Source organism: Cryptomeria japonica, chromosome 8 (genome assembly GCF_030272615.1).
Source record: "Cryptomeria japonica chromosome 8, Sugi_1.0, whole genome shotgun sequence".
NCBI lineage: Eukaryota > Viridiplantae > Streptophyta > Pinopsida > Cupressales > Cupressaceae > Cryptomeria > Cryptomeria japonica.
In genome coordinates, this window is record NC_081412.1 from 408,383,501 (window position 1) to 408,671,858 (window position 288,358).

Sequence of the window (288,358 nt, forward strand, 5' to 3'; positions counted from 1 at the left end):
AACATAGATAAATCAGGTAGAATTAGAGGAAGCTCAAATAAGCATTGAAATGTGTCCTCAGTATAAGAATATTGTCTATTATTTAAAACACATGAAATGTCCAGAGGATTTAAATGATAGTCAAAAAAGAACACTTAAGCTTCAGGCATCTAGATATATATTGCTTAAAGGTGATTTATATTGGAAAAATAGGGATGGTATCCTCTTATTTTGTTTGGATGTTCATCAAGCACAATCTGTCTTAAAGGAATTGCATGAAGGGGTATGTGGGGAACATTTTTTAGCAAAAACTACTGACCATAAAATACTCAATGTTGGTTATTATTGGCCACAAGTCTTTAGGGACTATCATGCCTATATTTGAAAATGTGAGGCTTCCCAAAAAATTTCAGGGAAGCTTAAATATGATGGAGCCCTTCCACTTAGACCCATGCAAACTGAAGAGCCTTTTCAGATGTGGGGTGTTGATTTCATAGGAGAAATTGCAAACAAATCCAATGGAGGACACAAATGGATTTTGGTAGCCACTGACTAATTTACCAAATGGGTAGAGACAATTCCTACAAGGCAACCTACAAGTAAGGTGGTAACGAAGTTTCTTTTGAAAAATATATTGACAAGATTTGGAGTACCCCATAAAATTGTTGTAGATAATGGGATGTGTTTCAGATCCAAAGAATTTGCTGACTTTTGTGAAAATTATGGAATTGCATTGTCATATTCATCACTTTATCATCCCCAGGGGAATGGACAAGTAGAATCTAGTCACAAAAACCTATTAAAAATCATTGAGAGGATGTTAGGTGACAACAAAAGGGCATGGGATTCAAAGCTAAATTTGGCAGTGTGGGCAGATAGAGTAACAATCAAGAAATCCACTGGGTTTCCTCCTTATCAGCTTGTTTATGGTAAAGAAGCAAGGTTGCCTTTGAACAACCTGCTCCCAGTGTATAAATTTGTCTCAGAGGAATATTTAGAAGATGTTGATTTCATGGAAGACAGCTTGGTCCAGTTGATTGAATTGGATGAGTACAGAAGAGAGGCTCGGGAACAAAATATACATAAGCAGAAGATGGTAAAAGCATTACATGATAAGAAAGATTCTATTAGGTCCTTTGAGGAAGGAGAGTGGGTGCTCAAGTGGAATTCAAAAGATCAGGACAAGGGCAAGCATGAAAAATTTGAAGCACTTTAGTTAGGATCATATGTCATCCTGGAAAAGAGGGGAAAATTCATACTTCTTGCAGAACGTTGATGGTGAAATTCAGGAATTTCTAGTACATGCTCAATACCTCAAGCATTTTTTCTCTTAAGGAGCAGGGAGTATTTCTTGTACTATAGTAGTATAGTTTTCCTTTGTTTTGTTTTTCTATTTATTGTTTGATCTTCTTTCCACAGATAGCTAAGATCTTGCTATGTCCTTAAAAAGAACATACATCCCCAGAAAGAGCCACTGTTAGCACATATTTTTGCAAAATATTTTGTGCTATTTCTTTGATGTTTTATATATACATTTTCATCATAAGAGCATTTATTGTTGGGTTGTATGTGTAGGAGGTATGCTGCAGTACCTGGAAAAATCCTTTTGTGACCTATTTTTCAGAATTGGACAAGTATCGCTAGGGCATGCTAAGGGTTGGCACTGAATAGGGACTACATGAAGAAATTTCATCATGACAGTATTGGGATCCTTATAAGGCATTCTTTGGGCCTATGTGATAGTCTTTGTCATTTATTAGCACATATAAAGTTTCCACAAAAGGTTGTAAGTGTAAATGATATATAGAGAGGAGCTTGATTAACATAATTATGAAATTTGAGATATCGATGTAACTTACCCCGACAAGACCGACTAGCATAAATAATGAAATAACCTATCGACATGAGCTAGACCGATCACTCCAAAGGAGAACCAAAAGAAATTTCAGAAGGAGGGTGTCATCGGCGTAACATTCACTATTGGGGGCATGAGAAAAATGTTTTGGCGATAGCTGATGAGGTTATCTGTATAACCTACACCGATGAAGGAGAATGCGAAGTAGAGATCGACAATGTCATCGGGTCATCGAAAAATGTCATTTTGTGCTACCCTGATGCTCGATGGGCTAGGTGGCAAAGGCGGTATCATCGACATGACTTACTCCAATGAGGCAATACTAAAAGGTAGAAATACTAAGTCATCGGGATAACTCAAACCATTAGTGAAAGGAGTTTTGGGTTACGCTGGTACCCGATAGAAGGACAAGTCGAGCAACGGAGAAGGAGACTTATTCGGGATGAGTTACATAGAGCGAAGACCTAGTCATCAGGATATCATCGTCTCATCAGAAGGGGACATTTTTTGCTATGCCAATACCCGATGAAAAAACCAAGATAGGTGTGAACGAGATCTCATCGAGGAAATATATGTCGATAGACCAGAGGAATAAAAAGACACATAAGTTTGAAGGCGATGGCATCGGGTCATTGGAGAAACATAAAGTAAGATGTCTCGATCCCCGATAAGATGACCCAATGTAACAAACAAGATGTGGAGCGCGAAGGAGGACTCATCAGGATATCTTAAACCATCAGAGTAGCGTCTTTAGAGTTATGTCGATACCCAATGGGAAGAATGCCATAGAGGAATAGACGGGGGGTACATCGGGGTGACCTATGCCGATGAGATATAAAGGTAAAGACAAAGCTTAGATAGAAGGCGGAGCCATCGGGGAAGTTATAACTAACGAAATTATAATAAATGAATTACATTGATACTTGATGGAGTGATCGGTATGACCCATGCCAATGAAAAGGATGGGTGGCGCCAAGTGATTGAATTATCGGGAGGAGTTATGACGACTAGCCGTTCCAAAATCTGATCTTAATCAATCCACCTGCCACTATTAAATACAGGCAATAGATAGGTCTGTGCTTACACGAGGCAAATTACAAAATCATTTCAATTGAGTAAATGCCCCTGAAACATTAAATCTATATATAGAAGCTGGTATAAGGAATTGGCTTAGCAAACTGAAGCAAACAGAGAGATTGGAGCGAAATTAAGCTACAAAATTTTGAATTTCAGTTAAGCCGGAGGAATCCAGATATGGAGGGCCCTAGTTCAAAAGGCAAAAGAAAGGTCACTAAGGTTTATGAGAGCGCCTAAAAGAAGTCTAAAGGTGGAGAGGGTGCACTGAGGCAGAAATTAAATCAAGACATAATTGATCAAATGAGCTCACCAGGAGCCAAATCCCGAAGATCTAAGGCTAACCTGCCTGTCTGTGACCAGTTAGAAGATGATTTCAAGGAAATTGGTGATATCTGGACCAGGATTAGAGGTCACGAGTTGTTCTTGTATCATTATTCAAGGAGGAGTAAGCCGACCCCAATCTCAAACCCATGGATAATTGGATTTGGTAAACTTGTGGTTCCTAACATCTTTGTGAATGTCCAGTTGATGAAAACATTGGCTAGGGCTTACAATGCCACAAAAAGATGTATTCAAATGCTGAATGGCGAAGCATTCATCCGCCTTTCAGTGGCCACCATTCAGGAGATTTTTGGTCTTGGTCTCAAATCTGACGTGCCTCTGTCTTTTGAAAAACTAGAAGAAGAGTATACAAAGATGGACACTGTGTACAATGGGTGGAATTTGGCCATACATAAGGCTAAGAAAGTAAATTTGATAGATGAAGACGGGCCTCCATTTGACATCAACATTTTCAGGCAATATTTGCAGTATACATATATGGCATGCAGTCAAGTGGGAGGAGTTGAAGTTCTGGATGTAGCTCGGGTAGGACCTTTGGTACTTGCTGCTGACACACAGATGCATGAGCCAAGACAATTTGACTATGCTACTTATATTGTTGGGAAGATGCATGAGGGTTTCTTAAGCCTTCATAATAACCCTGACAAATCTTTTAAGTTTTACTCTCTGTTAATGCATATTGTCTTGTTTTATGGACGACTTAGGGGGCTGTGGCCTGAGGAATTATAGCTAAATATTCATGGCAAGGATGGACAGGAGCAGCCTATTCAATTATGGGTGTCACTGTGGGATTCTCGGTTCATGAGATCTCACTATATCAAATTTGAAGAATTTTTTGTGCAACCTTTCTACAGAGCTTTTGGAGTCACTTTTGATGGGTCATTTTCAGAAGAAATCAAAAGATTCCTTATACCCCATGAGCATGGGGATACCAGGGTGAATCACAATTGGGGTGACTGGTATGTTTGCCAGGACTTCACATATGTTAGTGTTTTTGGATTCAAAGGAGCTCCTTATGTGCTACCGAAGCCTGCACCTGACAGAATTGCCTACCTAGAGATTGTAAGGCAGATGAATGTCTCAAATGCAATGCATTTTGGGGGTGCCCACAAGCAAGTTTTCTTGCCCGAGACTTTACATTTTGGTGATTTCACTATTGTATCTACAAAGGCATAGAAAATCATTGACAAGAGGTTAATAGAAGATTATAACCTCTATGAGCACACAGGCTGAAAGAATGATGACCCAAAGGGTTATATCCACTAGAGCACAAAAAGGAAAAATTTGGGCGATTGCTTTCATGAGCACGTTGAAGCCTGGGATATCTTCAGGAACAAGGAATCCAAGGAGGCTGCGTAGATCATTTAGGATCTGAACCAGAAACTGGAAGAAAAAAGACAAATATTGCAGGAGATGGGAGAAGAAGAAGAAGAAGCTGAGAGCGAGGCAAGTGAGAATGAGGTTGTTTCAAGATTTAGTAGGCCTGAGAGGGAGGAGGAGCCTGAAGCACAGGACATAACTATTGTGAGGATGAATGCAGACGTAGATGTTAGGTTAGAGGAGCATACCTCTTTTGTGTCTGATGATGAGTTCATAAAATCGAAGGAATTTAAGTACTTCCTATATCATTTCAAAGGAAAAAGGACAAGAGAAGCAATGCCTGATATAACACCAGAAAATGAGGTAGAGATGCTTAGGAAACTAAAGGTTGATATCGATGCAGAGGTAGAAGGTATGACTCCTCAAAGGGGAAGGAAGCTTCTTGTAGAGGTAGGAATTATCCTCTTTTCAGACTAGGATCTTAGTGCATCTTTAATTTTTGATAGCCTATTGCATTCAGAGAAGAAGGACTTCAAGTTAGACATTCAGGGCGTGAATGAAATCTTTATTGGATCAAGATATGATCTAGATGAGGAGGCTATGCGTTTGTGGGCCTTTTATCCCCCAAATAAGAGGCCGGAGATCATAGATGTGGACAAGGCTTTTGGACACATGATGAAGTTGAAGGTTAGTGAAGTTGATATTTCTAAACTAAACAAAGCACAGATGAAGATGTTGATGAAAGAAGCAGGAAAGTATAAAGCATTGTATGAGGAACTTTTGAGAAGTAGGGTCCAACCGGTACCCCAGATAGTAGATGAATCCAAACTGAGAAAGAAGTGCGAAGAGTTGCACAGGGAAAACAAAAAATTGAAGGAGAGAATGCAGAGCATAAGGACAGACACAACATGTGTCTTATTGTCTAAACGATTTGAAAATATGCAGAAGATACTTGAGGAATTCTGGACTGTTTATTAGAGAAACATGGATAACACGGTGTCTCACCAAAGGATCCTTGATAGGTTAAACATACTACTGCAGGATCAGACATTGAGTGACAAAAGGGTCAATAAGGTCAAAAAACTAATTGACACTCATCAAGGATTCACAACAGAGTTAAATATTGAATATGAGGAATGTAAAGGGATTGTTAATCATTGATTTCCAAGCGTGGTAGATGATATAGGGGTTATGAAGGATAAAAACTAGTGGATTACCGAATGCAGATCTCTACTCAGTTCAGCCCTTAGCATTGCCCGTGCGGATGCATTGGATATGAATGAAATAGGGGAACACATTGAAAGTTTTGTTACAATAGAGGTAGCGGTTAGAGACATTATCTTCAACGCATGCACATATAAAGATGAAGGATATCTTCGACATATCTAGAAATATGGTTAGCGGCTAGATGGAAAGAATTAGTCTTTGTCATTGTAATGTTTTCTAGTTGTAGCAGTTAAGAGGGGTAGTTAGGATTTTGTTAGTCTTAGTTTGTACTAATGAAAGGGTGTGTCCTTTCACTCATATCTTTTGAGTCATATATATATATATATATATATATATATATAGAGAGAGAGAGAGAGAGAGAGAGAGAGAGAGAGAGAGAGAGAGAGAGAGAGAGAGAGAGAGAGAGAGAGAGAGAGAGAGAGAGAGAGAGAGAGAGAGAGAGTCATTTTGTATCCTAAAGGAAGATTATGGGGAGATTGTTTGTTGGAACTAGTGATGTTATGTAAGCCAGGTCTGGAGAAATGAAAATCCATTTTGTGCAAGCAAGTGTATCATGAAGTATCCATGAGTCTGCATTTTTTGAACACCCATTGTTCCAAGAGATTAATATACAAGATTTGTTGTTTTCATCTTCAGATCGTTTCATGGCATATGATGTTGATGATTTAGAATCTTTTGGATAAATCTGAATAAGGTTTGTTGCAATGTTTTACAACATTTTGTTATAAAGATAATAGAATTGTTTTGTTGTTTTTATAGCATACATTGAGTTCATTGGAACGACAGTCTCATTTCTTCACATTGTCTCCAAAGATTACAAATATCTGTCCATTAAGTGACATGTAAATTGTCAGATAAGGCATTGGTCTGTTATTGATTTCTTGTGAGTAAATTAAGTGTGCACAAAGTCCTCACCAGAGAAATACATTACTAGTTTTTCCTTGCCTTGTTCTTTCATACTCTAAGTTCCAACAACATTCTGTTATAACTTTTATTCATATTCAATTGTACTGAAGTTTTCAGATTAAAATAAGTTAAAAGCATATCATAAAGCATAGTTGGAGGAAAATGTTTGCCATCCCTGTAAACAACTAGATTCAATAATTTAAATGCACTATAAAGAAATCTCTTTATATTTTGGAGATTGGGGTATACCCACCTAGGTCTAGTGGAGCCTAAAGTGCAGAGGAATTTGGTCTTTGACCATTCCTGTTCATTGGCCAAGGCTGATTGGATCAATTAGGGATTTGGCAAGTCCTTTTGATTTTCAATTTGTGGTTTTGGGAACCAACATTTCCTAATGAGAACCTTCCAAGGCTCATCTCCATTAAGTGACTTGAAGATCCACTTGGCTACCAGAGCTATTCCTTGCCATCTCAAATCTTTGAGACCAAGACCTCCTTTGCATTTTCTCATACAACACCACTGCCACTTAACTGCATGACTCTTTTTTCCTCCTTTACCATCTGACCATAAGAAATTTCTAACTTGTTTTTGTATATGACAAAATTGATAATTGCAAAAGAGCCATGTAGAAAATAAATATATGTTGTAGTCCAAGAGAGTATCTTTTGTCACACCTGGGATCTCCCTACTAGAAATAGATACCTTTTATCCCATTTTCTTAAATACCTATCAATCCTATCTTTAATCCAATCCCACATTGCTCTTAGATTAATATTGATAGCAAAAGGGATACCCAAATATCTGACTTGAAGGTTAGGTCCACCCCACTGTATAGAGTATTTATTAAACCAGTTAGGAGGTTTTTCATTCCATCCCAGCATGATGGATTTGGTGAGGGAAAGCTTGTTGCCTGAGGCATCACAAAAGAGTTGGAGTTTGGCCATTAGATTCTCTATGTATTCCTCATCAAGTTTTGCAATAATGGTCATGTCATCAGCAAACTGAATATTAGAGAGTTCATCGCCATTAGGGAGTTGTATCCCTTTAATTCTAGGAGAGGTACTTTGATCCCTCAAGAGATAATAGAGGGCATATGCTGCAATAACAAACAGGGCTGGAGCAAATGGGCACCCCTACCTGATAGATCTAGACAACTCAAAAGGTTCATATTTCTTGTCATTGACTTCCACACAGGCCCATGCCCCATTCATGAGAGTTCTCTCTATTTGACAAAACTAAGTAGGGAATCCCGGAGCTTCAAACATCATATGTACAAAAGACCATTCTATTTTGTCACAGGCCTTCTCAAAGTCCAACAACAACATGGAGATTGATTGTCCTAAGACTCTACCCCATTCCATAGCTTCCCAACATGACAAGAGGTTTTCCAAGATGTATATGCCTTTAACAAATCTGGTCTGTGACTGGTTAACGATTTTTGGAAGGATGTTTTCCACCCTTAGTGCCATAATCTTTGCTAAGATCTTAAAGGAGACATTGAGCAATGTAACAAGTCTCCCATTTTTTATCAAAGCTTTGTCTCCATCTTTGGAGATAAGTTTGATAAGGCCATGATTAATATCTTTCCCCAAGCAACCTTTCTCAATGGATTCACTGTATACTTGATTCAAATCCTCCCCAATCCATCCCAAACATTCTTTATAGAATTCCATTGTAAGGCCATTTGGACATGCGGCCTTGTCATTACTGAGTGATATAATGGCATTATTGGTCTCTTCTACCATGACTCTTTTGTTCAAGGTCCCAACATCTTCCTCTGAAATCTTCTTAGGAATAATATTTTTGATTCTAGAGTTGGCCCAAAGTTTACTTTGCAAATTATCTTCCGAAGTGAAGAGTTTCTCGTAAAATTGAGAGAAGGCATCAAGAATGTCCGATTGATCCTCAAGTGTAGTGCCATCCTCGCAGATGCTGCCAATGCTTTCTCTGGTTTCCTTGCTTTTGAGAATATGAAAGAAATATTTAGAACCTCTATCTCCTCCTTCCAACCAATTAAGCCTGGCCCTGATTTTGGCACCCTGAATTTTAGTGTTCTGAATCCTTCTAATTTAATCCTTGGCCTAACATAGTTCATCTAATGCACTTGGATTAAATGGGTTTCTTTGAATGGATTCCTCTACTCTAAGGAGCATTAGGTGTGCACCAGTTTCTCTATTCCTAGCTTTCTTAGCCCTTTTCTTGCCCACTGTTTGGAAAAGATTTCTCCAACTCTTAACACATTCATTCCACCCAAAGATAGAGTTGCAATGTTGAGCAATCCTACTATTAAAAACCCTGATGATGAATATTGCTTGCATCAGATCCTCATCCTGTAGGATCGGGGTGTTAAGAGTAAATGCTTTTAGGTCTCTACCTCCTCTCACAAGGGGGGTGTTGTGAACAACATTGGTTAAAATTGGGTGATGATCCAAGAGGGTGAATGGAGAGACTTTAATAGGGATGTTCCCTTCTCCTCCCAAGTTTTAAAAAAATTCCTGATTAAAGTAGAATATGTCCAATCTGCTATAAATTATTTTTCTATCCTACTGAAAGTTGCACCATGTGAACCAGATCTCTGTGAAGTCTCTCCTCTTGCCAGCCAATGGGTCCCATATTTTATGTTTGTGGATCATTCTATTCCAAAAGAATTTCTCATCACCTTTCCACTCAAATTTGGTACCACCACTTTTGTCCAATGGGTCTTCTATCATATTAAAGTCTCCTCCAATAATCCATGGGATCTCCTCCATCTGATACATCCATCTCCATAGTTCTATTCTCTCTTTGTGGTCATTGGGTGCATAAACATATCAGATTCCAAAGAGTTGGTCCTTATATTCTAAGATAACCCACACCACTCTATTATAGGGTGAGAAACCCCATCTAGGGACATATTTTCTCTATCTGTTACTGATCAAAACAACATCACCTCCTTTCCCTTTGGTATGATTAGTGGCATAATAATTTGCATCCTTCCAGATGCAATTCATACAGATATCAAGCTGAAAGCTAGTTGCTTTTACCTCCTGTATGAGTAGGGTATCTGTCTCTCTATGCATCCTCAAAAATCTTTTAACAACATATTTTCTATTTGGGGATTCTAACCCCCTAACATTCCATGAGCAAATTTTTAAATCCATATAAACTTAGGGGGCAATATCCATTGGGGCTCTAAAGCTCTTAAAGTAGTTGGGCAGAGGGCCTGAGGGGGCCTTATTAGGATGATTAATAATACCACCCCCACTAGGTCTCCCTCTCCTTCTCTTAAAATCAACAATCTGTTCAGACCCTAGTTTAGGGTTACTCATCTTTTTATCATTTTGTTTCTTAGCCTTACCTTTTCTCTTCCTCTTCTTGCCAGCCTTTCGTTGTCCCAACAATTCCATGGCCTCCTCCACTATGATCTCATTATGCTGAGCCTTATAAGGAACAATGGCATAGGATGTGGCCTTTTCTTCATCAAGAATAGCTTCTACTTCAGGACAAACCTCCATCCCCTCTGGTTCTTCACTAGTACAAGTTTGGCTAGGGACATCTTTAGTAGCTCCCATCACTTTGTTGGAGTCCAGACCAAGAGGGAAGGGGGGGTAGTAGAGGGCATACTAGACACAAAATCTTTAGTCCCCAATTTTGGGGTATTAGCAGCCCTTATAATATCAAAAGCGACCTCATCAGGCTCTACACTATCCAAGGGAGAGTCCTTGCAATAAGGGTTTGTTGACCCCTCAACTACCCTCAACTCCTCTGGTTGGTTAAGCACCCTAGCACAGTCATGAGGGTTATCCTCAAATGTTGTGCTCAAGCTTGCACTGGGGGAGATCAAAGTTATGGGATCCTCAACAATGTCTTTGACAGACTCAATAGAGAGATTAGCTTTAATAACTTTCTGGATTTTGTTTCTTGTTCCCACCATGTTCTTAAGTTTTTCCAGGATAATATGTTGTGCATTGAGGGTTCTATGAGGTGGGTGGCTCATATTACCCTTGGTGTTGGAAGATTTAGTATCCATAGGAGGGCTCATTGAAGGTTATTTAACAGAGCCTTTGGAAAGATCCCTAATCTTATCATTGATCCCATTCAACTTGTCTATCATAGAATTGCCTTCTTCGGAAACCCCTGTTCCAGAGGGGGTTTGGATTGCTCTTGGTTCGGAGAATCCGTCTCCTTGCTATGTTATTCATTATTTCCAAAGATGACTACCTCCTTGTTCAACTTTTTACCCTCATTGGGGACTTCCTTAACACTGGCCATTCCTTTATTGGACCGATTATCAGAATTAAAGCTTTTAGGGTTATTTTCTAGGTCAACAGTCTTTCTGGATTTTTTAACTAGGGGACAATTTTTCCTTATATGTCCCTCACGTTTTTAAAAAAACAAGCATTAATACCCCCGAGGATTTCCACAGGGCAACAAAATATTTCATCTTTGAATTCAATCTGAATATTCTACGAGAGGTCTTGCCAGGGCATAAAGCAATAAGCAGACACACATTCATATGTGGGAGAAGAGTATTGGTCTCATCAATTTTTATGACTTTGCCAATCAATTCTAGGGCTTTAGGAATAGCCGACCAAAGAAAGGGAGGTTGTAACCCATCTAGGGCTCGAAAGAGCAAGAATTTCTTCAACATTAACATCTGGGTCCCAGGGAATGGCTCTAAAGCACCCCATTCCAATATTCCAGTATTGTCTATCTACAACCTTATTTTGACTAGTATGATCTTTGAAGAAAATGATAAATAGACCTCTTTGAATCATTCAACATAATGTAAAAGAAAGCCCTAATTTTTTTGCCCAAATATCATGCAACCATGAATTTAGGTAATTTCTAGAGGGCATCCTATTAATATCAACAACAAAAAGAAAAATGGCAATGTGTCTTAGCCTAGATACCTCTTTATCAATCACAGTAATCATCTGATCATTAGGAACAAGAATAAGATTAGAAATTGGTCTAGGCTTACCTCGTCCTCTACCAGACCTGTCTTCCTCTTCTTCTGGTAGTGATTTGGGGGAAAAGATGACACCTATAGGAAGTTTGTTTGTCGCCTTGATAGCGTGCTTGAAGGTTTTCTTCGCTCCTGCAGTCTCAATCTCCATCTCTTCCACTTTCTCTATCATACAATCCATCTTTCCTACTCAATCTCTCTACATCTCTCTTTATCTCCCTCTCACTCATCTCTCTATCTGTTTCCCTATCCTTCTTATCGCTCCATATATATCTCTCTCTCTCTACCTATTCTCTACCCCTCTCTCTCTTTCTCTTCCCATATATGTCCATCTCTCTTTTTCTCTTCCCATATATCTCCATCTCTCCCTCTCTCCATCTCTCCCTAATTTTCTCTCTCTGTCTCTGTCTCTGTCTCTGTCTGTCTCTCTCTCTCTCTCTATATATATATATATATTCCTCTCTATCTCTCCCTTTCTATCTCGGTCTCTTTATCTCTACCTCTACCTCTACCTCTACCTCTTTCTTGTTGGCATTCTGATACTGTTTTGTATGACCGATAAATGATATGGTTGTCATTGTTGGCAACATCATCTCCTTAGTCTTCACAGTCCATCGGTAGTAAGTAGACTAGGATACTAAGGTCAATCGGTTAAGCAATAAGTAAACAAGATAAACAATGAGTAGACCGGAAAGCAATGAGTAGACCGACAAGTAGTGAGTATATTGGCAAGTAGTGAGTAGACCGGCAAGCAGTAAGTAGACCGGGTAGCGGTGAGTAGATCGGCACATAAGAGGTCCATAAACTAAGCAAAGAACAAACCGGTATACATGAGGAAACCGACTAGACATATTTTGATCGGTACACCGGAAGAGTTGGTAGCACACCGGAAGAATTGGTAACCGACAGACTAGTAACGTTCAGTTACATTCAGCTAAATCGAGAGTCCTCTCTAGTCAATCGACGGACTTATCGGCATGTTCGACTGTATTGACAAAGATTCCTGCAATGTTTTCAGAGACGTGATTTAAGGCATGATAACAAAATTTTGAAAGGAATGTTTTGGAGGGAAAGCTGGCGACATACTAAAGGGTCTATAAATACACATATCTCATTCTTGAGATGGTTGTTGTCAAGGTGAAATGAGATAATGTGAAAGTGGACACAGGGGGAGTTTAAGAGATTGCAGAGTCGAGTGACAGAGGACCCGTAGAGTGGAGTTTCACAGAGTGGTGACTCAAGTGACAGAGGACTGACAATATGGACTCCAAGGATCAACAAATCGACAGAAGATAGAGTTGAAAGTGCATTCAGGAAATCAGAGTTGTGTAGAACAGACACAACCGATGTAGACATAGTGTGATTCTTCAGTGTGATCTAATCAGGAAAATGAGTAGCAATTTTAGCAGATCATCCATATGTTGCTTTCTAACCATTGCAACATAAATCCCTTAACCAGGTGGACTTTAACAGGTCCCATTGTAAAAATCCCTTAACCGGGTGACATCTTAATTGATGTTCTAAGTCCTTTAACCATGCTACCTTTAATAGGGTAAAGGCACTAACTGGCCTTGAACAAAATCCCTTAACCGGGTGGCACCTAACAGTGTCTTTGTAATCTCCTAACAGGGATGGCTCTTCACCGGGCGTACTCCAGAAGAGTACAAATTTTGTGAGTTACAACTCACACTGTGGTTTTCTCCTATTTGGGTTTCCACGAGATAAATCTGTGTGTCATTGTGTATCTTTTCATGCATGCTTAATCTTCTGCAGTAAATGTTTATATTGATGAATGGTAAATTAGTGCAAACTTAAAGTACAAGTTTTAATTGGTTAAAACCGATAAATTGCTGATTCACCCCTCCCCTCTCAGCACCGGTTGGGACTAACATTTCTATCTTTTTATATATTTGTCTCTCTTTTCATCTCTTGCTCTATCTTCATCTTCACCTCTACCTTCCCCTCTCCCCCTCTATCTCTATACATGTCTCCCTCTCTTTATTCATCTCTCTCTCTCTCTAAACCTCTACATCCATATCTCTTTGTCTCTATATCTTTATCTATCCATATTTATTCTTCCATCTCGCTCTCTCTCTCTAGACCTCTACATCCATATCTCTTTGTCTTTGAATCTTTATCTCTCCATATTTATTCTCCTCTCTCTCTCTCTCTCTCTCTCTCTCTCTCTAACACAACATGAGCCTATTGATAATGGAGCTTGATCATCTTTCTCATTCATAAATTTTGTTGCAGTCGTGTTTAGATACCTTTAAGTGGATTCATAATTGATTTGAAGCAATCACTTTTTCATTGATACCTTTGTTGCACGAACAATGTCATTTGCTAAATGACCTACTAATTGAGCTCATGTACTACACAAATGTATGAAAAAAATAGACCCTTTTTTTTCCTAATTGACATTCCACCCCTCTTTTGAGGTACAATTGCTAGTAATTAAAATTATAGCAACATTTTAATAAATTTCTTTATTATGTAAATCTTAAACATTTAAAAAAAAACAAAAAACAAAAAACAATAGAATTAATTTGAATTAATCCTCAAATAGTGGAAGACTTAATTGCCATTGAATTTTTTCTAATTATTAAAAAATCCAACCGAATAGGCTATCATTTAACAATTTTACATATATTTTTTTACTAAATATTTAACGTTTAGGACCTTCATTAATTAAAAAACATTTCAGTGTTCAAACTTCGTGAGTGTCAACAGTAATTGATCCTAACGTGAAACAATTTAGCAGGAAAGGAAGCCATGGCCATGGCAATGACAGCAGCAGCATTTCCTACAACAATGTTGTCTGCTTCTTTCTTCAGCAGAAGAGCAGGAAGAGTGCTTTTCTCACTGCCCAAGAACTCGGCTCATGTCACATTCACAGTTGCTTCAGCAAAATTATCCTCTCCTTCAACTTCTTTCAAGGTCAAATTTGGAACAGGGAAGACAGGCGCAAATCCCCAGACAACCATTTATAAGGAGGCCCCGTCCACCAAGCCACAAGGCTTTGTGGTGCCATGGCTTGTGGAGGACGCCCAGGGAAATTTTAGCTTGCAAATGACCCACCCCGATTACAATGACCGTGATAATGGCGATTCCCACAGCATGGATTTATTGTCACATTCAACTACCCAAAGAAAAAAGTCCACAAAGGTGAAAACATCGAAGGTAACAGCTGAGTCCAAGTATTCCAAAGCCTCGAAGGTAACAGCTGAGTCCAAGTATTCCAAAGCCTCGAAGATAACAACCGAGCCCAAGTATTCCAAAGCTGCTCGCAGATTTTACAATGAAAATTTCAGAGCGCCTCAACGCCTCGGCAAGGTCTTGGCCGTGGCTGGAGGTAAATAGTTTTTTTTTCCCCCCCCCTTCATATTAAGATATATATTTTGGTGCGATCTTTTATTATGTGGAATACTTAATTTCAAGCCACTACTCTGTTAAGTTCGAATTAGTTAACAACAACTACACTTTTTGTATTCTGTCTCATTTCTGGGACTTCTAAAACTGAAACAAGATGATTTTTTGCATGTATCGCCTGTCTAACGAGTGCAGTTATTGAATTAACCCTCAAGATGCCGAAGTAACTGGCCCAAATGTCACTGTATGTAGATAATCCATTATGAGGTGCCATTCTATTTCTACCACCTAGAGAATGTAAAACAGATAATCTCTCTCTACTTCGTCTTCTGTTGGTGTCTTTGAGTGACTGGTTCCACACTCGAGTTTATGTGAACTTGTCCCCAATTGGGCTATGAATATCGTTCCCCTCTAGTTGATCTCCACCAATATGTAAGATTTTTAATGGAGCTTGGATGCGTGATGAATCCATTGAGTGTTGTTGTTGTTATCTTTCAATTTTCTTTGTCAACATAGTCAATCTAACCTTTTCTTGTACATATTTTTTGATTTCTCAATTAGTCATTTGGCATTCTTATAAATCAATCCATCTTCTTTTCATTCATTTGTTGTTTTGTTTAATACAAGCGCCCCTACCTGGCAATAAGAAATGTACAAAACTCGTCAGGGCCTGGTTTGCTCCTGATATACAGATGTGTGAAATTATCAATAAAAATTCTGTAGAACTACCTTTGCAACAGTTGTCAATAGAACTATCAAAAACATATGCCATAAGATAGTTTAAGTATCCACAATCTATAATAATAATTAAACTGCTCGTCAGGAAAAATGGGTAAGGATTACAAGATGATTCAATCTAGAACATGAGGTAGGAAATAACCAAATCACAATTAAGTGGTAGAAATTCAATTCACCTCAGCCTTATATTGTACATTAACGATAATTTAGTGTATAACATATTGGCATTGGATTTATTGCACTAAATATTTGCAATGCAATTGAATTTCAATTAACAATGCACTAAACTGAATCAGACTGCAGACAGCAGAACCTTTTGAAAAATATCTGCTTGTTTCTAAGCGGCCTGAGCATCATAAAGAAATCTTCACATTTGGTAGCCATATAATTGCTGCAACATAACCACTGGACAATAAACATTCTTTCTTCGAACTAAAACTAAATAGAAACTGAGATAAAATTGAAAATCAACAAAGGAATGAAACTGCAGCCAAAAACTGAAGCAGCTAAAATTGGGGTTATTGATGTTAAGTCTTTTAGGCTTCCATAGGTAAACAGCTTTTGATAAGGCCTATGTGTTTGCCGTTAAATTACACAAACATTTTTGAAATCTGCATAGTTACTGATATTTTCCAAGGAATCAATAACTAGACCACCAAAACAGTCTGTATTCTGGAGGCTATACATTATCTTGCTTTGTGGAAGGCTTATAAGTTACAAGTGATGCAGATCAAAGATGGGGGTTTTTATCAAACAATCCATCTAGGCAGTCCATACGACACATAATCTCACATACAATAACCTTGCAGGTAAATTTCAAATTAATTTTATTGAAAATATATTTAGAACAAAGATGTAAATATCTTAATCGGCAATAAATCTTTTGGCCGAAATTTTTAAAAAAATCAGGAATTGGCAAAAAATCGGGAAAAAATCGGCAAAATTATCGAACATTTGAAAATATCAAAACATGAATTATTTCTCACCCCTTTTCATTTCCAATTACTTTTTTTTATTCCTAGCCATCATATTCAATTATATGGGATAATTTCGATATTTCGTATTGTTTTAATAGTTTTAGTGTTAATTACATTATTAAGTGCATTGAGCACACAATATATGATATTGAACAAAAAAAGAAAAACTATTATTCTATCTGCAATGAGGACCGATTACTGTAGTTACATGTAGAATCAAACCCTGTCGAAATAGATGTTGCAAATCCTGTTGAAGCCAATCCCATCGATTTGAAATAGATGTTGCAGAAGAGTCGAAGCCACGAATCCCGTCGGGTGTGTACTGCATGCATTTTCTCCGACGTGTTTAGGGTTTCATTAAAAAACACGTTTTTTTGCCATTTTTCTCGCGATTTTTCCTCTTAAAATAGCGCGATTTTTACCCAATTTTGCAGATTAAATCGTTTCAACTTTTGACTCCCGATAAATCGCGATTCAGACGATTTATTGACGATTTTTTCATCCTTGATTTAGAATAATAAAACAATTCCAAAACAACAAATCCTGTAGGTAACTTCATTCACAACAAATTGATTTTGAAATTACAGAGTTTTTTCTTGTTGTAGAGGATGAAAAACGAACCACTATGAAGGATAATAAAACCCTTTGAGGATTCGGATCTCAACTCTCCACTCCGGACAAATCTTCAAGAAACTGCAACCCTTGAGTTTGTCCACGACTTAGCTAAATATCAGTTTTAACCAAGCATACAAATTAACTAAACCATTTGGATTCAAGAAACCGAAAACACAGACTTCAAAGGTCTCCCAGGCAGCTCAGTGAGCTCTCTGTCTTGGATGCATGTGCAGGTCAAGGACAAAAGTGTGACGCGCTAGCGTCCTGTATGGACAAAGAGTCAGATTTGCCTCAGAGAAACACATAACGTCCTGTGTATCCTCTGGGCACCAAGGACTATAAAACAGAAATACAACACAAAACTATTGAAGTACAATTATTAAACAGAATTGAAATGATTAAATGACAAGGAAGGGGTGAATAGTATTACCAAGAGATGCTATTGAAGCTCCGACAAAGTTGAAGATCCTCTCCATCTGTATCTACACACATAAGACCAAAGCTAAAAGGTTGGGCAGCTGTGTTAAGAGGTTTCACTCAGTCAAACCCTCTTTTTGGTGTTTCCACCTTCATGGATAGCCTTAGACAAGATGATGAATAAATAGATATAAACCAAAGGAGAACTATATGCTGATAATATTGAGACAGTATATGAAATATAAGATCCCAAGGAGTTACTTCCTTCAAAACCAGAAGCAAGATAGGTTGTTGGAGTGATGAAGAACAACAACGTATCCTTGAGATGACAGAGCTTTGCAAGATATCATGAGAATGGCAGAATAACGAGATGGTAAAAGGTGCTGTGAGTGGAAGAATGGAGTTCTGGAACGGAGAAGAGAGTGTTCAAGAGTGATAGCAAGTTAGAATTGAAGTTGAAGGATGGAAATGGAGGCAAAATGAGAGGTTTTAGCAACAGCCAGCGACTTCCGATGTTGGTGCAGGTTGGCAGGGGCATTACACTCTGAAATTCAGCAAGTGTAAAGTCCCAACGTCTAACACAGTCGCAGATATTCGCAGGGCATTAGCGTGGTGCACAAATGTCTCTTGGGTGTGCATACGTCTAGGAACAATCCGGACCTAACGGTCGAGGAATCAACTATGCAAGGTGGCAAGGGATGTTCCAAATTAGGATTAAGGTTTAGAATACATAATTGTCTTAATTGAAACTAAAGGGAAAACTTATGTAATGTGAAATTGCATAGGGTTCAATTTATGACATTACATTTTGCCCCCACTTTATTGAGCATACATGTTCATAAGAAAATGCAAGCTAAAGTAGAGAGAAAGAGTTGAGAGTATTATACTTAGGATACGAAAGGGGAAGTAGAGTCTTCTATCTGTGCTGAGTTGACCCCACGGAAGAGACTTAAGTTGATCTTGTGTGAAGATTGTTGAGCTGTATCACCATAAACATGTCAGCTGCAAACAAACACGTTAGGTGAAAAGCAAAAATTTAGACATAAAAAATTATATAGACACAAGATGACACTGATATGTATGTGTAGCAAGTTGTGTCATGCTAGGGGACATACGACAATCCAATTGACTTGTGGCTGCTACAAAGCGCATTGTAGGACAGCCACAAAAAATAGACATAGATGTGCATAAAGACGAAGTCCGATGGGTTGCTCCCACACTAGATGACGAATAAGACAATTGGATGCAGACATATTTTGAAAAGAATCATAAGATAAGAACAATATAATATGAATATGAATATGATAGGCCCCCCTTAGATGATATGTGGTACGAAGAGAGGAGCACAAGTCATTCTAAGGAGAAGGGATGTTGTGTGATGAAAACATAATGAGATGTATTCATGGAATGCTACCTTGCAATAGATAGCACATAGAACCCACAACTTCAACAAGAACATAGAGAGACAAGGGGATCCGATAATTTGGGATTAGTAGGATTCATATTGGTAGCATCTATATATATAACTACACATGAATTGTCATCATCTTCCTGAATTTTTCAGATCATGAAGAAAGAGCACATGAAAAAAAAGAAAAAAAAAAAATTCGGGTCAAAATGGAAGAAGGCCTAAATGCCTCCAACGCTTTGCATCGTCCTGAATGTCAAAAATCAATGTAAAACAAAAAGAACGATGAAACAAATAGAAGAAGTGCATGACAAATTTTATCCCTTGTATCCAAGTACCTACGAGGGCATCTTGGGTCCTCCAGGAGAGAGCACAAACATATACAGACAAGTATGGGAGAACGCAAACAAACAAACACACTCTAATCTAAAGACACGAAGAGGCACCACTCTTATTGATCACCTCTAACAAATCATCAACATCCTCCCAATCTTGATCATATGGGGAAGGAGGTTGAGCTTGCAAACGGACAACGACTAAGGTGGTGGTAGGTGTCTTGTTTGCAGCAAGAGTTGAGGATGAGGCTGGCTCAACATTCCCATTCAATAACTCTTGTGAGTCAAGAGTCAGTGATCTTGTAAAGGTAGTCGACAACGCGAAAATATCCTCTAGAGAATAAAAAATACACCTCTCCGAAGAGGAGTGAGGTGATTCAAATGAAAAACAGGAGCCACATTGCTGACCTTTGGGAGAGGGGCAGTGACATACTTTGAAGAAGAAAGAGAAGTCGAAGGAGTTGACTTCTTACGATGAAACTCAAGAACGGGGCCCTGCTCAAACTTGTGCTTAGGTGGTTAAAATGAAACCTTCATGTCAACCGTGGGAGGATGAAGGACCTTGTTGTGACATTTTTCACACATCGCTCCATTGCAAATGGGGACCCCCTAGTTTCTGCTTTTTTAGGGTTCTTAGCTGCCAATCTTTGAGAGTTTGGAGTTAGTTTTCAAGAGGTCAACAAGGTCAGACAGGGAAATCATGATCAAAACAGTGTTTAGACGCCATTAAAGTGCTTAGAAGGCCCGAAGGATGAAAAACGCAACTGCTTAGGGTCAATTTTGACAACTTCCAATTTTTGTGGGATTTTGCTTTTTGTTTTTTTTTGCCTTTTATTTTTTATTTTTGGCATTTTGGTAACAATTCGGGAAGTATCTTTTTCACCGACTTTTTTGTTTTTTGTTCTTTTGCTTTTTTCAGCTATTTTGAAAGTTGACCTAGGATTGGGTCACTCAGGTCATGGCAACAAGGTTCCTGTGTTCGAAATGAAAAGTTTGTATCTCCAAGTATGAAAAGAAGGGGAAAATCATCCAGGCCAGATGTTGATCCAAAAGTTCTAGACAAATATGGCGATGAGCAAGAAAATCCATTAATTGTCTATGCCACAGAGAAAAGTTTCTAAATGGAGATAGCAATGTCTCAAACTAGTACCAACTCTGCCAAGGAGGGAGATGGTAACGTCTTGGACAAGTGCAAAGTCCACCAAGGAGGGAGATGGTAATGTCTTGGACAAGTGCAAAGCCCACCAAGGAGGGAGCTGGCAACGTCTTGGACAAGTGTAAAGTCCGCCATGCATCATGAGAGGAATGTCCTAACAACACGCAAACTCTGCCCATCATGGAGAGAACAACGTCCTGAGACATGCTAAAGTATTGGCTTGAGACATCGCTATCTCCATTTAGAAACTTTTCTCTGTGGCATAGACATTTGATGGATTTTCTTGCTCATCACCATATTTGTCTGGAACTTTTGGATCAATGTCTGGCTTGGACGATTTTCCCCAGCTTTTCATACTTAATTGAGATTTGCTCATATAGGTCGAAGGAGTGAAATCACTATTTCCTAGGAGGATCAATTCTAACTTCCTACTTTTAGGAAATTTTTTTCTAAATTTAGAAAGTTTTGTTTTTGGCATTTTGGGGCCGATCCGGGAAATTGCTTTTTCAGTCTGCTATTTTCTAAAAATAGAAAGTTGTTTTTTTTTCTAAAAATAGGAAGTTGCTTTTTTCTTTTTTCGGGAACGTAGGTGGTTGTCAAGTTAGGAAAGATGTTAAGTTAGGAGAATTCATCCAGAACAAACTTTCGAATCCAGAGGATAATTTCTAAAAAGCTAGATGAAGATCATGAGAAAATTACTAAGTTTGGAGTCAAGATCAAGAAATTTCATTGTTCAAATCATCAAGATCACTCATCCATGAAAAGTTCCTTGAGCACATGCAAAGTCCACGTAGATGCAAAGTACGCCCAAGACACATGAAAAGTTCCTCAATCACTAGCAAAGTCTACCCTAGGAGTGAGTGAGAAAAGTGGTTTAAGTGTTGGTACTTTGAGAAGAGAAAAGTCAAATTTTTTTTTTTTTTTGGTCGGTAATTTTTATTATATATTGATTTCCAAGAAAAAGGGCTACAATAATCCGAGGCCATACAAATTTCAACATTGGCCCAAAAAACTAACAATCCTAGCTTGCTATGCAGGGCGTTTAAACTAAAAAGAAATAAAACCAGTACTGTGCTATTCTGCACTAGATATTATAGTCATCCATAAAATATTGTTTTGTTTTTTAAAAAAACCAGCAAATAGTAGAAAACAAAAAGGATTTTTAGCACCGTATCCACTCAGTCGGTGTCGCTTTGGTTCGTCTGCTTCTCCTCCTCATCTGCAATGTCTGCCAGCGCTTTTCCTTTGGCTGCTTTGGTCTTCATCTTCGGGATGCAATCCAAATTCCCAAAGTCTGGGTCTCCCTCTAGACTTGCTAAGAACTGGACCACTCGCCCTTCCTCAAACCGGTCTCGCAGTTCTCTCCCCACCTCCATGCGCGCCACCATCTTGAGGGCTTTCAGTACTTCATTTGTTCTTATTAATTTGACGCAGAGCTTCATGGCTTCCCAGCCTATGCGAGCTCGCTCTCTGCATTGCTCCTCTATTCAACTCTCCGGCCCTCGAACAAAGGGTAATATCTCCTCCTCGACATCTCCTTCCCGAATGCGGATTCCAGTCTGAGGGGTCACCCACTCCAAGATGGAGTCGAGGTTGATCAAATAGTCCCCATCGATGAGCTTTGTCAGTGTGAGTTTAATTTTTTCCACCTCAAGTTCAAATTCGCAAGCCCAGGCCATAATCAAGGAATAAATCTCCATATTCGTCCTGTTCCTGAAGTGAATGTGCACCAACTCCTCCCCCAGCATTAGACGCGCTGCACTCCACAATTTCTCTTCCTTGTATTTGAAGAGTCCTTGCATTCGTTTATCCGACACTGTTCGTAGAAAAGGAACCAGTTTTTTTCTCTATTCTTAGGGTAAAATTCGCCTCCATTGAACCTGCTCAAAAACTGTCAACTCCACACACTATGCTGCAAAAGACACAAAATTCCTCATTAATCCGATTCTTTGATGATACATTGCTCATAAACCAAAATAGTAATTCCTTCGCCGTCGTTTGCGATGGGTCATAAATGTGTAATCAATGATATAAATGGAAAAAGATTTCATGACAGATTTACTGTCCTCTGCCATTGTCTCGAACAGATGCATTGCGTTCGGTAACTGCCTCATTAATTGCAGTTCCTTTGAAGAGGCGTACTTGTCCTTATGGGCTGTCTTGCGTGCTTATTGATTTTTTCATGCTTCTAGGACTACATTAATTCCACTTCCACAAACTACCATCTCCCTTCCACTGCTTGGCCATTTGGCCTGTCATGTCACATCCAATGTTGGAGAGGAGGTCCGCCACTGCATTGGCACCTCGTCTGACATGGGAGACTCGAAAATCCTCAAAGGAGTTGAGTTTTTCTTGGATGATCTCCACCCAATGGGATAATTTTCATGAAGGGGTGTTACCCTTCGCTATTGCATTGATAATCACTTGGGAATCTCCTTCCAGGTGCAACTTTGGGATTTTCATATTTATAGCCAATTCAGTGGCCATTAGTGCCGCTTGTGCCTCTGCTTCGTTATTTGTTCCATCCTGCAATCGTCTTGCACCCTTGAAAAGGATGACCCCTTTATCGTTTCTTGCGACTACTCCCACTCCTGAGGTTCCCAGATTTCCCCTAGACGCCCCATCAAAGTTTATTTTTATCCACTCCTAGTTGGCGGTTCCCATTTAACCTCTTCTTTTTCTAAAGGGGGGCTAACCCTCAAAGACCCATTAACGGGTTGGCAATTCACAAATGGCCAATTGGTTTGAATCATTCTGTCCTCACTAGTATAGGGGTGTTTTGTCAGGTTATGGTTTCTGGTTGCCACTGAGACTGATTCAGCTATCGCTCGTTCCACTCTTAATAGCAAACTCTCCATTGACTCTTCTTTCTCTTGGAATAGTCTTCTGTTTCTTTCCTTCCAAATCTCCCATATTACTAGGGATGGCGCCACTATCCATAGACTGGAAAAGACTGATCTACGACTCGGTATATTCCAGCTAGAGAAAAGATCAAGGACTGTATTAGGTAGAGGAGCCATCCATCCTAGCTTCCCTAAAAGGAAGCTCCAGATCGTTTGCGCTTCCTCACATTGTAGAAGCAAGTGATCCAGGGATTCCTCTGCCTTCTTGCACATTATGCATCTGAATGGGCCCAAGAAGCCCAGTCTGCGCAGTCTTTCCCCTGTCAGGATGCGCTTTTTCAGAGTCAGCCATGTGAAGACTCCTGCCTTTGGTAGAATTGGGGAGCTCCACATAAGTTTTGTTGGCCATTCCTTTCTTTCTTCCATTTTGTCAAGAATGCTGTAACCAATCTTCACCGAGTACTGCCCCGATTTTGAACCACACCATCTCATAGTGTCTTCCTTTGCAGACAACATAGGGGTGTACTCTTGCAAGATCCCCTTTAACAACTCTTTTTGATTTGCTGGTAATGGTAGATTTTCTACATCTTTCCATTCGCACATATCTACCCCCTGGATCCTGCTTTTCAAGAGAAAATCTCCTACCTTTTCTCCCCAATGGATTCTGGTAACCTGTTTAATATTCTCAATATCTTGTCTATCTGAAAGAACTGGTCTTCCTTCCCATGAGTCTGTCTAGAAATTGGCCCTTGACCCATTACCTATTTCCCAAGTGATGTGTTCAGTGATGACATGTCTGCATGAGGTAATAAAATTCCATATGGCTGAGCCTTTTGGTAATGTGGTGATTGTGAATATTCGTTCCCTGCTCATCTGGTCTAGATACTTGTGTTTTAAAATTTGTACCCATTTCTGGTTCGGTTGGGCGTAGATCTGCCAAATCACTTTTGCCCCCATTGCTTCAAAAGTTTCCAGTTTCTCAGTCCTACTCCCCCTGCCAGTTTGTCTTGGCAGACTTTGTCCCACGCAACCAAAGGAATTTTGTCATTTGTTTCTTTGCCATTCCATAAAAATTTTCTCATCCCCCTGTTTATGCAATTTATCACCTTCTCCGAAATCTTTAGGGCTGTCATGGAAAATATAGGGAGTGCAGAGAGGACCGCTTTGAGTAGCATGATCCGCCCAGAGAGAGTAAGCCATTTACTCTTCCAACCTTCAAGGCAGTTTGCACAAGCATCAATAAGGTTGTTCCACAGGGTAGGGCCGTTCTTCCCACCAAATAAGGGGTACCCAGAAACTTTCCAGGAAGGGTACCCATTCTGACCCCTAGGATATTGGAAATTACTTGCTGTCTGTCAACCTCTGTGTTAAAGAAAATAGCTTCCGATTTGGTCCAGTTAACGTGCTGACCACTTGCTCTGTAGAAAACATCATAGTCTTTCTAATCACTCGGGCCTCTTGAAGTGAAGACTGTCCACACAGTAGGGTATCATCCGCAAATTGCTGATGAGTAACTGGCTCCATCCCTTCCGCAATTTTAATCCCCTTCCATCTTCCTCGTTGTTGCTGTGATCGAATTAGTCTTCCCAAGACTTCTGCTAATATAATGAATAGAAAAGGCGATAAAGGGTCTCCTTGTCTAAGACCCCGTGTGGTTTGAAAGAAGCCTTGTGGGCTACCATTTACCAATATAGAAGTCCAAACCCCCCCTATACAAGCCTGTATCCAGCTAATCCATTCTTTGGAGAAGCCAAACCTCTGCAAGACCTGGAGAAGAAATTCCCTATCTACCATGTCATAAGCTTTTCTAATATCTAATTTAATCATCATTCGATCCACTTTCGCTTGACGGATTGTGTGGATGGCCTCATGGGCAATTATTATTCCTTCCACGATCGACCTACCTGGAATAAAGCCGCTTTGTTCTTCTGAGATAATAAGACTCAGCAGAGGATTTATTCTATTTGAGATCACTTTAGTTATCACTTTGTAAATGGTGTTGCACAAAGAAATTGGCCTGAATTCATTAAAATTAGCAGGGTGCTCCACCTTGGGTATCAGGGCAATAAGTGCGCAGTTAAGCTCCTTTGCAACACTCACCTTGCCTCGAGATTCCTCCACTACTGCCCAAACCTCATTTCCTACAATCTCCCAGAAAGTTTGGTAGAAAAAGGCCGGGAAACCATCCGGCCCTGGTGCTTTATCACCTTCCATACTGAAAACCGCTCTTCGAACCTCCTCAAATTGAATGGGTTTCATCAATGCCTGATTTTGCGCCGTTGTTATCAGCTCCTAGATAACACTTAACCCATTTTGTTGGTGCTCCAGATTGTATCCGTTATCCTTGGATAGTAATGCCCGAAAGAATTCAACTGCCTCTTTATTAATATCTTCCCCATTGTCTAATAAGACATTCTCCCTGTTGTAGATGGTTGTGATTTTGTTCCTGGATCTTCTCGCCTTAACCGAGTTATGAAAAAACTTTGTATTTCTGTCCCCTTCCTGTAGCCAGCACTCTCTCGACTTTTGTCTCCAGTAAATCTCCTCTCTAGCTAGCACTTCACTATATTGTTCTTTGAGTTCTCGCTCCTGTCGGAACATCTCGGATGTCATCCCCTTTTGTATTATATCTTCTTGCAAGATTGCTAGCCTGTCCTCCAGATCTCTTTTATTAGCAAAGATATTGCCAAACTTGATTCGGTTCCACTCTTTAATTTTTGACTTAATAAACTGCAACTTCTTAACAAAAACGAAGGCCTTAGTTCCACACATCTCTGGAGCCCTTGACCACCATTCATTGATTAAATCCCTCAGACTTTTATCCCTCAACCACATTTTTTCAAATTTGAAAGGGCATCTGATGGGGGGGCCATCAAAGGCTATAGTGAGCTCAACTGGAAGGTGATCTGAAGCAGCCATTGGATGGATATTTGAGGCGAAAAGGAGGTTGGTTTTTGCCCAGGGCCCACCCAAGAAAAAACGGTCCAGCTTCTCTGCAACATGCTGTCCTAAGATCCTTCGATTAGACCATGTAAACTGTCCTTCCTTAGATTTGACTTCCCCGAGTCCATTGCCCGTCACAAAATTTTGAAAATTTACTTGGTTCGCAGAGAGTCCTCCCTTGCCCCCCGATTTATCACTCAGTTCCAATATAGCATTGAAATCACCCCCAATAATCAAAACGCTCCCATCCAGATCTCGAATGAGGGAGGACAGGGATCTCCAAAAATTTCTTTGAAAATTGGATTTTGATGGTCCATAGACATTGATTAATGTGAAATCAACATTTAGGGGGTAATAGTGAACCTTACATACCTGCCACATATTGGAGGCAAAAACTTCCTCCACCTTGTGATTATTTGCATTCCAGAGGATACCCAGTCCTCCTGAAGCTCCCTCCGAATTCTCAAAGACCCCCGTCCACTGCTTCCATGATCCCATGAGTGTCTTTGCTTCCACTTTGTTCATCTTTGTCTCTTGTAAGAAAACTACATCTGGCCTTAATTGATCCAACCCTCGTTTGATCAATCGGCGTTTGTCAGGGGCATTGCAACCCCTGACATTCCAGGTTATGATTTTCATTGTCCTTCAGGAAGGGTGGTGCCCTTCCCTACTGTCAATTTACATTGGCCTTTGGCACTACCAGCCATTGCAATCTTGAACTGATTTGACTTTCTACCTCTCGATCTCTTTTCCCCTATCCGTACCTTGGTACATACAGGCTCCGTTTGCTCTATTGTTCTGGTGTCCATAATGTCTTCCTCATCCATCCATCCATCCCCATTCATCTTCCTCATCAACTCCATCAGATTCTCTATTGTCTTTGGTTTCCTCCTTATCAGACCTCGATTCATTATCCTTTTCCGAGTGTTGTAGAGTCTCCAAACTGACTCCTGTTTCCGCAATAGGAAAGGCCCTGGTGTTAACCTCATCCAGGATATCAGTTGCTTTCTCAACTCTTGCAATGGCATCTTCTACCCAACCTGCGGCCTCTCTCTGTTTGTTGATAAGAGCAACTTCTGTTATAGTCTCTTCCACCTCCTGGGTGGTATTATTGAAAGCCGTCGAGACCTCCCCCTGCACGAAAGGGTTTTGCATAGCTTGGATCATATCCTCATTGGACCTCGTCTCCTTTCTTGTACTATCCTTGTTCGCATAGTAGTTCACCTCATCTTCTATTGTTGTCTCCACCGTTTTCCCTTTTGGGCCTATTAAGCAAGTTTCCTCCGAATGTCCTTTTTTACAATGCTTGCATATTTCGTTAGATTCTTCCACCTCGATTTTTTGGAGCCACTGTCCTGCATTTGTTATGATCTCTACTTGTTCTGGAAGTGGGTAATGGGGTTTCCATCCAATACATATTCGTGCATACATGCTAAAGTCTTTGGACTCAATAGCCTCATCCGCTTTGATGTAGAAACCCAGTTTGTTACCTAAAGTTTGGAAGAACTCTTCATTCCAGTATTCTCTGGGTAGGTTATATAATCTGAGCCAAATAGGTATCTCTTCAATTGGAGCCAGCACTGGGTTGAAGTTAGGCTCCCAATCCCTAACATACAAACCCCTCCCTCCCATGAAAAAGGGTCCATTATTTAAAATTCCTTGCTTATCCTTACTGTCTTTTGTGATTATCAAGAAAAACCCATTTGGAAGGGTTTTGAGTTCGATTTTGCATTTCCAATTTTCAGTACACCAACCTTTCATCTTTCCCACCGAAGGCCAATCCCCAAAACATTTTACAAATAAACCCCTCTCCCGGAAAAAGGTCACAGAGTCGTTCCAGCTTTTGTTATCTATCATCAACGACACTTTCTCCGTTCTCATACCCTCTTTTCGTTCCAGGGACTTCCTCGGCTTCTGAGCATTTCTTCTCGGTCGCCATTTTTTCTTTTGGCAATGCTGCCATATTGTTTTCGGGCCATACTCCTTATTGCGATGCCCTTGGGCTCTGGGATTCTCTTTTCTCAAATATTTAGAGTCTCGCGCTGATACTGCCTCCCCCCATTGCTTATGGGAATGAAAAAACCTATCCTGATCCTCCCAAGCCTTGTTCGGCTTTTGCCAAGGTCTTTTTCTAGGTCGTGGCTGTGCAAAGTTTTGTTGTGTTCCCCAATCTGCAAATCTTCGGCCCTGAAAGCCATCTTCTTGTGGTCGAAATCCTTGAAACTCCCTCGGTTGAAGCCCTAGTCTCCTCCTCCTCTGCTCCATTTCAATGTCCCCTGAAAAGTCAAAATTTTGGCTAAGTGTGGTAACAAGGTGAAAATTTTCAATCTAGGCTGAAGTCCACCCTTCTTCAAGCGTGAATTCCTCATTCCACATCCAATTCCACCTTGCCTTAGGAAGAATTTCCTTGTCTTCTTGCCAAGTCCGCCCATGTCATGATGGTATAATCCTTGTCAAAGCTGAAGTCCGCCTTGGAAGATAAGCAGATTTCCAAAGCACATAGCAAGTCCGCCCTTTGGAAGAGTAAAGTTTCCAAGAGCAATATCAAGTCCGCCTTGCCTCAAGCACAAAGTTCCTTGGCAAGACCCCAAGTCCGTTCAAGGCATTGAAGAATTCCTTACCCAAGGTGAAGTCCGCCCAATGAGAATGAAAGAAAATATGGCTAAGTGTTGGTGGATAGCAAGAAAGTATTGAGTCAAGATGAAGTTCACATGGAAATTTTCCTATCCATATGCTAAGTCAACCTTTTAAACCAAGAAAATCCCTTGGCCAAGTATGAGGATCACCCAAGCATGCTAGAGAAGTTCCTCAACCACACGTGAAGTCTGCCAAGGCATGTGAAAAGTTCCTCAACCATACATGAAGTCCGCTAAGGCATGAGAGAATCATCCTAAGGCATCATGAAGTCCACCCTTGGTGGATAAAGAAGAAGTTTGACTAAAGCAAGTGTGGAAAACAAGAAGTTCACCCAAGTTGAGAAGGAAAAATTTGGTTAAGCTGAGGTGGGTTAAAATAATTAAAGCAAAGGTCAAAGGCAAAGAGAAAATTCGCCCAAGGTGAAAGAAGAGAAATTCAATTTTTTTTTTTGGCTAAGTATGGTAACATAGGAAAATTTCCAATCGAGAGGAAAGTCCGCTGTGGATTGCTTGGTAAAAATCCTTGTTCAAACAGCAAGAACATCCAGTGCCTAAGGAAGAAATTCCTTGATTGCCTAGCAACAAGTCTGCCTAGGAACATGGAAAAATCCTCCAAGCAGCAAGGATTATCCACAAGACCATAGGAAGTCCGCCCAAGGGGGGGATAAGAAAAGAGGAAGAATTTGAAAATTTTGGCTAAGTGTTGAGGAATAAAGCAAAAAGAGGTTGAAATCAAGATGAAATTTGCTTAAGTGATTGAAAAGGTTCAAAACTCTAGAAAATTTGCCTTAGTGTTGAAAAAGTTCAAAATTGCAAATTTCCAAGACATCTTCCGGGAGAATTTCAAAGCCAATTTTCATGCTCGAGGACATATTTGAAAATAATTCCCTAGCAATTTAGGGAATTTTATGAAAATTCTCAGGTTTACTAAGGATCGAGCGGATTTTCATTCTAATTCCAAATTTCTTTCAGATTTTCAACCGGAATTTCTAATTTTCCAGAAGTGTATAAGAACTTTCATTTCGGATTCTTGAAATTTTATTCAAAACCATCTCGCTTTTTTATGCTTTTTTAGGGGCCAATGCTTAAATTTTAAAAATTTATTAAGTCTGATTCCTGGAATTTCACAAGTTAAATAAGAATTATCCTTCGAAAATTCCTTCAAACTTTGCGCTCTAGGTTGGGAACAAACATCCAACTCCCTTATTCTTTTTAACTTAGAAAATTTTCATGATTTTCAGGTGGTAAATATTAACTCAAGGAAGGATTTCAAGAAAGACACAAATGAAGTTCAATAACAAAGAACCAAAGTTGGAGTCCAAGATCGTGATGGAATGGAAGAGGGTTGGAGATACCGACCTTGGCCATGTGGACCTCGATGACTTCAAGAAAAGAGGAAGGCAAGGAAATATTTGTTAATCCATAAATATTCCTTGGAAAAGATGAAGATTGTTTGTGCCAAAATAGAAGAAACAATCAAAGCAATCCAAGACAAGGTCTTCGTCATAGTCTCCGATGTGCTTGGGCAGGAAACAGTTCGAGACAAGGACATGAATGTAGAGAACTTGAAGGCCAAAGTTCAAAGCAATTTTTTTACTTCCACAAATCCAATTTGGAAGCAACATTTTGGCAAGGCATCCTCATTTTTGTCCATTGAGGATGCTTTTCGAAAACTGATAAGATGGACCTGATGGAATACAAGGTCGACATTATGCCAAGTGTCCCAATGGAAGAGTTGGGCCCCATAGTGACCAGGTTCATCGAATTTGCTGCCAAGGAAAAGGATAAGGGACATCTGCTTCTGGAAGAAAGTTGGATCTCTTAGTTGTTTATTTCTCATCGGCCCACTTTGGATAACTATTGTAACAAACCCTAATTAGGGCTTTAATGTTTTAATCTTTGGCCGTTGATCTTGGATCAATCTGGGTTGTTGTTTTGTAATGGGGTGTTTATATAAACCCTCCTCTCATTTGTAAGGGGAGATTTTGAAGAAATCGTTGTAGTGATACTTTTTAAGTACTGGACATTATTCATTGTTCAATTGTTGCTGAATCTTTGTTCGCTTTTGCAAGTTAGCATGATTTCTCGGCTCCCAATAGAATAGATTTTATTTTCAAGTTGATAGATTGAATGAAGGATTTGATAGAATTGCTTAATGTGGAATGGATGCGTTCATACTTTTGATAATTGGATGATTTTCAATTATTGTGCAAAGTTAGCTTGAACCAATAAATGAGAACTTGACTTCTATTGCTATATTCATTGTTCAAAATGTTGGTGAATATCAGTGATATGAAAATCTTTTGAATTCCTTAGAAGATAGCACTGTTCTTGTGTAGTTGTTGAATTTGGCGAAATAAGAATTGGTTTTCAATTCCACTTTTGCAATCTCCGTCTCCAGAGTTCATAGGATTAGCTTAGTGTTAGAATTACCTTCCTAAACCCTCCCTTTTGCCCTTTTTTTCCAAGTCTTAGTAGAAGTAGGATTGAAAAGAACTTATTGCAAAATTATTTCAAAAAAAGAAAGTTACTAGTGTCAGCAATCAACAAAATCCTTTGATTGATTCACTCAAACAATTGTAAGTCCCTCTTGAGATTACCAACATATCACAACGAACCAACAGAGACTATCTGCATGAATCTAGAACCTTGGAGTCGTCTTTGTGATCACACAGTCCATCTATTTAGCACATAGAAGATTTTGATCAAGAGAGAATAGGATATCTCTGGGTATTTTATTCTGAGTTGCGCGTGCATGAAAAACACGCCAAATACCCTAGACCAGCACCTTGCAGGCAAATAAATCATCATGAATTAATAATTCTGACCTTCATACAACAGCTGATGAATATGTCTGCAAATCTGGAAATTATTTGGAAGTCTCCCAGCCTAGCACCCAAATGGCAGGCAAAGCCTTAGTCCTCACTGGAAATATCAAACACTGGATATGCTGAAGACAGGGTACAGCCTGGTTGATAGCAGCAGATCAGAACTGGAAATGGCAGGAAAATGCCCAAAGAGTTCTCCCTAAATCTGACGCCCCCCTGCAATAATGGTACAGCCCTAGAAAATGAAGGTATGGCTTCTTAAGATGTGGTACGGGTAGCCTTTAGGAGCAATTTAAAATCCTGATCTGCACTTTCAGAACTCTCCAATCTGCTGCAGCCATTTTCTTCAAACCTTGCTGATTGTTCTTCTAAATTTCTGAAATTTATGCACAACTGGAAACATCTGTATGAAGCTCCCTCCATTGCAACCGTTGGGTGGTCTTTCACACTTGTAGGCTATGAAAAAAATCAGAGTGAATCCACGTTCTCCCTGACTGGAAATGGTCTGAAACCCTTCTCTCAAAATTGCCGAAGCCAAAAAATAATGAATGTGCTGAATGAATCTTTTCTTCACACCTTTTCCTCTTATTTCCTCCAAAACCCACGATTTCCTTTGGAGGCAGTTACCTTTTAATAAAACATTAAAATGTTTCATTTTATTTAACTTTATTCCTCCAAGATGGGTGTCCTCTTTATTTGAATAAAATATTATGATTTTAAAAAAGTCACTTTATTTATTTTTTGATCGGTAATTTGATTAGATTTATTTAATATTTTTAAAGTCAGATACATATAAAGCTGCAAAATTAGGGATTAACCCCTGTATCCAGTCTCTGAGCTCAAACAACCACTCCTACATTTTCCTATCACTATATCAAAAAGTGCCTTACTGCACTAACTAAACAGTATACACACAAGCAAAATATTAACCCTATTTCAAAAAGTGCCTTACTGCACCAACTAAACAGTATACACACAAGAAAAATGTGGCAACCCTCCCACCCCTACTCTAGTCAAGATCCAGCAAAGAAACAAAAGCTTAACCTCTACCCCAACAGAACAACCAAAAACAAAACACAGAGACTACATTTTCTTCTTATTTTTACCCAGCCTATTAATCTTGAAGTCTTCTAGCTCAAACTTAATTCTCTTTGCCACATCCTTCTTCTTGACCTCCCTTGCCATCCTCTGCTCCACTTCCTTTCTTGAATGAATTCCTTCAATGATTCCCACCCCACGAGCGCCTTCTCCTTGTTAGCAGCTCGGTTTGCACCATCATTCCACAAAATGAAGGGTCTAAACTCCGAGTCTTCCCCATCTTGCACAATGCCCTCTCCAAACTGGCACCGCAACCCTCTACCAACTCCAGCTCTTGCAAGAAGTGGTGTCAATCCATACGTGTAGTACTCTGGAACACAAGCCCGCACCACCCACAATACTTCCTTCTTTGTGCTGAGATCCAACCCCCAAGCAACCAGCATTGAAATGATGTCCACATTTGTTTTGTAGCGAAATTTTGATTTCATGTAGTCTTCCTCAAACAACACATCTAGAATCTAAAGAAAAATGGGATCATTGAATTTAAATAACCTGACCAGCCCTTTCTCCGAAACTATGCCAAAAAAGGCAAGTTGCTGCCTTATCAAATGGAGTGAGAAGTTGGCCTCCATTCCAACTGTTTTCCTTCACCCTAGAAACCGCCTTTTGTCGTTGTCACTGCGCCATTGACCTAGAGAATGAAATCCACTGAACACACTTGTGACTAAATAACGCCAAATACACACCTTGTCAAATCATCATTAAGATTTCATTAAAGCTTCCCCCTTCCGCAGCGTATGATTCACCTGGTGTCCAACTCAACATCTTGGTATAACTCCCACACCACTTCACCACTCACGTCTTGCAATGATATAGTCACCTTGGAAAGTACATCGGCTACATTATTACCCTCCCTCAATACATGAGTAACTCGAAACGACTGGAAAGTTTCTAATTCAATTTTGACCATTTTATTAAACTTATTGATTTTCCAAGAAACATCCTCTCCTTTAATAATAGAATTAACTATTATTTGTGAATCACCTTCCAAATGCAAACAGGGAATTGAATAGTTGCGCCATTCTCACACCCCAAAATGCTGCTTGCGCCTCTGCTCTGTTGTTCATGCCATCCAATAACCTCTTGGCCCCAATGGCTTGAATATCTCCTCACCAATCTTGAGCAACAAATCCCGCACCTGATGGCCTCAGACTGCCCTTCGATGCCTCATCCAAATTCACTTTTATCCACCCTTCCTCAGGGCTTTGCCATGCAACTACTATAGCTTTTTCACCATACTCCTTTTTTGGATCAACCTTGGAAGGCCCATTAATGGGCCTAAAAAAGTGACTTTATTAACATTATAATAAAGTCACTTTATTCTTAATTAAAAAAGTGGCTTAACTTTATTTTAAAGTTACTTTATAAAGTAACTTAAATTCATTTAATTAAAATATTAAAGTCAACTATAGAATAATAAAGTCACTTTATAATTAATTAAAAAGTGGCTTAACTTTATTATAAAGTTACTTTATAAAGTAACTTAAATTTATTTAATTAAAATATTAAAGTCAACTATATAATAACTTCAATATTTTAATTTTTATTCTGAAACATCACCCGGTCACTGAAAATCGATGCTGCAATTGGTCCCAGGGTGATGTTTGAAAGAAGCAGGCCACTGTCAGTGTCCTCCTTAAAATAGGAAATTGTCTCTGATCACCTGAAAAGGCTCATAAAACCTCCTGCAAGGCTTCACAAGCTTCAGGAGGTCAACGGGTAATCTGCCAGTCTTTGAAAAAATAGGAGCACTTCCTAAAATATAGGAAAATAACTTGATCACCTGAGTGGGCTACCTATCCACTATATTAGCCTACGGGAACCTTGATGATAGGCTAACCTTGATAAGAACCATCTGCTCTTAGAAAGGGGACATTACACCCAAATTGTCTGGCAATAGATAATATATTATTTCCAGATAATATTTGTTGACCAACTACATGCAATAATCACAATTCTAGAAAATAATGATCAACCCTGGGTTTTCACATTTATATTGGTGAATTGCATACAATAAATTCAAACATCTGAGTTTGTGCATGTGGAAGCTAGAATGAGGGCGGCTGGCCCCAATGGCTTGAATATCTCCTCGCCAATCTTGAGCAACGAATCCCGCACTTGATGGCCTCATACTGCCCTTCGATGCCTCATCCAAATTCACTTTTATCCACCCTTCCTCAGGGCTTTGCCATGCAACGGGAGAAGATGAAATGTCCCTTTGCAGCTTTGTTTGGTCCAAAACATGCCCTAGGAAAGCCATGCACTTCCTCTTGAAACCCTCAAATTGGTACAGCTGAAAGTTGCAATGATATTCTTCTTGAAATGTGTGCAATAACTATTCAAATCTGCCCTTTAGAATGCTTTCAACCTGCAGATCACTAATCCTTGAATATATTCTTGAATCCTCTATCAAATTCTGTGAAATTAAGCTCAATTGAAGCCCCTAAATGAAGCCTCCTGAAAGCAATGCTCTTGGATGATGTTCCACACCTGCAAGAATTCAAACTCTTGGGAGTTTTCGTTCCCAGAAGCTTGGAATTCTTCAATTGCAGCAAACCCTTGCTCACAATTTCTCCAATTCTTCAAAAAACACTTAATAATGAATGAGGAATTGATTGCTTTTTAGCTTTTTATATCTCCCTCAAAGGGCATGGTTTACTATGTGCCTTTTTAATCATTAAAAAGCACATTAAATATTTGCTTTTTGATATAACTTATTATCTCCATGATGGACACCCGAGTTAGCTAAATACATTAGCTTTATTAAATTATTAAATGCCTTAGCATTTAATACCCTATTAATTTAATTTAATATTATTAAAGCATTTAACTTTAATAATAACTAAATTAATCCTCCACGCATTAATATAAGCGAAAATAATAATCTTCTGATATTTCTGCTAACTCGCAGAAGATCATTAAGGTATGCCAGATTATCTTGATGCCTTACTATAGATAGTAAGGTTGGACCCCATCATGCCAATGACTTAATAAAAAAATAACTGTTTGTCAACCCTCTGAAAGATCCCTAGAAGGTGATCCGTGTATCAACTAGATAATTGAAGCTGAGTCTGAGGCCAATTCCCCCAAAATAGCATTTACTATAAATAGTAATATGCGAAACATAGGCCCAACTGTTCAAGCTATGAAACTGAAGATGCTGCATGTTGAAGCTGAGAGGAGATTGAAGCCATGGCCAACTGCCAACAATGGAGGTTACTATAAATAGTAACTACTAAAAAAATAGTAAGTATCCCAACTGACCAATCGGTGTCAAAATTGACACTTACTAAAAATAGTAACTTACTATAAATAGTAAATCTTGGACAAGCTGTCCAAAATCACCCCAGAAAGTGTCATTCATCTCCACTAACTTGTCTGAACATACTTGCAGCATCAAAATACTCCCTTGACCATGTTGGCACCAACCTAGAGACCAGCACTAGCTGTACTACAAGAGGGCCTAAAAATGGGGACATTATGTTGGCATAAGACACTATTCCAGTGATGCTCCGGTGAAGATTGATGATATTTGGTGCATGAGATTTCTTACGAGTTGTCATTGATGGCAACTCAGCCTATTGCTCTTATCCAGTATGGAGTTTGGGACATCCGGATGTCTTGAGTAAGTTTTGATATAAGTCTATCGATGATACTTAGTGTACAGTCTCGGTGAGCATTTCTCATTTCCGGTGAAATGTTTTTTTGTTTTAGTAATCAGAGTTGTTGATTGAGTATGAGAAGCAGATTATCACACAATCCTATCCTTCGGTGTTGATTCTTATGCTTATTAGAAGGTCCGGTATCCGGTAGAGCAATATAACAGGGTTATCTTCATAATTGGTGGTGTAACGTGTGGACCGGATTCTTTGAGGTGATTCCAGTGGTTGTTGGTAAGTTCGAGGTAATTGGACCGACTTATGGGAAGTGTGTGATCATATGTTTTGGATTCAGAATATGGTCTTGTGCAGATCCGAGCCGTCTTGAAGCTACATGTTTCATATTTTGATATTTTGGGAAGCCGACTTGTGGGAGATCAATTTTGTTAGTGCGGATATATAAGATCGACTTGGTTAATGTTTTTGGGTAATGATAGGATATGGGAGATGATTTTGGGAGTGATTGAGCGCAGTTTCACGTGCGCACCTTAAGTTTTGTTGACCCAGTAATCAGTAGCAGAGCAGAGCAGTTTATCAGAACAGCACAGCGGGTCACTTTGTGCATAACCGAAACTGTTATTTGGCATAGTTAGATGCTTTTCTTCAGTTCATTACTCATTGTAATCATTTTGTACTAGCCTGTAAGCCAGTGAGCCTTCCTTCGGGTTGTAGCCCTTTTGTAATTGAGCAGTGAGCTCTATAGGCAGTGTGTCTGAATGCATGTGCATTCCAACTTTTGTAATATTGTTTTACTACTGGCCATACTATAATAATATTGTGGGTACTCAATCCCACCGTGGTTTTTCTCTTTCCGGGTTTCCACGTAAAAATATTGGTGTTATGGTTATGTGCTTGTTTGCTTTGTGTTTCTGCATTTCAGTTTCTTACTTGTGGATCCGGTGGATAAATAATCAGATTAACAAATTCGTAAATACCGGAACACTGATTCACCCCCCCCTTCTTGGTATTCATTGATTCCAACAATTGGTATTAGAGCCTAGTTCCTCTGAGGAAGCCTAACAACTTGAGGAAGATCCGGAAGATTGAATCAATGGACTCCGGCTTGCAGAGACAGCTTAGTGTGGCACTTGAAGATCTTGATGCAGCAATGAAGGAAAAGAGCAGCTTGAAAAGAAATCTGAATGCAGCTGAAGACTTCATTAAAACCTTGAAAGATCAATTGAACACTTGGGAAAAGAGAAAGGAGCCGATGGATAAGCTGAAGGAGAAAGAAGAACAAAGTGTTGACAATCAAATTCTACAAGATAAAACAGATGAATGTGAGAAGCTGGTTAGGGAGAATGCAATTTTGAAGAATGAGATGCAATCTATTGTCATGAAGCTGACTAAGGAAATTGAAGACCGGAAGAAGAATGAAGAAAGCTTGACTCAATCCTTGAAGGAAAGATCAGATGAATGTAGTAGACTAACCTATGAGAATGACAAGTTGAAGCTTGAGTTGATGCAAACAAAGAATGATGGGCAAAAACTTGAAAGACAAATCATAATTCTGACAGACGAGTTGACTATTGCTAATGAATACAAAGAGAAGTTCAAAGCTAGTTCAGCCTGGTTGGATGAGATGCTGGAAAGCCAGAGACATGGAAAAGACATGCGAGGACTTGGATATGAGAAAGGAGAATCCTCTAGTTCTGAACAGAGCAATGCAAAATCTAATCGTTAGCAGAACAAGAAACCTCCGGTAAGACAACCTAATGCCTATAAATTCAATGGTAAATGTTTTACTTGCAATAGATTTGATCATATGGCAAATCAATGCTGAAGTAGGATGAATACTGGGATGATGAATAATGCTGTGAATAATGGCCCTACCTTTACTGGTCAATGTTTCAAATGCAACAATTTTGGACATAAGTCAAATATGTGCAGAATGATAATCAATTTCCAGAATAAGAGATGTTTTGCATGTGGGATGTTTGGACATATATCTAACCAATGTAGGATGGGACAAAATCAAATGAATTTCAAGCCATTGCAGAGAAATGTTGTCTGCCATGCATGCAACAAACTAGGTCATATTGCAAAATATTGCAGAAATAGGAACAATGGTCCAGTGAACAAGAACAAATCTGATGAAAAAGGAAAAGCAAAGGTAGATGAAATCAAAGATCAACATAAGAAGACGTGGGTAAATAAAGAAGATCAAAATGTGCAGAATGGCTCCACACCTGAATCCGGTAACTAGGGCTTTTTGGCCTTAGGGGGAGTTTTTCATGCAGATCAATAGAACCCCCTCTTCGGAGATCTGTAACCGGTTTCGAAAGGTTGCAGAAGATCTAGATCAAGCATGCAGATAACATCCGAAAGATTTGTGACAGTTTGGTAATCCAATGAATGAAATAATGAAAAATAGTGCAACCGGAAGCCTTCAAAGTTGAGTATTTATTACAACACAAAATTAGGTTTTCAAAGGTTAAAAGGGCATTTCAAAAGTTTATTCTTCCCAATGCGTTCGAGAGAAAAGAGCAGAGAAATAGAGTGAAAGAGATTTGATAGCAAAAATCGAGCTTGAAGCGATCATTCAGTGATTCCTTGCACCCGGTTGTGAATCAAGAGGTATATATCAGTTCACGAGTTATCTTCTTAAACCCTAAATTCGTCATGGCATTTGCATCCGGTATTGCTACACCTCTGGTAGTTGAAATTTCTGATAGAGCAAGGTCGGTTTTCAAAAGACATCCTTTCAAATCTGTTGAAGATGATCCGGAATTAGCATTTTCCTCAGTTCCGTACGAAGTTCTTCACAATGAAGATATTAGGGCATACATTCATTGTGATATTGAACAACTTGGCAATGCAGACATGCTTACACTCTATAACAAGCATATGGTGGATAGTCTGAGAAATCTGAAGCCCGAATACAAGATTCTTCACGACAAGGGTTTCGCACAGTTTATCCATTTTCTAGTATTTGACGAAGCGGAATGGGTTCGGTACATTCTGAGTAGGGTTCATGATGAGTTCATATGGCTGGACAGACCACATAAGATTACAAAGCAAGCCATTCAGGAAGTCACATGCTTGAGTGCAACTGGTGAGATTCCGAGTCTGAGGAAAGTACAAAATACTACCGTGGCAGCTGTTACCGGTTCCCAATATGACAACCGGTCGATGACAATCAACGACATTGTTGAGCATGATGTAAGATTCGCCTCAATAGTGGTGAGCTACAAGGTATACCAATCAAGCAGGCATAACTTGGTCTCTGGTACTGCCATATTCACTGCATATTAGATGCTCAAGAAGGATAAAAGGTGTGATCTTTGTTCAGTACTTCTAAGTGAATTGTTGAGCAACTTGAAGAAAATAAAGCAAGACAAGAAACATATCTTCAAGTTTGGATCCTTAATTGTGTTCTTAGCTCTCTATTTTTTGAATGAGATCCCCGAAATTGGTAAAGTCCAATGGGCTTATGACAAACTAGTGGCTATGCAAATTAAAGAAGGATTGTTGGGTATTGGTGACAATGTGATGAGAATATCTGCCTTATGGGGCTATTTCGAGAATTTCCAAGCCACCATGAAAAGTAGAGAGAGAATTCCCAAAGAGATAGTGGAGAAGTATGAGAAGACTATCTGTTTCATGGTTGACAAGGATCAGTGTCACATGGAGGCAGTTGAGCCGAGAACTGCGTGGATCATGCCCATGGGGTATGAGGTAGATGCAGTCACGCTTGATGCACATGCTCAACACCTGTTAAGTCAATCGGTGGATCAGAAGGAAGAAAGGCTTGGAACTTTCCAAGAAAAGGACCTAGCTCTGCACCAGAAGTTCACTGGGCCTGCAAGTAAAAGGAAGGTGTGAAAAGAGGTTGAGGAACTTGCCGAGCAAATGGGCATTACCAAAAAAGCAATGTAGAAAGCAAGAGAGAAATACATTCTGAAGGAGGAAGATGTGGTGAAGCCACAAGCTAAACCGGCTCCTCGCAAGCAGTCCAAGGCAAAGCCCAACAAATCTGCACCTACCCCCGGTGTATAGAAGCTAGTACCTCCACCCAAGCCTAAACCAACAACATCTATCGGTGGAGCTAAGAAAAGGAAGGAGAAACCTTCAAGGCAATATGTTGCAGCAGAAGCGGAAACAGTCGGATGAAGATGTGAGGGAAGTAAAAAAGACTGCCACCTATGCAAAGGTAGTCCGAAAACCTACATCCAGTGATGCTCCTCTTGCCAAGAAAGCTAAGTCACAAGGAGAGACATCCGGAAGGATAAGGGTGGGCAAGGAGAAATCTGAGATAGATCAAGCTCTTAAGCTCGGTAAGCTTGAAGGCCCATATGAATTTGTGCCTCCTATGACTTTGCAACAGTTAATTGATGAGATTTTGAAGATAAAAATTTGAAAAATGTTTCTACATATTATGAGAATTTTAAGGATAAAGATCAGCGAGCTGTTGAAGAGGCAATTGTAGAATATATGAATAAATTTAGTAAGGTTTTGATAGAATTATCATTGATGATCCCCAAGAGCTTGTATGACATTTTGGATGCAAGGAGACATACAACTTTACTTGAGGATGGAGAGGATAAAAGAATATGTGCTAGTAAATCTATCTTTTGTTATTTCTAGAGATGAAGTCACTCGATTACTGAAACTTGCCAAGCATAGATTCCGAAGCAAGAGAAGGGTAAATAAACTTATGATAGGGAAGAAAGATGAGGTGATAAAGGAAACTGAAACAATTTTGAGACAACTTTTGATTGATTAGAGAGTTGATGTGAATCCGGAAGACTTTTTTCAAGAAAAAATTGTTCCGGAAGAACAAGTAGCAGTCTCTGAGCCTAAGGATACTCCATCTATCCTAGATGTGCCTGCAGATGTTCCCGGTGGACAGCAAGATCAGTCATCTGTAGATCCGGTTGGATAGGAAGCTCCAGTTGATGCCTCTGATAATCAAGCAGTGGATAACTCCGGTGAAGCTACTCAGGATCCTCCTGAGATTGAGATCTTAGCAGAGATGATAGCAAAGGACTTAGGTGAAGCTGGAAAGGGTGAGGGAGATGGTGAGAGAGGTAAAGAGAATGTAAATATTGAAGAAGTTGTGAAGGAGAAGGGTGAAGAGCAAAGAAACGGGACTCAGACTTGGCAAGGCCGACTCGAACTCGGACTCGGGACTCAGAGTCAGACTCGGCTGGACTCGGGAAAGTAAAAAACTCAAGAAATTTAGAGATTTTTAAAGATTTAAAACTTGTTTCATGCACCCTTTATTTAATACACCTTAAAGACACAATAACATCATCAAACTCGGCTCATTTGATTACATACACAAGTATACATCAATCACATAAGCATAAACACAAATTGTAGCTGAAGGAAATAACAAACATAGATTTATAAATATTGTCAAATGTATACAATATTACAAAACTCATGGAATAAAAAATCCATGTCATCATATGATCATCATCAAATGTTCCATACAAATACTAAAGGCAAATACAACTACAAGCCTATGGCTCAGAGGAGCGTGCACCCTCTGGCCTCGGCCCCCTGCAAAGGCATCTAAGGTAGGTCCTGGATGATTCGGCAGCCATAGCCGCTCCCCGTGACACCATGCTATGCTCACCAACATCAAGAACATCTGTGTCACTATCAGTATCTGCCTCTGAATCTCCTGTCTCTGCTCGTGCTCTTCGCTCCTCCTCTGCCATGGCTACAGCCTCAGCCTCTATATCTACCTGGTCGATCCAATCAGTGTCATCATCACTAAAGACAGCCGCATGATCTGTCTCAGTGGCCTACTCTGCATCAGGATCAACCTCATATAGAATGATAGGAGAGATGTCAGCTAATGCATTCTTTCTCATTCTCAGGCGGAGGTTGTAGTGAACAAAGACTAGATCATTCATCTTCTCCATGAATATTCTATTGCGCCTCTTGGAGTGTATGTGCTCAACATACTCCAATTGCGCTCACAACCAGATGCGCTGCATGGTTGGCTCAAGATGCAAATGGCCAACTTCTGAATATTTGATGTCATTGGGCCAAAAAAGCTCCACCAATTTTTTGAGTTTGAAATGAGAAAAATAAATAAAATCAATCTCACTCATAAACTCATTTAACAATATACAATAAAACTAAAATTAAGCCTTACAATTTATTTTTACCTGGCATCATAGTTGTCCTACTTTCTTTGGCGATAGGACGAGAGAAGGTCTCCCCTTGTGCATTTGAGAACAACTGTAGCTCTCGAATAAGCTTTGTTTGAGTAGTACCAGTAGGTGCCATCTTCTCCATGATTGAGTATAGCCCATTAAGGACCTCCACATCAGCCTTGAAAGTAGGGCTAAAATGGAATGCTGGATTCAGATAATAGGCTGCTGCATGGATGGGCCTATGAAGCTGATGATGCCATCTCCTATCAATGATCTCCCAAATGGGACCATACTTGCTCTCATCTCCTTCATAGACGGATCTGATGCCCTCTTTCGCCCTATCCATGCCCTCATATATGTAGCCCATTGCGGGCTTTTCTCCATCCGCAACTCGCAACAAAACCACCAAGGGCTTAACAAACTGCAAAATTGAAAATATTGTGTAATTTAGAAAAATGAACAAATAAGAGAATATGATGAATGAGTTTTAAAAAAAAAAGTTAAATTGTAGAATTTATAAAAAATTTACCTTCACTATCTCATCACAAGGGATCCAAAAGTCTGGCTCATAAAAAATGCAGTCTGCCATATCTTTCCCTGCAGGGGTGGCAGCATAGGATGAGGAAGACCACTCCTCACCAGCAATCATACGTCTCAAGGCCGACTTACAGCGAAGCATGGACTGCAATGTGATGAAGTTTGTGGCAAATCTTGTGATTCCTGGACGAGCTAACTCCTTCTGCTCTGTGTATTGTCTCATAAGAGCCAACACCCATGAATGATTATATACAAATTTGCACACATTTCTTGCCCTTTCTACACATCTCTTGACCCATGGGAGTTTTCCAATATCCTCCAACATGAGGTCAATGCAATGGGCGACACATGGAGTCCAAACTATAGATGGGTGCCTCTCCATCAATAGTCTACCTGCAACAACATAATTTGTTGCATTGTAATTAATGAAGTTACAAAATAGTAATTAATTTGCAAACAAAATTAGTTTGTATTTGTAATCAAAAGTAGCAACATAATTTGCTGCATTGTTGGTCACCACCTGTACCACATTCTCCTCACCCACCTCATCAATCACCTCCTCTATCTGCTCACATAGGTAGGTGGCATTCTTGCAATGGGCGGAGGCATCAATGGACTTGATGAAAACGGTGCCCCCTGAAATAAAAAAATAAAGCAAGATCAATGATCATTCAATAAATCATTAAATGAAAAATAAAAAATTAATGACTAAATGAAACTAAAATTAATCAATCACCTGCGTGTTGGCATGTTTTTTATGATAGCGTCAAACACAAAATAAAGTTGCCTAACGGTCACTTCACTCTCTCTTGATCAAAGTGCGATTGCATGCTAAGATTGCAAGAAGTTCAAACAATTGACTCCACGGTTCCTTTATGCTACGGACGTGACTCAGTTGGCTGATGTGATTGCTAGTAATCCAAGGGGCCTTACGTTTGCATCGTTCTTTCACTTCTTTGTTGTGGCGTGGAAATTTATCATCAGATATAGCACTTTGGTGATGCTTCTGCTTCAAATGAACTAAATTGAACTGAAAATAAAGGGGAAAGGGTTAAGAAGGATCTAAATCTATTCCTAAGGGCCATGATATCAATAGTTAATGCTTCGGTGGACAAATTCCAAATAAACCAAGCTTTGCTTCACCAAGATCAACTACAACTCCGCAAGAACCGGTGCAATCTTTTGAGGATGTTGAAGGATTTTCAAATCGAGAAAGTGCATTTGAATACCCAAAACGACGCAATCCAAACGACTGTCCACAACCGAACTTAGCGCAAGTTTAATGGCTCAGGCTAACTTTACACTGTAACTTACAATCAGCAAGATGCAAAAAGTATGAACCATGGAAATTCATCAGACACCATTACATTCTCCATTGAAATCAAAGCACTTTACTATTTCTAATCTAAGTGAGGAAGGTGAAACCATGCAAGCTTTGAAAAAAAAATTTAAGTGGACACCATCAGAGAACAATGTTTCACTGTTATTATCTCAAAACTTATCGCAACAATTTCATGCAAGGCTCCCTCCTGTTACAAATGAGGGGGGTCACCCCTTTATATAGGCCTCAGGCCATGATTAAATGCAAAGCCCTATTAGGGTTTTCCCTAAAAGATTCTCCACTCAAGATGCAACAAGGTGGGAATTAGCAATACATACCCCATAAAGCCCATATACAATTAATTACAATCCTGCCAAAAATGGCACCCATAAAGCATTAATTAACCATTACATTAAAAAAGTGCCCACCTTGCAATGAATGTGCCCTCATGCAAAAAATCGCCCATGATGCCATAAATGCACCATCATCTCCTGAACGTGACGGTTGCACGCTGAAGGAATCTGCCATGATGCCATAAATGTGATAGCTGCATGCAAAGAGATGCTTCATTAATTCAACGTTTGTTGACTCGGCTGCCACTTGGCAAGAAAAACCCTGGAGAGAGAAAACTTCAAGAGGGAGAATCTTTGACTCTGGAAATTTTTTTTTTTGTTGCCTTGGAGGAGATTTTCAACAATTTTCCACCATCTCCTATTTTTTAGGAATTTTCCTAAAATTTAGGACCCGGATCCACAAGAGAGTAATCTCTCACAAGTCCAAATCTACAAAAAAATTCGGATTCCGACAAGATCTGGTGTCTAAAAATAGATTTTTCAAAATTTCTATTGAGGGGATTTCTGCATTTCCATTCTTCCTTGACCCTCGAAATTTTCCCTTGCCTTGGAATTTTCCATCCTGGACTTTCAAACTTAGGCGTGGAACGTGGAATTCAGCTTTTCTCAACTTACTGACTGGGCTTGGAATTTTGACTTTGATAGAGGAAATTCATCCTTTCCATGCTCTTCCTTGATACCTTGACTTGGGCAGGTGCCTTTGGACTTGGGCAATGATTCTGCATTGGTAAGGAATTTTGTGATTTTGAAGCCTTCCATGACCATCAAGTTTTGGCGTCCTAGTACCTTCCTTAGGTACAAATCTCACTTGGTAATGGAATTTTGAACCTTCTTGGATTTTCCATGCCTGGGCCAATTTGGTGCCCTCTTGAGTAGTAGGGTGCAATTCTTCTCAAGGCGTGGAATTCACTCTGCCATGGAATTTCTTCGTTCCTTTGATTTTCTTTGACTTAGCTGTTTCATCATCTTTTCCTTGGCCAAGGCATTTTTTTTTTGGAGGAGGAATTTTATTAAGTGTTCATTTTCCATGCAACCCCCGCTTTGGCACCCTTCATCATCTTTAGGCGTTATTTCTTCATGAGGGAGGAATTCATCATTATTTGGCTTCTCCATGACTCCTCTTCCCTAGCGCTCTTCCATCCTGCCTAGGCGCAAATCTCCTTAAGGCAAGGATTTTTACTTTTTTGATGCTTTCCATGGACACCCTTGTTTGGTGCCATTCACCTGGCATGGGCACAATTTCTTTATGAGGGAGGAATTCACTATTTTCCATGAATTCCATGGCTCCTTCTATTTGGCGCCCTGTGTACTCCTTGGGCACTATTTTTACTAAGGCAAGGAAATCTTGATTTTCCACATTCTCCATGACCTCCCGACTTTGGCACCCTTCCCACTCCTAGGGCGGAATTTCATTGTGGAGGAGGAATTTCGTCAAATGTTGAATCCTCCATGACCCCTCCATTTTGGCGCCCTGCTGAGTGTTTAGGCGGAATTTCACTGTGGAGGAGGAATTTCATCAAATGCTGAATCCCCCATAACCCTTCCATTTTGGCGCCCTATTGAGTGTTTGGGCGGAATTTCATTGTGGAGGAGGAATTTCATCAAATGCTGAATCCTCCATGACCCCTCCATTTTGGTGCCCTGCTGAGTGTTTGGGCGGAATTTTACTATGGAGGAGGAATTTTATCAAATGTTGAATCCTCCATGACCCATCCAGTTTGGCGCCCTCCATAGTGCTAGGGCGCATTTTGCTCTTGGTCATGGAATTCATACTTTTTCCATTTCTCCATGCATACCCTACTTTGGCGCCATGCAAATGTCTTGGGCGGATTTTTGCTAGGAGGAAGGAATTTTGACCATGGAGGAATTTTCCTTTATCAGAATATATATGTGAAATATAACATTTAAGTATACTTTAAGTTATATTTCATATATATTGTCAGAATGTTTGAGAGTGGTTTCAGGTCCCTAGGAATCATAATGCAAATTCTGGATTTTGGAAGATCTTTCAAATTTTCAGGCAGTCAAATTTTAGGCCATTTTCGGATCAGGATGACATTGGTGGATTGATGTGAATTTCCAGACTTGGATGATTTTGCATGCTTTCCTCTTCTAGAATAGGAGTTCCATACTTAACCATTTTTTTTTATCCAACTTGTCTGCCTTTTGACTCTTCCGGATTTAGAAATGATCTTTAGGAACGTTCAGTCTTCAGCGTCTTCAGGGATGTTCAGTTTTTAGTGTTTTCCTGTGAAGAACCTGCCAAAAATAGATTTTCCCAAATAGTAAGTGTTTCAAAATGTTAGGGTTTGGATAAAATAGGCCAGGAAAGCACTTATTAAAAATAGTAAGTTTGATTTTTGGCCAAATGAAGACATTCCGGGATAGTAAAATCCCTAAAAAATAACTTTCTAAAAATAGAAAGTTGCTCCGATTTCGCAACTTACTTATTAAAAATAGTAAGTGTTTCAAAATGTTAGGGTTTGGATAAAATAGGCCAGGAAAGCACTTATTAAAAATAGTAAGTTTGATTTTTGGCCAAATGAAGACATTCCGGGATAGTAAAATCCCTAAAAAATAACTTTCTAAAAATAGAAAGTTGCTCCGATTTCGCTCAAATTTTACGGGGAGGCTCCTCGAAGGGTCTTGATTCTAGTTCCAAGTTTATTTTTTCTAAAACCCTAGCAGAAACCCCTAAAATCTAGGATTAAAGGCAAAAACCCCTAAAATCTAGGACTAAAGGCAGAAACCTTAAAATTGACGAAACAGGCCCTAGACTTCACCAAAATCACTCAAACGAAAAGCAGACTTAATCAATTTGACCCCCGAACACTCGCAAAGTAGAGAGACTGGAGAGACTGCTATGGAAAGACCCCAAAAACGAAAGCCAAAAGACCAGGAGGGCCTAAAAAGTAGGGGGTCCCCATTTGCAATTTGCAATGGGGCGATGTGTGAAAACGTCACAACACTGCGGAAGAAACAAGAAAATTAAGGAGAGTTCTATTTCTTCTATCCGTCCAACCATTAGTCATGATGGTGCATCCTTTAGTGCTCCATATTTGGCGTTGTTCACCTAATTCCTTCTTCACATCATTCACCAATTGAGTCAAAATTGGTCCCCTCGAATCAGACTCAGAAGGGGCTTTGAACCCCGCCCTGCATATGGTAAGGGCATCAACCATTTCTTGCCAATAAGGAGACCTGTCACAAATAAATTAAATGAGATAAGTTAAGTATGTACTATGTAGTATGTACGAGAAAAAATAAAATGAAGAATCAAAGTATAAAAATTAAAACAATCAAACATAAAACATTCACTTGGTTGTAAAGAATGGAACACTGCTGTAGACCCAAAACCTACCAACTGCCATTTTAGCGGCATCATGGACCTCCTTGTTCCAACTCATCTCTCAAGCGACTGTTGGGACCCAGGAGTAGTGCGAGGCACAAAGAAGGTATCCAACCTAGATTTACGAATTCTAGGTCCAATGCTAACACTCCCAGTCCCACTATCACTGGTAGTGCTAGGAAAATGAATAGTGGCACCTGCAGAAGAAGAAGCACTACCACCAGTAGTAGCATGGTGAGTGGGACGATGTGGAGGCATGGAAGAAGGCCCTCCAACACAACCTAAAGCTGTCCCACTTCCAATGGCCGTGCAATCCTCCTTTTGCTTCTTTTTGTTTTCAATTTCTTCAACCATTACATAGCACTCGCGTATGGCCTTAGTCGTTGCTTCAATGCATGGGTCGGCATCATGGCCACGCACACAAGCAATATGGTATTTCAATCTATAAATGCCTCCATGGAATATTGTTTTGCAAAACATACATTTTGTTTGCCCCTTTCTTTGCCCAAGAAAATCTTCGTGAAATTTCCAAGCGGGGTCCTTTCTAATTGGGGGTCTAGAAGATGAAGACATTGTATGATAGTTTTGTGAAACTTGAGGCAAATAAGAAAGTGAAGGTTGCTGCAATAAATTATAAGAGTCATAAGACATTACAAATACGAAAAAAAATTAGTACATTCATTCTTTGTTGTGAATTCATTCTCATTGTACATTTTTTTCAAAAAAAGTAAGGTAGGGTTTTTAAATTTTTTTTTAAAATGTAGGGTTTGATCAAAATTTCAAACCCTACTTTTTTAAATAAAAAAATTACAAACTCTACATACAAAAGATTTTGGAAAAAAATGTAAAACTTTCAAAAGAAATGAATAGTAAATGAAATTTTTGCATACAAGAAAAAACAAAAAAATCTCAAAAAAAAACAATCTTGCCTCTTACAACAAGCTTGAAATGAGCTGCAAACTCTTCCTATCCAACTCTTGATGCACCAAATCCAAACACAATGCAGCCCCAATGTGATAAATGGAAGAAATCTTGAGCTTTCTCCTTGCTGGTTTTTCTTCAATGCACCCTTGTTTTTCTTCACAACTCACTTTTCTCCTCCTATTTTGCCAAATGAATGAAATGAAGTTCACTTTTAGGGTTGGAGGATAAATAACATAAAAAAACTTTAGAAAATGTTTTTTTTTGGCTTTTTAAAAGCTCAGCTGGTCGACTGAGTCCCAGGCACGGGACTTGCCGAGTTTGGCGAATTTATGCCAAACCTGCCAACTCGGCGAGTCTGGCGAGTTCACCCCTTGGACTCGGCCGAGTCCAGGTCCGAGCTCGCCAAACTCGGGGGGCATGACTCGGACCCAGACTCGCCGAGTTTGGGTGAGTTCGGGCGAGTCCCGTTTCTTTGGTGAGAGCAAACTGTTGTGCCTTCGGTAACCATGACAAAAACCACTGTTCCTGATAAAGGAAAGCAGATTGCAGTCGAGGATGATCTTTCTCATGGTCCGGTAGACTTAAGTACCCTGTCCCCTCTTCAAGCACTAAAATTGGCCACCCTTGCGCAGATCGAGGCAAGTGAGGACTTACTCAAGTCCGCTTTAGAAGAGAAAGAGGTGATATTTTTGGCAATTGCAGTTTTGGAGAAAGTTTTGCCTAACCTTAAGCAGATTTCCAATGATTCACCCTCTGGTAAGCTTAAGGATATGTTAAATAAAGTTGAATCCGATTTTGTACATTAGAGAAAGCTGCAGATATAAAGGTTTTGAATAAGTTCAATGAGATGAGGCTTCAAACCTATTTGAAAACAATTGAAGCTGATAGTGAAGTTTTGAAGTCTGCGGTGAAAAGTGTAGAAGATGCGTTAGGTGAAGGCGGCAAAATATTCAAATCATGTCTCTTTTTGCCCAAGTTTACTGTAGATATTAATAAGCAAATAAGACATCTTGAAGGGAAACTAGCCAGTATTGGTCATTCATTTGCCCCTCATTCAGTTTTTCCAAGTTCCCTTGAAGCTCAAATAATGGATCTTATTGACAAAATAAAGGGCTTGAATAAAGAAAAAGAGCAAATGTTAAGTAGAGTGGGAGAACTGAGAAGTCTGGTCACTCCGTGGATGGACACCTTACTTGGAGACCAACAGGATGTAGTCAATGCTTTAGGTAAACCAGTGCCATCAGATCTCAAAGGCATTGAAGTCCATGCATACATGTTTAGTGCTTTGATTAATGTTTTAGATTGTTTCCTGAGAGGATGGAATGACTACTTGAAATCCTTGAAGGTCACTTATGCAGATATTTTTAAATTCATTTAAATTATTGCATTCATTTGTACATAAGTTTTGGCGGATTCCTACCCTTTGCTATTGATGTCAAAGGGGGAGAGAGCTGGGAGAGAGCAGTGAAAAATGATGCTTATTCTTAGGGGGAGTCAATTGAGTGTACAGATTTCAGATTGTCGGATTGCTTGCAGTTTTTGGAGTTTTGGAACACTCTCATTTTTCACAGTGTTGCCATCAATGCCAAAGGGGGAGATTGTTGGCATAAGACACTATTCCGGTGATGCTCCGGTGAAGATTGATGATATCTGGTGCATGACATTTCTTACGAGTTGTCATTGATGGCAACTCGGCCTATTGATCTTATCCGGTATGGAGTTTGGGATATCTGGATGTCTTGAGTAAGTTTTGGTATAAGTCTGTCGGTGATACTCAGTGTACAGTCTTGGTGAGCATTTCTCATTTCCGATGATATGTTTTTTTTGTTTTAGCAATCAAAGTTAAGTTGATTGAGTATGAGAAGTAGATTATCACGCAATCCTATCCTCCGGTGTTGATTCTTATGCTTATTAGAAGGTTTGGTATCCGGTAGAGCAGTATAACAGGGTTATCTTCATAATTGGTGGTGTAACATGTGGACCGGATTCTTTGAGGTGATTCTGGTGGTTGTTGGTAAGTTCGAGGTAATTGGATTGACTTATGGGAAGTGTGTGATCGTATGTTTTGGATCCGGAATATGGTCTTGTGAAGATTTGAGCCATCTTGAAGCTACACGTTACATATTTTGATATTTTGGGAAGCCAACTTGTGGGAGATCAATTTTGTTTGTGCGGATATATAAGATCGACTTGGTTAATGTTTTTGGGGATACGGGAGATGATTTTGGGAGCGATTGAGTACAGTTTCACGTGCGCACCTTAAGTTTTGTTGATTCGGTAATCAGTAGCAGAGCAGAACAGAGTAGTTTATCAGAATAGCACAGCGGATCACTTTGTGCATAATCGGAACTGTTATTTGGCATAGTCAGATACTTTTCTTTAGTTCATTACTCATGGTAATCATTTTGTATTGGCCCGTAAGGCAGTGAGGCTTCCTCTGGGTTGTAGCCCTTTTGTAATTGAGCAGTGAGCTCTAGGCAGTGTGCTTGAATGCATGTGCATTCCAACTTTTGTAATATTGTTCCACTACTGGCCATAGTATAATAATATTGTGGGTACTCAATCTCACCGTGGTTTTTCCTTTTCCGGGTTTCCACGTAAAAATATTGGTGTTATGGTTATGTGCTTGTTTGCTTTGTGTTTCTGCATTTTAGTTTATTACTTGTGCATCCGGTGGATAAAGAATCAGATTAACAAATTTGTAAATACCGGAACACTGATTCACCCCCTCCTTTTAGTGTTCATTGATTCCAACACATTACATACAGCTAGTCGGACTTAGCTTTTGTTTATTGACATTATCATTAACTTAACTAATTAACCTTTGATCGGTCTGATTGCTCTTCCTTAAGACAGCGATAATCTTAATTATAATGTTCTCACGTCCAGGGAAGGCCTATGTGCGATTTGTTTATCAATCAAATGGGGACATTACATGGGACCAGTACTTGGGGTAGTTTGGTATGGGATTGGGACCTTGGGGGGTGTACCCAACAACATAGATAAGACTTTTGCTGCTATCTCAATACCAATCCACTGAGAACTGTTACAGCACTTCGCTTCCCCAAATCCTTATTGTCTTTTGTCAAATCCTTAGAATTAGCGTATGAAACCGTAGGGAAAGGCAATAACACAATGTCCTTCTTAATTTTGAAACCCTAAATCATTTGTACGATTTGTATGTTGTCCTTTGATGTTTGCAACTCTGCCATAAACAGCTCAAATATCAGCCCAAAGCTATAACAAATGAAATCAACAATAGCTTGCTGTCATAAAACTTTCTACTTCTTGCTCAATGACAATTGAACTTTTCCCATCACATAGAGAGGTGCATGCTCGGACAATTTATGCAGCTTTTTGTTATGTTTTGAAATTGAAACTGAATGCCTCCTTGTATATGCATGCTCTTGGACAACTTCTGCACTCATTTCACTTTTTACACTTAAACTTTGTCCATTCCTTAAGACAAGTGTGTGCCTATTCAAACTTTGCTTGATTTGGACATTCCTTCATACAAACATGTGCTTGTCCATTACAGTTTCCCTTTGAAAATTCAAACTCCTGCTGCTCCTCGTACAGGCACACACCTCTGTTATTATTGATTCTTTTTCATGTCTTAAACAAGTTTGGTGCAGTCCCTTGGTCAGGTGCACACCTGAACATTATATGATCTCTTTTATGTTTTTGACTTGGTTTTTGGTGCATTCCTTCTTGGAGGTGCACTCTCATGCATTAGCTGCTCATTTTAACTTCTATCAAACTTGGTAAACCTGGTTATGAAGCTTGCACTTGCCCATTAGGTGGTCTCCTTTTGTGTTTCTGACTTGATTTGGTTAACCCTTTGAAGAAGCGTACATTTGATAATGGAGAGACACCTTTACAAACATTGTTTACTCCTCCCTTTGAAGTGGCACACTTTTGGACACTAAATGTACCTTTTTCAAATACAAACAAAATTTTGATACACTACTTTGGTAAGGTACGTGCCTCTACATCAGAGTGTACCATGTTTCATGCTTTAGTCAGTTTCTGCCTTTCCTCTCGTCTGAAATTTGATCTTTGCCTTGCCTATAATGCCTTGGAAAGCTTCATTCCTTGACCCTGCAAAGACATTGACTAGAATGAACAAATAGACATTCATGACCAAGGAAGACTTAGGTTTGGCAATGAACCACAAAACGAGGCATAAAACAAAAAAATTTGGCTCGAAAGATGACTCGATTTGAAATATTTTGCATGGGCACAACAAATTGATCTCCTAACCATTCTCTATAATATATACGTGTTAATATATTATAAAATATGTAATCCCATTTATAACTATAGTCATTTATTGTTTGAGAATATATATATTTATTCTCTTTTACTCTAATCTTATAATTACCTATAATAGTAATTCATTACTATTATAAATCCAAATCCTACTTAAATAATAGTGATTATTTTAAATTCACTATCTAAAAATTAATACATTATTCCAACTCACAAGTCATTGCTAAGAATAATTAACTTCGATTAAATTTACCATTTTTTGAATCCAAATATATGGTAGTCCTAATTTCATTAATATTAAATTCAAGGTAAAATTTGAGGGGAATGACAAACCACAAAGCTTGTTGGGGATGATTATGCACAATATTTATGGTGGCCAAAAGGAGTGTATGGTCAAGAGTTAAAGCAGTACATAACAAAAGTATTGACCGAGATGGATGTGTTGTACGCTAATTTTAATGTCCTGTAGTTACAAAATCAAACATAGATATTAACATTGTAGACAAATGAAAAGGCATGCAACTAGGAAAACAATTCTTAGTTTCAACTCTTGTTCCAATTGAGATTTCAATGCTTTCTTTTGTTGTGGGGACCAGCAAGCATCCTATCTTGATCACTTTTTTCAGTGGTATATGGGGATGCATCCCCAGGTCTTTTCCGGCGTCATTGTCCAAGTCACATTTTGGGGTTGCCTCGGGAACATCTCTGAGCCACTGGTCAGACCAGAAATGTTTTGAAAATGGTCACAAAGTAGGCTGGGATGCCCAAGGACATCTGGGGACTTCTCTGATGCCCCTTAACCATCTCTGGGACATCTTTGATGTTCCTTGACTGTTCCAGGGATAATCAGACAGGTTTTTAACCTAAAAAATAAATAGAAATAAAAGGGGTGGGCAGGCCCAACAAGGTCATTGAAAAAGTATCTGTTTATGTTCTCAGAAAATAGAAAATATCTGATTCTGTTTGTTCTTTTTTCTATTTTATTTGAAAATCTTTATGGTAACTCAAGTGGCCCTTGGTCTATTGGTGAACTTGAATGACTCACAGAGTCACAAAGAGTCCACTGGGGATCAGGTTTTGTAAAGTGGAAAGGCCCAGAGCTCTTTAAGGGATGAGACTGGGATTATGTCCTGGGTGAATATGGTGGAATGGATACCCCTCAATCCTTTGTATTTGGCTGAAGGAGGTTGATTTTGTGTACCCAGGGCACCTGATGCCAGTGGTGTGCATAAAGATTTGGGATGCTTTTTTCTCCCATTAAAAAAAATCTGTATGGTAGTGAGATTTTGTTTTTTCTCTTTTTCATTTTAGGGAATTGTTTTCCTTAACACCTGTAAACTGTAAAGAATTGAAATATTGTTACTCTTTGAAAGGTTTGATTCTAATAACAGATCAAGCTCTCAAACAAAGCACAGTCAGGGAAATATGTGTATAGAAGAATAGAAGGGATCTGATTTTGTCTATGACTCTATAGTGCAGTATTTTGTTTTAGATTGAACATAGGTAAATCTGTGCCTGTAGCTTGCCGTATTTCAATGAATGTCCAGAAATACAGCATGCGAAGAACAAGTCCAGAAGTTTGTCATGTGAAGAATCTGAACAACAATAAAAACCAGAGGCAATTTGAGGCCATTTTTGAAACATAACAGCAGGGTCAGAGCCATCATTGCCTATTTCCTTCCCTTTATCAGCACAAATTCTTCACTTATCGGCCGTTGAAGATTGCTGTTGAAGTTCTGATAAATTGATAATTTGTGTGTCGACTCTCATATGAATTCTCTATTTAACTCTATGTTATGTTATGTGGTTCTATAATGAATATAATGAATGCTTTATATATGAATAATTTAAGTTTCCTATGAAAAAATATCACAGTGCAATCCAGAAATGAATAACATTATGGGCTGTGGAAATTACATGACTTTAATTAAGTTTCCTTTGTTAAGAGACAATCTTTCCACAGTCCATGATAGTGCTTCTGGTTAATGTTTCTATTGATTTTTAATATTCTCCCTAGTTGTTTAATTGCTCCCCCCTCCTGCCCAACTTCCCACTTCCTCTCACCCAAAAACGAGGCCTCCCATACCTTGCTGTCCTGGAAACAAGTTCCTGTGTCTCTTACCATCCTGTCCCAGAAACACTGTGGAACATAGGTTTTTTCTGGGTTCACTTCCGCTAGCTACTCAGAATCTTTTTGTTGTTGTGCTTTTAGCTTCTAGTTTCTTCTTTCAAACATTGGAGTGTCATTTTTGATTCCCTCTTGCTAATCTTACTGGTTGTACTTTAGAGTCCCATTGAGCTAGTTTGGTTGGTTGTGGACATCAATGAAATTTCATTTGTTTTTTCAATATGCATCGAGCAGTGCTTATATCTTTCAGAAAAAGACAGACATTTTATAACAAATATTTTTGCCCATGTTCAACTTTTCCATTTTCGGAGTACCTTTTCCACATATATACTATTACTTACAATAAATATCTTCTCTCTAGTTTCAGGTAAAAGTTAATGATAATTGTCAAGATGGCAGTAGATTTTGTATTATTTTTATTTATTTATAATGAAAAATCTCATGCTGATTGAAACCATTGCATTGTGTCTTTGACAGTATAGACTTGTCTGGATGATATCTATAGGAAGCACAATCTACATATAAATATGCTATAAAAAATGTAGGCTAGTGGAAAGACTGCCTTGTCTTTCAGCTGATTACTGTGAACTTAGGATGCATTGGGTCGATAAAATAACATTGCAGGTTTTTTCTTAAGCTTTTCAGAGCTTGTCGTAATACGATCACTTCCTTGATGTTTATATTACTTTCTGGATTTCTTCAGTGGCTTCGAGGCGTGGGAGTGAAGAAATTATATTTGAAGGCAGAGTGGCAGTAAATGGAGCTATCTGTAAGACTCCTCAGGTTGTTAACTCTACCCTCTAAGGAATCTCAATTCCTATATATTCTTTTCAAAAGAAAACAATGAAGACAGAACTACCATAAGCTAAATTTCCTATGTTATTACTGAGGGATATTGTGTGCAGATGGTAAACCTATTTTTTCATTGGGTTGTTTGGGCCTATTTTGTACTTTTTAGACCTTCACAAGTATTGTTAATTTGAGTGGCTGCCTAATGCCACTTACCAACTTTTCTCCCAACTTGTATTCTCTTTCAGGTTCTGCTGTTTAACTTTATTGTCAGTATCTGTTCTCTAAAACTAAATAAATGCTATGTGATTTTTCATCGATTAAGTGTCACTGTGCTAACATTTATCTATATGGCTATTTAAGAAAATGGAAAAGGTTTATGAGCCACAGATGCTTTTTACAAGAATATGGAACCATTCTTGAATTGGAAAGAAATCTATGTTATCATGGGAAGTTCAAATGTTGAATAGTTTAGAGACTAAAAGGTGTATTCTTACCAATCATGTTGAGAACTTGCTTCAATTTTAAATTTTTAACGGATTGAATGTTAAATAAAAGATGGTCTGATAAGTTGGCCTATTTGACAAAAGGAAATGCAATGTTGAATGAAAAACTCAAGATGGATACAGAATGGGGAGTCAAGAAGTATTTGATGTTTATCTTTTGCAGCATACTGTCCTAAATGGAATTCAAGAGCATATTTCATTTAGTATCAAAATAACATTGATCATATAGATGATTATGTGCTAGGAGAAGTGTGCATTGATAATCTCAAGATAGTCTGACTGGCCTGAAAGCTTAAGCATCCACAAGAGCATAACTATATGGAAGAATGGTCAAAAGGTATTTTTGAAATGATCATATCCAAATAAGTAACTTGCTCCTTATAAAGTGATCTCAGTACTGGTCATAACCATAAAACTAACTTGTATGGCCACAAGTTAGTTTACGCTCATTCTAATAAATAAGCTCTTTAACTTTTGTTATTTCTTCCTTGCGTTATCCTCCTCTTTCCTTGTCTGAATGTGTATGCAGGATCCTCACCAAAGCCTGCTACCTTTGGAGCTTCCAACCTACTTGAACTGGTTTAGGATGATTTCCCATTTTTATTTCCACCCTAGGGATTTCTATTTGAAAGATTTTCAAAGATTTAATTTTCTTTCTTGAGATTGTCAACATCTTTTTGAGACCTGGGTATATCAATATTTCTATTTTTTGTAAAATTTGGTGATCAGATTAGGTAGACAATAATTCAACACAATTGCAGAGTGTATACCCTGGGAAAACCTTCCTCTTGAAGGTAAAAAAACCCAGCAACTAAAGTCTTGTATTATATTAGACAAAATAGTAATATGTCTTTACAAATAATGCTTCACACTTTGAAGCTAGAATATTAATAGATGCAGCCCAGACTTCCAAAGAATGATACAGGTTAGATCTGCCTTTATGTGAGATTCCAACTTGCTGATGAAGAACCCGATATGCAGAGGGTAGCACATGTTTTGCTGAAGAAGGATACATGATCTGCTGTAGATGATAATCAATGGACTGCTGAGAGAATAATGGGAACGGCTGAAGGTTATATCTACTTTGATCTGCTTGTTGTATATATCAATTAATTGCCAAGGAAGGGAGATATACTCTGCCTTTATACCCGCCAATGAAGCCCTTCTCCAAGGGTCGGATTTCTTCAAGAAAGAACACGTCTTCTCATTGTACATCGTATTCATTCATCAAGGATGGCGGAGATCTAAGTCGAATTAATGTGTTAATTATACTTAACAAATCATGTTGCTTGATTGACATTTTTAATTGTTTCTTTTGCATTTGTTTAATACCAATATTAAATCGGTATACATGTCCAAATATGGATCGATACCATAAAAATGTCTAAGGCCGAATAGGCCACTTAGACATTTGATTTGCTCTGTCAGCCCATAGAAGGATATCAACCGACGCTATACATCGACATTTTTAAGCTTTGATGAATTAGTTCTAGTTTTTTTCTCACATATATAGTTTGTCCTCGTGTGTGGGTAGGAAACACGCTAAGAGTTTTGGCTCTGGACACCTGTCTTTTTTTGGTCAGGAATTATTTCTGTACTTGGGGTTTTCTTTCAGTATACTTATGTTTGTGCAGAGGCATACGTAGTTAGAATTACTATGGAATCATCCTCATCCTTCCGTTTTATGTTCCTCAAATTCTGTCTTTTACTTTCCTCTTTTAAAGGATACTCTAGATGGCAAATAAATTAATTTACTTTTATGCAATTGTAAATACAATTTTTTCTTAGATTAGTCAATATTATAAAGTTTGTCAAATAAATATTGGGAACCACCCCATCTAGAATTGGAAGGGAAGTTTTCTTGGTCATTGTTCCAATGTCCAGTTTCATGGGTGAGAGTCTGGATTGATAACATATCTCCTGATGTTCATCACATCAAGGCATCACTTATTTGGGACTTCATTTAACTTCTTCTGCATCACTCAATATTTTTGAAAATTAAATTAAATTTTAATTTGATAGATTCCACCAAATAAAATTTTGTTGCTACCATTCCCGAGTAGATTTAATGTTGAGATCAATTTTGTGATCATTTTGTATGTGAGTATAGGGTAAAGCTGTCCACCACTGTCCTCCATATGTTTCAAGATAGTTGGCCTATGTTGGCCATCATTTCTTAAGGGATTGTTGGCCAATAATCTGCTAACATTCTTTATGAGACTATCAGAAAAGGATTTTAGCCATTTCAGACATAATCCTGTATGAGATTGTTGGCTAAACATTTATGTCATCATAATATATTGCTGGCTTATGTTCTGTCACCATTCCTGGCAAGTTTGGCGGCTAATACAGATTTCGCTACCATCCCTTACAAGATTGTTGAATTGAATGTTAGAAGAACAAATATTGTCTTTGATATTAGTTTTCCCTGCAGGTGCAACAATCAATTTATCATGTTTAATAGTTCAGTCATTAGAAAGTCATTATTGTGAGCATATGTTGAAAATTAAACTATGAATTGTCAATTATAAATTTAGCCAAGGCTTGCTCAAGTTTCAATTGTACTTCAGTCAAAAAAGATTGTCACACCTGCAAAAAGTCAATGCTGTCAAAAATTAGTATTTATAATTTGGCCATGCACCAACAATGGCTGAAATTTAGATGGTTAGCATTCAGAAGTCAATGTAGCAACCATTGTTGACATTGGTCAAATTTTGGTCAACTATAGTTTTGGTGTTAGTAAACTATTTTTTCTTTGTCATGCTTTTTCCTTAGGATTTGAAGGGGGCCTAACCAAAATTGTTAATTCAAGTGATGAATCATGAAGGTTAATTAGAGTCACTACTTGAGCTATAAATATGTATTTAAAATTTTAATACGATGACACGTAAGTTGTTTTATCCAAATCAATCTAGTTAGAATAATTTTATAAAGACCTGTAAAATAAAAAAAATTAATGTTGGCCAGGAAATAAAAAATAATTTTAATGTGCAGCAATGACCACAATAGGTTAATAGGACTCGAAAGTACAAGTTGTGCAAAGAACACAAAAGAGAAAATTGTGTTGGAAGAATGAATGCATGGAGCTTGAGAGAATTGGATGGCACATATTTCATGTTTGTATGCTTGTATTTATTGTTGAATGGGCTAGTTACATTGGCTGCTTTAACTAATTTTGTATGTTATTTTCTAGATATAATTGATGTTGTGTTTGTTATTGCACCATTGACATAAGCAATAAATGCATGTGTACTCTAATATTATATCATATCTAATAAATCTCTTAATCCAAATTTTTCAAAAAATTGACAAAAAGATTAGTACCAAGTGGTTGAGTCATTAGATCAAGTTGATCAACACACCATTCCCAAGATGTCTAATAATGGAAAGGATTATAAATATCATAAATGTCAACCAATTGCCAATGTAGTTATGATGAAACTCAATGTTCTTGGTACGAGGATGATAAATTGGGGTCTTAACTAACTTCAAGACTACTTGATGATCATAGGAAAGTGGAGTCATTGTAATCTAAGTTGATCATTCAAAACTGGATGTAATCATACCACTTTACAATTGGCATTGAGAGTGGCTTTGTACTTTAATTTAGTGGATGATAAAGCTAAAGTATGTTAAATCTTACTTTGCCTTGAAGCATCTCTTAAGCCCAACCAGAAAATATAGCCAGTAGTGATCTTTGAATATCATTTGAATTGACCCCATCATAATCCTATATTCTATCAACCTAAAATCACCAGCCCTTTGATAGAGAATGCCAAAGTCAAGTGTACCTTGACATATTGCAACATGCTTTTTTCTATTTGCCAATTAAGTAGTTTCAGTTGGTCTAGAAATTGAGAGAGAGGACTAACAACAAAGCAAAGATTTGGTAGTGTGGATGTAAGATATATCAAACTACCCAAAAATTGTCTCTTGAATGATTCATTGACTGATGAATCATCATAATAGGTTGACAACTTCAGCTCAACTTCCATAGGTGTGTTGAAGGATGACTATCAACTATATGAAACCATTCCAAAAGACTCTTAACATACTTGATGTGAGCCATGAAAATGAAATGGTCATTTTGCTAGAACTCTACACTTAACCAATATTGGAGACCTAGGTTAGTCATGTTAGAAGCATACTATAGATAAGATTTCACACTCTTTAATGCAGTGGCCCCACTACATGCGATAGCAAGATCATCATTGTTTACTAGCCTGATTCAATATTCTTGAAACTAATTGAGTAAATAGGATAAATGAATACTAATAACTATAAGAAACTCATACCAGTATTTGCATAAACATATCACAATGTGTTTCATTCATATGCACTTTATAATTTCAATTCAGGGAATGCTCATAACATGCAGCCCCCTTTTGCAAGTACAGTAAGTGTACATAAACTAGTTGATGGTAAGAGAGATAAGATTTCCACAGTCCATGCTAAATTCATATATTGTGCTTCTGGATTCAACTGTGTATAATTTTTTGCATCAACGTTTCAAATCACACTCCGTGATTCATCATCAAGATGATAGAGCTGCAAGGAGAAAGTGATTTGAAATGTTTCTCCTTGCAGCTCTATCATCCTGATGATGAATCACGGAGTGTGATTCGAAACGTTGATGCAAAAAATTATACACAGTTGAATCCAGAAGCACAATATATGAATTTAGTTGATGGTTGCTAAGAATTTCTAACCATTGACACCTATTAAGAGTAACTGCATATAACCAATAAAGAGAAACTAATCTTGCTAACTACAATATAAGTAAAATATAAATAATAGGAAGATTTCTCTAACTACATTAGCCCCCGACCACCTCGATAGTTGGCCCCCCCCTGCCCCCAAAAATAAAAATGAAAATGAAAGACTGAAAGAACAAAACTATATATCACTGAGGAGCCGGTGGGGAAGATGTCCTTGGAGGTGTATAAATCGATGAAGATAGAGTGGACTACTGAAAAATGGTATACCGGAAGCGATATACATCTTCTGTGTGAAGATTCAAGTGATGGGCTATCAGAGTTCCCATTCTCGAGTAATTTTTTGTGATGATCTCAATTTGAGGGGTGGCCTATTGGGCCCCAGTGGTGTTTAACAACACCCGTTTTTGTTTATTTTGGCTTTATTTGTTTCTAAATAAATTGGAAATTTTAAACAACTAAAAATGTCTTAATTTCCTATGTCGGCTTTAGGCTGATGTGTGTGCTTTTGTCTTGTTAAAATTTAAATAAAGGTGTTTGGGCCAACCTTGGGTCGGTGGTCTCATACCATGACACATGCTTTCTATATTAGGGGGTGCTTTGCTTAGTTGGGGTATGCTAATTTGGTCAATTGAAGCCTTTGTGCACGCAAGTAGGTCTGGAATAAAAACTCCAGTAGGCCAGTGAGGTAGGACAATACCCCTGTCCTCACACAATCGACTTAGCCTTCAAATTGATCAGTATTAAATCTGCTTCAATATCTTTTGCAGGGAAATTCCGAAGCAGACAACCACCATCATCATTGTGAGGAAGGAGATCATGGTACTATCAGGCGCCCTTGCATGTAACCTTGGTGGAGGTTGCAAGTTGCAATAGGGGAAGATCGCAATCTTCAGACCATACACACAATGGGGAAACGGAGAACCTTATTGTCAGTGGTGTCTATCGACACCTGCCAATAAGGTGAGGATGTAACCTTGGTGGAGGTTGCAAGTTGCAATAGGGGAAGATCGCAATCTTCAGACCATACACACAATGGGGAAACGGAGAACCTTATTGTCAGTGGTGTCTATCGACACCTACCAATAAGGTGAGGGCGATTAAAAAGAGAACGAACTAGAGAAGGATTGTAGAGCTAAGGACGCAGGTTAATCAAGCACGGTTATAAAACATCATCAGGCAGGGTTTGCAAACTCGGTTTGAATGCAATAAGTTCCAGAAGCAGATACAGGAAATAGCAGAAGAAGAAATACTTGTCATTAGTACATCAGTATGTTAATCTCTAATATTTGATACCTAATTTGTTTGCCCTAATGGATATTTTGAATGAATAGTATTGTTCTTGATCCCTGGGTATATGTGTGGTGATCTCGGTGTTTTTTTTTGAATTTAATTGAAGATACTAATGAGAAGTTAATCTGAATGATTGCTAATCTTTTGATATTATTGGTGAATTTTGTTTCTATCCCTTATTCTGGTCAAGTGGGTATCTTTCATTTTCACTAGATGTATTGCCTCTAGCAATTGATGCTTTGTCTTTTCATGTTCAACTTGTAACTCAGCAAGTTGGTTGTTCTTCTTCATCAGCTGTTGGTCCTTCACAATCACTTCTTTTTCTTTTTTGGTGACCTTGGCCTTTTCAAGTTTTGTGAGGTGGGATTGTTGAACCAACTACTCTTGAAATATTTGATTTTGCTCATGCACTACTTCACATAACTAATGAGAAACCCTTGTTGACTTATCCGCATGATCCATGAGTTGTTGATGAGAAATCAAATGGTGCTGAAGTAGATAGAATATTTCCTTGAAGATGGACTCTATGGAAAAAAGAGGTGCAATGATATGACCACCAGATTTACCAAATAAAGGTACAATTCTGTTGGGTTGCCATGCCTTCATCTCTATAGTTTTAAGTAGTGGGCCAACTCTTTGAGAAGAAAATTCTTGTAAATTCCTCATGAAAACCTTCATCCACAAAACTTTTGTAGGTGTCGGGCCTCTTGTAGGATGAGTGGGGAACGAGTGTTATCCAAGTGTTTGGCTATGGTAGCTACTTCACTAATAATGGCAGCCATAGGTTCTAGGTGTAATGTCCCTTTTTTTTGGTTCTCTTGCAGTGCAATTAGCACTGACCTTCTGGGTGTGTGTCAACTTGATCAGAGGGGTTGTTTGATGTTACATGTGAGCCCAAATGGTTTAGAGGACTTGTTTGACATTTTTAGATGTTATTTCCGGCTTCTAGTGTATTTTCCAAGATTCTTGGAGGGAGCGTCTATTTTTTGTAAGTCACTCGGTCAGGTCTGATTATCATCTTTCATCATTGGTATCACTCTTGCATAGTCAATTTTTGATTTCGATGCATTTCAACCATTCTTGCTAATTGGGTGTAATATTGAGCTACATTTAATAATTTTCCTAAGGTTGCCATTTTAATTAAAATAATTTATTAGGCACCTTAGTATTATAGCTCGTTGGAAAAATAATGAAATTTTTTAAATGTTGAGACAATGAAATGTGACTTTCAATGCCAAGATTGTTTTAAAAATGGAATAAATCACTTTTCGGAGTTATGAGGTTTATTGAATTAATAAAGTGGTTTTATAATGGAGTTTCTAGAAAGTTCCTAGAGAATCTTATTAAAAGAGGGTTTGAGAGCTCAATATGTATCACACCCCGGTCGTTGTCGTTGGGCATGCTGGGTTTGATCAATCTAGTGGGGAGGCTAGGATAATGTGTTGCTATCAAAGATGTAAATATCTTAATCGGCAATAAATCTTTTGGCCGAATTTTTAAAAAAAATCAGGAATCGGCAATAAATCGGGAAAAAATCAGCAATAAATCGGCAAAATTATCGAACATTTAAAAATATCAAAACATGAATTATTTCTCACCCCCTTTCATTTCCAATTACTTTTTTTTATTCCTAGCCATCATATTCAATTATATGGGATAATTTCGATGTCATATTGTTTTAATAGTTTGTGTGTTAATTACATTATTAAGTGCATTGAGCACCCAATATATAACATTGAAAAAAAAAGAAAAACTATTATTCTATCTGCAACGAGGACCGACTACTGTAGTTACATGTAGAATCAAACCCCGTCGAAATAGATGTTGGAAATCTTGTTGAAGCCAATCCCGTTGATTTGAAATAGATGTTGCAGAAGAGTTGAAGCCACGAATCCCGTCGAGTGTGTACTGCATGCATTTTCTCTGACGTGCTTAGGGTTTCATTAAAAAACACGATTTTTTGCCATTTTTCTCGCAATTTATCGCGATTTTTTACCCAAAAATTGGTGGCGGTTTTTTTGCAGATTAAATCGTTTCAACTTTTGACTAGCGATTCCGACGATTTATTGACAATTTTTTCATCCTTGGTCTATGATCAAAAGGTAGAAGCGTTGCAATGAAGGCTTTTCGGAGTATGGAGTAGGGTTTTTCTAAAGGCAGAGTGGGGAACCTTTAGAATGAATGGACAAAATTGAGCCAAATGCACCTTTGAACTACTCAGTTGTGGTAGCCCCTCTACATGGTTGTTCATGGGGATGTGCTCTTCCCATGCCAGTTTCTCTAGTCAAAGAACTAGCTTACCCCATAGATTTCTCTCTAATCGAGACCCTTGTGGTTCTGGAGATTGGATTTGGAATCTCGGCCTCTAGAGGACAAAAACCCTCTTGGGAAGATTAGTTTCGGTGGTGAATGATTCTTCCCTAACTGGTGAATTGGCGGAGTCACTCAGATTTTGCATCTGCAATTCAATGGTTATGTTATGAAATTATGAAATCTTTGTGAATGATAGATTTCTGAGTTGTATGCTTGTGTGAAGTTACCGTGAAGACATTGGATGCCATGGTTTGGTATTCATTATTGAATATATGTCATAGTATGGTTGATTGGTGTTTGTGACACCTTTTGGTATGTGATTAAATGCGTATATTTTGGCTGAGTGACTTGATCCTTTAAGTGTGGATGTGGGAGGGGCTTTTCTCCTATGTGGCTTTGATGCAGGTTGAAATCTCTTAATTTCATATAGTGGCGTGAGGGTTTATCATAGACATAAATATTGAAAATGCTTAAGCTTATTTGTATGGTTGTCTCACCTTTTTACTACCGCTGGGAATTATTTGGGGTGATTGATATTTGTGGTGCGAGAATTTCATTATTTGGGATGATTGATATTTGTGGCATGAAGCATCTATTTTTCCTTCCTTTTATGGCTGTGGTAAGAAGGGTCAGTTGGAACTAAATCATAAGTGTTAGTTTGGTGTGGGGACAGAAGGATCAGCTTGTGGTTTTCTTTGGAGGCGCTAAGGTTATTTACCACTTGCGTGGGAAGTATCTCTGCTAGGTGTGAGCATATTTGTAGGTCATGGCTGAAGTTGAATGGATGAAATGGGAGCAGATTAAAGTTAATTTGGTCACCTATTTTGGTGTATGCTGGGCGTAGCATCTCTTTTCTTTGGGATATGGACATGGGATCAGACCTGGGTAGTGTAGAGCTGCTTGAAGATTGGCTGTTGAAGTTTCTTGAGTACTTTCTCTGTGTTTGCTTCATATTAGCTACGCTGTAGTTTCTGGATATAAATTCCAGTAAACTCATTCACATAAATCATTTCTGTAGGTTTTACTGCTGCAACTCAGTCTCACTACTGTTATGGATTCTGAAAAAGTACCTTCTAGTTTCAGACTATAAAATGTATTGAATACTGCCATTATGATCTGTGCATTGAAATGTCAGTGCAATCAGATTCATACAAGAAGGTCAACTATTTGTATCTCAGCTCATTCTTATGTCAGTTTGGTTTGATAAAAGAAACATTGCACTTTCAGTTTATGCAAATGATTTCTGTTAATGCAAATTCGATTTATTGGAAAGAAATATGCAATAGGCCAACAATAACTCCATTTCCAAACTTAAACCTATTTGAAACATTTAAGCAAACTGTTTGATGAAATTACTTAGAGGGAAAGTAAAAAATTTGGGCAAGGATTAGGGTTGTATATTTCAGTAGGTTGTAAATGCATCATTGGATAGCGCCATCAGATCTTGAGTGTCTGGCTTGGATATCTGTATAGTGATCACATCACTACTGGACTCCTCTTTGGGTGGTGAGTGTTCCGGTGATGTAAGCTACTCTTGTAACTTGGATGGACGACCTTCCTACACAAGATGAGCATTGCCTACTATCTCTTGAGTGCTGGGAGGCTGAACACTGTTGGTTGGAAGGATAGTAGTGGGTTGTGTTGTGAGCTATTCACACATCGCCTCATTGAAAATGGCCCCCACTTTTTGCTTTCTAGGTTGTGTTAGAGTCTTTGCTATTAATCTTTGCATTGAAGGGATAGAGTTTCTCAAGTAGCTAGAGGGTTCATCAAGTCAGGTTGGTCTCCTTAGGGTGGAGTGAAGACAGTTTGTTGTGAGCATGAAAGTAGATCCAGAACCCCTTGGATCATGCCTAGGTTCCTTGTGTTATCTGATTCTAGTGGCAAGAGTAAGCCTTGGTTGAATGAATTGTGTCCTCCTTGAATTTCACATAGAACCTTGTACCTTGCTAAGAACGTAGACCCCCATACCTTGCAAAGGTCTCAGAGCGAAACTTTTTATCAAGTCATGTACCTCACAAAGGTCATAGAGCGAATTTCCTCCATAGGTGCTCTCAAAGGTCAAATTGATGATGCTTTCATGTGGAAAGATTGGAAAACTTAAGGTTCAAATCAATGAGGTAGAAGAAAAAGGAAGGAATTGAACTAAGGGTCAACTCAAAGCCATGTACCTTCCTAAGGCCCTAGAGCGAATTTTGCTTCATGTCGTGTACCTTGCTGAGGTCCCAGAGCGAAATTTTCACCAAGTTATGTACCATGCTGAGGCGCTAGAGCGAAAATCTTCACAAGGACATGTACCTTCTAAAGGATCAAGAGCAAATTTCTCCAAGTAAAGCCCTAGATCGAATTTTGAGTTATGTCCTTGGAGAGGTCATGGAGCAAAATTTCTTACTTGACCCTGTCCTTAGAAAGGTCACAGAGCGAATTTTAAGTCATGTCCTTTTGAAGGACACAGAGCGAATTTCATTTTTTAGTCATGTCCTTGGAGTAGTCCTAGAGCGAATGTCCTTGGAGAGGTCATAGAGCGAAAATTTCACCAAGGTCATGTCCTTACCAAGGTCCTAGAGCGAAAATTTCACCAAGGTCGTGTACCTCCTTAAGGTCCAAGAGCGATTTTTTCACTAAGGTCGTGTACCTCCCTAAGGTCCAAGAGTGAATTCATCAAACACAAACATTTTGGTGCCAAAATTCCATTTAAAATTCGAAATTAAGCAAGAGGTGAAGTCGACCAGCACAAGAAACGTGAGTTGTTATTTTAAATCAAGTCGGCCTTATGGAAAGAGACACCTCTTTTACCCTAAAGCGCCTATAAAGGAAGGGTCAAAACATTCATTTTAGCTACCGATTCAAACATATTCTTCTCTCCAAGTGTAAATTTGAGAGCAGACTTAGTGAATTTCTTCAGCAAGGTAGCAAATTTAATCAATACATGAGCAAATTTCATCAAAACATAGCTGAGCTGCTGCAGCACAAGGGTGAAATAAGACATTAAAGATACAGATCTGATGTTTTAGGAAGGCAAATTCATCATGCAGCAAGAGGGAGCGAATGTACCCAGCTGGGAGACATATCAACTAGTGGACCTCATCATTAGACAACCCAGATTTACCCTTAGACATTAAATCTGTCTTCCACACAGTGAATTCATTGATTATTATTAACCTCCTCTTGATCAGATTTAGTGAAAAACCACATAAAATCAGAGTGAAAGGTCAATTTAAAAAATGGTGTGTGTGAAGATCATATGTTATGTATTTGATACTATACTTGCTTTGTTTTGCAGATATGTAAGAAAGATGATACTACTTCGAAGCAAGATGAGCAATCAAAAGATGAAGGAATGACTCAGCCATGACAAATACTTCCTATCACCACTATGCAAGTTCAAGAAGAAGCTTCATCAAACACAAGGGTATTTAGAAAGGAAGATCTCAAAAGATTCCCACCACATCATGATGACATGAGGAGATAAAAGGAATGCAAGGAAGAATCTACTCAACTACCTCAAGGCACTAGAGCATGAAGAAAAGATAAGCCACATGATGCAAGAATGTTTGACAATCCTGAATTCCCTTCGGGAATCCAAGAATCAAATTCAGTACATTGAAGAGCTACATTCAACCAAGTGCATCATCCACTCAAAGTGCATCATGAGCAAGAGAAAGTCAACCAAAGTCATCACAAGTCATCATCGGACATGATTGAAGAAGCAGATAGTTTCAAAAGAGTTAATCTTTGCTTCTCATCATCATTCACTTTAAACAAACTGGATAATGTTGAGTATCAAGAGATATCCCTCAACATCCCTTCCATGGTGATGAATCAAATTAAGTCTACTAAGTGCAAGATTGAGGTGGATCCCAGTTGCTACTCCACCAATCAGAGAGGTCCACATCGACACGTCTTGATTCAATGAACCTAATTCATACATGGATGCACAAACTCCGATGTACCTACCCCTGATATCTATTGGTCCACACTGAATGAAATTTTCTCATTGGCTAAGGAGAGTTTGTTGTAACAAACCCTAATTAGGGTTTCATTGTAAAATCTTAGTCATTGATGGAGAATCAATCCTGGCTGTTCATTGTAAATGAGCTCTCTATATAAGGCTCAAACTCTTCATTTGTAAAGGTTAATAGTCAACAAATAGTTAGCTAGAATAGTGAATAGAGAAATAGATAGTGAATAGAATAGCATAGAATAGAAATTAGATTAGGAGAAGGCAAAGATTGTTGCCAATCCTTGTTGTAAAGAACAATTGATTTCATTGAAGTTTTGGTGAATTTGATTTGTTATTTCAACAACTCGCATGGTCTTTGCTTCTCAATCCACTTTCATGTTTATTAGATTGAGTGGAGGAATTTGTTAAATGTATTTGTGTGGTATCCGTTTAGTCCATACCACTAGCCTCTTGCTGATTGTAAGTACGCCTTGTGTGGTCAACTGGAATGATATGAGCTTAACTTCGAATCGGTCTACACTCATTGCTTATGTATTAACTTGAATGGTTCTCAATGTTTGATGGTATTGATTCGAACATCTTTGGAATGTCCTTAGAAGATTGCACTGAGCTCGTGTCAATTTGTTCAAGTTGATGGGGAGATCTTGCTCGGTAGGATTCCATCTAATCATTCATCCATCTCACATTCTAGGCTTTAGAATAGACTCTCTTAACCCTTCATCTTTTGCCATTTTTTCAAACTCTAGCTAGTTTAGGATCAAAGCGCATCACCATATTGTAACATCAGATGATCTAAGTCCAGCAAATCAAGCATTCAAATGTAAGTCCCCTTGTGATTCCAGCATAATCACATCAAACCAATGAGCTTATCCACACGTAGTGACCCTACATTCATGAACCTTGGAGTCTTCTCGAATGATCCTTAAGCTAATCTTCAACATCTGAGAGATTTTGTTCAAGTGAGGATAAGATACTTAAGGTATTTTATTCTGTGTTTGCATGTGCCTAAAAAACACATCAACAGGCTGTAATGTTGTAGGCTGCTCTATTTATCGAGTGGGGCTCAATGGAGGATGCCCCTTTATGTCAATAGGAGTCCCAAGTAGGCTCAACTATCCATCAATTTTCTTTGAAGCTTCTACTGACAATTTGTATAAGGTGGTGGTTGGATTGATGTCATTGGATAGAGAAATAACCTTTGTTGTAGGAATTTCATTTGGTTTGGTGCTTGAACTGGATGTAGTCAAGTCAATTAGTTCATTGCCGCCATTGCTATCTCCTTTAAATGATGCATCCACATATTTTCTTTCCCTGCTTGGAGGCTTAATTTCCTCACCTAGCTGAACATGTGTTCCGAATTTAGTCCATCTAAACATAGTGTGCTAGGAGGAATCATACTCAAGATCAAGTTGAAACATTCCCATTTCAACTAGGAACTTGTGCAAAAATGGCATCTAGAAATAGAGCTTTGGCGTGTTGGGTCATGTTGACATGTTTTTTATGACGCCTAACACAGAATAAAGTTGCCCAATGGTCACTTTACTCTATCCTGATCAAAGTTCAATCGTATGTTAAGATTGTAGTAAGTTCAATCGATTGACTCCAAGGTTCCGGCTATGCAGTGGATGTGATTCAGTAGGCTTGATGTGATATGTTGGTAATCCAAGGGAACTTACGCACACTTAAAGAAGATTTTGCAATTTGTTACTTTCAAGGAATTTGATTACGAATGATTTATCAATGAAAGGCTCTTTTTTAGGATTTTTGGATTGAAATATGCTGAAAGTAAAAGGGAAGGGTTTAGAAAGGTATGCTAAATCTAAGAGCAAAGAGACAATGATCGCTTGAGTGAAATCAACCACACTTTGCTTTGCCAACTTCGTACAACTACACAAAGGCAGTACAATCTTCAAAGGTTGTTCATAACACCAATGAACACCATCAAAGAACAATGTCCACCCAATGATCGAAGTTAAGTTTCCACATAAAAAGGCTTAGACTAACCTTGCAAAGTTAATAACAATCAACTATTAACAAAAGGTATGAGCAAGGATTCCACTACAAACAATCTCATCAATCCTGTTCATCTAAGTATTGAAAGCAAATCTACTCTAAGTGAGGAAAGCGAGACCATGCAAGTTACAAAACAAAACAAGTATACACCATCAAATTCAACAATGTATTAAGTTTACTGCTTTAACAACTTATTGCAACAATCTCTAAAAGCAATCTCTCCTTTACAAATGAGGGGGGTTACCCCTTTATATAGGCTTCAAGCCTTGGCTACATGCAAAACCCTAATTAGGGTTTGCCCTAAAAGATTCCCACACATGATGCAACAAGGTGGGAATATTTATTAAATGATCATTATTCCCACTTACAATAAATTCATGCTGTCTAAAGATAGTGCCCATTGTGCATTAAATGCACCATTATTCACCAAGTTCGCCCAACATGCAATAAATGTTCCTCCATGCAAAATCGCCCATGCTGCCATAAATGCTAGTCATCTCTTAAATGTGATTTCTGCATGCAAGAATCAACCATGATGCCATAAATGTGACGGCTACATGCAAGAAGATGCTCCACTACTTAGCATGTGCTGACCCAACCGCCACCTAATCAAATATTCCTGAAATAAATATGCCACTATGTCATTCGGTCAAAAGATCCTCGTCCAAAAATGGACGACCATTATCTCGTTCATTAATGGCATAAGCAATGAACTTGGCGATGACGGCCTCCAACTCTCCTATGGAGACACTTGGCACGCTCTCCATCCTGAATTCCATCAAGGAAATTTCTTCTTCACTCTTGGAGAAAAATGTCTCCCATTCTGCTACCATTTCCTGTGTCCACATTGTGCTGGAAAATAAGGAAACATTTTCCAGATTTGCCTTGGAAAATGATTCCACAAAGAAGAATTCATGTAACTGGTCCCTCAGGTAATTCACTGTCAGTCCACCTTAATCCAACCTTTTCGTGAATAATGCCTCAATTGCGTTGAGGATTTCCTCCTGTACCCTTCTGATTGAGTCTTTCAAAGTCAAAGACTCCATGTTGAATTTTTCAAAGGCTTCCCTTCTAGTGCAAACGACACAAAACCATCGCAGGAAGTCATAAATTTCGTTCTCCTAGATCACCTTCACATCTATCAATGTCTGCTTAGGACTTTCATCAATTCTCTGAGTTGTGGAATAGTCAGGTCCTGATAAATGTGTACATCCTCACATGAACTATCTGCCACTTCTAGCCTATTCAAGAGGGTAAGGAGTCTAGAATGAAGGCGAGCCAGGTCCTCAATAAATTTTCCAACTACAGCAAAATCATCCTCCACCCATTCCTTAGAATATTGAGCCCTCTTCCCAACCTCTTCAACAATATCAACGGATTCCTTAGGAAGAGAGGTGGGAAGAACAAAGAACGGATCTTCTTCCTTGAGTGGATGTTTGAAACTCTTAACATATTTGCATAAGGCTCTGTTTTCACTTTTCATCCTTTTGCACTTTTCCTTCATGGCGAAGGAAGATCCCTCAAATTCTTCTACCACTTGTGTCGTGGAAGCACGACCCAAACCAACTTCTCTGATTACATAATCGTTTGGTGTGATCTCATTCTATCCTTGTCCGCTGTAGGCTCAGCTAAATGTAAAGTTCTAGATCCAGACTCGTCCCTTGTGATTTTGGAAAACTTCCGGGCGGCCTTCTTTTCATCTGGTTTATCCATTCTTCTTAGAAGTTCTTCCAATTCCTATGCTGATCCACTTCCTTTTTTGGTTCTTTCCTCAATTTGTCTTTCAGCCATTTTGGAGCAGCAATCGATTGATCCTGAACCTCCATATGCACATGCTCTTGTGAAACTTCTTCCATTTCTCCAAGGATTGTTTCTATGAGACTATCCTGGCGTGGCTCTTCTGGATGGGAGGGAAGTTCTTGCCTTTGAACTCTTGGCTGAATGGGCCTGTATGAAGCATTGACGGTAATTACATCTTGCGCAGGTGCATTGTTAGGAAAATTGCCCTGTGGTGGAATCATAAGATTTTCCTATGCGAACATTTCCACCTCTCGCACATTGGAAGAACTAGCTGGGGATTGAGCTTCTTCCACCCTTGCTCTTTTTTGCTATGGTTCTTCCTGGTGGACTTCCTACTGAACATCTAGCTGGGCTTCCTGTTGAACATCTGGCTGAGCCTCTTTCTTTTTTGTTGTCCTTGGCCTCTTTGGAACATTTCTTCTTTTACTAGGTCCAGCTCCTTCCTACTGGATTTATCCTTCCTCAACCTGGGCCTGTGACGATCCTTTGGTGGCCTCACTATGGGAATCCAAATTTCCCATTAACTGGTAGCTCAGGCAAACATTTCCTTCCTTCAGTGTCTAGACATGCCGATCAATCCAATGCCTGGTGAACTTCAAAACTGGTCTGGCCAAAATGTCTAAGTCATCAACTTCAGGTTCTGACCAATCCGGGACTTGAATGGGCTGGTCCTTCACTTTTTCAAATTCCAGTTGTATTAAGTTTGGATCTTCTTTCACTTGCTCCAGCACTTGAATTATTTCACCAATCCCGTTCATGGCAAGGGGTAGTCCAGAAAACATATTTTTCGTTACCTCAAGATCATCATGGGCACTAGCCCAAAAATCCTCCAGGTGAAACTTGTGCACAAACTTCATTCCAGCTACCTTCTGGATTTAATTATATGGATCAAAGTAAGATCTAGCTTGTAGAAGGTTAAGTGGTAAAATGCCAATTCCTCCATTGCCTTTTCAGCTGCTGCCAGGTTCGGGCACAATTCCACATAATCACCAAGGACAATAAGGAATTCAATGGACAACTTCCTTTTCTTTTTTTGAATTTGGTCATATGTTGTCAATTGTTTGATGAGCTTAAGCAACACCAGTTTATCTGACGGATATCTTGGTAACTTATGTGGCTGGTAGGAGAATCCTTGTGTCCGGATATAAGTGAATTCACCAAGGACAATAAGGAATTCAATGGACAACTTCCTTTTCTTTTATTGAATTTGGTCGTATGTTGTCAATTGTCTGATGAGTTTAAGCAACACCGGTTTATCTGATGGATATCTTGGTAACTTATGTGGCTGGTAGGAGAATCCTTGTGTCCGGATATAAGTGAATTTTGGAAACTGAATGTACACGGCTCCAAACTTTCGTACCAACACCTTGGCTTCTAGCGACACTCTTGTATGAAGTTCATTCTGCATCAACCTGGCTAAGTATATAGTAAAAGTGTCATTCACCAATTTGAAGGAACTGGTGCCGTATAGATGTAGCTGGGGATAGCATTCATGGATCTTCAACTGTGCTGGTCCACATCCCATGGGCCCATTTCTTGGCAAGCCTTCGAAGCTACCCATCCTTGCAAGTGAATAAATCACGTATGAGCTCATGTAGAAGGATTGGGTCTACTTATCCTTTAGATTTTTCAACTATTTGGACACATAATGGCTGATCAATCTAGCCCAATCCACTATTCCATTGGCATTCATGACTTCACCAATGAAGAACATCTAGGTCTCAAAATTGATTGGATGCAGACACCCCATAATCCTACTCAACATCATCAATAGGTCCACATACTCTTTCCTTGAATTCAAAAATAGTGAGTTGTCTGGGCATCTTGGAAATGTGAGGTCTTGGCTTTTGCATCCAGTTCCTATTGATTGCCTCAGCACACCTTTTGACACTAGACTCATATATTGCTGTCGCTCTTTCCTTAGTCCTATAAGTCATGTAATGATGTGATGGAATTCTGAAGGTTTCCCCAATGGCTTTTAGAGTCAAGTTGGCCAAAAACTTGCCATCTATTGTTGAAATAGTCTTTCTCTCTGGATTATAGTGTCGCGCGCATTCCAAGATGAATTCTGGACATTGGATAGATGGAGGGAAAGCGGCTGCTGTGACAATTCCACTCTTAACAATTATGGAAGCAGTAGGCGATGGAGCATGTCCAACTGTTCCAAACATTTTGATCCGGAAAGCACCTAGTTGGAAAATTCCAAGGTTGGTGTCATTGTTTTCCTTCCATTTGGACACAATTTTGGTCTCCGGGAGGAATCCCTTCAGCTCGTTTTTAATTTGCACCTGTTTGGAAATAGCCGCTGCCTTACTTGATTCCACCATTCCTACAAAATTCCACCATTCTTGCAAAACCAAAAATAAATCAACATTAAAATCATTGTTAGGAATAAAATAAAATGACAGTGGAGAAATTCCAGCCGAAAAATTCCTTATTAGGAATAAAATAAAACCTCCACGATCAAAAACTTTTGAAAAGGAAAAAAATCCTCTTCAAGTCTGATTTTTGCTACTTCTCTTCAACTACAACTTTCTCCAAAATCGCACGTGAGAAATGAATTGTGTTTGATCGTTTAAATAGAATTCTTCCACCAAGCTGCCAAGTTGGCGAAAGACCAAATTTGGCAGTTGTCTTAATAATGCGTCATACTTTCCTCTTCAGTCTGCTGTGCAAACGGGTCCCGCCATTGTCATTGAGTTTCAAAATGGAATTTTCCATTAATTACTTAAGTCATGCATCATAACTTGGAATATTTCTTCATTTTGTGTCGCAACTCACCAATCTTTCCATTTTGAATTTTGAAGGGATATTCGAAAGATTTACTTAGGATTTTGACTATCTATCCACTTGGAAAGAAACCCAGAGAAAATTCCTAGAGAGAAAATTTTATCTTGGAAGAATTTTCTTGAGTTTTTTGAATTTGCCATGTCCTGGAGGAGATTTTTCATCAATTTTCAACATTTCCTATTTTTTAGGAATTTTTCAAATTTGAGTTTCGGGGTCTTGGAGAGAGAAAATTCCCTTGCTTAGCCATTTTTGTCATTGTCTTAAAATTTGGGTGAATTTTCATGCTTGAAAGAGGATTTTTTGAAATTTTTTTGGGAGGGGGGGGGGAATTTCCTTTCTCATTCTTATCCTTGTCTTCAAATTTCCATGCCTTGGAATTCAACCTTCAATCTTGGGCACTAGAATGACCCTGTGGAGGAATTTTCTTTTGGAAGGAAATTCCTTCCCTTCCTCTGTCTGGTGCTTTGAAGTGGCTTTGGGTGCTAATTCACCCCCATGGAGGAATTTCATGTCTTGGAAAGAATTCCTTTATCCCCCCTATCTAGCGCCTTACGCTCTGACTGGGCGTGGAAATCACATGATGCAGGAATTCTGGTCAAGGAGGAAGATTCCTCCTGACCCTTAGTTTAGTGCTCATCACCTGACTTGGGCACTGATTTGGCATAGTGGAGGAATTTATGGTGCGGAGGGAAATTCCTCCACACCCTCATTCTAGTGCTCATCTACCAACTTGGGTGCTAAAAAGGCTTGGTCATGGAGGAAAATTCCTCCATGGCCCCAATTTAGCGCTCCCTTCCATGCTTGGGCACTGAATCCTAGGTGTGGAGGATTTCTCAACTTTCAAACTTTTCCTCCTTGAAGGCATTTTGGTGCCCACTTCGATTTGGAATATGTTCATGTTAGGATGAAGGATTCTCATGATTTACTCTTCTGACTTGGCCATTTTTGATCAATTGCCGGATTGGGATGCCATATTTGGAATTGAAGTGATTTTCTTGCCTTAGGAGGATTTTCAATGCCTTTCCACTTTTGGAATAATTTCCACATAACCATTTTTCGATCAACTGTTTGCTTTTTGATTTTTGATTTAGACAAATCTTCAGGGATGTTCAATCTTCAGTGTCAGGACCACTGCCTATGAAGAACCTGCCAAAAATAGACTTACTAAAAATAGTAATTACTTCCAAATGTTAAGATTAGGGCAAAATAGGACGAGATGACACTTACTAAAAATAGAAACTGCTAAAAATAGTAAGTTTGTGTAAAGCGGAAAAATCGAACCCTAGTCGTTCTCCCCTCCCCAACTCCGAGGAGAGAGAAGGGAGGTCACTAGGGTTGATGGTTTTCACTTAGAAGAGACTTTACATTCAAAAGAGGGGTTGAAACCCACAAGATCCAATCCCACGCGATGCAAGATTGGATTCTAAATGAGTTTCAAGGGTTAAGATATCAAGGATACCCTCTTTTGTAAAGAAATGTAGATAGAAAGATTGAACTAGGAATGCATGTAAAGTAGGAAAGATTCGCTTATAAACAGAGATAGGGATATGAGATGAAGTTGCGGACCTGGAATTAGCAGTAAAATGTCGAGATGGTGTTGTTTTGCAAATTTGAGCGAAAGTTGACGGGACGATGGCACCCGGCGTGCACACGGTCCTCCGAAAAATCCGCGAAACGAAGGGGGATCTGTTCGTCTTTGCACAAGGATTCTAGATCTTCAATTACAGCCGCGCACCTGCAACCTACACACAGAAAAGAGAGGACGATTGGGGGGTTAGGGATGAGGGGTTTGCCTTTAGGTCAAACCCCGGTTTTGGAATTAACCAAGAAATGAGAATGCTGTAAATGTAAATGTTTGTAATGTAAACAAGTACTGATACCTTGTTGTAAGAATGTTTGTATTCTTACATGGGAAGGTGTAATGTATGTAGTATGTTGTATGTTGTATGTGATCTCCTCTTCAATGGTTGAATCCTTGTCTTGAATGCAACACGTAGCCTTGAATGGAGACTTAGAATGCTCAATTGCTTGAAGGAATGCTTGAATGCTTGAATGCTTGAATGCTTGAATATCGTTTCCGCCTTTTTTCCCTCTACCAAAATGGGAGAGGAAATGTAGTTTATATACTTGTCAATTAGGGCTGATAGACTGATTTTCCCGACCTTAGGCCGACCAGGAAATATTATTTTCCCATTTGCAAACATAAAGACCCGAGACCCAAAAGAGACCGGGCCCAAAAATAGGGCCAGGGACCAGGGCGCTGGGCGCTATGGGCCTGGGGGACCAGGGCGCTGGGCGCCCTAGTCTTGAAGGACCAGGGCGCTGGGCGCCATGGTCCCACCTCCCGGGACAGCAGGGTGCAAGGAGGATCAGGCCAGGGTGCTGAGAAATGCAGTTTTTGATGTCATAAACAAGTTTCGGGGTCTCCATTCAGGTTCCGTGTTGCATCGCCATCGTGAAGACCCAAATGCAGTCGAAATTGCAAGTGTCGAAATTTTAGGACGCTACATTTAGCCCCCACTTTAGCGGGAGTATAAGCGTACGCTGATACTTCCGGTAAAGTACAAGGAAACAACATTGAAAAACTTTCACCACGTCAAGGAGGCAAGATACACCAAGCCCCCAGTGGACTAAGGATCTTACGACTTCGATTGACAAAGTAAAAGGGAAGATCACGAGGGAGAACCATGACTATTAGTAGTAAGGTTCCCTCACTATGAGTCATGCAAGAAAGATATCAAAAATTTTCAAGGCAAAGCTAAATTTGTCAAGAAATTTTCAAGTATCTTGAAAAGATATGAACGGGATGTATGCCCCCCTACGTTAAAGCGATCGCACACGCCTCACCGGGGGTGATTGCTTTAAGGTAGTGATACACATAAGAAATGAGAAAGGAGCACGTTATCACAAGGATTTAGCCCCCAAGTGTGAGATAAGCCCAAGGATAATAGACACAAAACACAAAGCACAAGGTGACTTCGCTTTCCTCGGGGTCAGTATGCTGTATGATAATTCATGTATATCATATGTATGTATGCATAATTGTTCTTCATTCCCCAAATCAAGGAAGGTCACCTAGAAGAAGGGAACACATGTGTCTTTTGAGTCAACATGAGAGAGACCAAAAGAGATCTCAATGTTTTGCATCGTCCTCAACTAGACAACACTAAGGACAACAAATAGAAGAATGAGAATAACACATAGAAGAAGTAACAAAAGAGATCAAGAGAGGAGGAGAGAGTCTGCTATGCTAATGAAACTAGTCTAGCACGTCATCTACCCCCCGATCTTGCTGATCAATATTTCGGGAAGGTAGGAAACACGCTAGAGGAGGAACATCCAACACAGCAGATGGAGCTATCACAAGATCCAAACAAGGGCTATGTTCATGTTCCGAGCCACGTTGTTCTTGTCTAGGAGCTAGGATAAGTGCTTTAGAAAATGCGTTAGATAGATAGTTATCAACATCAACATATTCATATTCACTATCAGAATGAACAGGAGTAACATTTTCATCATGAATAACATTTTCATCTATATCATCATCAAGATTTATAAAAATAGGATCTTTAACTCGCAGAGGATCAAGACCATCATGCATCTTATGTTTAGGAGATTTCGGCTCAATCGTCGGCTGAGGAGAAAATGGAATAATACTGGCTGAAGGTGTTTTTGGGGATTGCAAAGTTTGAGAAGCAGCTGCCTGAGCTCTAAGACGACGCTTTCGTTGGCGTTCACGTGCAGAACGATTCCGTCTAGTCTTAGGAGGAAGCTGAGAAGATTGAGGAGGAGGAATGTTCTCATCCTTATCACTTGGGTGTTTAGGTTGTGGTCTCTTAGGTTGAATAATAGGAGAGGAGGAAGGTCTCTTCTCTCTTTAAAAAGAAGGAGGAGGAACTGCTCCATATAGAGGAGGAATATTTGGTTTAGGAAGGAGACCAAGTCCATCATGACGAGGAGGTATAGGTCTACTTTTAGAAAGTTTATTAGATATAGGCATAGTCACATCCATAGGGATGGGTTGGGAATCTTCTTCAGGAAAGACATTAGTTTTATCTTTCAAAGGAAGAACTTCCTTCTCAAGAACGATAGGAATGTCAAGTTTGGGTGTTCTAGGTTCACTTAGAGATAGGATCATATCTTTTTTCCACTTTTGATAAGATTTGAAAAGATGATCACTTCGCGGAGGAAGAGATTGGAATTGTTTAGGCCAAAAGTAATCAATAGGAACGCTAGAAATTCTTTCAGCTGGTTTAAAGAGACTATGATTGACAGTAAAAATTTCACCATTATGGGGAAATTTCAAACACTTGTGAATAGGAGAAGCAATAACTTTCATGGAAGATAGCCAAGGATAGCCTAGCTTCACAGGAAATTGTTCGGACGATGGAATAATAGCAAAGCTCATATCAAGGGATTTGTTATGGACCTCAATAGGTAATGTAATAGAACCAATTGCAGGAGAAGAAAATGCATCAAATAGTTTCACAACCACATTTGTTTCGTCATAGATTACTTGATTCAATTGCAAAGTAAAAAGAAATTCTTCAGTAATGACATTAACCATACAAGAAGGATCAATAAGCACTCCACGGCAAGGTGTATTCTTGACTTTTGCAACTATATATAAAGGACCATCAGGTGCCCTGATAGTTTCACTGGAATCAAATGTGATGGAAGGTTCTTTAAGGATTTTCTGTTGCTCCACAAAGTTAATCACATTCGGAGTCATAGACACAAGATCATCAGGTGAGACAGAGGAATCAGTAGTATCAATCGCATTAGAGGTATGAGAAGGCAATGGATCAGTAAAAATCTGAAGATTTTGGTTAGGAGGAGCTACAGATGTGTTGCCTTTATCATTCACACCAGAAACAGAGATAGTATTATTATCAATCAAATCTTGAATTTTACCTTTTAAAGCAAAACATTTTTCAGTATCATGCCCAGGATGACAATGAAATTGACAAAAAGATTTGTTATCAAAATAGGGTGAGTTAATCTTTGCAGGATCTATTTGCCTTATAGGAGGAAGAGTAAGCACATTTTGTTCCAATAACTTATTCATAATACTATGCAATGATTCATTCAAAGGAGTGAACTTTCTTTCTTTCTTGAAAAACTTAGAAATAGGAGGCACACCTGATGCTGCATTCACATTGTTGTTGATGATGTTTTCATTGAATTTAATGGACTCTCTGTTCGGTTTAAACTTCCCAAATGGTTGTTGACTACTATCACCCTTATCACCCGGAGCCATAGGATTTGCTTGTTCCATTTGACTCACAGTCAGTTGATAATTGTGAAGAGTTGCGCACAACTGTTGGAAAGAAGTAAACTCAGAAAACAGGAGTTTTTCTCTAATATCTTTTTGTAAATTAGAAATAAAGATTCTTTGAATATCATTGTCAGGCACTGGAAAAGAAATTTGAGCATACAAATGCTTATATCCACCAATGAAATCAGTCACTTTTTCTTTAACACCTTGTTTACAATGCATTAAATCAATCAAAGTAACTTTAGGACTTATATTGTTTTGAAATTGTTGAATGAAAGCATTTGCAAGTTGTTCGAAAGAAGAAATAGAATAGGAAGGCAACGAGCAATACCATTGTAGGGCTTTGTCTCTTAATGTTCTAGTAAACAGTTTTGCAAGCAACCTTTGGTCATAAGCAAAATCGGTACATATTGTTTGAAAGGTCTTAACATGTGTTAGAGGATCACCCTTACCATTATAAAGTTCCAAATGCGGAATTTCAACATGTTTAGGGGGAATAGCTCGAACAATGTCAAGAGAAAGTGGGCTCGCAACATCAAATGTGGGCATACTAAACTTAGATTGATTCATAGAGGCAATTTGTTGCTGTAAAGAAGAGACAGTTTGTGCAAGATTGTTAATGGTCGCTTCAGTTGAAGAGTTCATATTATATGTGTTAGATTGTGATGGAGGTGTTATGTTATTGAAAGAAGGTAGAGAGTAAGGTGGCGGGACATTATGATAGTTAGTCATAGGAGATGATTGGAAAGGAGGAACACTACAAGGAGGAATGGAATGATTAAACGAATTGCCCCCTTGCGTCATGTTCATTTGTGGTGATATAATAGGAACACTTATTGAAGGAATGAATGAAGAAGTTGGATTGAATGAAGGAAGAGGGTTGATTGAAGAAGAGGGATTACCCCCATGACTGGCGATCATAGGAGGAATGTCTTGTGTTGAAGTAGTCATTATGTTTGATGTAAAAGTAGGTATACTAGCAATAGAAGTCGTCAAAGGAATAGAATGATTAACTTGAGTAGGAGGTTGTGTGTAACCTAAAGTTTCGGCACAACTCTTCATAGGCATCACATTCGAATCCACAATGTGTGCAATACCACGCAAAATATCAATTCCATTCTTATCACTTTGAACCATACGTTTTAGACCTTCAATTAATGAAAGAGCTTCACTATCAGGGTATTCTTGAGACATCCATTGTCGGAAATCATCAAACTGGTTATCCAATTTTGAAAGTTGTTCCACAGAAACCTCATGGAGAGCTTCTTCATCATTAAGAGGATTAGAGGAATTACCCATGTCCTCGTTAAAAGGGCCATTCAAATTAGGTTCCATCTCCTCGGTAATTACACCTTGGAAAGACTTAATTCTAAGGCTTCGTCTAACGGGAATAGTGTAAGTAGGGCTTATTGTTGTAAAACTCATGCACTAAAGAAAGAGAGAAGATTTTGAATTTTAGAGGTAGCAAATTTCAATAAAACCAGCCAATCTCCTAGATTTAAGCTGTTAAATGCAATCAGGACAATCTCCTGAAATTTCGGAAAAAATGTCCGGGACTGTGGCGAACGGAGTGCACACGGTCCTCGCAACTTTTTTCGAAATTTTCAGGGATGAAAGTTATGATGATTTTAAAGCTAATCTGAAAAAATTGAGTGATTTTACGATCTGTAGATAGGCCAAATTAAAGTTGCAATCTCAAAATTGAACCCTACCAAGATTGTTGAAAAATGTAAAATTTGAATTTTGAAAAAGAGGGGGAAACTGAAATTTTGAATTTTATGATTTTAGAGGGAATACTAAAAGCAATGCAAGTTTTGAATTTTAAAAGTTGACTCGATTTCATGCAAAATTCGAATTTGAAAGTGGAAATCAAAGTTGTTGCAATTAAACACTTGATTTCAAAAGTCACAAATTGTAAAAATTTGAATAAAGCACTGAAATTTTGAATGAATGCCAACGCACTTTTCAGATTTAGGACTGTAAGAAACACAATTTTGATATGAATTTTAATTTCAATGATTTTTGAATGATTAGAAGCCTCAAAACCAAGCAATCGCTAGACCAACTTTGACTTTAATTTTGACAGTGTTAGAATTGATAAAATCAGCCAAAATTCTGGATTTTAGCAGAAAAATACAGTAAGATCTAGCTCCCGAAATTTCGGAAAAAATGTCGGGGACGATGGCGCTCGGGGTGCACACGGTCCTCGCAACTTTTTTTCAAATTTTCAGGGATGAAAGATATTGTGATTTTATTGCGGAATCCAAAGTTACAGCCGATTTGGAAGTGTTTTGATCAGTGGAATTATCAGTCAAAGGTTGAATCAAGAAGGTTTTAAAAATTAGGGTTTTGACATTTAACCACTTAATTTTCAGAATTAAAGCACAAATATGAATTTACAATTTATAATAGAAGGGTAGATCTGAAACAAGTATTAACAATTAAACATTTCACAAGCTTAATTACTAAAAAGAAAATTTTAGGGTTTTTTATGCAATCAACCTCTAAAATTTGCAAAAGATCAAACATGGAAATGTAATTAAGGGAGCAAAATTTTCAGATCTAACCATGAATAATCAGAATGAGGATGTTCACGTCGGGTTCACCAAAATGTAAAGCGGAAAAATCGAACCCTAGTCGTTCTCCCCTCCCCAACTCCGAGGAGAGAGAAGGGAGGTCACTAGGGTTGATGGTTTTCACTTAGAAGAGACTTTACATTCAAAAGAGGGGTTGAAACCCACAAGATCCAATCCCATGCGATGCAAGATTGGATTCTAAATGAGTTTCAAGGGTTAAGATATCAAGGATACCCTCTTTTGTAAAGAAATGTAGATAGAAAGATTGAACTAGGAATGCATGTAAAGTAGGAAAGATTCGCTTATAAACAGAGATAGGAATATGAGATGAAGTTGCGGACCTGGAATTAGCAGTAAAATGTCGAGACGGTGCTGTTCTGCAAATTTGAGCGAAAGTTGACGGGACGATGGCGCTCGGCGTGCACACGGTCCTCCGAAAAATCCGCGAAACGAAGGGGGATCTGTTCGTCTCTGCACAAGGATTCCAGATCTTCAATTACAACCGCGCACCTGCAACCTACACACAGAAAAGAGAGGACGATTGGGGGGTTAGGGATATGAGGGGTTTGCCTTTAGGTCAAACCCCGGTTTTGGAATTAACCAAGAAATGAGAATGCTGTAAATGTAAATGTTTGTAATGTAAACAAGTACTGATACCTTGTTGTAAGAATGTTTGTATTCTTACATGCGAAGGTGTAATGTATGTAGTATGTTGTATGTTGTATGTGATCTCCTCTTCAATGGTTGAATCCTTGTCTTGAATGCAACACTTAGCCTTGAATGGAGACTTAGAATACTCAATTGCTTGAAGGAATGCTTGAATGCTTGAATGCTTGAATATCGTTTCCGCCTTTTTTCCCTCTACCAAAATGGGAGAGGAAATGTAGTTTATATACTTGTCAATTAGGGCTGATAGACTGATTTTCCCGACCTTAGGCCGACCAGGAAATATTATTTTCCCATTTGCAAACATAAAGACCCGAGACCCAAAAGAGACCGGGCCCAAAAATAGGGCCAGGGACCAGGGCGCTGGGCGCTATGGTCTTGGGGGACCAGGGCGCTGGGCGCCCTAGTCCTGAAGGACCAGGGCGTTGGGCGCCATGGTCCCACCTCCCGGGACAGCAGGGTGCAAGGAGGATCAGGCCAGGGTGCTGAGAAATGCAGTTTTTGATGTCATAAACAAGTTTCGGGGTCTCCATTCAGGTTCCGTGTTGCATTGCCATCGTGAAGACCCAAATGCAGTCGAAATTGCAAGTGTCGCAATTTTAGGACGCTACAGTTTGATTTTTGGTGAAAGAAAGACAATCCAAGAGGCAGAGAAATCCCTAAAAAAAAGGAACTTTCTAAAAATAGAAAGTTGCTCAGAATTCGCTCAAATTTCATTCGTAGGTTCATTGAAGGGCTTTGATTCCAATGCAACGTTCATTTTTTCCAAAACCTTAAAGAAAAAGCCTCAAATCCAAGTTTGAAGGGCAAAACCCTAAAATGGACAAAATAGGTTCTAGACTTAGCCAAATTTACTCAAATGACCTGGAGACTTGATCAAATTTCATACCAATCACTTGTAAACTGAGGAGACAAAGAGATTGCCACGAAAAGACCCAACAAACTAAAACCAAAAGACCAAGAGGACCTAAAAAGTAGGGGGTCCCCATTTCGAGTGGGGTGATGCGTGATTAGGTCACAAAAGGTCATATAAAAGCTTTATGCTTCCATGACAAAAGGTCTTGGATGCAGTTATACAAATCTATCACCCAATTATAATTTTACCCCGAGTCAGTCCAATCATAGACATAAATATTAGATGCTGAGTTGGACCCCATCAATCTGCACTTTATTAAATCTATAATGCAACTCCATTTGACATTTACCAAAGGATTTTGCTGTATACCTCTACTTCCTGTACACCATATATTGGCCTTCTCTTGTTTAGTGAGATTTGCTCTACATAGCTGGTGAATAGAGGCTTCCTTCTGACTTCGTGTTATTTTTATGGTAGGTTTTGAAATAGTAATTCCCAAGCACAAAATACCAAAAAATCATTGAAAACATTTAGGTTGGAATGTAATAGTGATTGGGCAACTCATGTATTCTATCTTGGATTTTTTTTCTTTGTTGTTGTAATGGGCGACCTGTGATAACCCGACCCCCAATATGTTATATTTAAACAATGACAAATGATCATTTGTAGTTAAAAAAACCGTATCTAATGTTAGTATTTTTATTCTTATTATTATCGCGCGAATGAGATGCATACGATATGAATATCAAAGCGCAATTTCTTTAGTCCAAATGTGGCAAGCAAGGTAATCCGTTTCAAACTAATCGATTTCTATTTTTGACGCCAAAAGAAGGATCTAAACCAAACGACGGGACTCTTCTATGGCGCCGAACCATTACAAACGTAACCCTAAACGTGACTGTTCAGGTGCATATTTTATATACTGATGACAACGAATAAGGGGGAGAAAAAATAAGCACGCGGAAGTTACAGAGGAAAATTGCGGGAAATCTGAGGGTATGCAGCGATAGTAAAGAAGGTCATCAACAACCCAGGTAAGTACCGATCCGCCCTTCCCTGCAACTCACACGAATGAGATTATAATGCAAAATCATTACGATACAATACGTTCATAGGACTTAAGACTATAATGCATTCTCAATATATTCCAATACATTTATGCGATTTAAACTGTAAGGCACTAATGAATACTTTGTGATAAATTTGTATGAGTAAAATATATAACGCACCTTTAATACATTACAATACATCCATACAATTTAAATACAATTCATACTATTTAAATTATAATACACTCCAATACAAAGAGCATCTATAATTAATGAAATTTGAGTTGCCTAAATTAAGTTCATTTACCTTCAATGGCTATATGAATATAAATTGAATTAGGGAATAAATAACTATGGGTCAATATACCCATGATTAAGGAAACTGAATAAATTCATAAGAAATTAATCTAATATATTAATTCAAATACACCAAATAATGGAAATAATGTTCAATATGAGCAAATGTAGAATGAATGAATAATCACACAAACGTTAATGTACAATGGTTAGACGATTAATTTAAATATACAATGAAGTTAATTATTCACCAAGTGCATGTTAAGTTCAATATCCAAATATTATAGCAAACTCTAAATTCAATCCAATCAACAACCGAATCCGTATTCTTCCAAATCCCCAAGGGAGATTGGCTGCTAGGGAGAGGCAGAGTAAATCCAGTCAAGGGGTGCCCTAAGGGTGAAGACTCCTCCTATGTCTGGGCTGTGAGCCCTAAGGACGAGAGGATTGAGTCAAGTAATCTGGGAGCTAAGAGAGAACTGGTGTTGAGCTCCCTAGGTAAGCAAGAACCTCTTTTGGGAAAAGGGATGGAATAGTTGACGATCGGGATTGAGCTCCAAGAGTTGTTATTAAATTAAGATTGAATTTACTTAAAACAAAATTATAACTTGGTTATTAATTGGTTATGCACAGATCTTAATTAGGGGACATTACAATTGGTATCAGAGCAACGTTCCTGCCAGACTGAGGAACAAATTAATTTATGCACCGTACTAGGAGGGCTATTTTCAATATGAATGAACAATTGATTAATGAAATTAAATCCTTCATGGAAAGAACAAATCAAACAATTTTGGATCAAAATGCAAAGATTGATAAGCAAAATTAAACATTACTCCAAGCTCTACAGAACATAGGAAACACTACTCACAAAAACAACCCCCACAATGAAAGGGATATCAGTTCGGGACAATCCAAAAATAATAATGGATCTTCTACACCTAGAATACCTAAACCCCCGTTCCTACCCAGGGACGATATTCCAAGGGAAGAAGAGGGAATGGACTCTCTCTCCATTAGCACTGAAGATATTGCTAGAGCATATGGGAACTTGGACCCCGAAGTTAGAGAACTCATAACATTTAGAGAGTTTTGTGAAGCCAAGAGGCAAGAGGTACCTATAAGGAGAAACAAACAACCAAATAAAGAATTGAGACATAAGGTGAATAGGGTAATGCTTCCTAACTTTGATGGGACGGGAAAGATTACAACCCATGCCTGGTTACAAAAGTTAAATACCTATCTCACACTCAACCAAATGACAGAGGAAGATGCACTCCAATTTGCCATCCTCCATTTGGAAGGTCTTTCTCTCGATTGGTGGCATCATGGGCTCATCACCCAAGGGCATAAAAAAATAACCTCCTATGAAGAATTTTCACAAAAACTTATTAAGAGGTTTGAGAGGAGACACCCCCAGGAAGATTTCAAACAACTGACACACTTAAGGCAGCAGGGATCCCTAGAAAGTTACATAGCTGAATTTCAGAAAATATCAGTTCGAGTTTCAGGGGTTGAAGAAGATAGACTTACCTACTTATTTGTGGAAGGGTTAAGGGATTCACTCAAAGGGTTGGTAAGAGCACTCAACCCCCTATCTCTCAAAGATGCTATTGAGAGAGCGTTGAATTTAGAAGTATCCACAACTAGTAGTAAACCCTCCTTCAACCAAGGTAAATCATTCTCCAAAAAGGGTGAAGAACACAAAACATCACAAACTAGGGAGGAGGAACTCAAAAAGAAGAACCTATGCTACACATGTAAAGAGCCATGGAAACTAGGCCATTCCTGCCCTAGAAAGGAAAAACCTTGTTATCATTGTAAGGAGAAATGGGAACCAGGCCACCGATGTGGAAAAAGGGGTTGAGTCCAAATGATGGAAGTCACGTCCGATGAAGAGCTAGAAGAAAATAATAATAACAAAAGGGCTAAAGCTGAAGAAAATCATGTAACCATAGCCACCATCACTCATACTTGCAAAAATCAACTATTCCGCATCAAAGGTACACTTAGAGGACAAAGAATAATAGCCCTAGTGGATAGTGGATCATCCCACAACTTTATTAGCGAAGACTTAGTAACAAAAAGGAAGATAAAAACTGAATACTTTGAAGGGTTTACAGCAGCAACGGCCACAGGAGATATGATCCAATGCAACAAGATAGTTCCTCAATTGGAACTTCTCCTAGGCAAACATCCCATCAAGGAGGATTTCTATGTAGTACCCCTAGATGCAGACCTGATTCTAGGCTCCCCATGGTTATATTCCTTGGGATGCTACATGACTGATCTTCCCAATTTGACAATCCGTTTCCAACACGAAGGGAAAGAAGTGGCATTGCAAGGCATTCCAAATGGAATTTCAAAGGTGGTTTCTTGCAAAAAGATGGAAAGAATTTTTAGGTAAGTTAAAATTGTAACAATATGCATAGAATGACTAATATTACTATTTCAAAATGGAATTATCCTCTCTTGGTAAATTTACAAATTGTTTTTTTTTTAAGGAAGGGTCAAGGACAATGGGCCGCACAGTGTATGATCCTTGACAAATCTACTTCCCAAGGTAGAGCAGTGCACATAGATATACAACCCATTCTCAAAAAGCACAAGAAAATCTTCCAGGACATCCCTCCGGGTTTACCTCCCAAGAGGGGTTTTGAGCACATAATAGAACTAGAGGAGGGAGCACAACCGGTGATCACCACTCCCTATAGACATCCCCAAAGGTTCAAAGAAGAAATAGAAAAGACTATTAATGAATTACTTGACATGGGACATATACAACCCAGTTCTAGTCCCTTTGCCTCTTCAGTGGTACTTGTTAAGAAGAAGGATGGAACAATGAGGATGTGTATAGATTACAGGGCACTTAATAAAAAGACAATAAAAAACCGGTATCCTATTCCCAGGGTGGATGAACTAATAGATGAACTTCATGGGGCTAAATACTTCTCCAAAATTGATCTAAAATCAGGATACCACCAAATCAGAATGAGAGAAGAGGACATTCCCAAGACTGCATTTGGGTGCCATTATGGACATTTCGAATTTTTGGTCCTACCTTTTGGCTAACCAATGCCCCAGCTACATTTCAGTCTTGCATGAACCATACCTTCAGGAAGCAACTCAGAAAATTCTTGCTAATATTCTTTGATGACATCTTGATATATAGTAAAACATGGGAAGACCATCTTAAGCATATTGATGAAGTATTAGAAATCTTGGAGAAAGAATCACTTTATGCCAAAGCATCAAAATGTGAATTTGGGCTTGAAGAAATCTTGTACTTAGGCCACAAAATCAGTGAACAAGGTATTAGCGTGGATGAGGAAAAAATCAAAGCTATTAAGGAATGGCCAAGACCCAGAACCTTAACACAACTAAGAGGATTTTTAGGATTATGTAGTTATTACCGAAGGTTTGTAAAAGGATTCTCCAAGATTGCAGCCCCCCTTACAGACCTAACCAAGAAAGGAACCTTCGTATGGTCAGAAAAAGCCCAACAAGCTTTTGACGATCTCAAAACAGCAATGAGCACATGCCCGGTATTAACCATTCCCAACTTTGACTTGCCTTTTGAGCTATAGTGCGATGCATCGGGAGAAGGCATTGGTGCAGTCCTCATGCAAAATAAGCAACCAATTGCTTTTGAAAGTAGGAAACTCACCACAACCGAAAGACTCTATTCCATATATGACAAAGAAATGCTAGCCATCATGCATGCCTTGGCCAAATTTAGGCAATACCTTGTTTGTGGGAAATTCTTGGTTAAAACAGATCATAACAGTTTTCAGTTCTTCCTAAAACAAAGGGATCTTAATGATAGGCAACAAAAATGGGTAAGCAAACTTCAGGCCTACAATTTTGATATAGAATATGTGAAGGGAAAAAACAATATAGTAGCAGATGCCCTATCTAGAAGGCCGTATTTGTGCACCATAACGAACATCACAGCAGATTGGAAACACTCCCTCATGGCTGAATACGCTAAAGATACCCATGCAAATGACATCATTGAAAGGAACATACAACTAGAAGACTACAAGGTAGTTGAAGGACTCATCCTTTACAAAAATAGAATATATCTCACACCAGGATCCAAAATGAAGGAAAAAATAATTAGAGAACACCATGACAAACCGATGGTAGGACACCCAGGATATTATAAGACATATAAACAGGTCAGGGAGAAATATTCGTGAAAAGGCCTAAAAGGGGACGTATTGAAGCACGTCCAAGAGTGCATGACTTGTCAACAAAATAAGGCAGAGCAAACCCATCTCGCAGGCCTACTCCAACCACTCCCAATACCGGAACAAAAATGGGAAGGAATCTCCATGGACTTCATTGTGGGCCTTCCAAAGGTTCAAGGGAAGGATTGTATTTATGTTGTGGTGGACCGGCTGACGAAGTATGCCCATTTCATGGCCATCTCTACAGAATATCGATCCCCTCAAATAGCTGAAATATTCTTTAAAGAAGTGTTTAGATTACATGGACTACCTAAGAGCATTGTCAGTGACAGGGATAGCAGATTTCTGAGCATGTTTTGGCAAGAACTTTTCCGTTTAACAGGTACTGAACTAACTCCGAGTACAAGCTACCATCCTCAAACGGATGGACAAACTGAAATTGTCAATAAATGGATAGAAGGATATTTGAGGAATTATGTGACAGGTCAACAAAATGCATGGGTGAAATGGCTACACCTTGGTGAATATTGCTATAACACTACACACCACATGTCCATTGGGATGAGCCCCTTTAAAGCACTCTACAGCTATGAGCCTACCTCTTTTGGAAGTTTAGTCCTTCCAGAAAGCAGATTACCAAGGGCTAAGGATTTTACACAACAGAATATCGATATCATGAATGTTCTCAAGGATAACTTACATCATGCTCAGAACCAACAGAAACTATATGCAGATCGTAATCGAACCGAACGAACATTCGAAGTTGGAGACATGATCTTCCTACGGTTGCAACCATATAAGCAATCGTCCATCAAAACAAGTGGAGCTGAAAAACTTAAACCACGCTTTTATGGCCCCTACAAAATCATGAGGAGAATTGGTGAAGTAGCCTATGAAGTGGATCTACCCAAGAGTAGCCGAATTCATAATGTCTTCCATGTTTCACGACTTAAGAAAGTTTTGGGACAACATACGGTACCATGTGCAGAATTGCCCTCACTTGATGATGAAGGTAAGCTCATTCTAGAACCAGAAAGGGTCCTCAATATGAGGGAGAAGAGACTGAGAAATAAGACCATTCCAGAATATCTGATCAAGTGGAAAGGGTTACCAGAAGAGGATGCAACGTGGGAAGGAGCAGAAATCTTTGAGCATCCTAACCTTAAGCTGCTTGAGGACAAGCAAATTTAGGAGGGGTGGACTGTGATAACCCGACCCCCAATATGTTATATTTAAACAATGACAAATGACCATTTGTAATTAAAAAAACCGTATCTAATGTTAGTATTTTTATTCTTATTATTATCGCGCGAATGAGATGCATACGATATGAATATCAAAGCGCAATTTCTTTAGTCCAAATGTGGCAAGCAAGGTAATTGGTTTCAAACTAATTGATTTCTATTTTCGACGCCAAAAGAAGGATCTAAACCAAACGACGGGACTCTTCTATGGCGCCGAACCATTACAAACGTAACCCTAAACGTGACTGTTTAGGTGCATATTTTATATACCGATGACAACGAATAAGGGGGAGAAAAAAAAAGCACGCAGAAGTTATAGAGGAAAATTGCGGGAAATCTGAGGGTATGCAGCGATAGTAAAGAAGGTCATCAACAACCCAGGTAAGTACCGATCCGCCCTTCCCTGCAACTCACACGAATGAGATTATAATGCAAAATCATTACGATACAATACGTTCATAGGACTTAAGACTATAATGCATTCTCAATATATTCCAATACATTTATGCGATTTAAATTGTAAGGCACTAATGAATACTTTGTGATACATTTATATGAGTAAAATATATAACGCACCTTTAATACATTACAATACATCCATACAATTTAAATACAATTCATACTATTTAAATTATAATACACTCCAATACAAAGAGCATCTATAATTAATGAAATTTGAGTTGCCTAAATTAAGTTCATTTACCTTCAATGGCTATATGAATATAAATTGAATTAGGGAATAAATGACTATGGGTCAATATACCCATGATTAAGGAAACTGAATAAATTCATAAGAAATTAATCTAATATATTAATTCAAATACACCAAATAATGGAAATAATGTTCAATATGAGCAAATGAGGAATGAATGAATAATCACACAAACGTTAATGTACAATGGTTAGACGATTAATTTAAATATACAATGAAGTTAATTATTCACCAAGTGCATGTTAAGTTTAATATCCAAATATTATAACAAACTCTAAATTCAATCCAATCAACAACTGAATCCGTATTCTTCCAAATCCCCAAGGGAGATGGGCTGCTAGGGAGAGGCAGAGTAAATCCAGTCAAGGGGTGCCCTAAGGGTGAAGACTCCTCCCAAGTCTGGGCTGCGAGCCCTAAGGACGAGAGGATTGAGTCAAGTAATCTGGGACCTAATAGAGAACTGGTGTCGAGCTCCCTAGGTAAGCAAGAACATCTTCTGGGAAAAGGGACGGAATAGTTGACGATCGGGATTGAGCTCCAAGAGTTGTTATTAAATTAAGATTGAATTTACTTAAAACAAAATTATAACTTGGTTATTAATTGGTTATGCACAGATCTTAATTAGGGGACATTACACGACCATAGCTTTCAAATAAGGTTCAATTTCTCAAAAGTTAAAGAATGGAATTTGAATGACTTTGTCTGCCTTGGCATTTTAGAGAACAACCTTTAGTGAATGGTCTTTTGGATTGATTAGCCACCACGGTCGACATTCTATTGTTGTCAAACTTTCCTATGTGAGAGAATCTACTTTGTGTTCCTCTTTTACTGTTGGCTGCTTCTTCCCTTTTCCCTTAGTTGGTAAAATTTTTGGCCTATATCATTTAGATGTGCTTTCCTCCATTTAGAATCCAGTTGTTTGTGGTATGGAGGGTGGCAGTGGCATTCAATGATGCTTTTTTGCATATGCTCGTACTGCTTCATCATACCCTGACCATTCCACCACAATGTAGGATTTTGCCATTACTATTGGATGAAGATGTTGGACTTATTCCTCATTTGGAGTATTGGCGGTGGTAATAGATGATGCTTTTTTGTGTATTCTCATACTGCTTCATCATACCTCGAGAATTCCACCATGATGTAGTGTTTTGCCATTACTATCGGACGAAGATGATGGACTTGTTCTTCATTTGGAAGTAGGAATGAGTATCGATTAGAGAACTCTAAGTAGTCCTCAACAAGTTGATGACAATCATATCCATTCATCTTATCATCTAGTTGATCTTGTTGTGTCTAATCCATATTTAATTCATAACTAATGTATCTTGTTCTAATTCTAGAGTATGGGGTGTGCAATGTCCATTTTCCATATATCTATATCCATTTGGCTAGTGAATTAAAATTCTCCAAGATTTCTCTTATTTTAAAAGGTCCTGACCACCCTATCTTAAACTTATTGGACTTAATTTCGTTATTTTAAAACTAATTGCTCTGGTTGGAAGTTCATTCTTTGGAGATGCTTGTCATGCCAGTACTTCCATTGTTTTTGTATCACCTTAGTTGCACATTGTTCCGGTATTCTTTGTTTGTCGTGTTTATGTAATTTGAAAATCCTTTTCGTTAAACCTTCGATATCATTCAGTCGATTCTCCATGACAATTCTTAGGCTTGGTAACATTTATTCTGTGAGGACCACAACTTTTGGGTTGTACATTAGTTGGAAACTTGGAAGGCCGTGTGTCCTGTTAGTTAGCTTGTACGTCATTCAATGCACCCATAGTATGGCTAGCAACATCTCCTCCCAATCCATTCTTTTATTGCCACATGATTCATGAATGATGGAGATGAGTACTTTATTTGTTGACTCTGCTTGACCATTAGCTCTCAAGTAGTATGGGATCAAGAGTGTGGATTTTCCGAAACACGCTCATAATAAGTTGGAACAAATGGCTCACAAAATGGTTTCCTTTGTCACTAGTTATTTGAATGGAAATGCCATATCTGGTGATGACATGTTTGTAAATGAATCTAGCAGGGCTTATTGTTGTGTCATCTGACAATGCTCTAGCTTCTGTGCATTTTATTTCTGTTGCTACAATTATATATCTACACCGATGGAGTTGGCCGACCTTAAGAGGACCAATAAAATCCAATACCTACCTCTTCAAGAATTTTTGTGGTTGCAATAGTGAGGGTGGCATATAATTTCTCTTCAATGGTTTCCCTACTCTTTGGCAAGTGTCACATTCAACTACCCATTTCCATGAGTTTATATGTAGGATTGACCACCATAGGCTAGCCAAGAGGACGTTTTTGGAAGTAGCTTTGGTCCCATATGGCCTCCTGCCAACCCCTTGTGCACTTCCTCTAATACTCCTTTTATTTTTTCGCTATTCTAGGTACTTGACAACTAGTCATGTACAACTAGGATAGTTGGCCAAAGACGAGAAATTTTGTCTCACACCGAATTGAGGATAGTGGGCCTCCTCTTCCAATACTTCCTTCCCACAATAGATTTACCTTGTAATTAATTGGGCTTACAACTCTTTTACCCACAACTTTGAAAGAAGCAATTGGGCTCTTCTCATTAATGCCCTCCACAACCAAAGCAAAGGAATAGTTAGACAAAGACAAAGAAGGAATATCCTTGAGAAGATTTGCACCTACTATAGATTTAAATAGAGCATTCACACTAGGCAAAGTATGTAAGGGAGGACCTAAGCTAGACAACTTAGGAATGGTCATGGCCTTGCAATCCTTAGTAGATGGAAAGGACGTAACGAAAGACAAAGAAGAATGGTTTAGATCCAAAGGTTGAACAAAATCAAAGGAAGGAGAAAGGTGGATAGGTGAAACCAGAGTTGACGAATGTTGAGGACCATTTGCATAAGACAAAGAACACATTGCTTCAAAACAAATGAAATGAACGCTTGATCTTGACAAGGGAGATTTCATCACACTATAGTTTTTCTTAATAGACAGAGAAAAGCAATAATAGAGGTTGAATGTAACCCTTTTCTAACTGATTCAAATCGGAGGACCCGAAGCCTAACTTTATTTTGTAAAGGTTGAAGAGAAGATTTGTAGGGGAATAGTATAATAGTAATTTATTAAGTTGTCCAAAAGCACCTTAAGTTCTAACTTGGAAAAAATGACATTTATTATTATTAAATGAGGGTGAAAAGAAAAATAAAATTATGAAGTGAAAAAGTGGTATATATTTGAATAAAAGAAATATAAACTATGTAAAAGCTAATTAATAATTTAAAGTTACTTTTAGGGTTGGATGGAAAAAGCATAAAAAATAAAATATTGGAAAAGAAGATCATTCTATCATTGCCAATTTTCATAAATCTTTTTGCAGAGCTTTGATTCAACAAATCCCCTTGAGGTCAAAGACCCTCCTCTCGGATCATTGGGAATTGGAGGATGAGAATCTTTTGGTTTCCAGAGTTGGCTTCAATCAGAAGTCAAAATCTGACTTACAGGTGGAATTCACAGGTTTTACAAGCTGTAGGAGCTGTGAGAAAATACAAAAAATGAAACATTTGTTTCTATTTGATTTTGCAGGTTTTATTAATTATGAAATTATGAATAATTCAGAAGATTATTTTATTTGCTGCCTAAAGAAATTAAAACAGCAATACCATTTATCCCATAGTCTGCCATACTATGCTCACGGAAAAAGTTGGGGGAAATTCTGAGATGGCCACTACATTCAAATAAGTCAAATGCACATTCTAAAGGAGGTGCTGGAAGGTGGTAAGGCTTTGATAATTATTATTCGTCTGCTAGCTGGCCGTACTAAAGGAAACCTAGCCACCACTATCAAAAGGAAAGGAACTCCAAAAAAAATAAAGAGCACCCATCTTGGAAATGTGATGTGGAAAGGAGAATCAGTTGCATAGCTGAAAAGGGAGTCTTGAAAACCTTCTGCCAACCGCTAAGGTATCTTATTGGGAGGTGATGCTAGAAGAGAGAAGAAGTGTTGTTAAAGAAAGGAGAGTCACAGTTCTCAAATAGCTGCAGGTATGAAAGTTATAAATTTTTTGCTTGTGTTTGTTCTTTATTCCAGCCACTGACTCCTTGTGGGCCCCTTTGCTAGTACAACTCTAACGCAAGAGTTTTTTACGAAAAAGGATGACAATATAAAGTATTTCAGCTATAACATCAACGCAGTGTCCAATTCACAGGTTCTTTCCTATGAAATTTAAGATATATTAAATATCATTTAAATACTAATATTTTATGAATTGTTATGGCTGCAAATTCAATTCAAAACTCTGAATTTATTTTAATAAATATTATAAATAATTTTTTTTTTTTTTAAAGAGAACAATAATATACTCCTTTGGGGATATCTCAAGAGGATCGGGGGTTAGTCTTCTTAGGCCTAGGAACAATAGTAGCAATAATAGACTTTTTTTAAGGAATAACCGTGGGCTTCTACTATGTTGTCGATGATTTATTTCTTTTTGTAGGGATTTGCAGTATTTGTAGAATCATATTTTCACAATTTGGTTTTCTATAGTTGTTTTGCATGTTTGGAGAGGGAATTTTCTTAGCTAAGATATCATAGTTGCAAAAGTTTCTCTTCTCAGCACATAGTCATGATGTACAGAAATAAGGAAATAATTTATAATGTTGAGTAAACATGGAAGCATTGTTTAGGTGGTTATTTTGTATTTGGCATTTCCTTGTAGCACATAGTTTGAGATTTTGCATTAATTTGCCTATGATACAAATATAAAATAAAGTTTTCTTAGTTTATGCTTGTTTTTTGGGATAATATATGGACCACTTTTAGTTTTGAAGTCACTGTATGGTCCACTTTTAGTTTTTAGTTAAGTCTTCGGTTTGCAACCACCATATTGATCAGTCTGACATGGTATTTGTGGTCAAGCTTTGCACAGTGTTGGAGAGCTCTCACATGCATTCTCCTCACTGTTTTGAATCTTTGATTGCATATAATGTACATTGGCTTCCTATAAATATAACTGTTCTTTTAGATATTTCATGTGTACTTTCTTACTGCATTGCTTTTATGATACAGCTATTTGGCAAACATTAAATATTTTAGCTAGGCAATATACACTTGTATTTTGGATGACCACTGATAAAAAACTATTTGTAAAAGAGTGCCCTTGAGTTCATCATTGATCTCATTGGAATGCTACAGGTTAGCAATTTGGAATTGTATGGTCTGCTACAAGGGTACAAATGAGCAAGTGCTTGAAGGCCAACTCAAAGCATATTCTCAAAGAGCATAATTCAACAAGTGCATGAATTTGTTGACGTGTATTTTGTACACAATCAAACACAGAATAAAATACCCAAATGGTACCTTATCCTCTCTTGAGTAAAGTCTCTGAATGCTGAAGATATCGCGAAAAGGATCAATCAGGGTGACTTCAAGGTTCTTCGTTGTAGGATCTCTATGTGTGGATAAGCACCAGTGGTCGTTGTGAATGTTGTTTCTTCAAGGGGCCTTACGTATTCTCGATCTGCAGGAACAGGTTTTTCCTAAATGCTAACAGGTTCTCAAAAAATAGCAAAAGATAGGGTTTCAAGAGATGGATACTAATCTAATCCTAAGAATGACTCATTGTAGGCTAGACTTGGTAAGATTCTACCAATTTCAGTATTGCCAAGGAATTACAACTCTACTGAAATTGATGCGATCTTCTAAGGTGATTAGTGGTTTTCAAATCATCAAAGACTATGGATACTATCATAAAGATACATATCAATATTCCAATAATGATTGAACGGTCAAGCAATCTCAATATCTCCAGTTGACCACACAAGGCGTCCTTACAATCAATAAGAAGCTAGTGGTTTGGATACGAATCTCACCAAAGATCAAGGACAACACTTAGTCCTTCAAACTTAAATACTACTTCGACTGAGAATGATTCAAGAAGATAAACAACCATGAAGATAGCCACAAGAATTGCATTAAAACACCATAACTTCAATATTTTATTGATCTCAAAGCCAAAATAGACAACAATTGTTCGAAATTCTTTCTTCACTACTTAATCTTGCTACAAAATAACTTTCTTCTCTCCAAAGCTCAACTATTATCTATCTCCTTAATATCTAATGACAAAATAAAAATGAGTGAGGGTATATATAGCATCCTCAATTACAATGAACGGCCCAGATCAAAAGAAGATCAACGGCTGAGATTCTGACACCTAAACCCTAATTAGGGTTTGTTACAAAAAGTTCCCTTTTTAGATGAACATTATTAAATGCATAGCCAAATATTTAATTGGCACAAAAGTCGAGGAAACATAGACCAATGATAATTAAGATGCCACATCATTCTATAACAACCTTTCTTCTAGAACCTTGTTCCCTTTCCAATGCTCTTTCTTACCATATGCAACGAATCTGGACACAATTCCTTCAACCTCAACAATGGGAATCTCAGGAAGATTCTTCATTCGTTCCTCCAAGTGGAAAACCTGATCAAAGGCAGTGAGAAGAGCCGCTTCCCATCTAGGTTCGAGTTCTTTGATCTTCTCAATCAGGAGCATAGTAGCGAACATTAGATCCTGTTGCTCATCTGTGATGACATTCTCATCTTTGCAAAAGATGACCTTGACTCTTTCTTCCAACTCTTGGAGGTCCACATCCGTCTCAACTTCGATCCGCCTGCCAAGAATGGTACACAACACTTCAAACACCTTATCCTGAATTGGATGGATGACGCCTTCAACTTGATTGCATTTGGTGCTAATGTTTTCGAAAAGAACCTCTTTCATTTGGAGTAGAGTTGACCACTGAAGTAGGTTATGAGCTCCTCCATCCATTATCTTTTCTTGTGCTAGGATCTTCATTGGTGTTTGCCTGATTACTTGCAGAATAGGAATGATAACATCTCTAGTGTGAGCGAAAGCGGCTACAGTTATCATTAGATTGTGGACGATCTCAAGGACCTGGATAGCTCGGTGGATTGTCTTCATCATTCTTGTTGTAAATTCAACGGCTACCACGTGGGATTTGTCAATCCAAGAGCTCATAAGCTGAACCAAGCTCTTGACTCTTTTTGCCTCACCAACTGATTCAAGGGGAAGTGCTTGCACAGGAGATACAGCTGGATCCTGATGTCTTAAGGGCTGATTGAGATGACTAAAGTAGCCTCTCCAAGCACCGACCTCTCTCTCAAGCTTCCTATTCTTTTCCATTTCTTCTTTAAGTTTGCCCTTAAGTGCTTCAAATGAATCGGTTGCCTCATCCATTGCCTGTTCAGTAGTGAGTGGACCAAGCTCAAATGTTTCTACATCATACTCATCTGCAAGAATTTCACCTTCATACTTGTCCACTACTGGTGTAGCTATCTGCAATTTCCTGGATCCTGTCTCATCCCTTATCACTTTGGACATCTTCGTGGCCTTCCTCTTCTCCGTTACTTCTTGAGAATTTCCTATAAGGCTCTCTAAGTCAATTACATCTTCTTCTTCTTCAATCACAATCACCCTTGTCAGTCTCTCTTTCAACCAATCTGGAATGGCAGATCTTATCTCTCTCACTTGTATTTCTTTAGGTAGTGGTTCATCTTCTCGGAGAGGAGATGTCGCTTCATCATCATTTCCCTGATCCTCTTGTAGCTCATCAATTTGTAGAGGTTGACTTGATGAATGTTGAGGTGTTTGTCCCTTCTCTGGCCTATCATTCTGTACCATGGATTCCATAGATTCATCAATCTCAGGTACCATCTTCTTTTGACCTTCAGCATGACTTGCCTTCTTTCCATGTCGAGAAGATGTATCTGATGGGCGATCTCGATTGGCCTCTTGCTTCTTCTTGGAGGATTCTCTTTTCTTAGGTCTTTCTTTCCTCTTCGCGTCTCTAGGATGAGAATTGTCTTCACTTACGCTTGCTCCTCCTCCTTCTGGTCTTTCCTCTAAAGTAAAAGTCATTGGTACATTTTGCTCTCTTAACTTCTGATGTTGTACATCCACCCATCTGCAAGTACATGACAAAACTGGAGCCATCAAAGCTCTCAAGTCCAAAATCTCAGGCTCGCTCCAATCTATCTTCACTCTCTTATCTTCTTTGTCATAGGATGACTGGAGATGTTTGCCATTGTCCTGAGCTTGATCGGCTACTCTGTAAACTTTGCATTTCCTGATGAAATCTAAGGGTAATCTAGAATGCATCTTTCTTTTCACTTCTAATCACTTGAGAGATTCATCCAAAAGTCTTCCACCTGAAACTCATATCCGTACTTCCTAGCAATTGTCTCCTCCATATAACCATAAGGATCAAAATTCTCCTGTGGGGCAAAGAAGGTGAATGAATATAGGGCTACTTCCTTCTTTGCATCCTCTGAAGCTTGAGTATTAGGACATACCTCAATTGAATTCCCCAATATGATAGGTACGGGAATTCCATATCCATGCTTGTGTCTGGATATCTTTGCACAAGCTACCAACTGCCTGGTTACCTCAAGTAGCACTATCCTGTCCGTCGGATACCTAGGCAACATGTAGGGAGGTGAAGGACACCCCTGAACTCTGATATATGTAAACTTTTGAAACTGGATGAACCATGCACCATACCTCTTCACAAGCTCTTGTGCATCCAGAGATAGTCGATTGTGAATCTCGCCTTGCAATATCCTAGTGATGTTCATCGTGAAGGTATCATTGACTAACTTGTAGTCACTTCCAGGTGGATGATGCAAATGAACATACGAGTCACAAACTCTCACTTCTCCGGGTCCTCTTCCAATCACTCCTCTGTGAGGTAGCCCTGCATACTCAAAACTCCTAATCAAGGCATATATGACATATGAGCTCATGTGGAACGACTTGGTAGGCCTTAGTCTTCTCAAGTGCACATCCAGGTTATTGCTAATAATTTTGGCCCAATGAATCGTTCCTTTCCCTTGGACAATCACTTGAATGAAGTAGAACATCCATTTCTCGAAGTAGAAGGCTTGAGGAGCCCCCGTAACTCGATTGAGCAAAGTTATCAAATCTCTGTACTCCTCCTGGAAATCAATCCTATGCGGTGTATTGGGAATCTTGTTCAGGCAAGGACGACTTTTGAGCAACCAATTCTTGTTGATGAGATTCAGGCAAGTGTCGGGAAAATCTTCATACGTTGACCTGGCTCCTTCTAGGCTTTTGTAAATCATATCATTATGCTCTGGAAGATGAAGAGCTTCGCTTATAGCCTCCTCTGAAAGGTAAGCTAAAGTGTTTCCTTCCTTGGATACGATCGATCTTGATTGTGAGTCATAATGGCGGGCACACTCGATCATCAGCTCATGACACTGGACTGCTGGGGGGAAATCGACCGCCTTGATGATGCCACTTTCAATTATCTTCTTCGCAATAGGTGATGGCTTGCCAATGTAGGGGACCTCTCGAAACTTCTTCATACTAAAGTTTCCCAAGTTGGTATCTCCGATATTACTCCATTTGGACATGATCCTGGTCTCCAATTCTTCGTTCCTCTGATCTTCCTTCATGAGAGCCGGGCGACTAGTAGATGCTCCCGCCTTTGGAGTCGCCATCTTGACACCTACACAACATTTCACAATTAGCAATATATCTTGAAGCATAGAAATATAGAATAGAAAGGAAGATTTAAGATTTTAATTAGGAAACTTCATGATAAATCTTAAGTTATCATTTCCTAATTAATTATGCAATACTTGGATTTTTCAAAATCAAAAGTTCAAAATCAAATCTTCAACAAGGGTGTCAAGATGATTTCGCCATACCTCCTCTTGAATATTAAACTCTAAGAAATGATGCAAAAATAGATGAATTTCGCTAGGCAAAATGTAGATCAAAGTTTTCCCTTGAATTAAAATGCGCCTCCTTTAGCCTTCAAAAGAATCAACTCCACTTCCTTCTAGCCTTCAACACTTGAAAGAAAATCGCTCCAAGCAAACCAGATTTCGCACCTCCTTCTAGCTCTCCAAATTCGCTCTTAAGGCAATGATTGAATGATTTGAATTGTGAAAAAACACCTCCAATATATAGAGCGCTCACCCCTTTGCTCCCTCTAGGCCGACTTGGCAAAAAGAGGTTAAAAAATAAATAAAATTCCAAAAAAGGGGGGCCGACTTGGCAAAATAAATGAAAATAAGGCCTTAAGCACTTCATATTTAATTTTAATTTAATAAAAATTAATTTTAAATGCCTCCAAGATAGAAGTTTGATTTTTTAAGGCTTAAAATTAATTTATTAAATGCCAAAATGTCTTTTATTTAATGCCAATTTAATTTTAATTTTTTCAAATGCCTCAAAATTAGCAATTTTGGCGATCTAATGCAATTTGGAGAATATTAATTTTTAAAACAAGGCTCAATGAAACTTCCTGAGGATTTCGCCCTGGACCCTCTCTGAGGGTCAGGAGCGATTTTTCATTTCTTGCTCAAATTTAGCACTTTTCTACCTCCAAAATTTCTTCAAGACATTTCAACTAGGTCCTTTCATTGAATTGCAAACTTAGCTCAATCCAATTTTGGAGAAAAGGCGTGATTTTGAAGTTTCTCGCTATGGGCCCTCTCTGAGGGTCCGTAGCGATTTTTGCAATTTAGGCTCGATTCTTCATCATTTTTCATTAAAACTTCATTCATCATTTGGCAATGCCTTCCCTTAATCCACTCCAACCAAATTCGCTTTGTTGTTGCAAGGTAAAACGAGGATTTTCAACCATATCGCTATGGGCCCTCTCTGAGGGTTCGGAGCGATTTTTCGCTGTGGGCCTTCACTGAGGGTCAGGAGCGATTTTTCATTTTCTGACCAAAATCATCAAGTTTTAAATGCAAAATAATATTCATCCTGCTCTTGGAGGTCTTTTCTCCTTGTCCAAACCTTGCCTTAGCACCATTTTGAAGAAAACATACATTATTTGAAAATCTTGCTGTGGGCCTTCAGTGAGGGTCCGGAGCGATTTTTTGGTTCTAGGCAAATTCCTTCATCTTTTAATCTTCAAATCACCTCCAAGGCATAACACATCACGTTCTCCTTCTGTCCAAGCAAGATTTTATCTCAATTCTTCAAACCAAGGAGAGAAAACTGGAAAATCGCTATGGGCCCTCTCTGAGGGTCCGTAGCGATTTTTGTAATTGCCTTCAAAATATTGTTTCTCAACGATTTCTTTTCACTTCAAAGCTTTTCAAACATCGTTTCTAACCGATGCCTAACCTTAGCTTTCCTCAAACTTGGATGAAAACTTCCCATTTTAGGTTTCTCGCCGTGGGCCCTCTCTGAGGGTCCGGAGCGATTTCTCGCTGTGGGCCTTCAGTGAGGGTCAGGAGCGATTTTTTCATTTTGGGTTGATTTTTTCTTGCGTTGATCCTCCAAATTATATTCAACGGATAGAACATGCTTTCCTTCATCCTTTCCAATCATAAAATCACTTTGATCTTGTAAGAATAATGCATATTTGAAAATCTCGCTGTGGACCCTCTTTGAGGGTCAGGAGCAATTTTTGCTGCCTGGACCAAAATGTTTCACTTTTCATCTAAAAATCACTTTGCCAAGGAAGATATCATCTTGTTCTTCGTTATGAATAAAAAATCATGTCCAAGAATTGTCCAAAAATGTGCACACAAAGAAAATCGTTGTGGGCCCTCTCTGAGGGTTCGTAGTGATTTTTCCTTTCCTGGGCAAAACTCCTTCAATTCATCATCTTTTATCAAGTCTGGATACTTCATTATGTTCATTCTATCCTTCATCATGCTCTTGACCTCTCAAATCGACCAAATAAAGCTTGCAATGACCCTTATAAGATTTCTCATTGTGGGCCCTCTCTGAGGGTCCGTAGCGATTTTTCTGTTTTCAACAAGGTTCTTCATCATTTCTAGCCAAAACTTCCTCAGGTGGGTGGAGAAGGTCATTTATTTTCCATTTATGATCAAAATTTGGTCTCTTTTCATTGCAAAATGAAGGAAATCAAAATCTCGCTGTGGGCCCTCTGTGAGGGTCCGTAGCGATTTTTTCCTTAGTTTCCAAAATTCACCATCTTTCACGTCTCCAAACCGTCCAAAGCATCAAATCATGTTGAATCATCCTTCCAAGAGGCCCTGCACAAAGTAATTTAGAAAAGTCAGTGACAAATATGACTTAAACAACATTTTCGCCCTGGGCCCTCTCTGAGGGTCAGGAGCGATTTTACCCTTTTAGGCCAAACTGCTTCAAATTTAAGTCTCCAATTGCTTCACAAGGCAAAGTCAGGTCATTTTCAAGGTCAGGAACCAGTTAGCAAGTTCATCAAAAACAAGAAATGGTATTCAGGATAAATCTCGCCCTAGGCCCTGTCTGAGGGTCAGGAGCGATTTGTCTGTTTCAGGCATCGTCTTGCTTCAAAAATTTGATCAAAACTCACCTAGGCAAGAACACACAATTTCACCTTCAAAAATGCTAACACTTAGTCAAAATTGGATTATACCCTAAAAACCCCGATTAGACCTGACCTGAGACCTACTTGACTCCCCTAAAAGACTTACCTAATTTCAATCATCTCAATTCTTCGGGAGGATACTTAACAACTTTCCGAAATTCGACTGGACTCAGCTTGAATAACATCCAAAAGAAACCCCTAAGGTTTAGCCCTAGCCCAGATAGACCACTCACTCACTCAAAACCCTAAAAGCAGAGAGAAAAACAAGCAAAACAAAAGCGAAAAAGAGGGGGTCCCCATTCTAATGGGGCGATGTGTGAAATGGTCACAACAGAATCCTGACTTGAAGGCCCTTCTCAAAGAGTATAAATGAACAAGTTCTTGTATCCTAACTCAAAGGCCCTTTCCAAACTGTAAAAAGTTAAAACCAACAAATACTTGAATGCTGACTCAGAGATTGTTGTCTAAATGTGCCCAAAGGTGATTTGAAGGCCCTATGTAAAGCGAATAAACTAACAGTGGCCCAACATTGATCAGAATGTCCTTCTTGAAGAACCAAGAAAAACAACAGTTTTGCAATTTTACATTTCTTACGGGAGGAAATGTGTTGCAAAACATAATGATTGTTTCTAAGCCTAAGACTTGTGGGCCATAATGGCATTGGAAACACAACTGTTCTAGTAACCACTTCCTGATGGGTCAGTTCTACAGGTTTCTGCAGGCCAAAAGATCCTACATCACCCATTTCCCATGCCGTTGCAACCTTTCAACTAAAAATAGAAAGAAAACTGTTTAAAATAAGACAAAAATTAATTTGAATAAAAAAGTATGCCATAAACACTGTAAAGCCCAAAACTGGCCTATTTTATAGTCCTTAAACATGACAGCAATTGCAGCAGTGATTAATTGTTGATCGAGGGGCTTTAGGAGGGTACAAAGTACCTCTTATTTGGAGGTGGATACTGATCTTTAATGGAGGAAGGGCATTTAAGCAGAATAACTCCTTCAGCGTCAAGCAAAGTGGGCTCCTTAGATTCACAAAAAAAATATTATGTGACCCCATTGATGATTACTGATTTATCCTTGTTCATCTAACATTTTTGCCATTTTTGATAGAATTTTTTTTGTCAATGTTTCATCAGTACAGATTGTGTTCTATTCATATTTTAGACATTATTGAGTCTAGCTTCATACTCATTTTTTCATAAATATTATTGGTAGTTTTGGTAAATTCTTTTTTTGGTGACAGTCTTTGGTTTGCTTGCCATAAATGAGGGGTATCTCTTTAGTTTAATACAGCTAATAATTGCACCCGGCATCATTTGTTGGGGTATGCCACACCTATTGTGTAGGATGCAGTATTTTAGCTCGTTTCCACACTCAATCGTGTCTCCTAGTGTTTGATCTTGGGCCTTTGCTTTGAAAGCCCAAGAACCCTTCAATTTGGTGGAGATTTGTCTCTATAGTTGTGTGCTGGTCATTGTATCTCTATAATATGGTGTTTCCCAAGAGTTTGACAACAAATCAGGTTGTTGGCTGTCCTAATAACAGGTTGGCTCACTTCAAAAACAATGAATGTTTCGTGTATATTCAGATAAAATCATGAATTACCCTTGGTTTATTTAATGTGAGAAATGCCCACGAACATGAAATTGTGCTAGGTTAGTGTGGCTTTTATTTTCCTGTGTTTGAATCATTATATTTAATGTTGTCTTCTCTAATTCTGCATTGTGGACTTCTTCATTTGATTGGCACGTTCAATTTCATATAGATGGTGATACCTTAGCTAAGGGGGACTTTTTTCTCCAATATGGAGTCTTAAATTATAGTTAAGAATCTCAAAGTAAGATTTTAATGAATCAAACTATTTTTCATGTACTTGACATGTGCTTTAAATTAGTTGTACTGTTCCTTGATGGAAAGTTAAGGCATTTCTTGTTTGCAGAAATAGGTGTTTGATCTTCGAAGAAAAACATACATTTGGATATTGATTGCCCATATGCTTATACAAAATTCTAATTTGGCTGTCGACATGTTTATTTGTATATACTATATATGCATACAATTAAAAATGTTGTATCATACATACATTTATTCATTATCATAATCATACATATAATTCTGAATGTTTACAAATGTATAATGCATAGTTTTATGAACATTTATGTGGTTATTTACAAAAGAAAAATAACAGACTTGCAAAATACATAAAGTCACTAAATCCGACTATTTATGATTGATAGCTTCTATTGTTTCTGGCAACTATCGTTTAGGAAATAAGTTTCTTAGATTGAATTTCTGCTTTTCAGACTCTTGTTGATCCTCTGAAAGATGCTATCTATGTTGATGGGAATACCCTCCCAAAGAAGCAACAGAAGAAATTTTATTTTGCTTTGAACAAACCAAAAGGGTGAGCCTGTGTTGAATTCAACAACATCATTTTAGAATTTTAGTTCTTTCATGACTATTCTTAATTTGTTCCTGGACAATAATATTCTTAATCTGTTCCTGGAATTTCTCACAACATACTAAACACTATATCAATGCAGGTACATCTGCTCAAGTGGTGAAGAGAAGAAATCAGCGTTGTCACTTCTTGAAAAATATATGAAAATATGGGTTTGCAAAATACCTTGACTATTCTGTTTATATTCTTGATTGATTACAGGAATCTGATTAATACTCTTCATTAGTTTCTGCCATCCTTTTGAAACTATCTTCGTAATAATCAATCACAAATAGCTTTAGCATACACACTTTTGTTATTATTTTGTTGGTTGTTTTTGCAATTTTGAAAGGCATACACATAGCTTTATGTTGTTGTCAGGTAGAAAGAAATCCAGGGGTGCCAAAGCCCAGGTTGTTCACAGTTGGCCGACTTGATGTTGCTACTTCTGGATTGATTATTATCACAAATGATGGTAACAAAAATCATCTTATAATAGATTTAAATCTTTTTGTGGGAATGGCTATTATTAACTATGTTGGTTTACTCTGATGATGTTCAGGGGAATTTGCTCAAAAGGTTGCGCATCCTTCATCAGGGCTTACGAAAGAGTAAGACCGAGTGAGACTTTGTAATTATTGTGTTTAGCTTTAAGATAGATGATAATTTATCAGGTTTATTTTGTGTTGTTTTATAACTATAAACAAATAAATCTGTATGATGTTCCCAAAGACATAAAGTAGCTCACCCAATCAGAAAAAATAAAACAGAATTATAAGGTTTTGATCATGCAAATTAAGGTATTTTTCTTAGACGATTCTATGGGCCTTTCAGAGTCAACAAGAGGATTGGAGAAGTGGCATATGAGTTGGAACTACTTGCGAGCAACATGATTCATAATGTATTTCATGTGTCTCGTCTTAAGAAGGCTCTTCGACATAATGTTGATGCTTTGGTAGAGTTACCTCTGCTTGATGAGGAGAGAGAGTTAGTTTTGATTCCTGAAGCTATCCTTGATTTCAGGGAGCGTTCTTTGAGGAGAAGGGTGATCAAGGAATACTTGATCAAGTGGAAAAATTTGTCAGCAGAGGATGCTATGTGGGAAAATGAAGAGATTTTATTGCATCCAGCCTTATAGTTGCTTGAGGACAAGCAATTTTGGGGAGGGCGGACTGTAATGTCCCCTTCTCAATGATGTGCTTTTAGTGGTCGATTGGCCTATTTCGGAGACTCGTAGGCTATGTGGAATGGAGAATTAGGGTTTCAAACGCTAGTGAAGCGAGAACTTACTATTTTTAGTAAGTTATGGGGTGGCTGTTTAGACGATGTTGTCTTACTGAGCTTTCCAAGCTTTGTCTCTGGGTGCGAAGATCATGCTTTTTGGAGAAGTAATTCATGACTTACTATTTTTAGTAAGTGGCAGTATGGAGCATTTCTATTTTTGGCAGTGGATAGGGTCCTGATCCTGCAGCAGTTCTATGGTCTTCTTTACTCCGCTTCATCTTGGTTTTGTTGATGATCAGTATGGGAGTCATAAGTGGTTTAATTAAATATTATTTCCTTGTTCTAAGGTTTAATATTTAAATATTTGTATTTATTGATTAAATGTATTGAGGATGGCTTAGGGAAAAATAATTATCTGATATCAATGTGTTATTTTCCTAAGTCAATGGCGTAATTTTTGGTGGCAATTTGGGATGATAAAACATCTCATGTTTTATATTTTTATGCTGCAAAATACGCCACCAAAGGTAAAGTTCGAACTTTGCCTAGGAAGAAGGGAAGTGGGCGCCATGTTGGGTGGAGACTTGAAATGAAATGAAAGGAGTTTGAGTTGAGTTTGGGCACCATTTGCATTTGAATTTGGGGGAGCATGAAGCTATAAATATGAGCCTTGGGCTCTCATTTTGGGCATCTTGAAAAATTGCATCGTTATGTTGTTGGATTGGCATATGAAGTTGAAGCTTCGGAGTGTGGCTCCCTAGTATTCCAGTTTCGTACTTGAGACATAGTACCTAGCTGAGTGGTGTATTCTTGTGACATTTTTAGTCCGTATTTTCAGTATATTGGAGTGTGGCGTGTTTTCTGGAGTTGCTGGTTTCTTGTGGCTGAAGCAAGTTTTCGATCATACCTCCCTGCCTGAGTGATTGATCATTCTGGGTACTGGCTCAAACCTTCTTTATGCTATTGGCAATATATTTTGTAAGTTTGCAACACCATATTTGGAGTTTTAGATTTTTTATTGCAAATCGGAATTGTTTAGCTAGGAGTGGGTTTTGGTGAGTGCATTGGGATGCATGTAGGGTGTTTGGTAGCTCTTCTTTGGTTTGTTCTTAGTTGCTGCTTGTCTAGTGTTAGTTTGGGAGTGATTTGGGGTGAATTGAAGGAGATTTGAGTGAGATATGAGCAATTTAGTGAGTTTATGGGTTGCTGGTTATGCATTTTCCAGCCTGTTGTTTTGGGTGTTGAGTTAGTTTGATGATCATTATCTCATTTGTTCAGCAATATACTTCTACTCTCTTTTTCCTCTAGATTGTAAGGTTAAGTAGTAGTACTACTAACCGTTCTGGATTGTATTCTTCATATCCCGCTAAAAAGTGGAAGGGGCTGGCTTGCCGCCTATATCTGATATTTTGTAACTCAGTTCTCTCGCTGCATAAGTGGTTGAGTGATATTGGTTGTAATGATCCCCCGCTGCATAAGCGGTTGAGTTGAGTTTGTTTTGTAATTCAGTCCTTCTGCTGAAATATTGTGGTAGAGTGATTTGTGTTGAAGTATTGTCCTCTTGGTTGGTTTACCGCCAAGTTCCTTGCTTTCCTGCTAGATAAGCGAAAGGGGCCGACTTGCCGCCCATTATTGTATTCAGTAATTCAGTAGATTATCTCTAACGATCCCCTGCTACTGTATGCTTTCACCTTGCCAGTCTGGGCTCTCGGTGATCAGAAAGTGTAGGGTTCCTTCCAGTTGTTTGGATTTCATTATTCTAACCCTAACGGGTGATTGGTGTGATTGTGATATTGCTCTGAAAAAACAAAAAAAAAATAGTGGGAATATTACAATGCGGCTGCAAATGGCTTAAGGAAAGACGGAAATGAAGCAAAGAAAGCGACTAGAATTTAAAACTTGAAAACTAAAATGCAAAAACATCAAAGAAAGAACAAGAACGAACTTCACACCTGAAAATGAAAGCCCTTAAAGAGACAACCAAAGCTGCTAACGAAACGTATCGAATGAAACTTTGAAACCCTTGCAAGGAGCTAAATAGGCGATTCAAAAGAAGAACACTCCTTGAAACCAAAGACTAAAGCATTAATGAACTCACTCCAAAAACGCAGGCAAAGAGCAAAGAAATCGGGCTGCAAAAAGCATTTGAAATAACTTGGACAAAATGGATACTTGTAATCGGGTTATTTCCACCTGGCTACAAGTGTTAGCAACACAAGAAAATAAACTTTATGTGTAATCGGGTACTCAAGACCCAACGACATACAAGAAAACACTTTACATTTAAAAAATGACTCTATGCACTTGTAGTCGGGTCTTGAGGACCCAATTACAAGTGAATAATTTCACTTGTAAAACAACTAAAAAGTCCCCCAACTTGCAACAAGACTTCAAAAACCCGATTTTGAACAAAGAAGAACAAAAACAAGACTGAAAATAAATGAAAATAAACAAGAAAACCAAACAAGAAGGGTTATGATTAATTTAGACATTAATCAAGATGAATTTTGCCCTCGAAAAGCGTGCATTCGAAACAAAAGACCGAATTTTTAGAAAAATTCACTAGAGTTGCCTTCATTTTTGAAATACAGAAATGAGGACAACATATTATTCTTGTATTAATTATTATCAATAGAAATAATTATATGAAGAGAGTTGATGGTTCTATGAACCATTAATAACTTATATAATAGGTAATTAGTAGATACATAAATAATTGGCAATATAATTTAATTCATTTATTTATTTATGTATATATATTCAAATCAGAATAAGGATAATAGATTTATATATGATAATGATGTTAGCAAGTTTATATTCGCTTGATATACATATATATATACTTGAAATAATATCAATAAGATTATATTTTTATATTTATAAAAAAAAGAATTATAATTATATATATTATTATGAATATAATGAATAAATTACTTTGATTATATTTTGTTACACTATTTATATATGTGCATGTCTTATCTCGTAATCAATCAAAGGAATGAATGGAGGAAGTAAGCTAGGCAATTGCAGTTTACTGGTTCTCCCAAGCTAATTAGGCCATCCCAAGGGATGTAATTGTCATAGTGGGACGCTGCGTGCTCTTGGGCTTAGCTGGGTTAAGCAGCTTACAGGCACCCTCACGAGGCTTTTCCTACCAGACTAAACTATGATTGGTTATGGGTAGAAAGACATGTTTATCATTTTATGTAATATATCTGCTATTAATCCATGTATTTATTTGTCTATTCCTAAATTTATTGAATGACTAGATGAAGTTACTGTTATATATTGAAAAAATGATAAATTATATTGCGGAATTACTAATTTAGGACAAAATTCAGGTAATCACTAGTTGGGGACATTACAGTTGTATTACTGGCAATCCCGTTGATCTATTGAAAAAGGTGTCCTAAAACATGAAGATTCTAGTGATAAGACATGCTTTCAATTTGTGCATCTCAGAAGAAGAGACTATAATCGAATTGTTTGACAATGTGCTTATATGGACATGAGAGCCAATGTTGAAGGCTCCATTATTGATATACCACCTGCTAATATTGTCTCTTTACAAGAGACTTATGGCAATCGACAGTCCTTAGAAACTTGTAATTTTTTTTCAAGTTCATACTTCACAGGTGTTTCCTCAAATGCTGCTAGAGCATGGGGGTCTTGTGAGTCAAGTAGAATAAGCAGGAGTATTCCATTATTTCAAGTGCATTTTTGTTGTTGTGCAGTTTCATTAAGAGTATGGACTTCCTTGAGAAGTTGGCCCACCTATACTTTAATACCTGAAGGTAAGATTGCCTGGTGAAATTCCCAGAAGCCTCACAATCAAATGCAGACAATCTTCTATAACTATAGAATGAGTACTAAAACCCTCCAGGTCATTCAATTATTTGCTCCTCCACCAAACTTTTTTATCCTTTGTGTTAGTAAGGTACACCTCTGCAAAGAGTAATGAATGCTAACGAAATTCTTGGGTCTGATCTAGTCCTTTGCTTACAAACTATAGTCATAGTTCATGTCTCTTAAGGAATATTCCAGTTGCAGAAACTTTATCTGAGTCTACTGAATGTGCCATCAGAAAGAAAAATGTTATTTTTTTCCATTAAGATTGAAGAGGTAGATATTTCATATTACCAATAAATGTGAGACATATACAGGATGTTAAAGAAATGCTCTGTGTCCAGTGATTCATTAGGTGAGTTGATGAATAGAATCAGAAGGCTCATCTAGACTGAATGGAGAACACAATTTTTTTCTTTTCTTGTCAGATAAATCAATGTGTATTTTTGAAATCTATTATTCAAATTACATGATTGGATTGTAACATATGATTATTAGAAATATTCTACTTGCATTTGATACTTCTTCAATGTTGTCAAGGATGTTTCAAATGTTATGTTCCATGCCTCATTTATTTTCTCCTCTAATATCATGCTTCAGGTATGTTGCTTCTGTTGAGGGAAAAGTTAATATGAGACATTTGCAGGCCATTAGTAAAGGGACCCTTGTTGAAGGAGTTCATTGTGCCCCTGTATCTGTTGAACTTATATCTCTACGAAATGAACAGAAGCAAAGAGTGCGCATTGTAGTAAGTACCCCTCCAATTTGAAAGTTAGAGGTGCTTTTGCTTTATATTATGTATAGGGTTGATATGATAAATGGCTAGTATGTGCAGCTACCACCCGAGAATTTTGCATTCCTTAACTTTTGAATGCTTATGAGTTAAGATCCTGAAATTATGGGACTGTATCATCTTAGACCTATAAGCTTATAACCCAAAATTTTGTAGAATATTAATGCTTGCTTAGGTTTTGTAGAAGAATGATTTCCTCATTTCATCCAAATGCTTGTATATAAAATATAAATTTTGGACATTGATCTTTGTAGAATTTCTTAACTATTTATGCACTTGAGTCATTGTCATTTGGAATCAAACAGATATGTGTCATTTCTATTATTGATTCATGTTTGCTACTACTTTTTATATTCCTACAACTGTGTTCTTTTTGTCATCCTTTCCCAGTTGTGCATGGTCTTGAAATCTTGGCCTGTTACAGTTTTGGTTCTTGCTGTTAACTTCTATGATGTTGGTGGTCTATATTAAGTGTCTGACACATTAAATAATTAATGGAGTGGATTAAATTTATTGAACTCAATGCTATAAGAGTTGAGCAAAGATAGACAGGCTCACCTTGGCACAAGAGGGCAATCAGTTGGTTGAAACAGAAATTTGGTTCAGTTGTTCAGATCTGAAAGGTCCTCAGTCAGGCACAACTAGAGCAAGTAGTTGCATGTGTCAAAAAGATCACTGCAGGTGTCTAGCAGGTTGCTACAGGTGTCCAGTAGGCTGCTACAGATGTGTTGCTACATGCTGGAGGTGAATGCTAGCTGTTGTAGGTTTCTGGCAGGCTGCCGTGGGTGTCAAACAGGCTGCTACAGATGTCCAGAAAGGTAAAGTCAGTGTTTACCTGAGATGTGACAGATCATTGGGAGTAAGTCTTGTGCCAAAATTGTTATTGAGGGTGATTATATTACTTAAACAATGCTCTGAGTGTTGGAAAGGACGAATGAGTATATATTTGGAGAATGGATTAAGATGCATCTTAGTGGTGGTTCAAAATATTATCATGCTATATGTGTTTAAGCACTATGCAACACTAATTTAATACTAAGTATTCCATCCTCTCTTGAACAAAATCTCCTCTTATGCTAAACTTCGTGATCATAGGAGGTGACTCCAAGGTTCCGAATGTCAAGTCTTGACGTGCTCTTGGATAGACTCAGTGTGTATGATGTGATATTGCTGGAATCACAAGGGGGACTTATGTTGATACTTGAATGCTTCTGGAACATACAATTTTACTTGACTTTAAAAATAGCAAAAGGATAAAGGGTTGAGAAAGCTAATCTAATCTTAGGAATGTAAGAGACTATGAGTGACTTAGTGAAATTCATCTAGACTTTGCTTTGCCATGCAGAGCAACAACTCCACAAAGTTTAGTGTGATCTTCTAAGGAGAGCAAAATGATGTTCAAATTGCTACCAACGACATAGACACCATCAATGCAATGCATATCGATGAGTGAGTAGCAATCAAAATTAAGCTCATGAAGAGAGTTCAGTTGACCACGCAAGATACTTCACAATCAGTGAAATACTAGTAGTATGAACATAAGAATTTCACCATTAATCATCCATAATAGCTTCCATCTATCTAACCAACTTGAAAATAAATGAGAAGTAGAGACCATGCAAAATGTTGAATCAGCACATGAAGTTCACCATATCTTCAATGAAATTAACATGCTTCTTGCAACAAAGTCTTGACAACAATCTCCCTTTTCTCCTACTCTACTCTAGCTGCTATCTAGCTATTGACTATTGTTTGCTACCGAACTATTAACCTTTACAATTGAGAAAACTGAGCTTTATATAGATAGCTCTTTACAATGAGTGGCTCAGATTGATTCACAATTAATGGCCAAAATTACAATATGAAAACCCTAATTAGGGTTTGTAACACCCATTACATAGCATTTAATGCTTGACCAATGATAAAATTACAAAAAATAGGACACGTCCTTTTTGAAAGATTGACCAATAGATTATGAGGGTAGGTGCATTGAACTTTGTGCTCACATGTGGTAGTTATTTGCCTCGTTGGATGAGTCAGGTGCATTGAATCTGGACGTCTCGACTTGGAATGATGTGATTGGTTAGGTGATGACTAGGCGAATTCATCACAAGTGTGTGATTTTAGTTCTTCTTGATCCCCTCACTTTTCATCTTCTTGTTTTGATGATGTTGATATCCTTTTCTTGTTGATTTGTAGCTAGGTCCGATCCCTTCTAGGGCTAACCTAGTACATAAAATGCTGAGTGGCCTGTCGGCCTTAGCATTTTGACATATCACTTTATTGTGTAAACCCTATTTGGGTCAGGCCTTATTTGGGTGATGGGCGTAACTTTTATTACATGTAACTTGTATTTATGATATATGTAACTTGTGATGACATGATAGGTCAAGACCTATTCATGTAACTTGTAAATGCATTTAAATTATATTGCCAAAATGCTCAAGGCCGACCAAGGGTTATTGTGTGTATGATCTCCTATATATGAAAGGAGACTTGAGGATCTCAAAGAAATAATTGACACAAGCGAATCTATCTCATGCGAACCATCTCTAATCAGCAACCGGCATCTTCAGCAACATATATCTGCAGGAGGGCATTTATCTATGACAACGAATCTGTGCAAGGAGGAGCAAACCTGTTCTAAGGCTTAGTGAATCTAATTCTGTACATCCGAACCTACCTAAACTTTGCCGAATTTCTATTCATGCTGAGCGAACCCACTCAAGGCCAAGAGAACACCAATTCATCATCAACGAAGACATTGCTGGGCTGCCGAATTTGATTTAGACTAGGCAAAGCACCTTAGGTCTACAGAATTCAGTCTCAATTCGGCTGACAGTAACTGTGATCTGCATACACATTCAATCCTTCATCTTTAGATAAGTTCGCTCTTGTTGCTGTGTGCCCTAAAGGGGTTAACGGTTGTAATCTGCTACTGTGTTTATTCTAATCAGATCTGAGATCTTTGGTTGCTGGGTTTTTCCTCCAAGAGGGGGGTTTTCCCAGGGTACATGTGTGTTATGCGTATGATTTACTTTGCATTCTGATTTTCTGTTCTATACTGCTAATCTGATTGCTAAAACTAACATTTCTTACATCCATCCCTATGAATGTCTTTGATCCCTTCAAATTGTAATGTCTCCTCTCCATTCTTCCATGTGCTTGTTTCTTGCATCAAACCTTGATGTCTTCTTCATCTTCTTGTTTGGGAATTCCGCTTTAGTGCTGCATTTGATGTAGGCCTTGTGATGTTTATGCTTGATCCTTCCTTCTTGCCTCAAATGTGTTGGGGTGTTCATCATGTGGAGCAATCCGCTTCTTTGCCTTGCTGAAGTGTTCCTCTTCTCTCTAAGCCCACCTTCAAAAGTGTTGAACTTTCATCATCCTCATGTTGCATGTGCTCCATCTCTCATGTTGATGATATTGATGTTGATCTCCTTTGCATCCCTGTGTTTGCTGGTGAAGTAGTATTCTTCTTGATTTGCTTCTGAATGACCCTTTGATGTCACAGCTGCTTCCTTGAATGTATTGATGAACTTGTATTGTTGAATCTCTCTCTACGTGGTGAAGTTCCTTCTCCCTTGCTTCCATAGCCTGAAAAGCAAACACACCTTGATCAAGATATAGAAGAGAACAATTTCATTCTTTAAATCTGGAAATGAATTCCCTTTGTTTGATTTCTGATTTTCACATTTCAAGGTCAGATTCACTGATATTTTAAAGTCTGATTGCTCATACTTTCGTCTGATTCTGATTTGAGTTTTTTGATTTGAACTGTTTCAAGGTCTGTCTTTCTCTTGGGCATAGATTAGGTAGCCTACTGGAAGTACTACATGCCTGATCGGAATTTTCACCTCCAACTGGAAGTGGTCAGCAGCTTAATCGGACTTTTGGGCATGCACTTGAACTTGAAGTAACTTGGAGCAGGTCAGGGTTTTGACTTTGTACTAGAAATGACATATGGAGGTCGTGGATTTTAGATGCCAATGACACTAACTAAGGGGAGGTCAGACTTTTGAGGTCCAACTGGAAATGACTATGAGATGGTCGGGCCTTTTAGCCTTGACTGGAAATGAAAGCATGCTAGTTGATCGGGCTTTTTAAGGGGCATTGATAGTGATGCCAAGCAGGTTGGGGTTTTAGCCCTCAAATGGAAGTGGTCATTAAGTAGGTCATGGTTTTCAAGTGTCACTTGCAGCTGTCACAAGGTGGTCGGGTTTTCTGCTAGCAAGTGGAAATAAACCCAAAGTGCTGGTCGTTGATTTTGCCATCAACTGGAAGTGTTCATCAGCTGGTCAGGCTTTTCACCACCAATTGGAAATCAGCATCAGCTTGTTGTGGATTTTGAGTGCAAGTGGAAGTCACATAAGGTGTCATGGATTTGGAGGTCCACTAGCAAGAAGCATAAGGTTGAAAGATCCCTAGCCAAATCTGGTCCATTTTTTCTGATTTTGGTAATTCTGATTTTTGTTTCCAGATTGTCTTTGACCAGTGAATGAAGGAATTTGTATTTGTTTGTTTTTGTGTTTTCTGATTTTTAATATGTTTTGTTTGATTTTCAATGCTTGATGAATTGAATGCAAACAAATATATGACTGGAAATGACTGAAAATAATAATTAAGAACCAACAGCTGAAGCTTACATATTTTATTTATGATCAAGGGACAGTGACATACCCTTTTATCAGCATACAACATAATTTTGAAGTCTGATATGGTAATCTCAGACTGTAAACAGTCTGATCTGCACCTCCAATGACCCCAAAACCCTAACGCCAAGAAGACAGCGGCTGCCTAGGAGCTGGAAGGTGGTACGGCAAGGGTATAGGTAGGAGATCTGCAATCTGATTATACAAATCTGCTCGTAGGAGATCTGTCCCAAGAAACCCTACCCAAGAATCAATGCAAACTGAGATTTCTAGCTGATCTATGATTCAATATGTCACCAAGAGAGCTGTTGGATTAAGGCTGGAAATGTGTCAAATAGTGCCCAGATCTGCTGTCCACTTCCAGACATACTCTGAACCACTGCTAATCACTGATAATAAGCCACCCAGCGACCTGAATTCAATTTTCCCTGCATTCTATGATGAGAAAATGCTGTAGAGAGATTGGGGTTTCGTCCAATCTCCAATTTTCAAGGGAGTTTCCATTCCCAAGGCTTGATCTCTGCTGCAATTTGTGCTCCAGAGCTCTGATTTGCAATTTGCTGTTGAAAGAAATGAATCATGAATGAGCAAATGGCTGCCCCCCATGTTACTTTATTCTCTCAAAACCCTAATTTGATTTTAGGGTTGCCTTCCCATTATTAGATTTTTAATCAAATTATTTCCTCCTCTAGGCTGACCGTACCTTTTCTCCTAGGCTTCATTTTGTTATTTTAAGTTGTTTAAAAACAACTTAAGTCATGTTCCCTAGCCGTCATGGCCCAAGGTGGTCTCCTTTATCATAATATTAAGATACTTAATTATATCATTATAAAGTGATATTATAATCACTTAATTTTATTTCTTTTATTAAATATTAAAGTTAAACTGTAATATTTAATTTATTCAAATTCCATCGCCTGGCCTCCCCCAAACTTAAAACTGATGATGTACGTGCCATCCTGGTGATGTCCAAATATAGCAGATGAACTGGTAGTGTCCTAAGAAATAGGGATTCTCCTAAAAGTTAATAGACTGTCTCCAATCAACTGAAAATGCACGTAAGGGCTCCTACTTTGCTCCCTAGTCCTTTGGGTGGTCAACTAGTCAACTGGCAGTCCCCCCTAAAAAATAGGAGCCCTCCTAAAAAATAGGAGATGGTTTCAAATCATTCGGAATGGTTCGTAGACACCTCAGAACCAACTCTCAGTCATTCCCTAAAAAACAGGGATCCCTCCTAAAAAAATAGGAACTGCCTCCGAACATCCAAAATGGCTTATAAAGCCCCTACGCAACTCCACAAGCCTCAGAATGGGTTCCCTCTTCACTCCACTGGCTTATGGAAACCTGATGATAGGCCGATCCCTGCTCAATTGCCTGTCACCTAGAAAGGGTATATTACAAAGGTGTCGTGATTTTTACCTCCAACTGGAAGTGCTATTTGCTTCTCTTAAGCCCTTGCATCCCTTCACAATCTAATCACCTTCTTGCTTGATCCTGAAAATCATTCACCTCTCAACACCATAAACATCATCTTTATGTCTTTGGGCGGGGATTTGGGTACTAATTGGAAATCACCAAGGCTGGTCGTGGTTTTGAGGTCCAACTGGAAGTCACCACCCAACAAGTTGGAGATTTTGGGGGCAAGTGGAAGTCATCATCTAGTAGGTTGGAGATTTTTGGGGCAATTGGAAGTCACCATCTAGCAGGTCGGAGATTTTGGGGGCAAGTATAACCCGCTCACTTAGCATTTCAATGTGTTTCCACTTACCCTTAGTAACTTTGCCAACCTAAGATAGCACTAGCCTTCAAAAACCTAAGGATTCACCTCAATCAGCGTTCAACTCACCAAAATGAGGATTTATTCACTCTGATCGGACTTTTGATAGGCAACTAGTAGTTCTTGAAGAGGCTGGTCAGAGATTTAGGGGTCTACTCGAAGTGACAATGAAGCTGGTCGGGGATTTGAAGGGTCACTTGAAGTGACTTCATTTATTCCATTTCGCTGCTTCATTCACTTACTTCATTCATCTCAAGGGATTTTCTTACAATAACAAGGTTTATTCATCATTTTTTATGCCCTGACTATCCTCTCCTCAAGCATTCCACTTTGTTTGACAACTCTCCATACTTGACTCAATATTCCATCTCTGATTTGAAGGCACATGATGCTTATGATCAAATGAAATGATCATCACAAATCATTCATTTCCTAAGGCCTTAAGAGTCAATTGACTCAACTCCATCTCAAAGAGAGAGACATGACTTGATCACTTCTTGACAACCTAAGACACTACACCTCCTCAAGTAAAAGGTTAATAGCTGAAGACACCACCAGACGACTAAGCTAAGGCAACTAACCTAAAAAGCAAAAAAAATGGGGGTCCCCATTTGCAATGGGACGATGTGTGAAATGGTCACAACAAAGTTGTTTATCCATGTTTATACTTGCTACAGGTTAGTTTTCAAACAAATTGTAGCAACTGAAAGTCATTTAGGGCAGATGATTATGAAGAGGCATTGCCTCTTGTTGGATCAATTTGACTTTTCTAAACTGCATACGTTGTCTTTACTTGGGTGTTTGTTAGGGAAGTGTCTGATTTCCCATCGTGGTTGTTTGCTTTGTCTTGCTAGCAGTTGATCCTTTTAACTGTGAAGATTTGCTTTCCTTTCTTGGGAGATCATTCTCTTTCCTCCACGCAAGCAGGTTGTTATGACTTGGGTGAGTTACTTGTCCTGGCTGTGAGGGTATTATACTCTAGCCGACATGTTTTGTTGTTTACATGGATGATCAGTGCCAAGGCAACCATCCCTCTTCTAGATGAGGGCAGTTGGAAAGACTAATCACGGGGATGGCAAATGAGTCAAACTCCATTCTTGAGTGTGGTTGTAATGGGATTTAATCATTTAAGAATAAGAGGGAGATAATAGTAGGGTTGTTTGGCTGAAGAGAAGATTAACAAACTAGTTTGAAGAGAGCAAAGGGAGTGAAATGCAAGGGTTGTGTTGTATAGAACAAAGTAGAGGTGAAAGAGTTTGCATATAGCTAGGACAAGTCCATGAAAATTGACAATCTATCTCTTATATTAGCATAGAAACTAATAATGGATACCGATTGCTCATCCTTCTTGGGGATTTTCACTTGATTGGGTTTTCTTCGGAGGAAATTTCAGTGCTGTGGGACATGCCTTGTTTATTTGTTGTATTCCTTTTTTTTTTTCGAATATTAATGCTGTTATAAGTTGTTTAACTATTTCCACAATTTTTATTGATAGGAGGACAGGGGGACCAAGGGCCTAAGTTTGGGGATGGAAAGGGGATGATGGGAGGGTGGCACACATACATATAGTACTTAAAATGCATTAAGAACTTAGAATTACAAATTTACAAATGAAACTTTGCAATACTAAGTAAACTAAAACTACTAAACAATAAACACATTGCAATGATTGTATTGTACATTTAAAGTAAGCAATAGTAATGAAAATGTTGATGGAATTTATTATTTTCAAAATTTTATAAATGATGATTATAATGTTCACAAATGACAAAATGGCCTAAAATGAGCCTCTAATAATCCCCAAACTCCTTATCACTAGAATTGTTGGACTCCACATTCTCAAGCTCCTCCAAACCAATAACAACCATCCTTGTCTATGTAGCATCATCATCAACCTGTGTTGGCTCCTCTGGCTCTACATCCCATCGGGATGTTGGACTCTCCTGGTATGTAAATGTTTTGGAATCAATGAGACACAAGGCACTATTTACAACCACAAACTTCTCCACCCTCGTAGAGATAAGACAATTCCTATTAATGGAATGGATAAGTAGATGAGTTCCTCTTAGCAATAAAAGAACTAGAAACTTAGGATAGCAATCAAATGGCTAGGAAGATAGTTAATGATTGAGGCGACGAAGCCGTCAGGCCTAGGTGATTTGTCTAGGTGGAGCTAAAAGGCAGCCATTTTAATTTCTTCCAATGTGAAAGGAGTGTTGAGCATATCATTATTTGCTTCAGAGATTAAGTTTGGAATGCATGAAAAATAAGCATCCTTGTCATTGAAGATCACGATGTTGTTATTTGCAAGTAGATTTTTAAAGTGCCTAATCGCCTTGGATTCAATCTTCCTTTTGTCGTTTACCACAACACCATCTGCTTTGCATATGTCATCGATCTTGTTTTGGTTTCTTTTTGACTTTTTAGGATGGTGGACCAATCTGGTGTTAGAGTCCCTTGATTTGAACCAATTTTCCCTAGCCTTCTCTCCAGAAAAGTTCTTCTTTGGCCAGTACTTCCGTGTGTTCTTGTTTGAGCTGTTTTTCCTTTTCATAATCTTCTTTGAACATTCCCAGTTGAATGATTTTTTTGTTTAAAGATTCCAATTCCCTTTAAATTGTTTCTTTTGAAATATATTCTTGAAATTGTCTTGATTCCAGCTCTTAAGCTTTGATTTGAGATATTGTAAGTTTTTGGTAAAGATAAAACTAGGAGTAGCTGCAGTTCTGTATTCTTTCCACCATCTCTCCAAAAGGTCAACTGGACCATCATCACACCACCACATACTTTCGAATTTGAAGAAGCATTCGGCCGGTCTCTCACTCGTTTTGATATCCAAATGGATAGGAAATGAATTGAGAATGATATCAGGAGAATTTTGGCTTATATATCTAACCCATCAGCAATTCAGTTTTGTGAGAGGAGAAAGCGATTTAGCCTCTTTGAGATATTAGTGAATCCAACACGCCTGTTTGTCCAAGTAACATCCCATTGTTTTTTTGCACAATCCACCAACCCAACCTCATTAACAAAGTTTCTGAAGTCTTGCATGGTGTAATGTCCTGTTGGACAAGTTGTCTTGGATGTCGAAGAAAAATAAGTCAGAAATTAAGGCAATGCTAAAGTGATTATACTTATAAGATCAGCAATTTGTTTGAGAGGCAACGTTGGGACTTCATGATTTCACAAGGCAGTGCTATTTACATATATATGATTTACAATACACAACGATTAAACTTCAGAAACAATGATCAAGGAATGATGTGTATTAATAAAGCAGTGAATAAACTTCAGTAGCTAAAATTGAAATAGTAACTTTTCTTAATGACAAAAAGACAGCGATGAAAATAAGGAAAACCATATAAGAGAAAGGTAAAAAGCACATGGAATAAGACAAAAACAGAAAAGACAAAATAGGAATATAGACAAGAAAAAGGAAGAAACGACAATTATTAAAGCCAGCGATTTGTTTGATTGGAAAAAGCGACTTTATGAAGAAGTCTAAGAGAACAGCTATTTATATTGTGCACAAAAGACAATTCAATTTGTCTTATTCAAAGTCAAAGCATCGATTAACATAAGGAAAGACCAAAAGGTGCGATTTGTAAAAAGTGTGTTTTGTTGTTTAAAGAAAACTTAATTAAAGAGGTGCGACTTCAGTTTTGAAGAATATTAAATTAAATTAAATTTGTTTATGAAGAATTATGTCTTATGATAAGACGTGTCTTATTCAAGTGAGGTCTTTGTTCAAAAGAATTTAGTCCTTCATAAGGGGTATATGAAAGAAATATATAGAGATTAAATTTGAAGAAGAGTAGTGTGTGTGGAGAATGTTGTATATGCTGTGAAATTAATCAGACACATATATGCATCTGATCTGAGAAGGTGATCAATGGGAAAATTATATTGAATTTAGAGAAGCTTTTATATGGAAATCATATTAGAATAAGAAAGAAGTTATGAGGAGTATGCAGCAGAATTAAAAAGAAATTGTGGATATACTGTATTAGATTTATTATCTGCATTATAGAAGATTGGAGAAGAGATTTATATCAGAATTCAAAGATAATTAAGGTTGGTGCTTCATCATTGAAGTCGGTGCTTCATAATTATAGGTTGGTTCCTCTTGTAGGTTGGTGCCTACATTCAGAAGTGGGAGTTGGTGCTCACAAACTAAGTTAGGTGTTGGTGCCTACAAACATTGTAAAAGAAGTATTATATAAAAGCATTAATTTGTCGTTGTTTGCCACGTACGGTAAACGGTTAAATGCAGAAAGTAAATGCACAGAACATAATGGAAATATATTAAATAACCAGTCTCTGTATTAATTCAACAGTCCATGTACATCAAGTGCTTATAACATTACATCTGATACGACTATTATCATGCCACTACGAAGGAAAGGTACGCAATATATAATACCCGAAGGGGTGTGACCAACCGTCGCGTCCAATTGCCCTTCGGGACAACTAACTAACTGACCGCTGTAACTCATTATTACCGACGACAACATAAACATAATATGACAACATAACATAATGATTATTCCCGGCAACATCATCCCCCCCAAGAAAAGAAGTCGACTCCGGACGACTTAATACAAAATAGAGATGAATGGCAGGAACTACTGACACTAGTCGAGCTCGAAACTTATACACTTGCCGCGTCCTCGCCTGAAAACCCTTTTCTGCTACCATCCGATGCTCAAGTGCGGATTCCACCATTATTGCTTCCTTTGACATCACAGTCCTCCCATGCCTAAACCAAACTTGTCTGCAAAACATGCTTTTCGGTCTCAGCCTCCACCAACTGCTACTCAAATGATACTGTCTTCCTAGCCAATTTGTCCTCGATAGCCACCCGCGCTGCCCTCTCGGCATCCAACTCCTGGGTACGCTGGGCTATGTCTCACGCTAGTACTGCCTCCAACCTGGTGGTCAACTCCTCCCGAGCCCTCTCTGCATCCACCAAGGCAACCTCATGTCCAGTCGAGACATACTCCAAGTTCCTCAAGCGTACCATTCCTACCTGGAGGTGGCCACAACCCTTTGGCACAAAGGCTAGGAGACACCTCAAATCCTCCATCACACTCCCCAAAGGCTGCTAACTGAACTGAGTAACTCTCTGCTGTCATACAATTGTGCGGACCTGCAATGCCTTCCCTCACCAATGGTTAGCTTCAAGCTTCCTTCTCACAGTACGGACAACCACAACACTTACCGTGACATCTCTAATGCCCTTCGCCCAACTCCAACAAGTGTATTGTAGCTCAAAAATAGACTGGGGGTCTCGGGGCAGCGCCCCAACGGGGTCGAGGGGCAACGCCCCTCGCGGGGTCCGGGGGCAGCGCCCCAGGTGCACTCTCTGGTCGTCGTTTTTTTTTATTTTGTTGTCCACTGTAATGTCCCCGATGGCACCCCGGCCATACAACCTCCCCGTACGGTCAACAACCTCCTTTCCGTACGGACACACCTCCAGCATACGGACAACTCCTCGTGCGGTCAATATCCCTCCACCGTACGGCTGTGTTTGTTTGTGCGGTGTACTTGGCGTGCGGGTGTGTGCAATCTCCTTCCTCTGCGTTGTTTCCCTTTATTTATTTTCCTCTGTTCGCCTCTTCGATTGTGCGGGTTAAAATAGCCACCGCACGGTGACCCCGTGGTGCCACCATGCGGTGGACACACGGTGCCACCGTACGGTGGGCACACGGTGCCACCGCACGGTGGACACGCATGGTGCCACCACACGGTGCCACCGCACGGTAGACCCGCAGTGCCACCGCACGGTGACCTCGCGGTGCCACTGCACAGTGGACCCGCGGTGCCACCGCACGGTGGATGCGTGGCCCCACCGTACGGTGCACTTTGCCTTTTCTTTTTTTTTTTTTTTTTTTTGTGCAAGTTGTACGGTCACCTGGCGTACGAGTTTTTTTTTTTTTTAATTGTCCAGATTCGGCTCGGGTTTCGTGCCTCCAGGATCGCCTTTTCTCGGTTTGCCTCGCCCGAGGGTCTCCCGTTGTGGTCCTGTGCCTCTCAAGTCACCTGCTCGGGCTCTCGAGTCCCCTTCCATCCTCTCGGGTCCCCCTCCGGGCTCTCGGGTGCCCTTCCGGGCTCTCGGGTTCCTTGCGCGCTTCGCGTGGTAGGGTTTCAATTTGGACCCGTTGGTGGCAAGTCTATTTTCAGTGGCCATCCCAAGACATGGAACCACAAATTTTACAGGGACCATGGTCTCCTTCCCGTACATAAGAAGAAGAAGAATAATAAAGATTTTGAAGGCTGCGGCCTTCCACACAGGGTTCCAATCGTTGCCGACACAATTGATCTTGGGATTCTCTACGTCACCGAGGTTTGGGGCGTCTCCCTTCCAATATTCTATGTATTATGGCAGGTACACCTCCTCTGTTACTTGCTCTGGTTCCTCTACTTCGAGCCTATAGCTCTGGAACATTTCATAATCCTCCATCTGCCAATGGAAGAGCCCGTTCAATGACCCTGTCTCATCCTCGGAGCACTCTCCTAGTTTTAGAATCCCTTCGTCGTTGGGCTCCCTGCAGCCTCGTCCTTCGTTCCTCAGGTTGCCTTCTCCTTCACCCTCCGATTCCGAAGATGATGCCAGTTCCTCACTAACTAACTGTGTCCCGAGGTCTATGATAAACTTCCTTCCTCCATTCTCCGTAGACAGAGTGTTCTTCTTCCAGTTGTGGGTGGCCTTGGCTGCCACTAGCCACCCTCTCCCTAAGATCGCATCATACCCTTTTTTCTTTAGTGGGATTACCACGAAGTCCAGTATGAAGGGTTGCGTCCCGATGGTAACTTGTTGGCCCATCATTGTCCCGATGGGTTTGATTCCATGTTGATCTGCTCCGAGCAGATTGAATGTAGATGGCCACAGCGTCGGCTTCCCCAGCGTCGGCTTCCCCAGCTTCCGCCAGGTTTCTTCTGGAATAACATTCACTCCTGATCCACCATCGACGATGGTATCGGTTAGAATGGTGCCAAGGATACCCATCTCCACAATGGCTGGGTTCCTTCTTGTGTTAACTGCCAACAGCATGGGGTCTATTGCAGACCCCCCAGGAACATCTGTGCGGTGGTTGGTATTGGTGCGTGGTTGGGAGAGATTATTTAGCAACGCCGTTCGTAATTGAGGCATTGTCTGGAGGAGGTCGTGTACCTTCACAGGCACCTCCAGTTTTAATTTTAAAATTTGATTTAGTATAGCATCCTCCGCCTCCGGTCGGCTGGAAGTACTCATTGTACCCTTCGCCTTCGCCCTTTCTTGTATCTCTTTCTCAATTTCTTCCTATGCTTCCCGTGCCCTTCGCTTCTCCATCTCCGGGTCTGGGCACATTGCGTGTTTGGCTTGGGTGCGGGTTACGGCCAGCACTTCCTCTTCTTTGGTTTCCTCGACATTGAGCAAGTTGACGCTGGACTTCGGGCAGGTGGCGTCTTCGTGGTCTCCCGGTCCGCACCATTTGCACAAATATTGTGTGGCCTCTCCCTTCGGGCAGTCTAGGGCGAAGTGCCCCCACTAGCTGCACACTCTACATTGTACCATCGGTCGACCTTTGGAGTCGTATTGGATCCGGCTCCTTGTGTTGTTATTGTTGTTTCGTCTCCTATCGGTTATCTCGGTAGCCTCTCGAGGTTGCATTGTTGTTTGCTTGTTGGCCCGTACCCGCTGGTGCGGACGTTGTGGCCTGCTCCGTGAACAACACCTGGTTCATTTGCGTATTCCGGGTTTTCATGTTGTATGGGCACTCCTTGGTGGAGTGTCCCATCACTTGGCAAATCTCGCAGAATGCCTTCTTCGGGCAAGTACCCTTTGTGTGCCCCTCCTCTTTGCACTCAGTGCACCATATGTCCCCTTCGGTCCGTCCGGTGCTTCTCATTGTTTTGAATTTCCTCCTCATTCGCTCCATGTCTTTCTGGAGCGCTTGCACCCGTTTGCCAGCCTCGCTGTCGCTGCTACTTTCCTGTGACGAGTCATCCCCCTCGGACGAGCTATCCTTCTTCTTTTTCTTCGATGTCTTGGTCTCGCTCTCGAGATCCATCACTCTATTGTATGCGTCTTCGTACGATGTAGGTGGAACGATTTTCATCTTTCTTCGGAGGGAATGCTTTAGTCCCTCCACGAACCATCGCTTTTTCAACCCATCTGCTGGTTGACTCTCCATTTTTCCCAATAGTTCTTTCAACCGCCGACTATAGGCTTGGACAGTCTCGTTCTTGTTCTACTTCGTTCCATAGATCTTAGTGACTATTTCGTTGTCATCTCTCAAGCGGAACTCTATCCCAAACTCCTCCTTTAGGTCGGGCCATGTGCCGACTTTGGCCTTGTCCATATCTGAGTACCAGTCTATGGCCACTCCTCTTAAGGTTGCTGGGGATTGTGTTACCCATTCGTCTTGGTCGGTAACACCGTTCGCTGACCATATGGTTTCGCACGTTCGACAATGGCGGACGGGATCTTCCTTCTCGTCGCCATTGAACTTCGGCAGTTTCTGTTTACTCCCCATCGATGGGGGTCGTCTTCTTGGAGGTGGTTGAGGCTGTGTCTGGGCCCCTGCGCCGCTCCCTCCGGTCCCTCCGGTGTCGGTGGTGTGTCCTGCGTGGGTGACTGGAGGTACGGTGTTTTGCTTGCTGAGTGTGGCACCTACCGTACAGTTATCCTCCCCTTCGTTGTCACCCGCACCCACTCCTGGCTCCCTTTGGCGATCCTCACTTTGTGGTGTAAGGGATAAGTTTCTGAACCGATCCCGGGTCTCTTCAACTAGATCTCTCCTTAACCTTGTTTCCTCCAGAAACTCTTTGCTGCTTCGCACCCTACTGTGTTCTGGCGACGCGTAGAAATTTCCGTTGGCTTCTGCACCCTCCGTGACACCTCCTTGGTTCCCCTCGGGCCACCCTTCGACAAGTCGTCCTTCGGCAAGTTGCCTCAGCCTCCGTCTACGTTCTACTTGTTGCTCCAGAATCAAGGCCCTTTGCGCGGCCTCCCACTCGTCCGTTTCTGCTTTTTTATTTCTATCTTTATTTAATATATTGGGCATAAATCACTTCCGTACATAGCAAGCACACGCCATGTGCACAAAAAAAACTTTTATTATTTTTCCTTTCGGCCACAATTTATCTCAACATTGTGTCAGGATTATTATAGGGTTCAATTTCCCCTTCGCCTCTTGCCATCATGCTCTGCGTCCCACGACGATTGTTCTGTTTGCGTGTCGTCGGCCTCTGGGTTAATCTCACCGATGGGTAGGCCCATCGTGTTTGTGTGCCATCCGTGTTTTCCGTTCCCGAGTACGTCTAGGCAACGGGGCCAAATGTTTGCCACGTACGGTAAACGGTTAAATGCAGAAAGTAAATGCACAGAACATAATGGAAATTTATTAAATAACCAGTCTCTGTATTAATTCAACAGTCCATGTACATCAAGTGCTTATAACATTACATCTGATACGACTATTATCATGCCACTACGAAGGAAAGGTACGCAATATATAATACCCGAAGGGGTGCGACCAACCGTCGCGTCCAATTGCCCTTCGGGACGACTAACTAACTGACCGCCGTAACTCATTATTACGGATGACAACATAAACATAATATGACAACATAACATAATGATTATTCCCGGCAACAGTTGTGGTTTGTCCCATTAGGGTTTCCACGTAGACATTGTGTTCCTTTGTGTTCTAACTTGCGTGTGTAGTCAATTAAACTTTACAAAGTATTGCTATTGTATCTAATCAATTGTGAAAAGTAAAAGATTATTGATATACTGATTCATCCACCCCTCTCAGTATATTTGTCTGCTCTTCATGTTCCCTTCCTAAGCATCATCCATTTCTAGAGGTTATCATATGACTTTGGTCCTTGTAGGCTAACATGGTGATTAGGGGACCCTTTTGAGGGTGTTTTATGGCTCTTCAGCTGACCTTTTGGTTCTTATTTCAGTATTCTTTAGCTTAGTGTCCCAATTTATTTGTGATATGCTTTCTGGAGATCATTTGGGGCTCTTTGATACACACTATTTTTAGTAAGACACTTGGACATTTAGATCATAATTACTATATATAGTAAGTCATAGGATGATCAGTGGGCATCATGGCTATATCTGGAAAGTTGGTAGGATTAGTCTCGTGAATTGTTATTGGCATTTATTGGAGTTTAATGATTTAATTTAATTTATTAAAGACTTATCAAGCATTGACTTTAATGTTATTGATTATATTAAATGACTTTATGAGAAGGGGTTAAAAGAGTTAAATATATTAATCTCATAAAGTGATTAATTAAAAGCCATAAAGGGGGAGCCAACCATGAAGTTTTTAAAGCATCAAAAAAGCAAATAATTTAAAATGATATAAAAAGCCAAGTGAGATGTGGGCTTTGGGGAAGATATAAAAAGCTCATTTGAGAGTTTTTTCATATACTTGCGTTTGCAAATTTCACATGGAGATCTTAAGCAAGGGTTTGTTGGTTTGTGAAAGCCATAGATTTTTGAGGATATGATCCCCCAAAGAGAACAGTGTTTGCAGGTGTGGAAGATCACCCAAGAGCACTCAATTTGATAATCTCATTCAGAGGTTATAATTGTGCTTCATTGGATTCAATTCATCAAAATTCAATCAGATTTTCAAGAGATTGAAAGGGAGCAGATTGAAAGTTTAAATTGCAGATTAGAGGCATTGGAGGTTCACAATTGCTGGCTGTACCATCTCCAAATCATGACATACCTTTCCTAGGGCCAACGTGGGGTTTGGGAGTGAATTTTCAGATCAGATTCAGACCCTAAATCAGGCCGTACCAGTCTTGATCAGCAGCTGTCCTCCTTTAGTCAGCAAATTCATCTTTCTAGCTGGAAGTTTGGGGTGTTGTGTTGCCCATTGAGGTGTTTGGACTGGGGTATGTTCAGTATTTAAATTTGATGCAAATAATAATTGTGGGTTTGGTGAAGTTATTTATCTTTTAGTATTAGGAGTTGTTTAATTTCATTTTCCAGCATTCATTTCCATTATATTCAAAAATATCAAAAAAAAATAAAATTGAAAAAACAAAAAATAAATTAGAAAATACACACTTCAAGAAAACAAATGTCCAGATCAGGGTGGGATATTTCACATAGCTCTATTAATCTTGTTTAGACCACTTCTTTTCTCATTTAAGTCCAAAATTGCATTAAAATCTCTCCTGATTGTGAATTATTATGGATTCAATGTTCTTATCCTTGTGACAGTAAAGTCCCAAGTAGCTTGTTTTTCCTCTGTTTTAATTGGACCATAGACATTAAACAATACAAAGTCCAAATTTGAGCAACTTACTTGGTAGGCCATCCAATTTTGGTGAAGCTCAATTTGTGTCATTGTCACATTACCCTCCTTCCATAGTATTCCCAGGCTGCTCGCAGTCCCAACCGCACCATGGAACAAGCCGGACTAGGATTTGCAATAGTTAGTGAACTCAACTGTATCTTCTATACTCAACTTGGTTTCCGTAAGTAGTACAATATCCAATCCCAGTTTTTTTAGATAACACTTCACCATGTGTTGTGTGTCAAGGGCATTTAAGCCCTTGACATTCTAGGTGGCGATCTTCATTGCCCTCCAAGGGAGGATTTGCATCCCTTGGATCTGGTCATATATTCCTTAATCCTTATGAAGCCTTTTTCAATAGCCTCCCCTTCCTTTTTTTGTTTTCTTGTCTTCCTACCATGTCCAGTACCCTTTTTAGTCTTCCCAAGCGCTTTGGAGGCAGACAGACTTACACACCTCTGATCGATAATACCTAAATCATTTAGATTAGATTCTCCCCCCAAATCCCATTTATCCGAATCCACTTCGTCTTCTGTCATTCTGCTATCTAAAGCCTCTATTCCAACATCGTTCAAATTAATTTCTTTTTTATTTGTTTTAGGGGTCATGCACTCCTCTGGCTATGGGATCAAAGTCGCCCCACTAATCATTTTGGTCTTATTATTTTCATTTGAAACCTTGATTATATTCTTATTATTTTCCGAACTCCCTAAAATAGCCGCACCCGAAGAAGGGGCATGCTCCATGTTTCCGTTTGCAATTAGAAGTAGATTGGTAGTTTTGGTAGGTTTCATGGGAGTTTCCTTTCGCACCCATCTCTTTAATGATGGTCTAGGGCAATTCTCTTTGCAATGGTATCTGCTACGACATCTCAAACAATAAAAACACTTTTCTTTCTATCAATCTTTTGCTCCCAAAATCCACCATTGGTGGTTAATCGAATGATTTTTGGGATTGGAAAAATTAAAATTAATTTAACATATGCATATAATATAGAATCGTTATCACTCATGTCGATTTCGAGCTTTTGCCCAAGTTTTGAGCCAATTAGTCAGAGAGAATCTCTAGACTAATATTCAAGAAGTAAGTTGTAGAGTCTTATCCAATATGCTCTTTTGCAAGGTGTAGTTTTTAGAGGATTGAAATTCCTTGTCCATCTTTGAGTATAAATCAGAGATTCACTGAACCACCATGGGGCTTCCGAATGTTGTTTTGATCTTCCTCCAATTCAAAGTCCAATATGAAGAAATTTTTGGGCAAGAAATTAATTGTAGCCTTAATCGCTTGATTCGCAGCCCAAGCCGTAATTTCCTCTCTGCTTGTTGTGTGCTCGATTACTTTCACGATGATTGTCATTTGTTCTAATGCTTCTACAACTTTATCTACAACTAAGATACATGAATGTCCACAGGATTAGCTTTGATAGGAGAATATGCAAACACATCATCTTTTGTATCGCCAATACTCTTTTGTTTATCTGATTTTTGATTCCTATTTTGATCTGCATTATTCACACCTTTGTGCAAGTCTCTGCTCCTTGCCATTTTTCGGAAGTAATATTTTTTTTACAGTTGATATTTATTATTTTAGATCATTATAATAATGTAATTTTTTATGTTGTTTATTGTGAGAAATAATATAGTTAATATTTGATTTTAGTTTTGTAATTGGATGGCCATGCCACCACAACATTAGAAAATCATTTACTTCTTAACATTTATATTTTTAATGATAATCTATGTGGTTCTCTACCAGATTTAGAATTTTGTATTTTATGGAAGGATTGCAACTAAAACTAGCTTTAGTTATTTTAATTGTGAGTTTGTAATTTGAAAGGCTTGCCATTATGCTAAGCATTTCATTACTTCCAGATTTTGTAATAGTTGCAATATCGAGCTGTGCGACTTGCCATCAATGTAGAAGCAAAAGAATTATGAGCATTTTGGTTAGTAATAGTTTTATTTTGCAATATAAAGTTGTGTGACATTCCTTTTGCTCCATATTAGTAATAGCTTCATGACAGTCAATGTAAAATTTTCTTCTATATCTTATAACATTTTATGGGCATCAATTGACCCATGAATTCCTTACAAGAGCCTGCTTAATCTCTTTGGGGAGAAACCTAAATATTCCATTGCTGAACTTTTTACCTCTTATTCATGTGGTCTTTAATTGCTATACTTGGGATACCTATCTTCTTTTGATTAGACATTTGGAAGCATAAAATTTGTTCTTATCGGGAACAAAGACGAGGATACTTCAATGTTCTTTCATTGCTTGTAAATGTTGTCTCGGTTTTGTGTTGCACTTTAGATTCTGTCAAAATTGGGTTCTAATGTTTGCTACTTTCCTTACCATGCTCATTTTGTGTCTCATTAATAATGTTAGGTGCCACGCACGCTTGCCACATATATAATATGAGGAAGTCGATGAGATCATCCTTTTTTATTTTAAATGAATAGAAATATATAAAATTTAAGTATAAAAAGGAATTTAGAATTCTCTATAAAAGTTAGAGGGGTTGAGACCAAGTGGTTAAAGTGTTGGATCTTGTTGTGGAGATCCAAGTTCAAATCCCCAAAGTGACATCTAAGGTGGAATTTTCAAGTGATGACTCTTGAGCTTCCACTATTTGGATTCTAACAGTAATTTCTAAGTTATTTCTTTTAAGGAGCTAAGCATTGTTTTGCTTGTAAGGAACTAAGTATTTGTATCAGTTGGTTGAGATGCTTGTTTATGTTATATTTGTAGATTATCAGAAATTATAATAAAAAGAACTCTACAAAAGCATTGGCAAGGGTTAGATATGTGTGAAGGACTTTTCGATGAAGCACCGATTTGGTAGTAATTTTGCAATGTCTATTGGCATTGATTGATGATGATAAACTTTCTAAAAGTAGGTTACTTTTATGGCCTGATAAAGGGCTCCAATCCATGTATTCTATTTTATAGCACATCTCTTCCTTAAGCAACATGCTTAAATAGAAGTAATACCATTAGGGATAATTGCAGTAAAAACATGCATTCTAACTTAAAGCATATTCCTGAATCCCCATGAAACAAAATTCAATAGCCGTCCTTTTCATATTGGGCCTTGTCATTAACCTATGCAATGGTAAAGTTAAAACAAAATGTTATTTTTGTTTATAACAGAATCAGAAACATATTTGAAAGCTCTTTTGTATAATTAGTTTGGTTTAAGTCATTGGATAAGAGTTTTTGGAGTGACGTTATGATTATTTTGATGGTTCTTTTAATAGAAATTTTGTTTGATATAAGATTCTGTTCTTTTACAAAAACTGATGACTAGAGAAAATTTTGTTGAACTTTTGTATAGATCAATCACCAAATTATTATTTTTGGTTGCAGGTTTCAGAGGGCAGAAAGCATGAAGTTCGCCATTTAATAGAGAATGCTGGACTGGAAGTATGATTTTTCTCATTTTTATTAATAAAGTTCTCTTACTAAAATGAGAAATGGACATGCCCATTCAAAATACTGTACATTCATTGTTTTTAATTTACTCTATTTTTTGCATGCAATTATATTAACAATAGTTTCTATATGGTCTTCATTTTCTGTCCTACCTGTCTATGTATAATTTAGCCTTTCTAGAATGTCACTGCTATTCTTGTATCAAGATTGGGACATGATTCTTCATTTGTAACTCTAAGCATTCCACGATTATGCTTACACTCACCACAAAAAGAGGCTGAAGAAATTTGGTTGCCAACTATTGTACCCACATGAAAATTTTCGTATTGTTCTAAGTTGTAAGCTAAATTCTCATCTTTCCTCATTTGTAACCCATTCTTGAGGCCTTGTTTGCAGTATTTGTCAATGATATCATCATCAATTCTAGTTGACACTCGTGCAAGACCTATGGAATGAGGTTTTTGAGCAAATTAGGCAAAGTGGAAGCAACAATTTGGATATGAGGAATGGCATTGAAGTTCCAAGGAAGGGAAATTATCATTGAGATTTTTGTAAGCTATCTTGATGGAGAGGTAATTTCATTGATTTCAAGTGACAAAACAAGATACATGGATTATGAGAAGCATGCCTTGGGGAAATAATGACAAGTCCCAATTATAAAAAAACTCAAAAATGCCTTCGAAATACCTAAGTGTGCACCAAGGAGAGTGAATGTCATTTTTGGATTAAAATCACTTGAGTGGAAAAAGTGCATGCAGTTTCCAATGTCAACAACAAATTAGAATGTGGAAACCACATAAGTGATCCAAAAAGTACTTCTTCAATCAATTGGCAAAACTTGACATCAAAATAAACCAAAAGGTGACTTACTTCCTTATGGTGCGCGTAGCCACTAAAATATGAAAATGTTTTTCATAACTTTGGCTGGATTTGGAAAAATATTTTAATAATTAAATGTTAAGCTGTCAAAAGAGCAACAATCAAGAGACAACTTATGTTAATTATTTAGTCGGAGTATAAAGTCACTTATATGGAACAAAAAGGATTATTATTAAAAAAACAAGGGAATTTAAAATAGAATTCCTGAATGTTCCACAAAGGGATTGTAAAATGAGGTTGAGATTACTCATTTGATTCATTCTTGGCATTTGATATTTTATTGAAACCCTAGTTGTGGAGTTGAGCATCACCCTAGGATGAAAATCCTAAGGTGAAGATTGGCTTCGAAAGTGAAAGATATTCTCTAGCCAATTACATAGGTGGATTCATATAGGTTTCACAGTTGTGTGTGTGGAGTATGAGATTGGGTTGAAATGATATATCCTTCTAGGGTTTTCCAAATTTATGGGTAACAAATTTATAAAAGTTTATGTAGGCAAATATAAATTTGTAGTGCTTCATATGTGAATGGTGAAAAATGTAGAAATTGTATGTGTTATGTGTGTGTGTGGAAAAGAGAACAAAATACCATGGGCTATCTTTATCCAAAAGTCTCAAGCATCAAAATACAACAATCTATGAGACTAAGCCTCATTTGGGCTATCAATATCCAAAGACTTAGAACCATCTGTGTCACAATCACTCTCTGCTTGAATTGGATCATCCAATGGTAGCCCAACTAGTCCTAGTTGGATCACCTCCTTGTCAATCTGCCTAACATCTTCAAGATCAACATCCTAACTCACTGCTAGAGTTTGTTGATACTCAACAGTTTGTTGGTCTTGAAGTCTCAATGCACCATGAGTTGCAACTAGTTTTTTAGTTCGTTTAGAGGTAAGCCTATTTCTCTTAATGAAATGGATGAAGCCATAGGTGTGTTGGTTGAAAATTTTGTAAACTTGGGGAAATATACAAAATTGTGGTTTCAACCACAGTGTGTGAGTAAAACTCTCCTAATTAAGGGAAGGCTCCCCCTATTTAACTACAACTTTGAAAATAAAATAGGATGGGAAAGCAGTCTTTCTTCTTCTTTCAAGAAAGGCAATATCCTTTTCTCTTCACAGAAAAGTGATAGCGATTTGATATAAAACAACAGTAACAACTTTCGAAATGAAATGAGAGAAAGAAAATGAAGTTTCCTGAAAGCTCAAAGACTTCCGTCACTTCCTTCGGGACAGAACAACAATATCAAGCTCAAAGTCTTGATTATGTGAAGTCCTATCTACCCTTTTCTATACTAATTTTATTAAGAACAAATTATAACAGCACAAAGACTGAAATATCTTATTCTTTCTACTCAAGACAACAAAAACAATTGTGAGCTCAAAGACTCACAGCTATTTCTTATAAAATCTACTTACTTCTAAACTCTGATAAGAACACGTGTAAGCACAAAGTCTTACAGCTTTTTCCCAATAGAACTTCTACTTTAACTAAAATAATATCCAATACTTGCAGCTCAAAGACTGCAAATCTGATTCGATTAAGTTCTCAAAGAAACACTTGCAAGAAAGGTAATATGGAACACAAACTCAAGAATGTAGCACAAAGACTCAAAGCTTGAGCAATTTTCTTCTATTCCTTTCAATTCTTCGATTTACACATAAAAGCTCAAAGACTTCTTTGCTGCAAATTTGGCAGAGTTTTTGCTTGCTTTCAAAAAGATAAAGATTACAACAGACCGCTCAAGTATTTATAGAAGAGGAGCCTCGAGAAAAAGGTGGGAGGATCCTAACTAACTTGAGAGATTCTCTCAACCACCAAGACTTATTCAATAACTAACTAAGACTTATTCCAACTACAGTCCTAACTGAACTCAAACTGTAGTTGCCTTACATGTAATTACAAAAGTGCAAGTAATGACTTATCTTGCAATTTACAAAAAGACTTTTACATGTAACTTGTCAAAAGAAAAACTACGACTAAAAGATTACAAATCTGGAAAAATACAACTAAGTGTTAAAAAAACACTTAAGCTACAGTATGGAAAGACATGAATCCTTTGAACTTCTGGATGATCATTCGTAGCTCATCAGGATCCGGTTCATGGGTGTTCTTGGCCACATTCATGGTTTTCACGATAACATCGTCGCAACGAAGGATTGTGGCATTATTTCTCTCAAAGGAAGATTGAATTTCCCGCAAGTAACCTTGATAAGTCACTAATGCTTGAATGGATGCTACTGAAAATGGTTCACTTTTCCACTCTTGACGGATCTTCAACTGTAGATCAGAAAGAACCTTTTCTCCTATCAACAATTCTCCATCATGACCCATGATGGTGCAAGAAGCTTTTTGACAATGAGAGACCATATCCTGAAAAACTTCCATTCGCAACCTCATAGCATCATCAATGTCTTCAATAAGTGACTTAAGAACAAGGGCTTTATTCTCCAAGAGCTCCTAATATTCCAAGTACACAACTCTTGAAGGAATTACCTGATGTTCTAGAAGAACGCTTAACTTTTGCTAAAGAATTTTAAGCCAAATAGTCAAGCTGTCTTCTACCTTTTCCAAGTTCCGTTTGAAAGTATCAGAAACTTGGTTCAATTGTTCTTCAATGGTTTTCAACTTGGCCATCATTTGGAAAACCTCCTTCAAGACTTGTGCACATAGATTATGAAGCTGATCAACCCAAGATTCTAGTGCTTGTACCTTTTGAGCAGCTCTCTCAACTCCTTGGATTGATTCTCGTGCCTTGTAAGAAATTGTAGGATTACTCACTTCACCAGTCGGTTTTGTGATTTTACGAATAGCTGCAACAAGTTGTCGGTTGTCCTCTTCTAACTTATCTTTCTTAGCTAGAAGTTCATCGTATCGTTGCATTAGTGAGGCTACAAAATACTGGACATCATGTTTAACCACTTCATGCGTTTGCTTGCCCAATTCTACCCTTGTGACTTTGTAATCAGCAGCTGACATCTCTTCAAGTGGCTTATCTGCTAGAGGTTCAACAATTTCAGCCACCTTCATCTTGTTGCTATCAACAGTTACTCTTGAGATAGTCTTGGCCTTTTTAGCAACCTTGAGTCTAGACTGTTTAAGTTGTTGATAATCAAAGGCATCGGGTGAGATTTCTTGCTTCTTCCTCTTTGGGGTAAAAGAACTAAGCCATGGAGGTAAAGCCATCAACTCTCCTTCAGTAGCAGCTGCGAGTAAAGGAGAAGCAATTTCTATTTGAATAGCCGTGGTCACCCTGGGAGGAGTATCAGTTTGGATGGCGACCATGGTTTGCTCAGTAACCAATGGGCATGAAGATTGCCTCATAAATTCTTCAAAGCCAGAAGTGGAAGTATCAATCTCTGACAACTGGATACATGCAGGGGTATCCTCAGGAATTTCCAGCACACCCTCTTGTTGATGATCAAGGGGCGGCTCAAATGCTGAAATAGGAACGACATTCTGAGGAGACTCTTCCACTATTATGTCAGGAGGAGAAAGAGGCGTCTCAATGGAAACTGAGGAAGGAAAGTCATGAGGTGAGTCCAAAGCTAGAAACTTAGGAGTATCATCAGATTGCTGTGCTTCTTCTGGATTATCAGGATCGATCACCTGCACATGAAATCGTGACTTTTCCTTTCCATGAACTGTCGTCTCCTTAGGAGGAAGCACTGCTGCCCGACTAACTCGCAATTTGATCCTGGTGCCAGAAGATGATGCACCTTCCTTAATTGTCAATCTGAATCTCAGACTTACGTCCAAGAGGCCCCGTAGAGTCATCTTCTTTCCCAACCTTGATCTTGCTGAATCTAACACCATTACCTTTGAGCCAAGTGTTGGTGTTAGCCAAGATAGGCTGAAATCTTTCAAGAATGGACGTGCATTCTTTATGCGACCATTGGATTAAAGGAAGTGGAGCTTCCTCAACCCTTCGTGAAATATATTCAGGATCAAGTACATACCCATCATCAATCATCCCTTGTGGAATATCCACCAAGTTCAAATAAATAACCTGTTCAACAGTAAGCCTGCAATACTCCATCTTGAGAACCTCCACTTCTGTATGGAGATCTACCTAGATATCCTCAATACGATGCATGTGCACGAAGGACTTTTTGATCTTTTCCTTCATACCCCGGTAGTCAAAATCAGCTCTGGACTTAAACCTTTTGAGTTTAATTTCCTGCATCTCAGTCTCCATAGCCTTGGCTTTGACAGAAGTGACAAGAGAATACCGGCCAATTTTCAATGGGTTTGTTGTAGAAATCCCCATTCCGACCTTATGTCTGACAGACTGATGAGCGTGCACAACCATGATTTGCCTTCCCAACTCCATAAGTATGATCTTATCAATCGGGTATCTAGGGAGCATGTATGGCTGCCCACTACAACATCCGGCTCTCATATAGGTAAAGGTCGGGAAATGAAGAAACACGCACCCATACTCATTCACTCTTTCCCATGGCTCATCTGACACCCTTTTGTTCTTTAGAGTTCTGTCAAACTGGCACATGAAGTAACCGAAGAATGCATCTTGAACTCTTCTGAAATGCAATCTGCTGGGTCTCAAAGGCAGCTGATCATAATATTCCCATACAGGTATACGTGAGCGGTCACCTTTGGTAGAAAGACTAGGGAAATGTCTGAGTGACGCTGCCAAATACACTAAGTATGAATTCATGTAGAAAGTCATGGTGGAAGGGACTGCTGCAAGTTGTTCGCACAAAGCATCGCTGATAATCTCTCCCCATGATATATGATGGGATTGCCTTATGAACATGGTAAACTGATACATCCAGGGTTCAAAAACATTGGAGTGTTCAAGACCCATCATCCTGCTGAGGAGAGTTATGATGTCTCCAATTTCCCACTTAAAGTCACAGCGGTACAACTTAGCCCACCTTGAAAAGGCAGCTCGTGGCTCATGGATCCATCTGTTAATATGATGTTTGCAGTCTTTTTCCCTCTTGACATAGTACTCGGCTGCACTATCTTTTGAAATTTCCATATAAATAGGTGCTGGCGGTATTCTGAAGACTTTCTTAGTTGTATCTGTGTCAACGCAGATTATTGCTTCACTATCATCATTTTTAATGGTTCTTGTCTCCTTGTCAAAGCGATGGGCGCAAGCGAGAACAAATTCAGGTTCTAGGGCGGCCACTAGGAAAGAAGATGCGTGATGGATATGGCTGTCCAATAGGCGCTGCATATTGCTATCCTGCGGATCCTCCACCCTCTTGACAAATTCTGACATGTCCACATGCCCTATCTCTGTATCTTTTATGCGATCCAAAGGAGATGAAACTTGAGACGGTGAAACTTCATTTTGGTACTTGTCATATTTATACTTCATCTTCTTTGGAATTGAAGATGACGACAAATTTGACATTGAAGGACAACCTGGTATATTGCGATGAAGACTTAAAAGTGTTAAAGCAACATCATAATCAGTTGCAACTAACATTTTTCCTTCTTCAAATGGGAAGAACTCCAACCCTTGCACTTCAAGTTTTTGTGAGAGAAAGATGGGAAATAAATGGGAAATGCTAGGAATCTTGACTTTGACCAATTTTGGATCTTGAGGAAAATTTTACAAGTATACAAGTTGGGAAAAATGCACATGCAATCGGATTTTTAAAACCCGAATGCAAGTATACTTGTAAAACAGAAAATGGAGAAATGAGTGAAAAAGGAGAATTAGACTTGCAGGAAATGATGTGAACGGAAAGTACGGATATAGGCGATATGGATGGATAAAAATGAAAAGATTTTGGGAATGGGAAGAACTTTGAACATGCAATCCGGTTCTAAAAACCTGATTTTGGAAGGATGGGTATTTTTCAACTTTGCAACTTGGAATTTCAACAAAAGATGGTTAATTATTTTTTTAACCGTAAGGGAAGAACAATGATTTTCATCCAACTTGTAATCGGGATTTAAAATCCTGAATACAAGTAAAGAGGGAAAATGGGGAAGAACAATGCAATTCAAAAATTGCTTTACAAAGGGGAAAATCTCTCTCACAAAACTGATTTTTGGGGCAAAATAAATATGTACACAAATTTACAACTAGAAAGGAAAAACAAGCAAGAAAATGAAACAAAGAAAGGAAATAAATCATACCTTGCTTCAAATTGAAAATTCCTCTTAGAAAAGATGATTAGTTTTTGAAAGAAGAAAGGATAGCTCTTAAATAGAGCTTAAACTGCATTCAAAAACCCTTGCCACGTTTTACAAAAACGCCTTGGGAGAAAAACGTGGCATCAAATGCAAATCCAATGGCACAAGAAGTGGCCAAATCTCCCTCCAACTTCAACACCTAGGTGAAGGAAGGCAAAACGACCTAGGAGATTGCAACTTCGTGGAGTTTAGATCCCCCAAAATGCGGATTTAGGAATCACGTGGTAAACCGTTTGGCAGAAAATAAGGGTTGAATCATTCACCAAAACAGCAGCAATGTGTCCCATAGCTCACACAAATCGCCTTGCAACAAAAACGCCTCCTTGCTCCATGAATTTCTCCACAAAAAATTGGGAAGAATTTGTGGCAAATTTGGCTTAGTAGAGGAAAATCGGGTTTTTGGAGGATAAATACAAGTTTCAAATTACATGCAATAGAGAAAATCGTGTTTTATTTCCCATATAACAAGTTTAAAATGTCACTTTTTCTTCAACAAGGCAAAATCGGGTTTTGAAAATGCAATTACAAGTTTAAAATTCCCCAATTTGCACTTTATGGAGAAAATCGGGTTTTTTGGGCAAAATAGCAAGTTTAAAATGTCACTTTATTTCATTTCTAGGCAAACTCGGGTTTTGGAGAGAGATGTGCAAGTTACAAATTACTTGTAAAAGGAAAATAAAATCCCTACAACAAGTTTTAATAACTTGCACATGTAATAGGGGCTTAAAATCCCTATTACAAGCAAAAGACATTAAAATAGGGGTTTTAGAAAAGAATTACAAGTTATTTATAAATATGCAATTTAAAATTAACTTGTAACTTATCCAACAAATCCCTATCATAACTTAAAAAGCCAAAAAGCATCAAGGGGGAAATAAAAGGTAAGTTAAAAGTTCTTTTTTCAATAAAGTGCACTTGTAATTAGCCAAAAATTTCCCTACAAAGACCAAAACAAAAGAAATCATTAAAACTTGCAATTCAAGGGAAATTTCCCACTTGCAGTCAGGGGGAAAAAAACCCGAAATTAAAGGAAAGACATAGCAAACGAACCTAGAATGCGATGAAATTCGAAACGTGGTTCGAGGATGGACCGAGGATTAAGCCAGTCCAAGGATTAGGCGAAATTCTGCCTCGGGAAGTGTGCCATAGAGATTTTTTTTCATTTTTTGACAAAAATTTCATGTAATGGTCCTTCATTTTTGAAAACAAAAATGAGGACAACAAGGTGGACCAATTTCTTTCTTCAGCAGAGGAACTAGTAATCTGTGAGAGGAAACGAATGGCAAGTTGTTTCAACTCTAGTTTGTCCTTCCCATGAAACTTCCACCATCCAATGGGTTTTTTTTGCAATCGTGGCCCTATTCATCCCAGCCTCAGGTTTGCTGAATGTAGGACCTTGAAGATCGGAAAATTGAAGCCATTTCTCTCGAAGAATGATTGCCTCCTTGGTGCTATACATTTTATGAAGGGCTGCCATAAGCCCCTCCATCTCATCATCCTTAGAAGGAAGCATTTGTCCAAGTCTAGGTGCATACCTCTTCAGTTAGGCAGCCATATGAAGAGGGGAGTTAATTGTGTTCCACCTCTTTGTGACAATAGGCCTAATATGCTCCTCATAGAATTGCAATTCAAGATCCTTGTTAGGAATTGCTTGTTTCATTTGATCAAACATGCTATCAAAAGTCTCATAGATCTCTCCAAGTCTAGGAGAGTGTATATTTGCATACCTGATTACCCCCACAACAGTTGATATGATAGAGCAAATATATCTACGAGCAACATTTAAAAAATTAAAACTTCTAAAATTAAAAATTATGACATTAACACTATTAATAATGAAAATTTCAAAATTAAAATTTAAAAATAAAAAGTAAAACAAATTACAAACTCAAACAGTTTTTCTTACTTGATATTGGACCACCAAGTGTCATTAAGTACTCTTTTCTCTCACCACCTTCCCTTTTTTGGTCTTTGATTGAGCCCACTTTTTCCAGCCACCAATGGATCGTAGAGCATCTTGCACCTCCAACATCCTCTCTAGCAAAATAAAAGAGCTAACATATCTAGTCTCCACTAGTTTGAGGAATTCTTTCTTTGAATAAGACGGAAATAGTGCAAGTGAAGTGAGATGGTTACATACAAACATTTGTATGTCTCTAGCCTTTGCCACTGCTATTGTCACCCAATATATTTTGCCAATGCCTTTCAAAGCATATACACAACATGGAGTTTGAAAAATATGTTTGTAAGCGCTCTCAATCATCAAACCATCTAACTTACAAACACGAGCTGAATTTGTCACAACTTGCACAACATTAGAAGAACCAACCTCCTTTGTGGCCTCCTTCAAAATGGCAAACTGGAAATCAGCATCCTTAAGTTTCCTAGAACAATCAATAGCTCTAAGAAATTATGAACCAGCAGGGCATGTAACAATATTATTAATGAGTGGCATATGTCAAATATTAGTCCACCCATCCTTGACAATGAAACAGCCAGTCCTAATCCATGTTTGCCTCATTTCTTCCATCGACATGTTCACTTATGAATATTGTTTCTCACAGAGGGAGGTACATAATCTATGTTCTCTAGGGGGGGCATAAGAGGGTCCAACTTCCAATGCATCTCTCAACATAGCTTTGAAATAAGGTGAGCTTGCCAAATGAAATTGAACAGCATAGGAATAAAAAACAATTGGCTACAGAATCAGCAGCTTGCTCATGGTTTGTGTATTCATTAGCCCTACCACTGTATTTTTCTCACCTGTATCTGAAGTGGCCTTCCTCTTCCCTCTATCACAACTCTCTCCATTTGATACATTGGAAGAGGCATGCAAATCAGTAGACGACTGTTTCTTATTGTGAGTTGTACCAATGATTTTGTCCTCACTCATTCCAACCAACTTTGCCATTTCAACCTGCTTTTCCAATGTTATATCATCACAAACTTTAACACTATTTCCACTCTCACCCAATAGATGGGTTCTAACCCTAGTGTAGCTCCCATTGTAATCAGTGTTGCAAATATGACAAAGCCTGGTGGTCAAAATTCGTGGCTAACTGAAGCAATGGTTTCTTTGGGTTGAAAGGGCATTTTGCATATTTTAGAAGAGAGGGTGAAAGGCATGCAAAACAGGTCTTGTGGAATAGCACCTGAGGTTGGATTTTCAGAAATAGAAGGGCCTAGTGTTCACTTCATTTTCACTTTTACTACCCTCATGACTGGCACTACAGCTGCTGCTCATTTTTTGGTATTTTTTTTATGTTTAGAAAGTCTGAAACCAAATCAATGATTTTTTTTTCAATTTACAGAGTTACTAACAAGCTAAAAACTTAGAAAACGAAATAAAATGACATTGCTTGACTGTAGCTTCAAATTTGCAGCTAATAAGTTTTTCCAAACTTGAAGCAAAGGAAAATGTGATAAAATGTGTACAATATCACCTTTGAATCTCCCTTCCTCATTCCTACAACAGCCTTGAAGGAGCTAAACCGCGACGAAAATCCTCAGAGCAAGAAAGAGCACACACCTAACAACAAACACAAAATGAAATGAGATGATGTTTTCAAGTTTTAGGGGATATTTTAGGGTTGGAAAGTGGCATGGGGGGTTTGTGGGACCCCCATGCCACTTTAGAGCCAATCATATTTTAAAACAAATGCTTTTTTTTTCATTGACTGGAAGTCTTATTTCCACAGGGGATATGTGGCTGTCCCCGAGATAGTCGAGGGACCTCCTAGACATCCTCAACCGTCCCAGGGATTGCTAGGCATACCCTGGCATTTCCTTAGCGTTTCCAGCATTTCGAGCAATTTGCAGATTGGGGGGGGGGGGTGGGTGCAGCAGGGGGACGTCCCCAAATGTTTTGCCATCCTTGAAATGACATGGGGGATCTAGGGGTGAGGACATGTCCCCGTGTAAGCTTGAGTATGTGTAATTGTTGCTACTTATGCTTCTTGGGAGCTTGGCTTTATGTTTTTTTTTCTCTAGACTGCCTGTGTGAGCCATATTCGTACTCCCTTCCCAATACAAAAATAAGATAAATAGGTGATGTAATCACACAAACAATCAGATAATCAAGCTATCAAAATAAAGTAATAAATACATATTACTGTGCTTATGCTCGTCTTCGGTTATTCCTTTTTTGTTTTCATAAGAGGTGATTTGAAATTTACTTCTTGGTCGAGCTATTGGTATATTTTTTACTGTTTCTCTAAAGTTTTCATATCATTATGACTAGCTGGTAATTTGTGTTTGCCCTCTAGGCGAACAGTTTAATGCATGCAGACAAAATACATAACAAAGAACAATAATGCCATAGATTTCAGATAAGCACAGTCATAATATATTAAGTCACACAATGTATATCAATTTTTACTGTTTCTCTAAAGTTTTCATATCATTATGACTAGCTGGTAATTTGTGTTTGCCCTCTAGGCGAACAGTTTAATGCATGCAGACAAAATACATAACAAAGAACAATAATGCCATAGATTTCAGATAAGCACAGTCATAATATATTAAGTCACACAATGTATATCAATTGCTAGCCAACAGAAAAGATACCATTCCAATCATAATCGTAATAATGACAAGTTACATCACATGGTATATAAAGGTACCGAGGGGGTGCGAGGGACAATCATCGCACCCGTAACTACCTACCTTCGGTTACATCACTAAACAAAGTACTTCCTAATTGCTTAATTACTTATTATTCTCGTACGTACAATATACTGCCAACATCATCCCCCCCAAAAAACAAGGTCTTCTCCTGACGACTGAAAACAAAATGGGATGATCAATAGAAAAAGAAATCATGACTAAGAATGGGGCTGAGGAAGCGTCCTTGGTGAGGATGGTGCCGATGCTCATGGTGTGGCTGCCAAGCATGCCCGTAACTCTTAGACCTGCTCAGTCCTCAACTTCAGGTCCCTCTCTGCAACCATCTGTCGCTCCATAGCTGTCTTCACCATCATCGCGGCTTCCAAGACTTCCTTATCCTTTTTCTCCACCATCTCCAAGGCACTAGCGAGACGGTTCTCCAACATAGCCATGTCCTCCCGAGCTTCCTCCAACCGTGCCCCTAAGGCATCCTTTGCCGACCTCTCTTCGGCCAACTCTTCTTCCAAGGTAGTTCTCTTTGCGACCCACGAGGCCTTCTCCCGAGCCAACTGCTCCCTGTGCAACTCCTCCATCTGCTCGAGGCGAGCAACCAACTCCTCCCTCGCCGACACGGCCTCTTGCCACTGGGTCTCCGTACCTTGAGCAATATATTGTGTCCTCCTCAGCTCATAGTATGTCTCACGGAAGACCTGCTCTATTCTCCACAACAGTGACCGTGTACTGGTCTCGCCAATCTGCTCCTAGAGACCCTAATCTTCCATCATCTGCAAGGTCTCCGTAGTAGGCCACCCCCTTGACTCCAAACACTTGACAAAGTGTGTCGTGCACCTATCCCTCATAAACCCAAGCAGCTGCTCCAATCGTCTGTCTGTCCTGGCATCTCCCTGGGACCCTGCCGAGGCTACAATCCTTCGAGCTTCGGCGGCCATGTCCGCAATAAATTGCTCCAAATCCTTGTCACCCTCCACTCTCGGAGATGCGGGGACACCATGCTCCTGGGTATCTTGGTGAGGACTCTGCAGTGGCTAATCATGAGGGGGGCTCTGTATCAACTCTTGCTCCTGCTTGGGACTCAGCACCAACTCACGAATGGGTGAATGGTCTTCCTGCACTATCCACGAGTTCTCTGGTGAGCTATCTCTGACCAAGTCTACAATCTCGTGAGGGCTCGGCAATTCACGCTGTGGGGAGAGGACCGCTGCTCCAACCGGTGCCATCGGGGCCATCTTATATCGACTCAGCTAGGCACTCATATCCACCTGAGAAGGGGTACCACTCTGCACATTCGCTCCACCCCACGGTGCCGACCCTACTACTGAGACTTCCACTGCTCCCACCATCTCCCTACTCAGTATGGTTTCCTCTATCAGAGTCCCTCCCTCAACTGCTCTAGCAGCTACTATTCCCATCGCTCTCTATGGCTTTGGTGTTGCAAGCAAGGCCACCACTGCCATGCTCATGCCTGGAGGGGTCATGTCTATAGGTGCTCTCAACTGCCAAAAACCTGGGACCAGCACAAAAGTTGTCATGGCGCCCTGAGGTGGCATTGGCTGGATGAACTCACTCTTCCCAGATGACGGTGGAGGTGTGAATAGGACGACTGTAGTGGGTGTGACAACAACTGTCTCAACAAGAGGGATGGAGGACGTGGTAGCAGACTCCGTTGTCTCTCTCTCCTCTGTAAGTTCTCCCCCTCTGCCAACCATCCGAAAACTCCCTGTGCTGGCGTGGAATAAATCACTGGACGGTGCCTCCGTACTCTCTTCGCCATCCTCCCGATCTGTGTTGGCCTCAGACTTTGATTTGAAACCACCACTTGTCGCTTCCTCTTCTTCCCTGTTTGCAATTCACCTCCTGGCCCTAGGATATCCAAACAGGTCCAATAAAAAATAGGTGGTTGGTTAGGAGCCACCCGACCGCTTGGCACGAGAAGGTCCTGGGTCCCTAGCGGTATCTCCTGGCACACTGCGTCAAGAAATAATCCTATGGTATGGTGGGGCATGTAAAATGTGCGATGTTGCAACCTCATAAACTTGTCCATCCGGTCTGCCAAGGGGGATGCTCAGTCATACACCACCCTATTCCTTGGTCCATTCATGAGGACAACCTGGGCAATGGCGATGTCGGATGCCCTACTTACCCCTATGAGACGACTCTTCAATACATCCAACAGGCATTTCCACTTCCCTTCACATAGAAAAGTCTTCTTCAGCCCTCTGCCCTTGCTTTCATGCTTCAAGCTACCCTGTTCCCTCTGCGTGAGATGGCTACGACACATCAACTTCAAGAGCGTCTCTTTGAAGTTGGCGGTAGTTTTCTGATTCTTGTCAATCTTCTTTCCTTGAGACCCTGGAATGCCAAAACCTCTCGTAAACTCCTTTGCCGCAAATGAAACCACAATCTGGTGGTGTTCATAATCGAACACTAACTGCCGCTTATGCCTGTCATACGCGTGGATCATGCTTCTGAGCACTACCTCGAAATTCTTAATACAAAAGATGGGCATTTGGATAGCCTAATGCACCTGTGCATGTCTCAACTGCTTCTTGATGGCATCGTCGTGGAGTGTCTCGAACCACCACTTCCTACAATCAGCCCCACTCAAGCCCTCGAACGTGACTGTCTCAAAGGTTACCTTGTCTTTTGCCGCCATCTGTACCTGCACTTTCGATCTTATTTTATGTGCCTTACTCTTGCTGCTGTCTCCCATGCCACCTCTTACTTTCACACCTAAAGGCAAAATTTGAATGTCGTTCCTGCGGGCAGAGGGTGACACCACTGTAGCAGATAACTGCTGCAACTGTTTTTTCCAACTTTTTCCTCCGCTGGGGTCCATTAACTGCTTTCTGTTTTGTCGTTTATGCCAGTACATATAAATGGAAAACTAGGGTTAGGGATACAATTTCAGCATGTGCTTAATCCCCGCAACACGTGGCTTCCTTTGAATGCTAACCCAAATCCCTCCGTGCCGTCGAGTCTTGCCGGAGGTGTCCCACGACAACCCTTCCACCATCCTGTGAGATGTCAGCGCGGATACCACCGTCGGCTGCCCTTATACCTCGCGCCGCTAGACACTACCGTCGATTACTGACACTATTGACAGGGTCTCAACTTAGACGACAATGTAGTCCGCACGGGTTTGGTGATGTTGTCGCGGCGTTAGGTTGCACTCTACAATTTCTTCGCACTAGGCCGTCCACCTTCGTCATGGGAAGTGAACTTTATTGCATTATTCTTTTATATGCCTCACCCCACGGTGAAGGTCGCCATGGCCCCACCGTACCCCGTGCACATGTAGTTTGTCCTTCACTGTACAATGAGAATATACCGTACAGTAATTCTTTTCCCTCTCCGTTGTGCCGAACAAACAAAACAAAACAAAAAAAATCTTTTCCTTTTTCCTGCTATACGGTGACTATATGTCGTACGGTGGTCATTTTCCTCCGTCGCACGACGATTCGTTTCTCCTCTCACTGTACGGTATGTAGATACCGTGCATTTTTTTGTTTTCCTCTCCGCCGTATGGTTAGTTTATACAGTATGACAATGCTCGCAAAACTTTTCCTCCACCGTACGGTAAGCATGCACCGTACGGTGATTCTTTCAAAATTATATATATTTTTTTTCCACCGAATGGTATGTATGTACCGTACAAAGATTTTCAATTTTTAAAATAATTTTCATTTTTTTTGTTTTACCTAAGTAGAGCGACGGGAAGATTTAGGGCCGGTCCTCTAACTGCGCTCATGATATGGTTTTAGTTTCGACCCATTAATGCTGTTCGAAACCTCCCGCCCATCCAGTATCCATAACTTGATTGACCCGTTCTCAGCCACTTCTCGAACTTTATACGGCCCTAACCACCTTACCTTGAATTTGCCGGGTTTAATCTCATTGCGCCCATTGTACTTCAACACCAGTTGTCCTGGGGTTAGCCTCATCCGCTTTAAGTGTTTGTCATGCCACATCTTCTTGCGTTGTTGGGCTGCCTCGGTGGCCCATTGAGCCATTATCCTTTTCTCTTCCAACTTGTTCAAGACGTATAACCTTTCTCTTAGGCTCTCCATATCCCCGAGTCTGTTCTCAATGGCGATGCGAAGGCTTGGCACCATGAACTCCGCTGGTACAATAGCTTCCTGCCCATACGTGAGTTGAAATGGCGTCTGGCCTGTAGTCACTTTGTAGGTGGTGCGGTAGGCCCACAAAATAGAGGGTAACTTTTCCTCCCAGTCTTCTCCATCGACATCGCATGACTTTTAGATCACTCCGACTAGAATCTTGTCGGTAGCCTCGGCTTGGCCATTGGCTCGTGGGTAATAAGGGCTGGACAACGAGTGAAAGATTTTGAACTCAGTCGTGAGCAATTTGATGATGTGGTTCACAAAGTGTCCACCCCTGTCACTAGTCAACTGGATGGGGATGCGTATCGCGTGATTATCTGTTCATAAATGAATTTTGCGGTACTCAAGGTCGAGTTGTCAGGCAGGGCCCGCGCTTCTACCCATTCGGTTAAATACTCCGTGGCTACCACAATGTAGCGGCACCTCTTGGCACGACTGGCCTTGAGTGGCCCAATAAAATCCAGCCCCCAGCGCTCGAATAACTCTTGAGCATGCGAGGGGTTGAGTGGCATGAAATCCCTCTTCAGTGGCTTCCCGACTCTCTGACACGTGTCACAACCCACTACCCATTCTCTGGCGTCATTATACAGTGTGGGCCACCATAGACCTGCTAGCAGCACCTTTCGTGCGGTTGTGTCGGGTCCCATATGGCCTCCCGTGGGTCCATGTGCCTCCCTCAAAACGCTTGGCACCTCTTCCTCCATCACACACCGACGCAACACCTAGTCAAGCCCCATTTTGTACAACAATCCATTGATTATCTGGAATGTACGACTTCTCAACACGAGTTTCCTTCGTTCCCTCGGTAGCATACCTTGCGGGAACACGGAGGTGGAGAGATTCCTCGATAGCAGTATACCATGATGGTAGTACTGTGATCCAGAATAGGTGAGCATTTGGAAATTCATCGTTAACCCCCTCTGGCGGTTCCCCCGACCTTATCCTTGATAGATGGTCAGCTATCACGTCTTTTTCCGGGTCGTACAATGATGGTGAATGTAAACTCCTGCTACAGGAGTAGCCATCTGCTGATCCTTCCTTGAATAATTGGTTTATTGACCAGATACATAAGTGCCTAGTAGTCCACGTAAAACGTGAACAACATCGCCAGAAGGTAATGTCTGAATTTGTGCATGGCATATACCATCCCTAGGGCCTCTCGCTCCATTGTGCTGTAATTCTTTTCAGCTTTAGACAATAATCTACTTGCAAAATATATTGGATGGTCCAGTCCATGGTCACCCACTTGAGCTAATGTGGCACCAATTGTGAAATTGGAGGCATCTACATGGACATGAAACTCCTTGTCCCAATTAGGGTATGCAAGGATAGGGGCCGCCACCAGCCTGGTCTTCAACTCTTCAAAAGCTTCGCCTTCCGGGGTCCCCCACGTGTATGGCTCACCCTTCGGAGTTAGTTTATCCAAGGGGTAGGATATCTGAGCAAAATTCTTTGTAAACCTTCTATAGTAACAATGTGATCCAAGAAAGATTTTACCCCTGTGACATCTGTGGGTGACTCCATCTCGACGATCACCCGGACCTTATTAGGGTCTGTCTTCAACCCCGCTTTACAAACAATGTGCCCGAGCAGTTTGTCTTGCGGCACCATGAATCTGCACTTCTTAGGGTTAAGTGCCAACCTTGCCCTTCGACATCTCTCCATGCATTCCTTTAGGGCTATCAGATGTGTGTCTTGCCCACTGGAAATCGACCAATTGTCGAGGAAAGCCTTAAAGTTTCCCACGGATATCTTGTCAAAGATGTGCAAGATGATCCTTTGAAAAGTTGCAGGCGCATTGCATAGACCGAATGGCATCCGGTTATATGCGTACATGCCGTCCTCCACCATGAAGGTGGTCTTGAGCTTATCCTCCTCGACTATCGATGTCTGTTTGTATCCTAAAAATCTGTCCATGAAAGAATACATTTTGTGGCCGGCTACCTCTTCCAATATGCTATACGTGGAAGGTATGGGAAAAGGATCCTTGATAGTGATTGCATTCAAGCACCGAAAATCGACACAGATCTGGATTTGGTTAGCCTCTTTCTTTAAGGAAATAACAATTGGAGTCACCCATTCGTTGGTCTGGACCCAGAAGATGATGCCAGCTTCCAACATCTTCTTTATTTCCTCATTGACCCTTGTGGCATAGTTTCTGTTCATCTGGTACGGCCTCTTCTGCACTGGCTGGGCTCCAGGTATCAGTTGAATGCAATGTACACACATCTCGGGGGGCACTCCTTTCAGATCTTTATATGTCCAGGCGAAAACATCCTTATACTCCAAGAAGATTTTGAAAGCTGTTGCCTTCAACACAGGATCACAATTGTCCCCACCAATATGTTTTCGGGGTCCTTCCTTTCGAGATTGGTCACCTTTAACTTGGACTCCCCATACTTAATAGGTTTGTCTTTCTCAAACTGATGTGCAGGAGCATCATCCACTCGACCCTCCCCTTCTTTGTATTCTCTGTACTTTGGTGGGAACACATCTTTCTCATTCGGCTCTTCTATCTGGAGCATGTTGCATTGGAACAGCTCATAGTCCTCCATCTGCCAATGGAAGAGTCCATTTAATGAGCACATGTCGTCCTCTGAGCAACCATCGAGTTCCAACAGTCCTTCACTATTTGGTTCCATCGGCTCCTTCCCTTCATCCACACCCATCGTCTCTTCCTCTGATTCAGACTCCGAGGAAGACGCCAACTCCTCACTTACCATTTGTGTGCGGAGATCAATGACATACTTCCGGCCACCTTTCTCCATGGATAGGGTGTTTCTCTTCCAATTGTGATTTACTTTGGCTATCACCAACCACCCTCTCCCCAAGATGGCGTCATAGCCCTTCTTCTTAAGGGGGATTACCACAAAATCCAGTAAGAAGGGTTGTGTGTCAATGGTCACCTGTTGGGCCATCAGGGTGTCGAGTGGCTTAATACCATACTGGTTTGCTCCCACTAGATTGAATGTGGGTGGCCATAGTGTCGGTTTTCCCAACTTCTTCCATGTTTCCTTCGGCAACACGTTTACTTCGGATCCTCCGTCCATGATGGTATCCGTAAGGATGGTCCCAAGGATGCCCATCTCTACCACCGCGAGGTGCTGACCACTATTGACGACCAACAACATTGGGTCAGCCAAAGGGCTGACTGGGACTTCCAGTTGGTTTGAAGATGTGTAGGAAAATGTGTGGGCCGTGTTTTGCACAGAGCTCAGGATGGCAGTCCTCAATTGTGGCATTGTTTCGAGAAGGTCCTGCACCTTTACTAGTACCTCCATTTGCAAGACTTGCCTCATAATATTTTTCTCTGCCTCTGTACGGGATGAGGTGCTCGTCGCCTCCATCGTTGCCCGTTGTTCTATCATCATGCCTCGTTCAATCTCACCCTTTGCCTCCAGTGCTCTTTCTTTTTCTGTATGAGGGTTCGGGTAGGTGGCCTTCTTTGCTTGTGCCCAGGTGAGCGCCAACACCTCCTCACCAGGTTTCTCAATATTTAATAGATTCATTCCAGGCTTGGGGCAATTTGTATCGTCGTGGTCACCCGGACCACACCATCTGCATAAGTTTTGAGGGGCTTCAGCCTTCTAGCACTCTCACGCAAAATGTCCCCACTGGTTGCAGGCCCGACATTGAATCATTGGGTGTCCTTTAGCGTCGTACTATATTCGTCTCCGGTTATTGTTGTTGTTGTGTTTTCCTCCCCTTTGGTTACCTTTGTAACCGCCAGATGATGCCGTGGTGTTGGCTTGCGGTTGGGATGTGCCCGCCGGTCCTGGGTGAAGAGCACATGATTCCCTCGTGTCTTCATATTGTAGGGACACTCTTTGGTGGAGTGTCCCATCACTTGGCAAATTTCACAGAAGGCCTTTTTAGGATAGGTGCCTTTTGTATGACCTTCCTCGTTACACTCGGTGCACCACACTTCCTCATTCTTGCTCGTGCTTCCCTTCATACTTTTAAATTCTTTCAACATGAGGTGCATGTCCTTCTGGAGGGCTTGCACCTTCTTGCTGGCTCCCTCATTGTTGCTACTTCCATCGGAGGATTCCTCATCAACATAGGACTTGTCCTTCTTCTTCCTAGACGTCTTGCCTTCACTTTCAAGGTCCATCACGCGGTTGTAGGCATCTTCATAGGAGGCGGGTGGTACAATTTTCATTTTCTTCCTGAGGGACGATTTCAAACCCTCCACGAACCACCTTTTCTTTAATCCATCCCTCGGCTAGTTGTCCATCTTTCCCAGCAATTCCTTCAATCGCCAGCTATAGGCTATAACTGTCTCGTGTTTCCCTTGCTTCGTACTCAGGATTTCCACCACGATTTCATTGTCGTCCCTGAGGAGTCGAAACTTCGTTTTGAAGGCTTTATGTAATTCATCCCAACTTCATATCTTCGTTTTATCGGTATCGGAGTACCAGTCGATGTCTACCCCTCGTAGGGTGGCGGGGAACTGCACCACCCATTCAGCCTTGTCGGTCACTCCATTGGCCGACTAGATCGTTTCACATGTACGACAATGCCGTACAGGATCTTCCTTCCCATCTCCAGTGAATTTAGGCAACTTCTGCCTGTTTGCCATTATGCTCCTTGGCTGCAGCCCAATCTGCCCTCCAAAACTCGACCCTCCAGGAATTGGTCCTCTAGAAGGTGCTCCGCTGAGATTTGGTACGTTGGGTCCCACCTGGTTACTCTGACTACCAGGGTGTGATGAGCTTGAACCAAATAGATTGCTTCTACTACCGTGTCCTTGTGTCCTTCGGACACCTTCGGTTGCACCGTTATCTTCCACCTCTCTGTTCTCGGTCTCTGTCTCCTCTTCTCTCCTGGTCTCAGCACCTCTAAATGGCGTGTACGGCTCTACCATACTCCCATCGCCAATCTCTTCCAACGTGAGGGAAAGGTCCCCCAACCGCTTTCTAGTGGTTTCTATTAAGTATTAACACATAAACTTGGCCTTCGCCACTCGAGCCATCATTGCCATTCTCGCTTCCTTCTTCAGCAAGTTTCTTTAGCCGTCTTCGACGTTTGGCTTGTTGCTCCAACCTTAGTGCCCTTGCTGCTGCCTCGTGCCCATCTTCTTCTTGTCCCTTCGGCACACGGTTTCTGTCCTTTTTCAGCATCACGAGCATCAATTCCTTCGTTCTGTGGGATTGAAGGTTTGCCGACGACTTTCATCACCTTCTTCCTCCTCGCGCCGACTCCTCTCTTCGTACTGCTATAAGATTTGTTGCCGCCGGTTCTCACGGTATGTTTCCTCTCGGCGGTTTTGAAGGGCAAGGAAAGCTTGTGCCAAGAGGTTGGGTAGGTTGTTCATCAACTGGTTCACCGCGGGGCTCACTCCAAGGGAAGTCCACACGGCACTCTCATGAACGTCTTCTCGTGCTGCTTCCCTTCGTATGTGAGTTTCAATGGACGCTTGCAGTATGCACCTAAAGTCTACTGTCAATGCCCTTTCCCCTTCAAACAATTCTTCGGATTCGTCTTCCTCAGTGTTGATTTTATGGTGCTGCTTGTTAACCACAGGCAAACATCAGATTTGTTGCCTTCCCAACCATAGACGATAAGCTCTTATCGTCACCCCCGAGCACGCTACATAAATTTCTTACTATCAATTGATCTGCTTGTACATGAATTCGATCTGCCTAATTATGATCGAACTTGCTGTCTGATCTCTGTTCCAAAGAGGGAAGACCACGTCCATATATATCCGTTGAAAGTAGATATCCAAGAGCCGTCTCTAATCAAGGAGGCACAACCTTCATGAAGCATCGCATGCCTTCAAATGAGGGGTGGCAGACTTTAACCAAAAGTCGGCCCCTTTGAAACAAATCCGATAAGTCAAACTCGATAATGTATGTTTAATCATTAAACCTGATAATGCATGTGTGACTTAATAAAGATATTAAAGGATTAATATAAGTTGATAGATTCATCAAATGTGTAAGGCCAATAGGCCATTCACACATTTGATCTTGCTGAGTCGGCCTGTAGGATTTCTACCGATGCTATATCATCAACACTCCGTCTTAGCTAGGGAGGAATCCTTCTTAATCTCTACAAGTCACATCACCTCATTGTGATGACTAACATAATGACTACTCTCATGTGAATGAAAGAAGCTTATCACCTCATCGTGATGTTTGACCGCAATGGCTACTCCCAAAGGGTGAATACACACAAATGCTAAGTCATGGAGTCTCTCACATGACATCCACCATACCTACTCGCAGAGGGTGGATCCACCATACCTACTCGCAGAGGGTGGAACAAGGGCTGGAACCTCAAACTTCTCTCACAGAGAAGAATGCACAACAAGGGCTGATACCTCAAATTTCTCTCACAGAGAAGAATGCATAACAAGGGCTGTTACAACAAACTTCTCTCACAGAGAAGAATGCATAACAAGGGATGAAACCTCAAACTTCTCTCACAGAGAAGAATGCATCTCCACCATGCCTACTCGTAGAGGGTGGATCCACCATACCTACTCGCAGAGGGTGGAACGAGGGCTTTCACCTCAAACTTCTCCCAGAGAAGAATGCATTAACAAGGGATTGCACCTTGAACTTCTCCTCACAGAAAATAACTCATTAACAAGGGATTTGTTAGAACATAATGTTATTAGGGATCACATCCTTATAACATTTATATATAATGTTCTAATATAAGGTTATAAAACCTTATATATTATATGCTTTATAAGCATATCCCATTTGAAATAATTATAATCTAATAACTATTAGATTATTAATTATTTATGAGTGAGGGTTATTGAAAAGGTGTGACTAGTGAAGTCACCCTTCCTCCTATATTTAAGGAGGTTCTCTCTCATTTGAGAGGTGTGTGAATTTGGAGCTTTATGGTGAGTTGTATCACTATGCATATGAGGTATTATTGGCCATGTGGAAGTATTGGAGGAGTGTCCCCAGGTTCATGTCTATTTTATTATAGACCATATTTGTAAGTGTTTTAATTAAATGATGCTTTATGGGGTTTTTTACCCGAAAGGGTTTTCCCCATGTATATCTTGTGTAATGTGTACATTTTGCATGTATGTTTCATATTTCATTTACTTTATAATCTTGTTTATAATGATTAGTATCCTTAGATCTTAATTTCTAACATGGTATCAGAGCAGGTTAGGCTATACTAATCATTTTTACAGGTTATATTAAATAAAATAAGTTGAACTGGATGAAAAATCTCTTTATGAAAATTCCTAGAATCCATGTGGCAAATATGAGTAAGTGACATAATTGTTCATTTCTATTTTTTTTGAGGATTAGATGCATCATTTATTGTATTAGTTATGTGGCATGATTATAAGGAGATTTTTTCCAAAATAAAAAAAAAAGGGGGGTTAGCATGTTTAGGATTGCACTTCAAGAGGTAAATATTTTTTTCCAAGAATTTTTTTTATTTGAGACTATTAGACAAATATTTTATTTAAATTATTACTTTCCTCCATCAATTTTGGAAATGTTGAATTATTTTTTGAATTACATGTATCATCATATTAATTTAACATATACTTTTAAAGAGTTGTGAAAGGTGCATATTCATTTGAAATATTAGAATGCATTTTTTTTTCACCTTATTAGGTACTTAAATGATATTAGTTAATTATGATTATTTTTTAACAAGACTAGAGGATCTCAAGTGCATATATACAATTCAATAATGTATCTAACTATATCTCCATGATAAAAATTCTAATAACCTTAGAAAAATCCATCCCATAATTTCTTCTCTTATTAAAATATATTTACATGATTGATTTTTGACATTAAATCAATTAAGAAAATTCTCATAGAATGAATTACACCATCTGTAAATAAATACATAAATACAACCATTATTGAATTTACCATATATCAAATAGTTTTTTTTTTTCAAACGTATCAATCAATCTTATTGATTTTATACTTTTTTTTAAGAAATGTGTTCTCTTTAATAGATCAAAACTCTATACAAAATCTAAATGATGTGTCTTTTGTGAAAGGGTAACTATTCTTTAATATTGATAGTGCATTGTTATGGGCCAACCACAATGATCAATTAATATTGAACTAGTTATCATAAAAAGCATTGATGCAGAGCATCTATCACAAACCATAAAACCTTCATTCAAGGGTAGACTTTAAACTTGAATCAAGAGGCATATAAAAAGATAAAACGTTCTTCTCAACTCCAAACCAATTTCAAAGGTTATATTACATCCCTAAAAACCTTCATTAAAGATTTCAGATTATAATATTCACCATAACATGAGAGAACAAATTCTTTATTGCCATGGAATACCCTAGTTCAAGGTTTCGTCCTTTAAAAATTATTTTCACCAAAATAACCACACAAAATTCAATTCTTAACCAAATTAAGTAAGACAAAAATAAATGGAAAGAAGATTAAAAGACCTTTCCAAAACATATAGCCTTTCTTCATTACTATTCCTCATGTGACCACACCAAATGTTGCAACCGGACTGTTGTTGCCTTCACCAATCTGCCTTTCACCATGAACTGTAACAAACAGTCATCAATAACGTTTACAATATTGATCTTAAATACAATCGCTTCGGTCATAATTTATAATAATAAGTTACACAATTTCTCTCAAAATTTGAGCTAGATCCAACGGTTAAATCAAAAGTTATGATCATTTTCCCAAAACCGGGTAACCCTTGGTAGGGTTTTGACAATTATTGTAAAGATAAACATATCTTGCCAAATACTCCACAAAAATGCATAAGAAATGATTCATCTGAAATATATTTCGTTAATCTATCATTAAATAACTTCTACATATAAAAATTACACCAAATGGGATCCTCCATGGACCTATGATAGCCACAGATTCCTTTAAAACTCATGACAGATTGAGGGTTTGATGGATAATCTTTGTCAAATCCCCTCCAAACTGATCTACCCTCTTGATTTCGACCAAACATGGTTTTATAAACCATTTCCAACTCCTTTATAACTACTCTAACCACCTCATGACCAATGGATTTCATTTTTACACTTTTGTTGCACTTTTTGGTAATGTTGCAACTTTACAATTTTTACAATTTTTGTATTTTTGTATTTTTGACATAAATGACTCTAACCCTTACATGGACATTTTTAATGCTTCAAGATGGACCAAATATGATATCTTTGGAAAAAATGACTCACTTGGAAGCAAAGAGATGTAACTCTTAATGTGCCATGTGAAAGCACGATCTTTTTATCTATAAGTTAGACACGTCATAGAGAGTCATATGTACTTTATGAATAAACATGTAAAAGCTTTTTATGGAAATGCTTCATTAGTGCAAACATTAAATCTACGTTTTATTTTATTTTTCAAAATGAACAAGGGAAGTGAACTGTTTGAAAGAATTCAAGTCAAATAGATTAAGACTGCAATGGTAGCTGGATATGCACAAAATAAATAATTTGATTTCATGGAAGATTAGGTATATATATGAAGAATAGTCTTAATGGGGTTTGTTTCACAATGTTATAAGAGATGGTGTAGACTTGTCCTTTCCTAGATCATCCATTATAAGTGTTGATATTTCATAATTCCCTTATAACTCTTCCTTATAATATCTTTGATAGTCATTTAGTATGAGTGGATGTAGTAGTGTCTCTTTTGTCATTTTATGCTATCTTCTATAAATAACTTATTAGTGAGACATGAACAAATAAACAAGCACTTCATAACTAATGGTGTTGATCCTTCCATATGAATTTTTAATACAGTTGATTCATCTAGTCTTAGTTCATATTTTCATGTGACCCTCCCAAAGTACCTGTTATTATTTATATTAGTCCTTTAAGTGCATCACAAAAAGTCACATGTGAACTAGTAGGAATAAAGGAAGGAACATCATGATTTATCTCAAATTTAATTTTTATAGGTATTTGATGGAGGATATGACTTATGTTAACATTAAGAATATTCTTGATTATAGTATGTTTGATAAGCAAATTCCTTGATATCAAACTATCACAATGATAAACAGGAAATCATCTATCTATAAATGTAGGGTAAAATATTTTTTTATGAAATGTACAAGCTAGTAAATATGCATAAGTAAATTTAAAAATTTCTCATTAGCATCCTTTTTTGGAGATCCAAGTGATTTGTTATTCTATTCTATATTTGATCCATTTTTTTTTTCAATCATACTATTTATAATGGGTGACTATCGCCCTTATAAACTGTCTGGGGAGCAAACCTAGAAAGGATAGCTCACCCGTTGCCTAATTTTTTTATGGATCATTACTATATGTAGTAGCATGTCTATTTTTGTATTTTAAACAAGACAAAAAATTATTATTCCTATTCCCATGAAAATATATGTTGATCTCCTTTCTACCAATCATTGGACTGTATTTTATATTTATAAGGAATATTATATGATCTTTGGCAAATGACAAAAAAAATATTATTATGTTCTTTCTTTGCACCAAAAATGAAGTTGATTACTAAGTTACTAACTATATTGTTTCTTCTATGGCGAGGTTATGCCTTCAAAACATGTGGTGCAAGTGATATTACATGGATGGTGCAATACTTTAATAAGAAGACTATCTTCTATGTGTCTTTGAATCAAATGGACAAAATATGAATGTAGCTCTTGAAGAATCAATATGGCCTTGAAGATTTATTGAAGAATTCCATTTGGATACATATGAAAGTACCATATTACTTGAAGTTACTTTACTCTTTCTAGAGAATATCATTTCTAAAGATCAAAATGAACATTGAAGATCATGGGCACCTCACTCAAGTGAAAGCATTCTATAATAAAGGCACCTTGAAGATCATGAGCACCTCACTCAAGTGAAATCGTTCTATAATAAAGACACTTTGAAGATCATGGGCACATACTATATATTATAATTTTAGCCATCACTTTTAAATCCTCTATGCAGTGATTGGCTTTGAGGTGATGCCATTAAGGGGGAGTGTACATGACACCACCTAGTGGCTAAATCCTAGATTTAAGACCTAATAGGCATAAGACCTTTAGGCATTATATGCTCCAAATTCAAATAATGCTTGGCCTTAGGTGATGCCATTGAGGGGGAGTGTGCATGTCAATGGCACCACCTAGTGGCTAAATCCTTTTATTTTTAAGTCCTACGGGTACATTATCGTAAGACCTACGGGCAGATTTTTTTTAAGTCCTACGGGCATATTGTAAATTTTTCTCCTTGTAAATCTTCCACTTGTAAAAGCATTGTATTAAGACCTATGGGCACTATGTAATGAACCTGGGGAGAGGCTAATTTGAGGAGACCGCAGCTCCAATATAATTTTTAAGACCTCACAGCATCATTTTTAAAACACTAGGATTATAAATTATGACAAGATGACTTTCATGTAGTCCGGAATGCATGATCTTCATGTTGGCATATATTTGTGTCCCTGTTTATCACTGTCAAAGAAGACCTACATTACTGGGGTGCTTCATTTTTTCTTCTTTGGAAATTGACATGTGATCCCCTATTAACATTAAGGGGGAGTGTTAGAACATAATGTTATTAGGGATCACATCCTTATAACATTTATATATAATGTTCTAATATAAGGTTATAAAACCTTATATATTATATGCTTTATAAGCATATCCCATTTGAAATAATTATAATCTAATAACTATTAGATTATTAATTATTTATGAGTGGGGGTTATTGAAAAGGTGTGACTAGTGAAGTCACCCTTCCTCCTATATTTAAGGAGGTTCTCTCTCATTTGAGAGGTGTGTGAATTTGGAACTTTATGGTGAGTTGTATCACTATGCATATGAGGTATTATTGGCCATGTGGAAGTATTGGAGGAGTGTCCCCAGGTTCATGTCTATTTTATTATAGACCATATTTGTAAGTGTTTTAATTAAATGATGCTTTATGGGGTTTTTTACCCGAAAGGGTTTTCCCCATGTATATCTTGTGTAATGTGTACATTTTGCATGTATGTTTCATATTTCATTTACTTTATAATCTTGTTTATAATGATTAGTATCCTTAGATCCTAATTTCTAACAGGATTTCACCTCGAACTTCTCTCTTTCAGAGAAGAACTCATTAACAAGGGATTGCACCTCGAACTTCTCTCTCACAGAGAAGATCTCATTAACAAGGGACTGCACCTCGAACTTCTCTCTCTCAGAGAAGAACTCATTAACAAGGGCTTTCACCTCAAATTTCTCCATCACAGAGAAAAATGCATTAACCAAATCTTCATGATGACGTGGCTCCCTCTGAAGCTCAAATGTCAGGTTCCCTCTGAAGTTGAAATGTCAGGTTCCCTCTGAAGCTGAAAAACAAGCTCCCTCTGAAGCAAATATCAACCTTTTGACCTCTTCGTCCAAGGTTACTTCTGACGATATGTCAGACTCCCTCTGAATGCTGATTCTTCCTCTGCGAAGAAATGCAAGCAATCTTCCTTCCTTGAATAGAGATTTCTCAGTGCCTGAACCTTGGGTAGAGGGACCGCCAATGAAAAGCATAATTCTGGCAGCAGTGCCAGGCACACAAGCCCCAACCAGCCCCGCGGCCACCCTGAGAGCAGTGCCAATGCAACGTGCAGCTCTTGCATCCGTCTGCGTCGCCCACAGATCCTTCTGCAACTCTTCCAAAACCAAATTCAAAGTGAATTCACACTGGGAAGCTGGCAACAAGAATCGGGCGATGCTCTGAGGAGAGAGGCCGTCCTTGACGTTGATTACATCATCAACAAACTTGCAGATAGCGTCAAGTGTTCTATCAATTTGCTGCCGCAAATTAGGATTGGGAGCAATTCTAGACTTATTGAGCCAATAATGCCCGACCATGCGGCCCTCGTCCGGATTGGCAATCAAACCAACCTCAAGCTCTTCCAAGGCCTTAAAAGCGCTTTGAAACTTGGGTTCCATCACCTCCATGAATTCATCCGTAAACACGATTCGGCTGACATCGATATACAATACGAGCTCCTTTTGCTGATAAAGCCAATCCAAGTACTGATTCCACAAGGCTGCGAGCTCCATCTCTAGCCCTTTCTTCTTCAAAGAATTTGTATTGAGCATAGAAACCTCTCTAGCCATAGCAGCCCGAGTTTGAGTCACAAGCTGGCATCTTTCAATGCTGACAATGCCGAGCTTTGAAATCTTGGGCGAAATCCTGTGACTGGGCAGCAGGCAACTTTTTGTACAGGTTGCTGTCTGCGTTTCCCCACGGAACTTCAGACGCAAAGGACTTTGGGCCATCATACTTGTTCTCGAGGCCTGGGGAGACTCGATCCCTTGATTGCCTCTTGATTTGTTTAGATGCCTGACGGACGCCACTGTGAAGGGCGAAGGTCAACGAGTGTAATCGTTGCATTATCCTTTGTAGTCGCCTTTCGATCGGGAAGAGATCTTAAATCTGCAATTGTTTCTAATTGAATTTCCCTTGAGAGCACAGGATCTACCTTCAAGCGGTTAGGCTCTATAGAAAGAACCCGCTCTGATACCATGTTGATTTTATGGTGGTGCTCATTAACCACAGGCAAACATCAGATCTGTTGCCTTCCCAACCATAGACGATAAGCTCTTATCGTCATCCCCGAGCACGCTACATAAATTTCTCACCATCGATTGATCTGCTTGTACATGAATTCGATCTGCCTGATTATTATCGAACTTGCTGTCTGATCTCTGTTCCAAAGAGGGAAGACCACGCCCATATATATCCGTCGAAAGAAGATATCCAAGAGCCGACTCTCATCAAGGAGGTACAACCTTCATGAAGCATCGCATGCCTTCAAATGAGGGGTGGCGAACTTTAACCAAAAGTCGGCCCCTTTGAAACAAATCCGATAAGTCAAACTCGATAATGTATGTTTAATCTTTAAACCTGATAATGCATATGTGACTTAATAAAGATATTAAAGGATTAATATAAGTTGATAGATTCATCAAATGTGTAAGGCCAATAGGCCATTCACACATTTGATCTTGCTGAGTCGGCATGTAGGATTTCTACCGACGCTATATCATCAACACTCAGGGCTGCTCCTCCCTTCATTCAATGGTTGACCCATTATCGTTGTGCAATGTAGTAGACTCCCGTCATTCCCAGGTTTAACTCGGCAACGACGTCAGATGTTTGCCTTCTGGGCGATCAGTTTAATGCATGCAGACAAAATACATAACAAAGAACAGTAATGCCATAGATTTCAGATAAACACAGTCATAATAAATTTAGTCACACAATGTATATCAATTGCTAGCCAACAGAAAAGATACCATTCCATTCATAATCGTAATAATGACAAGTTACATCACATGGTAGATAAAGGTACCGAGGGGGTGCGAGGGACAACCGTCGCACCCGTAACTACCTACGCTCGGTTACATCACAAAACAAAGTACTTCCTAATTGCTTAATTACTTATTATTCCTGTACGTACAATATACCGCCAACAATTTGGTTGCAAGAATTCTTTACAGCTTTTCTCATTGAAGCTAGTGTGAATTGGTAGTTCTGTGGACATCTTTAACATGCTTGTGCTTTCTTTCGTTATTCCTTTTTATGTTCTCACAAAAAATGATTTCAAAGTAACATCTTGGTCTAGCTACTGGTAGATTTTTTATTTACCTTTTAAAGTTTGCATATCATTATGACTAGATAATAAACTGTTCACTACAATTGTACAGCTTTACTCATTGAAGCGGGTGCGCATTGGTGGTTTCAAGCTTCCTCAAGACCTTGGGTAAAATTTTTTATGCTTATTTCAATGAAGGATTGAACAATTCATTTTGATATCTATAGATATTAGATGTGCTTAAAAGAAGGCAATGATAATTTCCAACTTAATTCTAATGTAAGAACAATTAAGTGATGTTTCATGTGTTACACTAATAACTTCAAAATTATCAATTTGCCAACTTGTGCAACAAACTGCACCTGTGAACTAAAACTACAATACACACCTGATGATGCTATATAGATCTGTTTCATCACTGATAAGTGATAACAATTCCCAGTGTTGTAGAAGATTTAGATTTTTAAGAAACTGTAGTAAATGAAGACAGACATTTTTATTTATCACGTTTTGGAGTTACATGCATTTAATCCAAAAGATAAATATTAAATATTTATATTATTGCAAGTAAAAATATTTTTAATAGAAAGTACATTGTTTGGAACTTGGAGACATACATGACTAGAAATGGGCAAAATGACAAATATATTCATTGTTCAATGGCGGTAGTGATGAAATTGAGTGATATTCTCAGTGATTTTTGGTTGAAAATAATTTGCATGGTTGGTTTTGAAAATCACCCTTCTAGGGTATGTCATAACACAAAGTTTGAACCTTTGTAATTACAAAGCTGTACATAGTAGATTTAGTGCCACACGATATCTATATTGGGTTAATAAATATCATATTTTTATTAAGTAATGATTATATGGAATGAAGTGTTTGTGTTGTGATCATTGCGAATCATCATGTCTGCCATGTTTCCTCCCCGCCCCCCCGTAAGTTCTATTTGGGTTGGTACATTCAGGGAACTTCATCTTATCAACGTGTTGAGTTTTCTGTCACAGGTCTATTTTCTATCATATGTGATGTGAAACCTGCATTTTGAACACCATTGTAGTATGACTACATACATCAATGAAAAACTCCCATTCTTCTACTTTGTTGTGTTCTATATGGTAATGATAATTGTGTGTAAATTCTCTCAGTTTCTTTTCTTGGACGTTTTCAGTAAATATTTTGTTTGCACTACAGTTTAATTATGTTTTAGGTATCTACATTTTTTGCATTGTTGCTGTTTTGTTTCTTCAATGCCTGTGTCGAATTGTACTAGGCAGTCATCAGCTATTGTAGCCATGGTCCAAATTTTTGAAAAAACTGAAAAAGTGGCTTGAGGAGAAGAAATTATTCAATGGTTAAAAAATATGAGAAAAAAAGGCTGCAAATGCTATTCATAGTCTAGTAGTTAGAGGTCACCAGGTTACTGGTATTGATAGCAGAGTTCCACCGAGGGTATGCCCTATACTATTCTACTGGAAAATGAGCTTATCACATTCCTGCAGAGACAGACAGGAGGTAGCATGCCTAAGAAAAAAATAAATCGTCAACGATGATTCTATGATTTATAAAAGTTGTATATTCCCTGATTTTGTATTAGTAGTGTTATTGAAGTTTCACATGGGGAAAGAAGGTTACTCAATAAATAAGAGAAAAAAAAGGCCCATCCAAGGAATAATATCAATTTATGCAAATGGATATAAAGGTGCATGAAAAGCTAAAGCATGAAGTGAGAGAAAATTCATCCTAGGAGCAATATGTATAAATGCTAGTGGATTTGAATCGCATACTATCCAAACCAACAAAATTCTGTTTCCAATTCAATGTTCTGTTATTGTGATTGTGGGAATCACGATGACAAGAATCGTCTGAAGCATTGGGCTGATGAAGTGAACCTCAATGTCATGTAGGAAGCTTACATGGGCTTAATCCAACAAGTCAACATTTTCAAACCACCTAAATGGAAAATAAAATGAATATTTGAGGAAGAAGATTCACAAGGTGATGGTAGAGGAAGCCCAACCCATATCGAGAACTTCATAGCCAAGGCAAATTTTCATTGCATGTTGAAAGGGAAAAAATAATTGACAGATTCTTCACTAGACACTACTACCTTCTTAATGAATAGGAATCATATTAAAGAAGTGAGAAAGGGTTCCTTGGAAAATTTCTGTTAGGATGGAAGCCACAAGTGAGAAAATTTTAGTGCTTTTTGTGCAGAATTTATGCTCACGCTATTGGTGAAACTAGTTCTAACCTTGTAGACAAAACCAAAAATGTATTAGCTAGAGCTTGGAGTCAAAAGGATTTTAAGTTTTAAGATGCTCCTTACAAAAATATCACCATCATTAGATGTAGTATTTGACAAAAATGTTGGTTTTCTGATGAAATTGAAGAATGTCCTTGGAGATTTTCCCAAGAAGTTCTGATGCATGGCCAGGCACCCCACAACAAAGCCAACAACCTTTGGTACATGAAGTCCTGTGATCCATAGAAGAAAGAGGAGAGGCGAAGAAGGAGAAGAAACTAAGCAACTACAAGTTGATAGGAAAATACCTTAAGCTGCACCATATAACTATGAGAGATTGTCATGTTGATGAGCATTGAGAAAATAGATCAGAAAGTACTTCCAAGAGTGTGCTAAATTTTGTCCTCATGAAAACAATTGCATCTTATTATGATATATATTTGAAGAGCACTCAAATATACTAAGAGGTGGCGGTGGGGAAGGGGGGAGGCGTGTAGCGGTGGGGGAGTGGGTGAATCAGTATATTAAAAAATTTCAATTTCTTTCACAACTTAACAAATATAAAGCTTATTCAATATATATATACAAGATAGTCAAATAAGAACACCAAGATGCAAATTTTACGTGGAAACCTCTATGGGAAAACCACGGCAATAAATGCTTATAAAATGTATCTCTCTTTTACAAAGTTTGTAGACACTAACCTACTAGAGGCACCAACCCCTAACTTGATTTGTGAGCACCAACCCACTGGAAGCACCAACTCCCACTTTTGAAAGTAGGCACCAACCTACAAGATATGAAGCACCAACTTCACACAAAAATGAAGCACCAACTCCACCCAAGATGAGGCACCAACCTCAACACAAGTTCTGCTATGATTTGTTCCACATGTTTGTCAAACTTTGATCATCAAATCTGCTGCATAAATCAGATTATCTTCTCATATTTTGCTGCTAAAAATTTCTTCAAAATCTTCCCATATATCTGCTACTATTTCTCTCTCAGATATATGTATAAACTTTGCACTTATACGTATACAGCATCATACCCTTCTTATATCTGAAAACTATATCCTCATATACAAACTATGGTGCACAGATTTTATCTTTCAACATTCACTCACCACTGTTTTCTTTTATCCAGAATTATTATCACAGCATTATCTACTCTTCTTTACTCATTTATATATTCATGTTTTTTTGAAGGGACATGCCCCTTATGAAATTAGACACTTCTTAATATAAGCATAGTTTTTCATCAACACAAAACAGATTTTATTTTTCTTTCAAACTGAAATCACACTTCTGTATTATCTTTTCTTTTAAATAAAATGCACCCCTTAGAAAAGTATTCTTATTAGAAATCACATCACTTCAGAAGGAGCATATTAACTCTTAAAAGAATCGCACCCTCTCATTAACCATGACTCTTCATTATGTGAATCGCTGGCTTTCATAGTTTGCTTAATTGCTGCTTATAATAAAAGACAAACAACCTTTCAATTAGATCGCACCCTTTGTAAAAAGGAATAATTGTTGGCTTTTCTATCGGTGCTTTTCACTTTTGTCTTATTCTTATTTTGTCCTATATGGGTTTGTCTTTTCTTTGAGTAGGACAAATTAAATTTGTCTCTTTTGATTTTTGCCTTTTTCTTATATCTGTCTTTCTCTGTTTTTTTTTCGTTTGTATGAGTTATATTACTCCTAATCGCTGCACACACTCTTTTAAGTGAATATGTTAAAATAATGGTAATTGCTGTCTTATCACCATTTCTCATAAATCACACCTCTTAATGCTGTGTGTTTATAATTAATATAAACATTTTAATGATAATCTAAATCTCTATCGTCGACACAAATTAATTTGATTACTAAAACATATCACTGGTTCCCATTGCTGTTCTTTCTGTGTCATATTGTGTTTGCTCTAGCAAACATTTTTGCAGTTGGCTGTTTCAAACTGCACATAACTAATGAAGTCTGCTGTTCATAACTCCTTGTAATTGCTTTATCGCTGCAAATTATATTGTAATGAAATCACTGCCTTCTATCATAGGAATCTTCTCATATCAATGTCATCAATGACAATCTCAAATAATGAACTCCTTTGGCATTAATGATAAGAGTCTCATTAATATGCCTTTGACATCAATGACAACATTTCCAACAATATTATCAAACGTTAAGAAAAATTAGGAGCATCGACTATCCAATATTTGCTAGCAGAAAATTACAAATTGCTAATAGGAATTGTACAACCAACAAATGGGAAGCATTAAATGGTATATGCATTGCACAACTTAGACGCTATTTTATAGTGACTTTTTTTGAGTTCTACAGTGACCACTATTAAAGTAATTTTGTAATGTTTTTATAATAGTCATTCAATTAGTTAGTTTAGGATCTTTCCCTTTTCGTGTTTAGTTTCTTTTTAGAATGTCTCCTTTTGTGTTTCTATTCTCGATCGTTTCCATTATGGAAAGATCCTTTTGTAATATTTTTATATAAGGAGTATTCCTCTCCTTAATTAATAAAAACATCGAACTATCATTTCATGGTATCAGATCTTAGGTTCTTTTTTTGGTGAATTTTTGTAACTGAAAAAATTCGTGGGTTTTCTAATTTTTCCACAAAAAATCATGGAAGGGTTTTGCTTAATTTTTTCCACAAAAATCAGGGAGTTTTATTTTTGTTTACTACTTGTGATAGCCACGATTTTCTCCTAAAAAATCGTGGATAGGTTTTCTAATTTTTCTGAACAAAAAATCATGGAGGATTTTGCACAATTTTCTTTAAAAAAATCGTGGTTTCTTTGTTCATTTTTTGCTCGGTTTTTTCACACAAAAATCATGGATTCTTTCTCAGCTGGAGAGTTTTATGCTTTTTTCCACAAAAATTCATGAAGGGTGTTATTTTCTGGTTTTTCTGATTTTTTTCATAAAAAATCATGGTGGTGGGTTTTCTGATTTTTTCCATAAAAATCATGTTGGTGGGTTTTCTGATTTTTTTGCAAAAAAAATCATGGTGGAGGGTTTGCTGATTTTTCCACATTTTGTAGGGTAGTTAGTAGAATGACCATTAAGAGAGGGTATTCAAGTAATTTTGTAATGTTTTATAATGGTCATTCAGTCAGTTTACGATCTTTCCCTTTTTGTGTTTAGTTTCTTTTTAAAATGTCTCCTTTTGTGTTTCTATTCTCAATGGTTTCCGTTATGGAAAGATCCTCTTGTAATTTTCTATATAAGGAGTATTCCTCTTCTTAATTAATAACAACGTCGAATTATCCTTTCAACCACCATGCTCTAAAATTCATAGTCAACAAATCATCATCTAAAGGAAGAATGTTAAGATGGCTGATAATTTCTTAGAAATCTAAGTGAAGATTATTGTCAAGCCTATATGTGAACAGTTGGACCAGATCATCCTAGTTATGTTCAATCAAGAGAAGAGCCTAGAGATTTTAAGATGATTTGGTAGGTGCACATTTATTTCATATATTTGCAATCCCTGAGCACTTGTAGAAGATTGCATAGAGTGAGGTGCTTTCTCATTAGTCCGGTAAGGAGAAGAGGTAATTTCTAACATGGGTGTTACCTTATCAACTAGTTGGGAGATTCTTTTATAAGTTGGCCATGGATGAAGTACTATGTAGATGCATCTTGAAGCATGGTGGAGACATCCTGAAATAAGCACACGAAGGTGTCATTTGAGGACATTTGCATGGCATCTAATTGCAAGGGAATTAGCACAAACAACTTTTTGGCATGAATGTTGTTCTAGGATGCACAAAGGTTTGCAAATGTCAGCTATGTCAGTCAAGATTAGGATGACCCGCACAATGAGACAAGGTGCCCTTTTACCTAACTGTTATCCAGTGATTGTTCTAAAATTATGGTTTGCTTTTTTTGTTCTAGTAAAACACACATCTAGGAGAACAAAGCTTTGGTATATAATTTCTGCCACAAATTATTTTCACTCAATGACTTAAAGAAATAACAGGTCTGAACCACACTGCAATCGATGTTGCTCAATTTGTTTTTTAAGAGCATCATTACTTGGTTTGGTTGATCAATGAGTTTAAAAAGTGATCGAGGTAAGGGACTTGTCAATAAAACCATTGAGACACACAAAAGTGAATTCATGATTGTGCAGACAAGGAGCACTCCATATCACCCCCAAGATTATGATCAAGCAGAAGAATATAATAAGTGTAAGGAAATGCATTGAAAATTATTTGCAGACTGAGATGATTGGATGACCAAGTCCCAACTGTTTTATATGTACATCATACTGTGCATAGGACTAATTTAGGACCTCCCAGCTAATTTCCAGTTTGAAAGATATTGTACTTGTGGAATACCTTGTGCCAATGATGAGAATTGTGATGGTAATTCATATGATTCTCATGGATGAGGATAGGTCAATCAAGCGGCAGTTGGAAGGCTTGGTTCAACTGGTGTTCATCTTTGAATGGACACAAGTTGTACATAAGCTCAATGAGAGGGCATTTGACAAAATTTTGCACAAGGAATTCAAAGGTCTGAAAATCTTATTATACAATCATATGTATAACAAGCATTTAGGGAAAATGTGCATTCATTGAAAGGGTCATTACATCATCAGTTTCAAACATTGATGTAGTAAAGTTGAGGAGATGATGAGATATTTTTGCATTGAGTTTTGTGAAAGTTGTTTGTCTTAGGCCCTACCATGGGCATTTAACATAAGTGCACATTCTTGTGTATGACATAGAGTAGTGTAAAATACAAAAAATTGAGGATGTTGATCCATGAATTGCATGTTGGTTGATGATGGTATGTTGCAAGGTCCTGAATTGGTGAGAGAAAATTGATTAATAGACATTTGACCAAGCATGCAAAGTGAGGATACAAAAAGAAGGGTTTTCCAGTATTGAGATAAATTCAAATAATCAATTATGTAAAAGAAAAGGAGGGTATAAAATTTTAAAATACAAACAAAGAATTATGGTAGATTGAAAAGTAGATGGTACTAAAGTAGAAAGAAACAAGGACAGCTGGTAGAGTAAATGCTCAGCAACTCATAGTAAGTGCTTGACAACTCAATGCAAAGATATACAAAACAATGATGGGCTTGAGATCAATTTCAGGTATCCTATGCAAAGTATGTTCAAGGAATTTGACAATTTACTATGCATAAATACAAAGATGGTCAATTGGTATAGGTGATGAAAATATACCATGCAAAGTTGGAAAACTCAGACTCGCCACGGACTCAGCAACCCAAAATTTGGACTTGGACTCAGACTCGCCATAGACTCGTGAAAGGACTCAGCGAAAAAAAACAAACTGTAGTTTTACAAAGAAAAAATAAAAATTAATGTATTTAGAGAACATAAGAGCCATAATTGAAACATTACACATGTCATAATAGTCATATGATCTCCAAACACTTAATATTTGAAATTTCATCTTTCATACTCATAGTTTCAAAGTTTAAAATGTATAATAGTAGCATAAGATTATAAATATTTACAATATTACATATAATGATATGTCCAAATGCTATAAACATAAAAAACAAACTAAAGAGAAGACTATATCTTCCTCTTTGCTCTCCAAATATAGCTCAATTTTTCAGGCCTTGAGCTAGTAGTAGTAGCAGTAGGTGTTGAGGTATCTAAATGGTGAGATGATTCTTCTTCAAAATCAAAGTCGTCATCTGTGTCCTCATCTTCATCCTCCATTTCATCCAATCCTGCTGCTTCTGCTTCTTGTGCTGCTCCTCTCTCTATTTCTACAAGATCTTCTTCGGTAAGGAGGACATCATCACCATCATTTTGCTCATTGATGGTCCAGTCACTATATGGATCAATTTCATCCAAGTCAATGGCCTCATGGGAAACACCCTCCAACTTTCTAGCACGAAGGCGAAGGTTGTACTGAACGAAGACAAGATCATTGAGGCGCTTTTGTGTCAACCTATTTCTTTTCTTTTTGTGAATGCTCTCAAATAAACTCCATTTTTGTTCACACCCAGAAGCACTACATGGCTGGGACAAAACGCAAATGGCTATCTTTTGAAGATTAGGCATGCTGGCACCATAATTCTCCCACCATAAATCTACAAAAAAACATTTAGAAATATTAGAATTGAGAAAAAACTGTAACAATCAAGTTTGTAGTTTTTTTCTTGTAGTATTTGTTGATGTTTATAGCTATGGTCGGATTCCTTCTATGGCCGACATAGCTAATATAAATGTCTAATTGGCCTATCGGCCTTAGACATTTTATAGGTTCGATTTATATATGATGCTGACTTTGCATTTAAATAAAATCTTTTGAAATATAACCAATTGTTAAACTTGCCACCTTTGGTGAAAAGACGTGTTAGTTATAATGAAACCGATCCTTGGTGAAGAGACGTGTTGGTTAATGATAAGACCACTCTTGGAATAGACATATTGCTTGGAATCACCCACATACAGGTACATATAGACCGACTCTCTCTCTCTCCTCAAGCATCGAATAACCTAACAAGCAGATCGATTAAGACATACAGCAGATCGAGTCATCTACAGCAGTTCGAAGTAGAAGATTTTCGGCTCTCCTTCACACTACATTCAGACTTGGGCGTATTCATCATCTTCATCAAGGAGATCAAAGTTAATATAATAATTGGCACCATTATAGTTGCAGATCGGCCTTGTTGGTGGCCTCATATCTGGCTGTGTGATAGCCATCTTGTATTCATTCACTTTATTAATTATAAGAGATTTATAGCTGGGTTTTTCTCCCTCATGTTGGAGGGTTTTCCCAAGGTACATGCTGTGCATTTTTTGATTGAATTATCTTCTATCTAATCTAATCATAAAACTTAACATGGTATCTGAGCCACGGTGAAGTAGATCGTGATCAGATTTTTCTATAAGCAGCGATTTATTCTTATTCTAAGGAGTAGTTCCTAGCAAGCGAAAATGGTGAATGGACTTAAAGTCGAGGATAGGCTTGAAGGCGCATCAAACTTCACTTCGTGGAAGTTTAGAGTGCTTATTGCACTTGAAGAAAATGATCTTCTGCAGTTTGTGGAGGAAAAAGACTTATTTGAGCCAGAAGAGCAAGAGGAGAAACTTCAATTCAAGAAGAATGCCATAAAAGCGAAAAAGATATTGATTGACTCCGTGAGGGATCACTTAGTACCTCTCATTTCCAAGATGACAATTGCAAGAGACATGTTCAAGACCTTGGAAGGCCTATAGGAGATTAACAACACAAGTAGAGCTCTTGCATTGAGGCAACAACTTCATCAAGTCAAGATGGCGAAAGGAGAATCAGTCATGTCATTCTTCATGAAGATCTCAGAACTGAGGGATCAACTAAGCGTTATTGGAGATCTAGTGGTAGATAAAGATCTTGTCATGTTGGCATTGAATGGCCTTCCTCATTCTTGGGAGCCATTTATTCAAAGTATAAGTGGGAGATCCAAATTGCCTAAGTTTGATCGCCTTCGTGCGGATTGCATCCAAGAAGAATCTAGATTGGTTGCAAGGGGAATTGTCAAAGGTTCTCAAAATGAAGACACTCATGTTCTTGCCACTCAATCTTCCAAGAAAGGAAGAAATTGGAAGAAAGGCAACTTCAAGAGGAATAGAGATCAAAGATCAGATTCTGCACCTGATTCAAAGAATAAGAAGAAAGATCTCTCTCACATTCAGTGCTTTAGATGTGACAAGTTTGGTCACTATGCAAGAGATTGTTTGACAAGGCCTAAGCAACAATTGGCAAACATTAATGAAGTCTCCACTCAAAAGGAAGCAAAAGACAACTCTAATGGATTCCTCTTCATATCTGCCTTATCAAACAATGTTCCCATGGATAGTGACTGTAATGTCCCTACTAGTTAGAGATCATTAACCTGCAAAACAGATTGTTAGAACATAACAAACATATATATATATATGTATATAAGTACTCCAAATGGCAATCTAACTTCAATGCTCAATTAACATAATCATAATTCCTATCTAAAAAAAGGATACAATGCCATACGTAAGTATGTCCTTAGGTGGCCGTGAGGCTCACCTTCTTGGAACCCCTTGGTCCCAAGCCCTCCAGGAAATCGAAGATGAATTCGAATCCTGTCTTGGGTGTAACCTCTTACACCCAAGCCCTCCAAGGAAGACCCTTGCCTTTCCTTGCCTTGGGTGATGCCTTCATCATCCAAGTCCTTAGAGGGGATCGGTCCGACCTTTGAGTCCTGTCTTGGGTATAACCTCTTACACCCAAGCTAGCCAAGGAAGACCCTTGCCTTTCCTTGTCTTGGGTGATGCCTTCATCATCCAAGTCCTCAAGGGGAAGAGACTAGATCCTTCTCTCCTTGGTTGAGTTTAGTCAACCAAGCCATACATTTGCATAATAGTTTCAGTTCATAAACGATCCTTTATGTTAACAAGAATTCTTAATGCATTCTTTAATTATTTTTATATATATATATATGCATCAACATGATTTTCCATCCTTCACATTTGCAATATGTTTCTTAAAATACCTTATATTCATAATCCCTCTTGATATGCAACTTATGTATATGACATTTATAAGATTACATTTTATCCCTATTTTATGACTAGTGCATACCATACCTTATGATGTGTATAAATATTCACTAGACCCCCATGAACATTACCTATTAATGGACCTTACCCATTACCCATTGTTCATTAATATTAATGAGCTTTAACCCTTAATACTACCTATTAATATTAGTAATAATAAAAGCCTTCATATATTATACCTTTAATTTAATTCCGGACAGGACTCTTACCTTGCTGTTCGCTGACCTCCTTCCTTTTCCCTGCCGTGCGCTGCCTCCCCTCTCCTCATTTGACCGCAGCCTCCTTTATAGCTTGTGAGGGGTTGTGTCCCCACGGGCACCCTTCCGCATGAAGGGGTGCGGAGGTAACCATAGCCTAGGCTGCGGTTACCTACGCACCACTTCGTGCGGAGGTACCCAGCCCGTTCGGGATACCAGTTCCCTCCCTTTAAATATATTAATATATAAAATATAAGTGTTTAATTGTATTTTATATAATATTTCCTTTTAATTATTAAATGCATAATATATTATTTAATATATTGAATATTAATTGTATTTCATATATTATTTCTTTTTAATATTTTAAATATTAATTACATTTCAAAAGAATATAATTTCCTCTCTTTTTTATTTTAATATATACATTTCTTTTAAATATATTCGATATTACATATCAAGAATATATTTAAATACCTTCCCATTTAACTATTTAAATAACTTTCCCTTTATTAAATAAATTAAATATATTTCCTTTAGATTATTTATTTCAATTTATTCCTTTACAATATCCTTAACCCCGCAAGTGATTTTATATCTTGCGATACCGTAGGGGTTATCACAGTCCCTCCGTCTCAATTTTGCTTGTCCTCAAGCACCTTTAGATCTTCCTCCCTTTCCCAAGTGGCATCCTCATCTGGGAGATTCCTCCATTTTATCAGGTGTTCGGTAATGGTCCGGTTCCTGAGTTCTCTTTTCCGTGTATCTAGAATGACCTCTGGGTACAATGTGAGTTTCCCTTCATCATCTAGAGGGGGTAGTTTGCTGCAAGGAACCACGTGTTGTTCGAGAACTTTCTTAAGTTGGGAAACATGGAACACATTATGTATTTTACTGCTCCTAGGAAGCTCAATCTCATAAGCTACTTCTCCGATCCTCCGAATTACCTTGTAGGGTCCATAGAATCGGGGTTTCAGTTTTTCAGTCCCTTTGTTTTTGAGGGATGTTTGCTTATAGGGTTACAATCTTAGAAACACCAAATCTCCGACCTCAAATGACTGTTCTATGCGTTTCTTGTCAGCATAGATCTTTTGTTGGTTTTGAGCTTGATGTAAATTCTCCTTCAAGGTCTTCATGATGTCCCTACTCTGCTGCACAAAGTCTTGTGCTTTTGGTACTTTGCTCTCTTGGGTTATTAGTTCCCCAAAGCTCGTGGCTTCATAACCGTACAAGGCTTGGAAAGGACTCATCCTTATTGACATGTGGTGTGTCGTGTTGTAGCAATGTTCTCCTAAGTGTAACCACTTAACCCAAGCAGTCTGTTGCCCTGTAACATAGTTCCTTAGGTAGCCCTCTATCCATTTGTTTACTATTTCAGTTTGCCCATCGGTTTGAGGGTGGTAACTGGTACTAGGGGTCAAGTTTATTCCTGCCATTTTGAAGAATTCCTGCCAAAATTGGCTAATAAACTTGCTGTCTCTGTCACTGACGATATTTAGAGCGAGTCCGTGGAGTCTGAAAATTTCCTTGAAGAATAGATCTACTATTTGGTAGGCCTTGTATTCCGTGGAGATTGCAAGAAAATGGGCACATTTCGTGAGTTTGTCTACCACTACAAAAATGCTATCCTTCCCTAATGTCTTTGGCAACCCAGTTATGAAATCCATATAAATACTCTCCCACTTTTGATTAGGAATAGGCAGTGGTTGAAGTAACCCACCGGGGTGGGTGAGTTCAGCTTTATTGCGCTGACATGTTAGGCACTCTTGTACATATTTTTGGATATCCTTTTTCTGGTCTTTCCATGCATATCGTTCCCTAACGTGTTTATAAGTTTTGTAGTACCCTAGGTGTCCTGCTAAGGGGTTATCATGAAATTCTTTGAGAATTTTGCCTTTGAATCTGGTCTGAGGACTCAAGTATATCCTTCCTTTATACAAGATGAGATTTCCTTTAACTTTAAAATCTTCGTTTGGAAGATTTCCTGCCAAGATTTCCTTTGTTTGTGGATCTTGGTTATATTCATTAAGGATTTCTTCCTTCCAGTCCTTTGAGATACTGGTGATGACGTTAAGATGAACCCGTCGGGATAGTGCATCTGCTGCCCCATTATTCACTCCTTTCACATATTCTATATCAAAGTCGTAGGCTTGTATTTTGCTCACCCATTTTTGTTGTCTATCATTAAGGTCCTTCTGGCTCAAGAAGAAGCGTAGGCTGTTATGATCAGTTTTCACACCAAACCTCCCACAGACAAGCTATTGGCGAAACTTGGCCAAGGCGTGCATTATGGCTAGCATTTCTTTGTCAGAGATAGAATAGAGTCTTTCTGCTACGGAAAGTTTACAACTCTCAAAAGCTATGGGGTGTTTCTTTTGCATAAGTATGGCCCCAATTCCCTCCCCTGATGCATCATATTGTAGTTCAAACGGTGTAGAGAAGTCGGGAATGGCTAATACTGGACAAGTGCTCATGGTTATTTTGAGGTGTTCGAAGGCTTGTTGGGCCTGGTCATTCCATGCAAAAGCCCCTTTCTTTGTTAGATCAGTAAGGGGTGCTGCAATTTTGGAGAACTCTTTTACAAAGCGTCTATAGTAGCTGCATAGTCCCACACATCCCCTTAACTGTGTTAAGGTTCTAGGGGTGAGCCATTCCTTGATGGCTTTGATCTTCTCTTCATCTACACTTACTCCCGCTTCACTAATTTTGTGTCCTAGGTAAATGATTTCTTTCATCCCAAATTCACATTTGGAGGCTTTAGCATATAATGATTTAGACTCCAAAATGTTTAATACCTCTTTGATGTGCAGGAGGTGTTCTTCCCATGTTTTGCTGTAAATGAGTATGTCATCAAAGAATATTAGAAGAAATTTCCTCAATTGTTGCCTGAACGTATGATTCATACATGACTGAAAGGTGGCTGGAGCGTTAGTGAGACCAAACGGCATGACCAAAAACTCGAAATGTCCATAGTGACATCTGAATGCTGTTTTGGGAATATCCTCTTCCCTCATTCTAATCTGATGATATCCTGACCTTAGATCGATTTTAGAGAAGTATTTTGCTCCATGGAGTTCATCCATTAGTTCATCAATCCTCGGGATAGGGTACCTGTTTTTTATAGTCTTTTTATTCAAGGCCCGGTAATCTATGCACATTCTCATAGTTCCGTCTTTCTTCTTAACCAATACCACCGATGAAGCAAAAGGGCTGTTGCTTGGTTGGATGTGTCCCATTTCTAATAATTCCTTTATGGTTTTTTCAATCTCCTCTTTAAACTTGTGTGGGTGGCGGTAAGGAGTGGTAATGACAGGCTTTGCTCCTTCCTCTAATTCAATGGAATGCTCAAATCCCCTTTTTGGGGGTAATCCCGGGGGAATGTCCTCGAAGACCTTTTTGTGTCTTCTAAGGATAGGTTGTATATCCCTTTGAATGACCTGGCCTTCGGTTGGAGATTTGTCCAAGATCATACATTGGGCGACCCACTCTCCTTGATCGTGTCTAAGGATTTTCTCCATTTTGTTGCATGATACTATTTTTGGAGAGCTGTCGGGAATTCCCTTCAATGTTATCTCCCTTCCTTCATGCTGGAAGCATATCTCTCGATTTGGACTATCCATGGTAAACCTTCCTAATGAATTTATCCATGGCATTCCCAAAATGATATCATTCTCTAGGTTTACCACAAAGAAGTTCCTTGTAATGGTATGTCCCCCCAGGGTGACTTCCAATTGGGGTATAATTTGAGTGCACCTGTCCAGGACTCCGTTGCCCATGATCACTTCAAATCCTTCAAATTCTTGGGTCTTTAATCGTCTCTTTGCTACTAAATGTTTGCTAATGAAGTCATGGGAGGCTCCGGTGTCCACTAATGCAATTACCTTTTGCCCTTTGATAGTCCCTTTGAGTCTGAAACATCTATTCTCACTTCCTTGAGTGATTACTACCAAGGTACTAGGTGTATTGTTTTCAAATCTGGGTTCTTTTATAAGGTCTTTCCTCATCTTGTACTTCTTTTGTGTTATTTAACTGTCCTCTTTTACAATCATGGCCTCTCACCCATGGGGCCTTGCATTTGAAGCATAACCCTTTCTCCATGAGCTCGTCTCTTTCCTTGCATTAGTGATTAAAGCTCCAAGGTTTTTGCACAAGTGGCAAGGTTTTTCCTGGCGGTCTCTCTGGGGTCCCTCGTTCCTGTGTGGGGTCTTGGTTGAGGTATTCTTGGGGGCATTAAATTCGACCATCCTGGTTTTCTTAATGGCTTCTTTTAAGTTTTGTGGTTCTAGGGGTTTAACAAAATTCTTAATGGGGTCCTCCTTCGTGCGGATTGCATCCAAGAAGAATCCAGATTGGCTGCAAGGGGAATTGTCAAAGGTTCTCAAAATGAAGACACTCATGTTCTTGCCACTCAATCTTCCAAGAAAGGAAGAAATTGGAAGAACGACAACTTCAAGAGGAATAGAGATCAAAGATCAGATTCTACACCTGATTCAAAGAATAAGAAGAAAGATCTCTCTCACATTCAGTGCTTTAGATGTGACAAGTTTGGTCACTATGCAAGAGATTGTTTGACAAGGCCTAAGCAGCAAATGGCAAACATTAATGAAGTCTCCACTCAAAAGGAAGCAAAAGACAACTCTAATGGATTCCTCTTCATATCTGCTTATCAAACAATGTTCCCACGGATAGTGACACCTGGTTGATTGATAGTGGAGCCTCTCAACACATCACAGGCTATCGTGAACATATTTCGGATTTGGTGGAAAGGGAGTCTAATCTTCAAGTGATCATTGGAGATGATGCATGCTATTCAGTGAAAGGATTTGGTGCTACTTCACTCAACTTAGAATCTAGAATTTCACTTTATCTCAGTGATGTTTTGTTCGTACCGGGAATCAAGAGGAACCTTATCTCCATTTCAGCCTTGGAAGACAAAGGTTATCAATTAGCATTTTCAGAAGGGAAAGTTTTTGTATGGCTAAAGAACTCCAGTATCAAGACTGCTCGTGTGATTGGGAATCGAGATGAGAGTTTGTACAAGCTTTCCATTCGTCCAGTTCAAGCTCTTCTTCATGACTCTTCCAGTTCCAACGAACTATGGCATAGAAGACTTGGACATCTACATTTCAGGTGTCTTCCATCATTGGAGAAGATGGCTAAAGGTACTCCTAAACTTAGTCATGTTCATGATGATACTTGTAAAGGTTGTGCTATGGGTAAAAACACTAAGACTCCATTTCATAGTAGTGAAAGTAGGACAAAAGAAATATTAGATCTTGTACACTCTAATTTATGTGGGCCAATGTCAATGGCATCCCCAAGTGGATTTTTGTACTATCACAATGAAGGTTTAGACAATGAAGCTCTATCATTTGGGACTTGGATCATGGAAAAAACTAAAAAGGAGAGAAGGGTTTTAGAAGCTCTAATCTATTCCTAGGAATTCAAGAGACAGTATTGACTAGGTGAACTCAATAACCATTCTTTGCTTCGCCTTGCTTAGGACAACTACACAAAGCGGATGCAATCTTCAAGGGATGTGCTTATGATTGTAAGTTAAGCATACACAAAGGAAAGCTCAAACTAACTTTACACAATGAACAAAAATCATCTGTTCATCAAAAGTATGAGCGAAGATATACCATAAAATCAATACTTATGAAATCTCGTATTCATCTAACAACATGAAATAAAATCTAAACTACTGTGTTGAGAAATTGAAAACTTTGCTAATCATTTAGATAAAAGAGATTACAAGGCCTTGAAGCACACAAGCAATGTATTATCCAAAATGACCTCTCGCAACAATATTTCAAAAACCTCTCACTCTCCAAATGAGAGGAGGCAACGTTATATAGGAGTCTAAAAATTTTGAATGTTCGAGATCGAACAGTCATCAAGGGTCCAAATTGAAAGATAAAAACCCTAATTAGGGTTTCCCAAAACTCTAACAGTTTGAACAAAATAGGAGACAAGTGGCACAACTGCTAATTTCACTGAGGTGGGCATCTGGTTTCCTTTTTAGTAGATGCAATGTATCTGGACACTAATGGTCGAACCTCCTCCATGGTGACACTTGGCAAGTTGTCAATTTGGTAGTCGATCATGTCCACGTCATCAGTACAGGTGGGGAGAGTGTCCTCCCAGTCAGCTGCTTGTGCAAGGAATTTCTCATCGATGAGTAAGAAACTCGAAATCTTGGTGAGATCTTCCTTGAGAATTGGCCTTGAAACTTTGAAGAAGTTTGCTTGGATCTTGGCCTTCAGATTCTCTGCACGTAAATGTTTTTCTCTCACATCATCTCGCTGCCATATTTCTGCTGCCACCAAGAAAACCTTGTCTTGGATACCTTTGACAATCTTTTCAATCTCCAAACAGTTAGCCTCGGATTTCCTCAGGGATTCAACCCTAGTCGTCAAAGCAAAGTACCAAGTGTTGAAGTTATATCTGTCCCCTGACTGAATAACTTCTCCATCCACCAAATCCTGCTAAGAAAGCCCTCTGATGGTTTTCAAGTGTGGGATTATTCTGTTTTGAATCTCCTCAACATTTCCCCAAGCTTCAACTATGTCTTGGATTTTGCTCAACAAGGAAGAGGTGGAGTCATATGCTCATACTAAGTTTGCAACAAGTATATCAGCATGCTCCGAGGCATCAGAAGTCCATCCTTTGGCCTCTTTGAATGTAGTCTTCATATCCTCATAATCCTTCATTGACTCCAGTGGAAAAGGTATAGGAGGAGCAACTGGTACTTCCCGATCAAGTGGTTTTGTTAAGTGTTGAACATACTTCTTCCATTATTCGTTCTCAGCTTCCAATCTCTTTCTCTTTTCAACCTCTTTGTTTAGCCTCCCCTTTATGGATTTGCAGGTATCATCTAATTCTCGGACCTCCTGAATCTTGGTGGTCTTTCCCAAACTTATAGTAGTGACCTCATAGTCCTCAAGAGTAATGCTGTCCTGAGTTTTTCCTGCCTTCGGTACTGCTACCTGTACTGATCTGAACCCTGCACTATTTCTTTGAATCAATGAGAACTTCTTACCTGGTTTAGGTGGTCTTATTTCAGCTGGTTTATTTAATTCAGCCAAGAATGTTGATTTGTTCTCTACCGGATGGACCTCCTCAGGAACCTTGGCTTTCATTCTTTCCCTCAACCAATCTGGGATGGTTGATTGTTCCATGCCACTCTCATCAAAATAATCTTCAACTCCCTTAGGTGTCGTAACTATGCCATCCAGGAATTCTCTCTGAGGTTCTGGGTTCTCAACTTCTAGAACCCTGGTGAGAATAGGGGGTTGAATTGGTTCTTGAACCATCTCCTCCATGATTTCCTCAATTACGGGAGGAGTAACTTCTGTCTCATTAGCTCCCATTTTACTATCTTGTTCTTGTTCATCAATTACAATTCTTACTGGAGCAGTAGATGTAGCACTTATAGTCGAATGACCTTCGCCAGACTTATGCATTCTGTTCACATTTGCGTCTCCTGTGATTTGAAGACATGGACTCATTAGTCCCCATGAGATCATAGGTGAGGGCGATATTCCTTGATTTAAGCTCCTTTGTTTTCTGAGATGTCCACCATTTTGAGTACTCAATCACGGGTCTCATAAGATCACCCAAGTTAGATCTTTCAGAATTTGCCCAATCAACCAGAGCAAGAGGCTCATTCTCCAACTTATCAAAGTGTGGCTGCAAAAACTCATTATCTTCTTCAATTTGGTCAGCCACTCGAAATACCTCCGACGCCCTGATCAAGCTCAGTGAGATCCTGGATCAAAATCTCTTTCTTATCTCGAAGTTATCAGCTACATTAGCCCAAAAAATCTTCGAGGTTTGGTCTATGCTCGAAGCTCTCTCCATCAACCTTTCTCATTCGATGAAAAGGATCGAAATGCCTTCTTGCTTGATATTGAAAGAATGGGTACCATGAAATTTTCTTTTCAACATGTGTGGCAGCTTGGGCTGATGGACAAGTTTCTAATCCATTTCCGATACTTAGAGGGAAAGACGCTCCTGTCTTTTGCTTCCCTCTCTGAACAATCATAAAATTCTCCAGCTATTTGACTACCTCAAGTAGCACCACTTTGTTTGTAGGAAAAATGGGCAGAGCTTATACGGAGGTCCGAAGAATCCCTGGATCCTCAAGTAAGTGAACCTCGGATATTGGATATACCAATGGGCGAACTTGTTGATTAAATCCTTTGACTCTTGGGAGAGTTGCTAATGGAGACCTCCCTGAAGGGTTCTCGTAATGTGCATAAGAAATGCATCATTAACTCTTTTGAAATGAAACTTTTCCTCCGGGTGTAGTTGTGGATAGCAGTCATAAACAAAAAACTCATTTTCCTTGTTTCCAACAGCTCCTTTGCATGTTAGACCTCTGTATTTGAATGTTCGGGCCAAAGAATAGACCAAGTAAGAACTCATGTAAAATGTTCCATTCTTTTCCAGGTTTTTCAATTGATCATCCAGATTGTCGCTAATTATTTTTGCCCAATTTATCATTTTCACACCAGCAGTCACCTCATGGATAAAATAGTACATCCATGGTTCGAAGGGTGCACCTGTTTGCCTCACTGGGTAAACAGAAGGAATACAGAAGTAATACAGAAATAAACAATGCAATAACAACATGAATACGAGAATAAGCTTTCCATTAATGACTCAGCATGCACTCAATGTCCATAGTATTATTTGTCGTAAACATCACACCCTTCAATACCCGCAAGTAGTACAATATATAACAGCCGAAGGGGTGCGACACAACCGTTGCGACTCCAACTACCTACCCGTCGGCTAACTAACTACTAACAAATAACATTACTACCAAAACATAAGATATACATATTTCCCGACAACATCATTCCCCCCAAAAAAGAAGTCGTCTCCGACGACTAACAACAAAAATGGAGGCAATGCAACCCATATAAAATATACATCCAAGACAAAACTAAGGAGGGGGCTGGGGAAGTGTCCTTGACGTAGAAGGCTGAGATGCTGGTGTCTGGGCTGCCAAGCGGGCGCGAAGCTCATAAACCTGCTGAGTACGTGCAGTCACATCACGCTCCGCCACCAACACTTTCTCCAAAGCCGTCTTCACCATATGCGCGGCTTCCAGCAACTCCTCTTTCGTATTCGCTGTCTTCGTCATACAAACCAATCGAGCCTGCAATAGGCTCCTCTGCGCAGTGACTGCATCCAACTCCCGTTGCACGAGGCTCCTCACACTCTGCTCCGCCGAAAGGCGAGTCTCCACCTCAGCCTTCTCTGCTCGAGCCATCTCAAGCTGCGCCAACAATTGTGCCCTCTCTGCTGCCCATGAGGCCTGCTGATTGGCCACATCCCTCTCCAACTCGACGCGAGCAGCCTCGCGGATCGCAGACTCATGCTGTGTACGCCTTAGTGTATAGTCGACGTCTCGGTAGACCTGCTCAATCTCTCAGACGACGGCCATCACCCGACTCTCCACAATGGGCTCACGCACAATCCAAGCCTGCAGCATCTCATCCGTCTGAGTAGTAGGCCATCCCGGAGACTCAAAACATGCAGCAAAGGTTGCGGGGCAGCCCACCCGCATAAACTGTAGGATCCTCTCTAACTCCACCACAACCTGCTGCAATGCTCGTGTCTGGGCCGTGGCCACCACTCGCCTACCCCTCGTCACCATGTCAACTAAATAGGCCTCAATGTCCTCCCCCTCCTGCTCCGAAGGCTGTGACCATGATGGAAGTGGCATCTGTGTAAGAGCGCCAAGGGGTAACTCAAAAGTCTCTGTCATAACCGATACTGCCGCATCTTGCTGGTATGAAGGTACCTCCTCCGCCACTAGAAGTGTAGCATCCCTCTGCTCCTGGGTGGCAGAGATGAACTCTCCTGCCTCGTTCCCAACTGCTGGTACATGTGCCTCGCTAGATGAATCGTCTAAGTCTACTACTTCAGCTCGAGTCTCTCGACAAGGTGAGAATACAGTAGCTCCCACAGGTGGTACCACTGTCATCTGAAATCGCTGAGTTAGCCAACTCTCCATAGCCACTATCAACGGGTCTACGACTGGAGTGTGTGTCGCCATAGCCATGGGCTCCTCCAAAAAGGAGGCAGAAACGATCACCACTGCCTCAGGTCCAACAACATTCGACCGCACCTGAGGCTCTGTATCAACCACCCCCCTCAGTCCCTGCTCCTCATCTACCACTACTCGATGCGGCGACCCATCTATACACAACTCCGCCATGTCTTCGGTAAGTGCCTCCGTGGCCTGGGCCGGTCCCGAAGGTGGTGCTTGACCCTGCGGAGGTGATGCTACCTGTTGCTGGATGGCGCCAAGTGCAACTGGCGTGCGGCTCTGCCCAAATGCTGGAATAGAGGTGCCTCCCACTCCAGATGACATCACAGGTGTGCCCATCGGTAGCAAGGGTGGGGCAAAAAGGACCCTCTCCCCAGTTGGATCCATCCTCCCCTCCTCCGTCGCCCTGCTGCTATCATCCTCTTCATCCTCCGCCTCCAAAGCCTCTGTACTACTGGAAGTCTCCCTCCCACTATCAGGTTCCCCTGAGGCCGTATCTACCATCCGTTTTCGCTTCGCGGAAGAGTGCCCAATGTCAAGGTGTCTCCAATACATGATAGGAGGCTCACCTGCTGCCAACGGTCGTTGCGACCGTATCTCCAACTCTGCCTTCGGCACTACTTCCCGCGTGGCCTCCAAGAACAGTCTTATGGCATGGTGGGGCATATAAAACGTGCGATGCTGCATCGTCAAAAACTCATACATTCGCTCTGCTAGCAACGCAGCCCAATCGTACACAATGCCGTTCATAAGCCCGTTCATGAGCATAATTTGAGGGAGGGCGATGTCCGACGCCCTACCAGATCCTGTCAACTTGCTCTTAATGACATCCATTATGCACCACCAGTGGCCCTCTGCAACAAAGGTCTTGCGTATTCCTCGTCCCTTCATGGCATCAGCCACGCTGTCCAGCTCTGCTGTCGTCAAGTTTCTGGATACTAATTTAATCCAATATTCTTTCTCCTCACGCTTCATCTTCTTAGCCTTCAACTCGATTTTCCTGCCCTATCTGCCTGGGATGCCGAATACTCTGGTAAAGTCCACAGCTTTGAAGGATATGGTGATATCCCTCCCGTGATACTCAAAAGTACTCGTCCGTGTGTGTCTGTCAAAGGTGTCCACCATGAACCGTAGGGCACCCTCATACTCGCGGATGAGAAACACGGGCATTTGAATAGCCCACTCCACTTTTGCCTTACGAATGTTTTGCTTCACCAAATCATCGTCGGGAGTGTCCTGCCACCATTTCCGACATTCAGACCCGTTTAGGCCCTCGAAGGTGATATTCTGAGGAGTCAATGTATTTTTTCCACTTGTTGCAAGTTGTGGTGCTTTCTGCTTTTTCTTCTGACTTGCGCTGACATCCATTGTGCTGCTTGCAACACGCATGCTTGACGACATGACCCTGGTATTTCTATTCATCTAGCTGCTACTAGAGGAAGCCTGCAACTGCTTCTTCCAACTCCGTTTCCCAGCTGACTCCATTAATTTCTCCTATAACTGATTTCTGGTTATAGCCATACGGTTGCATAACCACCTTAACTACCTCCTGGATGGCTGTGTATGGCTGCGTATGCCTTGCGTGTGCCTGCCCTATGCTTGCGTGGGCACTGCGTTGTTGGGTGGAGTGCATGTGTGCGGGGGCTGCGTGTTTGTGCGGTTGGCTGTGTTTATGTCTTCGGCGCCTTTATGCCTTGCGGCGGCGGTGGTATCCACCACCCCCACCGTTGGTTTTCCCACCGCACGGTGGTTCCACTGTTGGTGGTCCCACCGCATGGTGTTTCCACCGCCGATGTTGCCACCGTGCAGTGGTTCCACCGTGGTTCTTTTTTTTTTTTTTACTGTCAAACACCCTGATTGGAGGGTCCAGGTTCCCTCCGTTTGTGGTAAACCTTCAATTTGGACCCGTTCACGGCTTCAGTCACTTCGTGGTCGTCCAATATCCACAGCCAAACCGATCCATTTGCTGCGACTTCGCGAACTTTGTAAGGTCCTAGCCACCTCACTTTAAATTTTCCAGGTTTAATTTCATTTCGCCCATTATATTTCAACACGAGTTGTCCTGGGGTGAACTTCATTCACTTTAGGTGCTTATCGTGCCACAACTTCCTCCTCTGCTGCGTTGTCTCGGTTGCCCACTGAGCCATCATCCGCTTCTCATCAAGTTTATTCAGAGCATAAAGTCGCTCCCTCAGGCTGTCCATATCGCCGAGTCTATTTTCTATTGCAATACGAAGACTCGGTACCATGAATTCGGCGGGCACCACTGCTTCCTGCCCATACATGAGTTGGAAGGGCGTTTGTCCCGTAGTCACTTTGTACATCGTGCGGTAAGCCCACAACACGGAGGGTAACTTCTCTTGCCAATCTTCCCCTTCGACCCCGCATGATTTATAAATGACTCCTACAAGGATCTTGTTCGTGGCCTTCGCCTGCCCGTTGGCTCGAGGGTAGTAAGGACTGGACAGAGAATGGAAGATCTTAAATTTTGTCGTGAGCAACTTAATAACATGGTTGACAAAATGGCCACCTTGGTCACTCATCAGCTGCATGGGGATACCATAACGAGTAATGATTTGCTCATAAATAAATCTGGCTATACTCACCACCGAGTTATCGGGTAGGGCTCGTGCTTCCACCCACTTAGTCAAATATTCCGTGGCTACCACGATGTATTTGCACCGCCTAGCACGGCTGACTTTGAGTGGTCCGACAAAGTCCAACCCCCATCGTTCAAATAATTCCTGCGCGTGCGAGGGGTTGAGCAGCATAAAGTCCCGCTTCAATGGTTTCCCAGCCCTTTGGCACGTGTCGCAACCAACAACCCATTCTTGGGTGTCATTATATAGCGTGGGCCACCACAAGCCCACGAGTAGCACCTTCCGTGCAGTAGTGGCCAGTCCCATGTTTCCCCCCGTCGACCCTTCGTGCGCCTCTCGGAGAACTCCTGGCACCTCCTCCTCCATCACACATCTTCTGAGTATTTGATCCGGTCACATCTTATATAACAGTCCATTGATTAGTTGGAATGTTCGACTTCGTAAAACCAGTTTCCTTCGTTCTCCTAGTAGCATGCTTGGCGGAAAGACTGAAGTAGAAAGATATTCCCCGATGGCCGTGTACCATGGTGGCAATGCAACAATTTGGAATAAGTGGGCATCTGGAAAATCATCGTCCACCCCTTCCGTTGGTTCTCCTAACTTTATGCGTGATAATTGGTCCTCTATCACATGGCTTTTCCTAGGCCGCACGATAATGGTGAACGTAAACTCTTGCAGCAAGAGTAGCCATCGACTAATCCTTCCCTGAATTATCGGCTTGTTGACCAAGTACATGAGGGCTTGATGGTCTACGTAGAATGTGAATGGTGTCGCCAACAGATAGTGTCTGAATTTTTGCACTGCATAGATCATCCCCAATGCCTCCCGTTCTATTGTGCTGTAATTTTTCTCCGCTTTGGATAACAGTCTACTGGCAAAATAGACGGGATGATCCAACCTGTGACCTCCCACTTGGGCCAGTGTGGCACCGATCGCAAAGTTTGAAGCGTCCACGTGGACATGGAACTCCTTGTCCCAGTTGGGGTAAGTGGGGATGGGGGCAGCTACCAGCCTCGTCTTCAATTCCTCAAATGCTTCACTCTCTGGGGTCCCCTAGGTGTACGACTCACCCTCGCGAGTAAGCTTGTCCAAGGGGTGGGATATTTGTGCAAAGTTTTTTATGAACCTCCTATAGTAGCCGATATGGCCTAGGAAGGACTTTACCCCGGTGACATCCATAGGAGGCTCCATCTCTACGATCACCCGTATTTTGTCTGGGTCCGTCTTTAGACTTGCTTTGCATACAATGTGCCCAAGCAATTTGTCTTGTGGCACCATAAATCGACATTTTTTTTGGATTAAGGGCTAGCTTTGCCCTTTGGCATCTCTCCAGGCTCTCTCTGAGGGCTACCGAATGCGTATCTTGCCCACTATAGATGGACCAGTCGTCGAGGAAGGCTTTAAAATTCTCTATCGACATCTTGTCGAATATGTGTAGTATAATTCGTTGGAACGTTGCAGGTGCATTGCATAGGCCGAATGGCATCCGATTGTATGCATAGACACCATCTTCGACCACGAAGGTGGTCTTCGGTTTCTCTTCTTCGGTGATTGAGATTTGGTTATATTCGGAGAATCCATCCATAAACGAGTACATCTCATGGCTGGCCACCTCCTCCAGTATGCTGTCCATAAACGGGATTGGGAAGGGGTCTTTAATCGTAACTGCATTGAGACACCGAAAGTCCACACAAATCCTTATTTGGTTAGCCTCCTTCTTTAATGAAATGACTATGGGCGACACCCATTCACTTGTCTGTACTTTGAAAATGATACTGGCCTCCAGCATTTTTTCTATCTCTTCGTTCACTGGCGCTGCATAGTTGCGGTTCATCCGGTACGGTCTTTTTCGTACAGGCTGGTCTCTAGGTACCAACGAGATGCGGTGCACGCACAGTTCGGGAGGTACCCCCTTCAGGTCTTTGTACGTCCATGCGAAGACGTCTTTAAACTCTAGAAATATTTTGAAGGCCGCTGCCTTCAACACGGGATCCCAGTCATCCCCGACTAATATATTCCGTGGGTCCTCCTCCTTTCCTAGGTTTGTTGCCTTCAGCTTGGACTCTTCAAATTGAATTGGCTTGTCTTTCTCGAACTGATGTGCGGGTGCCTCGTCCACTCGGGCTTCCCCCTCGTTATGTTCTCTGTATTCCGGAGGGAAGACCTCCGGGTTGGCGGGCTCCTCTATCTGCAACATGTTGCATTGAAAAAGTTTGTAGTCCTCCATTTGCCAATGGAAGAGCCCGTTGAGCGAGCACACCTCATCTTCAGAACATCCCTCCAATTCGAGTACCCCTTCACTGTTCGGCTCCACCGCATTCTTGCCTTTGCTTTCGTCGGAACCCCATTCCCATTTATTAGAGTCCTCCGAGTCTGAGTCGGAAGAGGCGAGCTCTTCGCCAACATCTTGGGTCCGTAGATCAATGATATTTTTCCGCCCTCCCTTCTCCATGGAGAGTGTATTTTTCTTCTAGTTATGGTTCACCCTCGTGGTGATCAACCACACTCTCCCTAGGATGGCGTCATAGCCTTTCTTCTTCAAGGGAATAACTACAAAATCTAATAGGAAGGGCTGCGTACCAATTGTCACTTGCTGGGCCATCAATATGCCGAGTGGCTTGATGCTGTGTTGGTCGGCTCCCACTAGATTAAATGTGGATGGCCACAGGGTGGGTTTCCCCAGCCTCTTCCATGTCTCTTCTGGTAGTACATTCACCCCAGCACCTCCGTCCACAATGGTGTCCTTCAGAATGGTCCCAAGGATGCCCATTTCTACCACAGCTGGGTGTCTACCACTGTTCAAGGCTAGTAACATCGGGTCAGTCGAAGGGCTGACGGGAACCTCCACTTGCAGTGCACTCGAAGGTGCTTGTGCGGTGCTTTGCACATTGCCGAGGATGGCAATCCTCAAATGTGGCATGGAGTCTAGAAGGTCTTTTACCTTTATCGGTACCTCCATCTGCAAGACTTGCCCAATGATATTCTTTTCCGCTTTCAGGCGGGTTGAGGGACTCATCATCTCCGTGTTCTTCCGTCCTTCTGCCGCCATCTCCCATTCAATGTCGGCCTTCGCCTCCCGCAGTCTCTCCTTCTCTGTTCGGGGGTCGGGATACGTTGCCTTCTTCGCCTGCGCGCGAGTGATCGCCAATACTTCTTTGTCTTCGCCCATCTTCTCAATATTGAGCATATTCACCCTCGACTTAGGACATTTTGTGTCATCGTGGTCACCGGGGCCGCACCATCTACACAAGCTTTGGGGGGTTTCAGTATTCTGGCACTCCCGAGCGAAGTGCCCCCATTGGTTGCAGGCCTGACATTGAATTATTGGCCGCCCCTTAACGTCATACTGCATTCTGCTCCGATTGTTGTTGTCTCCCTCTTCTTCGGTTACCTCTATAACCACTGGATGATGCAATGGCGTCGGCTTGCGGTTGGGCGGAGCCTGCTGCTGCGGACAGCAAGGGTTGCTCTTGCGCGAAGAATACTTGGTTCCCTTTTGTTTTCATGTTGTAGGGACACTCTTTGACGGCGTGTCCTAGCATTTGGCAAATTTCGCAGAATGCCTTCTTCGGGCAGGTGCCTTTTGTGTGACCTTCTTCCTTACATTCCGTGCACCACACGTCTTCGTTTTTACTCGTGCTTCCTTTCATGTTCTTAAGTTCCTTCAACATACGGTGCATATCCTTTTGAAGAGCTTGCACCTTCTTACTTGATGATTCATCACTGCTGCTTTCTCCCGAGGAATCCTCTTCTGCAGAGGACTTGCCTTTTTCTTCCGTGATGTTTTGCCTTCACTTTCCAAATCCATCGCGCGGTTGTATGTGTCATCGTATGAGGTGGGCGGTACAATTTTCATCTTTCTCCACAGGGATGACCGCAACCCTTCCACGAACCATCTCTTCTTTAGTCCGTCAGCCGGCTGGTTCTCCATATTCCCCAGTAACTCTTTTAACCGTCGGCTGTATGTTCACACTGTCTCGTGCTTTCCCTACTTTGTGCTTAATATCTCCGCCACGATCTCATTATCATCTCGAAGGAGTCGAAACTCCGTCTCGAAAGCTTTCTATAGTTCATCCCATGTTCCCACCTTTACTTTATCCACATCAGAGTACCAATCAATGGCTACCCCTCTTAGGGTGGTAGGGAACTCCACCACCTAATCCGCTTTGTCAACCACCCCGTTGGCTGACCATATTGTCTCACATGTACAACAGTGCCGTACGGGGTCATCTTTGCCATCTCTGTTGAATGTGGGCAACTTCTGTTTGCCTGCCATCGATGGGGGTCGTCTTCCCAGAGGTTGCTATGGCTGTCTCTGTGCCCCTGCGTCGCTCCCTCCGGCGCCGATGGTGTGTCCTGCGTGGGTGACTGGGGGTACGGTGTTTTGCCTGCTGTGTGTCGCACCTACAGCCGTACGGTTGTCCTCCCTTTCGTTCTCACCCGCACCCACTACTAGCTCCCTTTGGTGATCCTCACTTTGTGGCGTAAGGGATAAGTTTCTGAACTGATCCCGGGTCTCTTCGACTAGATTCCTCCGTAACCTTGTTTCCTCCAGAAACTCTTCGTGGCTTCTCACCCTACGGTGTTCTGGCGACGCGTAGAAATTTCCCTCGGCTTCTGCACCCTTCGTGACACCTCCTTGGTTCCCTTCGGCCAACCCCTTGGCAGGTCGTCCTTCGGCAAGTTGCCTCAGCCTCCGTCTACGCTCTACTCGTTGTTCTAGAATCAAGGCCCTCTGTGCGGCCTCCCACTCCTCTGTTTCTGCTTTCTTATTTCTATCTTTGTTTAATAGGTTGGGCATTAATTCTCGTACATTTCCATAAATAACAACACATAAAACCAGAACACTCCTTTATTAATTCATTTCATCAGATGCAACTTGTGTCAATATTATGACACCTTTATTTGAATATAGAATATCCTTTTATCCCTATGGGATTCAGAGTTCAATCCCCTCTTGGCCTTGTGCCATCCCGCTCCCCTTCCCGACGGCTGCTTTCTATGTACTGTTGGAGGATTTGTTGGCGTCGCTCTTCCCGGGCAATCTCCTCCAGGCGAGTTCGTTGTGCCAGTGATGCCTGTGCAAGCAACCGGGGGAGGTGGTTCATCAACCGATTTACTGTCGGGTTAACTTCCAGTGCTGTCCACACGGCACTTGGTGGGATTTCAGCCTCCGTGGCCTCTCTTCGGACGTAGGTTTCGATGGCTACCTGGAGCAGGATTGAAAATTCCCTAGTCGCAGTGTCTTCTCCATTGTAGAGCTCTGTTTGCGCCTCGTCGGCCTCTGGGTTTATCTCACCAACGGGTAGGCCCATCGTGTCCGTGCGCCATCCGCTCCCTCCTTTCCCGAGTATGTCTAGGCAATGGCGCCAAATGTTTGCCTCACTGGGTAAACAGAAGGAATACAGAAGTAATGCAGAAATAAACAATGCAATAACAACATGGATACAAGAATAAGCTTTCCATTAATGACTCAGAATGCACTTAATGTCCATAGTATTATCTGTCGTAAACATCACACCCTTCAATACCCACAGGTAGTACAATATATAATAGCCGAAGGGGTGCGACACAACCGTCACGATTCCAACTACCTACCTGTCGGCTAACTAACAACTAACAAATAACATTACTACCAAAACATAAGATATACATATTTCTCGACAACAGCACCCTGCTGGCTGCCCATGACTCTGTTTAGTAAAACGATGAGGTCTCCGTAATCTTCTTTAAAATATGCCCTCACAAGGATCTTAGGTATCTTGGAAACACCTTTTCTAGGCTTCTCCAACCATGAACGGTTTATAGTAGCCTTATATTCCTCTACATTGTCTTTGTACAATTGGGTTGCCTCATCCTTGGTCATATAGACTGTATTGTGATACTTAGGGATACGGAAAGCCTCCCTAATTGCCACTTCTCCAATATTTGCGAGAATTCTTCCATTGGGTGCTACTATCTCTCTGCTTTTGGGGTCATAATGCTTGAAACACTCTACTATCAATTCAGTACATTGCATTGCTGGAAGGAAACCAACAGCCTGTTAATGCATTATAGCTCCTGCAAGATAAGTAAAACCATACTTATATATGCTGTTATTCATAATATTTAAATCATGCTGACAATACTTATCGCATTGTTGATAATAATTCATACATCGATATTGAGTATTGATATCCATACTAATGATATCGATATCATACTATGCTATCAATGACAGCATACTACGATGCCGATATCATTAGTAATGCCTTGATGTAACTACAGTTCAATAATGTGTATCGAACTTAATTATATTGCAATGTGTATCGAACTTAACTAAATGCTGTTGTTAATAAAGCACCGATTCAAATATACAATGTGCCTTTGGTTATCGGGTGCATTAAGGCACCGTTCCTAATTATGATATGCAATATGATTATCGGGGTTATATGTGAACCGATCCATTATAGCATTTGTTAAGATATAAAACAAACGTATATTGAAAAGGCACCGATCAATGGGTGCATTGATCGGTCATGCCTAAAAGGCATGAACGGTCAATACACCTATTGACCGGTTGCCTAAATGATATATATACCAACTGAATTCATTTGGAGAAGACATAGAAAATATTTTAATGATCTCTCTCCCACAATCTGCACATAAATAAATCAGAATTGTTAGACACAAAATAATAAATTGCAATCACATAGCATTACTAGTTTTTAACTTGTTCTTCAATAGAAATTGAATATACTTTACATGGTATCAGAGCCACAATAATCGAACCTAAGGCTATTCGATTTTGATAAATTCAAGGACAAAGTTATAAACTACATCACATTTCTAAAATGGCCAACGCTATCTGATTCGAAGATAGACTCGGAGGTAGCGAAGATTTTTCAGCTTGGAAGTTTAGAATCAAAATGATTTTGAGAGAAATCAAAGTTGATTCATATGTTCAAACTGAAAATGCACAGCCAGAAGATGAACCTGCCAAATCAACATGGATTGAGGGAAATGAAAAGGCTATTAAAATAATAGTGGATGGGGTAAGAAATAACATAATGCCCATCATTAAAAAGTATGAGACGGCTTATAAAATGTTCAAGGCATTCGAAAGGACATTTGAGATATCAAATGCAAGTCGTACTCTGGCTTTGAAACAAGAGATCAATCATATCAGTATGAAGAAAGGGGAAACAATTAACTCCTACTTTATGCGGATATCAAGCCTAAGAGATGACTTAGCTTCCCTTGGATACGAGATCCAAAGCAAAGAGTTAACACTCATATTTCTAGATGGGTTGCCTAGTGGATGGAACACATTCGTCCAAGGCATCAATGCTAGGTCTAAATATCCCAAGTTTGAAAGATTAAGAGATGATTGTCTACAAGAAGAATCAAGATTGAACAAGGTAGGAATAAAACAGAAGAATATAGACGAAGACTTGCAAGTCTTAAATACAAACACTAATAAAAAGTTCAAGAAGAAGCAATTTAGGAAGAGAAAAGCTCATCAAGGCAAGAACACTACAAAGAAAGACCTATCACATGTTCAATGTTATAGGTGTGACAAATTCGGACACTATGTTGCAAAATGCCCAAAGAAAGGAAAGCAAGCCACATTTGCCATAGTGAGGAAATCCAAAAGAGAAAATGACTCTGAGAACTATGTCCTCTACTAAGCACTTACAAGCCATGCTTCAAACAAATCTAACTCATGGGTGATCGACAGTGGTTCATCCAGACACATCACCGGTTTTAGAGAAGTACTAGACTCCATGATAGACGAGGATGATGAGGAAGTGACCATTGGAGATGATTCATCACATCTAGTCAGAGGAATTGGAACCTGCACCATCAAACTAAAGACAGGCATGTCATTACGACTTGAAGGGGTACTATATGTTCCTGGCATCAGAAGAAATCTAATCTCCATATCAGCACTAGAAGATCAAGGATACAGAGTGACCTTCATGGAAAACAAGGTGTTGGCTTGGCCAAAGAAATCTTCCATCAAGAACGCTAAGGTCATTGGTCAAAGACAAGGCTATTTGTATGAGCTATGCACAGAGCCCAATCTAGCCTTGATCTATGAAGCCACTAATGCAAATGAAGTGTGGCACAGGAGATTAGGCCATCTGAATTATAGAGCTTTGTCAACTATGGGAAACCTTGTCACAGGTCTACCTAAGTTGAAGCAATATCATTCAGAGGCATGCAAAGGATGTGCCCTAGGTAAGAATACCAAAAGTACATTTCAGAATAGTACTAGGAAAACTAGCAAAGTTTTGGAATTAGTTCATTCTGATGTATGTGGACCTATGTCCGTACCCTCTCTAGGGGGATTCTTGTACTATGTAATTTTTGTTGATGACTACTCTAGGAAGATTTGGATCTACTTTCTGAAATGTAAAGAATCAAAAGAGATCCTAAGTAGATTTAAAGAGTTTAAAACTTTAATAGAAAACCTCTCAGAAAACAAAATTAAAACCCTAAGAACTGACAATGGGGGGGAATACACATCATAACTATTTAAAGATTTTTGTAAAAATTCTGGGATTAAGAGGGAGTTAACAATACCTTATAACCCTCAACAAAATGGAGTAGCTGAAAGAAAAAATAGGACCATAGTAGAAGCTGCCAAAGCTATGATACTAGATCAAAATCTAAACTTGAATTTTTGGGCAGAAGCAACTAGCACTGCTGTGTACATACAAAACAGATGTCCACATTTTCACCTTGAAGATAAAACTCCTAAGGAAGTCTTTACCAAAACAAAGCCAGATATTAGCCACCTTAAGATATTTGGGTGTTTTGTTTATATACATGTACCTAAAGAGAAAAGACTAAAACTAGAGCCCTCTGGAAAAAGGGGAATACTTGTAGGATATAGTGAAACTTCTAAAGCTTACAGAATCTATGTACAAGGGCAGAAAAATATTGAACTTAGTAGGGATGTAATCTTCGAAGAAGATTTAGCCTTCAAAAGGGCCCAAAATACAGTAGAACTTGAAATCTATAATCTTACTCCTAACCTAATAGAAGATCCTATTTTTGAGCTTCAGAGGGAGTATCTTGAGGAAACTGTAGGTGAAAGACAAAATCCTCCTATAGAAAAACTCAAGAAAAGACCACTATGGGCCACCAAAACTGTAGCAGAAGCTCAGAAGTTTGCTGCTCCTTCAGGAACGTTCAGGGAAAGCAAGAGGCCTAAAAGGTTCACCAACTATGTTGCCCTTATGAATGATCTCTCTAAAGCTGAACCAAACAATGTATCAGATGCACTCAAACATCAAGTATGAAAAGATGCCATGTCTGAAGAATATCAGTCCATTATGAAGAATGATGTTTGGGAGATTGTTCCTAGGCCAACCAAGAAATCTGTTGTGTCTTCTAAATGGTTGTTTAAAATCAAGCATGCTGCAGATGGCAGTATTGAAAAGCACAAGGCTAGATTTGTAGCTAGAGGGTTTTCACAGAAGGAAGGAATAGATTATGAAGAGACATTTGCACCTATTGCCAGGTATACATCAGTAAGAGTTGTACTAGCTATTGCAGCAGCAAAGGGGTGGAAGGTACATCAGATGGATGTAAAAACATCATTTCTAAATGGCGAGATCTCAGAAGAAGTCTACTTAGAGCAACCTGAAGGGTTTGAAATTCATGATGCAGAGTCTCATGTGTGTAGACTCAAGAAAGCTCTCTATGGGTTCAAACAGGCTCCCAGGGCCTGGTATGAAAGAATTGACACCTATCTCTCAAAACTAGGTTTCTCTAAGAATGATGCAGATCCTAATCTCTACCTCAAAAGAAATAAAGGTGATATGCTAATATTGATTTTATATGTTGATGACTTATTAATCACAGGAAATGATCACCTAATAGATCAATGCAAGAAAGATCTATCCACAGAATTTGATATGAAGAACTTGGGGCTTCTTCATTACTTCCTAGGATTGGAAGTATGGCAGAATCCTGATAATATTATACTGAACCAAGGGAAGTACACCTTGGACATATTGACGAGATTCAGAATGCTAAACTGCAGGCCCATGACCTCTCCTATGGAAACCAACTTCCATAAACTTAAAGAAGCAGCAGCAGAGTCAAAACCCACTGACCCTACTCAATATAGGCAGATGATTGGGTCCCTGATGTATCTGGTAAATACAAGGCCAGATATTTGTTATGCTGTTAATGCTCTAAGTCAGTTCATGTGTGAACCTAAGGAGATACACCTGGTTGCAGTAAAACATGTAATGAGATACTTACAAGGTACTCTAAAGCTTGGTCTTAAATATGAGAAAATTGACATAGACCTACATGGATTTATAGATTCAGATTAGGCTGGTAGTGTGATTGACGGAAAGAGCACTTCAGGGTGCTGCTTCAGTTTAGGTTCAGCCATGATATCCTGGATCAGCAGAAAACAATCTTTAGTAGCTCAGAGTTCCACTGAGGCTGAATATATTGCAGCTTCCATGGCTGCCCGAGAGGCAGTATGGCTTAGGAAGTTGCTTGTGGGATTGTTTGGAGAACCTATGAAACCTACAGTTATTCAGTGTGATAATCAAAGCTGCATAAAACTCTCTGTAAATCTAGTATTTCATGACAGGTCCAAACATATTGAGATCCCATACCATTATGTGTGAGATATGGTTGACAGGAATGTGATTAAATTAGAATATGTGTGTACAGGAGATCAGACTGCAGATATTCTGACCAAACCTTTTTGCAGAGTAAAGGTTGATCACTTCAGAAAGTGCTTAGGTATGATAGAAAGGTAATCTGCTTTGTAATCTATACTTACATACATTTAAGATGTTTAATGTGTAAACTTCTTTGTCATGTTTGGACAATCTTTGGTTTTTTTTTGCCACCTATGTTCATATCTAAGAGGTGACGATCTCTCAGATACTGAACACTTTTATGTAGACATCATAAGGTGATGATCTTATGGTAGTCAAACCAGCGATCATGTTGGATCTCTGGTAAGTCATGGATGTGCTATGACTGCGTTGTGATAAAACATTTATAAAATGTTATTGCACTTATCACAACCTGGATATGATGAGAATTTAAACACTTCTCATATGGTTATCCTTGTATTGCATGTTTAGGCAATACTGATATCACGTGCTTAGGTGATATCTCAACCAGTGATCATGTTGGATCTCTGGTAAGTCATGGATGTGTCATGACTATGTTGTGAGAAACATTTATAAAATGTTATTGCACTTATCACAACTTGGATATGATGAGAACTTAACACTTCTCATATGGATTATCCTTAAAAGTATTGCATGTTTAGGCAATACAGATATCACATGTTTAGGTGATATCTTGATAAATATTTGTATCACATGCTTAGGTGATACTTTATAAACATGCTCAGGTGATGTTCTTTTATTTTTCATATCATATGTTTTGATGATATTTCACATGATATAGATTTTGATGACTGACATTGTCTTTGTTATGAAAGAGAAATGTGATGCAGGTTACCTATCTTCCAGAGCTAAGAGGGAGTGTTAATGCATTATAGCTCCTGCAAGATAAGTAAACCATACTTATATATGCTGTTATTCATAATATTTAAATCATGCTGACAATACTTATCGCATTGTTGATAATAATTCATACATCGATATTGAGTATTGATATCCATACTAATGATATCGATAACATACTATGCTATCAATGACAGCATACTGCGATGCCGATATCATTAGTAATGCCTTGATGTAACTACAGTTCAATAATGTGTATCAAACTTAATTATATTGCAATGTGTATCGAACTTAACTAAATGCTGTTGTTAATAAAGCACCGATTCAAATATACAATGCGCCTTTGGTTATCGGGTGCATTAAGGCACCGATCCTAATTATGATATGCAATATGATTATCGGGGTTATATGTGAACCGATCCATTATAGCATTTGTTAAAATATAAAACAAACGTATATTGAAAAGGCACCGATCAATGGGTGCATTGATCGGTCATGCCTAAAAGGCATGACCGGTCAATAAACCTATTGACTGGTTGCCTAAATGATATATATACCAACTGAATTCATTTGGAGAAGACATAGAAAATATTTTAATGATCTCTCTCCCACAGTCTGCACATAAATAAATCAGAATTGTTAGACACAAAATAATAAATTGCAATCACATAGCATTACTAGTTTTTTACTTGTTCTTCAATAGAAATTGAATATACTTTACAGTTACACAGCCTGCACTATACCATTCCACATCATTCTCCTTGCTATCGCTGTAGGTAATTGAGTGTTCGTGCCGAGCATCCGTTTCTTGAACTCCTAAGGTTTATGTGCCCTAGGTTTGTATCTCCCACTTGTTTCCACTTGGAGTTCATTTTTGATTCCGGAGGGGAATCTTTGTCAACTTGGAACTTCATTCTGATCTTGCGTGATGTTCCAACCTCCGAGGTCATCCAAATCTGCAAAAGAAACGAATAAATTCAAGTTAGGATCTGCATTTTAGGTGGGATTTTGGAGTTTGGTAGCTAAGTATATCACGATTTTCACTCTTTTTCCAATACTTAGCCTTAAAATGGGGTTTTTTCAACACTTGGATATTCTGAAAATCTCAAGGAAAACTCCTGAAAATAACCAAACTTAGGAATTTGAAAATCAGAATCTGAGAACAAACTAAGTCCAAGAAGATTTAATTAAATTCATTCTAACTCGCTTATAGGGCAGAAAATGAGAAAGAAAATAAGGGAGATTAGTTGGATTTGTTCTTTCTCTTTGAAAACTTTGCAAAGAATCAGGTAAGAAACCCAATAATCTGCCCATAAGATTCATTTTCACCTTCGAAAGAATGAGGAAGAATGGAAAAGAAGCTGCTTGAAGGTAAAACTCAGAGGTCTATCTTAGAAAATCAGAGAATTCGTCCTTCAAACAGTCAAGGTTCTTCCAAAATTTGTGTATGAACTTGTGAAAAATTGTTGAAAATCTCTGACTTATACTTGAAATCTCCTTTGAAATCACTTCCAACCTACAAAAACTCTTCAAAATGTCCTTCACCTGCACAAAATCTCTCTTAAACACTCTCAACTTGCTCTTGAAAGTTCGAACTTCAAATGAAGAAATGAAAGAATGAAGAAGGTATTTGTATTGAAGTTCAAATTCTCTATTAGAAACATAGAAGATCTCTTAAAATTTGTTTCTATTTCTATTTAGTCCTCAGTCTTTCGAGTTGTAAGAGAAAGTTTCTAAATTAAATCTTAGTTGAGTTGTCATCTCCTTGCCAAGTTCGAATTGTGAATCTCTGTCTTAAATGAAAGTTTCTAATTTAGTTTTCAGTTGCAACTCGAACTTGATCTTCAATCTTTCTCTTTCAAAAACCTTCTAAATTTGTCTCAGTTCGAACTTGGAAGATAACTCTTGCTGATATCACCTTCTTTCCTTCCAAATTAGCAAGTATCTTATGAGGGCGGACTTAATGAATTTGTTTCCATTATTCATGATTTTGGCGGACTTGGTTGATTCTCTTCCCGAATAGGAAGGCGGACTTCATGCTTTTCATTCCCCAATTCAAAATAGTCCTAGGCGGACTTCATTCATCTTATGCATTTGGTCTTTGTAGGAGGGCGGACTTCACTCATTCATTGCACCACACATCATCTCTTTTCACCTTGGGGCGGACTTGGTTAATGCCTTGATCATGCTCACACATCCCTAGGCGGACTTGCTTTGACTTGTGCACCTTCTACCTTGATTAAGGGCGGAGTTTGCTCTTCCTGTGACCAAGTAAAGGCAGACTTGGAGAGATGTTTGACCATCACCTTGCAGATTGGGTGGACTTTGTTAAACTTAGGCACCAAAGTTCATGTCCTTGGGCGGACTTTGTTGAGTTCTTGTCCTCACAACATGCCATTCTTCTTAGCTTGGGTGGACTTTGCCAAATATGAGACCCATTGAACTCCATTGCTGGGCGGACTTGGAGAAACTTGTGCGCCACAAGATCAAAACTTAAAATCCTCATATCTTGAACAATTCTTCTCAGATCATCTTGAAATTTGAAAACGACATATCTATCATCTCTTGAATTCCTCTAGATCTCTAAAATCTAGGAACTTGGCTTTTTCGAACAAAACTTGAATTTCGGAAGAGTTTGTCAATCGTTTTCAGTGTAACTCAGAACCAACAGTGCAAACCCTAGATCCCTTTCCAAAAAATAGAAAAAAGAAAGCATCCCTAAAAAATAGGAAAAACTTTCTAAAAATAGCCATTTCGGGGATCGTGCTTAAAATGTTAAAAATGAAACTTCCTAAAAAATAGGAATAAGCAAAAAGAAAGACTTTCTAAAAATAGAAAGTTGTCCAAATCTACTCAAATCAATTGCAATCTTCGTCCTTCGGGCTTTCTAGGCACATTGACAGTGTCTAGACTCTGTTCTGAAATATCCCCTGTACTAAAATGACTGAGAACAAGGAATATTTTACTGTCCAAACTGCGTGTTATGCTTTTCTGAGAATTGCGTGTTATGCTGACAGAGTTTTCAGTTTGGTATGGAGATCATCACACATGAATATCTTAATAATAATCAACTTCTAAATGACTCTCCTTTTAATGATAGTTAACAAGAGATGCATATACAATTATCTAATGATAATATATATAAGACTAGGCCCAAAAATCATGAACTAACAGCAAGCTGACATTATAACAAATAGTTGTCATACACCCTCAGAAAATCATGAATGAAGATGCAATCAATAGTCCTTTCTTTATTTATTTCATATGACTATCAAATGGGACATTACATTGGCAGCAATATGATCTAATACATGGACTATTATCAAGGACCCTTTTCAGACTTTCTGAAGACAAGTGACAGCAACTAACTCATACATTCAGACTGAGATTGCAATGAGCTAATAATGCCAAAAGAACCTGGAGTTTAGCACCTTGAAGAAGCAAGCAATATCATGATCTATGGTGCCTCCAATGAGCCAGTTCGTCCTCCTTCACAAATCACCCTTGCTGCTGCTAATGTAGTCTGATATATTCATGTATGACAGCTTGCAAGTCCTTCAATCTTCTCCCAAAATGATCGCCCTTCCTCCTTAAGCACAACACTGTCCTTATTGATGAGTTTTGATGCCGAATTGAAGAGATATGAACAAAATCGAAGGATGAGAGCTGACTGGTACGATTCTGATGCAGACTGATTTATTACCGATTTGTCCACAATATCTCCCTCCAATTGTCTCAAGAAGAAACGCCTTTCATGCCTAAAAATATCGGTGGCCTCAAAAAGTGGGATTTGATGCTTAAATAAAGAGGAATGAATAAAATCGTGGGTCTGGGGTTAGCAGCTCGATTTTACTTCAGACCTAAGATATGATCAGCAAACTCACAATTCACCCCCAATGCTCCTCCAATGAGATCGACTATCCTTTCTTAATCGAAAATCTATATGCAATGGACACTAAATCTGCCAATCTGAAAATTTAACGAATTCATCCACCATGGCATATAGCAAACTCAATAAGCACACCTAGGAAGACTGATATGTCTCCCTCTCACAACAACAACCCCTCGGAATATCTCTCACCTCCTCAATTATGCTAACCATCAGGAGTTCTCGTTCCCAAATGATTGTCTGCAGAAAACCCTTCGGCTCCACAAGTCTACACAGGAAGAGATATTCACAACAATTGATGCTCAACAATGAACCACCTTCCTCTATTTATTCTTCTAATATCCAATCATGTGATTCCTTCTAGAAGATTCCCTTCTTATCCTGTAGGTACACTTTATTATTTTATTACACATTAATTTAATTGCACTTTTAAAATATTATTAAATTATAATTAAAGTGCACACGTCTCACAATACGTGTAATCTCCTTATTTCGCCATAACATCAAGTAGACATGAAATGTGAACCCGTGAATCATTTCAAAACGACCTCCTAATCAATCCTCTTGGCCTACGAGGGTCAAGTAATAGGCCAATCCTGTGAATATCTGCAGACTAATGAGAAGTGGACATTACAGTCTGCCCTTCTTGAAATTGCTTGTCCTCAAGCAGTCTCAATGCTGGATGCTGCAGAATATCCTCTCTCTCCTAAGTAGCATCCTCAACTGGCAAATCTTTCCACTTCATCAAATATTCCCTGATGATTCTGTTTCTCAATCTGCGCTCCTTGGAATCAATGATGGCCTTAGGTACTAATATCAATTTCCCCTCTTCAGCAAGAGGAGGCAGCACTGTGGAAGGTACAACATGATCTCCTATTGCCTTTTTAAGCTGTGATACATGAAAAACATTATGTACCCTTGCATCTGACGGTAGCTAAAGCTCATAGGCCACCTCTCCAACTCTCCTGACAATCCTGAATGGCCCATAATAGAACGGCTTGAGCTTCTCCGCACCACTCTTCTTAAGTGTGGACTGCCTGTATGGCTGTAGCATCAAATACACCATGTCACCCACATCAAATGACCGCTCAACTCGCTTCTGATCTACATACTGTTTTTGCTGATTTTGTGCCTTTTGTATGTTCTCCTTCAATGATCTCACAATGTCTTGACTCTCCTAGAGAAGATCCCTAGCACTCAACACTCTGCTATCACTCAACAAAAGATACAAGAAGTTGGGCGCATCATACCCATTCAAAGCCATGAATGGTGTCATCTGGATGGACATATGGTAAGCAGTATTAAAACAATACTCACATAGGTGCAACCACTTAACCCATGCCCACTGCTGTCCAACTATGTAATTCCGGAGTTAACCTTCCACCCATTTGTTTACATTCTCTGTCTAACCATCAGTCTGTGGCTGGTAGTGTTACCAGATTCCACTAAGTTTTTGAGCAAGTGGTATATTTCATAACCTCTCTATGTTGCATTCAAGTACAAATGAATAACCTCTAAGGATTGCAGAAAACAAAGATTGTAAAGTAAAATCATTTGATTGATGTAAATGTACGAAGCATAGAAAGATTAGGCAGGTCTTTCTGAAGAAATGTAATCTTTCTTAAAATGATAGAATGCATGTCTCACACAATAATCCGTGAGACTGACCTTGTTCATTCAGTATGCATGATGCACATGAAAGCTAAATTATACATGCATGAGTAAATGCTAAAAATGCATGTCTAGAGGGTGACCAGTCATTGCCTGAATGATTGGTGCTTGTTGGCTGATCCATAAATCTGCTGGTGTTGTCCTGCTCCTCCTAGCTTCCTCAGGTCCTCAGTGCTCCTGTTTCCTACATTAAATGATAGGCAATGAGTTAGAACTGTGTTCTAAGCAATGAAAGGTCATACACTATACATGAGCATTCACTTATACATGTATAAGGCAGTCTTGATGTGCATTGAAAGGAGATGCATATTTTAGGTGTCCAAGATAATCAAGAAAATCGTCATACATGGGCATATTATTTCTAACATATTTGCTTCATGTGCAGCTACAGATCTGATCATGTTCATTTTCAGCACGTGGGGTCAATTGGGCTCCCACAAGGGTTGAGACCAGCGTGCTACAGGATAGCAAACGAACTATAGGGGGGAGCCAAGTACAGTAACCAAAGAGAATCAATTCAAATACAGTCACAAATCAGAAATACAACAGTCCATCAAAAGGATCATTGTCACATAATTCCGCAATTAATCCGTTTTCAGTTGTCATAGTATTGATGAAGAGCCTCATATCATTCAAACTCAATGTGCAGTTTTACGAAAAGCCCTCAACAAGGTAAAATGCAGTCCAATTCTTTCAAGTAGTCATTAGAGTTATTTGGCAATGAGAGGAACAGCTAATGAACAGATTTCTGAGTCATTTTCAATTAAACTATCATTATGTGTCATAAACTTGAGCTTAATACACAAGAACAAAGAGATCGCAGTCCTTCACCACACAAAGCAGCCAAAGGGGTTTGAGGAAGCTCAAAGGACAGTGAGCTTGCATCATAGTGAAGAGTTTACTGCCAATAATCAAGAACATAGTGGGATCTCTGAGGAAGCATAGATCTTAAGATCCCTTCCTTGACTCGGTATGAACCTATCCAAGTGACCATTCAAACAGATAAGCTGACAAACATGCCATGTGGCCAAAAGGTGGAGTAATGATATACTTTGAGAAGATTGAGGTAGTGAACCGTCTTCGAAAGGAATATGTTTATGAGACAGTAAGAAGCTACGGTTTGAAATATGACAAGACTTGGATATATGGCAAAATTCATCATGAAATTAATCGGTTTTGTAGTGCACACTCTTTACAGGAAGTCTATTCAGAGATGTTTGACCAGATTTATGAGCAAATGGAGGAGGAACGCTCAAAGGTTTTGATAGTGATGGAGAAGCAAAAGGTGGTTGAAATGGAGGCTGAGACACTAAAGAAAATTGTTGTAGCATAAGCTAAGAAAAATTCAGAGGTCAGCAGAATTATTATGGAGCAAAGGCTAATGGAGAAAGAGAGCTTAAAGAGGCAACAAGAGATAGACAATGAAATGTACTTGGCTCGTGAAAAAAGCCTTGCAGATTCCAACTATTACAAGGTCATGAAGGAAGCTGAACCAAGCAAGTTAAAATTTACTCCTGAATTTTTGGAACTGAAGTTTATTGAGGCGATTGCAAATAATTCAAAAATGCTTTTTGAAAACAAGGTGCCAACTATGGTTTTCGATCAGAGACTATTACGAAAACTTTCTGACCCAAACTGTAAAACAGAGAAATGAAAATCAGAGGAGCCGAAATGTTTCATGTTTTTTTTTCAGTGATTTTCCAAGCTAAATGTTCAAAATAGAATTGTTTTGTATGAAAGAGATGCACACCTGAAGCAGCCAACAGAGAAATGGAGATCACAAGCAGCAAGGTTAATATCCCACGTTCTTATCAAGTAAATTTGCTCAGAGTCGATTTGCCTTAGAGTTTTCCTGAAAAACCTAGCCATGGCGTTCTTAATGTCAGCAAATATGCTCTTCAATAATGTCGACATCTGTATATTTCCAGAAAAAACTCTCGAACCAAAGAAAATCAGCCATGGCGGCACCTATGCAGCACTTATAGTCAAATAAGTGCACCTATGCAGCACTTATGGTGCAAATTCTCCCAAACCCTAGCATGGCGGCCACAGAGAGAAGTAAAAAATATCGAATGTGAAGAGGAGGAATGAGGAGTTTAGGGTTGCTTTTCCCCTAAAATATCTTTGAGTAGCTTAAGGCATTTCTGCCTTTGTTTTCATTTTATTTTCTCTCTCAAACTATCTCCCGTGAATTTGCTAAGAGGTCGATATTTTCTATCCCTCAAAATGTTATGCAAGGATATCTTATTAAGTAATTATATCTTATCACTTAATAAGTCATGTAAAATATTTATTAAGTGATAATATATAATCACTTAATAAGTATTAAAATTTCAAAGCATGAGATTTAAATAAATATAAATAGTAAAAATATTTATCAAGGTGTCTTTTTATATAAACACTTTAATATATATTTTTGTTATTTATCTTCTTTGTTTTAAATGTAAGAGGGTGTGAATAAAATGTTTATTAAAGTGGTTTATAGCTTAGCACTATTAAATATTTTTCTTATTAATGTCTTGACTTTATTGTAAAAATGGAGTAAGATAGATATTTAATAAAGTGATAAGTTATAAATCACTTTATGAGATATTTTTTTAATTTTCATTTATTGATAAGTCAAAGGGATATTTCTACATTAATGAAGGCTTGCAGGCCTGTCAGGAGATATTTTGAAGTCATTTATGGTGCATTTGAGTGCTTTTATGGCAAGGCATGGGCTGGCTTGACTTTTGGCTCAAGTTTTCCTTTTAGACCTGTTTTAGGTCTTCAAAAGGTGGGTTTTTAGTTTTGCTCGCCCAAGAGGAGGTAGAGTTTTATATTCATTGTTTGCTTTTGGGAAAAGCATATATACCTCCTTTGGTCTTCTTTTTAGGGGTTCTTACATTTTGCTTCTTGCAGATTGTAATTTTCAGAGTTCTTTTTGCAGAAGGAAGGAGTTTGTAATTCAGGTTTCAGAGAGTTTGACAACTTTGTAACACCTTTTGACAATAATAGAGCATTTTGCCTTCTTAGATTTCTTCATATTGTGTGCTTAATGTTGATGTAGTTTGGTGTGATGTCTTTGGTCCATGTGATTGTGTTTCTATTAGCACCTTTATAATTTCTAATTATTTGCAGGTCATAGGTTGTGCCAGTTATAAGAGTAACCTCAGGTTGTTAGAAAACATCTTTCCTCCTACTGAGACTCTTATGTTTCAGCCTTCTTATGAAGTGTTGATGCAAAGATTTGAATTTTTGGGTTGTGCAAGAGTTCCTTTCTGTTACTGGTTATTTTGTGTGTTAATCAAGTTTGTCCAAATTTTCAGATATTCAGTTTGGTGCATCACCCCTTAGACAGTAGGTTCATTTTTATGTAATCCTTCTTCCCCTTTACCCAGCAAAGTCATTAAGATTTTTAAAATTAGGTGATAATCAGCTAAGAACCAACTTTCTTTGGAGGCTTATTCCAAGTTTTAGGCAACCCATAGGCCTAGGAGTGTTCTGTTGGTGTTGGAAATAAGCCACACCCAGACTGACGATGGACTGGTCCAAGAGGGTCCAGTAGCTCAATGTTAAAGCACTCCAGCAGCGTATGGAATGTCCTAGGTTCGAGTCCTAGCTGGTCCATGTCTTAACATGGTATCAGAGCCAGGTCCAGGCTAGGAGCCCCAAGCACACGAGAGGTGTGGCTTAAGGGGGGGTGTTGGTGTTGGAAATAAGTCACACTCGGACCGACAATGGACTGGTCCAAGAGGGGCCAGTAGCTCAGTGGTAGAGCACTCCAACAGCGTATGGATGGGCCTAGGTTCGAGTCCTGGCTGGTCCATGTCTCAACATGTTCCCATGTGTCACAAGCCTATTGAGTTGATAGCTTAGCAAATAGGGGTGCAGGTTCAAGTGATAACAGTGTTTGTCACGCCCGGTGGGATTGTGTACTGATTTTCAGTCTCTTTTGTACTACACATTGCTGCTGTTTGGTGTGTAGAATAGTACTTTCTGCCTTTGGAGGCGATTTTTATCACACACCTGGCGACCCTAGAAGGTTGGTCTATTGGTTTTAGGCAGATTAAGTGCTGGTATGTAGAAAATCAGACCTGGTTTTCATTGCTTTCAAGGATTTTAATGAATTTCCAGATTACATGAATGACTGAAATATGTCCTCATTTCAAAGAAATGTGCTTTATTTTTCATTGTTTCATGAAAGCATTGATCCTGCACCCTCTCATTATCCATATCAAGAAGAGCAAACTGCTGCTTTAACCCAAAATTTGCCATGCTGCAGCCAGTTATCAACATCCTTCATATGTTTGCCACACACCCATCCTTGCTCAATCTCCCAGGCAGCCCCCAGAAAGCCATTTTGTTCCAAGCCATCATGAAATTTCTCATAATCAGGCCTAGCATGTAGAGAATATAAGCATAAAAGACATACTGCCAAGTTTTCAAGAGCAGTGGACAGCTATTGATAGAGAGCAGGAGTATAACATGCAACAAGAGGAGCTTGCCTATCAAACTAATATTCACCAACAGGAGGTAGAGGCTCAAAGGTATGAGCAGGAGCTGCTTACTAAACAAGTTGCAGCCAAAGAAGAACAATTAAAGCACTTGCTTGCATAGGTACAAAGGTATGAGACCTAGGCAGCTCCTCGTGTTCCTAGTTTTAGTTCAACTTTTCCTGTGAGGTTGAATCATTCTTTGAATGAAGAGGTTCCCAAGTTTACAATTCCAAGTTTCAGGTTAAAAGTTTCTACTCAGTCTCCAAGTAAGTCTTCCAGGTTTGAGATTCCATGTTATAGGGGTAACAAACCTACAAATGATAAAGAACAACCCCTACATGAGCCCATGAATGAGCAAAATCAACCAAACCAATTCATTAATCCTTATTCTCAGTCATATCAAGAGCCTGAACCAAATAATCAAAGTACTGAGCAGCTCTGGCAGCCTTCTTGGACTAAGCATCCTAATTTTAAAATGCCAAACCTTAACAAAGTTATCCCACATATACCAGTCCAAGACTAGAAAGATCAGTATGAAGTTGTTGCTGTTTGTATCGCGTCCCTAGCTGAATATGAGCATAATATATGTGAGGAGGAAGAAATGGTCTCTCTGTTTGAACAACTACCTATTTTTGTGGAACAAGATGAAGAGAGTACACAGTTTTCCAACTTACCAACTAATTTGGGACAGCAGGATATTGAGAAAGGTGGAGGTCATGGGCCTCAAGACCCCACTTTTGTTTTTGATGAACTGCCCTGTTTTGATGACAAGGATGAAGAGGATATCCAAGTATTAACATTAGTGCAAGTCTTGGACCAGCAAGAGGTAAATGATTGCGAGCAGACCGGTGATCAAGAGGATGATATAGTTTGGTTTGATGGGCTTCCTTGTTTCCTTGATCAAGATGAAGAAAGCATGTCAATGTCATCTCCAACAGAAGTTTTGGGGCAGCAAGGAGGCATAAATCATTGTGGTGAGCCCTTGGTGAACGCTAATCAACTTGAGGATGAAGTTTTATCTTTTGTTGAAGACCTAAAAAATGATTTTGTTTTAGAATCTAGAGGACTTGAGGAGAGTTGTTACAAGGACAAAAATGGACCTCATGCAAAAAAGAAAGGAGGATTCTGAAGAAGATAATTTTTGGGAAGAGCTGGAGATGTTTTGTATAAGCTTAGATACAAAACCAATATATCCTAAGTTGGAAAATCATGAACAGCATGGGCAAGATGTGGAGGCACTCATGTTTTAACCTCCACCACATAAGCCAAATCATTTTAATCAGCGAGATGATGTCAAAGAACCAGTCCATCAGCTGGAAATCTGCAAAGAAAGCTCAAAGTTTGTTTTGTCACAAGGGTGCCCTATTAGGCATCTAGCCGGAATGGAGGCCAACAAGAGTATTCCTATCTTTCTTGCACCCAAGCATGATGGTACAGCTGAGAAAGAGCAGATTCAAGTTATTTTTCCACTTCAGGACATCAAGGCTGATATTACATATGATGAGGTTATAAGCTTGTGTATGTTCTTCAAGAGATTCCGCAGCTCTTTACTGAGTTGCTGTTCATGTTTCATTTCTTTCTAGCTATCCTCAAGCATGGAAAGCATTGTAATTTCTGTAGAAAAGGCAGCTACTTCACTCAAACTGTAAATGGTTTTGTTTGAGTTAGTTTTTTTTTTTAATCTCCCTTAGTGTAGGGTAGGTTTAGCTGCTGTTTTCTTTTCCTAAGTGCTTCGTGCACAAGCTAGTTAGTTGTTTCTAGTTTTGCGGAGGTTTGTAACCGCTGTAAGATACTATGGTTCTGTGAAGTAGGCACCCATCATATGAAACAGTGATGGATTCACCATCTCTCATCATGCATGTCTGCTTCATAAAACAATAATAGATTACAACAATTTTCTAAGGAGGTGTTATTAGCTGAAGTTTCGGTCTGAGATTGAGTTACAACAGTGCAGGTCAATGTTTTCCAAAGGTTTTGTCAGTTTGAGTGACTCTGTGCCCAATAGATTGCTTAGGCAGCTGGTCATAATGTTTAGCAGACAAACATATAGCAGATCTCGCCAAAAATGTTACCAGATTTTCACCTATAGGCTCAATCAGGTAGAGCCACTAAGTTTTTGAGCAAGTGGTATATTTCATAACCTCTCTATGTTGCATTCAAGTACAAATGAATAACCTCCAAGGATTGCAGAAAACAAAGATTGTAAAGTAAAATCATTTCATTGATATAAATGTACAAAGCATAGAAAGATTAGGCAAGTCTTTCTGAAGAAATTTAATCTTATTAAAATGATAGAATGCATGGCTCGCACAATAAGCCGTGAGACTGACCTTGTTCATTCAGTATGCATGATGCACATGAAAGCTAAATTATACATGAATGAGTAAATGCTAAAAATGCATGTCTAGAGGGTGACTAGTCATTTGCCTGAATGACTAGTGCTTGTTGGCTGATCCATAAATCTGCTGGTGTTGTCCTGCTCCTCCTAGCTTCCTCAGGTCTTTAGGGCTCCTGTTTCCTACATTAAATGATAGGCAGTGAGTTAGAACTGTGTTCTAAGCAATGAAAGGTCATACACTATACATGAGCATCCACTTATACATGTACAAGTCAGTCTTGATGTGCACTGAAAGGAGATGCATATTTTAGGTGTCCAAGAGAATCAAGAAAATCGTCATACATAGGCATATTATTTCTAACATATTTGTTTCATGTGCAGCTACAGATCTGATCATGTTCATTTTCAGCATGTGGGGTCAAATGGGCTCCCACAAGGGTTGAGCCCAGCGTGCTACAGGATAGCAAACGAACTATAGGGGGGAGCCAAGTACAGTAACCAAAGAGCATCAATTCAAATACAGTCACAAATCAGAAATACAACAGTCCATCAAAAGGATCATTGTCACATAATTCCGCAATTAATGGGTTTTCAGTTGTCATAGTATTGATGAAGAGCCTCATATCATTCAAACTCAATGTGCAGTTTTAGGAAAAGCCCTCAGCAAGGTAAAATGCAGTCACATTCTTTCAAGCAGTCATTAGAGTTATTTGGCAATGAGAGGAACAACTAATGAACAAATTTCTGAGTCATTTTCCAATAAACTATCATTATGTGTCATAAACTTGAGCTCAATACGAAAGAACAAAGAGATTGCAATCCTTCACCACACAGAGCAGCCAAAGGGGTTTGAGGAAGCTCAAAGGACAGTGAGCTTGCATCATAGTGAAGAGTTTACAGCCAATAATCAAGAACATAGTGGGATCTCTGAGGAAGCATAGATCTTAAGATCCCTTCCTTGACTTGGTATGAATCAATCCAAGTGACCATTCAAACAGATAACATACCACGTGGCCAAAAGGTGGAGTAATGATATACTTTGAGAAGATTGAGGTAGTGAATCGTCTTCGAAAGGAATATGTTTATGAGACAGTAAGAAGCTACGGTTTGAAATATGACAAGACTTGGATATATGGCAAAATTCATCATGAAATTAATCAATTTTGTAGTGTACACTCTTTACAAGAATCTATTCAGACATGTTTGACCAGATTTATGAGCAAATGGAGGAGGAATGCACAAAGGTTTTGATAGTGATGGAGAAGCAAAAGGTGTTGGAAATGGAGGCTGAGACACTAAAGAAAATTGCAGTAGCAGAAGCTAAGAAAAATTCAGAGGTCAGCAGAATTATTATGGATCAAAGGCTAATGGAGAAAGAGAGCTTAAAGAGGCAACAAGAGATAGACAATGAAATGTACTTGGCTCGTGAAAAAAGCCTTGCAGATTCCAACTATTACAAGGTCATAAAGGAAGCTGAAGCAAGCAAGTTATAATTTACTCCTGAATTTTTGGAACTGAAGTTTATTGAGGTGATTGCAAATAATTCAAAAATGCTTTTTGAAAACAAGGTGCCAAATATGGTTTTCGATCAGTGACTATTACGAAAACTTTCTAACCCAAATTGTAAAACAGAGAAATGAAAATCGAGCCGAAATGTTTCACGTTTTTTTTTCAGTGATTTTCCAAGCTAAATCTTCAAATTAGAATTGTTTTGTATGAAAGAGATGCACACCTGAAGCAGCCAATAGAGAAATGGAGATCACAAGCAGCAAGGTTAATATCCCACGTTCTTATCAAGTATATCTGCTCATAATCGATTTGCCTTCGAGTTTTCCTGAAAAACCCAGCCATGGTGTTCTTAATGTCAGCAAATATGCTCTTCAATAATGTCAACATCTGCATATTTCCAAAAAAAACTCTCGAACGAAAGAAAATCAGCCATGGCGGCACCTACGCAGCGCTTATAATCAAAATTTGCCTTTTATCTTCTGCGTTTTCTTCCAGAAATGGTGCAAATTCTCCCAAACCCTAGCATGGCGGTCGCAGAGAGAAGTAAAAAATATTGAATGTGAAGAGGAGAAATGAGGAGTTTAGGGTTGCTTTTCCCCTAAAATATCTTTGAGTAGCTTAAGGCATTTTCGCCTTTGTTTTCATTTTATTTTCTCTCTGAAACTATCTCCCGTGAATTTGCTAAGAGGTCGATATTTTCTATCCCTCAAGATGTGATGCAAGGATATCTTATTAAGTGATTATATCTTATCACTTAATAAGTTATGTAAAATATTTATAAAGTGATAATATATAATCACTTAATAAGTATTAAAATTTCGAAGCATGAGATTTAAATAAATATAAATAGTAAAAATATTTATGACGGTGTCTTTTTATATAAACACTTTAATATATATTTTTGTTATTTATATTCTTTTTTATAAATGTAAGAGGGTGTGAATAAAATGTTTATTAAAGTGATTTATAGCTTATCACTTTATTAAATATTTTTCTTATTAATGTCTTGACTTTATTGTAAAAATGGAGTAAGATAGATATTTAATAAAGTGATAAGTTATAAATCACTTTATGAGATATTTTTTTAATTTTCATTTATTTAGAAGTCAAAGGGATATTTCCACATTAATGAAGGCTTGCAGGTCTGTCAGGAGATATTTTGAAGTCATTAATGGTGAATTTGAGTGCTTTTATGGCAAGGCATGGGCTGGCTTGACTTTTGGCCCAAGTTTTTCCCTTTCGAGCTTGTTTTTGGTCTTCAAAAGGTGGGTTTTTGGTTTTGCTCGCCCAAGAGGAGGTGGAGTTTTATATTCATTGTCTGCTTTTGGGAAAAGCATATATACCTCCTTTGGTCTTCTTTTTAGGGGTTCTTACATTTTGCTTCTTGCAGATTGTAATTTTCAGAGTTCTTTTTGCAGAAGGAAGGAGTTTGTAACTCAGGTTGCAGAGAGTTTGACAACTTTGTAACACCTTTTGACTGTAATATAGCATTTTGCCTTCTCAGATTTCTTCATATTGTGTGCTTAATGTTGATGTAGTTTGGTGTGATGTCTTTGGTCCTTGTGATTGTGTTTCTATTAGCACCTTTATGCAAGAATTTCTAATTATTTGCAGGTCATAGGTTGTGCCAGTTATAAGAGTAACCTCAGGTTGTGAGAAAACATCTTTTCTCCTATTGAGACTCTTATGTTTCAGCGTTCGTATGAAGTGTTGGTGCAGAGATTTGAAGTTTTGGGTTGTGCAAGAGTTCCTTTCTGTTACTTGTTATTTTGTGTGTTAATCAAGTTTGTCCAAATTTTCACATATTTAGTTTGGTGCATCACCCCTTAGACAATAGGTTCATTTTTATGTAATCCTTCGTCCCCTTTACCCTGCAAAGTCATTAAGATTTTTAAAATTAGGTGATAACCAAGTAAGAACCAACTTTCTCTTTAGGCTCATTCCAAGTTTTAGGCAACCCACAGGCCTAGGAGTGTTCCCATGTGTCACAAGCCTGCTGAGTTGATAGCTTAGCAAAGAGGGGTGCAGGTTCAAGTGATAACAGGTAGCTCGTACTAGGAGTAAGCTCGGTACCACTGAGTCTAAACAACTCCTGCCAAAAATTACTCATGAATCTTTTGTCCCTATCACTAACTATGGTCCGAGGCAACCCATGAAGTCTGAAAACCTCTGGGAAGAATAGATCTGCCATTTGCACTGCTGAATAAGTAGCTGAGATCGGAAAGAAGTGGGCAAGCTAATCAACTACCACATAGATACAATCATTGCCGTGGACTCTAGGCAATCTTGTAATGAAATCCATCAATAGGCATTCCCACTTCCTGTCAGGAATGGGAAGTGGCTGGAGAAGTCCTGTTGGATAGGTATGTTCCTGCTTGTTCTGCTGACAAACATGATACTCCCTAACATACTGAAGAACATCGGATTTGAGCCCTTTCCAAGTAAACCATTCCTTGACCTGTCTATATGTTTTATAATAACCTAGATGTCCGGCCATGGGAGAATCATGCAAGGCTCTTAAAATCCTGCTCTTCATCTTTGCTCCTGGTACAAGAAAAATTCTCCCTTTTTAAATGATAAGATTATTTACAATGGAGTACCTGCTATCCTGCACTGTACCATCCATAATGCTAGAGGCCCATGAATCCTGAGCATATTCTGCTGAAATCAAATGTCTCCAATCCTCAGTAATCTCAATCATAGCGCTCAAATGTGGCCTGCGAGACAATGCATCAACAACAACATTATTCTTCCCTTTGACATAGGTGATGCCATAGTCATACGCCTGCAGCTTACTAACCCATTTCTGTTGGCGGTCATTCAAGTCACGTTGCCGAAGGAAATGTCTCAGGCTGTTATGGTTCGTTTTGATGCTGAATTTAGAACCCACCAAGTACTGCTTGAACTTGGCGAATGCATGCATAATGGCCAACATCTCCTTATCATATATGCTATAAGTCTGCTCAGGCCCTCTCAATTTCTGGCTCTCAAAAGCAATAGGATGCGTGTCTTGCATAAGAACTGCACCAATACCCTCTCCTGATGCATCACACTAAAGCTCAAAGGGTCTAGAGAAATCTAGGACAGACCACCGAACATGTGGTCATCAACTGTTTGAACTTTTCAAACCACTGTTGTGCCTGATCAATCCAAACAAAAGCCCCCTTCTTCGTCAAGTTTGTCAATGGTGCTGCCTGCTGAGAAAAGCCCTTGATGAAGCGCCTGTAAAAACCACATAATCCCATGAATCCTCTAAGCTATGTAAGGTTTTCAGGAATAGGCCATTCTATAATGGCTTGAACCTTATTTGGATCCATCCGCACCCCCTCAACACTGATAATGTGTCCAAGGTATAACAGTTTTGTCAATCCCAAAGCACACTTGGATTCCTTAGCATACAAGGACTCCTTTTCTAAAATACTCGATACCTCATCCAAATGTGCTAAGTGCTCCTGCCATGTCCTGCTATAGACCAAAATGTAAACCCTGTTCATAGTGGACTGGAAAGTAGCTGGTGCATTGGTCAAACCAAAAGGCATAACCAAGAATTCAAAGTGTCCACAATGGCATCGAAAAGCTGCCTTTTCTATGTCTTGCTCCCTTACCCGAATCTAATGATATCCTGATCTCAAGTCAATTTTCAAGAAGTAGCAAGCTCCATGCAACTCATCAATCAGCTCATCAATGCGCAGAATAGGGTATCGGTTTTTGATGGTTCTCTTATTCAAAGTCCTGTAATCTATGCACATCCGTAGAGTACCATCCTTCTTTTTAACCAACACCACTGATGAAGCAAAAGGAGACTTACTTGGACATATGTGGCCCATGTCCAACAACTCCTTGATGGTCTTCTCAATTTCATCTTTCATCTTTTTCGGATGCCGATATGGTGTAATCATGACGGGTTTGGCACCCTCCTCAAGCTCAATGATATGCTCTATACCCCTATCAGGAGGTCTACATGGTGGAATAGCACTAAACACCTTGGGGTGTTTAGTCAACAAGCTCTATATATCAGGTGCATATTCAACCTTCTGCTGCTCCGTCTGTGTAGGCATTATTCTACATGTTGCTGCCCACTCTGGCTGATCATGGCAAATTAATCTCTCCATTCTCCTAAAAGAGATCATTCACAAGCTCGTGTCTGTGATTGCTTTAAGCACATGCTTCCTTCCATTCGCCTCAAATTGCAGCTCCATATGTTTTACGTTGAGTGTGAGCTCCTCAATAGCATGGATCCAAGTCATCCCAAGTACTACATCCATATCTCCCATATCGACTACATAGAAATCAGCCTTGAATTCATAGTCACTCAGACGCATAGGGAGATCAATAATCATCTTATTACAAGTGAGGGCAAAACTATCAGCAACTCTAACACGAACTCCCTCAAAATCCTATGTATGAATCCCACGCCTAGCTACCAACTTCTCATCAATGAAGTTGTGTGTTGCTCCTATGTCAAAGAGAGTGATGACTCGCTGCCCTGCTGTGACTCCCCTCATTCGAAAAGAACCTTAACGATGCAAGGAAGTGATGCACATAGTAGTCCTCTTACCTTCTGACTCAGTTTCAGACACTTCTGAAGCTTTTTCTAATTCTACATCCTCATGATCAGTCTGCTGGTCTGAAAAATCAGAATTATCCTCGTGCTCATAAACCCATTCCATCTTCTTTGCCTTAGCCTTGGGTCTCATGGGACACTCATGATTAGGTGTATAGGGTGCCTTACACCAAAATCAGAGTTTTTTCCTCAAATCATTCAAACTGTCCTAATTTCTACCCATTAGAAACTTGTTTTTGAAATTTGATTTCTCATTCTTCTTGTGAGGGAATTTACTATCTTTGTTGGAAGAAAATTTCGATGGAAACTTACTTCTGGGTGCTGCAAGCTCCATACTGCGTGCTTTCTTCATGGCTTCCAACAATGTAAGTGGGTCGAATGCCTCAACCCAACCTCTCAAAGGCTCCAATAATCCCTCCATGAATAGTATAACCAGCCTCCTTTTTGAAATGCTAGGCACCATCTCCGCAAGCCTCTGAAATTCTCCAATATAGGTCTCCAAACCACCAACTTGTTTCAACCGCGCCAATTCTCTGAAGTACATCTCCGGATCCTTACGATCGAACCTCTTTATCAACCTGTCCGTGAATTCAGCATAGGTGGTGATGTGATTGTGGCCAAGTGTGACTAGACCATGATACCACCATTCGTGAGCAGCACCCTCCAAGTGTAATGTGGCGAACCTGATAACATCCTCTTCGGGCATCGGTCCGAGTGACAAATAGTTATCCAACTTTTGCACCCATTCTCTCGCTGTACTTTTGTCACTCCCATCAAAGTAAGACATGGTGATCTTCCCTAAAGTATATTGATAATCGGTCCGCGCTGGAGTGTGGTAATCATTCCTCCCACCGTTCCTCCTACTCCTCTGGTTCATAAATTGATCAAAAGACTATATATCTCTCAAGTCAGGAGGCAAGGTAGTATACTCCCAATATGCTTGCTGAGCTTCATCCGCATAAGGTACAGGGGCAGCAACCTGCGTTTGTTCTTCACGTGGGGTGAAGGTAGGAAAAAGTGGTCTCGTGACGGATCCTCTAGTGTAGGCATCACTCTGATTGGTTGTTATATCTCTTCCTTCTACTTCATTGCGGCTACCACTCCCACTGTCTTCCCCTGAATTATTTGTTTGTTGTGGTTCAGGTTGTTGAGTATGGTGTGTTTGTTCCATCCTTCCAAGCAACCGTGACATCATGTCAATCATGGTATCGAACTTCCGTTCGATTCTTGCATCCTTATCATCCTCGGCCATGTTCGGAGCTTCCTTATCTTTTTCTTACTCTCTCAATGCCTCTGAAAATGTGTCAACTTTAGGTACCTATGGAATGTGATAATGCTGCCTCCGCTATTCCCTGTTGTAGTATCTTATTTCCCTTTCACTCATCAATCACAGGATGGTAGGATCTTGGCTCTGATACCACTGAAATATCCCCTCTACTAAAATGATTGAGAACAAGGAATATTTTACTGTCCAAACTGCATGTTATGCTGTTCTGAGAATTGCAAGTTGCTGACAGAGTTTTCAGTATGGAGATCATCACACATGAATATCTTAAGAATAATCAACTTCTAAATGACTCTCCTTGAATGATAGTTAACAAGAGATGCATATACAATTATCTAATGATGATATATATAAGACTAGGCCCAAAAATCATGAACTAACAGCAAGCTGACATTATAACAAACAGTTCTCATACACCCTCAAAAAATCATGAATGAAGATGCAATCAATACTCCTTTTTTTATTTCATATGACTATCAAATGGGACATTACATTGGCAGCAATATGATCTAATACATGGACTGTTATCAAGGACCCTTTTCAGACTTTCTGAAGACAAATGACAGCAACTAACTCATACATTCAGACTGAGATTGCAATGAACTAATAATGCCAAAAGAACCTGGAGTTTAGCACCTTGAAGAAGCAAGCAATATCATGATCTATGGTCCCTCCAATGAGCCAATTCGTCCTCCTTCACAAATCACCCCTGCTGCTGCTAATGTGGTCTGATATATTCATGTATGACAGCTTGCAAGTCCTTCAATCTTCTCCCAAAATGATCGCCCTTCCTCCTTAAGCACAGCGCTGTCCTTATTGATGATTTTTGATGCCAAATTGAAGAGATATGAACAAAATTGAAGGATGGGAGTTGACTGGTATGATTATGATTCAGACTGATTTATTACCGATTTGTCCACAATATCTCCCTCCAGTTGTCTCAAGAAGAATTGCCTTTCATCCCTAAAAATATCGGTGGCCTCAAAAAGTGGGATTTGATGCTTAAACAAAGAGGAATGAATAAAATCGTGGGTCTGGGGTTAGCAGCTCGATTTTACTTCAGACCTAAGATATGATCAGCAAACTCACAATTCACCCCCAATGCTCCTCCAATGAGATTGACTATCCTTTCTTAATCAAAAATCGATATGCAATGGACACTAAATCTGCCAATCTGAAAAGTCAACGAACTCATCCACCATGGCATATAGCAAACTCAATAAGCACACCTAGGAAGACTGATATGTCTCCCTCTCACAACAACAACCCCTCGGAAGATCTCTCACCTCCCTAGTTATGCTAATCATCGGGAGTGTTCGTTCCCAAATGATTGTCTGCATAAAACTCTTCGGCTCTAGAAGTCTACACAAGAAGAGATATTCACAACAAGTGATGCTCAACAATGAACCACCTTCCTCTATTTATTCTTTCATATCCAATCATGTGATTCCTTCTAGAAGATTCCCTTCTTATCCTATAGGTACACTTTATTATTTTATTACACATTAATTTAATTGCACTTTTAAAATATTATTAAATTATAATTAAAGTGCACACGTCTCACAATACATGTAATCTCCTTATTTCACCATAACATCAAGTAGACATGAAATGTGAAGCCGTGAATCACTGAAAAATGAACCCCTAATCAATCCTCTTGGCCTACGAGGGTCAAGTAATAGGCCAATCCCGTGAATATCTGCGAACTAATGAGAAGAAGACATTACATGTTCTGACATTAGCTTGCACAAATTGACTCATGACTTCAAAACTCAGACCACTCAAAACTGACAAAACTTGGCAATACTGATGCCAAAAGGTCACAAGGCTCTAACAAAAACCCTAGAAAGCAGGAAAAAGAGAGGGTCCCCATTCTCAATAGGATGATGTGTGAAAAGGTCACAACAAGACCCTAGAATCATTCTTAATTCTAGTTTGAACAGTCAGATGATTGCTAGATTTATTGGGCATTGCTTGAGGACAAGCAATCTTTGGGAAGGGCAGACTGTAATGTCCCCATTTTTGCGCCTTTTTAAGCATCAAATTTTCATGGATTAGCCTATGAAATTGGTCCTCCTAGGCTAATGGAGTATTTTGGGGATGCTTTGTGGGTGATTCATGTAATGTCCCCCAATTCAGAACATAAAGATATACGCTTAAAATAAGATTTAATTAAAGATTTTAAAACTTATTATTATGAAAAACAATTAATTACAAGTATAAATCAAGAAACCATCAATACATCTTGATTAATAGCAATACCATTGCCGATCATCATCTATATGCTCCAGATAACTATGATGAGGACAATCATTAACGACCTGAATATAATCTACTTATAAAGAATCGTATTCCATGACCTTCAAAGAACTTATAGCCATATCTCTAAAGGATCGCTGAAGACTCCTTATTGGAAATAGGTAGAAGTCGATATAGTTATTCGATTATCAAGTGTATATGTGGCAGCGACACAATCTGCCAAGGATGACAGCAGCCACCTTGTGAAGAGATGAAATAGTATTGACAGCGATGTGTTTAAAGAAATATCTGATTTCATCAAGTATCGTCACCTAACAATATAAATTAATTAAGTTATGAGCACCGATTTTAACTATATGTGTCAGGGTTGCGGTCTAGTAAGGAAAGACGTCGAATTACTTGGCGAAAGGTGAAATATGAATATGGACGATTTGATATCTTTGCTATGAATCTCCATTCACAAGCACCATGGAGTCAAGTATGGGACTTTGCAGCAACTCGATCTTCCATTATTGGGTGAATATTCCGTTTTGAGGATATATTGATATCAGGTAGAAGAATCTCATAGTGATCAATGACCAATCATATCGATAGTCACTATGCAGTATATTACAGTGTTAGTGCATGCACAGTGTTAGTGCATGCGAAGGATTGATTGCGAATCAATCAAAGTATACAATCAGCGATCTATTTATTGATACACCCACAGTTAGTAAGACATCAATGATCCACCACTATTGAATAGGTCGATCATCACTACATACCACAGATTGATCATACATGAAGACACAAGTAATCGATAAGACGCTATGTCAAATCAAGACATATTATCGATGCACAATCAGAATGATCAGAAATTAATGTATAACGATTAGTCTAAAAATATATCTAATAAATGATTGAGTATGATTTGGTGTGCAAACCTGAGATTAGTTCTGACCAACATCTCGAATAATAACAGCAATTAAGAGATAACTTTGAATACCAAAGCAGATCGATGAAGACAGAGATAACATATGTGATTAGAGTAATTAATGACCATTATTAGTTAAGACTTAATATAAGTCCTTAATCATGAAGAGACACAATCTGCATATTAAATTGATGTTATGAGGAGATGTGAATTAATTATGGAGAGAAGAGGTATGTCTCTCAAAATGTGTCCATTCCCACCGTGCAAGGAATAAGATGGAGATCGAACTCATTCAGTCGATCATCATTGGAATTGGTATAAATTCTCATATTCGTATAATAGGCAATTCTGCTCTTTGAAGCATTCATTGCCATGGGCATAAAGGTCGCATACATCAGTTAGGGGAAACACTAGAAATCATCCCTCACTCCAGCAGATATTCCCTGTCAACACCAGACGTTGCAGATTGTACGATCATTACAAGTAATTCTAATCATATCCAGAAGCGGCAACCTTTGCTTCGAGCAATAAATTTCAAGCCATTCTAGAAGGGGACATTACAAGTCAGGGTTTTTTAGTAGACCCTTGGGTTGTTTATTTGAGTACTCTCCATCTTAGAGATTCAGTTTTCGGTGGTTTGCCTTCTAGAGGTCTTTCAGGCTTTGTTTGTACATACTATTTTTAGTAAGTCTCTTGAGCATTTGGTCCCATACTATTTATAGTAAGTCATCTGGACGGTTGGAGGGTACCAGGGCTATTATTGGGTAGTTAGTAAAATTAACTAAATGTTTTGATATTGGCATTTATTGGAGTTAAAGATTAATATTAATTTATTAATGTTTCAACTTTAATAATATTAATCAAATTAATGACTTTATATTAAGGGGATATAAGGAGTATTAATTGCATAAGTTATTTTAATGATTAGAAGGTCATTTATTAAGCTTTTATGGGGGTGCCAAGTACATTAAATGATTAATTGAGATGAAATGAAATTATAAAAGTGCATTTCATTTCCTCCAAGTCATGGGTTTTTGAGAAGGTTATTATAAAAGGGCTCTTGAGAGCTCATTAATTCATTCATGTTTTGGAAATCAATGAAGTTTTACGGAGCAAGGGTTTGTTGGTGAAGTTTTAGGCTTTCGGAGAACAAAAACTCTCAGAGGGATCAGTGTCTGTAGGTGTGGAAGATCACACAAGGTCACTCTTTGATAATCTCACTCGGAGATTATTTTTGTGCATCATTGAAATCAGTTTACAAAGTTGATAGGGCATCTGGAAGTCGATTGTTTGCAGATTGGAAGAGATTGAAGGTCATTTTGGAGGGTTGTACCATTCACTAGCCCATCCGTACATTTCTCAAGGCTGGTCGTACTATTTTATGGTCCCAGCGTAGGGTTTTGTGAGTTATTCAGATCTGATTTTGAAGGGTTTGTCAACTATTGAAGGGCGATTACAATTAGTGGAATTTTTCAGGGCAGATTAATCTCTTGTTTGCAGTCCCAGCCAGGCTGTACCATAGCAACTAATTGTTGTACCTTCATTCCAGCTTGGCTATACTATGTAATCTGCTTATATGTAATTTGGATGACATTTGATTAGAGTTTGTACAGTTCTTTATTTAATCAGCAATAAAGTTCTTGAGTTTTTGGAAAGTGAATTTAATTATTAGTGTTTAGAAAGGTTTTCTAGCATTCCTCTTTAAATTCCTGCAATTTATTTCATTAAATCTCAAAAGACAATTTTTTTTTTAAATTAGAAACTACCTAAGCTAACTAAGATGACCATTAAAGAATATTACATTATTTTAATACCCTCCCTTAATGGTCATCGTCCTAACAACCCTATAGAAGACAATCAAGAGGTCTTTTGATCAGAAACACAAAGAAGGCTACCTCTTTTCTTCTGAACACTCTGTTGTTGTTCAGACCCTCCCTATATCTGCAGAATGTCAATGATCAAGATAACTAGAAACCGTTCAACTTGATGTTGGGAAACAAAACTGTCCCTCCCTGTAGCCAGAGACACAAAGAACACGTAGTCAAACTGAAACCACAATTTTGAGGAAAAATCAGCAAACCCTTATGCAAACTGTTGCCCTAGCAACTCTAGGTGTGATCCAGAATAGTTGCAAGAAACCACGATTTTTGAGGGAAAAATTGATCAAAACCCATAAACAATTTTAAGGAGTAAATCACACATAACCCATACATTGAAACATCAGTGTGTAGTTGTCACAAAACCCGAGACATAGATCAGCATACAAAACTTCATTTTTGAGCAAAAACGGTAAAACCCTTACAAAATTTTTAAGTAGAAAAATTATAAAAACCCAGACACGATTTTTGAGGTGAAAAATCGATCAAAACTAGACAATAATTTTTTCTTAAAAACCACAAATAATTTTTGAGGAAAAATTAGAAAAACCCAGATAGATAATTTTTGAGGAAAACTTATAAAAACCCATACAAATAAATTTTTTGAAGGCATTTTTTTTTGGAAAAAAAATATAAAACCCGGAATATTATTTAAAGAACCCATGAAACCCTAGGTTGCAAGTGTGGAAGACACAAATGAGCCGTTTTGTGAGTTAAAAAAACAAACCTGAACACCACGTCACGCATGCAAACAGAGGGAACACAAGAATTGGTTGCATGAGAACCCTCCCACAAACTCGCAAAATCGCAGAAAGTTAGGCCAAAAATATCGCGACACAGGTCAAAAAAAAAAATCGTGCTGCCTTTGTAAAACATAGAACACAAAACTAGTGATTGCAGAGGAAAAAAATGGAAATTGCGGAAGGAAGAAAATGGCGCCAAAAAACAAACAAGATCGTCACTGTCGTCGTGTAGAATTGAAACCCTTGCGGATGAAAAACGCTGAGGCTGCGGGTTGCAGAAGACGTGGACAAAAATCCGCAAAACACAGAGAACGTGAGAAGAGCAAAAATGGGGCGCTATTTTCCTTCAACAAAACCCCCGATCTTCCACCTACAATAAGCCACAGTAAGCCCACGATTTGATCACCACATTTTCCCGAATCCTTGGCACACAGTCTGAGAAAAACACGAATGAGTTTGCAAATAATGTTAGTGCTGGTTTGCAAACGGAAACCCGCAACCACAAACCACGAACTAGAAGTCACCTTCATGCACAAGAGCAAAATTCGCCTAGACAATCGAAACAAAACCCCTCAGGTTCGCACAGGTCCAAACATGATGCAAGAAAACACAAATAATTTTTTTTTTTCAAAATGAGAAAAAAATCACTAAAATATTTTCAAAAGAAAAAAATTTAGGATTACAAATTCTTCAAAAAAATTTTCTTTTGTCCCACTCTGATACCATGTTCAAATAATTCAATATCTGATTGTTATTAAACAAACGAGTGAAGTCTCCTTAAATAGATTTACAAAGACGATGTTTCTAATGAAACAATCATGAAGTGAAGCTAGAAATAGAAACTACCTAAGCTAACTAAGATGACCATTAAAGAGTATTACATTATTTTAATAAAATGGTCATCAAGGACCAAACCTCTCACCTCAACTACAATATCTGATGTAGATTGTCTCCGAGCTGCCCATGCATTACTAACAACCATGGAACACAAAGTTCCTTTGACTTCACAAAGGCAATCAATAAGAATAAAATAAGAAGCAAACTGTGTATTAGCAGGTTTGAGAAGTTTGACCTTTGGAAATTTACGATAAATGGCTTGTGTGTGGTGATGGTTACATATGAACATCTATATTTTTCTGCTCTTTTCTATGACATTTGGAATCCGTTGGAACTTGCCAATATCTTTCAGTGCATTTATTCAATGATGTACATAACATGGTGTTCAAAATATATGCTTGTACTTTTTTTACATCATAATACCTATTGTTTTACAAACAAGGGAAGCATCAGTAACAATTTGAACTACATGTGATGTCCCCACCTCAATGCTGTCACATAGATGGTTATGGAGAAAATCTGCTGCCCTGAACAGTCTATTGCCTTCAAAAAATAAGGCCCTTTGCTGCATGTTTCCATGACATCTAGTGGATGATTTGTAGCATCTGTCCACCCATCCATCACAATATTGCATCCTTCTGTAGACAACACTCTTTTAATTGGTATAGTTTGTTGCTCTAATCGAATTGTTTCTTTATCAATGAGAGTTGTGCCAAGCTTTTCAAACCTAGGTGGTTTATATCCAACTAGTCCATTATTGATAGCTTGGACCATCTCTCCGTAGAAAGGTGAGCAAGCAACATTAAACAGTATTCCATTTGCATAGAAGAAGCATGCAATTGCTACATCAACTACTTCACGACCTTGCACATCAAATAGCCTTGCAGTGGAGTTTGAGCTGCCAATATGTGGTCTCTTATGACATTGTTGTGTTGCTACATCTCTAGAAGACACATTTGCCTCTTTCTCTCTATTTTGATTATGAGTTGCAGCAGTTGCCCCTGTCATTGAAGCACAAGAGGAGCTCATCTTATAAACTTTCCCATCAATTCTTTCTTGATCCCCTAAAGCCTCATATCATTCTGTCTCATTTGGAGAAGGATCAACACCTTTTCCTAGTATGTGAAGGAAATGAGCCTTCACCCTCGTGTAAGTACCTTGCCATGCCATTGGAAAAAGCTTGCATTTGATCGTGGCTGTTCCCTTGTCCTTTTTGCCTCAAAACACGATCAACATACTTCCACAAGGGATACAAGGCTTGTCTTCCCTTGCCTAACATTTTGCACAAAAAAATAAAAAAATATTATCAGCAAGTTCGATAATTTTTTGTGGCCAATACCTTGAAAGTTGAGTTATTCGAAATGAAAATCTTTAAGCTCTATATAGGCCATTGTAGACAGCTAGTTAAGGTGATAGATCATTTTGTATGTAGGTGTTCGAGTTCTCTGATGCAGTTTTTATTAAGAACAAAGAAATTAGCCCAAACAATCACGAAGCTAAAATTATTCTCAGACATCTATGGTTATTTCAAGTTCTATTCCGACTATTCATCTATATATGTATACTGTGTTTTTGAATTTTCAGGTTGGTAGCCCTACAAGCTACCTAGAAGCAGTTAAAATTTGAAATCACCAAACTTCCTAGAATTTTTAAGACAAGCAAAATTGGAAAATTGGATAACAAAAAAGTTTGATATAATTTCAAACTTGGAAATTTGTATGCATTCATGATCCAGGTTTACCACTTTTACAAAGTTCTAGTAACAGCTTTTACTTTTTGATCTTCAAAGAGGTGGATATGAATCGGGCTTCAAATTCAAAACATTCTGCACAAATCTTTGGGTATGTAATAATTTAGTTTTTAAATTTGATAATACCACTGGCTATGGCTGACAAAACTAAATGAAAATTTGTAGTATGGTATACCATGTGGTATGTTCACTGGTGCTTTTGTAAGTTGCTATGATGTCTAAAATCCAAGGACCCATTTCATGCTTTGCAAAAACATTGATTGCCATTTTCTTGGACCTTTAGAAAACTAATTATAAATTACTAAATGCTTCTTGGGCAATGTTGACGTGTTTTTTGTACACTATCAAACACAGAATAAAATACCCAAGGGTACCTTATCCTCTCTTGAGTAAAGTCTCCAAATGCTGAAGATATCGCGAAAAGGATCAATCGGGATGACTTCAAGGTTCTTTGCTATAGGATCTCTACGTGTGGATAAGCTCTCTGTGGTACGATGTGATTTGCTGGAATCACAAGGGGACTTACACTTGATGACTAAAACGTCTGATTTGCTTTGAATATTGCTGGAACACAGGATTTTACTGCCTTAGATTTGAAAAAGGAAAAAAGATGAGGGTGAGGAAAGGATCTAATTTTGATACTAAGAATGTAGGAGCAATGAATGATCTTTGATGAAATTCTAACTAAGTCTTGTTTTGACATCCCAGGACCATCTCCACAAAGTTAGTGCGATCTTCGAAGGAAAGCTTTATGATGTTCAAATCATCACCGCAGGCATAGACACCATCAGGCTGATGCATATCAATGAAGAAGCAACAATTGAAGTTAAGCTTAAGCTAAATGATTCCAGTTGACTACACAAGGCAAGTCTGCAATCAACAAACTGCTAGTAGTATGGATATACGAATTTCACCATCAATCAAGCACATTTCTTCCACTCATCTAATAACATGAAATCAAATATGAGAAGTATAGAGACCATGCAATTTGTCGAATCGACCCATAAATTTCACCATTTCTTCAATGAAGTTTCACAAGTCTTTTACAACAACATCTTGGCAACAATTCTTTGCCTTCTCTCTCTACTCTACTCTAATTGCTATTCTATCAATTGACTAATTCACTATTCTAACTACTAATTATCTGTCTTCTCTCTAACTATTTTCTATTCCTTTCTAACTGCTTTCTATTGCCTTTACAAAATGAAGAGTCGAGGCTTATATAGTGCCCACAATACAGTTCGATGGCTCAGATGAATTTGAGATCAATGGCCAAGATTCAACAATGAAAACCCTAATTAGGGTTTGTTACAACCATTACATAACATTTAATGCTTGACCAATGATAAAATTGCATCTTTAGGACACATGTCTTCTCTGGAAAATTCGACCAATGGATAGCTGGGGTAGGTACATTGAAGTTTGTGCCACCTTCCATGAGTCAGGTACATTGAATCTGGACATGCTAAGGTGGACCAACCCGACTGGAGGAGTGATGACTAGGATGCCACCTTGTCTGACACTTGTAACTTGGTAGATATTCAACTTGATGTTGTTGAGAAGCTAGCTTTTAATTAACTCTTCTGAAACTATCTGCTTCTTCAACGAACCCTTGCTCTAACTCCTTTTGTCTTTGATGTGCAGGATGATTGATGTACCTCGCCTTGGAATGCTGGATTGGAGAAGTCGCCCTTATCCTTGCTTGATCGTCCTTGATGAGAACCTGCAGACTTTTAGATCCTCTGGACTTTGGAGTTGCCATCTTGATACCTACACAACATTTCAAAATTAGTAATATATCTTGAAGTCTAGAAATTAAACTTAAAAGGAAGATTCAAGATTTTAATTAGGAAACTTCATGATAAATCTTGAGTTATCATTTCCTAATTAACCATGTAATACTTAGATTTTTCCAAAAAAAAGGTCTAAAAATCAAACCTTGAACAAGGGTGTTAAGATGATTTCGCCATACCTCCTCTTGAGTTTTAAACTCTAAGAAATGATGTAAAAAAAATAGATTTTGCTAGGCAAAGTGTAGATCAAAGCCTTCTCTTGAACAAATTGCGCCTCCTCTAGCTTGGAAAAGAATAAACTCCACTAGTCTCTTCAAAAATCTAGAAATTTTCCTCCAATCTAGCAAGAAATTTGCCTTTCAAATAGCCTTCAAAATGAATTTCGCCCTCCTTAGTCTCCACACTTAGTAGAAATTCGCTCCACTCCAGCTAGATTTCGCACCTTCAATTAGCTCTCCAAATTCGCACTTGAAAGGATGATTGAATGATTTGAATTGTGAAAAAACACCTCCAATATATAGAGCGCTTTACCTTGATTCTTGTTGAGGCCGACCTAGCAAATAAGCTTTAAAATAAAATAAAATCCCACTAAGAAGAAGGCCGACTTGTCAAAATAAGTAAAAATAAGGGCTTGTGCGCTCCACATTTAATATTAATTTAATAAAAAAATAATTTTAAATGCCTTCACAATAAAGGTTCGATTTTTAAAGGCCTAAAATCAATTTATTAATGCCAATTTAATTTTAATTTTTTCAAATGCCCCAAAGTTAGCAAATTTTGGTGAATTTCAAGGAACGTCAACGTTCAATTAATGCAAAAAATGAAGGATATTACCAATTTCGCCCTGGACCCTTGGTGAAGGCCAGGAGCGATTTTTTCAATCTAGACCTTGCATACCTCCTTTTTTTCGTCCAAAACTTCATCTAGGCATTTAAATGGCATTTTTAACTGGAGTTTTGAGTTTGATTTCACTTGATCTCTAGGAGGAAAGTGCTATTAGGACCTTTTCGCCCTGGACCCTCAGAGAGGGTCAGGAGCGCTTTTGCAAATTTAAGCTTGTTCATGCCTTGTTGTTTCTCCAAATTATCTTCAACGGATAGAACACACCCTCTTCCATTTATTTTAATCACAAAACTTGTTTTGCCCTTGCAAGAAAATTGTACTTTTAGAATCTAGCTCCGGACCTTCAGTGAGGGTCAGGAGCGCTTTTGCAAATTTAAGCTATTTTCTCTCACCTTTCCCTTTGAAATCACCTTGATAAGGAAGGACTTTCCTTTTTCATGCTATGAATAAATCTTTAAGCCCAACAAGTGATAAAATAATGTGTCTTTCAAGAAAATCGCTCTGGACCTTCAGTGAGGGTCAGGAGCGCCTTTTTTGCTTCTTGGTATATTTCCTTATTCTTTAGACTCCCAATCGCTTCTAAGGTATAAAACCCCATTCCACGGGGACGCGTCCCCCCCCCTTTTTGGGCGCGTCCCCCCGTCAAGGACGTCTCGGGGACGGGGGGACGGGGACGCGACGTCCCCCGCCGTCCCGCCACCGCCACCCAATGCTGCCGGGACGTCTCCACGTCTCCCCGTCTCCGCGTCTCCCAGGGAGACGTGGAGATGTGGAGACGTCTCCTCGGAGACGTCTGGGCGTCTCCGCGGGAGACGCCTGGGCGTCTCCCCGTCCCTCGAGAAACGCCCAGGCGTCTCTCGAGGGACGGGGAGACGCCCAGGCGTCTCCCGCGTCCCCACGCGAGGCATCTCTCGAGGGACGGGGAGACGCCCAGGCGTCTCCCGCGTCCCCACGCGAGGCATCTCTCGAGGGACGGGGAGACGCCCAGGCGTCTCCCGCGTCCCCACGCGAGGCATCTCTCGAGGGACGGGGAGACGCCCAGGCGTCTCCCGTGTCCCCACGCCTAAACAAACAAAAAAGGCAACATTTTAAAAAACATGTGCCTTTTGGGGGGATTGGCGTTTCTCGAGGGACGGGGAGACGCCCAGGTGTCTCCCGGTTCCCCACGCCTAAACAAACAAAAAAGGCAACATTTTAAAAAACATGTGCCTTTTGGGGGGATTAAGGGGTAACCCTAATTGGACGTGGGCCCCACCCAACCCCCCAAAACAACACAAAAGCATGTTTTTTTCAGATTTAACTCTCATTTTGGTAAACTGATTTTTTTTTCCAGCAAGCTAAAGAGGAGGAAAAACTTGAAGAAGATTGATTGAAGGGGTGAGAAAAGCTGATTGCAAGTGTGATAGGAGCTAGAAGAAGCAAGAAGAAGAGGAAGAAGAAGATTCTTCTACATTTTGGAGAGATTTTTCAAGCACAAGGTAGGGTTTTTCAACTTTTTTTTGTTTTTTTTTGAATATTTTCTGATTTTCATTGTTCTATGTCATTTTTGGATTTTTTTTCCCTATTCATCTCAAGACTCAAAATGAGATTTGATGTTGAATCTTGAGGGCAAAATGATGAATCATTTTGCCCTCAAGATTCAACATCAAATCTCATTTTGAGATGAATAGGAAAACAATTTAAAAATATATTGTTAAACTAGGCTGATTTTATTTTCATTTTGTGAAATGCAGTGTCAATTTCACAATGAGCTCCCAAGGCATGAGTGAAGATGACATGGAAATCCATTCTCATAGTGAGAATGATTCATAATATGAACCTGAAAATGAGGGGGGTGACCATGGGGCTGATCCTGGAGCCCAATCTAGCTCTATGGCAAGTGCACCAACTAGTAGAGGTTGCCCTTCAGAGTTGTTGGCACCATATGCTAGGGGTCATTTTGATCCTAAGTCTCCTCTAAAAACAGTTTGCTTCACGAATATCAGTACAAGGCACTGCATCACATTCAAGTGGGGGAACAAGGAAGTGGAAGTGCAATATTTGTGACACAGAATGGTTCGGTAGCATTAGTAGGGTGAATGCACACTTTCTGTTTTGGAGAGGAAAAGGCGTGAAACATTGTAAGTTTTTGGAGGAAGCCAAAAATATACAGTACGGAATTGAGTTTAACAGGATTTGGGGGTTTCCAGATGACACAAATATTTCAATGCCTACTACTTTGTCTGCTAGGGCAGCACTTCATACTTCTCATGCTTCGCAGACGGGAGGAATGATGTTTGGATCTCCATCCACTTCCACTTCTACTGCCGCCAGGGCTGGGAAACGTAAGTTGCAAACAACACAGAGCAACCCCATTACTGATATGTTTAATGTGCAGCTGAGAGATGAGATAGATGAATCCATTGGCAATTTCTTTTTTGCCAATGGCATTCCATTTCATGTTACATGGTCTCCTTATTATAGGAAGATGATGGATATGGTGGCCAAGGGAGGACCATCTTATGTGCCACCAGGGGAGACGAAAATGAGGACCTCGATCTTGGATAAAAGCTATTCCAAGATCAATATTTTGATGGAGAAGATGAAGGCATGTTGGGTGGCATCGGGGTGCAGCATAGTTATGGATGGGTGGACGAACATTAGCCATCGTCCACTCATCAACGTCATGGTCACATGTGCAGAGGGCCCATACTTCCTTAGAGCAGTTGATTGTATAGGGCATCTTAAAGATGCTGATTTCCAGTTTCAGGTCCTCAGGGAGGCTATTGAGGAGGTTGGGCCACAAAATGTGGTCCAAGTAGTGACAGATGCAGCCCATGTGTGTAGAGCAGCAGGGAGACTCGTTGAGGCAGCCTATAGACACATTTGGTGGACCCCATGTTGTGTGCATGCCATGAACAATGCACTCAAGGACATGGGGAAGATAGACTGGATTAGAGGAGTGGTCATCGATGCGAGAGATGTGCAGATGTTTATCTGCAACCACCACACTTCACATGCACTCTTCAGGACCTTCGCGAAGAAGGAGTTCTTGAAACCAGTTGAGACTAGATATGCATCCTATTTCATTCTCTTGGAGAGAATGATTGAGTTGCAAGAGGCATTGCAACTCATGGTTATGACTAATGAGTGGAATAGGTGGGCTGAGGCCAAGAAAGAGCAAGGGAGAAGGGTGAAGGAGATAGTGAAGAGTGATGTGTTTTGGACTGATGCGAAATACATTGTCTCTATCATTACTCCAGTATTCCAGGTGATCAGATATGGGGATGGGGATGCACCTAACCTTGGAGAGGTGTATGAGTGCATTGACTCTATGCTTGACCAGATGAGGGCTGCTGTGCGAGTGAAGGACCCCTCTTTAGCATTCTACAATGAGCAAATCCAGCCTATCATTCAGCATAGATGGGACAAGTTGAACACTCCTTTGCATATGGCTGCCTTTGCCTTGAATCCTAAGTGGTACAAGGCTAGACTGGGTAGACTGACACCGATTCAGGATGATGAGGTGAAGGCGGGTTTCTTTAAGTGCATAGAGAAGTGTTTGATTCCAGAGATGCCGACACAATGCGCACTGAGTGGGGAAGATTTGCCACTCTTAGAGGTTATTCAGATGCGGCAAAGATGGATATAGACAACATGGCACAGGAGGACCCACTTTTATGGTGGAATTGTCATGGCCCGAAATCTTTGACCACCACTCTAGCCATTCGTCTGCTATCCCAGATTTCCAGTTCTTCAGCTGCTGAGAGGAACTGGTCTACATATAGCTTCATCCACTCTCTTAAGAGGAACAGACTTACCTCTAAGAGAGCAGAGAAGCTTGTGGCTGTACACAGTGCTTTGCGTCTCATTGACCGCAAGACACTTATGTACAAGGAGAGTCCAGCAGCACGATGGGATGTAGAGCCAGAGGAGCCTTCATAGATTGATGAGGATGATCCTACCACTTCAGATGCAGGGCTAGTTGGTGTGAGCTTGAGGGACCTTGATCCTCAGGAGTCCAGCAGTTCTAGTGAGGAGGAGTTCGCAGATGATTAGAGGCCTCCATTAGCTACAGTTTGAGTTTTCACTTTTCAGTTTTGTCATTTTGTATTTGACTCTAGTCTCTTTTGTAATGCTATTGCTACACGTATTTGTATTTGGCTACTCATTGTAATGATGAATCATGTAATCATCTTTATTATTATAGACTTTGCAATGGCATCAGATATTCGTATTTTCGTTTTCCTTTTTCGATATTCATATGATAGAAATGAGAAATCTCCAATTTGACAATTTCATTTGTCAAATTTTATTTACTTTTAGCAATTAGTTACGTATCACTAATCTAAGTAATCTTGGTATTTCCTATAGTTTCATTTGAAATCTAATTCTTATATTGTTATACTGTTATACATCTTTTCAAAACTAGTTTTTCAAGTACTATATGTATATGTACAAGTTTATGAGCACCACCACCCCGCCACCCCCCCGCTGCTGTCCCCCCCGCCGTCCCCCCGTCCCCGACGCCCGTGGAACACTGGTATAAAACATCATCTCTTGATCTTTAAACAAGTTTGGGGGCTTCATCATGCTTATTCCACCGCTCATCTTGCCTTTAATACCTCATCTTTATCACAACAATGCTAAAAATGACCTTCATGGAGAATTTCGCCCTGGACCCTCAGAGAGGGTCAGGAGCGATTTTTCAATTTCAAGCTTATCTACCTCTTGTTGGCCCTCCAAATTTTCTTCAATGGGTAAAACATACCTCTACGCATCCATTCCAACCATAAAAATTGCTTTGACTTTGCAAGAAAAAATGTTTTTGAGAATTTCGCTCTGGACCTTTAGAGAGGGTCAGGAGCGATTTTCTCTTTGTTGCCCAAAATTCACCATTTTTCAAACTTTCAAACTTTCAAATGCATCCAGTAACGTCCAATCTTCTCTCCGGGAAACCCTACACAAAACAAGTTAGCCAAAATTAGCGAGAAATAAACTTGAACAACATTTTCGCCTTGGACCCTCAGAGAGGGTCAGTAGCGAAATTCACAATCTAGGCTAAACTACTCAATCTTCAAGTTTCAAATCACTTTGCAGGGCAAGGTAAGATCGTTTTCAAGGCCAGGAACAAGGTTTCAAGCTCAAACAAGGTGGCAAATGAAGTTTATAATGAATTTCGCTCTGGACCCTCAGCAAGGGTCAAGAGCGAAATTCCTAATCTTGGCCAAAATTCTTCATTTACTCATTTTTCATCCAAACAAGTGTTTTGTCCTCAAAGATGCCTTGCAAGTCAAAATTTGGTCAAATAAGGCCAGGAATGAGTCCTAGGTTGATTTTTGCCTTGGACCCTTTGGAAGGGTCAGGGGCGAGATTCGCTTTGGACCCCCTGAGAGGGTCAGGAGCGAAATCCGACTTTTTTGAACTCTCCGACAGGATAATTTTATGGAATACAACATTTAAGTATAAGTGACACTTTCAGGATGTTTGAGAGTGGTTTCAGACCTCCAGGAGCTATATTGCAAAATCTAATTTTTGGAGGTTTTTCAGTTTCCAGACTTAGTCAAATTTCAGGATCAGGACATTCCAGACTTAGCCAAATTTCAGGATTAGGACTTTCAGACCTCATCACTTACCAACTTGACCTAACTCAAGCAGAACCTGCTATCCAGGTGATCCCCTTGGCGACACTCAAAATGCAAAGGCCAACTAAGAAAACCCTAAAAGACCTAAAAAACAAACCCTAGAAAGCAAAAAGCAGGGGTCCCCATTTGCAATGGGGCGATGTGTGAAAACGTCACAACAGGCAAGAATCTAAACAACCTGGAAGCAGTTAAAATTTTAGGTCAATAACTCTAATGTTGAAGGCTTTGTTGATGTTCTCTTGGACTCTTTTCCAACATAGATGCATCACGCTTTTTCTTTTCTCGACTCCAAGAGCCCGTGTTTTTCACTATATGCTTCGGTTTTTTCACTAAAGGCATCACATTTTTTGTTTATTTGTTGTTTGACCTAAATTTTTTACCGTAGACGCCAATTTTTTTGTGGGATACGTCGGGAGACATCGGGCTCCTACACCCTACACACTCGACTAACTTTAGAAACATACTGGAGACTAGAGGCGCGTCCTGGTCCTGGGGATGCATCCCAAGGGTTCGGAGATGCGTCTCTTGGTAACCCTACTGATTAGATTCCCTAGCTTCATGGTCAGTTCTCTGAAGAATGAAGATTTGATCAAAAATAATGAGGATTTTGTCAAAGAAACATAGGAATTGTGGGGAAGACTTAATACTTATAATAATACAATATATTTATTATTAATTAGTTTACTTAATAAATATTTATTAATCATGTTAAAATTATATAATATATATTTATGTATGTGTGTATTATATTTGCTCCACCTGCCACTGTCCCCAAATTTTGGTTCATAGTCTCACTGTTCCCATATCATAAAACATTGTAAACATAGAAAATGATTAAGCAGAAAGTTCATGCATTTGAGGCTGCGAGAAGAAGAATTAAGCTCTTTAAAGGGAGTAAAATACTGTGCAAATGAGGATTTGAAATCTACACATAAGCACGCCACTACTAGGAATATTGATTGGGATCATGATTCAAATTCAAAATATGATTATCCTCATGAAGCTAAGAAAGACCATCGCTCTAGAATGGTGGCTCGATGGAGGATTCTTGAGAGATTAAGTACAAAGGAGTGCTTCTAAAGAATGGCTGAGGTATTGTAAAGCCTGTGGATCTATCTGATGGTCATCTATAGTAGTTCCACATGGCAGTTCCACATGGCAAGTTTGTGCTCTTTGATGTCATTGATGATGAGACATCCAAGATGAACTTTTGAATTGATATATGAGCTTGAAGATGGTTGATATTATTAATTGAGAAGCTCTACTAAGATGGACCAATGAGATGATATAGCATGGGGAGAGCTATACGAGCTTGAGGAGCTGATTTATGTGGAGCCTTATTGAATCTTCTCATGTTCTAGGAGGGGAATTTGTTCTTCTTCTATAACACTTCATAATCTCTAATACTTTTTTCTTCTCTTTATTAAGGGCCCCTTGTACCTGATTTAATAGGTTTATGTTCTTTCTAGCTTGATATGTGTAGCCATGGTTGAGATAGAGAGGCCTTTGCAAACACAACTTACACAATTCGCAAAATCAATTCTGCACGTGATCTTGGAATTGTTTCAGATACCTAAGATGCCATCCTTAAAAGGCTCTAGAACAAACTGTCACAGGTTAAATCAAGAAGGATCTTGATGTGCATGATACATAGATTTGGCCATGCATATGTTGAACTTGAAAGTGTGATTTGGGATTTCTCTGTTAGCGACTTGAAATATTTTTGTAGAAAGGAAATAAGAATCTGGCTTATTCCACAACCAGCATTAAGAGCTTGAAATATGAATGCTTAGAGAGACTTCAAATCATATTCACAAAACCTGAAAACCGTGGGAATGGTACCCTCATTGCCTTGTGCAGCTCAGCTAGTTAATTATAAATGAAAAAGTACACAGTAATCCTTTTCTGTTTGAGTCTGGCTTGAAAACTCCAACCGCCCTTGGTTCTCTTGTATACTGTAATTTGATGCTTATATCATTTGCTTCGGCATAGCTCAATCTATCTGAGATTGTGATTACGAAGTAAACTTAGACACAAAAAGTATTCCATGAATGCTGTGTGTCGGAGAACTTTTATGCTGAAAATTTGGTTTAGTATATATTATAAAATGCTAATCTTCTTCGTCAAATTTTGATCTATTAGTGTGATTAGTCTTTAATTGCTATTTTTCAAATTTCTCATGAGGTACTTATTATTTTCAAGAAGCATTGACTATAATACTTGGATGTTTATTTATTTTGGTCAAATGGATCATCATATCATGTCTTTTCTTTTATGCTTTCTGCCCTTCAGAATGTACTAAGTACAAGCATTTGCTTGTGATGCGTCTTTTCTGTCCATACAAGTAAAGATACAAATGGAACACGTCTACTTTATTTTCTACAATGTGCATTACATTTATTTATATCCGTCCCCATTGTAGCATTTTCTTTCATATAGAATCTAATAAGACTTATCACATTTACTTTTCAGCATTGGAGAGCATCGAGTACTAGGAGAAGCTCAGATAAAAAAATTGGTGGGCATAAGCTCATAGGGAAGAGGAGTCAATCCTTAGGAACCCTATCTTAAGGTGTCTTGAGAGATGTCAAATGACAACAATGATGTACAGTATCATGTCAGCAAGAATACATTGAAGACAAGAATTTTGTTTAACGGATTCCAGTAATTAGAAACTTTTTCTTTAAACAGATTAATTTTGAGAGATCTCATGTACATTCAATATTATATTGGTGCACTTCTGTCCATCGATCACTCCAGTTGTTCTGCAGCCATTGCCAATTGTGATGTAACTCGTTCTGTACTAATTTCTCATATATGTAAAAGCAGCTTAATAGCTGTCCTGTTCCTTATTTATCTTGTAAAGTTTACATGTTCATAAATTGGTCTGTCTGTTCAATAAATGTTGGATCTGACTATATGAACAACTAATCCTCGGTTCAATAAATGGTGGATTACCCCTAACAAATGTGCTCCGAACTATGAAGGAAGCCTAATTATTGTATAATGAGAGAATTCCTTATTTATAAAACTAGATGCTCGAGGAAATATTGCTTATTCAAGATTGTCCCCGTCCTTGGAGTTGATCCTCTGCAGGCTAAGTATGATTCTACAATATGGCTTGGTTCATACTTAATTGTGACAGACCAACTATTTTTTCAGATGGGGCACAGATTGTTCGAAGTTGTAGGATAGCATCCCTTTTTCTATAAAAGAGATAACAGACCAAATAAATGTTAGAAGGTGAAGAATCAAGTATGTATCCTAAACTTTTCTGCTGCTGTCAGAAAGAACTATTCTTTCCTTCCAATTGCAGCAATTTGTAAAACTCGTAAGGTTGGAACTTATTTATCACTTTGTCTCATTTTTGTTAATATTTTAACTTCAATATATATTTTTCTTTATGGAAAAAAAGAAGGTATCTTATAATCTCTACCTATAGATTCAACATATGGCATTACCTGGCTGAAGTTGTTCGATACATAAGTGCCTTATTCATTAAGAGTTGTACTTTTTTTGCTTAAATAAACCTTATTTCTACCTGAATGTAACCAATGATCTTTTCCTTTTTGTTCAATAGTGAAAGATCAGATTAGCTAGTTTCAATTTTGCTGGATTTGACAGTAATTTTGCTATCCATTTTGGTGAGGACAATTCTTACTGTACCCCATTCCTCCACCTCTGTGCTACTGGGTTTGCTTAGAAAACAGCCTGTGCCTACACTGGTTCGTACAAGGTAAGGATCCTAGTTTAGGTAAGGGCTGGGTTTACCCTGAGCAGAGCCTTGGGTGACCCAGGGAAAAAAACCGACTTCTGGGTCATCGAATATTCAACTTTCAGCCATGTTCTATATTTATTTTTGCATATTTTGAATTATGGTTATATATATTGTATGGCTGAACCCAGCTGTACTCAAACTGGGCAAAACTTTTTAGCAAATTGCCAAACCTGAACCCAAACCTAAATTGGATATATATATATATATATATATATATATTCTAAATGGGTATTTATAATTTCAATTCGATGGAAAAGGGCCGAAAATTGAACAACTTATAGCAAGTTGAAGGTTTCAGCCTCCTTAAGAACTAGATTGCTCATATAATTAAACATTTATTAAAAAGAGGGGAGTTGAAAATGTAATGAACCCTAATGCTTCATTAATTAAATTACCACAATTTTTTTTTTAATTGCATATCTTATCACAATTTCATTTTGATTGCATTAAATGAAATAAAAGAGTAAATCTAATCATAACATAGGAGGCATAAGTCTTCAATTTTCATTTTTTGTTCATAGAAATAACAAAATAGTAATCTACATTTTCCTTTGGAAACATCAAGATGACATATAAAGTAACATATAAATCAACATTTCAAATACATTTCACATCTCATCTAGTCGTGGAGATCCATATATTAATAATAATACAATATCATGTCTCAGATATAATATTACAATGCTAAGATCAATAATTAAACATTTATTAAAAAAAAGTAATGAACCCTAATGCTTCATTAATTAAATTACCACTTTTTTTAAATTGCATATCTTGTCACAATTTCATTTTGATTGCATTAAATGAAATAAAGAGTAAATCTAATCATAACATAGGACACATAAGTCTTCAATTTTTATTTTTTGTTCATAGAAATAACAAAATAGTAATTTACATTTTCCTTTGGAAACATCAAGATGACATATAAAGTAACATATAAATCAACATTTCAAATACATTTCACATCTCATTTAATCGTGGAGATCCATATATTAATAATAATACAATATCATGCCTAAGATATAATATTACAATGCTAAGATCAATAATCAACACAAAGTCCTGTGAAATCAATTTTTTTTTGCAATTTTTTGGCATTCAATTGGAAGAGATAGATATTACAATGCTAAGATCAATAATCAACACAAAGTCCTGTGAAATCAATTCTTTTTTGCAATTTTTTGGCATTCAATTGGAAGAGAGAGAGCGTCACCCCAGTGGTTTTCCTCCAACCACAGACTAGAAGTCCCCCGCACATCTTCCTATTGAAGTGGCCTTTATCCTTCACCAGAGTAGCAGATAGGGAAAACTCCAAGGTCATCAAGTCATCTGAGAACTAGTGATGTCTACTAATGCAAATAATCTATCATACATTTTTTTAGATACCCTCTGCAGCTTTAGACATGGTAAACTGACAATGCACGTAGTTATTTTGTATTGCATTGGCCAAAGTTTCTAAGAATATAAAAACATGCAATCTTATATGGTCATTATGTTTACACACATCTTTCTAAACTTGGATATCACAAGCGGATTTTACAAACTATTTCTTATCATAGTGTCTATAATTCTTATCATGAGCATCACCCTATGTACATAAATCAATAAATAGACTCAAACTTAGATCTCGAATCAAGAATCCTTATGGTAACCTTTTGGTTAGAAGAGTAAAATCGCATATATGCTTGTTTTTAAACTCATCTAATAGATTATATTACCAAGAAATCATTTGCCATTAAATTTAGTCAACAATCTGATACAATGTAATCATAAGAGTCAACAAATATTAATTATACGAATGCTGATAAATGTATGTGTATGCGTACATAGGCATAAATATGTATACCTATGTATATGATGTGTGTACATCTTTATGCATATGTATACATTATCTTATATATGTATATTAACTTTGTTCTGGATAAGAATGTATACTTATTCTAGTACATGCAGGTTGTTCTATTCAACAAGGACCAAATGCAAAAAGGAGACATGCTGATTTTTCATTGAAACGCAATCCTAAAGTTAACTTGGTTATCTGTGAGTTAATGAATAGGTAAACCTTGTTCTCGTCCTACTTTGAGGCTTTAGAGTTAATAACATAATAAGAGATCATCCCCTATAATGACAGCATACAATATCCTCCCTATGACAACATTATATCAACACAAATGATGCTCTCAACCATTTATAAGGTCAAGAGCCCCCTTTATGTTGTCGCAATCGACTGGTTTAGTGTCTTATCGTTAGAGTCTTCAAAAGTGAGTCGAAAGGCTTCAAAATATAACAATTCCAATGTCTTTGCTTTCGAACTATTGATAACAATAGTTACAAAGATAATTAAAAGAAAAAAATAAGACTCTCTATCTTGAACTATCATTAACATTACTAGTTAATTCGAAAGGTAAAAAGGCCAATTATCGTTGCATAGCCTTAATTATTTTCACGAAGACTAAAGAGCAATCCTAGTTTAAAGGTCAAGAATTCAATGGTAGATTGAGAACTATAACATGATAGTAACCTTATAATGTATACAGTCCTAGTGAAGAGTCAAGACTAAGTTTCAATAATTGCATTTTGAATCTATTTGATTCAAGCAACAATTATCCCAAAACCAAATTCGATAGGTTGTAATGTCCCCTACTAAGTTTAGGCATGTTATAACAATAATTAATTTATTTCAATATATTTATGACTTAAACTAAATTGATTAGGGGACAACTCTATTCTTAGATTTTTCCTTAACATTAATAAAAAATGTGATATTCCATATTTTTGAATAATTTATCAATTATTAATGAATAAATTGTCAATCCACCATACTAGACAATTAATTCTACCATATTAGATAATTAATTTTATAATCCATAATTCTTAATGCAAAGTTCAATCTTTGTTACTATTCCAATTTAAGGGAAGAGGGAGATGACTGTTGCCAAGCACTTAGACACCAAACTCAATAGGCTACCTCTTATAGGATGCTGATCCTTACCCTATCTTGGGAATCATCCTGTTGACTGGATTTAGAATGCTCCTCTTGGAAACAACTCAATCGGATCTTCTTAAATACTGACAAGTGTAGCAAGAATGAATAGTATACACATATTCTCTTTAATATTTATTTAAGAGTTCTTTCTGATTTTACAATCTAATATATATATATATATATATATATATATATATATATATATATATATCAAGACATTATGTGTGTGTACATACATATATATATACATATGCATATATACATATACGTATAAATACATACATATGTATGTACATGTTACCAAAATTTTGCACAATGCCAAATTTGGTGCCCTAATGAAGCCTTGCATTCATTCATATTGAAAAGGCCAAATCATGAGCGAGAAATCAGAAATGCACTGTTTTTGTCTAATTTGTTTGCTTCGTGTGCAGATACAGGAAAAGCAATGCAGCATGTGGGTTAAAATGAGCTCCCACGAGGGTTGAGCTCAGCATGTTGTAGATCACATAAATATTTATGCTCCTTCGCAGAGGAAATGGCGAGGCTGATGTAAGGCCAAAAGAAACTCAGAGCAAATGCAATTGGCCTGTGTAAAGTTTTTACTTGGGCGCCAAGGAGGATTATTTAAAAAGCCAGAGAACATCCAACGGTTTTCAGTCGCCAGGCAGGAGAACCTTTTATCCCACATTGGCCGCGCGGAGGCAGTTTATCATATTTAAATATAAGGTCACATATAACTATAGTGTCAAAGCTTATGGGCTTTTGGCAAGAAGAGGCAGCTCGTAGCTTGGTGGACCCCGCATGTGCGCATCTCAAGGCGTCCTAATTTTGTGACCAGCTGGCAGGAAGAGACTAAAGAGCGAGCAAGTTGAAGAAAGATCAACGGTGATCGAAGAGATCTAAAGGCTGTCGCTATGTCGCAATGAAAAGATGCACACCAGATTATCGCTGCGACTTGGCGACTGATGATGTGGCAGAACAACAAGTATAAGACCAAGGACATGTGGCAGACAGGTGGCGGTCCAGTGGCTGGTGACATGACACGAATGGGCGACATCGAGCAGATCTTGGCCACGATGAGTCCCAAAAAAGTTTCACCGAAGGCTTAGTTTCATCGACATAATAATATCGATGAAACTGTAGGTTCGATGAAACTGATAAGCGGCTCGCAGAAGGAATACTTTGGTTGAAAGAATGAGATCTGATAGAGCAGGATGCATGGCGGCCCGACAGACAGGTGGTTCCCAGGCGGATCTCATGAGCCAATCAGAGGGTGACATGCGACACAAGAGAGAAGATCAGCCGGGGTTAAAGACCGAGTAGATTCAAGAAGATCAACGACAGATCAAGAAAGATCTGACGGTTGTCGCTATGTCGCGATGGGAAGATAATTGCCAAATACTCCCCGTGACTTGGCAACAAAGCACGTGCCGAAAAGGGAAAGTTAAAGCTTGAGCAGATCGCTGAGATCAACGACAGATCAAGGAAGATCGGACGATGGAGTGGCATTCTGGGGCTATCATTGATTGTCGATGTACTGTGGTTGTGAAGTGCCCAAAATGAATACCCTCGCGACAGATGGCAGGTCAGGTGGTGCCAAGGTGGACTTTGAGCGTATCACAAGGTGACACGTGGTGACATGCCTCGCGACAGGTGGCATGTCATCAAGGTGAATGTCGAACAAACCTTGGCTGGGATAGATCTCTAAATGGTTTCACCGAATGCATCGGTTTCATCAAAATAATAGGTATCGATGAAACTGCAGTTTCAATGAGACATAAAAACTGTTCGCCGAGGGAGATAGTTTTGTCGAAAGACTGATGCCGAACAAACCAAAGTAAAACGGTGGGCCTGGTGGTGCTGAGGTGGCAAATGAGGCTGTGCTCAAGTGGATCAGGTGGCAAACTGGAGATTGACATGTGGCACGGACGCTTAGAGAGACTAAAGACCGAGCTGATTTAGGTAGATCAATGGTAGTCCGAGAGATCTAACAACCATCTCTATACTGCTATAGAAAGAAGCTCGCCAGTTATCATAGCGACTTGGCGACTAAGCACGTGCGGAAAAGGCAAAGGGGAGGTGAACAACTAAGAGGTTAAAGATCGAGTAGTTTGAGGGTAGATCAATGGCCGTCGCTATACCGCAAGATAAAAATGCTCACTGGTTATCTCATGCAACTTGGCAACTGATGATGTGGCCGTCCAGGTGGGCTCAGAGCAAATGAGGATGCGCCACATCATAGAGAGAAGACGAAGAACCATGGGCAGACCAAGAGTAAAGATCGAACAGATTGATCACATCCAACGGTTAGGCAAAAGATCAAATGACTGTCGCTAAGGCACTAATGAAAGCTGCACACCAGGTTATCGCCGTGACTTGGCGACAAGGTGGGTCCAGTCTAGATGGCGGTCCAGATGGAAGACAAAGTAGACCTGCGAGCAAATCAGGGGCTGACACGTGGCAAAAGTCTACAGATGAGCGGATGTCTAAGTCAACCTTGAGTTGAACTTCAAAATGGTTCAATGGTTCAAAGTTCAAGTGGATCACTATTTCTAAATGGTTCAATAGTTCAAAGTTCATTAGCATTGCTCGTTCCCATGGGCCCAAGAAGATAAAAGAAAACAAGCAGACTAAAAGGCAAGCAGGTTCTTGACAGATCGACGACCGTCACTATACCACAAGATAAAAATGCTCGATGGATAATCATAGCGACTTGGCGACAAATGACGGGGCTCGCTAGAAAGTAAACAAAAAGTTCATGCAGTCGATCCAATGGTTGGCAAATAAAAATTGCACGGTAGACTTAGAACTGGTTGTTCGAACAGTGAAAGGCCTGCCAAGCAGGGAGATAAATTTCTGCATGAAAGATTAATGCAGATACTTATTGATTGTCAGAACATGCAAATGTTACATACCTTTGGAAAGCTCACGAAATAGAGAGATGCATTTTTTTCAACCTTTTTTAACAGAAGCTTCAACACGGAGAGCAGTTGCCAAGAGTTTTTTAAAACAGGAGGTTCATTTTTTCAATGGAGCTATTCAAGGTGAGAGTGGCAATTCCACATTCAGCAAGAAGGGTTTCTCTTCATGCAGGATCAATGGCAGTCCTTTTGAGTAGTAAAGATTATTATTTTATAGATTATGCATGAGTTTTTTATGCCATTTTTTTGAGGCAGATTCGCCTAGGGCTTTTCTCATGTAGTGCCTTTAGGGTTTTGAAGGGGATTTATCATTTTTTCTATATATTCATTCTCTCCTTTTTTCCCTCAAGTTCTTTCTTTTTTGCATACACATTTTTTGTAAAAAAGCATTGTATCTCAGCACTTTTTCTAGTTTTCAACATTGTAATAAAGATTATTTTCAGTTTGCAATAAAGAGTTTCAGTTTCCTTGTCAATTATTTCTTATTTTTCCATTGTTAGATGAATGATTGGACAAAGTTATTGTGATTTAATTCTAAATCCTTTTCTTTGTCTCATTTATGCTTTGCAGAGATAGGAAGATTTCATAGTAAATTCAGGTTGTGGGTTGTGTTCATTTGGTTTCTAGTTCTTTGCATGTTTGTGAAAAAACACTTTTCCTACATGCAAAAGTTAGATAACTTCGAGCCTTCACATGAAATGTTTATGAATTTCATGATCTTATTTGATTCGTGAGATAATTTTTGGGTCTTGTTGCAGCTGGTTATAGTTTTAGGACAACAAGTAGAACTGTATCATTTTGGTGTATCACCTCCATTAGGATAGTTTTTTTTTATTACATGCAAGACTCTTTACCCTTTTCCCACAAAAAGTTAGTGTAGGAGATCCATCAGAACAGGAAGCCGACCTGATCTCCGGAGATTCACCTTCACTTTGAGCAACCCACAGGCTCGAAGGTGTTTCCATGTTTCACAGGATTGCTTGTTTTTGAACTTAGCATCACGGGTGCAATCCTCAGTGACAACAATACATACATACATACATTTGTGTGTGTGTGCGCACACACACGTGCAGAGAGTTTTTTAGTGGCGAATCTTCGCCAATTGGCGAATTCCGCATATTTTTGCATTTTTTTTTTGAGGGAATGATGAATAGTCTGGGGCAACATCGTGGTCAAATCGCCCGGAATTTCGGGGTTAATGGTACGCTGTATTCTAGCTTCGCCATTGACCACACATCGTTTGACATGCATGCCCGTAATATTCGCCTGGAATCACTCAGACGTGGGTATTAGATCACCTCCGTTATTTGCCAACAATAGTAAAATGACCACATACCTAAGACCTAATTCGCCAATGCTAAATTACATGTTCATTGCACACGTCGGCCAAATTCGCCCATATCAATTAAAACATTATAAGCATTTGAGGACCCATTTCGCCCCACTTAAATTAAATGTTCATTGCACGTGTTGGCCAAATTCGCCAATATCAATTAAAACATTATAAGCGTTCGAGGACCCATTTCGCCCCGCTTAAATTAAATGTTCATTGGATGCCCGCGCAATTTGCCAAAAATGCAATCATGGATTGATATAAATACACTCTTTCTTACAATTTGTTCGTGTCTGATTAGTAAATTTGGGAGCTCTCGATTCACATTCCATAATTTGAGTTGGAATGTAGAAGTTCATTGTAGGGTGGAGGGCCAGAGTTAGAATCCCACAACACAGACCCAGGCATTCCTGATTCCTGATTCAGAGAATTGAGAAGGCACAAAGGTGAGTAATCATTTCTTCATACTTGATAGTATTAGTTTTAACTTTTAATTCGTAGTGAGAGGTCAAGACTCAAGATGTCACAGTTAGACATGGGTGAGACTCCTCAGGGTGGTGAAGGGATTGAGATGTCAGACAAGGGTGAGACTGAGACTCCTCAGGGTGGTGAAGGGATTGGGATGTCAGACAAGGGAAAGACTCCTTAGGGCAGTGAAACTGAAGGGATTGGGAGGCCATCAAAACACCCAAAACTTAAACTTAAAGATACTACCATAAATCTTTCTTTAGAATTGGCAAAGTTTCTGGTCCATCAACTTCTGCAGTTGCAGAAGCCATTCACAGTAGCTCACCACCACCACAAGGTGGGATTGTCATTGAGTTAAATGCATCAAATGAGGATGACAATAACGACACAGTAGAAGATGTTCTAAGGGATACACACAATGAGATAATTCACTTGAATGCAAATGCTAGTACTGAAGATGATGTTGGTAGGAAGAAAAGAAAAAGGAAAGTAAAACTGGGGTGAGAGTGGGAGATGACAAGGAGTTTTAAGATTGATTGGGTAGCAAAGTACCCATTCATTGAACCAGTCCCAAACAATGATGAACAACCAATAGAATGCAGGTGTAAGATTTGTAGCTGGAAAACTAAAAGAGAGAAGAAGATGCAACTAAAACTTGAGACCATAGAAAAGCATATTGGTAAGGTTCATGAAAAACAAATCATAGACGGAAAGGAAACACTAGTAGTAAGATGGAAATCAAAGGAAGAATGTATTCATGTTAAGTATGTCGCGAATATGAAGAACATAACCACAAAATGACACTGATTGGTAATAGTGGATTTGGAAATACAATCAAGGCTGGCCTTGAACATGCAGTGAAAGATGCAAACCTGACAAAGGTTGTTCAGATGAGTGTTATTTTTCATATTCTATCGAGAAGGCGTCCTATGAAAGATTTCCCAGAATTTAGTAATTTATTATCTTTTTTGAATGTTCCTCACTATCCTATGTCACATTGGTCAATAAACGCTAGATGGGAAATGGCAAACTGTCTCGCTGAGGTGGAAAAGAAAAATTTACAAGAGAGTGTAAAAGAGTAAAATTTCATTTCATTATCCATAGATGAAGTTACTGCGGTAGATAACACTGCTTGGGTTTGTATGCATGTGTATACCGTAAAAGAACACGTCTGCCGAGCTCATCTACTTTGTGTTTGTAAAATGAGGGGCAATTCAATAGCAAAAAATTTAGATTTGGAAGTTAAGAAAGCTTTGAATGAAATTGCTAGTATGGATGACTTGACAATTGCCAAGAAGTTGGTGTGTGTTGTAGCTGATGAAGCTGCAGTAATGCATGGTCAAAGGACTGGTCTTTGCGCAAGATTACAAACTAGTATTGCACCATACATGGTTGGCATTCACTGCATGGCCCATCGAATGAATTTAGCATATAGAATTGTAAGCAATTTCCCTACAGTGTCAAAAGTTGAAGATTTGGTCCACGAGCTCCACTCATACTTCTGCCGAAGTCCTAAACGTTTTGCATAATTTCATATTTTTGCTGAGGGAGTAACAACATGAAACAAGCTTCTTAGGGATGTTGAGACCAGATGGATCTCCTTGCATGGACAAGCGGAACGAGTTCTAATAGAATATCAATCCTTGATCGGACTAATGTATGAGCAACACCTCACAATAGACAAAACTCCTGATCTCTTACATAAGTTAAGTGATATAGAGACTTTGTTAACTTTAGCTAGTCTTCTCCCCATGCTGGATTCAATGAACAAACTTGTTAAGAAAGCCCAAGATAGAACTATGTATATCAATGAGTATAGCACTCTATGTAAAATGACATGCTTGAGCTTGGATGGTCTATAGTCAGATCTAACAGGGCGAAGCCCAAATATTTTTAGGTGGGAGATAATTACAGATTTGAACCAAGCTGAATTTTTTTTACATTTCAATACAAAAAATGAGTTGTGTCTTTGTAAAAGGATTTCAGATACCAATGCACCAATCTAAGACGGGCAAGCGAGGCAGAGCACTACCAATTAAAAAGGAAGATTTTGACAGGATTGTTAAATCTGTTAGTGATAATTTGAAGTCTATTGCATATGAACTTTCAACTGAGATTCGTGAAAGATTCCCTCGAGAAGCAATACTTGAAGCCATGGGTTGTGTGTATCCTCAATTTTGGTATTCAATTGGAGATAATCCAAATGACGCAAAGATGTTTCATAAAAAACTAGAGGAATTGATATTGATAATTTCAAAAGATGCATATTGCAATGGACAACCAATAGAAGGAATTTAAAATTTAGATCATCTTAAAAAACAATGTAAACACTTTGCATTGTTTATGAAACAAGAGTTGGTTAACTTGGAGAATCCATTTTAACCTGGATCAATCACAAGGCTTTGGAAAATGATAGATCAAAGTGAAGCATTGTGTATTGCAATACCAAAATATTTGAAACTTGTTGATTTATGTCAAACAATGATATTGGGGTCGGTGGAAGATGAGAGAGTTTTCAGTGCATTAGGGCTTTTGAAATCAAAGATCATAAACCAATTAGACAAAAATTTGGAAACTTGCTTGAGGTTGTTTGTAACTCAGTATAATGTTAGAGATTTTCCATGTGATAGGGCACTAGCAATTTGGAATTCCATGCATGAAAGACGAGGGTTGTGCAACACTTTAAAAGCTGGTGGTGCTACTGCTAGTGCTAGTGTTGAGACAAATGATGGATCGCAGACTCAGAGTCAGCATGAAGACGAATAAATTTTTGAATACCTGACTCAGAATGAAGATGAACCTGTTAGTACTAGTCAGTTTCCGGATCTTGAGTCCATTTGGGATATAGAAGCCTCGGATTGAGTCACTGAAGTGAATTAGCAGTCAATTTATAGGTATTTATAATTATACTATAGTTCTTGAGTCATATTACATTTTCAATTTGGAATACTATAGTTGTCATTGATGATTTTTGATATTGTATTCCTTGAATTTGTCAATCAGAACGGATACTTGTTTGATATTTTTAATCGTGAATTTGAATTATTAGTAAATAATTAGAATTTATTTTCTAAATTATTAGTAAACGATTGAATTATTAGTAAATTGGTTCCACATTATGTTGAACATGAAATGTAATGCGTCACAAGATCCATAAAATGAATCATATTGCATAACTGTTAGAACCTTTCTACTGTTCTACTTTAAATGCTTAACATGATGTTCATGGCGATTAGGGTTTTGTGTTTGTTTTTTGTCTTAGTTGGCTAGTAAACCGAAGTTGTCATGCATTGAAAATCTGAGTTGTCCTCTCTTTATTTGTCCATGTCAACGTCAAGTGTGGTCAAACGGTTGGTCAAACAATGAGACATGTTTAATGTTTCATCTCTAACTCGTAGATAAATTTCATGTTTAACAATTTAAGTGGTGAGTTAGCGAGTGTTGGTTTGGGTTTAAATCGCGAGGTCTCTAGTTTTTTGAGTGTTAGCATTTTATGTTTTAGCGAGCTAGAGATTGTTAATGAAATTGCTTTGGTCGCGAGGTCTCAAATTGGTTTGATGCCATGCATTATAGCCGTGAGAGTTAGCAAGTAAGTCATTAATTGTCTGTGTGCCACTGCTCGCGCCTGTTTATGACGGTAATTAACATAAAACATCGATTTTTGTTGGTAGTCGCTGGGTCACTACAGTCAAGAAATAAAAAGTTTTGAGATTTTATGGTTATCGCTAGCTCGCAGGTCCTTTATCATCAAGTCAGTTTAAGTCTTGAGCTTGCGAGTACTAGGAGATTTTAGTTGTCGCTACCTCACAAGATGTTTTGCACTTGACCATTTAATGTTGCGAGGTTGCGATTGGGTGTGATTTTATGTTATCGCAAGGTTGCGAGGTGTTCGCGGTTAAGTCATTTTAATTTGCGATCATGCGATGTGGTTGGTATCGCAACTTAGTTGGTTTCGTCGCTTGCTCGCAGGTTTTGAAGTTGTTTAGCATTTTATGTTGCGATCTGATGACAGGTAAGTTTTGGTCTGATTTTGTGGTCATCGAATGCTCGCGGGTTTGTAAGTCTTAAGTCAAAAAGTGTTGCGAGCATGCGATGGCGGTTAAGTGTCTTGTTGTCGTGGGATCGTAAGGGTTTAACTGTTTAAGTCAAGTTTCAAGTTGCGAGCTTGCGATGAAATAAGTTGTTTTGTTAGATTTGCAGTGGTCACCAGCTCGCAGGTAAAGAAAGAATATTACAAATGTTGTTGCGAGGTTGCGACTGAAGGGCTTGATGAAGATCAATGGTTGTCGCTCACTCGCAAGATTCTTTGAGGATTCATAAAAGGGGTTGCGAGCTTGCGATTAAGAGGATTTGGTAGCATTGTCGGTAACTCGCTGGTTACTTTCCAAATTGTTATAACCGGTTGTGAGTGTGCGATTAAAGATGGGGATTGACACCTGGACTTGTTTGCCGGGTTGTGTAAAAGTTTTGAATGGCATTCGCCAATCAAATAGAAGGGCATGAATTCAAATTTCGCTTGAGTACTTCAGCTTTGAATTAATGCCACAGTAGCTAGTTCATGCAAGTGTGGCAATTAATGAGACTTGAGAGAAGTGACAACGCCCAAATACCATAAATTGACTGATCGAGCTGAGATTTTGTATAATTGCATTAAAGCATTCTATCTTCAAGGTAATCTAGTGAATTGAGCTCTGCAACAACGTTGGAGAATTCAGAGTGTTGGGTGTGGGAAAATTTCAGAAAACTGGTTAAGTTTTTCTCCTGCAGCTAAAATGAGCAAGGCGACGAGTGGAACTGGAGGTTCCAAGCCCAAGGCCACGAAAGGTGGAGGACCTGGAGGTTCCAAGCCCAAGGCCATTGAGGAAAAGACGGTTAAGAAATACAAAGAAGAATTTGTAGATTTGCTGCCAGGGACTTCCGTTGCTTTGAATACAAATGATTTGGCATGGAAAGATTTATGGAGCCAATGCAGAAACCCGACCACGCTTCATATGTGATAGGGAGATTGCTAGGTAAGTGCTCAAAAGGCCAATTTTGGTCACACGTTACAATAGGAAACAAAAAGTATTGTTTATATTTGCTCCTTATGTTTGAAATATCAAGATTAGTTACAATTATCAGACCTCCCTACAAGACTTCACCATCAACCTCCCTTTTTGGTCAAAGCTCACACCCTTGCTCAAACTCACTCCAATTCCTTACTTCACCCATCTACACATTTCTCAATTCCCTGTTCTTTTGACATTCAACTTACTGTTTTTAGTGTGCATTCAACAAATCCAACATGGTCATGTAGAAGCAACAAGTTTACTCAAGGTTTGACAACCGAAACTTAGTTTAAGGCCCATAGCCTTTGGCTTACTCAACTCACCAACCAAGGGTCAAAACCTCCAAAAGAGACTATACACTGTCCAAGGTCCCAAATGTCACTTATTTCACTATTTTAGAATGATCTCACAAAGTTTCATAAGTCCCAAACTCCTCCATGCAATCAGGTTCTTGCTTTTTGACAAAAACAGTCAAAAGGGCTACTAGCCTGTGGAGGCCTAATTGGCCTAGTTTTGCTCACCCTGCCCAACGATGGGCTTCTTGACCATGGGAGATGATTTGGATAGTGAGGAATAAGTCACAGCAAAGATATTTTCGTGGTTTTAGGCTCAGAGAAGTGGTCTTATTGTCTAACCTCATTTTTAGGCATGATTGTAGGGTTTTGGAGGGTTTTGAAGTATAACCACTGTGTTTGCATCCTTGTTCACCAAAAAAAGTGCCTAGATCTTCATAAAACCTTTGTCATAAATTCAACATGTGTCCCCTGCCTCTGTCACACAAAAATAAGCAAAACACTTGGCAACAAACTGAGAAAAGAGTGCAATATCACTGTCACAGTAAAAAACACTGCCCTTTACCAGTCAACTGCTGCTATAACTTTTGGTTTGATTAACAAGGAGTATAAACTAGAAATCCACCTTAATAAGGTTTGCAAAACATGAATGAAGTTTCATATTACATTGCCTTCATAGTTACAAGGCTTGGATAATGCTCTTGAAGCATTCCTTGAGCATTTTGACAAAAACAAATCACAAAAATAGTGAACTTGCTGCCAATTACAAAAACTGATAAAACTTGCAAATTACAAACTTTTCAACTATTAAAGTTGAGTCAATTTAACTTATAACACTTCTCAGACCCCTTTCTTGGCATCTTTAACACTTCAATGCATTTTGATTATAAGAATTTGAGTTGTCAAGAAGGATATTAGTCAAGTTCCAAAACTTGTCTAATCTTCACTCAAATTTATCCTCCAAGCATAATTCTGACTCAAACGGAAACATATATACAATGTACATGCATAAACCAACTTGATCCAATCCATTTGGTGGGAGCCCAGACCTAGAATAGTCAAGTTGTGGCATTTTGAAACCTCAAACCCTTGACAGGGCAGTGAGCACACAAAATGAAAATATTTTTATTTCACCAACTTGCAAAAAGGAAAACCAGTGCAATGATCAATTGAATAGAATTGGGAAACCAATATGTACACTTCCCAAAAGGTACAATATGGACCATATGGGCTACAATACGAACTGCTGCTCTAAAAGAGAGAAAAACACATTAAAAGTTAGAATTTCGCACTTCTTTATTGAAAAAAACTTTGTTTCTACATTTGCCAACCCTATACAAGAAAGAGGGTGGCCTATTTAAAGGTTTAGTGAGTTATTTAGGGTTTCCTTTATGGACAAAGAGCTATAGGATTGTCTTTTTACATTTTTGACTTCAAAAAGCAACTTTTCAATAAGGAAAAGCAACTTTTGTTGCCCAATAAGACAATTTTGAGCATCTTCACTAAACCAACATATCTAAACACCTAAGTGTGATTGAAAACACTTTAACAACATGAATCAATGATTTCTCAAGCATTCCTAAGCCTATAAGGCACATTTCACCATTTTCCCCATTTTTGGCCTAGAAGGCAAAACTAGACAACTTAACTCGTGAAAAGAAAAACTTGATCTCTCAAGCACAAAATGAGATCAAAACCATAAGATATGACACACAAAAACCTAAAAAAACAACACAAACCTAACACGAGACATTACAAACATGAAAGCATGAAATACTCAAAAAGGAGAGTTTTTACTCAACCAGGTGCTCTTGCACCATACTCCCCCAAAGACAAAGAAGTCATGTGACTCCTTGAGGCAGCAAAGAAGAAGGGATGCCATACTTCTGAAAGTCAGTTTTAGGTATCCATGTGGCCTCTGAGATAGGCTTATCCTTCCATTTGACGAGGTGCTCCATATAGGTGTGTTTCCTTGTCTTCTTGAGAATCTTGGAGTCTAGAACCTATTCTGCTTGAGGAATAGAAAGAGAAGGGAGAGAAAGATCAGAAAGGGATTGTGCAACATCTAAAACTCTTTGAATCTCCTCAGGTGGCTTCCCCTTAAAAGCAATAAAATCTGCAACATTAAAAATGGGAGACAAAGAAACATTAGTAGGCAAATCAATTTTGTAAGCATTAGACCCATACTTAGCCAAGACTTTGCAAGGGCCTATTCTCCTCATCTGAAGTTTTTTTGGAACTCCTTTTTGTAGCCTTGCCTTGTTCAAATGAACCATCACATAATCCCCTACAGAAAACTGAACATCTCTCTTTGTAGCATCCACTTTTGTCTTAACTTTGTGGGAGGTATCTTGAAGAGTCTTTCTCACTTTCTCATGAACCTCCTTCATGGATTGAGCCATGTCATCTGTTGTTCCACTCTTAGGCTGCAAGTTAGTGATATCCCTCAACTCCATTATACCTCTTGGATGCATACCATAAACATCTTCAAAAGGGCTTTTACGTGTAGACCAGTTGACACTATCATTGTAGGCATACTCTGCTTGATGAATGAGCTGATCCCAACTCTATCCATATTCCTTTGTCAAACACCTAAGCAAGTTTCCAAGGGACCTATTCACAACTTAAGTTTGGCCATTAGTTTGTGGATGATAAGCTGAACCAAAAGAGAGATTAGTACCCAGTCTCTTCCACAATGTGTTCCAGAAATGACCAAGAAATTGCACATCTCTATCTGAAACAATGCTAGTAGGCAAACCATGTATTCTAACAACTTATTTGAAAAACAAGTAAGCAATATGACTTGCATCATGTGTTGTCTTACAAGGAATAAAATGAGCCTTTTTTCTAAATTTGTCAACTAGTACAAAGATGCTATCAAATCCTGCTTGAGTTCTAGGCAATCCTTCCACAAAATGCATACTAATGCAATCCCAAGGCCTATGTGGAATGGGAAGAGGCTGATATAAACCAACATTGGAGGAATTACCTTTTTCTTTCTGACATACCTTGAGATGTCTTTCTGCATCTTAGGCCAATAATAGAACCTTTGAACCAACTCTAAGGTCTTGCTGAGACCGAAATGTCCACTTAAGCACCCATTGTGCTTCTCTTGAATGAGGTTCTCTCTCATAGAACCTTTTGGAACACATAACTGTCCACCCCTGAATAACAAACCATCCTGCAAAGTGAAATCAACATATGCACCATGGAAATTATTCTCAAAATCTTGACAATCTTTATAAGCTTTAGCAAAATCATCATCAGTAGGATACATATCTTTAAAACTATCAATACCAATGCTCTGTACTTGAATCTCATGAACAGTTAACAACCTCCTACTCAAAGCATCTGCTACTTTATTCAACTAACCCTTCTTATGCTTAAGAGTAAAAGTGTAAGCTTGCAAGTACTCTACCCATTTAATATGCCTATGATTCAGTTTATCCTGTGAGTTCAAGAAACTTAATGCCTGATTATCTGTGTATACAACAAATTATTTAGGAAGAAGATAATGTCTCCATTTCCTAAGTGCTTGTACTAATGCATAGAGTTCTAAATCATAGGAAGAGTACTTTTTCTTGGCATCATTCAACTTCTCACTAAAGAATGCAACTGGTTTATTGTGTCGACTTAAAACAGCTCCTACTGCAATATTGCTAGCATCACATTCAATAGTAAACAGTTTATCAAAGCTAGGTAAAATGAGCATTGGCTGAGAAGCTACTTTAACTTTCAATACCTCAAACCCTTTATTGGCTGCATGTGTCCACTAAAACTTTACCTTTACACCCCCTTTGATTGTGTCTAACATAGGGGCACAAATCTCACTGAATCCCCTGATGAATTTCCTATAAAATTGTGCTAAACCATGGAAACTTCCAACATCACTAGCTGTCTTAGGAGTTGGCCAACTGGTTATTGCTGCAACCTTAGATTGATCCATTTTCAGATTGCCTCCTGATACAACAAAACCAAGATAGACCAATTCTCGCTTCATAAAATCACATTTTTCTAGATTAATGGTTAGCTATTCATCAGATAACTTTCTCAAAACAATAGCTAAATGCTTCAAATGCTCTTCCTTAGTTTTACTAAAAATAAGAATATCATCTAAATACACAACAACAAACTTGCCAATGAAATCATGTAAAACTTCATTCATGAGTCTCATGAATGTGTTGGGAGCATTAGAGAGTCCAAATGACATGACAAGCCACTCATAGAGACCCTCATTCATTTTGAAAGTTGTCTTCCATTCATCACCCTCCTTGATTCTTATCTGATGGTAACCACTCTTCAAATCAATCTTACTAAAATATTGTGCACCCCCCAAACAATCCATCAAATCCTCTATCTTGGGTATGGGAAATCTGTATCTGATGGTGATCTTGTTTATGGCTCTAGAATCTGTACAAAGTCTCCATGTTCCACCCTTCTTAGGTGCCAACACTGTAGGTACTGCACAAGGACTAATGCTTTTCCTAATCAGCCCTTGGTCTAAGAGTTCTTGTATTTGTCTTGCTACCTCTTCATTTTTTACAGGGATCATCTTATAGGCTGCCTTATTGGGTAAAGAGGCTCCAGGTATGAAATCAATTTGATGGCTAATGGCTCTAGGAGGTGGTAAAGTTGTAGGTGTACCATCACTAATTATTGCCTTGAAGTTATCAAGGATTTGCTGCTCCTCATATGGTATCTCAAATTTCTTTTCTATCTTTTCTTCCTTGGGTTTCACTATGAGTGCAAATCCCACTCCTTCACCTTCTTCTAGTGTTTTTATGAATTCTTTCTCATTCACTAACAAAATGTTAGGCACTTTGTTGCTGCTTCTCTCTCCTTCTTCATTGAGGGATTGAATCTGGTAGGTTACTTCATCTTTCTGAAATGAGTAGGAGTTTCTTTCCCCATCATGTTGTGCTTTCCTTTCAAACTGCCATGGCCTACCCAACAGTAGGTGGCAAGCATCCATAGGAAGGATGTCACATAGAATCCTATCCGTGTATCCACCTATGTGGAAATCTACCCAGGCTTGTTCATTTACTAACACATGTTTTCCCTTGTTTAACCATGTTACTTTGTATGGTTCCTTGTGTTGTATCCTAGGTAGTTTCAATTTACTGACTGCTTCCTCTGATATGATGTTATCTGTGGATCCTGAATCTATGATCACCTTACACACCTTTCCCATGATTTTACACTTAATCATGAACAATGCTCTTCTTTGTGAGACCTCTTTATTGTGTGTCTTCTTCATTAACACTCTCTTGATCATTAAACTCTCACCATCTTCTGAAGCTAGGTACAATGTTGAAGTTTTAGTATTACTTCCATCTTCCTGAACATAATTTACCCTCTTCTCACCACCATAGGATGAACTAGGCTTCTCTGGGAATCTATAGGCAGGGTGCCCCAATTTATGACAGTTGTAGCATTTCATGGTGGAGAAGTAGGACCCCCTTCCTGGTCCACTAGATCTACCTCTACTTGGGTTGCTAGATCCCCTTCCTCTATAGCTGCTATTGCTATATGAATCCCCACTTTTCTTAATAAGTTTGGATTCTCTTTGAGATCTTTGATCTCCTCTTCCATCAAAACTTCCTCTATGGCCTCTACCATATCTACCCCTACCTCTTCCTCTATTGTTTTGTTCTTGCTTTCTCCTACTTTTCTCTTCCACTTTAAGTGCTAGTTGATAACACTTGTGTACTGTTTGTGGGCATAACAAACTCATCTCTTCCTGGATGTTCCATCTCAATCTGTTCAAATATCTTGCCACTTTTATGCTCTCATCCTCTACTACTCTGGATCTCATGCACAGTTTTTGAAACTCCTCAGTGTAGATACTGACATCTAAGTCTTTTTGTCTCAAATTTTGTCTTTTCCTATGAAGTTGGACTTCATAGTCTTCAGGTAGGTAGGTTTCTCTAATTTTGGCTACTATTGCTTTCCAGGTGGCTATTGGTTGCTTACCTTATTTCACCCTTTCCTCTTGGATGAACTTATAGCAAGTTAAGGCTACCCCTCTCAACCTTGACTTTGCTATCTTAACCTTTTGTGCTTCAGTTATACCATCACATTCAAAATGGTTTTCTAGACCTTCAATCCACTCTATAAGAGCATCAGAATCCATCTTTCCACTGAAAAGAGCCACTCCCTCTAAGGTTTTACCACTCATAGCTCTCAAAGATTTCAAGAATGGTTCTTGCTCAATGACAGGGTCAGGCATGGGGATCTCATCCTCTATTGCATCATTTTACCCTAATCTCCAACCTTATCATGGACTTCTTCAGTTTTTACTTCTATTTCAGCTAGTTTCATTGCTAACTAGTCCAACCTCTCTCTGAGTACCCTATTTTCTTCTTCTTGGTCTTCAACCTTCTTGGCTAATTCAGCATTGGTCACCATTTTTCTCCTAATGATCCTTTTCTCCCGAATCTTTTGTTGGCTCTGATACCACTATGATAGGGAGATTGCTAGGTAAGTGCTCAAAACGCCAATTTTGGTCACAAGTTACAATAGGAAACAAAAAGTATTGTTTATATCTGCTCCTTATGTTTGCAATATCAAGATTAGTTACAATTGCCAGACCTCCCTACAAGACTTCACCATCAACCTCCCGTTTTGGTCAAAGCTCACACCCTTGCTCAAACTCACTCCAATTCCTTACTTCACCCATCTACACATTTCTCAATTCCCTGTTCTTTTGACATTCAACTTACTGTTTTTAGTGTGCATTAGACAAATCCAACATGGTCATGTAAAATCAACAAGGTTTACTCAAGGTTTGACAACCAAAACTTAGTTTAAGGCCCATAGCCTTTGGCTTACTCAACTCACCAACCAAGGGTCAAAACCTCCAAAAGAGACTATACACTGTCCAAGGTCCCAAATGTCACTTGTTTCACTATTTTAGAATGATCTCACAAAGTTTCATAAGTCCCAAACTCCTCCATGCAATCGGTTTCTTGCTTTTTGCCAAAAACAATCGAAAGGGCTACTAGCCCGTGGAGGCCTAATTGGCCTAGTTTTGCTCACCCTGCCCAACGATGGGTTTCTTGACCATGGGAGATGATTTGGAAAGTGAGGAATAAGTCATAGCAAAGATATTTTCATGGTTTTAGGCTCAAAGAAGTGATCTTATTGTCTAACCTCATTTTTAGGCATGAATGTAGGGTTTTGGAGGGTTTTGAAGTATAACCACTGTGTTTGCATCCTTGTTCACCAAAACAAGTGCCTAGATCTTCATAGAACCTTTGTCATAAATTCAACATGTGTCCCCTGCCTCTGTCACACAAATATTATGCCAAACACTTGGCAACAAACTGAGAAAAGAGTGCAATACCACTGTCACAGTCAAAAACATTGCCCTTTACCAATCAACTGCTGCTATAACTTTTGGTTTGCTTAACAAGGAGTATAAACTAGAAATCCACCTTAATAAGGTATGCAAAACATGAATGAATTTTCCTATTACATTTTCTTCACAGTTACAAGGCTTGGATAATGCTCTTGAAGCATTCCTTGAGCATTTTGACAAAAACAAATCACAAAAACAGTGAACTTGCTGCCAATTACAAAAACTGATAAAACTTGCAAATTACAAACTTTTCAACTATTAAAGTTGAGTCAAGTTAACTTATAACACTTCTCAGACCCGTTGCTTGGCATCTTTAATACTTCAATTCATTTTGATTATAAGAATTTGAGTTTTCAAGAAGGATATTAGTCAAGTTCCAAAACTTGTCTAATCTTCACTCAAATTTATCCTCCAAGCATAATTCTAACTCAAAAGGAAACATATATAAAATGTACATGCATAAACTAACTTGATCCAATCCATTTGGTGGGAGCCCAGACCTAGATTAGTCAAGTTGTGGCATTTTGAAACCTCAAACCCTTGATAGGGCAGTGAGCACACATAATGAAAAGATTTTTATTTCACCAACTTGCAAAAAGGAAAACCAGTGTGATGATCAATTGAATATCATTGGGAAACAATATGTACACTTCCCAAAAGGTACAGTACGGACCAGATGGGCTACAACTTGGACTGCTGCTCTAAAAGAGAGAAAAACACATTAAAAGTTAGAATTTAACACTTGTTTATTGAAAAAAACTTTGTTTCTACATTTGCCAACCCTATACAAGGAAGAGGGTGGCCTATTTAAAGGTTTAGTGAGTTAGTTAGGGTGTCCTGTATGGACAAAGAGCTATAGGATTGTCTTTTTACATTTTTGACTTCAAAAAGCAACTTTTGAATAAGGAAAAGCAACTTTTGTTGCCCAATAAGACAATTTTGACCATATTCACTAAAACAACATATCTAAACACCTAAGTGTGATTGAAAACACTTTAACAACATGAATCAATGCTTTCTCAAGCATTCCTAAGCCTATAAGGCACATTTCACCATTTTTCCCATTTTTGGCCTAGAAGGTAAAACTAGACAACTTAACTCATGAAAAGAAAAACTTGATCTCTCAAGCACAAAATGAGATCAAAACCATAAGATATGACACACAACAACCTAAAACAACAACACAAACCTAACACAAGACATTACAAACATGAAAGCATGAAATACTCAAAAAGGAGAGTTTTTACTCAACCAGGTGCTCTTGCACCAATATGACTGGTTCTACTTTGTTTCATTATTTCTGGAATAATAGGGTTAAGGGTGTCTCGATGTCAAACCCTTGGGATTTAAATATGGCAAAGTTAATTGTGTCAGATGTGTATGTTTATGTGGATTTGATCAAAGAGTTGGCCAAACACTATTTCCCAGTATCTAGGGTAATCAAAAGAAAGAACCCGTCCACCCTAGTTTCAATTAATAGAGATAGCTTTGTTGAAGCTTTCCAGATTACTGGTGTTGCATGTACAGATATAGATTTGGAGCGGATTGCAAAGGATTATGACAAATACAAAGGTGTTATGAAGAAGCATGCAATGCCCAGATACATGCCTAGGGTGAATAGGAAACCGGTTATAATTACAGATAGTATCCAACCACCATTTGACATCACACCTTTCCACCATTATATGCATTGTACAATCTATGGATTATGCAGAGTGTTGGGTTTTGATGGAGCTTCAACAGTGTCAGCTGAATTACTGATGATGGCTATGGACATTCAACACCCAGATGTTAACAAAGATTACGATTATGTGGGCTATGTGGTTGAACACATTCATAATGCTCTAGTTGAAATTCAGAGTGGTGCACCCAACCCTACATTCAAGCATTATTCATTGCTGATGTTTTTAATCTTGTTCTATAATGTTGAGTTCATGGATAAAGAATTGGAACTTTTCAGAGAAGAATTGGGTGTCTTAATGCCAATACAAAGATGGACCCAGGTTTGGGACAGTAGTTCTCCCCATTCTTCTTTCCTTTTCTTTGAAAATTGGATTGTTTTGCCAATTATGGAAATGCTAGAAATAAATAGGGAATGGTTGTCAATTAATGTTAGGAGAGTTTTGAGACCTTACCAGTATGTTCCAAACTAGTCTATTTCATATAACTGGGGGGACTTTTTCTTTTTTGATAACTTTAATGTGATTGAGTCTATGAGTCTATTGCTTTTATGGAGTTTATTTGGCAATTGACCCTAGTTGAAAAAGAATACCTCGAAAGACACAGTAAGGGTTCACTTCTTCCTAGGATTTGGGTTGCATCTAATTTTACCATTGGTAGGAGTTCCTATGATAAAGTAAACAATTTCCTTAAACAGTATAGGTTGGTTAATGTTGTGTCTAGATTCTGTGATCCTGAACAATTTATAAAATGTGCATTGCCAAAAATGACACCTTGGGCCACAATAAAGGACCATGAACCTTTGGATGATGAAGATGTGGTTAGAAATTTGTTGAGAAAAGAGGAACTGCAAGAAAGGAGAAGAAAATGGAAAAATTTGATGAGAGTTGAAGCAGAATTGAAGGCTGTTGACCCTAGTTTCTCAGGTTTTTTTCCTGATAACCTATACCTGGAGAGGATTAACATAATGCTGAGTTTATATGAAACTCTGATGGAACAAATGCCTTAAATTCTAGAAGTGGCTGCTCAGCAGCAAGACCCCCAAGATGAACATTCTTCACATGGAAGGAGGCCACTTAGTGTGTCTGCTGATGATGTAGAGAGTGGGGATGAAGTTCAATCTACTCGAGTGCCAGCTGCAAAGAAATGAAAAACCAAAGAGGTCGGTACAATTGTGAGGAGAGACCCTGCTAGAGAAAGTGTTACAGAACAAGGACACTACTTTCATCAAATAAGGACACATCTTAGAGAAGCAGGGCATAATGAAGAACAGGGAGAAACAAATGAAGTCCTTGCTCAAGGCTTTGATGAGCGTGTGATGTTGTCAAATGAGTTCATGAAAGATGATGACTTTATTAAGTCAGATGAATTTAAAAGTTTTTTGACAAGGTTGAAACAAAATCAATTAAGACAAAATCTGATCATAGAGGAAGGAAATGTAGAAAAGAAAGAGGAGATCATCAAGGCACTGCAAGAATATGATCCCGACAGGGAGAAAATATATGTGGAACAGGAAAGACAATTGATTAAGAGTATTGGTATGATTATGATGTCTGACTGGGATATCCAGTCTATTTTTATTATTGATTGGATTAGGAAGCAAGAGGACCCAATGTTTAAAACTGAATTTGAAATTGGAGATGTAATAAGAGGATCAGGATTTAATCCTAAGTCAAAGACACTTGCTGCTTGGTCTTTGGCTCCTTCCACTCAAAAGCCCCACCTTCTAAATATCCAAGTAGAAAAGAAAGCTGACAAAATGATCTGGAATTTGCAGAACACAACTGACACAGAGATTGCCTCATTTTTTACTCAAGTTTCTTTCATGAATTTATCAAAAACAAAGGATTTGTCAAGAAGATACATAGAAACATATAGCCAATTCATTGCATTATCTAAAAAATATGAAGAGACACTGATGAAGAAGGGCACTCTGGAGGAAGAGTTAGTGGAGTTGAAAGAAAAAATTGCAAATGAGCCCCCTCCAATACATATTACAGAACAAGTACAAGAAATACCAGATGATGTGACAACAAAAATGGAGGAATACATAGAGAAAATTGAAAAGCTTGAAAAGGAACAAAATGTCAATGCTATCTTTGTTGTGTCAAGAATTATGAAACATAGGATTAATGTATTGAAAGGAAAATTGATGGTAGTGCATGATTTACACATTTCTTTGAAAGAGGCAAGTAAAACATCCTTTGAGGCTGTTGCTTTTCTTGGACTTTTGTTCAATGTTTGGTCAGGAAGAAGCAGATTAATGGATAAGCTAGATACTGCAATGATGTATAGTGACGAGTTCCCTCCCAAGATCAGTGACACTAAAGACATGGTGGAGGTAATGAATGGAGCTTATGCATTTTTCACAGGGTAGGATGTGCTTATAAATAAAAAATTGTAGACATTTGGGGAAGGTTAGAGTAAATTGGTGCCTTCAATTTATGGTAGTAATGGAGATTTGAAATCAGTTTCTAATTGGACCAGCGAATTCGATTTGATTTTGGAGCAAGAAGAAATAATCAAGTATATAGATGAACAGGTTGATGTTGATTTCCTTAACGGTATGCTTGATTCACTGTTCAAGGTTGAGGTTGACCATGCAAAGTTTATTGTTGAGGCTAGGGTAGTTACAGATGTGAGAGGGATAGATTCAGTTGCAAAGTTGGAAGAGGTAAAGGCATTCAGTTGGCCAACAGACAAAGAGGTGGACAGGTGGCAAGCCATGCTAAAGCAAAAGAAGAAATGTCAGGTTGCTACCCAAGATTCCTCACAGTAATTCTAAGCTTGTTGAATCCTCATCCTATAAAAGGATTCCAAGATTAATTTGAGAGGGATGGCCACTTTTTCTTTTTGATCGGTAGAGAGGGATGCCAATTGGCCACTTTTATTGATGTTGAAAACTCTTATATAGTTATAATAGTTCAATTGTTCAAGAATTTGATAAGTGCATAGCTGAATCACATTTTGGATTTACTTTCTGATATCATTATGAATATAATATCAATATCACATTGAGATCTTCACATAATTGTCTTTGTGTTGAATTTATGTTTTCACTGTGAATTGAATGGTAAAGGGGTTTTCAATTTACGTATGAATCTGGGTTGTGTATGTAATGGCATATTCATTCCTATTTATCTGCAAATGAATCTTATTGAAGTTTATTATCAGGTTGTCTTTGAATTGTAAGTGACTCTATGCCCTAGGATAAGGCATTGGTCTGTTGTCTTGATGTTGACTTGGTGAAGTGACCTTCCAATCATAATAGCTGATTCATTGTGGGTGAATATGTTTTCTTGTTTGAATTTGATTATGAAATTGTGATTTGTCTATAACATCTATCATGGAATTGGATCCTCAAAATATATTCCCTTTAATTGAGTTGCATGCATGTTTTACTAATTATGTTGTATTCCTATCTATTGTGGTGCTTGATACTTTCATTCTTAATACTCTTATGATTTTATATGCTATGGATGTTTATGTAATATATATGGAGGTGTTCTATGACTATCATGTACATGTTTTCCCTCCTCCATAAAGTTGGCATTTACTCATACCTATAATCTGCCCACCAATTACAATGAGGTGAATCCTTAATATGATTCCAGACTAACATAAATTTTGCTTTCTTGGGTATAATAGGAAGCATTAAATGAAAAATTGCATACACCATAACAATGCAACAAATGAAAAAAGTTAAAACTCATGATTCTGATCATTTGAAAGAGATAGAATTATACACCGGAGATAAATAAATTAGAATTTAATTTCTATTGAATAAAATTACTACTTCCGTCGACCATCACAAAATAAATTTATATATAACTCCTTCAAGAACCTGCACAAAGCTTGACACTAAATGCTTTTCATTTTCTTTGTAAATGACTATACAACTTGCTCCCTTCACCTAGAGTCTAGAATCACTACTAGAACCAGAAAAGGAACCCCAATGACTATACAACTTGCAAAACTGCTCAAGCCATGCCATTATCACCTTGATGCCTTCGGATGGAATGTGAGATGTTACGTTCTTTCCAACTCGTTTCCAAATAGAGGAGAAAGCCTTCATGCCCAGGAACAGAGAAAATGGAAAGAGGAGCTCGAGCCTTCATGCCCACGATTAGGGAAAGTGGAAAGAGGATCTTTAGGGTAAATGTAATATGTTGGGGAGGGGTTGCAGCTTCCATGTCATCACAAAGATGACTGGCTACCACTCCCCACCCAAAAAAATCCTTCTTTCATTCCTCTGCGGGCTCCTTCTTCGAACCCCCTACCATCCTATGGCAGAGTAAAAGTAGAGGATGTGCCATGCTTGGCCTTTCTTGATAAGAAAAGGCTTTCACACCCCCTCTGGCAATCCTTCTCACTTTCACAACCCCTCTGACAATAAACAAACTCACATAGGAGAAAACAAGAAAACACCCATCCGGTATCACAAAGTACACAACAACTCCATGCACGATCCTACTCAAACATCATCTTCCTTTCTAAGGAAAAAACCACTCTCAGAAAATGAAAAAGGTTTCTTTTCTCTTCTACCAATTAAGTCACCACTCCATTGTATTTATAACCTTTTAACACTTCATTTGGTGATGCTCATTCACGTGAAAATCATCATTTTGGTGTTTTTCAACATGTCTGTAGACTCTAGAAGTCATGCCTATCAAATCCACTACATCCTGCTAAGGCTCATATATTGTGAACGATTTTGTTATGATTTAATTCCTCCTTGATTGGACAAATTCTGCTTCAGAATCCCTGACAACAAGCAACTTGAGCTCTGATTTCTCAGAGAAATCCGTGATCTCCCATCTCTAACTCAGAAGCTATCCAATCCTTTTATGCCTCTGAAACCATTGTCCTCGCTTGTCTAATCAACCTCGACTTAGGAAAAATGTTCAAATAGAAACTAGTCCCTTAGGAATGAGTCGACATCCAAGCCTTAAAAATTCCTCGTACATATTAGCTTGCCACCACAGTTGTCACTAGCTCTCATGTTTGTTTAATGTTAGCATTTTTAGGTTGCAAGCTAATGACTAGATAGTTTCTGGTTAAGTTTTATGGTTATCACCAGCTTGTGAGGTAAAATGTCCGAAGACGTGATCAAGTCGCGAGCTGGCGACAAGTTGGTTTGGGTTTACATCACGAGGTCATTAGCATTTTGGGTGTTAGCATTTTATGTTACTGAGCTGGAGATTGTTTAATGAAATTGCTTTGGTCGCAAGGTCTCGAGTTGGTTTGATGTCATACATTATAGCAGCGAGAGTTAGCGAGTAACTTATTTCATACAGTTGTCACTAGCTCTCATGTTTGTTTAATATTAGCATTTTTAGGTCGCGAGCTAGCGACTAGACAATTTGTGGTTAAGTTTTATGGTTATCGCCAGCTCATGAAGTTAAATGTCTGAAGACCTGATCAAACCGTGAGCTTGCGAGTGAAGTGCTAGTAGTTAAGAGATAAACAGTTTTATGTTGGCGAGTGCGCGACAAGGGTTAAAGTTACCACTATCTCCAAGTCGCTGCGGTGACGAGGACTTAACATTTTATGGTCGAGAATTGGCAAGTGGCAGTTCAATTTCCCTCAGTCGCTAGATCTTGAGGTTATGAAGGCTTAGCATTTTCAGCTTGCAAATTGGAGATAGAGTCGTAAGGGCTTGTCGCTAGGTCGCGAGATTTTCTAATGGGCAGTCTTTCAGGTAGAGAGTTGACGACTGTGTGCCATAGGTTTTAATGACTTAATATCTTGAAATCGCCAATATTTTTTTTTTATGGTTTGAAAATAGCTCGAAATCGCCAATATTTTATTTTTATGGTTTGAAAATAGGTTGAAATCGCCAATGCAAATATTTTCTAGTTTTAAAAACATTACAATTCACCCATGCAAATATTTTTTTTGGTTTTAAAACATTACAATTCACCAGGATTTTTCACAAACTTTGAGCGATCACGGCTAATTCACCAATGGAGATTATTTTTTTTTCTCCATAAACCGCAAAAAATTGCTAGTAAAATTAAAATTTTCCTTGGGAATTATACAGCTTTTGCCAGGTTTTTACACCTTGTCCAAGGGGGGGTTTCTTAAAGTTTTCCCTGCACACGTGTGTGTTCTTTTAATTATATTTCAGATATCATCAGTTATTGCAGAATACTTAGAAAGAAACATTAACGGTATAAAAATTATTATCAACATACTGTTGGCAGCCAGATATAAATTGCTGGCATCCACTGACTCAGCCTTTCACCTTTTTCTTCCATTATCATTTGATGTTTTTCTCCCACTTGGATTTTTGTCCTTATAAGCTTTTTCAATGGTCTTGTGTGCAAGGACATGGCTCTTAGTCAACACCCTTTCCTTGCACCCCTTCCATACATCATGAGTTTCTTAGTAAGTTGTTGCTAAGAATAATGGAATTGTGCCTTATCAAACAACACTTCTATACTTGGGATTAATTTATTATATTAATTAATACTAATTATAATTGATTATAAATTAATATTTAGATATTGATTATATAAGAATATAAGATAGAAATTGGTTATATAAGAAATAAATTAATATGATGAGAAATAAGATTATATATTAATATTTATGTAGGGATATTATATAGGCCAACTCCAATAACAAAATGAAAGTTTGAGCTTTCATTTCCCTCCCTTATCATTTCAATACGTAGGCTAATTTGATGGTATGAAACAAAGACCCCAATGGTGTAAGAAAGACATAAGGGTATTAAAATTATGACTTCAAATGCTGGTGTATCACAAAGAATGAAACCATAGCTCTAAGCCTTTATACAAAAAATGGAGGTTTATAATGTAAGGTAAGTTAAATGACTACTAGAACATTTGAAGATGACTTCCAAAACTTATTTCAGATATTTTTTGCATTAATCATTGCATAGATTCATCAACATAAGCCTTACTCAAACCTTGCAAATTCAATAATTGGAAAAATAGAGCACAAGATACATTACCAATTTCCTGTTCTCACCCTTGAATGCCAAAAATCTTCACCACTTTTCTTCTTATCCTTTCTTCGAACATTCATTCCCACCTCTTTTAATCCCCTCATGTTTCACAGATCCCTCCATTTTTTGGATGCAACATCCCCATTTAGTCTCTTCGCCACCCTACTTTTTAATATTCCATACTCCCACACTTCAAATCCCTGTGGAATAATTAAAATTGTCCCTTCATTGTATATGTTTTTTTGCTCACATATATAAACATATGTACTTATATGTATACATGTATATGTATATGATTACATTATTATATTAAAAAAACATAAAGGCATCTGGTCACATTGTAAAATTATTATAAATTGTACATCATATAGTTTTGCTCACCATTTTTTTTAAGATATAACACTAATGTAGTAATTACCACTCGATACCAAACAAATCTACATAGTTGAAACATGATACTAAACAATAATTCAAATCTCAATAAGAGAAACATGAAGAAATCACATGCACTTTATAGATTGACGCTCAACCAGATTGAATCCACATAAAACAATTATAAATGTGTGACTCTGTGTGTTTCCAAGACCCTAACTGCCATGGCTTTTATGTCGGATCTATTTCTCTCTCTAGTGATACTCTCTCTTTCATAGTTGGAGGGGATGACGAGAACACACTTCTACTAAGAGAGGGGATGATAAGACAATCCTTTTCAATTAAAAATTAACAACAATAATAGTAATAACAACAAACACAAGAAGGAACACCAGGGAAAAATCACAAAGAAATGATTATTTGAATCTACCATCCAAATCCAACCACCACAAAAATAAAATGATATACAATATTTGTAGGGACCAACCCATCTGAACACACCAATCTCCACTTACAAAGTTTGCAGGTGCCAACCTACTAGAAACACCAATCCCCACTCTTAGAATTTGTAGGCACCATCCTACTACAGACACCAATCTCTAAAACTGAGCAATAACTGAACAAGAGACACCAAACTATTTTGTTGGGAGACACTGACCTATTCTGCTTTTTGAAAATAGTTTATTTAATGGATGATGAACATGTAGCTTTGCTTCAACAATGTGCTCATTTAGCTTTGCTTCATCAATCTAAACATTTAGCATTGCTTCATCAATCTAAACATTTAGCTTTGCTTCATCAATTTGAACATTTTACTCTATTTCAACAACCTCCTTATTAGAATAATATTATATTTTACTTCACACTTTTCGTTTTGCTCCCTTCACAAACATCTGCTTGCATCAAGTCTGCTCTATATTAAATTTTCTTTGCACACAATCCACTCTTTATTCAAATGATATTACATTCTAGCACACTCACTATCACTTCACTCATCACATTTCTTGAATTTGCTTCATCATTTATATACCCCTTTTGTTAGATAATTCAAATAACTGGAAGACAACTAAGAGAGGGGGGGGGGGGGTGAGTCAATTGTCACAGATTACCAGAACCTTAAGCAATTAAAACTTTAATATTGGAACCCATAACATTAATACCGGAATGCTTAAACCAAATACCGAAATAGCAGCTAAATCAATTAAGCATAAACAATAATCATAGAATAAATACCATTCACATGACACCAAGATTTATACGTGGAAAACCTAGTAAAGAGAAAAACCATGGTGGGAAGCCTACCCACAGTCGGATAATACTTCTGCAGTAGGTATGTGAATTACAATTGAGGGGCCTGCACTTGCAGGAAGACCAACAACCTAGAGCGCACTGCTCATCACAAAAGGAGTCTCACTGACTACATAGAAATCTAGACTACAATCTAGAGAAGTGATTGAACTGCAAAGATAGCATCTCCTAAGCCTGAGTACAATTCCGATTAAGCTAAATATCGAAGGACTAAATCCTCTTACATGAACCCAATTCGATCTCCAATAATCAACCAAATCTTCTTCCTGAATGATATTACATTATTCGCACATTACATATCATATCCCATTCCTATATCTTAACCCTATCACGATCTACAATGAGATCTTACATCTATATATACAAACCCTCGACTATAAACAATCAGGTTAGCCACTAGACAATAAACCAATTACACAATTACAAAACATGTTGGCCTTAGACCAAACAAATAATATCCAACACCTAAGACATCCCAGAAACACATCGAGAGGTCCAATCCACACAGTACATTAAGCTGGTCCATAACCTAGATCAACCGGGACCCAATATAGGTCCACACGCTAAAGCAAGGATCTCCATCCAACAAGTCTCGAACATGATCACCAACAAAATCCTTAATCTCCACCAGAAGCTGCACCAACACCACTTATGCATATCGTCAAAGATCTTCATCAAAAGCTCTGCTGGTGAAACCATCGCCTAAACCACAAGCCAAGCTTCCAAGCAAATAGGATAGCATCCGATCACCAGACCAAAACCAAATGACTGAATATGAACATGAGTATCATGAATAAGCCAATTCCATAACCAAATCATACCGGAGCCTACCAGATCATGTCGGATCCAAACCAACCAAAAAATACTCAACCTACCGAGACCAGAAGGATGCCAGTAAAGCATCCAAACGACTTGTGTTGGCATCAATGACAAAACTTCAATGCAACACATAATCAATTCCTCCAAATGGCCAACAATCTCCCCCTTTGGCATTGATGGCAACACTAGATGTGAAAAACATCTAAGTACCAAGAAATGCCAAACAAGTCTCCCCCAATAGAAGACAACCAACAATCTCCCACATTAAGATATAGCAATGAAGTTCTGAAACAAAGACCAAACTCCCCTATGAATGATATCTCTATAAAGATCTGAATTATACATATATCTCTCCCCCTTTGACATCAATGCCAAAAATTTGACAAAAATATCAAAGCAAAAACATAAACCATTGACTCACAAACCTAACTACTCCCCCTGAGCAGTAGCATCCCCACATCAGTGTTGGAATGAATAGTATCTCTGATAATGCATACCAGACTGATGCCAAACCGCATCAATCAAGTCTCTACCGGAGGGGTAGAAACCCCTAATCTGTCTTTGAAGTACTCAAATGATTCCTTAGGCAAAGGTTTAGTGAAGATATCTGCAATCTGCTCTATAGTATTCACATAAACCAGTCTAACTTCATTTGGTTCCACCTTTTCCTTCAAAAAGTTATACTTGATAGATATGTGCTTTGCCTTAGAATGAAATACTAGATTCTTTGATATGTCAATAGAAGTAGAGTTATCACACTAAATAACTACCGGTCTAGTGCAATGCACTTTATTATCCTTCAACATTTGCTTCATCCATAAAACTTGTGTACAGTTGGTAGCAGCAACAACATACTCAGCTTCAACAGTAGATAAAGAAGTACATGATTATTTCTTGTTGATCCATGAAACCAACTTCTTTCCAAGAAAGATAGCTCCAATGGAAGTACTTTTCCGATCATCAACTTCTCCAGCCCAATCTACATCTGTATATGCACATAAAGTAAAGTCATCATCCTTAGGGTACCACAAACCATATTCTGATGTACCTTGTAAGTATCTAAAAATCCTTTTCACCACACTCTCATGATTTTATCTAGGATCACTCTGAAATCTTGATACAACACAAACAACATTCATTATGTCAGGCCTAGTTTGAGTCAAATAAAGAAGACCTCCAATCATAGATTTGTATCTTGTAGGATTTACTGGTGCAGAAACATCTTTTCTTGTCAATTTATCACTTGTAACCATATGAGTACTTACTGGTTTATAATCTCCCATACCAAATTTCTTCAACAACTCCCTAGCATACTTAGTTTGACAGATAAAAATACCTTTATTAGTTTGAGTAATCTGCAAACCTAAGAAAAATTTTGTTTCCCCAATCATAGACATTTCAAATTCTTTCTCCATATTCTTAGAAAATTCCATGCATAACTTATCTTCACCTCTAAAAATAATATCATCAACAAATACTTCAATAATTAGTATATCATCATCATTGATCTTATAATATAAATTACTGTCAGCATTACCCTTAGTAAAACCAAGCTTCAAAAGATATTTATCCAACCTTGCATACCAAGCTCTAGGTTCTTGTTTCAATCCATATAAAGCTTTCCTTAACATGAAAACCATGTTTGTATCATCTGATCATGAAATAACATCAGGTTTCTCAATATAAACTTCCTCATCAAGATCCCCATTCAAAAATGCACACTTAACATCCATCCAATAAACCTTGTAGTTTTTATGGGCAGAATAGGCAAGAAATAATCTTATAGCTTCAATCCTAGCTACAAGTGCAAAAGTCTCTCCATAATCAATTCCTTCCTTCTGAGAATATCCTTTACAAACCAATCTATCCTTATTCCTTACAACTTGACCACCCTCATTCAATTTATTCCTAAAAACCCATTTAGTTCCAATAACATTCTTATTTTTAGGCCGGGGAACCAAAGTCCATGTGTTATTTTTCTCAATCTGATCTAATTCTTCTTCCATAGATTTCAACCAATATTCATCTTTACATGCCTCAATCATTGATACCAGTTCAACTTGTGAAATTAAACATACCTCATTAGTTTCCAGTTGTCTTATTGTCATTACTCCATTGTTCTTATCCCCAATGATATGATCTTCTTGATTATTTAATCTCGCATAACTAGGAGTCTTCTGGCTCTCTGTTCCTCTTCACGTTTCTTCAGTTATTGTAGAATTTTTTGATACTTGTCGGAGTAATTGGTTCAACACTCTATTCCGGTAAAGGTGCTACCGGTTCAGATATAATCATTTCCACCCCCAGTTCCTTCTCATAAACTCTGATTTGACCTCTATTCAGCTCATCCACTTTGACATTAGCACTCTCCACAATTCTCCACAATCTCTTGTTATAACATCTATATGCCTTGCTTTCATTAGAATAACCAAGAAATATGCATTCATCACATCTAGGATCAAATTTGCTAATGATATCATCTCTCTTGATATAACATTTACTACCAAAGATTCTGAAATACTTAACTGTAGGTATATTGCCAAACCATAATTCATAAAGTGTCTTACCAGTTTCTCCTTTGATATGTACTCCATTGAATGTATAAACCATTGTGCTCACTACTTCTCTCCAATAGATATGAGGTAGACTAGCTTCCATCATCATTGTTCTAGCATTATCCAAGATAGTTCTGTTCTTTCTTTCCACAACTCCATTCTGCTGAGGTGTCTAGGGAGCAAAAAATTGTCTTCTTATGCCATGCTTCTCACAAAAGTTATTAAACTTACCGGATGTGAATTCTCCACCATGATCTAACCTCAAACATTTAATCTTCAATCCTGTCTCAATTTCCACTTTAGCCTTAAAGATTCTAAACTTTTCAAATGCTTCAAAGTTTTCTTTTAGAAAAGTAACCCACATCATTCTAGAATAATCATGAATGATTAGCATGAAATATCTATCACCTTGAAAACTTTTAACTCTAGTAGGGCCACACAAATCAATATGAATAAGATCTAGAACATCATTAGATTTGTCTTGTATACTCTTAAAAGAGGTTCTGACCTATTTACCCATTTGACATTCTTTACAAACCTGATTATAGGGCTTCACAATCTTAGGCATATCTCTAACTGCCTTAGTTGACCTGATATTTACAATGCAATCAAAATTCACATGACAAGACCTTTTATGCCATAGCCAACTCTCATCAATTTGTGTAATCAAACATTTCTTCTCACTAGAATTCAAATGAAATATATTACCTTTTTTTTTTGTACCAGTCGCAATCTCCAAACCTGATCTATTAAAGATTTTGCATTTTCCATCCTTGAACTGTAATTGAAATCCCTTATCCACCAATTGTCCTCTATACACTCAAAATATTATGCCTTAAACCTTGAACATAATAAACATTGTCAGTATTATTCTTACCATCCAATGATATAGTTCCTTTTCCTTTGATCACACATGCTTTGTCATCTCCAAATATAACCAGACCGCCATCAAATTCTTGCAAAGATAGAAACTTCCCTTTATCTCTAGTCATATGATGTGAACAACCACTGTCAATTACTCATTCATCCTTGTCTTCAATTTTAGCAGCAAGTGCCTTCTCTTTAGGTACATTCTCTTCTAGTGCCAGAACATCTTCCTTGATAGCTAGGAACACCCATTCCTTCCCATTGCCAGAACCACTAATAGAGTCTTCTGTCAGTTCATCATCAGAATCAGTAATGCCTTCCTCATCCGCTATGTAGCATGATTTGTCTCCATTTTTCCTGTACTTATACTTGTTCTGATATCCAGGGTTAGGCTTAAAAGATCTTCTAACTCTTTCTTCAAATCTTGAATTCCTTTTAGGACATCTAGATGCAAAGTGACCAATCTTATTACATGCAAAACATTTAAAAGGTATTTTTCCTTCATACTTACTTCCTACCAATCCTTTAGGAACTCTTCTAGCAAATAGGGCTTCAAGTCGCTCAAATTCCTCATCTTATCTCTTCATATCATCGAATTCCTTTGCATATAAAGCTTTCCAATCTTGCTTACCAGTTGATGATGCAGATGCATGAAAAGAAGGTTCAGTCTTCACATCTCTAGAAGGTCCAAATTCTTCAAGCTCAAAAGGAGATAATTTACCAACCAAAGTATCTTTGTTGACAGATGTATTAGCCATTTTTCTCAACTCATTAATAACAATAGCCTTCATCTTGTAAGCCGGTGGTAGGGCTCTCAAAAATTTAAAAACAATTTCATCTTCACTCAGATTTCCACCACAACACTGAATTCTCATAACAATCTCATTTACCCTTTCCATGAATGCAGTAATCCTTTCATCTTCTTCCATCTTCAGGTTTTCATATCTCACCTGGTAACCATCAAGTTTAGCAATCTTCACTGTAGAGTCACCTTCATTAAGAGTTTCCAACTTATCCCATATAGCCTTTCCAGATGATTTGTCAGTCAATCCCATTATTTGTTAATCAGAAAGTGCACATAAGGGGGCTTCTCTTTCTCTACAATCATTCTCAAGTTCCTTATCCAAGTTTGCTAGAGGAGGATTGCCAGATACCAGATTATGAGGTGTGACACCATTCTGTGTGATCTCTCAAATCTCCTTGCCAAGACATCTTAGATGAGTCTCCATCTGAATCTTCCATACTGTGTAATTTGTTCCATCAAGCCTAGGAATATCTCTCTGAAAGATAGCTCCAGAAGAACTAGATGAACTTGAACTGTTAGTCGCCATAGGATCTTCCTCAAGCTGTTAAGATTTCTGTGGAGAGGACAAAAGCTTTGATACCAATTGTTAGACAATTCAAATAACCAAAAGACAATTGAGAGGGGGGGGGGGGGGTGAATCAGTTGTCACAGATTACCGAAAACTTAAGCAATTAAAAATTTATTACTGAAACCCAAAACATTAATACTAGAATGCTTAAACCAAATACTGAAATAGTAGATAAATCAATTAAGCATAAACAACAATCACAAAATAAATACCATCCACATGACACCAAGAATTATACATGGAAAACTCGGTAAAGGGAAAAACCACGGTAGGAAGCCTACCCATAGTCAGATAATACTTCTGCAGTAAGTATGTGAATTACAATTGAGGGGCCTGCACTTGCAGGAAGGCTAATAACCTAGAGCACACTCTCATCACAAAAGGAGTCTCACTGACTACATAGAAATCCAGACTACAATCCGGAGAAGTGATTGAACTGCAAAGATAACTTCTCCTATGCTTGAGTATAGTTTCGGTTAAGCTCAATATTGGAGGACTAAATCCTCTTAAATGAACCCAATTTGATCTCCAATGATCAACCAAATCCTCTTCCTGAATGATAGTAAATTATTCGCACATTACATATCATCCCATTCCTATATCTTATCCCTATCATGATCTACAATGAGGTCTTACATCTATATATACAAACCCTCGACCATAAACAATCAGGTCAGCCACCAGACAATAAACCAATTAAATAATTACAAAACATGTCGGCCTTAGACTGAACAAATAATATTCAACACCTAAGACATCCCAGAAACACATCGAGAGGTCCAATCCACACGTTACATTAAGCCGGTCCATAACCTAGATCAATCGGGACCCAATATAGGTCCACACGCTAAAGCAATGATCTCCATCCGCCAAGTCTCGAACATGATCACCGACAACATCCTGAATCTCCACCAAAAGCTACACCAACACCACTTATGCATATTGTCAAAGATCTTCATCAAAAGCTCTGTCGGTGAAACCCTCGCCGGAACCACAAACCAAGCTTCCAAGCAAACATGATAGCATCCAATCACCAGACCAAAACCAACTGACTGGATATGAACATGAGTATCATGATTAATCCAATTCCAATCCAATTCCATAGCTAAATCATACCGGAGCCTACCAGATCATGCCGGATCCAAACCAACCAAAAACTACTCAACCTACTGGGACAAGAAGGGTGTCGGTAAAGCATCCAAACAACTAGTGTTGGCATCAATGACAAAACATCAATGCAACACATAATCAATTCCTCCAAATGGCCAACACCTTTGAGAATCAAAATTGAATGTGTGTCGACTATAAACAATTTAAATTTAACACTTATAAGGTCAACCATTGAATAGACTTCATTGAGAAAATATGATTATTATAACAGTTTTGGCCAAACAATTCAAACTTTAATTACTGACAATATATGAATTTATTTCATATTGCACATGAATGAATTAGAAGCATTTAATTGGTAATGAAGTCTTTTTATATATAAGAATGGTAGTGAAATAAGATTCCACTTTACATCTGCAAATTGTATTATACATGTATGTATCCACACAATACTTAACAATATTGATGTGTATTAAATATGGGTTGTATTAATAATGTGCAAGGGTATATGTAATTTATAATTACATATTCTATGCAAACCCTATCCTAAGCAGGTCGTGGAGTTATTTCATACCTAGGGAGATTCTAAAGACTATTGGAATACCCATCAAATCCGCTCTCATTTCGTGCATTTATTTTTTATCTTTTGATGTAAGCTTGCAAAAGTTTGACATGCATGAGGAATGAAGGAGACTTTTTAAGTATGTAGAAATTAAAAATTATGAATTTGCACTATTGTTGATTGAGAAATTTAATTGATCGTATAATTTAAAATTCGTTGATTTAAATGAGTTCACACTTGGAATCAACTTGCAATCATATGTAAATTATAAACTATAGATTATGACTTACGAGAGAAATTTTTTTAATTGTAGTTAAATTGTGTGAATATTTGGTTTTTATCTTTAAATTGTTGAAAATGAGTTAAAATATAACAGTGTCAATTGTAAACTTTCTAAGGAGAACGTGAACTATAAAAAGTATGAAATTTCTATAGTTCATTATAAATTGTCTTGATAACTATAGCTTCTGAGTTTAATTATTGGATCATGCTCCATGAACCATCATAAGAATATGGACTCTACAAGAATGTGTGACCAAGTGTCAAAAGTATAAGTTCAATCTTGTGGATAGATTGTGACTAGGATAAAAAATGAAATTATCTAGAAACCAACATGCTTGACGTTTGAAGAGCCCTTTTAAAGACCTATCATCAACTTTTCAAGGCATTTCACAACCTCCTAGAAGAATGAGTTACAAGGGGAATATGGATGCCAAAAAATACCCTAAGATGACATACATGTCAAATTGTATGATGGAAAACATATATTTCTTCACTAAGATTTGTTCGACAAAATGTGTCACTGAGAAGGGGGGGGGGGGTGAATCAGTGGTTTCCAAATTCTTTACCCTTACACTCCTAAGTATGTGTACCAGTTAACATCCTAATACTTATTAGGACTACTGATAAGATAAACCAAGACAATGCAATGCAAGCACACACAAGGGCATCACATAACACTAGCATTTATGAGGAAAACCCAAGATGCGAAAAACCTCGATGAGAAATGTTGTTGGAGTCTACTGCTCCAATCCAGCCTCACAATGGAAATATGATTACAATATTTAGGGCACCAACCCAATGAGTACCAACCCCTGATTTAGGGCACCAACCCAAGGAGCTACAACCCCTGCACTGAGCTCCAACTTAGTGATCTTCAATGAACATATTCAATTACAAAAGTAATAGTCTTGTTACAAATGAATTTTGTAACTCTTCTGCAAATCTCTCTACCGGTTTTCCTCTCTCCAATTCTCCATTGGTTCTTTGCTCACCTCTCAACTGCAACACAATATCTTGATGCAACTTTCTCTCTGTTGTACCTTCACCGGTTCAATATCTTCTTCTACTTTACTGGTTCAGCTCTCTACCGGTTTTTCTCTCTGCTGGTTCTACTCTCTACTAGTTCTCTCTTCTCTCTACAACACTGCTACTCTCCACCGTTACTACACTTTGTTGGGTTCTATGCATGCCTTCTCTATAGTCTTCTGCAACTCTTCTCTGTCGATTCTGTCACTACCGGTTTACTCCTCTGTCAGACTCAATGGCTAGCTGTTAGTTCTCTCTCTATTGTCGGTTGAACACTTCAACCCAATTCTCTCTTTCTCACACTCAGTCTCTTCTCAAATTGTCTTTTTCGCACTTGACTGATTTCTCCTCTCACATGCAGCAACACTCCCTCATTCAGCGACATCCTTCATCAATTTAGGCTTGTATATTTATAAATTGGTTTTCCTACCAAAAACCAATTCAAACTTTGGGCGATTAGGGTTTCTTCATTGACCCCGAGGCAAACCAAATCCAATCAAATCTCATGAGATTTGATCACCTTGATTGATGAACTACAACTCATCAATCAATCCCGCCATTATCATGCCTTCCAGAACATGCCTTCCTCATTTAGCAGTCTGCTTTTAATCTATCAACTGATTTCTTGGTCGATCACCAAGAATGGGTTCGTGGTTCCCTTGACCTGCCTCGATCTTCTCTAATAGTCTATTCTAGATCTCTGTTGTTCGTTTGACCTTGAGCTGCAAACCTTTGCTACACATCCCATGAATCATGCAGTTGACATAAATATCGACCTTTCTCCAACTACCTCACCGACACATCACACCAACCTATGCATGCTTGCCACTTCACCTCCAAATGGCCACTATGTTGGCATCCACCTTTGCTAGGTCATCTGTGTCGGTCACCGACCAACACACAATACTGGATTCATCTACCGGCTCACAAACCCTGTCAATTATACCCTAACTAGTCTACAATCAACCTTGTACTCTGCTTCTCATTGGGTGGAACACTCAACCGATCAACACACTTGCTAACCTACCTTATGCACATCCTCATCAGATGGGAGTCTTTTGCATCTACACTTTGTTAGCACTACCGATGGACATACTTACTGGTAAACACCTTGATGACACCATGTCATTAACCTTCAACTGTTTCCATTTGAGGCATCTGTATACTAGTTGCAATCTCTATCTGAAGCTGCTCAGCCTTGCCTTCTTCATCATCAGCCCGAACATCATCTTAACTAGTTTGTCAAGCTGACAAACCCTTCACTTCTTTGATCTTCCTTTTTTCTCTATCCCGGTGGCACAACATGCCAACTCTTTCTGATCCGGTGCACATCTCTGATTTCATGCACCTGAGGCATTCTTCTATTTCACTAGTTGATCCGGTGTGAGCCTTCAATCATATGCCTTCTACTCTTCTCTCTTATCTCAGAGGACTGTGATGCATTCCATGCATAATAGGAGATTTGCTCCACTTACTGGTGGGAGTGGATCCTTGTCATCTGTATCCTGCAATGCACCAATGTGGCTTCCCTGTTTGAGCAACATATCTTCAAATAGGCACATGTGATCTGGTTTGGGCACATTCACTATCAGTCATCTCTTCAAATAGTGACTGCATTTTTATCTGGTGGGAGTCTTGTTGTTTGACATCCACACATCATACTAGTGACTTGTACATCCTTCACCTCCTGTGTTGATGTGATTTAGATAACATTCCGCCTCTTCATCAGAATCAACCGACCAACATCTTTCTCTCTTCCATACCGTTCTCTTGTCCATATCTTCCGCACAAGTCAACCACTAACTTGTGTACCAGTGACTCCAATGATCATTGTACTGAATGATATTCTCTCCCTTACCGGTGACTTGCAAAGCTATGTGACATCAAAGACATCACAACCGGTATGCACCAATGATAGTGTTGCACATACATCTCTTATACTGATAACCATCCAATACCGGTTGACATCAATGAAAACACAATGCCAACACTCTCCCCCTTTGGCATTGATGTCAACACATGTAGTATCTGACATACTACATGTTCTCTCCTCCCCTTTGTGTGATCCATGTATTCTCATGCATGTAGTATGCAGTATACCACCAAATGTCTCTCCCCCATTGACAACAATGGCAAAGGGAACTATCAGGGATTTTCTCCTCCTTGTGTCTACCAGGGATTGACAATTTTCTACACCCCTTTTTCTTAATCTAGATGCTTCTCCCTTTGATACCAATGTTACATCTTCTCAAGTTACAACACTTGAGATGGAGGGCACAACCACCAACTGACACCAATTGCTCAGAAACCAAATGTATATGCAGACCAGAACCCTAATGCATATACAAGTTTAAAACCAATTGAAGGCCCATGTGTCAGTGAATACATCATACCTGTCAGTTAGACCGCATCATCTCCCTTTTGATACCCTTAACCATGAAATTCTCTTGGGTATTCCTACAAAAATTTCCATCTTCTACAATTGTTGCAACTCGTACATCCATAAGTTCAAGCATGTCGGTTCAACATCATGAGCACTTGAACTCTCCCTAAGTCATACATCTTAGGTCCTCATTGCTGGTCAGGTCCAAAACCGGAGCTCCAATCTTCACCATATACCGGTTGAGTTGTGCATGTATGATCAACTGATGACATTTCAGCTACATTATATCCATCACAGCATATGACATGATCGTAGGTGTACACAATGCCATACAATATTACCATCATGCCATAAATCAAACTGGTTAGCCCTCAAAGGATGCATGCATACACAATCAACAACCGGGCCACCATATGTCATTCAGGTCTTTTCCAATACCACCTGAGACAACCTGGAGAGGAATTATGCATTTTTCTATTCCTTGATACATTTTTCTCATATGCATGATACCTATGAGATCCTAGATTGTTCCTTCTAGATGTCTTTCTACATTCTTCTACCCTATGGCCATGACCATTGCATGCAAAGAAATAACCTGAGAAGAAAGGTTTATATCTTACAAAAAATTTCTTCCATGCATAAGGAGATCTTATCGATTTAGAATCTCCATTTTTGCTTCACTAGGGATGGATCCTAGATTGTCCATGCTTTGCAGCTCTTCCATCTGATCTCTTCTTTTCCCACACTTTCTTTGTCTTGTGGGCGGCAACATTTCCTTGTCCTCTACCGGTAGGAGGTCTTCTTTGTCATCTTCTCATGTTCTTGCTTTTGGTGAAGCTATCTTCTCCCATCTTCCCTTTTCCTTTGGGGTCTGCATTGTTCCTCCTTGCAGCACCAGTCTTCATCCTTGTCTTCGTGTCTTCACCGATAGTGGTTAGATCTACCTTCTTCTGGGGATTATTCCAGAAAATGAAGGTCCATCCCTTGTTATCTCCATTTGAGGAGACAAACAACATGTCATTGTGGGGGACATTCTTGTTGGTGGAGCATTCACCGACACAATTTCCTAATCCTTCGGTATCCTTGGCATGTTTTTTCTTTTTCAACATTTTGTCAAAGGCATCACTGCTGCCATCAAACCAGATTCTCACCTTGAGCTCATCTAGACGTTTATCAAGGTCATTTAAGATGATCTCCATTTCTCCAACCAACTGCTGATATTCTTAATCTTTTGCCTCTTGTTCAGATACTATATCTTTACACCGTCACTCCTTGGTGTCTTCTTGTTGAGTTTTCAACTCTGAGATGCATTTCTCAAAATCTTCAAGGCATCTAATCAATTGGTTCTGCTCCACAATTGCTGCATTCTTGAATAACTTGTACTCATTCCTCACGCTACTGAGCTCCTCAAGTGTAGTTACAAGTTCTCCTTCAAGATCAACTTCTGATTCATCTTCTTCTTCACCTTCACTATCACTTCCAAACACATCTTGCAGGTAGGAGTGATCTGCATGATCATTCTCAGATGTGTGCCTCTCATCTTCTTATTCTTGAGCCATGAAGAGGTGGGTTCCTTCTTCATCATTGTTGCAGTTGCAAACAGATCTGCCTTCATCATCTGCAGATACATGAGATGTGTTTCTCATCTTTTCTTCACAAGACAGTTCTGTAGTGGTAGGCTCATTTCCATAGAGATTCTTCAGTCTATCCCATAAGTTTTTTGCCGATCTGCATCTATCCACCTGTGAGGAGACATCATTTGATAACCCACATAGTATAACCTTCATTGCTGCATCATTACACTGGTTTCTTCTTTCTGCATTTGAATTGGTGGGAGGACTGACTTTACTAGGGCAACCATTTATAACTGACATCCACACATCAAACCCTAGGGAGGACAAGTAGACTTCCATTCTACAACTCCAAATGGAATAGTTTAACCCATCAAATACCAGAGCTAGGATTGACACTAAACAGACCATTGTGTTCTTAAGCCGGAATCTACCCAAGCTGGAGAAAGATTATAAACTGGTAACCTAGGCTCGGATACCAATTGTTAGACACAATGTGCCACTAAGAGGGGGGGTGAATTAGTGGTTTCCAAATTCTTTACCCTTAAACTCCTAAGTATGTGTATCGGTTAACATCCTAATACTTAGTAGGACTGTTGATAAGATAAAACAAGACAATGCAATGCAAGCAAACACAAGGGCATCACATAACATCAGCATATACGAGGAAAACCCAAAATGGGAAAAACCTCGGTGAGAAATGTTGTTGAAGTCTACTACTCCAATCGAACCTCACAATGGAAATCTGAAGACAATGTTTAGGGCAACAACCCAAGGAGAACCAACCCCTGATTTAGGGTACCAACCCAAGGAGCTACAACCCCTATACCGAGCTCCAACTCAATGATCTTCAATGAACATATTCAATTACAAAAGTAATAGTCTTGTTACAAATAAATTTTGCAAATCTTCTGCAAATCTCTCTATCGGTTCTCCTCTCTCCAATTCTCTGCCAATTCTCTGCTTACCACTCAGCTGCAACAGAATCTCTTAATGCAACTTGCTCTCTACTGCACCTTAACTAGTTCCGTATCTTCTTCTACTTTGTCGGTTCAGCTCTTTGTTGGTTCTACTCTCTGTCAGTTCTCTCTTCTCTTTGCTACACTGTCGCTCTCCACCGGTACTACACTCTATCGGTTCTATGGCTGCCTTCTCTGCAATCTTCTGCAACTCTTCTCTATCGGTTCTATCACTACTGGTTTGCTCCTTTGTCAGACTCAATGGATGACTGTCGGTTCTCTCTCTGTTGCCGGTTGAACACTTCAACCCAATTCTCTCTTTCTCACACTCAATATCTTCTCAGATTGTCTTTTTTGCACTTGACTGATTTCTCCTCTCACATGCAGCAAAATTCCCTCATTTAGTGACATCCTTCATCGATTTAGGCTTGTATATTTATAAACTAGTTTTACCACCAAAAACTAATTCAAACTTCGAGCGGTTAGGGTTTCTTCATTGACCCTGAGGAAAACCAAATCCAATCAAATCTCATGAGATCTGATCACCTTGATTGATAAATTGCAAATCATCAATCAATCTCGCCATTGTTGTGACTTCAAGAACATGCCTTCCTCATTTAACAGTCAGCTTTTAATCTGTCAGTTGATTTCTTGGTCGATCACCAAGAATGGGTTCACAGTTCCCTTCACCTGCCTCGATATGCTCTAACAGTCTATTCTAGATCTCTGTTGTCCATTTGACCTTGAGCCACAAACCTCTGCTACGCATCTTGTGAATCATGCAGTCGATAGAAATGTCGACCTGTCGCCAACTACCTCATCGACACCTCACACTGACCTGTGCATACTTGCCACTTCACCTCCACATGGCCACTATGTCAACATCCACCTTTGCTAGGTCATCTATGTCGGTCACTGACCAACACACAATACCAAATTCATCTACCGGTTCACAAACCCTGTCTGTTATACCCTAACCGGTCTGCAGTCAACCTTGCACTCTACTTCTCTTCCAGTGGAACACTCAACTAATCAGCACACTTTCTAACCTACCTTATGTACATCCTCATCAAATGGGAGTCTTTTGTATCTGCACTTTGTTAGCATTACCGGTGGATATACTTACCGGTAAACACCTTGATGACACCATGTCATCAACCTTCAACTATTTCCATTTGAGGTATTTGCATATCGGTTGCACTCTTTATCTGTAGCTTCCTAGCCTTGCCTTCTTCATCATCAACCTGGACATCATCTCAGCTAGTTTTTTAAGGTGACAAACTCATCACTTCTTTGCTCTTCTTTTTTTCTATCCCGGTGACACAACATGCCAACTCTTTCTAATCCGGTGCACATCTTTGATTTCATGCACCCGAGGCATTCTTTTTTTTCGCCATTTGATCTGGTGTGAGCCTTCAATCATCTGCCTTCTACTCTTCTCTCTTATCTTGGAGGACTATGATGCATTCCATGCATAATAGGAGATAAGTGCTACTTACCGACGGGAGTGGATCCTTGTAATCTACATCCTGCAATGCACCAATGTGGCTTCCCTATTTGAGCAACATATCTTCAAACAGACACATGTGATCCAGTTTGGGCACATTCACTGTTAGTCATCTCTTCAAATAGTGACTGCATCTTTATCTGGTGGGAGTTCTGTTGTTTGACATCAACACAGCATACCGGTGACCTATACATCCTTCACCTCCTATGTTGATGTGATTTAGATAACATTCTGCCTCTTCATCATAATCAACCGACCAACATCTTTCTCTCTACCATACCAGTCTCTTGTCCATATCTTCCACACAAGTCAACCACTAACTTGTGTACCGGTGACTCCAATGATCATTGTACTGAATGACATTCTCTCCCTTGCCAGTGACCTACAAAGCTAGGTGACATCAAAGACATCACAACTGGTATGCACCAATGATAATGTTGCACATATATCTCTTATACCGGTAGCCATACTATATCGGTTGACATCAATGACAACACAATGCCAACAAGATTATTTAGTTATTTAATCACCTTCATGTAAATCACAATAATTAGGGAATCATTATAACGACAAACCACTTGTGTCTATGACCACAATTCGACTATTTTGACTTTAAAATTTGGAAACAACAAACAATTATGAATATTAATGATTAAGACCTATAAATGTAGATGTTATTGTCTTTGATCTAATCAAGTTGAGGTGACAAAGGAACTTCGCATGCAAGTTGAAGGAGCAACATGACATTTAGGAGATCAACTTGACAACACATCTTTTTTTATGAACACGAAAAGTTCAAAGTTTCTCAAGGTAAAATATTAAGATTAAAATTTTAGAGTCTCTCCCTTGCTTTGTCCCACAAAGCACTGCCATTAAAATTATTCCATCCATTCAATCATCTCAATTTGCGTAACTTCTATCCATTATTCGTATTACCCTCTCCTAATTTTTTCTCTTATTAATGTCCAAGCTCCTTTGTTGTATAAATTATTTTTCTTGACTTCTTCATATCTCATATTTAATACAAAAAAATTAAAACCAAGTCAAGATATTCTTTTTCATTCTTAACCAAGATTCTAACAAAAGATAATGCATGCTAAAGTATACTTGTAACTAAGTCAACCAATGAACAAATTTATTCACATTCACTTTACCTTTAAGTTTTAGAATCAAAATTTTAGTATCTGCTTTGAGAAAAAAATTCTTTAGAAGAATCTTCTCAATTTTTGAAGACTATCCTCCTACATAAGAAGAATTTGTAACCTTTCCATTGTCTGACCTCTCTATAAGTTCTTGTTCAAGCTATTTATGATCTCCATGGATTGAGATAGGCTTGCAATAATCCTTCATCCTAAGGAATCTCTCTTCATCTTCAACTTCAACTTCTTCTTTATATACCCATTAGATAGTACTTTATATTCCCATCAGATAGTACTTTATATATCGCATTACTATGACATTTTCTCACAATTTATCTTATTATTTGATTACTGATTTGTTGTGGAGGATAAAATCAATATGGTTAATTATTTTTTGAATAATTAGTTCCTTAGGTAGAATAAATTAAATTTGAGTGGATTGGCATATTCTAGAAATTGATGCTATTATTCAATTGTGTGAAATCTCGTTGATTTAATAATTTATTTAGGTGAATAAATTATTTGAATTTTTTTTTTTAAGAAAATGGGTTAATTGTATGAAATAATTATAAAGATAGTAGACTTTTTTCAAAGATAGTTTTAAAGATTAAATACTTATCTTCACTATGCTATGAAAAAAATGATTTCATTAATCTTATTTAGATAATTATTTTAATTGACATTTTTTTCAAAGATAGTTTTAAATATAATTATTTAATTGACAATTTTTTCAAATATAGTTTTAAATATTTAATATTTATCCTCACAATGTTATGAAAAAATCAATCTCATTAATCTTATTTAGATAATTATTTTGAAAAAATGAATATATACGATTATTTACAATCGAGTGAAATAGAATAAATCATTAATTAATATTATAATTATCCTACATCTTTGAGTTTAATATTATACTAGCATACCTATATTTTAAAAAATCTAAGAAAGATACGTTGAGAGAGATCAAATTATGAAAATATTTAATATTCATACACAATAATAAAGATTTTTAAATAATAATAAAGAGTTTATTAGTAATGAGTTTGAAGAGAAATGGTTGAATAGATCATTTACAGTATTTGAAAGAAATGGTAGAATTTAATGCACAACATAGATGAACAAAATCAATATATCAATGGTTGTA

The 288,358-nt window shown here is 38.9% G+C and overlaps 2 protein-coding genes and 2 pseudogenes across 2 annotated transcripts; all 4 read left to right on the forward strand.

Moving 5' to 3' along the window:
* Positions 1–796: 796 nt before the first annotated feature.
* Positions 797–1,195, forward strand: LOC131857694 (uncharacterized). Its single transcript, XM_059210395.1, has one exon. The coding sequence runs from the start codon at positions 797–799 to the stop codon at positions 1,193–1,195; it is 399 nt and encodes a 132-aa protein (XP_059066378.1).
* A 13,146-nt stretch (positions 1,196–14,341) lies between these two features.
* On the forward strand, positions 14,342–239,397 carry LOC131028583 (putative ribosomal large subunit pseudouridine synthase SVR1, chloroplastic). The gene is made up of 10 exons (XM_057958895.2): positions 14,342–15,006; positions 56,377–56,456; positions 107,418–107,518; positions 107,658–107,727; positions 107,936–108,029; positions 108,117–108,165; positions 113,225–113,372; positions 134,531–134,587; positions 165,080–165,135; positions 239,014–239,397. The coding sequence occupies exons 1-10, from the start codon at positions 14,427–14,429 to the stop codon at positions 239,075–239,077; spliced, it is 1,299 nt and encodes a 432-aa protein (XP_057814878.2). The 5' UTR covers positions 14,342–14,426; the 3' UTR covers positions 239,078–239,397.
* LOC131857333 (uncharacterized) lies at positions 192,949–207,437 on the forward strand (annotated as a pseudogene).
* On the forward strand, positions 211,589–214,248 carry LOC131857334 (uncharacterized; annotated as a pseudogene).
* Positions 239,398–288,358: the final 48,961 nt, after the last annotated feature.

Bases quoted from the DNA above. Each gene is read 5' to 3' on its own strand.
- LOC131857694 (XM_059210395.1), top strand. From the start codon at position 797: ATGTTAGGTGACAACAAAAGGGCATGGGATTCAAAGCTAAATTTGGCA.
- LOC131028583 (XM_057958895.2), top strand. From the start codon at position 14,427: ATGGCCATGGCAATGACAGCAGCAGCATTTCCTACAACAATGTTGTCT. The intron at 107,728-107,935 runs GTTTGCAAAATA...TGTTGTTGTCAG, and splicing joins AAAAATATATGAAAATATGG to GTAGAAAGAAATCCAGGGGT. The intron at 134,588-165,079 runs GTATGATTTTTC...ACAATTGTACAG, and splicing joins TAGAGAATGCTGGACTGGAA to CTTTACTCATTGAAGCGGGT.